Source organism: Calliphora vicina, chromosome 5 (genome assembly GCF_958450345.1).
Source record: "Calliphora vicina chromosome 5, idCalVici1.1, whole genome shotgun sequence".
Lineage (NCBI taxonomy): Eukaryota > Metazoa > Arthropoda > Insecta > Diptera > Calliphoridae > Calliphora > Calliphora vicina.
The window spans coordinates 16,583,502-16,859,079 of record NC_088784.1 but is presented as its reverse complement, the minus strand read 5'-3'; the positions used below and the strand labels follow the sequence as shown (position 1 = coordinate 16,859,079).

Sequence of the window (275,578 nt, the reverse complement as noted above, 5' to 3'; positions counted from 1 at the left end):
GTTCTGATTCTAAGATAGCTTTAATTCTAAAATAACTCCCATATAGTTTGCGCAGTCGGATAGGGGTTAAGTGTCAAGTAGCCAATGAAATTGAAATCTTATTTATATGACATGCGACATATTCAACTTACTAATCTTTTCACATAAGTTAAAGAGCGTAAATGAGCTCTCATTTAAAACAAAGCAATTGCTCAATTGACCCTCATGTCGAAGTTAAAGGTCATGAACATGTAAAAATGCTGCTGGATTTTAAAATTTCCCAAAAAAAATTAACAACTTGAAACTGCAAACATATTAACATTCAACTTAAACTGTCAAATTATAAAACAGCTAATAAATTTATAACATTTGTGCTGTTTATAATTTAAATATAGTAATAATAATAACAAAAAATAAAAGCTTTGAGTATAAAAGCTCCATAAATTTACTAAATTGTTGCGAAGCACGCACGGCATTTTACAAACAAAATTCCTTTATTTTTATGGAGGTATTTGTGGTCACATTTTTATGACGACAATAAATATTCATGACATGTTTTAAAATGCTACATATTTAGTAAATAACGCATTAAAAATTAACAAAACGTTACAATGTATTCAAAGGAGGCTTTATTTGGAGTTTTATTAAAAGGCAAGGGTGGATGTCAGAAGTTATTCGATTAAAAATGAGGAATTTACAATAGATGGCGTATCATTTGCACAAAGCGCCAGAATATAACAGAACTAGAAGAGAACTAGAACAGAACTAGAACAGAACTAGAACAGAACTAGAACAGAACTAGAACAGAACTAGAACAGAACTAGAACAGAACTAGAACAGAACTAGAACAGAACTAGAACAGAACTAGAACAGAACTAGAACAGAACTAGAACAGAACTAGAACAGAACTAGAACAGAACTAGAACAGAACTAGAACAGAACTAGAACAGAACTAGAACAGAACTAGAACAGAACTAGAACAGAACTAGAACAGAACTAGAACAGAACTAGAACAGAACTAGAACAGAACTAGAACAGAACTAGAACAGAACTAGAACAGAACTAGAACAGAACTAGAACAGAACTAGAACAGAACTAGAACAGAACTAGAACAGAACTAGAACAGAACTAGAACAGAACTAGAACAGAACTAGAACAGAACTAGAACAGAACTAGAACAGAACTAGAACAGAACTAGAACAGAACTAGAACAGAACTAGAACAGAACTAGAACAGAACTAGAACAGAACTAGAACAGAACTAGAACAGAACTAGAACAGAACTAGAACAGAACTAGAACAGAACTAGAACAGAACTAGAACAGAACTAGAACAGAACTAGAACAGAACTAGAACAGAACTAGAACAGAACTAGAACAGAACTAGAACAGAACTAGAACAGAACTAGAAAAGAACTGGACATAAGTCATAAACTTAATGGGTAAAGAACCTGTCACGTTCTTGACATTTTTTCTCTTTCTAGTTTATGTTAAAAAATACTCACCTTTAAGCTTTTCTCTTTTTTAGGAAATAATAACAATTTTCTTGTTTTTTTTTATTTTTTATTTTTAATAATGTTTTTTTATTTTTTTGTTGTTGTATTGTTTGTTTTAAATAGTTCTTAAAATGTGTATTTATCGTTTGTTTGGTTTGTTAATAATAATATTTAAAATTAAACTTTATGTATTAAATTTTTTAGTTTGTTTTATTTTTTATTACAATTATTTTCATGTTTTCGTTAATTACTGTAGGCAAATTTCCTTACTTTCGTTTTGTAGAGAATTTTTTTGTTTTTCATGTTAAACAATTGTTATAATTATTTGTTCATGTTGCCGCTAATACTGTTTGTTAATGTTTTGTTTTGTAGATTTTTTTAATTATAATTTAAAGTGTTTTTTTTTTTGAAGTGTAGTGTTTTGTTCAATTAAAATAACAATTTATTTATTTTGTTTCTTTGTTTTTGGTAGCAATTAATTAACAAGATTTTTTTATGTATTTTGTTTTTTAAATTTTCCCTTTGATATATAACAAATCATTTTTATTTTTATTTTAGTTTTTTTTTACTTGTTTTAAATATTATTATGTTTTATTTATATAAAGTGTTTTAAAAAAAAATCTAGTTATGTTTAATTTAGCTTTTAAATAAAGTTTAAGTTTTTGTTTATTTTTTTTTAAATTATTTAATTAAAATTTTTTTAATTTAAATAAAAGTTTTTTTTTATTTAATTGATTTTTTAAAGAAATTTATGAAAAAAAATATTTTTTATAAATGTTTCTTTTAAAACAAATTTTAAAGATTAAAAATAATATTTTAAAACTAAAAAAAATAATTTCAAAATTTAAAAAAAATAAAATTAAAAATAAAAATAATTATTAAAAAAATTTAAAATATATGTATGTATTTAAATTGTTTTTTTTTAATATAAAAAAAGGTTTTATGAAATTATATAAATAATTTTTCAATTTTAAATTTAAAAATAATTAATAAAAAATTAGTAAACTAATTAAAAAAAATATAATTATTATTAAAAATGTTTTATATTTAAAAAAATATTTTTTAATTTAATTTAAAAAATATATTTTTTTAAAAATTTTTTAGTTGAACGAGCTGGTCAACTTTATACCCTGTCTCTCAGCTTGTATTTTAACAGGGTGGTCACAAATTAAAGTTTCTTGAAGCCTATGCCCTCCTCTACGATTCGTTCATACATCATTTTGCAATCGGACAATTAGTTTAGAAGATTCAGATTTATTAAACTTTTTCTTGTTAATATCATATATTTCATTCAACTTTGTGAAGAAAGATAATTCGGGATTGTTTTCACAGCCTCGAAATGTAATTCCTGTTTTCTTATTAGAAAATAAGATAGAAATATGTAATTTTAACTTTAAACTTACTAAAAGACTTGACATAATCAATAATCTATCAATTATTCAATTTAAAGCCTCAAATTTAATACATTTTTCAAGTAAAATACTAGAAATTGACGAAATCGTTCATTTTACACAAACATTTACAACAACAACCGTTATTTTGTTTTGTTTTATCCTACACTTACTAACCCTTGGTGTTGTTGTTGTACAATTTCCCCTATACAGCTAAAATGTTATCTCTCTCTCTCACTGTTTTTTTTTGGCCTCAGTATTTAAAATGGCGTCTGACTACTAAATATAAAAGGTAAACAAACAATTTTGTTTCTGTAAAGTTGTGGATTTGTAGATAAACTGCTAAATATATTGATTTTGTTAATAAAAATCAATAAATATTGTAATTTTTTTAAGGGAAATTAATAAAAACATTATTATTTATGGATTAAAAGTATTTAAGGTTATTTTTTTGTTTTTAAATTCAATAAATTATCGTATTTACTTGACTTTTGGAAAGATCAGGGAAAACGAAGAAAAAATTTTGGTTTTCTGGAAAAGCTGAAGATGAATTGATTTAAACTTTGAAACAAAATCAATGTTTATGACAAGATTTTAAAGAATTTTCACAAGGGTTGTTTCATAAAGGCTTGTAAAGAGACAGGTTAGCTAATTCACAAAATTTTTTTTTTTTATTTTTTTGTTTAATAAAATAAAAAAAAATTAATTAATTTAAGAAAAATATTAGTTTGTTTTATATTTAAGAAAAATTATTTAACTAAAAACTATTAAGTGTATTAGTGTTTGTTTAAAAAGTATAAAAATTTTTAATAAATTTCTTAATTATTTTTTTTGTAATAATAATTTTTATTTATTTTCTCTGTTATGTTTTGTAATATTTAAAAATTTTTAATTACTAATATTTAAACATTATTGTTAATAATTTTTTTTCAATAATATTTTATTTTCAGTTATTTTTATAAATATCACTAATTTGACACATAAAGCAGTTTGGATAGGGATGGTATATTAGAAGTTTTATTACAAATATAAAAGAAAAAACATCTAAAAGTTGTAGTTTTTTCAAAAAAAAAATATTAAACAAATAAAAAAAGTATAAAAAGGGATTTTTGTTTAAAAAAAATTAAAGAAAATTAAACAATTAACATTACAAGCTCAAAATAAAGTAAATTTTTAATTTAAATCCTAAAAGTAGGCTTTACATTATAACAAACTGTAAAGAGCAGCAAATGGAGACAGAATTATTATGAGCTCCCAAAAGTAGGCTGTATTTATTTGGTTTCATTAAGAAATTGTTAAATTGTTTAAATATTAGCTTTTATTTTGAGTTTAAAACTGGTTTTTGTTTAATTTTATTTAATTTATAACCCTTTTGTGTATTTTGTTGTTGTTTTTTTTTTGGTTTGTTTATTTATTAAAATAGATTTCGGTTTTTATATGAAATTTAAAGATTTCTTTTTATATTTTTTTGTTGGTTTTTTAAATATTTGTATTTAAAAAGTTTTTGGTTTGTTTATTTTATAATAATATATTTTAAATGTTTACTAAATTTACTTTTTCATGGTGGTATATTGCAGTCAGCGTTAGATTAGAAGGATTATTTTTTATTTATTTATATATTTTTTATAAAATATTTCGGTTTTTTAATAATAATTCCATATAAGAGTATTTTTGTGTGGGTATTGTTATGTTTGTTAAGTATTTAGGTTGTTGTGAAAGAGTTTAAGCTGTAGGAGTGTTAATATGTAATATTTTATAAAGAAAATTATTTTTTATGTTTGTGTTATTTGTGTTTTTCTTTTTTTGTTGTTGTTATTATATAGTTTACAAATATAGTTAGTAAAGGCGGTGGCTTTATTTGGACTCATTTTACAATTACAATATTTATTATACCATTTTACTTTTGTAGTTATTTTTTTTTTCAAAATTTTTATTTAAAAAAATTTTATTTAAATAATTTATGGATGGTGTTAATAAAATTAATAAATTTCTTAAAAAAACAAATATTTTATTACACAAAATTTAAACATTTTAAGGCAAATTTTCTTTTTTTGTTCTAGATAATTCGAGTTACTCAAAATTAAAGTTGAATTTATTTAGAAATAATTTTCAATTGATCTCTTAAATCAATTTAACATAACTTTTTCGTATTTGTTTTAATTTTTAACACATTAAATTTAGATTTCAAACTCAAAATTTTTTGCTTCAAAATTTAAACAAAAAATTTTAAATCCTTATTAAAATAAAAATATTTTATTTCAAATATTAACTACAAAAAAGTCTTGATTTGAAAATAATTTAATGGTTTTTTAAACAATTATTCTATTTAAATCTTTAAATTCAATAAATATTTAAATAAAAATACTAAAAATTAACCAAATCTTTACAATTTACACCATAAACTAGAAATAATACACAAACATTCACTCAAATAACAGTTATTATGGTTTGTTTTGCTTTATCACACTGTTATACAATTGCCTCTCTTTCATAACATGTTAATCTTTCTCACTGTTTACTTATATGAGAATAATGGTAAAATGGCGTCTCATATGCAGTTTGCTTTGTTTTGGTTTAACACACACTCACTAACCCGTGTTGTTGTTGAGTTGTACAATTGCCTCTCATTACTTATGTTGTCTCTTTCTTACTGTTTACTGTTTTATGAGCACAACAGTTAAAATGGATTTTAGCAAGAATGTTGTTTATTTGCTAAAAATCTTGATTTTCTTAATAAAAAGATGAAGAATAATAAGCTGGTAAAATTATAGTTTTTACTTGAGTTGTAGAAAATGGTGGGACAATGAAGAAAATTATTAAGTTTCTAAAGAAGCTAAAACAAATTGAAGAATAGTTGCTACAAAAGTTGCGATTTCTGTTGAATATCATGTGATTTTTTAATATTTTTGTTCCACAAATCTAGAAAATTTGCTTTAAAATGTGTTTTGCTTTAAAAAAATCTAATTAAATGTTAAAAATAAACAATTATTCTCTAATATTTTTAAGGATTTTAAGCTTAAATCTCCAGGGAATATACGTTTTTTTATGATAATTTAACAAATTAATAAAATTTAAAAAAAAGAACGAAATAATTATAACAAATCTTTTAAAAATTTTGATTTTTTTTCATAAATCTTTTGCTACGAAACTAATTTTAATTGTATTTAATAGGTTTTCTTGTTTGTCTATAATAAATTTAACAAAATTATTTACTATATATTCATACTAATTGTTATTTTATTTAATGTATATAATTATTTATAATTTTTTTTAAGTTTTTTTATTTTAACAACTACATTTGTTGTAAGTTTAACTTGAAATTGACTTTAGGATCGTTTTGTTTATATATATATATAAGTATATATAATTATTATTTTAAATTATATATTTTTATTAATAAGAAAATTGTATATTTAAAAAAAAATTTGCTAAAAAATAATTAAGCAAAATAATTTTTTTTTTAATGAAACTAAGTGCAGTTTTGGCAAAGTATATATTTTTATTTTAAATAATTTTTATAGATATTTTATGTTTTGTTTTTAAATATTTTTTTTTTATATTGCAATGGTGTATAAATTACTTAATTTTATTTATATTTATTTTAATAATTTATGTATGATTTTTTTTAAAAAAAATTTCCCTAAATATTGCTTTGTTAAATATATATTTTTCTTTTTTTTATAATATTTTAAATTGGTTTTTTGTTTGAGCTTGTAAGCTGGTTTTTTTATTTTTTTATCCATAATATTCCCTTAGTTTTGCTGTGGCTATATATAATTATTTAGGTTTTTTTTTCTCTAAAACTACTAGATGAACAAGTAAATGCATGCAAGTTTAACAGAAATTGTTTTGTTTTTTTTTTGTATTAATGTTATTTAATTGTTTAGTTAAATTGAATGAATGAATGATTTGTTGTTTCTAAATATTTTCAAATATTTTAAAATCCTTATAAATGTTGTCAAATTACTTACCATTTGTTTGTATATTAAAGGTGGGTTTTTCTTACAAGCTTTAGCTAAAATTTATTTGAAAAAAAAAAATTTATTGAATAATTTTTGTTGAAATTAAAAAAAAAATTAGCCAAAACATATATTGGTCCCTTAACAAAGTATAAAATTGAATCTGTAATCAAAATTAATTCTAATTTTAATAAAAAAAACTTTATTTATTTAATTTAAAAGCTTAAATTCAATAAATCTTCAAATAAAATATTAAAAATTAATGAAATCCTTCATTTCCTACAAAAAACTACAAACATTTACACAAACAACCGTTATTTGGTTGTGTTTTGGTTTATTCTCTTACACAAACTCACTCACTAACATGGTGTTGTTGTTGTACCCACTCTCCTTACTATCTTGTTGTCGCTCTTCTTTTTACTGTTTATTTTATTTGAGGCAAAATGGCGTCTGGCTACACAATAACAAAAAGTAAACAAACATTTTTGTTGTAAAATGGTTGATTTATAGACAAATTACAAACATTTTAAATTTTCTTAACACAAATGATTAAAAATTGTTATATTTTTAAGAAGAATTAATAAAAGCAATTGCTAAATTATAAATTTTACTTTACTATTTGAAACAGTTAAGAAAATTAAAAATATTTTAAGATTTCTGGAGAAACTAAAGATGCTGTGATTATGTTTTTGTTACAAAATGCAACATAAAGTCAAGGCTAATAGGTTTTAGAGAGTTTTTTTTCAGATTCTTTACTGTTAATGAGATCGAAAGATTGGCTAAACTAAACTGAGGGGATATTAAAAGAGCTCTAAAAGATCTTAAGCTAATCGGTTTAAGTATCTTGAATATTTTAGTGGAAAATCGTTGGCATTTTCATTATATGTACTATGTTTTATGTTCTGTGTTATTTATATTTTGTTTAATTTAAATTTATTTGCTTCTGTAACTGACATGTTTGGGATTTTTGTTTAAGCCGCTTAAATTTACAATTATGTCTGTGCAATTGTTATAAAAAAAACTGCATTAAATACACACCACAAAAACCAATCGCTGGTTATAGCGATTGTTATTATTTATTGTTTTCTTTTTTTTCCAGATTTCCTCCTGTTACAAAAATAATGAAAACAATCAGAATATTTGCAATAAATTCATGTACAATTAAAAAAAATATATATGTATGTTAAAAAAAACAAGTTTAATTTAGAGGGATATATTAAAAGCTAACATGATAGCAGATAAATTGAATGACAGTGGGTCAAGGAAATGGAAAATTTAGTTTTTCTTAGGAAAATTGTGGGTATAACTTGATTTTCTATGGAGATTTTTGTAAAGAACATTGTTTTCTAAATAAAACAATTGTGTGTAACACAATTTTCTAAAGAAAATTTTGTGTATAACAGTTATTTCTATGAAAAGCAATAAATGTTTTTTCTATAAAAAAAACATTAACATTTTGTGTAAAATGTATGTATACTGTTTTTTTTCTATAGACATTTTTATGTATAACAGTTTTTTTTTATAGAAAATTTTGTGTATAACAGATTTTTCTGCAAAAATTTTTATTTATAACAGTTTTTTTCTGTAGAAAATTCTGTGTATAAAATATTTTTCTATTGAAAATTTTATATAAAACAGTTTTTTTAATGGGAAATTTGATATATGATAGTATTTTTCTATAGAAAAATTTGTGTATAACAGTTTTTTCTACACAAAAATTTGTTTATAACTTTTTTTTCTATAAAAAAAAGTTGTGTATAACAGTTTTTTCTATAGAAAAATTTGCGTATAACAGATTTTTCTATAAAAAAAAAGATGTGTATAACAATTTTTTCTGTAGAACAATTTGCTTATAACAGCTTTTTCTGCGGAAAATTTTGTCTATAACAGTTTTTTCTGCAGAACATTTTATGTATAACAGTTTCTCATATAGAAAAATTTTTGTATAACAGTTTTTTCTACACAAAAATGTTTATATAACAGTTTTTTCTATAAATAAGTTGTCTATAACAGTTTTTTCTATAGAAAAATTTGAGTATAACAGTTTTTTCTGTAGAAAAATTAGCTTAAAACAGCTTTCTCTGAGGAAAATTTTGTCTATAACAGTTTTTTCTGCAGAAAATTTTATGTATAACAGTTTCTCCTATAGAAAAATTTTTTTATAACAGTTTTTTCTGTAGAAAATTTAATGTATAACAGTTTATCCTATAAAAAAATGTGTTTATAACTATTTTTTCTATAGAAAAATGTGTGTATAACAGTTTTTTCTATAGAAACATGTGTGTATAACAGTTTTTTCTATAGAAAAATGTGTGTATAACAGTTTTTCTATAGAAAAATGTGTGTATAACAGCTTTTCTATAGAAAAATGTGTGTATAACAGTTTCTTCTATAGAAAAATGTGTGTATAACAGTTTTTTCTATAGAAAAATGAGTGTATAACAGTTTCTTCTATAGAAAAATGTGTGTATAACAGTTTTTTCTATAGAAAAATGTGTGTATAACAGTTTTTTCTATAGAAAAATGTGTGTATAACAGTTTTTTCTATAGAAAAATGTGTCTATAACAGTTTTTTCTATAGATAAATGTGTGTATAACAGTTTTTTTCTATAGAAAAATGTGTGTATAACAGTTTTTTCTATAGAAAAATGTGTGTATAACAGTTTTTTCTATAGAAAAATGTGTGTATAACAGTTTTTTTCTATAGAAAAATGTGTGTATAACAGTTTTTTCTATAGAAAAATGTGTGTATAACAGTTTTTTCTATAGAAAAATGTGTGTATAACAGTTTTTTCTATAGAAAAATTTGTGTATAACAGTTTTTTCTATAGAAAAATGTGTGTATAACAGTTTTTTCTATAGAAAAATGTGTGTATAACAGTTTTTTCTATAGAAAAATGTGTGTATAACAGTTTTTTCTATAGAAAAATGTGTGTATAACAGTTTTTTCTATAGAAAAATGTGTGTATAACAGTTTTTTCTATAGAAAAATGTGTGTATAACAGTTTTTTCTATAGAAAAATGTGTGTATAACAGTTTTTCTATAGAAAAATGTGTGTATAACAATTTTTTCTATAGAAAAATGTGTGTATAACAGTTTTTTCTATAGAAAAATGTGTGTATAACAGATTTTTCTATAGAAAAATGTGTGTATAACAGATTTTTCCATAGAAAAATGTGTGTATAACAGTTTTTTCTATAGAAAAATGTGTGTATAACAGTTTTTTCTATAGAAAAATGTGTGTATAACAGTTTTTTCTATAGAAAAATGTGTGTGTAACAGTTCTTTCTATAGCAAAATGATTGTATAACAGTTTTTTCTATAGAAAAATGTGTGTATAACAGTTTTTTCTATAGAAAAATGTGTGTATAACAGTTTTTTCTATAGAAAAATGTGTGTATAACAGTTTTTTCTATAGAAAAATGTGTGTGTAACAGTTCTTTCTATAGCAAAATGATTGTATAACAGTTTTTTCTATAGAAAAATGTGTGTATAACAGTTTTTTCTATAGAAAAATGTGTGTATAACAGTTTTTTCTATAGATAAATGTGTGTATAACAGTTTTTTCTATAGAAAAATGTGTGTATAACAGTTTTTTCTATAGAAAAATGTGTGTATAACAGTTTTTTCTATAGAAAAATGTGTGTATAACAGTTTTTTCTATAGAAAAATGTGTGTATAACAGTTTTTTCTATAGAAAAATGTGTGTATAACAGTTTTTTCTATCGAAAAATGTGTGTATAACAGTTTTTTCTATAGAAAAATGTGTGTATAACAGTTTTTTCTATAGAAAAATGTGTGTATAACAGTTTTTTCTATACAAAAATGTGTGTATAACAGTTTTTTCTATAGAAAAATGTGTGTGTAACAGTTCTTTCTATAGCAAAATGATTGTATAACAGTTTTTTCTATAGAAAAATGTGTGTATAACAGTTTTTTCTATAGAAAAATGTGTGTATAACAGTTTTTTCTATAGATAAATGTGTGTATAACAGTTTTTTCTATAGAAAAATGTGTGTATAACAGTTTTTTCTATAGAAAAATGTGTGTATAACAGTTCTTTCTATAGAAAAATGTGTGTATAACAGTTCTTTCTATAGAAAAATGTGTGTATAACAGTTTTTTCTATAAAAAAATGTGTGTATAACAGTTTTTTCTATAGAAAAATGTATGTATAACAGTTTTTTCTATAGAAAAATGTATGTATAACAGTTTTTTCTATAGAAAAATGTATGTATAACAGTTTTTTCTATAGAAAAATGTGTGTATAACAGTTTTTTCTATAGGAAAATGTGTGTATAACAGTTTTTTCTATAGAAAAATGTGTGTATAACAGTTTTTTCTATAGAAAAATGTGTGTATAACAGTTTTTTCTATAGAAAAATGTGTGTATAACAGTTTTTTCTATAGAAAAATGTGTGTATAACAGTTTTTTCTATAGAAAAATGTGTGTATAACAGTTTTTCTATAGAAAAATGTGTGTATAACAGTTTTTTCTATAGAAAAATGTGTGTATAACAGTTTTTTCTATAGAAAAATGTGTGTATAACAGTTTTTTCTATAGAAATATGTGTGTATAATAGTTTTTTCTATAGAAAAATGTGTGTATAACAGTTTTTTCTATAGAAAAATGTGTGTATAACAGTTTTTTCTATAGAAAAATGTGTGTATAACAGTTTTTTCTATAGAAAAATGTGTGTATAACAGTTTTTTCTATAGAAAAATGTGTGTATAACAGTTTTTTCTATAGAAAAATGTGTGTATAACAGTTTTTTCTATAGAAAAATGTGTGTATAACAGTTTTTTCTATAAAAAAATGTGTGTATAACAGTTTTTTCTATAGAAAAATGTATGTATAACAGTTTTTTCTATAGAAAAATGTATGTATAACAGTTTTTTCTATAGAAAAATGTATGTATAACAGTTTTTTCTATAGAAAAATGTGTGTATAACAGTTTTTTCTATAGAAAAATGTGTGTATAACAGTTTTTTCCATAGAAAAATGTGTGTATAACAGTTTTATCTATAGAAAAATGTGTGTATAACAGTGTTATCTATAGAAAAATGTGTGTATAACAGTTTTTTCTATAGAAAAATGTGTATATAACAGTTTTTTCTATAGAAAAATGTGTATATAACAGTTTTTTCTATAGAAAAATGTGTATATAACAGTTTTTTCTATAGAAAAATGTGTGTATAACAGTTTTTTCTATAGAAAAATGTGTGTATAACAGTTTTTTCTATAGAAAAATGTGTGTATAACAGTTTTTTCTATAGAAAAATGTGTGTATAACAGTTTTTTCTATAGAAAAATGTGTGTATAACAGTTTTTTCTATAGTAAAATGTGTGTATAATAGTTTTTTCTATAGTAAAATGTGTGTATAATAGTTTTTTCTATAGTAAAATGTGTGTATAATAGTTTTTTCTATAGGAAAATGTGTGTATAACCGTTTTTGTATAACAGTTTTTTCTATAGAACCATTTTTCATGAAAAATGTTCAGTATGACAGTTTTTTCTACGAAAACTTATCAGCATAACTATTTTTTTATATACAAATGTTAGAACACTATTTTTTTTCTATAGAAAATGTTCTGTATAACAGTTTTTTCTATGATAAATTTTCCATATACAAGTTTTTCTATAAAAAAATGTTCTGTATAACAGTTTTTTTCTATCGAAAGTGTTCAGTATAACAGTTTTTTCCTTCGACTATTTATCAGTATAATAGTTTTTCTGTAGAAAATGGTCTGTATAACAGTTTTTTCTGTGGAAAATATTCAGTATAACAGTTTTTTCTACGTAAACGTATTAGTATAACTGTATTATCTGTAGAAAATGCTAGTATAAGAGTTTTATCTATTGAAAATGTTCTGTATAACAGTTTTTTCTATGGCAAATGTTCAATATAACTGTTTTTCCATAGAAAATGGTGTGTATAACAGTTTTTTCTATGGAACATATATTTTTTTCTACGAATAATTATCCGTACAACTGTATTTTATATAGAAAAATGTTATTATATGAGTTTATCCTATTAAAAACGTTCCGTATAACAGTTTTTTCTATGGAAAATATTCAGTATAATAGTTTTATCAGTATAACTGTATTTTCTTTAGATACTTTTTAGTATAAGAGTTTTTTTATATAGAAAATGTTCTGTATAACAGTTTTTTCTATGTTAAATTTTTAATAAAACTGTTTTTCTGTATAAAATGTTCTGTAAAACAGTTTTTTCTATGGAAAATGTTTAGTATAACAGTTTTTTTAAGGAAACTAATCAGTATAACTTGATTTTCTATAGAAAAATTTTAGTATACGAGTTTTTTCTATAGAAAATCTTCTCTATGACAGTTTTTTCAATGGTAAATTTTCAATATAACCGTTTTTCTATAGAATATGTTCCATATAACAGTTTTCTCTGTCGATATAACAGGTTTTTCTATGGAAAATCTTCAGTATAACAGTTTATCTATAGAAAAGTTTCTATATAAATCTTCAGTGTAACAGTTTGTCTACAGAAAATTTTCTGTATAACAGTTTTTTCTGTCGAATGTGTTTAGTATAACAGTTGTATCCATGGAAAATATATAGTATAACAGTTTTTATACGGAAACTTATCATTATAACAGTTTTTTCTATAGAAATGTAAATTTTAAATATAACTGTTTATCTATAGAAAATGTTCTGTTTTGTCAATGGAAAATGTTCAGTATAACAGCTTATTTGTACAAAATTTTCTGTATAACTGTTTTTTTTTTATCGAAAATATCCTGTATATCAGTTTTTTCTACCAAAAGTGTTCAGTATAACAGTTTTTCTACGGAAACTTATCAGTATATCTGTATTTTCTACAGAAAAATGTCAGTTTAAGAATATTTTTTATAGAAAATTTTCAGTATAACAGTTTTTCTATATAAAAGTTTCTGTGTAACAGTTTTTTTCTATCGTAACTTTTCAATATAACCGTTTTTCAATAGAAAATTTTCGGTATAACAGTTTTTTTTGACCCACTGTAGCCAGTTAGTAAAACAAATATACGAGCATAGAAATCAATAGTGCAACAATGCAAATAAATAAATTGAAAAGAAAACAAAAATAAAAAAAAATTAATTGAAAAAATATTTGTATCTCTAAACGCCAGCAATCAAGGTGTTTCATTAAAATATGCATGCACCAGCAAGCACTAGTTTCGTTGGCGGGCTGCTAAATCCATAGATAGATAGAGAGAACAGGGATTACCATAAATCCAGGAAACTTTCAATAATGATAAAGGATTTAACAGGCTTTATAATTAATAAATATTAAAAAATATATAAATACAAAGTTTTATGTAAATTTGCGCAAAAAAAAAATATAGTATAGTTTTAGGGGGAAAATTAAATTTTTGGAAAATTCAGAAGTTGGGTTTTTAAGAGCATTTTCTTTAGAAATTTAAACATTTCATTTAGTAGTGTTGGTTGAAAAAGCTTGACTGCCTTTAATTATGTAATTTTTAAATTTATTTTCATTTATTTTACTATCAAGCATTTATAATGGCATTAATAAAATTTAATTAAAACAAAAATGCCATGAAAATTTATAGTAATTTCAGTTTTTTCTAGATTTAATTTAAAATAAACTGCTACAAATTGAATGTATGCAGGTATTTTGTGGTATTTTTATTGTTATTTTTTTTATAATTCATTTATTATAAAATTAAATAATAAAAAAATATGGTGTGCAGTTAAGCAGGAAATGTAAACAAATTAATGCAATCAAATGCAAATGAAAATTTTTTATTTAAATGAAAAAAGAGATATATTTTTAATATTTATTTAAACCAGATGTTAGATAGTTTGTAATAAAGAGATTTTCTTTAAGCATTTAATGTTTACCTATTTTTTTTTAGATTTTTATGTCAACAAACTTTTTTTTTCTCAAGTTTATTATTTTCATATTTAACCTTGAATGTTATTAACTAAAACCATACTTACCTTTATGACCTAAAAAAAAAATACAGTAAATATCTAACAGAAATTTCTCTAACAAACTACTCAAAACAAAAACTGACCAAAGTTTTATTAAAAAATTACCAAAAAAAATATAAAAATTTAAAACCAAAATTGCATAAACAACAAACTCAACTAAATAACGTTTCTTTGCTGTAGGCAACACAATAAAACCAACAAGAAAGAGAGAGAGAGAGAATATAAACTTGTTTACAAGTACTAACAACAAAACTATAACAGTAAAATTTACAATAACAAAACGAAAATAGAAAACAAAACTAAAAATAAATTCCCTTTTTTATATAACGGTATTATGGAAATGCTCATGATGAAGTTAGCTGTAGTTGTTGTTGTAAAATGTAAATGTAAATATTTTTTAGAGCTAAAGAGGGAGAGTGAGAACTCAGAGGGGTTTCTATAAGGAGTATAAAACTGTAGTTTAAAGGTAAGACTGTTTTGTTAACTGGGTCTGTATTTGTTGTTGTTGTTGTATTTGTTGGGCTTCTGTAGTTTACTTTTGTTGATGGGGGGGAGGGGTGGTAGACCATAAAATACTTAGTTTGTGTTTGATTGTTGTTGCTGTAGTAGTAGTAGTTGTTACTGTTTTGTAAATGTTAAAGAGTAAGAAAACAACATGAGAAACAAACACAAAATGGAAACTTATAGACATTAAAGACACCATTTTAAAGTATTTTAAACATAAAGACAGGTATGTTCAAAGGAAATTATAGAAATTGTTTGATATTTTTGAATATTTCTAACAATTCTTAATAATTTTTGGCTACTGATCAAAATACTTGAAAATTTTTAAATAATTTTGATTAAAAACTCAAAAATTTCAGGCATCAATCAGGAATTATTAAAATTTTTTATTCATTTTTGGCTACTGAACCAAACACATGAAAATTTTTAAACAATTTTGAACAAAAACTCAAAAATTTCAGGCATTATTAAAATTTTATTAAAAAAATTAATTTGTTTAAAGCAAAATAGAAGTATTTTTCAATAATTTTAAGAAAAAAAATTTGAATATTTTGAAATTATTTTGAATTTTTATTCAAAATTTTTTTAAGACTCTCAAAAATTTCGAATAAATTTCTAATTAAAATTATTAGAATTACGAAACATTATAAAAATTATATTTTCTTTTAACAATTGTAAAATGAAAACTTCTTAAAATTCTGATATTTTTATACAGACATTAAAAAACTTAACAATTTTGAAATAATTTTAAATGTTTTTTAAGTTTATTTTAAAAAATTTTAAAATTTTCGAATAAATTTAAAATAATTTGAATTTTTTTTTCTCAAAATTCCAAATTTTCGAATAGAAATTATTTGTCTTTAAAAATATGTCTGAAAAGTTTCTAATTTTTGTATTTTACAGATTTTTTTTTTTCAAAATTTTTAAAAAATTTCAATTTTATTGAAAAAAAACTTGAACAATTTGTTATTTGCTGAAAAAAAACTTTGATTATTTTGTAAAAAATTTTAACATTTTTATATAAATATTGAAAAAACTTCAAAATATTGAAATAATTTTAAAATTTGTTTTAAAAAATTTTAAATTTTTGAAAAATTATTTGAATATTGAAATATTTTTATATTTGTTATAAAAAATTTTAAATTTTTAAATAAATTTAAAATTTGTTCTACATTTTTTTAAAAAAAAAATACAAATTTTCAAATAAAAATGATTTGTTATTCAAAATATGAAAAAAATTCCAAATTTTCACATAAAAATTATTTGACATTAAAAATATGTCTGAAATGTTTCTAATTTTTTTATTTTTCAGAAATTGTTTTTCAAAATTCATAAACAATTTTAATTTTGTTTAAAAAAACTTGAACAATTTGTTATTTGCTGCACAAAACTGTGATTATTTTGTAACAAATTGTAATATTTTTATATAAATATTGAAAAAACTTCAAAATATTGAAATAATTTTAAAATTTGTTTTAAAAAAATTACAAATTTTCAAATAAAAAGTATTTGAATATTGAAATAATTTTATATTTGTTATAAAATATTTCAAATTTTTGAGTAAATTTGAAATTTTTTCTACATTTTTTTAAAAAAAAATTACAAGTTTTCAAATAAAAATTATTTGAATAAAATAAAATGGTTTGACATTGAAAATATGCTTGAATAGGTTCTAATTTTTTTATTTTTCAAAATTTGTAAACAATTTTAATTTTGTTTCAAAAAACTTTTGTTATTTGCTGAACAAAACTTTGATTATTTAGGAACAAATTGTAATATTTTTATATAAATATTGAAAAAACTTCAAAATATTGAAATTATTTTAAAATTTGTTTTAAAAAATTTTAAATTTTTTAATAAATTTTAAATTTTTTTTAAAAAAAATTATTTGAATATTGAAATAATTTTATATTTGTTTGTTATAAATTTTAAATTTTTTTTGTCAAAATTTCAAATTCTTGTATTTTTCAGAAATTTGTTATTCAAAATTTTTAAAAAATATCAATTTTATTTAAAAAAAATTACAAATTTTCACATAAAAATGATTTGACATTCAAAATATGTCTGAAAAGTTTCTAATTTTTTTATTTGTCAGAAATTATTTTTCAAAATTCATAAACAATTTTAATTTTGTTTAAAAAACTTTAACAATTTGTTATTTGCTGAACAAAACTTTGATTATTTTGTAACAAATTGTAATATTTTTATATAAATATTGAAAAAACTTCAAAATATTGAAATAATTTTAAATTAGTTTTAAAAAATTTAAATTTTTGAATAAATTTTAAATTTTTTTTAAAAAAATTACAAATTTTCAAATAAAAATTATTTGAATATTGAAATAATTTTATGCTTGTTATAAAATATTTTAAATTTTTGAGTAAATTTTAAATTTTTTCTACTTTTTTATTAAAAAAAAATACAAATTTTCAAATAAAAATTATTTGAATAAAATAAAATGTTTTGACATTGAAAATACGTCTGAAAAGGTTTTAATTTTAGTATTTTTCAGAATTTTTTTTCAAAATTTTAAATTGTTGTATTTTTCAGAAATTTGTTATTTAAAATTTTTAAAAAATTTCAATTTTATTTAAAAAACTTTTTTAAAAAAATTCCAAAAAAACTTCAAAATATTGAAATAATTTTAAAATTTGTTTTAAAAAATTTTAAACTTTTTAATAAATTTTAAATTTTTTTTAAAAAAAATTACAAATTTTCAAATAAAAACTATTTGAATATTGAAATATTTTTATATTTCTTTTAAAAAATTTTAAATTTTTCAATAAATTTTTTCTACATTTTTTTTTTAAAAAAATTACAAATTTTCAAATAAAAATTATTTGAATAAAATGGTTTGACATTGAAAATATGTCTGAAAAGGTTCTAATTTTTTTATTTTTCAATTTTATTTAAAAAAACTTGAACAATTATTTATTTGCTGAACAAAACTTTGATTATTTTGTAACAAATTGTAAAATTTTTAAATAAATATTGAAAAACTTCAAAATATTGAAAAAAATTTTAAATTTTTGAATAAATTAAAAATTTTTTTAATTTAATTACAAATTTTCAAATAAAAATTATTTGAATATTGAAATAATTTTTTTTTTTTTTTTTTAAAAATTTAAAATTTTTTCTAAATTTTTTTTTTAAAAAATTACAAATAAAAATTATTTGAATAAAATTAAATGTTTTGACATTGAAAATATGTCTGAAAAGGTTATAATTTTTTTATTTTTCAATTTTATTTAAAAAAACTTTTGAAAAAACTTCAAAATATTGAAATAATTTTAAAATTAGCTTTAAAAAATTTTAAATTTTTTAATAAATTTTAAATTTTTAAAAAAAAAATTACAAGTTTTCAAATAAAAATTTGAATATTGAAATAATTTTATATTTCTTTTAAAAAATTTTAAATTTTTCAATAAATTTTAAATTTTTTCTACATTTTTTTTTTTAAAAAAATTACAAATTTTCAAATAAAAATGATTTGATATTCAAAATATGTCTGGAAAGGTTTTAATTTTTGTATTTTTCAGAATTTTCAAACAATTTTAGTTTTATTTAAAAAACTTGAAAATTTTGTAAACAATTTGTTGTTTACTGAACAAAACTTTAATTATTTTGTAACAATTTGCTATAAATCTTAATTTATTGCTATAAATATCTTTAAAAACAAAAAAAAATTTAATGAAAATTGTTTGAATATTAAAAAAATTCACATGTTTAGTTTTATGTATTGACAAATCTGTCTTTAATGTTTATTCGTTTCCATTTGGGGTTTGTGTCTTGGTTTTTGTTTGATTGCTTGGTTGGTTGGGTTGGTGCGGAAATAAAACAAGTTGTTTTTTAGTTTTTCTTTTTTTTATGGTGTATAATTTGAATTTTGCAGTTTTATTGAATAAATTTTTTTTTGGTAATATTTTCATTTGTTTGTTTGTTTCATTTGTTTTTGTTGTTAAACAAAAATTTTGTTGCTCATTTTTGGAGTTTTCAATATGTATTTAAATTTTTTTTTTTGCTGTTGTGATTTTGTTTTTGTTGTTCAATATTTTTTTTTTTTAGTTTAGTAGGTATATATATGTAGTATGTATTAATTTGCATTTTTTCCATAGTTTTTTTTTAGTATTTTAGTATATATTTAAGTAGTAGTATTTTTTTTCAGTATTTTAGGTAGTATTAATGTTTAAATTTATTTAAAATTTCTTTTCTTATTTTTTCTGTTTGCGGTTGGTTATTTATGTATATTTTTGTGGTATTTGCTGTTTTAAATTGAAAAATTTGAGTGATTGGTTTTGTTTGTTTGTTTTGCAAAAATGATAATAATGATAACCAAAAAAAAAGATGGCGGTTGTTTTGCTTTTTATTATTTGTTTTTATTTTGAGATGGTTTTATTGTGGTAAATGTAAATTAACATGTTTTAACGGTATTTTACTCAATTGTTGGTTTAAAAGAGTGTAACTACTTTATGGATGTTGTTGTTGTTGCTTTCATTTCTTAATGTTTTGTTTTGTGTGTAAGTGTTTGGGTTTGTTTACATTTTGCTTTGTTATGTTGTGTAAATGCATGTGTGAGTGTAAGTGTTGGTTTGTTGATTTTATAGAGAGCGTAAGAGCGTGTAAGGAAAATGGAGTATTAAACAGTTATTTTGTTTATATTTTGTGTGGATGTTTGTTGTGTTACTACTTAAATTGAAGGGGGGGTCATGTAAATAATTGTATTTTTATGTATTTTCTAAATATACCAAGTATGTAAATATGTTTTATAGGTAATTTATGTATTATTTAAAAAATTTATATGTGTGTATAAAGTGAGTAACTTAAGCCTTAAAATATGTAACGCAGATTTACTCAAAAATTATAGAATTATAGAAAAAAATTTACTTTTACCGATCACTAATAGGTAAATGGTTAGAAAAGTGTATTAATGTAAGTGTAATTAGTGTATTTTAAATGTAATGTAATATAATGTATGTAAGTGTTTAAATGATTTAGCTTAAGCATAACTTAAATAACACATCCTATCCTGACTCAAAAAATGTTTCATGAGATCATATTTTTACTCTTTTAATGAGTAAAAAATTGTGTTAAAAGTGTATTATATGTAATTAATGTGTTTAAATGTAAGTGTTTATATGTTTTTTATGTTTATATGTAAGTGTTATTAATGAGACATTTTTAAATAACTGCCCTGTGTTCAATTCAAATTATTTTCAATTTAAAATCTCGTTTTAATTTCTCTTAATTATGCCTACTAAACAATTAGTTTTCAAAAAAATATTAGGTGTTTTTATATGTTTTGTGTTGTTTTTAAATCAATTTGTTTTCAAATCCTTAAGTTTTTGTGTGTGTTTATGTGTGTGCTAAAAAAATATAATATAAACCTTTATCTAATATTTAACAAAATGTTTGCTTTTTTTGTATTTTTCTTTATAACATAATAAAACGAATTGGAAGATGTTAAAGGAATTAATGGATTTTTTTCTTTTATATTAAACTATTTAGGTGAAATTTTCATTTAACTAAGTAAATAACAGGTGTATGATACAAAATGGAGAAAGGGTTAGGGGCAGTGGGTAGAATTATAATGTTAAAACCTTAAAAAAGTAGAGATTTAATACACAATTGAAATTTTGTGATCAAATTTTATGTTTGTACTAAAATTGAAATTTAGTACTAAAATTTAAATTTAGTACCAAATCATAATTTAGTACATATTAAAATTTGGTACTAAAATTTAATTACTAAAATTATAATTTACTACTAAAATTTAAATTTAATTACTAAAATTATAATTTAGTACTAAAATTATAATTTAGTACTAAAATTATAATTTAGTACTAAGATTATAATTTAGTACTAAAATTATAATTTAGTACAAAAATCATAATTTAGTACAAAAATTATAATTTAGTACTAAAATTATAATTTAGTACTAAAATTATAATTTAGTACTAAAATTATAATTTAGTACTAAAATTATAATTTAGTACTAAAATTGAAATTTGATACTAAATATAAAATTTAGTACCAAATTCACAATTTAGTATTAAAATTTGGTACTAAAATTATAATTTAGTACTAAAATTTAAATTTTCTACTAAAATTATAATTTAGTACTAAAATTATAATTTAGTACTAAAATTATAATTTAGTACTAAAATTATAATTTAGTACTAAAATTATAATTTAGTACTAAACTTATAATTTAGTACAAAAATTATAATTTAGTACTAAAATTGAAATTTGATACTAAATATAAAATTTAGTACCAAATTCACAATTTAGTATTAAAATTTGGTACTAAAATTATAATTTAGTACTAAAATTTAAATTTTCTACTAAAATTATAATTTAGTACTAAAATTATAATTTAGTACTAAAATTATAATTTAGTACTAAAATTATAATTTAGTACTAAAATTATAATTTAGTACTAAAATTATAATTTAGTACTAAAATTATAATTTAGTACTAAAATTATAATTTAGTACTAAAATTGAAATTTGATACTAAATATAAAATTTAGTACCAAATTCACAATTTAGTATTAAAATTTGGTACTAAAATTATAATTTAGTACTAAAATTTAAATTTTCTACTAAAATTATAATTTAGTACTAAAATTATAATTTAGTACTAAAATTATAATTTAGTACTAAAATTATAATTTTAGTACTAAATTATAATTTAGTACTAAAATTATAATTTAGTACTAAAATTGAAATTTGATACTAAATATAAAATTTAGTACCAAATTCACAATTTAGTATTAAAATTTGGTACTAAAATTATAATTTAGTACTAAAATTTAAATTTTCTACTAAAATTATAATTTAGTACTAAAATTATAATTTTAGTACTAAAATTTGATACTAAACTTAAAACTTAGTACCAAATTCACAATTTTATATTAAAATTTGGTATTAAAATTTAATTACTAAAATTATAATTTAGTTCTAAAATTAAAATATATTTCTAAAATTAAAATATATTTCTATATTCACAATTATAATGTAAAATTAAGCAGGAAAATTGTAATTTTCTACTAAAATTATAAAATTTTGAATTTAGTACTAAATTTAAATTTTAGTACCAAATTGAAATTTTAGTACTAAATTCAAAATTTTATTGTAAAATTAGAATTTGATACTAAAAGTATACTTCAGTTTCTTTCTCTCTGTGAAATTTCTACTCAAAACCCCCAATTTAACATAATCCTAATAATATTAAACAATAAAACTAAAAAATAAAATAATTGCACACTTTTTAATAAAATTTAAATTATGTATTTATTAAACAACTACCAATTGTACCTCAAACTTTCCTTAGAGACATTTAGCCTCCAATTATAAGTAGATTTATATTAAGGGGGGATTTTCTGTTTCTTACTTCATCTTATTTATGAGACTCCTAATAATACTTTTATTTAAACTTTTGTGTTTTTTTTTATATAATTAAAATTTTCTTTTTTTTTTAATACATTGATATGACCTAAAATTTCTTTTAATTAAATGTTATTTATTTGTTTGTTTTTTTTTGCCTTAGAAATATGTATGAATGATGCTACAAATTCGCTACAGACATTTAGTAAGAAAACTTAAAATCATAAATAATATCAAAAATTTAACCCAGTTTTATTTTTTCAATATTTTTTTGTTAAATTTAATTCGTTTCTCTAGCTTTCGTTAAAATGTTTTATTTTTTATTTTTTTTTTTGAAGAAAAATTTTTCTTCTAAATATGTTTTCTTTGAAGTATTTGTATAATAATGTTGTTGTTTGTTTTTTAAGGAATATCTACTAAATTTTTATTTATATATATATATATTTTTATTTTCTATATAGACATTAAAATATCAAGTTTGTTTTTTTATTAATAATCAAATAAACTTTACTTCCTTTTGCTAATCGTACGTTTCAAAACGAAAGCCCTCCTAAATCTTATAAAGTACTTTGTTTTTTTTTTTTGTTATATATTTTTATCACCAGTTATTACGATTACACAATGTTCTTTATGTTGTTGGTTGTATGTAATGTGTTTTTGTTGTTATGTTCAAGTTAAGGCCAAAATGAAAAAATGGAAAAAGGGTTGAACTATTTTAAAGACAAATTTGAAATTACAAGAAAATTTTAGTAATAAAATTATGATTTTGCAAAAAAAAATTATGAATTTGTTGTAAACTTTTAGTACTAAAAGTTTAATTTAGTACTAAAATTGCAGTTTAGTATCAAGTTTCTACTAAATTCATACTTAATTGATACTTTAGTACTAAATTTTAGTACTAAATTTAAACTTTATTACAAATTTTACACTTCTGTACTAAATTTATACTTTAATTCTAAATTTATACTTTGGCACTAAATTTATACTTTAGTACTAAATTTAAACTTCAGTACTAAATTTATACTTTAATTCTAAATTTATACATTTGTACTAAATTTAAACTTTAGTTTTTAGTTCTAAAGTTAAAATTTAGTACTAAAATTTAAATTTAGTACTAAAGTTTAAATTTAGTGCTAAAATTTAAATTTAGTACTAAAATTTAAATTTAGTACTAAAGTTTAAATTTAGTACTAAAGTTTAAATTTAGTGCTAAAGTTTAAATTTAGTACTAAAATTTAAATTTAGTACTAAAATTTAAATTTAGTACTAAAATTTAAATTTAGTACTAAAATTTTAATTTAGTACTAAAATTTTAAGTAGTAAAATTTAGTACTAAATTTAAACTTTAGTACTAAATTTAAACTTTAGTACTAAATTTAAACTTTAGTACTAAATTTAAACTTTATTACTAAATTCAAACTTCAGTTTATACTTTAGTACTAAATTTAAACTTTAGTACTAAATTTAAACTTTAGTACTAAATTTAAACTTTAGTACTAAATTTAAACTTTAGTACTAAATTTAAACTTTAGTACTAAATTTAAACTTTAGTACTAAATTTAAACTTTAGTACTAAATTTAAACTTTAGTACTAAATTTGAACTTTAGTACTAAATTTAAACTTTAGCACAAAATTTAAACTTTAGTACTAATTTATACTTTAATTCTAAATTTATACTTTTGTACTAAATTTAAACTTTTGTACTAAATTTAATCTTTAGTACTCAATTTAATCTTTAGTACTAAATTTAATCTTTAGTACTAAATTTAATCTTTAGTACTAATTTTAATCTTTAGTACTAATTTTAAACTTTAGTACTAAATTTAGACTTTAGTACTAAATTTACACTTTAGTACTAAATTTAAACTTTAGTACTAAATTTAAACTTTAGTACTAAATTTACAATTTAGTACTAAATTTAAACTTTAGTACTAAATTTAAACTTTAGTACTAAATTTAAACTTTAGTACCAAATTTAAACTTTAGTACTAAATTTAAACTTTAGTACTAAATTTGAACTTTAGTACTAAATTTAAACTTTAGTACTAAATAACAAAATTAGTACTAAATTTATACTTCAGTACTAAATTTATACTTTAGTACTAATTTATACTTTAGTGCTAAATTTATACTTTAGTACTAAATTTAAACTTTAGTACTAAATTTAAACTTTAGTACTAAATTTAAACTTTAGTACTAAATTTAAACTTTAGTACTAAATCTAAACTTTAGTACTAAATCTAAACTTTAGTACTAAATTTAAACTTTAGTACTAAATTTAAACTTTAGTACTAAATTTAAACTTTAGTACTAAATTTAAACTTTAGTACTAAATTTAAACTTTAGTACTAAATTTAAACTTTAGTACTAAATTTAAACTTTAGTACTAAATTTAAACTTTAGTACTAAATTTAAACATTAGTACTAAATTTAAACTTTAGTACTAAATTTAAACTTTAGTACTAAATTTAAACTTTAGTACTAAATTTAAACTTTAGTACTAAATTTAAACTTTAGTACTAAATTTAAACTTTAGTACTAAATTTAAACTTTAGTACTAAATTTAAACTTTAGTACTTAATTTAAACTTTAGTACTAAATTTAAACTTTAGTACTAAATTTAAACTTTAGTACTAAATTTAAACTTTAGTACTAAATTTAAACTTTAGTACTAAGTTTAAACTTTAGTATTAAATTTAAACTTTAGTACTAAATTTAAACTTTAGTACTAATTTTAAATTTTAGTACTAAATTTAAACTTTAGTACTAATTTTAAACTTTAGTACTAAATTTAAACTTTAGTACTAAATTTAAACTTTAGTACTAAATTTAAACTTTAGTATTAAATTTAAACTTTAGTATTAAATTTAAACTTTAGTACTAAATTTATACTTTAGTACTAATTTTAAATTTTAGTACTAAATTTAAACTTTAGTACTAATTTTTAACTTTAGTACTAATTTTAAACTTTAGTACTAAATTTAAACTTTAGTACTAAATTTAAACTTTAGCACTAAATTTATACTTTAGTACTAAATTTATACTTTAGTACTAAATATAAACTTTAGTACTAAATATAAACTTTAGTACTAAATATAAACTTTAGTACTAAATTTAAACTTTAGTACTAAATTTAAACTTTAGTACTAAATTTAAACTTTAGTACTAATTTTAAATTTTAGTACTAAATTTAAACTTTAGTACTAATTTTAAACTTTAGTACTAAATTTAAACTTTAGTACTAAATTTAAACTTTATAACTAAATTTAAACTTTAGTACTAAATTTATACTTTAGTACTAATTTAAACTTTAGTACTAAATTTAAACTTTAGTACTAAATTTAAACTTTAGTACTAAATTTAAACTTTAGTACTAAATTTAAACTTTAGTACTAAATTTAAACTTAAGTACTAATTTTAAACTTTAGTACTAATTTTAAACTTTAGTACTAAATTTAAACTTTAGTACTAAATTTAAACTTTAGTACTAAATTTAAACTTTAGTACTAAATTTAAACTTTAGTACTAATTTTAAATTTTAGTACTAAATTTAAACTTTAGTACTAATTTTAAACTTTAGTACTAAATTTAAACTTTAGTACTAAATTTAAACTTTAGTACTAAATTTAAACTTTAGTACTAAATTTAAACTTTAGTACTAAATTTAAACTTTAGTACTAATTTTAAATTTTAGTACTAAATTTAAACTTAAGTACTAATTTTAAACTTTAGTACTAAATTTAAACTTTAGTACTAATTTTAAACTTTAGTACTAAATTTAAACTTTAGTACTAAATTTATACTTTGGTACTAAATTTATACTTTAGTACTAAATTTATACTTTAGTTTTAAAATTATACTTTTGAACTAAATTTATACTTTAGTACTAAATTTATATTTTAGTACAAAATTTATTTTTTAGTACATACTGATTTTATATTTTAGTACTAAAAGTAAATGTATTTTTTTTTTCAAAATTGTAATTTAGTTTTCAAATTATAATTTTATTCCAAAAATCTACTTTCAAAACAAACATTTTCGAAAAGTTTTCAAATATTTCGCCCTTCACTCATTTATTATCTTGGCCATTTTTGTTTCGTGTAATGTTTGGTGTTTTTTTTGTAGATGTTTTTGATGGTGTTGTTGTTGTTTGTAGTTTAGCTTAATAACTGTTTCTTTTTTTGTATGTAGTATGTATTTCTCTTGATCGTGAGAGGGGGGAGAGAGTAAAAAGGATGTTACTAAAACAACGGTTATTTTTGGCCTACAAATATATTTAATGTGTACGAGAGTGAGTATTAGTGTCATTTTGTTGTTGTTGCTGTTGTTTTAAGCAGTGTTGTTGTTGTTGTGGTAGTGTATTCTTTTAAAGTTTTGTTTTGTTTTTTGTTTGTTTTATTTTTTATTTAAAATAAAAAAAATTGACACTTCCTTTACAGATATTATTTAGCTTAGAGTTTGTTCAACAAATCTACTTTATTGTTATTAATTAATATTAAAAAAAATGTATGTTGTTTTGTTTTTTGGAATTTTTTATTAATTAAATATTAATTTAATTTGTTGTATTTGTTTTGTAGTTTTTCTTTTTTTAAGTATAATAATATAGTTTAGTATTTTTATGTGGTATTGTAAGTATTTATATGTAGTACATGTATTAATTTCTTATGTATTTCTTATGTAATTTTGTATTTTTTTTTTTTTTGGTTTTTTAAATATATAGAGATTTTTTATATATGTAGAATTATATTTTATATGTTTATTTTTGTTTTTCTGCATAATGCGCATTACCTATTCAAATCGGTGTACAAAGTTTTGTATTTTACTTGGTATTGTTTAGAGAATTTTTTATTTTTTTATTATTTTTTTAGGAAATAAAAATAAAAATTTGTAAAGTAACAAGAAACACAAACTATTTTATAAAGAAAACAAATGAAGTAAATTAAATTTTTTTTTAAAAAAAAACCAACTTTCTATTTAGTACAAAAAGCATGCTAAAAACAATACTCAAAATTATTTATTTCAAACAATCAAAAATTAAATAACAAAATGTTCTCATACATATAAAATTTAAGAAAAATAATTATATAATTTTTGTTTTTTTTTATTATATTAATATTGTTTTAATTGTTAAATTTAAATAAATAGGAATTATTGCAAGTCAACTCTGACAACCTTAAACAAATTTTTCGTTTTTTTTTAAGAAAAATTGTTATTGTTTTTTTTATTTTTAATATTGTAGTAAGTAAACAAATTTAATCAATCCAAATTCAATTTAACTAAATAATTATTAATTCATGTCCAATAATTGTTTCTAAATAATTTTGCTAAACAACTTAAAAAAAATTTTGTTTTTTCAATTTTAAAAATATTATGTATTTGTTTTTGAAGTTTTGTATCATTCTCTTATTTATTTGTTTTTTTATTTTAAATAAAATTTTATTTTTTATTAAATTTCGATATGTTAAAAATTCAGAATATTATCATCATTTATAATTTGTTTGGCATTTTATGTTGTTGTTTATGTTTTATTTTTTTTTAAGGAAATATTTGAGAACTTTTTATGGTTTAATTTAAGGGTAGAGGACTGTGGTTTTGTGGATTTAAAGTATTATGGAAATTTAGCGTTTTCATTTTTTGAATTATAAAAAAAAAATTTAAACAAATTATAATAAAAAAATAAGTTTGAACTCGGCCATTGTTTTTAGATAAAGCAATTACTTCAAACAGATTGTATTTTACTGAATAAACGAATTTTTTTTGCAACAATTTTTTATCAATTTCTAAGATTGTTAGGTAAATTTGAGCAAATTGCTTTGATTTGCAGCTCAAAATCAAATAACGCAAATATTGCGCCATATCAGTGGCATCACTGTACACCATTCATTAGTTTTCTTCTTCTTTGGCCGCCATTTTCTTTAAAAGAGAATTGAGCGAAATTAGTGATGCCTACTTCACTTTTATTACACTGAATGAAAGAAATAAAGCAGTAATGCCAACTAAACAGTTATTAAGCCTAAAATCATATATAAAAACAAAAGAAGTTATAATTTTTTTTTAATTTTTTTATTTTTTTGAAGAAAATTTTCAGATTTTTGTTAAAAAAAAAAAAATCATAATTACAAAATAATTAAAGTAATCATTGAGAAAAAATGTGGAAAATTATTATTTAAAAACTAATATTGAATAATTGATAACATACAAATAATAATTATTAACATATTTTGTATTATAAATAAAATAAGTACCTTTATATAAAAATTCAACTTAAATACAAATTTTTTCTATAAAATAATAATAAAAAAAACAACAAATAATTCGTATATTTATAAAAAAAAAATTATATTTAATATGTTAGCTACCATTAGATTAATATTGTTAATAAAATTATCATAATTTTTTACATAAGAAAGAAGAGATTTAAAGATTTGAAATAAATTTAAAAAGATGCCTAAATTAAATACAACTGAGGAACACTAACCTAAGTTCAACTGAATTTTTGAACAGTTACATTATCAGTATGCAGTAAACAAACACTTGATAGCTTTACATCAATTTAACCAACTTTCCATCCCTGCTAGCTATCATTTTATAGGGATTGCCAATACATTTAGAAGAAGAAAAGTAAACAAAATAAATTTCTTACAGTATTTTTAACATTATGTCAATACCTGCTAAATTTCTGTCATGATGAATGTCAAAATGGTTATCAAGATAAAAAATTAAAGTAATTTTGCCTTGTTATGGCAAACTTGTTAGTGCTTTTGATCAGACAACTTTGTCTGGACAACAAACGTCATTAATTGTCAAGTATAGACGGGGGAGTATTAACAATTAAGGAAAGAGTTCAAATTCAGGGCTTCAAATTCAGAAAAGTACCAAAAATTCTCATTGTTGAAAAATTCTTGATCCCAGATTGAGATTTTTTCCCGACATTTTAGGAATTTAAATAGAAATAAATTGGTTTGGCTTAAATGTGTCAAATTCCTTATTTAAAGATCCCGAATTTAAATTAAGTTTTTTTTCCTTGATTTAATGTTGCCCATTTTGGGAATTTCAGTTAGCCAATTTAGGAATTCTTTAAAAAATTAAAATTTCTAGAAAATATTTCCTTTTTGATAAAAAATTAAAGTTCCCCTTTCTGGGATTTTCAAGAAAAATTTTAGGAATTCTTAAAACAACAACAGCAACTTAAACAAAGAAATGTAAAACAAAGAAATGCAAAAATTTTAATTTTCCTAAGTTTAAAGTGAAATTTTTTTCCTCCCCACATTGGGGATTTTCAATAGACTTTTTAGGAATTTGAGAAAAATTATTTTCTTTGGGCTTAACAATTCCAAATTCCTTATGAAAAAACTTTTGAATTTAAATTACACATTTTTGCATTGATTTAAAGTTCCCCATTTTGGGGATTTCTGTTAGCAAATTTAGGAATTTTTTTAAAAAATTAAAATTTCTTGAAAGTATTTCCTTATTTGAACAACAAAAAAAATCTTTATTTTTTGATAAAAAATTAAAGTTCCCCTTTATGGGATTTTCAAGAAAAATTTTAGGAATTCTTAAAACAACGAAAATCTAAACAAAGAAATGTAAAACAATATAAATAAAAAACAAAGAAATGCAAAAATTTTAATTTTCCCAAGTTTAAGTGAAATTCTTTTCCTCCCCACATTGGGGATTTTCAATAGACTTTTTAGGAATTTGAGAAAAATAAATTTTTTTGGGCTTAACAATTCCAAATTCCTTATGAAAAACTTTTGAATTTAAATTACACATTTTTGCCTTGATTTAAAGTTCCCCATTTTGGGAATTTCTGTTAGTCAATTTAGGATTTTTTTAAAAAAATAAAATTTCTTGAAAATATTTCCTTATTTGAACAACAAAAAAAAAATCTTTATTTTTTGATAAAAAATTAAAGTTCCCCTTTATGGGATTTTCAAGAAAAATTTTAGGAATTCTTAAAACAACGAAAATCTAAACAAAGAAATGTAAAACAATATAAATAAAAAACAAAGAAATGCAAAAATTTTAATTTTCCCAAGTTTAAGTGAAATTCTTTTCATCCCCACATTGGGGATTTTCAATAGACTTTTTAGGAATTAAGAAAAATTTATTTTTTTTCGCTTAAATATTCTAAATTTCTTATTAAAGACTTTTACAATTTAAATTATACTTTTTTGTCTTGATTTAAAGTTCCCCATTTTAGGGATTTCTGTTAGACAATTTAGGAATTCTATAAAAAATTAAAATTTCTTGAAAATATTTCCTTTTTTTGCCCAGGAAAAATTAATCTTTATTTTTTGGATTAAAATTGGAAGTTCCCCTTTCTGGGATTTTTGTAAAACATTTTGGGAATTCTTAAAACATGAAAAATGTTCATAATTTTATTTAAGAAAAGCAAAAATTCTATGTTTCCCAAGTTTAAGTGATATTCTTTTTTTCCCCATATTGGGGATTTTCATAAGACATTTAGGAATTAAGAAAAAAATATTTTTTTGGCTTAAATATTCTACACTTCTTATTAAAGACTTTTACAATTTAAATTATAATTTTTTGTCTTGATTTAAAGTTCCCCATTTTGGGGATTTCTGTTAGCCAATTTAGGAATTTTTTAAAATATTAAAATTTCTTGAAAATATTTCCTTTTTTTGCCCAGGAAAAATTAATCTTTATTTTTTGGATTAAAATTTAAAGTTCCCCTTTCTGGGATTTTTGTAAAACATTTTGGGAATTCTTAAAACATGAAAAATGTTGGCAATTTTTTCATCATTTTATTTAAGAAATGCTGAAATTCTAAGTTTCCCAAGTTTAAGTGAAAATATTTTTTCCCCAGTTTGGGGATTTTCGTTAAATATTTTAGGAATTAAGAAAAATTAATTTTTTTTGGGTTAAATATTCTATATTTCTTATTTAAAAACTTTTGGAATTTAAATTACACCTTTTTTGTCTTGATTTAAAGTTCCCCATTTTGGGGATTTCTGTTAGCCAATTTAGGAATTCTTTAAAATATTAAAGTTTTTGTGAAAATATTTCTTTATTTCGCCTAGGAAATATTAAACTTTAATTTTGAATAATTTTTAGGGAAAAATTTAAAGTTCCCCTTTCTGGGATTTTTGCAAAACTTTTTGGGAATTCTTAAAACACGAAAAAATTTGGTAATTTTTATTAAAAAATTCAAAAATTCGAAGTTTCCTAAGTTTAAGTGAAAATATTTTTCCCCCTCTTTGGGGATTTTCGGTCAACATTTTAGGAATCAGGAAAAATAACTTTTTTGGCTTAAATATTCTATATTTCTTATTTAAAAACTTTTGGAATTTAAATTACACTTTTTTGCCCAGATTTAATGTTTCCCATTTTGGGGATTTCTGTCATTCAGTTTAGGAATTCTTGCAAAACCTGTCATTTCACTAGAAATTTGTAAAGTATGCCTTTAAAATGTTTGTTTAGGTTTGTTCTAACATGTCCAGAGAGCGAAAGAGTTTAAGAGAAGAGAGAGAAAGAGAGAAGAAACTAAAAATAAATGTTTTTAAAATGTTTGTGTTAAATAATTTTTATTGAATTATGTTTGTGTTTTATTTGTTATTATGTCAAGTCTAAATTTGAATAATGTGTGTTTAGCTTATAACTTATACTTATAGAATTAAAATTATAATTAATTAATTAGGAGCTGTAAAGATCGTTGCTTTTCTGCTTGTTCTAAATTAAATAGAGAGCAACATATAAACAGTTTTAATTAAGTTTTACACCTAATTTTTATTTTTTACAATAATTTAATTTAAAAAGAAGAGATTTTTGGAAAATTATTTTAAACCGAAATACAATAAAAATAAATTATAATTAAAATGAATTGAACGCTGTATGAAAATGGTTGTGTAAGTGTTGGTTTTTCTTTATAGATTTTTCTTCTTAGCAATTTTAAATTTAAATTAGTTCGTTGATGATGGTGTGTTTATTTCTACTAAAATATTGTTTAGTTTTTGTTTCTTTATATATTTTAGAGTTATTTTTTAAGTCACTCTCCCTTTATTTAAATGAAAAAAAAAAATTATTAGAAAAATTCATGATTTGTTGGTTTTTTCTTTTCAATTTCCTTAGATTTAGTTTAGTTTTTTTTTGTAATATTTTTTAAAAACATTTTTACTTTTGCTAAATTTATAAACTAAGATATCTTTTTTTTTTCTTGTTATGATTTTGTTTTGTTTTTTAATACGCCATTGATATGGTTGTTTAAAGTGTTGCCTTTTATTGCTGATATAGAATTTTTATTTTTATTTATTTTATTATTTATATTTTTTATTTTGGTTTTATCCATAAAGTATTTTTCTCAAAAAATTTATTTCTTGGTTTTTTTGTTTGTTTAGATTTTGTTTGTTTAAAAAAGAAAATTCAAAAATATTTGTAGCTCTGTAGTTCACATTTTTTTTTTCTTATAAATTGTTTTTTTTTTTTTGGTTTTGTAGTTTATTATGGAAATTATAAAATAGCATATTTATTAGAAATTTCAAGTTTTTTTTTTGAAAACAAAGAAAATTATTTAAGTTAAAACTCTGGAGTTTGTGGGGGGACATCTTTTTTTTGCTGGTTTTTAAGTAAAAATTTAAAAAATTTTCAAAAAAAGTACTATTTTAGAGAAGTACTTTTCTAAAAAAGTACTTTTTTTAGAAAAGTACTTTTTAAGAAAAGTACTTTTTACGAAAAGTACATTTTAAGAAAAGTACTTTTTAAGAAAAGTACTTTTTACGAAAAGTACTTTTTATAAAAAAAATCTTTAGAAGATTAAAAAATAAATGGACTTTGGTATTTTTAATGAAAAGTACATGAAGAGTACTTTTTTACAAAAAAGTACTCTATTGATTAATACTTAAAAAATTAAAAACCAAATTATTTTAGTGCTTTTTAGAGGAAAGTACTAAATATATGTACCTTGGTACTTTTACAAAATAGTACGACATATTTTTAAAACAAAGTACTTTAGTACATACATTTAATCAAAATATTTGGTTTGATTTTACACAAAAATTCCAAAGAACAATACTTTGGTACTTTTCCAAAAATAAAGTAGTTTATTCCATTTTTAGTACGTTTTCAGAAAAATTACCTCAGTAAATATTTAAAAAATCTATTATGGAACTTTTTGCAGAAAAGTACTTAAGAAAGGTACTTTGGTACTTTTACAATAAAAGTACTTTAGTAATTTTTGGTACCTTTTCTAAAATAGAACTTTAGTACAATTATAAAAAACACATTTTGGTACTTTTTTCAAAAAAGTACTAAAGTAAAGTATTTGGTACTTTTTCAAAAAAAGTACTTTCTTCCTTTTTTGGTACGTTTTAGAATAAAATACTTCAGTATATATTTAAAAATCTATTATGGTACTTTTTACCGAAAAGTACTTAAGAAAGGTACTTTGGTACTTTTATAATAAAAGTACTTTAGTAATTTTTGGTACCTTTTTTAAAAAAGAACTTTAGTACAATTAAACAAAATGTAATTTGGCACTTTTTTCAAAAAAGTACTAAAGAACAATACTTTGGTACTTTTACAAAAAAGTACTTTATTCCATTTTTGTTACGTTTTAAGAATAAAATACTTCAGTATATATTTAAAAATCTATTATGGTACTTTTTACAGAAAAGTACTTAAGAAAGGTACTTTGGTACTTTTACAATAAAAGTACTTTAGTAATTTTTGGTACCTTTTGGAAAAAAGAACTTTAGTACAATTAAACAAAATGTAATTTGGTACTTTTTTTAGAATGGTACTAAAGATACTTTGGTACTTTTTCATAAAAAGTACTTTGTTTCATTTTTGTTACGTTTTAAGAAAAAAATACTTCAGTGTATATTTAAAAATCTATTATGGTACTTTTTACCGAAAAGTACTTAAGAAAGGTACTTTGGTACTTTTATAAAAAAAAGTACTTTAGTAATTTTTGGTACCTTTTCGAAAAAAGAACTTTAGTACAATTAAACAAAATGTATTTTGGTACGTTTTTCAAAAAAGTACTAAAGAAAAGTACTTTTGTACTTTTTTAAAAAAAGTACTTTGTTTCATTTTTGTTACGTTTTTAGAATAAAATACTTCAGTATATATTTAAAAATCTATTATGGTACTTTTTACCGAAAAGTACTTAAGAAAGGTACTTTGGTACTTTTACAATAAAAGTAGTTTAGTAATTTTTGGTACATTTTTTGAAAAAAGAACTTTACAATTTAAAAAAAAACACATTTTGGTGCGTTTTTCAAAAAAGTACTAAAGTAAAGTACTTTGGTACTTTTTTAAAAAAGTACTTTATTCCTTTTTTGGTACGTTTTAAGTATAAAATACTTCAGTGTATATTTAAAAATCTATTATGGTACTTTTTACCGAAAAGTACTTAAGAAAGGTACTTTGGTACTTTTACAATAAAAGTACTTTAGTAATTTTTGGTACCTTTTTTAAAAAAGAACTTTAGTACAATTAAACAAAATGTAATTTGGTACATTTTTTAGAATGGTACTAAAGAAACTTTGGTACTTTTTCATAAAAAGTACTTTGTTTCATTTTTGTTACGTTTTAAGAAAAAAATACTTAAGTACATATTTAAAAAATCGACTGTGGTACTTTTTACCGAAAAGTACTAAAGAAAAGTACTTTTATACTTTTTTTAAAAAAAGTACTTTGTTGAATTTTTCATACTTTTTGATAAAAAATTTTTATTACATATAAAAAAATTCAATTTTGGTACTTTTTGCTGAAAAGTACATTGGTACTTTTTTAAAAAAAAAGTACTTTTTAAATTTTTGGTACTTTTTTTTATTTTTTTTAAAGTGCTAAAGTACTTTTGACATTTTCTTTACTTTTTAGGAATTTTGGTACTTTTTTGATACATTTTCTAGATTGACATTTCAGCCCAATTATGAATAAAAATTCCTCGGGAGTTTTTTCCCCTTTCTCATTTTACCAATTCAAATTCAATGGGAAAAAAACTCCCGGGGAACAAACTCCAGCGGAATTTTTTATTCATAATTGGGCTGATTGCTTTTAAAGTACTTTTTTGGTAGCTTTTAAAGAAGTTTTTTTTTTTTGGTACTTTTTAACATAAACAAAATGATGCCCATTTTACCCCATAGTTTCTAAGTTCAGCTATCGATTGGGAAGTTTTCTTTGAACAAAAGTTGGTTTTAATAGAAAATCTGGAACAAAAAATATATTTGAGTCAGAATTGTCAAATCCCCCCCTTTATGAAAGATTGTCAGCAGCAATAAAATGTTATTTTCCAGTTGACTTTTGACTAAATGAAGGAGGCAGTCAAAAGGACCTACTTGAGAGATTGAACAATAATTTCCCTGGGATATAGGATAAAATGTGATTCTATGAATCAGAACTTTTAAGGGGTTATGCTGACTATATTGTCCAGTAGTAGGGAAATGATATGGGCTTTCCAAAAAATGTTACTGAAGGAGATAGCCAAGAATCTATGTGATTCTATGAATCAGAACATTTAGTGGGTCATGGAAATTTTGATAAAATGTCTGTTAGTTCTCCAGTATCAGTGAAGTTTTGTGAAATAGAAAGTCCCGTAATGTGGTTATTTAGACTATTAGAATTAAAAATTGATGTTTATGACATATTTTTGACATTCTTTTCTTATTGTTTTAAAATTGTAAATTTTTTTACTTTCTGATGTTATTTTGGGAGAAAGAACTATCGATAACTATTTTTTTTTTTGGAAATATTTTTAAAATTTTCTTTTTCGTTTAACTTTTTGTAGCATTATTTTTTTCTTTTGTTATATCATGATTAATTTACATACTTAAAAAAACATTAGTATTATAAAAGATAAAAACAGTTTTATTTTTTTTTATTTTTAAAATAATGTTTTGCATACAAAAGAAAACAAGTAAGAGTAAACACAACTAAAAAAAAAAACAATAGAAATTAATTTAAAGGAATTAAAAAAACATTTAATAAAATTATTAAGTATTTATAAATTAGTTTAATTAATTTTAAAAATAAGCACAAAAAAAATGTCTTTTTTATTTAAATGGTTGGTAAAATTGTAAATTTGTAAAAATTGTGCAATTTTTTTTTTGTTGTTTTTCAAATATTAACGCCTTGTTTTTCCTTTTTTTTGCTTGAAAGGAGGCGTGTTGTTTTATTTTTACATGCAGTTTTGTTTTAAATTTAAGCACATCTTACTTAATTATATAAAATTAACATTTATGTTTGTTTTTTTTTTAATTTTTTAAATTTTATTTTTATAATACTACTTGTTTGTTGTGGTTGTTTTTTTTTTAATTTAATTTAAGCAAAACCCAATCATCATTACATTTTTAAGTGTTATTAATAAATTTTCTTTTGTGTGTTAGGAATTTTCCTTTACAATGTTTTGTGTTTTATGTTATTTTTTATTTTTTTTTTGCTAAAGTTCAAGATTTTTCAATTTTTTTGTTATTGAAATTTTTAATTTTTTTGTTTTTTTTGTATTATATTGTCAAAATCATCCTTAACTCTTTTCAAAGCATTCTGTTTTTCATGCTTTATCTTATAATTTTTTTTATATAAATTACATTATTTTTTTTTTGTTTAAAATAAAAAAAACCCAAACAAAAAAGTATAAAATTATTAATTAAAATTTAGCAAAGCTTTAAACTTCCTTTCCTTTCATTTTATTGCAAAAATAAAACATATTAATTTAATAAAAATTTTAAAACTAAATTACAGTTAGAATAATATAATAATAATAATTAAAATACAACTAAAAGAAACGAAAAACATAACGATTTATTTTTTATATAATATATATATATATATTAGCATATAAAAATAATATTAAAAAAAGAAAAACAAAATTAAAATAAACTAAATTTAAATAACGTATTTATAAGTTCAAAATTCTTATTTCTTTCTTTTTTCATAAATTTTTGTTGTTAATAAAACCTCATGCTGTTTTGTTTTATTTTGAAATATTTGTTTTTTTCACAATTTATTGTTTATTTTTGTGAAATGCTGCTGCAGCGCTGCTGCCTATAACTTCTCTAGTTTAATTACAATTTCATGTTGTTGCTGCTGCTGTTGGTTGTTATTATTGTTATTATTATAATATAATGAAAATTGCATGCTTATATTATCATTTCTTCAATAATTTACATCTTGCTTGAGTTCGGCCTCATTTTCTTTTTCGATCATACCCTCGTTGGCTGCATTATTCCAGGCGCCATTCATGCTCTTCGAGGAGGAGAAGCAAAGTTTCATGATGAATGGAAATTTGGTACCTGTAAGTTAAAGAAATAAAAGAAATTTATTAGCAAGTTTTTTTTTTAAATTAATAAAACTACATACATATGTATTTTAATATACTAATAAAATGATTTATTTTAAATTTTGTACCTAAAGTACCTAAAAAGTACTATTTTTAATTTTTTTAAAAACATTTGTATAATTTTTTTAGAATTTTGGTACTTTTTTCAAAAAGTACCTAAAAAGTACTTTTTCAAAAAGTACTATTTTTAATTTGTTTAAAAACTTGGGTTTTATTTTGATCATGATTTCTTTAAATTTGTAGATTTTTTTAGAATTTTGGTACTTTTTTCAAAAAGTACCTAAAAAGTACTTTTTCAAAAAGTAATATTTTCAATTTGTTTAAAAATTTGGGCTTTATTTTCAGCATGATTTCTTTACATTTGTATAATTTTTTAGAATTTTGGTACTTTTTTCAAAAAGTACTCAAAAAAAGTACTATTTTTAATTTGTTTAAAAACTTGGGCTTTATTTTCAGCATGATTTCTTTACATTTGTCTATTTTTTAGAATTTTGGTACTTTTTTTAAAAAGTACCTAAAAAGTACTTTTTCAAAAAGTACTATTTTTAATTTGTTTAAAAACATTGGCTTTATTTTCATAGTAAAGCAGCTGAGGTTTTTACATTTTAGTAATTTTTTTAAAAAGTACCAGAAAAGTAGTTTATTTTAAATGTATCAAAAATAACTTGATGGTTTCAAAAAACTCGCGCTTTATTTTCTTAGTAAATCAGCTGTTTTCTTTTTACATTTAAGTACTTTTTTGAAAAAGTACCAGAAAAGTAGGTACTTTATTTTAAATGTATCAAAAAAAAGTTTTTAGAAGTTTGGTACTTTTTTCAAAAAGTACCCAAAAAGTACTTTTTCCATTTTAAAAATTCGCGCTTTATTTTGCCGCTTTATTTTCGTAAATTAGCAGTTTTTTTTACAGTTTAGTACTTTTTTGAAAAAGTACCAGAAAAGTACTTTATTTAAAATGTATCAAAAAGCTTGATTTCCTTATATTTGGGTAATTTTGGTGACTTTTTCAAAAAGTACTACATATTTCAATTATTTGAAAAACTCACACCTTATTTTCTTAGCATATCAGGCGGTTTTTTTACATTTTGTTACATTTTTGAAAAAGTACCAGAAAAGTAGTTTATTTTAAATCTCTCTAAAAAGCATGTTTTCTTTACATTTTAATAATTTTTAAAATTTTGGTACTTTTTTTCAAAAAGTATCTAAAAAGCATGTTTTCTTTACATTTTGATCATTTTTAAAATTTTGGTACTTTTTTTTCAAAAAGTATCCGAAAAGTACTTTTTAAAAAAGTACTATTTCAATTGTTTTAAAAACTCGCGCTTTACCTTATTAGTAAAGCAGTTAAGTTTTTATATTTTGGTATTTTTTTGAAAAAGTACCTGAAAAGTACTTTATTTTAAAAGTATCAAAAAAGCATGTTTTCTTTACATTTGGCTAATTTTTAAAATTTTAGTACTTTTTAAAAAAGTACTATTTCAATTGTTTTAAAAACTCGCGCTTCATTTTCTTAGTAAATCAGCATGTTTTTATTACATTTTGGTACTTTTTTGAAAAAGTAGCAGAAACGTACTTTATTTTAAATGTATCAAAACTAAATAAGATTTTAAAATGTGGTACTTTCTTTAGGGAATTAATTATCTGGTTTATTAAACTTGAGCTGAAAGTAAAGCGCCTTTGGGGAAAAGATTTCCTGATGATCTGGCCTAAGCAACCAGTAAAATGAGCATAGGAACTAGCTTATCCCCCCAACAATAAATTTCAGTGAATTTATCAATAATTAAATTGCGAATTTAGCATATGAATACTTGATTTTACTAAAATATTAATTTTGTATTCCCAATCAACTTTTTAACGAAAATTAATTTTGGTACCTTTTCAAAAAAGTTCCTCAATATACAAAAAAGTACTTTCATTTTTGTACTTTTTTAGAAAAGTACCATAAAAGGAGTTTTTCAAAAATTGTAATTTTAATACGATTTTTTCAACCATTCGATATAAAAATAATTTGGTTTTTAAATTTTGGTACTTTTTTTTTCAAAAAAGTACCTTTTTTAAAAAGAGTACTTTTTAGCAAATTACAATTTTTTTAATTTTTCTTAAACTCTCGACAAAAAAATATACAAATTTAAAAAAAGCTGGTACTTTTTTAAAAACTATGAATTTCAATTGATTCTAATGATTTCCTTCAACTCTCACTGAAAAGCCTTAGGTTTTTTTCATTTTGGTACTTTTGCCAAAAATTTACTTTTTTAAAAGCTGCTATTTTGAAAAAATACCAAAATGAAAAAAACGAGATTTAATAAGCCAACAGAATCATTTGAAAAGTGTAAAAAATCAGTTAAAAATTGTAATTGCGAAAAAGTACTTTTCCAAAGTACTTTTGTGGTACTTTTCTGAAAAAGTATTAAAATGGATAAAATCATAATTTTTATTTGGAAAATATTGCAGGAGTTTAAAATTTTCATAAATTCTTAAAAATAGTACTTTTAGAAAAAGTACTTTTTGGGGTACTTTTTTGAAAAAAAAAATACCAAAATGAGAAAACGAGATTTTTTAAGCGAGAGATACTTTCATTTGAAAAGTGTAAAAAATCAGTTAAAAATTGTAATTTGCGAAAAAGTACTTTTTCAAAAAAGTACCAAAACGAAAAAAGAATATTTTTTTTATTTTGAAAATGAAGCTAGATTACATTTGCAGTTTTTATAATCATTTTCAAAATAAAAAATATTCTTTTTTTCGTTTTGGTACGTTTTCGTTTTTTGGAAAAGTACTTTTTCGCAAATTACAATTTTTAACTGATTTTTTACACTTTTCAAATGATTCTGTCTTGGCTTATTAAATCTCTCGCTTAAAAATCACGTTTTTCTGATTTTGGTATTTTTTTCAAAAAAGTACCCCAAAAAGTACTTTTTCTAAAAGTACTATTTTTAAGTAATATATGCAAATTTTAAACTTCTGCAATATTTTCCAAATAAAAAAATTATGATTTTTACCATTTTGATACTTTTTCCGAAAAGTACCACAAAAAGTACTTTTTCTAAAAGTACTATTTTAAGTAATATATAGAAATTTTACACTGCTGCAATAAAAAATTATAATTTTTTTCAAAATTTATACTTTTTCAGAAAAGTACCACAAAAAGTACTTTTTTGAAAATGCTTGAAACATTAATTCTGTAATAGTTGAAGTTAATTTAATATAATAATAATAATTTAAGAATATATATGGGTACTTTTAACTACTTTAAAAAGTAACAATTAGATTTAAGTTACGTTTTATATAAAGAATCAAACATGCAATAATAATTAATTCAAATTGATTAAATGAATAAAATAATTTAAATAAATATGACTGATAATTGATATGAATCTTAAAGGAAATATCAAATCCCCGCAGAGTTTTCCAATAGAGTCCTTATAATAACTTTCTAATATATTTTAAACAAATATTTAAGGACTTATGACGGTCCAGATTTTGACAGCTCTTTTGGCATTTGAATTTTAATTTTTATAAGGATCTATATGAAAAACAAGAAACTTAACAAGGTTTTGAAACTTCCTGAAGCTTAGCTAATAAAAATGGAAAATAGCATTTTTATTTGCCAGCCTCTTAAAATCAAAAACTTAAAACTAATTTATTAGTAAAAAAGCTTACCTTTACCCTCAATTGGTAGATGATTGCACTTCATGATGGCTAAAACGGCCTGGGCGATATTGGGGAATTCAATTAGACCCGAAGAGGAACGATCTGTTTTCAATGGGAATAATCGGACAGATGTGGCAGGAACCTCTTTAATATTGAAAATGCCAACCAATTGATCTTCGGTGAGGCCAGGTGGTGTATTGAAGAAATGTAAAATCTAGAAAAACGAAACGAGAGCAAAATATAAAATAAGTTAAAGTGTTAATTGGATTAAAAAATTCCTAAATTTTTTACCTTGCTCGGTGGTTGTATACGATTTTTGCTTGCCTGGGCCGGCGATAGGAAACGATTATTTTTGGAGCCAGTGTATTCTTTGAAACTGGGTGTATGATCGGGCAATAGGAAGGGATTTATAACTTCAGAGAGGAAATTTTGCTTAGAGAAGGCAATTTGAATTCTGCCACTTGTGCCAATCGGAATGTTGTTCAAATGTTGGACGCAACGTTCAACAGCGACGGCATCACCCATCTGGACCATGGCGGTACCTTCTTTGGTTTTTAAGAACTTGATCTGTAAATAGTAAATAACAAAATTGCAAAATTAAATAAAGCTAATTTAAAGATCTTAAATTCCGTAAATTTTTGTTTAAATAATTCTATTGATTTCCTAAGATTTCTAATATTTATTAATATTGAATATATTTTCCCATACAAATGTTTACTAAAGCAGGTTGCTCAATTTTTTTACAACATGATTTATTTTTTTTTAAACAATTTAACAATTTTAGTGATTTTTGTTTTTCAAATTTAGTCAATGACCATAGTTATACATATTGAACATGTTTCGAGTTGGTTGCTTGCCTTGTACTCTTAACTCAAGCTAAAATATTTATTTAACTGAATTACAAAATTTATGGCAAGTTTGAAAACTTTTGCGCTAAAAAAAAACTAAACAGAGAGAGCTCAGCTGCAATGTAATAATATGGATTTGTTATTTAGTTTTTTTTTTGTAACTTTTTCAACACAATCAAGTTTAATAAACTCAATTTCAATAAACATGTACTACAACAAAAAAAGTAGAAATATTTGGTTAAAATTGTATTAAACTGCATGAATGGAATTCGAATGTAAAGTGGTCGGGTCTATGGAAAGGGAAAAAAATAAACCAAATGGCCAGTGGTAAAATAGAAATCTTGTTAAACAGGGGAATGTGGAAAAGAGCTGTTTTTCATGGGAAGTTTTAGAAAAATTTTAAAAAAAAATCAAGAATAAAATTTTTTGGTTTAAAGTCTTTTGATATTTCTGCAAATATCTGTTTTATCTTTATTTTTAAATTTAGTTTATCTTTATAAATTATGGTACTTTTTTTATAAAGGTACTAAAAATCTTAATATCAGATTTTAAATCATAATTTAATTAGGCTTAGTATAAAAAAAGTACCACAAAAGTACTTTTTTTTTTGGACCCAACATGAAAACTTCATTACAAAAAAACCAAATATCTGTTAAAACTTTATAAATGCAATTTTTTTTTAAATTTGGCTAACTTTTTGTAAAAGTACCACAAAAAAGTATTTTTTCAAAAAAGTACCAAAAGTTAAAATTTATAATTTATTTAGTTAAACCCAAATATCTCTTAAATTTTTAATATAAATGTTTTTTTTTTTAATTTTGATACTTTTTTTTATAAAAGTACCATAAAAGTACTTTTTCAAAAAAGTACCAAAAGCTGAAATTTATAATTTTTAATTCTATGTAATTTATTTCTGCTTTTTAAATTCTACCTGCTTAAAATTATAATTTTGGTACTTTTTTTATAAAAGTAATAAAAAAAGTACTTTTGCAATAAAGTACTACAAATTGATTTTTTTTTTTATAAAATTCAAATAAGACTTTAAATTAGCTTAAATTCAAGTAAAATTTAGTACTTTATTGCAAAAGTACCTTAAAAAGTACTTTTTTGAAAATGTACTTTTGCAATAAAGTACTAAAATAGATTTTTTTTTTATAAAATTCAAATAAGACTTTAAATTCAGCTTAAATTCAAGTAAAATTTGGTACTTTATTGCGAAAGTACCTTAAAAAGTACTTTTTTGAAAAAGTACCAAACAGAAAAATTTTAAGATTAAACACCCAAAGATCTCTTAAACTTTAAGTATGAAAGTTTTGTTTAATTTTGATACTTTTTTTATAAAAGTACTTTTTCAAAAAAGTACCAAAAGGTAAAATATATAATTTATTTAAATTTAAACCCAAATTCTCTTAAATTTTTAATATAAATCTTTTTTTTTTAATTTTTGATACTTTTTTTATATAAGTACCATAAAAGTACTTTTTCAAAAAAGTACCAAAAGCTAAAATTTTTAATTCTATGTAAATTATTTCCGCTTTTTAAATTCTACCTGCTTAATATTATAATTTTGGTACTTTTTTATAAAAGTACTAAAAAAGTACTTTTGCAATAAAGTACTAAAAAAATAATTTTTTTTTATAAAATTCAAATAAGACTTTAAATTCAGCTTAAATTCAAGTAAAATTTGTTACTTTATTGCGAAAGTACCTTAAAAAGTACTTTTTCGAAAAAGTACTTTTGCAATAAAGTACTAAAAATATAATTTTTTCTTTATAAAACTCAAATAAGACTTTAAATTCAGCATAAATTCAAGTAAAATTTGTTACTTTATTGCGAAAGTACTTTTTTGAAAAAGTACCAAACAGAAAAATTTAAATATTTAACACCCAAAGATCTCTTAAACTTTAAGTATGAAGGTTTTGTTTAATTTTGATACTTTTTTTATAAAAGTACTTTTTCAAAAAAGTACCAAAAGCTAAAATTTCTAATTTAATGCTGCCCTTCAAATGCTATTTGCTTAAAATTATAATTTTGGTACTTATTTATAAAAGTATTAAAAAAAAGTACTTTTGGTACTTTATTGCAAAAGTATCTAAAATCTATTTTTAATTTTCAAAGTCTAATAAGATTTCAAATTCAGCTTGTTTGCAGTAAAATTTGTTACTTTATTTTTTTTCGAAAAAAGTACCAAACTGAAATATTTCATGAAACAAGTACTTTCTTCTCTTCTAATTCCTAAAGGCAAATATTTGTTCGCTCTTTTTTAAAATTTTGCTTCTCTTTTTATAAAAGTACTTTTTAAAAAACAGAAAAATAAAAATTACTTTCAAATATCTGATAATTTTTGTTCTTTGTTATTTTAATTTATCATGTTTTTCATGTTTTGGTACCTTTTTTTTACATAAGTACCAAAAAAAATAAAAATTTCTAGATTTAAACTCAATATTACTTGTTTTAAGTTTGGTACTTTTGCATAAAGTTACCAGAAAAGTACTTTTTTCCTTTTTTTTTGGCTCTTTAAAAACGGATTTATTTCTTTAATTTTGCTACCTTTTCATAAAAGTACCATAAATGTACTTTTGCAAAAAAGAACCAAAAATTAAGTTTTTTTAATTTTAAAGAAAATCTTTTAGCCTTTTCAGTTCAGCGAATTTCGTTATGTTTTGGAAATATTTTTTATAAAAGTACTTTTTCAAAAAAGGACCAAAAATTCAAAATTTCAGGATTTAAATTAAAATTAGCTGGTTTAAATTATTTTTTCAGGTTTGATACTTTTATTTTAGAAAAGTACTAACAAGTACTAAGTACTTCAGCGAATTTCGTTAAGTTTTGGAACTTTTTTTATAAAAGTACTTTTCAAAAAAGGACCAAAAATTTAATTTTTTTTCAAAAAAAGTACTAAAATTATAAATTTCAAGATTTATTTTTAGCTCTTTAAAATTAGGTTTAAATTATTATTTTTTTTAATTTTGGTACTTTTATTTTTAAAAAGTTCCATAAAAGTACTTTTTTAAAAAAGTACCAAACTTGAAAATTTCAGGATCTCAATCTCAGGATCCATTATACATTTAAATTCAGTTTATTTTTTTATGGTTTGTTACTTTTTTTATAAAAGTGCCTAAAAAGTACTTTTTCAAAAAAGTAGCTAAAAGCTAAATTTTTTAATTTTAAAGACAAAATAACTATATGAAAATACTGAAAACAATTCTTTTTCAATTCCCCTGTTTGCAAAACACAACTCAATACATATTGCAACTTTTTCTAAAGTTTATTAAGCACGCAATCATATTATATTATCGACAATAATGAAATAAAATAAAATACAGAAAAAAATTAACTAACAGCCTTTTCAAAATGAAACGAAACGTACACAAAAATAAAAAACTATATGTAACCAGGTTTATTAGATGAAAACCAGTTGGTTGCAGCAACTTGCATGCAAGTTATAGCAAGAAGAAAAAAAACCAACATTTAAAACGTAATTGAATTTCTTCCAATCATCTCTATTAAAGTTCAATGAAATACAAAATTGCAGCATACACTCAAAATGTTGATTAACTACTGAACATAGTTTTTTTTTTTGCTTGCTTTCTTGCATTCATTTTTTGACCATTAAGGATTTTTCACTTTCACTCACATCATCGCCAATCATAACATTCGTTATGTTAATGATGATGAGGCATGCAACTTTGTCTAAAGAAATTAACACACACACACAAAACACAGATGTGTGCATGTGCCGGGCCTGGTGGTTTAAACAATTAAGTTTATTCAACTTGTTTTTTTTTGTGTGTGTAATTGTTGCAACCAATAATTGGTTGCCAAATAAAGAAAAACTAGCAACTAAGAAAAAAATTGAAAAATAAAATTCAGCTTAAACAAAAACTTATTGAAGTAGTAAAAGTTAAATTAATGTTTTTAAGATACAATTTTCTGTTAAATTTGTAAATTTTTTTAAACACTTTTTCAACATCATCCTATTTAATCCAAACCGAATGAAAAATACAAAATATTTAGAAAAATATTTTTATCCTCTAAATAATAATATAAAACCTTTATTTTTCACAAACATCGTTTCCCCGGAAATTTCCAAAGAGGGGATTTTTTTACATTAGAAAAAAATTTATAAAATGCATTGGGTATAAAAATAACTTAATTTGATTACTTTTAATTAAATTCCTAATTGGGAATTAAAAATGCCCAAATTGGGAATTTATGAAATTTTAAAGATTTAATTTTTATCCTCTAAATAATTATATAAAGCATTTATTTTGAATTTTATTTTTCACAAAAAATCGTTTCCCCGGAAATTCCCAAAGTGGGAATTTTTTATTGACTTTGGGAATTCTAGAAAATCACAAAAAATATTACCAAACACTTTATATATACGATTGGAAATTAAGAAAAACTTAATTTAGTTTGTTTTTGTTGAATTCCTAATTGCGGATTAAAAATTCCCAAAGTGGGGATTTTTTGGTTGACTTTGGGAATTCTAAAAAATTACAAAAATAATTAGCTAAAAATCTATAAATTGTATGGTGTATGAAAATAACTTAATTTGGCTACTTTTAATTAAATTCTTAATTGGGAATTAAAAATGCCCAAAATGGGAATTTAAGAAATTTTAGAGATTTAATTTTTATCCTCTAAACAACTTACAAAGACTTTATTTTGAATTTTATTTTTCACAAAAATCGGTTTCCCCGGAACTTCCAAAAGCGGGGATTTTTTCTTTTGAGTTTGGGAATTCTAAAAAATTACAAAAATAATTAGCTAAAAATCTATAAATTGTATTGGGTATGAAAATAACTTGATTTGGCTACTTTTAATTAAATTCCTAATTGGGAATTAAAAAAGCCCAAATTGGGAATTTAAGACATTTTTAAGATTTTTATTTATAACCCATGAATAATCACATAAGACCATTACATTGAATTTTTTTTCTTATAAGAATCGTTTCCCCGGAAATTTCCAAAGTGGGGATTTTTTTATTGACTTTGGGAATTCTAAAAAATTACAAAAATGATTAGCAAAAAATTTATAAATTGTATTGGGTATAAAAATAACTTAATTTGATTACTTTTAATTAAATTCCTAATTGGGATTTAAAAATGCCCAAATTGGGAATTTATGAAATTTTAAAGATTTCATTTTTATCCCCTAAATAAGTATATTAGATAACTATTTTGAATTTTATCTACCAAAAAAAAGTTTCCCCGGAAATTCCCAATGTGGGGATTTTTTGGTTGACTTTGGGAATTCAAAAAAATTACAGAAATTATTAGAAAAAAATGTATAAATTGTATTGGTTATGAAAATAACTTAATTTGGCTACTTTTAATTAAATTCCTAATTGGGAATTAAAAATGCCCAAATTGGGAATTTAAGAAATTTTAAAGATTTTATTTTTATCTTTCAAATAATCATATAAGATCATTATTTTGAATTTTATCTACCAAAAAAATCGTGTCCCCGGAAATTCCAAAAGTGCGGATTTTTTCTTTTGAGTTTGGGAATTCTAAAAAATTACAAAAATGATTAGCAAAAAATGTATAAATTGTATTGGCTATGAAAATAAATTAATTTGGCTACTTTTAATTAAATTCCTAATTGGGAATTAAAAATTCCCAATTTGGGAATTTAAGAAATTTTTAAGATTTTTATTTATAACCCATGAATAATCATATAAGATCATTATTTTGAATTTTATCTACCAAAAAAAAGTTTCCCCGGAAATTCCAAAAGTGGGGATTTTTTCTTTTGAGTTTGGGAATTCTAAAAAATTACAAAAATATCAATAAATATTATTATGCATGAAAATCACTTTAATTATAGAATTTCCTTTTCCTTTTATATTAAAAAAAAACTTTTCGCATCCCTGTTCACAGGTGTAATAGACAGAGTTTTGTGTAATTATGAATTGTGTGGGTGTGTGTTAAAGCATGCAGACAAATTAAACAGGATTTAATGGCTGACACATTGCGTTAATTGTAAACAACATTTCCTACTCCCCTGGCTAAGTGCCCTGTAAGCCGTGGTACCAGAGCTATGTCAATAGCTACCACACTACTTGTTACAATGGTTTTGACTGACAAATTTAACATTTTTGAATTACCAATCAGTAGTGTTTGATGGTTTCCAAAAAATATATTTTTTAGTTAAATTTTTTCTTTGCTAAACATTTCTTAATGTATTTATCTTACTAGCCACTTTGTTGGCGAAAGGTAGTTCAATAGGTAACCAATTGATACTGTCTGTATTACTTACAGTTAGAAAAGAATCTAGTGCTAACGTTTATGGACCCAAAAGTAACCAGTATGTGATAAAGTAGCATTGTTACTTTAAAAATAACTGGGTCTTCCTTTTAAGCCTCTTTTGTGTTGGGATTTTGTCGCTGTCTCTGTGACCTCTTTTTTTTTAAACAAATTTGTTGTGCCAAATGTTCATAAGTTTAGAGCAAATCTCCTTTGGCAGAACAGTTTTATATCATTAAATGCGAGTTTTTTTTTAAACATGCCTCTTCCTTGTATTCCCTGTTTTAGCCATTTTTTTAAATCAACCCAGGGGAAATATAACTCTAGAGCATTTTAATTTTATTTTATTTTTTTAGAAAGAAAAGCACAAAAAAAGACATTAAATGACACACTCATACGTGTCAGGACAGGAATAGAGCAATCATATTTTGAGTTTAACTGTCATAATTATTTGTGTAAAAAAAATAATGTAACATTTATGTTTAGGTGTGAAATTTACACTTGGCTAATGTGCGACAGCATTATGCAGGAAGATGCTTTACAAGCAATTAATCCTAATTAACAATTTCTGTGTGTGCTACAATTTAGAGTATTCATTCAAAGCCTTAAGAGCAGGACCTTTTAAACACTTGATAAAACAATATGTAGAAATAATTTTTGTGGCAATTAATTTCCATAATCATAATCGTCATTATTGACATAGTGTCGGTGAAAGAGAGCAATGACCTTTTGTTATCGAGTATTGGAGTGGAGAAATATCAAGAGGTATCCTGGCTTTCAATTCACAATGGTTTACTTTCATTCACAATAGCGACCCAACAATTTTAAGTTTTGGTTTTAACAGCTTTTCTAAGAATTCGTTACAAATTAACAACATAATTTCTGTTAATAATAAGGCAAATTTATGGATTTATGGAAAAACAAACATTCACAATAGTGATGAAATTCACAACAAACAAATAATTAAACAAATATAGTCAAAATCATAAAATTTAAACCATAAATTTATTCCATAGACAATACGTTTTCAAACCACTTTTCTCTGTTAAAAATATAACTGGATTTGGATATTTTTGATTAAATTCCAGATAAAAAAAATCCCCAAATTAGGAATTTAAGAAATTTTAAAAATTTGTATTTATATCCCATAAATAATGAAAAAGCCTTTATTTAGAATTTTATTTTTACAAAAATCGTTTCCCCCCAAATTCCCAAAGTGGGGATTTTTTTATTGACTTTGGGAATTCTAAAAAATTACAGAAATGATTAGCAAAAAATGTATAAATTGTATTGGGCATGAAAATAATTTAATTTGGCTAGTTTTAATTAAATTCCTAATTGGGAATTAAAAATGTCCAAATTGGGAATTTAAGAAATTTTAAAGATATAATTTTTATCCTTTAAATAATTATATAAGACCATTATTGTGAATTTAATTTCACTTTATAATGATTTCCCCTGAAATTCCCAAAGTGGGGATTTTTTTTATTGACTTTGGGAATTCTACAAAACAATTATTCACAATAATAGGTAAAACTGTTTTACTTTAAATAAAATTTCAAAGTAAATTACACAAAATTTCTATTTAAAATTCATTAAAAAAATAAAAATTGGGCAACATTTCTTTAGCTTTACAAAATTTTAAAGATTTTTTCCTTTAATTATACAAATTTCTTTAAGAAATTATTAAAAAAATTACTTAACTTGTAAAATTTAAGTGTTGCTAAATTTTAGCGCCCCAAAATGTCACAATTTGTCAAATTTAAATTTCATAACAATTTTCATTGTTTTGTCAAATTCGGGGCGCTAAAAATGACAAGAATTAATTGTAAATTTTAAGATTTTTTTTTAATTTAAAATGCGTGCAGCATATACTCGACAAAAAAAAAAGCACATAATTAATCGTATAAACCACAAAAACATCATTAAATATTAAAAATGATTTGTTTGCAGTTTTACATTGTATTGTAAGGCATTGTTTTATTTTACTCCCATCTTAACAAAAACAAATGAAAATTAATTCATAAAATAAACATAAAAATTCATGGCATTATAAAACAAAAAAAATAATAATGGAGTGAGTTTTTATATTAAAAAAAAAATAGCAGCATTAAAGTGACAATGTTAACAAAATCATTTACAAAACATTAATTAAAAACAATAACAAACATACACTCCAAAAAATATAAAAATGTCATACATAGCAAAACAATACAGTTAGCTTGCTCTCTCTCTCACTCACTTAATATAAAGTGTGTGTGCATGCAGCAGAGAAAATTCCTTTTGTTTTGGTTTGTTTTGTTTTATGTAAATAATAACACAACAGAGTTGCAAAAAATGGTATTTGGTAGGGAGGTCTGGGAGTTGTATGAAAATGTATGTATTGTTTATTTTAAATAATTGTGGGGTTACAAAATAAATTGTTTGGTTTTGTTATATAAAATTAAGCCTTTGTGTCATGACTGTGAAAAGAAAGTCATTTAATGTGGGAATTTTTTTTTTTTATTAAAAAGGTAATTAAAATTATATGTTTTTGTGTTGTAAGGGTTAAAACGGGAGATAACATATGGATAAGGAAAGAAAAATAGGGAGACTAGGGGGGACATTTGGTGAATTTTGTTCTTTTTTAACATATTAAAATATTGTTTAAAAGTAATTTGGTTCAACATATACCGTTATGTTGCCATTAAGAACCTAAAAATTCAAGCTATGGAAAATATTGTTGAAATTTTTTCTTGATTACGAATATAATTATGTTTTAAACTTGAAAAAAATTTCAAAATTTCAAAAGTTTTTCAAACAAAAATCATTCATTCGACTTGAATTTAAATTTTCTTTTTACCGGAGAATGCTATTGATATAAAGTGTAATACAACTATAATTCAATAGCTTGAACCTGGAATCCAAGCTAGAATTACATTTATTTTTAACTTGAATTCCATCAAAAATGTTTAAGAATTGCTATAAATTAGTTTTGTTTTAATTATTATTTATTATTAATCTACCATGGTATTTCTTTTAATCATTTAAAGTCATTTATTTGTTTAACTCTATCAATCGTCCGCCATTTTCTCTCTCTTACTCACGAGTAATTGAAAAACATAAACAATGTTACTGCTTCTTCTTTGTCCGCCATTTTTACTCGTACTCAGTGAGTAACAGAGAAACATAAACAATGTTACTGTTATGCTTCTTCTTTGTGTTGTTGTTGTTTTGTAAACATCTCTGTTTTATTTAACAGCAGAGTTGGGAATATGTAAATGTCTTAAGGTTTTGCGATTGTTAATGTTGGAAAATAGAATCTAATTTCTAAATGTAGGGAAAAGCCAAGACGTATATTAATTTAATTTAATATTTAAGTAGAATTACATATAAGTACGGGTTTTTTTTAAAGAAGGCAGCCTATTGCGAATTTTTCTGAAATGCTTCTATTCACAATGAAATTTATATGAAATCAAAGGTTTATTTAACAAAGTTTCATTACGAATAAGGGAGTTTATATTTCAATTTTGTTAAAATTTTAAAGTTTTCAATTAATAGTTTTATTTTTTTTATTAAATTTCTTTACATTTCAAATTAAAAATTTTCTTTTAATTAAATTTTGTTTAAATTTATTTGTAAAAAAAATATTATGTTATACAATTTGCTTAACAATATTAAAGAAAACATATTTTGTATGTCCATTTAATGATATCATTAAATATTATTTTTTATCAAAAGTAAAAAAATTTAATGACATGGTAAGTTTGGACACTGGTATTTAATCTAACAGCTGTTTAATGAAACTTTTTCTTTTGTTGCTTAAATCAAAAGGAAAGTTACAGACAGCTGCTGTATTATCACAACCTAAAATAACCTTCAAAAAAAAAAAAAGTTAAATAAAAACAAAGGCCTCAAAGTTAATTAAGTGTAAATGAAAGTAAAAGAAAAATCATATAATTGTCACAGCTGACTAGTTAACAGAACTAACTATTGCAAAAGTTTTCCTTTTCATTGAAATCTCATCCTCCTTACTTTCCTCTATAGCTTAATATTATATCATTTATTTATTCTTAATATTTTGTTTCATTTATAACTTAATTTTATTACCAAATACATAAAGCTCATTGAACACAAAAGAATTTTACTTAAACAGCTTGATAAAAGTTTAATACGAAAACTCTGAATTCAATTAGCAGCATATAAAAGGAAGTCTTTTCATTGTTTGCTATTTTAATGGGTTTTTAATGGATAAAGGAAACAGATTTTTCCATTATTATTTAATAATATTGAACCAAAAATATATAAAAGAAATTAATGGTTTTTGAAAACAGCTGACAGAATTAATAAAAAGAAAATATAGCTAAAAAAGAAAGCTTTAAATAAATTTATAGATTTGTTGATTGCTATTTAAAGTTCAAGCTGTTTGTTATTGGGATTTTGTTTTTCAAAAAGCTGCCTTACTTATCTTAAGTAATCAAGTGCCAATTTTCCTTTTATTATTGGTTGTTTCTAAGATCTTGTCTTTTCCAAGCAGCTGTTTTATTTTCATCATAATCTTAAGTTTTTTCTTGTAAATAAATATTGCCAAACGTTTAAATAATCTGATCAAAAATAATAACATCAAACTCAACAACAAAATAAGAAAATAATCTTAAATGATGTTTAGTTATCAATCATTTGTTGATTGTCAAAAGAAAAGAAAAAACCATTCACTGACATTTAAACATCCCTGTGCTAACACAAGCTATCATTTATTTAGTTGTTTTGTGTCCGGCAGATGATGAGCTGTGATTGCAAAAATAATAATAAAGAAACCCCAAAATGGTTTATAGTGTTATTTCCTATCATAGCGCTTTGTATTATTGTCAGCATCTTGTCACAAACAACATTTATCATCATGTGTTGCACAAGGATAAGCAAAAAGGACAAGAACAATTTATTTTTTTTTTATTTTATATAATATTTAAGGAGCAAAAATTTAGTTTTATTTTTCTACACATTCATTTTCATTTTGTTGAAATAATGGGTGTTCTTTGGCTATATTTATTTGTACACATATCTTTATGAGCCCCAAAAACCTCTAGAGATTTAATAAGAAATCATTTTCTTTTCTTTAAAATCCTCCTTTCTTTTTTTGTTCTAAAGGGAATTAGTTTTTGCTTAAAGCTTGGGCAATGATTTTTTATTTAGAAAAATATTTTGTTAAATATTTGATTTTGTATGTCTTTTTCAAGCCTTTCTAAGATTTTTTATAAATTTAGCTGGCCTTTTCTAACATCCCTAAGGTTTTATAGTTGGTTATGTACTCAAAGGATTTAAAATTTAATCAAAATTAAAAGCAAAAAGATTAATAATAACAAAATAAGCTAGAAACTTAGGTTAGGTCAAACTAATGGTACCTTTTTTTAATAACAAATAAATTTGGAAAGAGATAGAAAAAAGTGATTTTATAGTTAACAAGTAAGAGAGCACAGCCGAATATACAATTTTGTTTAATAAACTTTTGAACAAATAAAAATTTCAATATGAATAAAAGAAATTTTAGAAAAAAAAGTAAAAATAAAAAATTTATTTATTTATTAGCTTCATAAAGCTAATATCCAATTAAATTTTTTTCGATCTGATAAATAATGTAAAAATATGTAAAATAATTAATTTAAATTAATGTCTAATCCAATAAAGAAAAAACTCATTATTAATAATTCTACTTAAATCCTATAGACGTTACCCGAAATTTAAATATTTAATGCTTCTATTAGCTTTTCATAACATTTATTTTAAGTAATAAATGTCCTTAAATATTATTTTCCGCCATTGCCCATCATAAAACCTGAATTACATATTCCCGGCTCTGCTGTTAAAAAAACAGAGATGTTAACAACTCCATAACAACAACAACATACATTGTTTGCATGACAAAGAAGAAGCATAACAGTAACATTATGCTTTATGTTTCTCAGTTACTCACTGAGTAGGAGAAAAAATGGCGGACAAAAAAGAAGCATAACAGTAACTGTAAAATTGTTTATGTTTATAAATTACTCGTGAGTAACAAGGAGAAAATGGTGGACAAAGAAGAAGAAGCATAACAGTAACTGTAACATTGTTTATATTTCTCAATTAGTCGTAAGTAAGATAGAGTAATAGGAGTTAAACAAATAAATGAATTTGAATGATTAAAAGCAACGATTAGGCGCAGACTAATAATAAATAAAATTTAAAGTAATTTGAGTTTAATATTTAACTAAAACAGAGCTATAAACTAAAGACTGTAAGCAGTTATTTTGTGAAAAATTCAAAGCTTTAACAAAAATTTTAAAATAAATATTTAAAAATTGTATAGGAAGATATTTGACATAATCCCAAATTTGGGATTTAACATTTAAATTTAAGAAATAAAACTTTGAAAAAAAGTAGTAGAAATTTAGAATTATTTTAATTTTAACTAAATTACAAAAATGTCTGCAACATTTATTTTAAGTAAGTTATAATATTTTAAAACCCCAAAAATAATTAAAAACATTCAAAATTTAACTTTTAAAAAAGTAGTAGAAATTTAGTACTTTTTAATATTTAACAAAATTACTTTATTTTTACTTAAAAATTTAAATTCTTGATTAGAACAAAATTTCTAACATTTCGTAAATAAATAAAAAAAAGTAGTAAAAATGTATTACTATTTAAAGAAAAAAGTATCTTCAACATTTATTTCAAGTTAAAATACTGCAAAACCCCGAAGAAATAATTAAAAACATTCAAAAATTAACTTTTAAAAAAGTAGTAGAAATTTAGTACTTTTTTAATATTTAACAAAATTACTTTATTTTTCCTTAAAAATTTAATTTCTTGATTAACAACAAAATTTCTAGCAAGTTTTAAAACAAAATTTGCTAATTTTTAACTAAAATAAAAAGGTAGTAAAAAGTAATTACCACTATTATGATACAAAAAATATCGAAACATTTATATTTTGCTGTTACCAATTATTTTAAAGTAAAATTTGTAGAAAAAATTTAAGAAATAAAACTTTGAAAAAAGTAGTAGAAATTTAGTACTTTTTTAATTTTAACTAAATCGCAAAAGTCTTCATTATTAATTATAAGTTAAAATATTCGAAAACCATAAGAAATAATTAAAAACACTCAAAATGGATGTTTATAAAAAAGTAGTAGAAATTTAGTACTTTTTTATTTTTAACAAAATTCATGTTTTTCCTTAAAAATTAAATTTCTTGATTAAGAACAAAATTTTCAACAAGTTTTAAAACAAAATTTACTAATTTTTAACTGAAATAAAAGGGTAGTAAAAAGTAATTACTACTATTATGATAAAAAAAATATCGAAACATTTATATTTTGCTGTTACTAATTATTTTAAACTAATATTTATAGAAAAAATTTAAGAAATAAAACTTTGAAAAAAGTAGTAGAAATTTAGTACTTTTTTAATTTTAACTAAATCACAAAAAAGTCTTCATTATTAATTATAAGTAAGTTAAAATATGCCAAAACCCAAAGAAATAATTAAAAACACTTAAAATTAAACTTTTAAAAAAGTAGTAGAAATTTAGTACTTTTTTATTTTTAACAAAATTTATGTTTTTCCTTAAAAATTAAAATTCTTGATTAACAACAAAATTTCTAACAAGTTTTAAAACAAATTTCACTAATTTTTAACAGAAATAAAAAGGTAGTAAAAAGTAATTACCACTATTATGATAAAAAAATAACGAAAAAACAATATTTAGCTGTTACTAATTATGTTAAACTAAAGTTTAGGAAAAAAAAATACAAGAAATAAAACTTTGAAAAAAGTAGTAGAAATTTAGTACTTTTTTTAATTTTAACTAAATCAGAAAAACGACTTCATTATTAATTATAAGTTAGTTAAATTATTTCAAAATCCAAAGAAATAATTAAAAACATTGAAAAAGTATGTAAAAATGTAGTAGAAATTTAGTACTTTTTTATTTTTAACAAAATTCATGTTTTTCCTTAAAAATTAAAATTCTTGATTAAGAACAACATTTTTTAATTTATTCCCTTTCATAACAATCCTCTTTATTTCCAATTTTTTTAAGTAACCTTGCACAATTCCAAACTATTTATTTAACCCTCTTATTAAAAAAACGCTACTTTTGTCCCAGCTTCATCCTGCTTTTGTAAGGTCTTTATTCTTTTTCACTTAACACAATTCCATTTCAAATTGTTGCATTTACCACAAAAACAACAAAAACTCTAAACATTTTATGATTGTTTTTCATGTTAAATTGTTTTTACTTTTTTTTATTGTATTGTTTTCCTTTGGCTTTTGTTTAGTTTTGTGTTTTGTTTATTGTTATTTTTTATTGTCAATTGTACCTTTGAGATTTGGTTTATTGTTTTGATATGACTTTAGTTTTTTTTTCTTCTGTTCAGGCTTGTTATTATTATGAATTTGCAACAAAGCATCATCATAATAATTATATTTGTTGTTTTTGTTATTAGAGAAATGCATACTTTGGGCACTTGTCTCTTTTGACAAACCAACAACAACAATATAGTGAGTGAAGAAAAACAATAACAATATAAAAACATGTTTAAGGTAAATAACTGTTTTCAAGTAGTTGTAGCAGAGATTAAGGAAAATAAAGTGAGTGTAAGGAGAGAGGGAGATGGAAAACAAGAAGAGTATGTTAGCATTTTTGAGGGGTACACACACATGTATTTGTAATTATTATTTTTATTTGTTTGTAATCTCACCTTGACACGTGCAAAAAAAAACCAAGTAGTGTTAAGATTTTATTTAAACAACAACAATAAGAGCGAGCTTAAAAATAAAGAGTGGGTGGCTGAGTGTGTAAAATTTCAGGGTCACATTAATAAACCAGAAGTTTACAAGAAATTTTGTTAAATTTTAAGACAAATTTAATTAATTTTAAGGAGTTTTATAGGAAAACTAGTATTAGGAGAATAACAACAATTTATTTGGCTAAAGAAAATAATAAATAAAAAAACATCTAAGAAATCCTATGGAAATCTTTTTTCAGTTTGAGCTATATTAGTTTTTCAGTTATTAATAAACCCTTTTTCTTATTGCCTTGGGCAGTTGGAATTTTAACTATGGCTGCTTCAATAGAAAAAACAAATAAGAAAAAGATTTCTATAGAAATTATGCAGAAATGTAATTATGTTTTTGAGCTAAAAAAAAGTGTCTTGCTGAAATAGGAGATTCAAAGAAATTGTGTTTTAACTGTATTAAAAATGTATTAATGACATTAATAATGATAAATTTGTCCTGGTTTTTAAATGACTAAAATGTTTACAAAAAGCTTTTTATATAACTGTCTTAACTAAATGTTCTAATACTTAATATTATTAAGAAATCATTGTGAAAATCAATCATAACTTACCCTTGCAACATTTCCGTATAAGCAAACCAAATTGAAAAGTTTATCAGTATTCGATGTATCATGATCCAAGCCATAAACCATCATGACAGCACCCTGTAATAAGAAAAGTAACGAAAAATTAATTTAAAATATAAAAAATAAAACTAAAATGTTTGGGAGTCAAAATTTTGGGTGAAAAATTTTGGAATTTTAGGAAAAAATATTTGGGACTAATTTTTGTGGTCCCAAAAATGCTTTAATATTGAATTAAAATATTTTAAAAAATTTCTTTTATATTACAAAAAGATTTGTTCAACTTTGGGTCCTTATAATATTTGGGACAAATTATTTTAGATACAAAAATGCACAAATTTTGTCATAAAGTTTTTTAAGGGAATTTAAGGCAACTTTTTTTAAGTAAATGTCTTTAATTGGAAAATTTTTTGAAAAAAAAAAATTTAATTTCGAAGTTTTTAAAATTTTGGGACAAAATTTTTTAAAAATTTATAAGAAAATCTTATATGAAATTTAAATGTTTTGAAATATTATGAAGTTTAAGCAAAAAATTTAAAGAAAATCATTTATTTTTAGTGTCACAAAAATATTGGGCAAATTAGCTTTGTCCCAATTTGGAAAAAATTTTAAGAAAATGTGTTTTTGTAAGAAAATGGGAAAAAGGGAATTTAATACAACTTTTTGTAAGAAATTGGCCAATTTTTTTTTAAAAAATTTAAAATTTCGAAGTTTTTAAAATTTTGTGACAAAATTTTTTAAAAATTTATAAGAAAATCTTTTAAGAAATTTATATGTTTGAAATATTATGAAGTTTAAGCAAGAAATTTAAAGAAAATCATTTGTTTTTAGTGCCACAAAAATAATCATTTATTTTTTTTAGTGTCACAAAAATATTGTGACAAATTAGCTTTGTCCCAATTTGGAAAAATTGTAAGAAAATGTCTTTTTGTAAGAAAATGTCTTTAATTGGGCAATTTTTTGAAAAAAAAATTTTAAATTTCGAAGTTTTTAAAATTTTGTGACAAAATTTTTTAAAAATTTATAAGAAAATCTTATATGAAATTTAAATGTTTGAAATATTATGAAGTTAAAGCAAGAAATTTAAAGAAAATCATTTATTTTTAGTGTCACAAAAATATTGTGACAAATTTAATGTGTCCCAAATTGCACAAAACTTTGTCAAAAAGTGTTTAAAGGAAATTCCGGACCAGCTCTGATAAGAACATTTCTTTTTTTTTATTTTTAGTGTCACAAACAATTTGGACAAATTTGGTTTGTCCCAATTTGGAAAAAAAATTATCAAAAAGAGTTTAACGGCAATACCGGGCCAGCTCTGATAAGAAAATTTCTTTATTAATTTTTTAATTTTTGAAAAAAAAAATATTTTTTTAAATTTGGGACAAAATTTTTTTTAAATTTTGGGACAAAATTTTTCTTACATTTTGTAAGGAAAATAATGTATGATTTTTAAATATTATAAAGTTTAAACACAAAATTTAAAGAAAATCATTTGTTTTTAGTGTCACAACAATATTGTGACAAATTAGCTTTGTCCCAATTTGGAAAAAAATTGGTCAAAAGGTCTTTAAAGACAATTTCGTGCCAATTCTGTTAAGAAAACTTCTTTTTTTAAGCTTTTTTATTTTTGTTTATAATTGTTTAAATTTTGAGACAAAATGTTTCATACATTTGTAAGGAAAATCATGTATTATATTTAAATGTTGGAAATATTATGAAGTTTAAGCTAGAAATTTGCAGAAAATCATTTGTTTTTTAGTGTCACAAAAATATTGGGACAAATTTATGTTGTCCCAATTTAAAAAAAAAATTGCCAAAAAGTGTTTAAAGGCAGTTCTGATACTTTTTGTTAGCCTTTTTTATTTTTGAAAATAAAAACTAAAAAAATAAAAATTTTGAATTTCTTAAATTTTGGGACAAAATTTTTCATACTTTTTTTAAGGAAAATCATTTATGATATTTAAATTTTTGAAATATCATGCAGTTTAAGCTCGAAATTTGTGTTTAAACACTATTCCGTGCTAGTTCTGTTAAGAAATATATTTTTTCCGGCTTCTTTATTTTTTTAAAAAAAATCTAGTTTTGAATTTTTTAAATTTCGCTAATAAATTTTTTAAGAAAAATATAAATGTTATTTAAATGTTGGAAATATTATGAAGTTTAATAATGAAATTTGCAGAAAATCTTTTGTTTTTAGTGTCACAAAAAAATTGTGACAAATTTTTTTTGTCCAAAATTCCCAAAAAATTTTGCAAAAATAAGATTCAAAAAAACTTTGTCATTTTTGTTAAAAAAGTATGTATTTTTATTTGTCCCAAAAATTTTGGGACAAATTATATTTTCCCCTAAAATTGAACAAATCGAGATATTACTTAACACAATTGTTTAAAACAATATGTCAAAGCATTTAATACCTATGTAGAATGTTCCAATTTTAATTTGGGACAGTTTTTGTCTGTCCCAAAATATGGAAATATTTATTTTTTTTAAATTTTTTTTTATATTAACAAACAAAAATTGCTTACAATTTCTCCTACCTGTGACTGTCCTTGTGCAGTGAATGCTGCTACGGCTACATTGCGGCCCTGTGCAACAGTTGGCTCTTTCATGAGAGCTGTTGGATTTATGTTGGCGCCTTTCCAACTCTCCGGTGTGGTGGCATGATATTCTTGAGCGGCAAATGGTGGAAATGCAGCGCTCGGTCCCAAAAGTGGTTGTTCTTTAAAAAAATTTGTTGGATTTGATATTAAGCCGACTGGATTTTGAGTTGGTTTTAAAAATATTTTTTTTTATTTTTTTGTTTTTGGAAATATCAAAACATGCACAAGAGAGAGATATAGAGGAAACGGTAGTAGTAGTAGTAAAACGTTGATGTTGAGTTTGATTTGTTTAACATTTTGTTTGTCAAAGATTAGCAGGTTTAGTTGCGATACATAAAAAATGGGCATGCAAAAAATGGAACAACATAAAAATAAAGAAGAAAAAAAAAAAACAAAAATGATAAGAAAATTAGCACAAAAATTAATATTATTTATAAAAAAAAAAAAAATAATTGCGACTTAAAATAACTAAATTTAGATAAATAAATAAAAACACTTGAGAGATATAAAGAGAACAGCTACTTAGTTTTAAAGATACGTATACTTAATATTTAGTGGCGAAAGAGAGAAAGAAAGAGGAGACGTATACTTATTATTTATTAGCTAATGCTTTTGTTTCAACACTCATACGCCACGGCTGTAACAAATTAATTCTGTAAACTAATTTAATTACTGCAATCTTGTTTATGGCTGTTTACAGCACCTGGGTTTTTTACATTTTATTATAAATTCAAACTCCTGATACTAAAAAAAAAACTTAATATAAATCATTCGTTGCCTTTAAAAAAAAACCCATAAAATTACAAACATGTTTAAATGTAGTTCTAACTAGATGGCGTGGGATATAGGAGGATTTCCTCCTATCAGCATTATCAATTACTAAACAAAATTATATGGTCTTCATTTTGTTTAACAAATAATGGAGGAAAAGCACACAACAGCAAGTCCACCTTTACCTTTACTTTACCAAAAAAGGTAAAAAAATCTCTTTTTCATTTTGAGCTCATTTATTTGTTTGTTCTACTTCCTTTTTAATGACAAGGTTAAACAAGCGATTAGTAAAATGTTACGAGTATTCTAGATATATTGTTTCATGCTATTGTTTTCCATTAATTTTCTGTTTATATTTACTTTATTTCAAAGGTAAAGTGTAAAATAAATTTATTTTCCTCTATTTAAGGATAATTTTTTACCATTTATTTGCTGGCTGTCCAAAAATAACACACAAACACAAAAGTAAAAGGCATTATATCGCACAAATTACTAGAACATTAATATTAATTAAAAAAGTAAAAAAAAAAAAATAAATAAATAAATGGGGAAAATATTAAAGGAAACATATTTAAGTTAGATAAAAAAATAAAAACAAATGGAAATTGTAAAAAGTTTTAAACAAGATTTTAATAGAAAATAAGATTTTTTGATTAAAATTGCATTTAAAATGGAAATATTAAAATTTTTGAGAATTTTTTTGCTGAAAAAAATAGTAGTAGATTTTTACTACTTTTTGAAAAACCAATTTTATGTGGAAAATTTTCATTAAAAATAGCAGTATAATTCTTGCTACTATTTAAAATATTGAAAAAATTAAGTTTAAACTAGAAAATCTCTAAAATTAGTACCAAAATTGTTACTACCTTTTTAACTTTCAATTAAATTTTTTATCTTTGTTAGAAAAATTGTATTTATGAAGCGAAAATAAAGTTTTAGCTAATATTTTTTGCTAAAAAAAATAGTAGTAGATTTTTACTACTTTTTTAAAATTGATTTTAAGAAGAAAATTTTCATTAAAATAAAAGTATCATTATTGCTACTATTTAAAATATTGAATAAATTAAGTTAAAATTTGAAAATTTGTAAAAATAGTATTAAAATTGTTACTCCCTTTTATAATTTCAATTAAATTTTTTATCTTTGTTAGAAAAATTTTATTTATGAAGCGAAAATAAAGTTTTAGCTAATATTTTTTGCTGAAAAAAATAGTAGTAGATTTTTACTACTTTTTTCAAAACTGATTTTAAGTAGAAAATTTGCATTAAAATAACAGTATCATTTTGGCTACTATTTAAAATATTGAAAAAATTAAGTTAAAAATAGAAAATTTCAAAAAAAAGTATTAAAATTGTTACTCCCTTTTATAATTTCAATTAAATTTTATATTTTTTGATGGCAATATTCATTTAAAATGGAAATACTACGTTTTTTATGAATTTTTTGCAGAAAAAAAATAGTAGTAGATTTTTACTACTTTTTCCAAAAACAGATTTTAGGTACAAAATTTTCAATAAAATAGCAGTATCATTCTTGCTACTATTTAAAATATTGAATAAATTAAGTTAAAACTTGAAAATTTGTAAAAATAGTATTAAAATTGTTACTCCGTTTTATAATTTCAATTAAATTTTATATTTTTTGATGGCAATATTCATTTAAAATGGAAATATTACGTTTTTTTATGAATTTTTTGCAGAAAAAAAATAGTAGTAGATTTTTACTACTTTTTTTAAAAACCGATTTTAGGTACAAAATTTTCAATAAAATAGGAGTATCATTCTTGCTACTATTTAAAATATTGAATAAATTAAGTTAAAACTTGAAAATTTGTAAAAATAGTATTAAAATTTTTACTCCCTTTTATAATTTCAATTAAATTTTATATTTTTTGATGGCAATATTCATTTAAAATGGAAATATTACGTTTTTTATGGATTTTTTGCAGAAAAAAAATCGTAGTAGATTTTTACTACTTTTTTTAAAAATTGGTTTAAAACTGAAAATTGTAATTTAAAATGGGAGTAGCATTCTTGCTAATATTTAAAGTATTATACAAATTAAGTTAAAACTTGAAAATCTGTAAAAATAGTAATAAAATTGCTACTACCTTTTAACAATTTTGTTAAATTTAATAGTTTTTGTTGATAATATTATATTTAAGTTGGAAATATTATGTTTTTTGGGATTTCTTTTGCAGAAAAAAATAGTACTTAGTGAATTTTTACTACTTTTTTAAATGCTAATTTTAAGTAGAAAATTTTCATTTCATCATGCTACTATTTAAAATATACAAAAAAAATTAAGTTAAATCTTGAAAATCTCTAAAAAATAGTATTAAAATTGTTACTCCCTTTTATAATTTCAATTAAATTTAATATTTTTTGTTGGCAATATTACATTTAAATGGGAAATGTTAAGATTTTTAAGCATTTTTTTGAAGAAAAAAAATAGTAGTAGATTTTTACTCCTTTTTTCAAAATTGATTTAAAGCTGAATATTTTAATTAAAACTAGCAGTTCTATTCTTGCTACTATTTTAAAAATTACGTATCTTTAAAAATAGTACTAAAATGTCTACTACCTTTTAACATTTTAGTTAAATTTAATAGTTTTAGTTGACAAAATTACATTTTTTGTGTTTCAAAGAATTTTAAAGATTTTGTCATCAAACAGATACCAAAACTATTATTCTATACGAAACTACAAATGTATTCTTCTCTTCAAAGTGTTTAAAGGCAAATTTGGATTGTTTTTTTTCTTTAAGGGGACACAATAAATAAATTTTCATTTTGGTACTTCTCATTTTTAAGTACTTTTGTGTAAACACAAACATATAGTATGGTACGATATATGAAACAGTAGTTACAGGTACTTGATAAAAGTGTAAAAAATAGAAAAAAAAATTGTGTAAAAGAAACAAATTTATATAGATTTTTTTGGCCAATGAAAGTATAAAATGTTTTTTTTTTTAAATTGTTTGAAATATTACTGGTTTTTTATTAAATAAAAACTAAAAATGTGTAATAAACAGCTGAGCGTATTAGTGTTGAATTCAAGAATTAATTAAATATTAAGTATACGTATTCATTGGTTTATTTGTTTAAGTACTTTTATAGAAACTAATTTAAAAGTACTAAAAACTAAAAGTACATAGCAAAGTATTAAAATAAGTACTTTTTTTAGCGTTGTTAAAATTGGAATATTTTTTTTTACTGAAAAATAATTATTTGTCATTTATTAGTAACTTCTTTAAAAAAAGTGCCAAATTTCAAAAAAAGTACTTTTATGGAAATGTATTAAATGTACCTTATTGTTAAAATTGGCAAATTTTTTAGATAAAAATATGATTTTTTTTCAGATATGGGGATTATTTTAGAAAAGTACCAAAAAGTACTTTTATGGAAAAGTACCAAAAGTGATTTTTTTAAAAGCGGGATATTTCTAAACTGTAATATGATTATTTATCATTTATTAGGAGCATTTTTCAAAAAAAAAAAGTACCAAACTATGCAAAAAGTACTTTTATGAGAAAGTACCAAAAGTTTTTTATTGTTAAAAATTCATTGTTTTTAAACAAAAAATGCTTATTTTTCATATATTGGGTAGATTTTTCGAAAAGTACCAAAGACTTAAAAAAGTACTTTTGTAGAAAAGTACCCAAAGTACTTTTTTGTTAAAATTGGGATTATTTTTCACCTATTTGGTACTTTTTTTTAGAAAAGTACCAAATTATCCAAAAAGTACTTTTGTAAAAAAGTACCAAAAGTGCTTTATTGTTAAATGTGACATTTTTTGAACTGAAATACGATTCATTTACATATATTAAGCTCTTTTTTAGAAAAGTACCATAGTACTAAAAAAGTACTTTTATAGAAAAGTACCAAAAGTACAGTACTTTTGTAAAAAAGTATCAAAGAACTTTTTTTGCTGAAATTTTGATATTTTTAAACAGAAATACGATATTTTTTATATATTGAGTTTTTTTTTACAAAAGTACCAAAAAAGTACTAAAAAGTAATTTTGTAGAAAAGTACCGAAAGTACTTTTTTGTTAAAATATTGATATTTTTAAACAGAAATACGATCATGTTTCACCTATTGGATATTTTTTTTAGAAAAGTACCAAATTATCCAAAAAGTACTTTTGTAAAAAAGTACGAAAAGTACATTTTTTGAAATGAAATACGATTCATTTACATATATTAGGCTCTTTTTTTAGAAAAGTACCATAGTACTAAAAAAGTACTTTTATAGAAAAGTACCAAAAGTACAGTTTTGTTGAAATACGATATTTTTTTTAACATTTTGGGTACTACTTTTTGGAAAAGTATCTAAAAAGTACTTTTTAACCTAAGATTTTTTTTCTTTTCATATAATTTCCTTTCTGCTATCCCTTTCATTTGTGTCTAGTCATTATAAATAACCCTTTTACATTTAAAACTATTTTCTTCATTTGTTACTTATTTAAATTAATTTGTATTCTTATCCATAACTCACTAAACTAAAGTAATCAATACAAAGACAGAACGTTCAAACAAAAACTAAGTGTTTTTGAGTCATTAATTAAAACATTTTTAAATCATTTGTCAATGTCAAATGCTACACAAGTAAAAAAGCCAAGACAACAATTAAGACAGTAGGAATGAAGGCTAAGGAAAAGCCAAAAATAATATTTTAAATAACATAAAAAGGGACGAAATATTTAAAAGACCCTGTTAAATTTTTTATTTAAAATAAAATCAATTTATTCTGCTTATTTTCATTTCAACATCATTAACAAATATTTGCTTAAAATAAGCTGTTATTTTAAATCAAACAAAAACTAGCTTGTCTTTTTTTTATATATCAAACAGGATATTTTGGTACTTAAAAAGCTAGAAAAAAAATGTGACATTAACAGTTAAACAAATTCATTTTTTTTTGAAAAGTTATTTAAGTGTTTTAACACAAGTTTTTCTAGGGGATAAAAACTTTGTTAATGTCAATAAATGTTGCTGCACAAACCCACTTTAAAACGCTCTTGTATTATTTTAACGTTATTTTTTTCAATTTTCTTATTCACTTTAAGTGTCTTTGGATTTGGTAACATTAAAGTGAAACATCAACATTATTTTAACAATGTGTTGAAATAAATTTTTATTTTTATTTTATTTTTTTTTGAACAAGTGTGTGTCAAATGTTGAGAACATACATAGAATTTAATACCAATGATGAAAATTTTTGATAAATTTCGTTTAAAAAATGAATTTTTTGGTGAAAATGTTGTAGAAAAAAATAGTAGTAGATTTTTACTACTTTTTTTAAAAATGAAAATTTTATAATAAAATTGTGGTATTATTATGACAACTCTTTTAAATATTTAAAAAAATTAAGTTAAAAATTGCATATCTATAAAAAATGGTACTAAATTCTTTACTACCTTTTAAAATTTGAAATAAATTTTAAAGTTTTTGTTAGAAAAATTGTATTTATGAAGCGAAAATAAAGTTTTAGCTAAAATTTTTGAAAAAAAAAATAGTAGTAGATTTTTACTACTTTTTTTAAAATGAAAATTTTATAATAAAATTGTGGTATTATTATGATAACTCTTTTAAATATTTAAAAAAATAAGTTAAAAATTGCATATCTATAAAAAATGGTACTAAATTCTTTACTACCTTTTAAAATTTGGAATAAATTTTAAAGTTTTTGTTAGAAAAATTGTATTTATGAAGCGAAAATAAAGTTTTAGCTAAAATTTTTGAGAAAAAAAATAGTAGTAGATTTTTACTTTTTTTAAAATGAAAATTTTATTGTAAAATTATATTATTATTATGACAACTCTTTTAAATATTTAAAAAATTAAGTTAAAAATTGCATATCTATAAAAAATGGTACTAAATTCTTTACTACCTTTTAAAATTTGTTATAAATTTAAATGTTTTTGTTAGAAAAATTGTATTTATGAAGAGAAACTAAAGTTTTAGCTAAAAATTTTGACAAAAAAAATAGTAGTAGATTTTTACTACTTTTTTTAAAATGAAAATTTTATTTTAAAATTGTGGTATTATTATGACAACTCTTTTAAATATTAAAAAAATTAAGTTAAAAATTGCATATCTATAAAAAATGGTACTAAATTCTTTGCTACCTTTTAAAATTTGGTATAAATTTAAAAGTTTTTGTTAGAAAAATTGTATTTATGAAGCGAAAATAAAGTTTTAGCTAAAATTTTTGAGAAAAAAAAATAGTAGTAGATTTTTACTACCTTTTTTAAAATGAAAATTTTATAATAAAATTGTGGTATTATTATGACAACTCTTTTAAATATTTAAAAAATTAAGTTAAAAATTGCATATCTATAAAAAATGGTACTAAATTCTTTACTACCTTTTAAAATTTGGTATAAATTTAAAAGTTTTTGTTAAAAAAATTGTATTTATGAAGCGAAAATAAAGTTTTAGCTAAAATTTTTGAAAAAAAAAATAGTAGTAGATTTTTACTACTTTTTTTTAAAATGAAAATTTTATAATAAAATTGTGGTATTATTATGACAACTCTTTTAAATATTTAAAAAATTAAGTTAAAAATTGCATATCTATAAAAAATGGTACTAAATTCTTTACTACCTTTTAAAATTTGGTATAAATTTAAAAGTTTTTGTTAGAAAAATTGTATTTATGAAGCGAAAATAAAGTTTTAGCTAAAATTTTTGAAAAAAAATAGTAGTAGATTTTTACTACTTTTTTTAAAACTAATTTTAAGTAAAAAATTTGCATTAAAATAGCAGTATCCTTCTTGCGACTATTTAAAATTTTGAAAAAATTAAGTTACATCTTAAAAATCTGTAAAAATAGTATTAAAATTCTTACTACCTTTTAAAATTTCAAATAAATTTAATATTTTTTGTTGGCAATCTTACATTTAAGTGGCAAATATTGAGAATTTTTGCAGAAAATAGTAGCAGATTTTTACTACTTTTTTTAAACTGATTTGAAGTTGAAAATTTTCATTAAAAATAGCAGCAGCATTCTTGCTACTATTTAAAATATTGTACAAATTAAGTTAGATCTGTAAAATCTGTAAAAATAGTATTAAAATTCTTACTACCTTTTAAAATTTCAATTAAATTTAATAGTTTTCTTTGGCAATATTACATTTTGTGTGTTAAGATTACATTTTTTGAAAAAAATTCAACAAAAAAAATAGTAGTAGATTTTTACTACTTTTTTAAATTTCCAAAAATTTTGTATTTTTTGAAAGAAAATATAGTTTTTGTATGCAAAATTACATTTAAGTATTAAAATAACGTTTTTTTGGTGATTTGTTTCTTGAAAAAAATAGTTGTATTTGTTACTACTTTTTTTAAATTCCAAAAATTTTGTATTTTTTTTGAGAAAATATTGCATTTAATACATTTAGCATATGAATTAGCATATTTCCCTTAAGTATAACTTGTTCTATGGCATTATATGGTTAATTTATTATAATTAATTATGATTGACACTAAAACCTTTACTCCCTGGTTTATCAGGAATTGATGGTTGGTAAATTATAGCATGTTTTGTAAAATATTTCACATATTATTTTGTTAAAATTAAAACACAAGATAAATTTATGCAAAATCATGGTTATTTTTTTGTGAGTTTTATTCAACATTTTGACAACTACATAATGACTTTTTGAGGTTATGGTTGTTTGTACAAAAACTACATTTATTTTATTATTGAAAAATGTAAGCAGTAGTTTTTTTTGGTGGCAAAATTTACAGCATTTTGCAATTAATCATGTTTGTGGTGCAATTTACCTTCTTTTTTTATTTCAATTTGATATGAAAATGGAAAATGTTTTAATGAAAAACAATTATTTATAGAAAATATTGTTTTGCGGTTCTATGACAGCAACATTTTAGTTGTTATTTTTGTACAGTTCTCTAGAGGAAATTATTGTTTTCCTGCAGTCAACACATTTCGTGTTTCTAGGGAAACAGAAAATGTCAAAAGTAACCGTGTAAGCTGTCTGTAATAAACTTCCTTTAAGATATGGGTGAAGAAGAAAATTAATTGTTTAATTATCTGTAGAACAAGATTATGTTGAAATAATCTTGTTTAAATTGAAAATGTGTGTTTTGTGAAGGCAAACAATTTAGAATTTTAATTTAATCTGCCACGCAACCTACAAACATTTAATCTATTCTATTAATTTAAGCTCCCAAGTAAACGGGTTCTATTCAAAATTTTACAACTCAACACACCAGCTACGACATGTTAACAGAAAGAAGAAACACCCCAATCAAATTTAAACAGAAGTAAAAACTTTTGCACTTTTCAAACTATTTTTCAGCAAAAATAAAAAAAATAAAATTAAAAGGAAAACTATTATTTAATAATGGTAGACATGAAGATTGTTCGTGTGTGTTTGTTATTGAGGATGATAAAAATACCATAAAACTACCCAGAGTAAGTCCTCCTTCCTTCCTTTCTTCTGCTCTTCCCCTTTTTTTTTGTAGAAAAACTTAATTTTCCACTCGTATGCAAACTTAATTTAATGTAATGTAAGTTTTATATTTTCCTTATTTTTCCAAACCAAAAATGACAGTTACTGGCAGTCCTACCACTAGTTTAAACTACTCTTTAAACATTAATTTTGGAAAACAGAAAACATATGAAGAAAAACTTTTCAGCAACAAAAAAAAAAAAATAATAAAAAACGTAAACTTAAAACGGCAGCAACATATTTTAAGTTTTAAAAAGTAGACATTTTAAATGTGTTAAAGGACATAACTTAAATTTAAAGCAAAAATAACAGAAAAATTTCACCCAAATAAAATAGTACACGAATTTTACTACTATTTTAAGAAAGGAATTTTAATAAAAAAGCCTTAATGAAACTTAAAATGTTTGCTTTATTCAAAAAAATAATAAAAATCAAGAAAATTAAAATTTTGAAAAAAGTAGTAGAATTTTACTACTATTTTTCTTTTAAGAAATTTATTGTTTTTTCCAACAAAACTTAACTTTTTAATAAAAAAAGAGAATATCAGCTTGATTTCAAGCAAAATTTATTAAAATTGTCCAAAAAGTAGTAAAAATTTACTACTATTTTAACAAATAAATTTTTTCATTCAATATTTTGTTATTTTCAAGGTAATTGAATTATTTAAAACATTAAAAAATAAATAAAATAAAATTTTAAAAAAGTAGTAGAAATTTACTACTATTTTTCAGTTAAGAAATTTGTTGTTTTTTCCAACAAAACTTAAATTTATAATTAAAAAAGAGAAGATCAGCATATTTTGAAACAAAATTTTTGAAAATAGTTCAAAAAGTAGTTAAAATTTACTACTATTTTAACAAAAGAAATTTTTCCTTTAATATTTTGTTATTTTTAAGCTAATTAAATTATTTAAAACAATAAAAATTCAACATAATAAAATTTTTAAAAAAAGTAGTAGAATTTTACTACTATTTTTCCTTTAAGAAATTTATTGTTTTTTCCAACAAAACATAACTTTTTAATTAAAAAAGCGATTATTAGCTTATTTTCAACCAAAATTTATTAAAATTGTTCAAAAAGTAGTAAAAATTGACTACTATTTTAACAGAATAAATTTTTTCTTTCAATATTTTGTTATTTTTAATTTAATTAAATTACTAGAAACAATAAAAATTCAACAAAATTAAATTTTTAAAAAAGTAGTAGAATTTTACTACTATTTTTCCTTTAAGAAATTTATTGTTTTTTCCAACAAAACATAACTTTTTAATTAAAAAAGAGATTCAGCTTATTTTCAAGCAAAATTTATTAAAATTGTCCAAAAAGTAGTAAAAATTTACTACTATTTTAACAGAATAAATTTTTTCTTTCAATATTTTGTTATTTTTAATTTAATTAAATTACTAGAAACAATAAAAATTCAACAAAATTAAATTTTTTAAAAAGTCGTAGAATTTTACTACTGTTTTTCATATAAGAAATTTGTTGCTTTTTTTCCAGCAAAACATAACTTTTTAATTAAAAAAGAGATCATCAGCATATTTTCAAACAAAATTGATTAAAACAAATCAAAAAGTAATAAAAATTTACTACTATTTTAATAGAAGACATTTTTTCTTTCAATATTTTGTTATTTTTAAGTTAATTAAATTATTTAAAACATTAAAAATTAAATAAAATAAATTTTTAAAAAAGTAGTAGAATTTTACTACTATTTTTCTTTTAAGAATTTTATTATTTTTTCCAGCAATACTTAACTTTATAATTAAAAAAGAGAATATCAGCTTGTTTTCAAGCAAAATTTTTTAAAATTGTTCAAAAAGTAGTAAAAATTTACTACTATTTTAACAGAATAAATTTTTTTCTTTCAATATTTTGTTATTTTCAACATTATTTAAAACATTAAAAATTAAATAAAATAAATTTTGAAAAAAGTAGTAGAATTTTACTACTATTTTTCATATAAGAAATTTGTTGTTTTTTTCCTACAAAACTTAAGTTTTTAATTAAAAAAGAGATTATCAGCCTATTTTCAAACAAAATTTTTGAAAATGGTTTAAAAAGTAGTTAAAATTTACTACTATTTTAACAGAAGAAATTTTTTTTTTCAATATTTTGTTATTTTTAAGCTAATTAAATTATTTAAAACATTAAAAAATAAACAAAATTAAATTTTAAAAAAGTAGTAGAATTTTACTTCTATTTTTCCTTTAAGAAATTTATTGTTTTTTCCAACAAAACATAACTTTTTAAATAAAAAAGAGATTATCAGCATATTGTCAAACAAAATTTGTTAACATTGTTCAAAAAGTAGTAAAAATTTACTACTAATTTAACAGGGAATTTATTTCCTTCAAAATTTTGGTATTTTAAAGCTAAAATTTTTAAACAAACAAAACTGTTATAGTTTCTAAAGCATCTTAACTAATCAAGCTGATAAATTATTTCAAAATTTCTTTGTTTCTTTTAATATTATATCATTTCCACACATCATTTGAAATATTTTCCATTTGCTGAAAATTTACAAAAGCAAACAAACAAACATGCTGCAGTAAATATTTTACAAGTGAGAAAAAAGAAAAACTATATTATTTATGGTTTTTAATGTTTATTTGTAATTAAAGAAACATTTTCAATGGCTAATAACAATTAAATAAATTAATTATAATTACTAAGCGGAATAAACACCACAAAAACAAAAAAAAAATACTCAGACGCAAACATTTACCAACGCACTGGGGGCAGACCGAAAATATGAGGAAGAAAAATCATGAGAATTGAAGAAAAAAAAAAACTCAATTATCACCACAAATTTATACAAACATACTTACAGACAAATATAAATAAACACCTACTCAAACATTGAGAAGAACGTACGCAAATTAATACACCCTACACATAAACCGTATAAAACTGGTTTCTATTAGTTGTAGATCATGTTGGTAACCTTAGAATTTTATATCGAAAGATCATTGACAGAGATCTTTAGATATGTAACACAATTGGACAGACAATTTTCACATTTCCCAACATTGTTGATCATATTTTGTGTGTTTAATTTGTTTGTATATTGTTTTTTTTAAAAGTAATTTAAACACAAAAAGAAAATGATTTTCAAACACTTGTGTGTGTGGTGCTTTTTTCTGTTGGAATATTTATGATTTGTATTGTATTATCTCGATGAGTTTTACATGGCAAATAAAAATACTACCTAGAGAATTTTAATTTTTATTACCTCCACCAGGCATCTGTGTATTTAAAAGCTAAAGCAAACTTTTAAAATTACATAAAAACTTCCAAAAAAAAAAACATAAATTTTTGGATAATATTTATCTAGCAATAGAAATTTGCAAAAGTAAATCATTATTTGGCATGATACGAGTACTTAAAAACATCTGTGCTAGACACAAATAAATCATTAAAGGTCATTTAGAGAAATCTTTTTGCTAAAGGAAAGTTAATGAAATTAATCATTAAGTACTAAATTATAAAAAGTAGTAAATTTGTAAAATTATATAATTTTACAATTTATGATGTTCATTTTACAAAATATTTGATTTTAAATAGATTTTTATTGAATTCTCCAAAAAGTAGTAGAATTTTGAAAAAAAGTAGTAGAAAAAAAATAACAGTTTTTAATGTTTTTAGTTAGAATTTAGCAATAATATTAATTTTCTGTTGAAAAATAATATTTTTTTAAGAAAATTTTAAAAAGTAGTAAAATTTTCTAAAAAGTACTAAATTACTAAAAATTAGTATTTAAAAAAACCTTGTAAATTTATAATTTATGATATTCTTAATGCTAAATTTTACAATTTATGAAAATAATTTTTCAAAATATTTGAATTCTCCAAAAAGTAGTAGAATTTTGAAAAGAGTAGTAGAAAAAAATTAATAGTTTTTAATGTTTTTATTTGGAATTTAGCAATAGTATTAATTTTCTGTTGAAAAATAATATTTTTTTAAAAAATTTAAAAAAGTAGTAAAATTTTGTAAAAAGTACTAATTTGAAAAAAAAAAATTTATTTAAAAAAACCTTGTAAATTTACAATTTATGATATTCTTAATGCTAAATTTTACAATTTATGGAAATAATTTTTCAAAATATTTGAATTCTCCAAAAAGTAGTAGAATTTTGAAAAAAGTAGTAGAAAAAAATGAACAGTTTTTAATGTTTTTATGTGGAATTAAGCAAAAATTTTAATTTTCTGTTGAAAAATAATATTTTTTTAAGAAATTTAAAAAAGTAGTAAAATTTTGTAAAAAGTACTAAATTGCTAAAAATTAGTATTTAAAAAAACCTTGTAAATTTATAATTTATGATATTCTTAATGCTAAATTTTACAATTTATGAAGATAATTTTTCAAAATATTTGAATTCTCCAAAAGGTAGTAGAGTTTTGAAAAAAGTAGTAGAAAAAAAATTAACAGTTTTTAATGTCTTTATTTAGAATTTAGCAAAAATTGAAAAATAATATTTTTTTTAAGAAAATTTAAAAAAGTAGTAAAATTTTCTAAAAAGTACTAATTTGAAAAAAAAAAATTATTTAAAAAAACCTTGTAAATTTATAATTTATGAAGTTTTTAATGCAAAATTTTACAATTTATGATGTTACTTTTTCAAAATATTTGAATTCTCCAAAAAGTAGTAGAATTTTGAAAAGAGTAGTAGAAAAAAAAATTAAAAACTTTTTAATGTTTTTATTTGGAATTTAGCAAAAATTATCATTTTCTATTGAAAACTAATATTTTTTTTAAAAAAAATTTAAAAAAGTAGTAAAATTTTATAAAAAGTTCTTAATTGAAAAAATAAAAAAAATTGTAAAATGTCATAAATCTATAATCTATCATAATCCTTTAATAAATTTTGTACAAATTTCAAAAAAGTAGTAGAATTTTTAAAAAAGTAGTAGCATAAAATTGAGTAAATTTGCATGTGTTTTTTGGAATTTACTATAAATTTTCATATTCTGTTAAAATAATAAAAATTTTGTAAAAACTTTACAATTTTTAAAAAGTATTAAATTGAAAAGATAGAAAATTTGTAAAATGTGGTAAATTCATAATTTGAAAAAAAAAAAATTATTTAAAAAAACCTTGTAAATTTATAATTTATGAAGTTTTTAATGCTAAATTTTACAATTTATGAAGATAATTTTTCAAAATATTTGAATTCTCCAAAAAGTAGTAGAATTTTGAAAAGAGTAGTGAAAAAAAAATTAACAGTTTTTTAATGTATTTATTTGGAATTTAGCAAAAATAATCATTTTCTATTGAAAATTAATATTTTTTTAAAAAATATTTAAAAAAGTAGTAAAATTTTGTAAAAAGTACTTAATTGAAAAAATACAAAAAATTGTAAAATGTCATATATCTATAATCTATCATAATCCTTTAATACATTTTGTACAAATTTCAAAAAAGTGGTAGAATTTTTAAAAAAGTAGTAGCATAAAATTGAGTAAATTTGCATGTGTTTTTTGGAATTTAGTATAAATTTTCATATTCTGTTAAAAAAATAAAAATTTTGTAAAAACTTTACAAAAAGTAGTAAAGTTTTATAAAAAGTACTAAATTGAAAAAATAGAAAATTTATAAAATGTGGTAAATTTATAATTTATGATGTCTTAATGATAAAATTTTGATTTTAATTGATTTACTTTTCAAAAAAGTAGTAGAATTTTGAAAAAAAATTTATAAAAATTTAGTAATAAATTTTGTAGAAAATTTTAAAAATTTTGTAGCATAAATTTTAGTAAATTTTCATGTTTTTGTTTGGAATTTCATATTCTGTTAAAAATAAAATAATTTTGCAAAAACTTTACAAAAAGTAGTAAAATTTTATGAAAGTATTAAATTGAAAAAAGTAGCAAATTTGCAAAATGTGGTAAATTTATAATTTATGATGTTCTTAAGCTAAATTTTTTACTTTAAATTGATTTAATTTAACTTTTCTAAAAAGTAGTAGATTTTTGAAAAAGGTAGTAGAATAAAATTTAATACATTTTCATGTTTTTTTTTGGAATTTAGCATAAATTTTCATATTCTGTTAAAAAAAAAATAATTTTGTAAAAACTTTATAAAAAGTAGTAAAATTTTATAAAAAGTACTAAATTGAAAAAAGTAACAAGTTTATAAAATGTGGTAAATTTATAATATATGATGTCTTAATGATAAAATTTTGATTTTAAATTGATTTACTGTAACTTTTTAAAAAAGTAGTAGAATTTTGAAAAAAAATTTATAAAAATTTCGATTTTTAATAAATTTTAAAAATTTTGTAGCATAAATTTGAGTAAATTTTCATGTTTTTGTTTGGAATTTTATATTCTGTTAAAAATAAAATAAGTTTGTAAAAACTTTACAAAAAGTAGTAAAAATTTATAAAAAGTACTAAATTGAAAAAAGTAGCAAATTTGTAAAATTTGGTAAATTTCATAATTTATGATGTTCTAGTGCTAAATTTTTTACACTAAATTGATTTAATTTAACTTTTCTAAAAAGTAGTAGATTTTTGAAAAAGGTAGTAGAATAAAATTTAGCAAATTTTTATGTTTTTTTGGCGGAATTTAGCAGGCATTTTCAATGCAAAACTGTCGATTTAAATTTTTTTAGGAAAATGTAAGAATTTTTAAAAAGGTAGTAAAATTTAAATTCAAAAAAGTACTGGTTACAAAATTTATTTAAATTGGCTTCATTTAAATTTTCAAAAAAAGTAGTAGAATTTTTAAAAAAGTAGTAGAATAAAAATTAACTGCGTTTTAAGATTTTGTTTGGAATTTAGCATAAATTTTTATCCTCTGTGAAAAAATATTAATTTTGTAAGAATTTTTCAAAAAGTAGTAAAATTAAAAAAAAACTAAAATGAAAAAATGTTTTTGTTTTATAATTTATGATGATCTGTTTCCAAATTTTTTTATTTAAAATGATTTCCTTATAATTTTCAAAAAAGTAGTAGAATTTTTAAAAAAGTACTAAATTTTTGTTTAGAATTTACTGAATCTCAGTTGCAAAACTACGTTAAGGTAATGCAGCTTGTAGAGTTTTAAGATTTTGTTTCCACAAAGTTTATTCAAATAAGAAATTTAAATGAAATGGTCCTTCGCACCACTAAATATAACCTGAAATCATAGGTTGGAAGGACCAAATTAAAACACTTTCTAAATTCTCGTTTTACCTAATTTAAAAATAACTTGAAATTAATGGCAAATAGAAATTTACATTTAAATAATAAAACATCTGGAAAATGTAAAATGCAGCCAATAGTCAATAATATAGAAAAATAATGGATGCATTTCCTCTTTCCCTCGCTACTGAAACATTTGCACTGACAACATCCCACAAAAAAAAAAAAATTAAACTAAATGGAAATGAGAGGAGGAAAAACAAGAATATTAACGATAATAAATTGAAATTCAAAAAGATGTTTTAAATGAATGAATGACTGACTGACTCTCTTGTATTTGCTGAACAATAAAATTATAAATTGAATAATAATGCATTGAGAATGGCAAATAAAAATAACAATTTCAAATAGAAATATTTATTTTAACAAAATTTTAATGGTCGGTTGGAACAAAAGAATATTTGTGCAATCATTAAAATCATCAAATAAAATATATTGAAACATGATTTTAATTGAGTGCAGAAATGTTTATGCATGTAAAAACTATTCAAATTTTGGAAATTATTTTAAATAATGCAATTAATTTCAATTAAGCTGAATATAGTAGGAAGGAGGTTTAGAAATGTTTGCATTAAAATGGTCCTTCGCTCCTTGAAAAAGTTTATCTCCCTATTTGTAGTGTTTTATTTTATCAACAAATTTTCTTAATACTTCTCTGCCACAAAGAAAGTTCAATAGGTCACCATCATTCACAATTTAAATAATTTAACAAGCTCTGTGTCACTCTCATGCTGTAAAATTCTCCTTGAAACTTTACAAAATCTTGCTAAAATGTTACTCAAGATATACTAAAAAGAATTCTGTAGGAATTTCCATTTCATATTTTAAGGAAACAGGCTGCTGCTCTGGTCATTGCAAGGGGTAGGGGGTTTGTTGAAAAACTCAAGTGTTTAATAATATTGAACAACTCATAACTACATTATACAATATATATATATACAAAACAACAATAAATACAAACGTCATGGCAATAAAATTAATCAATAAAATACAACGACTTCATATCTGAAGACGCTACAGATGAAAGCAGATGAAACTTACCTAAAAAGAGAAAAATAGAAAAAAATAATATTGAATTAGAATAATTTGAGATAAAGAAAAAACCATTAAATATAATGGCATGATTGTGTAAAATGAATTTCAATTTAAATAAATTTGTATAAAGCTCATCTATACATGTTTACTATGGTCCTACGAACCTAAATATTAAAATTGTTATTGTTATAATCATGGTCCTTCGGACCCTAGAATTGTTTTAATAATGGAGTTATAGATTTTCAACACTTATTTGTCTTAAACATGTTTAAATAAATCCCAGGCATTTTTTAAACGTTGAAATTTTTTTTAAAAAAAAGTAGTGAAATTTTAAAAGGTACTAAATTTGAAAAAGCTGTTAATTTTTAAAAATTTGGAATTTTATAAGTTGTGATGTTCTGGAGGCAAAATTTTTAATTTCAAATTATTTTTTTAGAAAATTTCAAAATAGTAGTAGAATTTTGAAAAAGTAGTAGAAACCTAATTTTTATATTTTTATTAAGAGTTCAGCATAAAAATATAAGTTTCTGTTTTAACAAAAATAATTTTTTTTAAGAAATTTTAAAAAAGTAGTAACATTTTACGAAAAGTACTAATTTTAAAAATTGGAAATTTATAATTTCTGATGTTCTTAAGCTTAAAATGAAATGTTTCTGCTTTAAAAAAATTGTTTTCTAAGAAATTTTAGAAAAGTAGTAAAATTTTACAAAAAGTACTAAATTTAAAAAAGTAATAAATTCGTGGAAAATTTCAAATTTATAATTTCTGACATTCTTAAGCATAAACTTAAATAGTTTTTTAAGAAATTTTAAAAAAGTAGTAAAATTTTACAAAAAGTACTAAATTTAAAAATGTAGTAAATTCTTAGAAAATTGGAAATTTATAACTTCTGGTGTTCTTAAGCTTAAAATTAAATGTTTCTGCTTTAAAAAAATTATTTTCTAAGAAATTTCAGAAAAGTAGTAAAATTTAAAAAAAGTACTAAATTTAAAAATGTAGTAAATTCGTGGAAAATTTCAAATATATAATTTCTGATGTTCTTAAGCATAAACATAAATAGTTTTTTAAGAAATTGTAAAAAAGTAGTAAAATTTTACAAAAAGTACTAAATTTAAAAATGTAGTAAATTCGTATAAAATTGGAAATTTATAATTTCTGATGTTCTTAAGCTTAAAATTAAATGGTTCTGCGTTAAAAAAATAGTTTTCTAAGAAATTTTAAAAAAGTAGTAAAATTTTACAAAGAGTACTAAATTTAAAATAGTAGTAAATTCGTGGAAAATTTCCAATTTATAATTTCTGACATTCTTAAGCATAAACTTAAATAGTTTTTTTAAGAAATTGTAAAAAAGTAGTAAAATTTTAAAAAAAGTACTAAATTTAAAAAGGTAGTAAATTCGTGGAAAATTTGAAATTTATAATTTCTGATGTTCTTAAGCTTAAAATGAAATGTTTCTGCTTTAAAAAAATTGTTTTCTAAGAAATTTTAGAAAAGTAGTAAAATTTTACAAAAAGTACTAAATTTAAAAAAGTAGTAAATTCGTGGAAAATTTAAATTTTATAATTTCTGACATTCTTAAGCATAAACTTATATAGTTTTTTAAGAAATTGTAAAAAAGTAGTAAAATTTTAGAAAAAGTACTAAATTTACAAATGTAGTAAATTCGTATAAAATTGGAAATTTATATTGTCCGATATTCTTAAGCTTAAAAGTAAATGTTTCTGCTTTAAAAAAATTGTTTTCTAAGAAATTGTAAAAAAGTAGTAAAATTTTACAAAAAGTACTAAATTTAAAAAAGTAGTAAATTCGTGGAAAATTTCAAATTTATAATTTCCGATGTTCTAAGCATAAAATTAAATGGTTCTGCGTTAAAAAAAAGTTTTCTAAGACATTTTAGAAAAGTAGTAAAAATTTAGAAAAAGTACTAAATTTAAAAAAGTAGTAAATTCGTGTAAAATTTCAATTTTATAATTTCTGACATTCTTAAGCATAAACTTATATAGTTTTTTAAGAAATTGTAAAAAAGTAGCAAAATTTTACAAAAAGTACTAAATTTAAAAATGTAGTAAATTCGTATAAAATTGGAAATTTATAAAGTTCGATGTTCTTAAGCTTAAAATTAAATGTTTCTGCTTTAAAAAAATAGTTTTCTACGAAATTTTAGAAAAGTAGTAAAATTTTACAAAAAGTACTAAATTTAAACAAGTAAGAAAGTATGGTCGGTCAAGCCCGACCATATAATACCCTACACCAAGTAAATGAGTAAAAATATTTTTCTTTTAAAATTTTAATAATTTTTATTTTTCAGTGATTTTCGGAAGTGGGCCTTATATGGGAGCTATGACCAATTATGGACCGATCACCATAAAATTAGGTCGTGTGATTTATGTCTATATTAAAGTTAACTATGTTGAATTTTGTGTGTATACCAACATTTTTAAGCGATTTATGCACGTTAAAGTGATTTTCGGAAGCGGGTCTATATGGGAGCTATGACTAATTATGGACCGATCGTAACAAAATTTGGTGACATGAATTTTGTATATATAAAACTTATTTGGAGCGAAATTGGTGTATATACATAGATAAATTAAACATTTATGACCGATAAAGTCCAATTTCGAGGGGACATTTGTATGGGGGCTAGGTGAAATAATGGACCGATTTCAGCCAGTTTCAATAGGCTTGGTACTTGGGCCGAAAAAGTAATATGTACCAAATTTTATCGAAATATCTTCAAAATTGCGACCTGTACTCTGCGCACAAGGTTTACATGGACAGCCAGCCAGCCAGCCAGCCAGCCAACCAGACGGACGGACGGACGGACGGACGGACGGACATCGTTTAATCGACTCAGAAAGTGATTCTAAGTCGATCGGTATACTTTAAGGTGGGTGTTAGACTAATATTTTTGGGCGTTACAAACATCTGCACAAACGCATAATACCCTCCCCACTATGGTGGTGTAGGGTATAAAAAGTAGTAAATTCGTGCAAAATTTCAAATTTATAATTTCTGACATTCTTAAGCATAAACTTAAATAGTTTTTTAAGAAATTGTATAAAAAGTAGTAAAATTTTACAAAAAGTACTAAATTTACAAATGTAGTAAATTGGAAATTTATAATTTCTGATGTTTTAAGCATAAAATTAAATGTTTCTGCTTTAAAAAAATAGTTTTCTAAGAAATTTTAGAAAAGTAGTAAAATTTTACAAAAAGTACTAAATTTAAAAAAGTAGTAAATTCGTGGAAAATTTCATATTTATAATTTCTGACGTTCATAAGCATCAACTTAAATAGTTTTTTAAGAAATTGTAAAAAAGTAGTAAAATTTTACAAAAAGTACTAAATTTAAAAATGTAGTAAATTTTTAAAAACTTTTAAATTTATAATTTCTGTTGTTCTTAAGCATAAAATTAAATGTTTCTGCTTTAAAAAAATTGTTTTCTATGAAATTTTAGAAAAGTAGTAAAATTTTACAAAAAGTACTAAATTTAAAAAAGTAGTAAATTTGTGGAAAATTTCATATTTATAATTTCTGACGTTCATAAGCATCAACTTAAATTGTTTTCTAAGAAATTGTAAAAAAGTAGTAAAATTTTACAAAAAGTACTAAATTTACAAATGTAGTAAATTCGTGGATAATTTCAAATTTATAATTTCTAATGTTCTTAAGCTTAAAATTAAATGTTTCTGCTTTAAAAAAATAGTTTTTTAAGAAATTTTAGAAAAGTAGTAAAATTTTACAAAAAGTACTAAATTTAAAAAAGTAGTAAATTCGTGGAAAATTTCTAATTTATAATTTCTGATGTTCTTAAGCATAAACTTAAATAGTTTTTTAAGAAATTGTAAAAAAGTAGTAAAATTTTACAAGTACTAAATTTTAAAATGTAGTAAATTCGTAGAAAATTGGAAATTTATTCTTCTGGTATTCTTAAGCTTAAAATTAAATATTTCTGCTTTAAAAAAATAGTTTTCTAAGAAATTTTAGAAAAATAGTAAAATTTTACAAAAAGTACTAAATTTAAAAAAGTATTAAATTCGTGGAAAATTTCAAATTTATAATTTCTGACATTCTTAAGCATAAACTTAAATAGTTTTTTAAGAAATTGTAAAAAAGTAGTAAAATTTTATAAAAAGTACTAAATTTTAAAATGTAGTAAATTCGTAGAAAATGAGAAATTTATAATTTCTGATGTTCTTAAGCTTAAAATTAAATGTTTCTGCTTTAAAAAAATAGTTTTCTAAGAAATTTTAGAAAAGTAGTAAAATTTTACAAAAAGTACTAAATTTAAAAATGTAGTAAATTCGTGGAAAATTTCAAATTTATAATTTCTGAAATTCTTAAGCATAAACTTAAATAGTTTTTTAAGAAATTGTAAAAAAGTAGTAAAATTTTACAAAAAGTAGTAAATTTAAAAAAGTAGTAAATTCGTGGAAAATTTCAAATTTATAATTTGTGATGTTCTTAAGCATAAAATTAAATATTTCTGCTTTATAACAATTGTTTTCTAAGAAATTTTAGAAAAGTAGTAAAATCTTAGAAAAAGTACTAAATTTAAAAAAGTAGTAAATTCGTGTAAAATTTCAAATTTATAATTTTTGACGTTCTTAAGCATAAACTTAAATAGTTTTTTAAGAAATTGTAAAAAAGTAGTAAAATTTTACAAAAAGTACTAATTTTAAAAATGTAGTAAATTCGTAGAAAATGATAAATTTATAATTTCTGACGTTCTTAAGCTTAAAATTAAATGTTTCTGATTTAAAAAAATAGTTTTCTAAGGAATTTTAGAAAAGTAGTAAAATTTTACAAAAAGTACTAAATTTAAAAAAGTAGTAAATTCGTGGAAAATTTCAAATTTATAATTTCTGACATTCTTAAGGATAAACTTAAATAGATTTTTAAGAAAATTTAAAAACGTAGTAAAATTTAACAAAAAAGTACTAAATTTAAAAATGTAGTAAATTCGTAGAAAATTGGAAGTTTATATCTTCTGGTGTTCTTAAGCTTAAACGTAAATGTTTCTGCTTAAAAAAAATTGTTTCTAAGAAATTTTAGAAAAGTAGTAAAATTTTACAAAAAGTACTAAATTTAAAAAAGTAGTAAATTCGTGAAAAATTTCAAATTTATAATTTCTGACGTTCTGAAGCATAAACTTAAATAGTTTTTTAAGAAATTGTAAAAAGTAGTAAAATTTTACAAAAAGTACTAAATTTAAAAATGTAGTAAATTTGTAGAAAATTGGAAATTTATAAATTCTGGTGTTCTTATGCATACAATTTAAGTTTCTGCTGTAAAAAAAATTGTTTTTAAGAAATTTTCAAAAAGTAGTAAAAAATCAAAAAATATAGTTTTTTTTAAGAAATTAAAAAAAAGTAGTAAAATTTTACAAAAAATACTAAATTTAAAACTTAAATAGTTTTTTAAGAAATTTTAAAAAAGTAGTAAAATTTTCCAAAAAATTACTAAATTCAAAAAAGTAGTAAATTTGTGAAAACTTTTAAATTTATAATTTGTAATCCTCTAAATGCAAAATTTTTGATTTTTAATTAATTTTATTGCAAATTTCCAAAAAGTAGTAGAATTTTGAAAAAAGTAGTAAAATAAAAAATATTTTTTTTTATATTTCTGTACAGAATCTATAATTAAATGTTAAATTTCTTCTTAAAAACTAATTTTTTTTTAAATTTTAAAAAAGTATTAAAATTTAAAAAAAAAGTACAAAATTGAAAAAAGTAGTAAATTTTTAAAATAATATAAATTTATAATTTAGGATGTTTTTGTTGAGAAATTTTTGATTTTTCAATAATTTCAAAAAAGTAGTAGAATTTTGAAAAAGGTAGTGAAAAAAAATTTAATTTTTTTTTTAATTTTTGTTTAAAATTTGCAATTTAATGTTCATTTTCTGCCTCAAAAACTTGAAGTTTGTTAGAATTTAAAATTTCTTCTTAAAACTCATTTTTTAAATTTTAAAAAAGTATAAAAATTTAAAAAAAAAGTACAAAATTGAAAAAAGTAGTAAATTTTAAAAATAATATAAATTTATAATTTAAGATGTTTTTGTTGAGAAATTTTTGATTTTTCAATAATTTCAAAAAAGTAGTAGAATTTTGAAAAAGGTAGTGAAAAAAAAATTGTATTTTTGTTTAGAATTAGTAATTAAATGTTCATTTTCTGCCTAAAAAACTTGAAATTTATTAGTATTTAAAAAAGTAGTAAAATTGTTAAAATCCACAATACTACGATGGTGCTTACAAACCTTCACTTATAATTCAGTGAAGCCCTGACAAAATTCACTGCATGTGCAAGCTAAAAGTATTTCAATTTTATTTTTTAACTCTCTATTTAAATGAGCCTCATTCAATTCAATATGCTTTTTGATTTACATATTCAAATACTCTTCTTTTTTTTCCAAGAATGATTTTCAGTTTTATTTCATTTCAAAACACTTGACCTAAATGAGGTTTGAAAGGTGTTAAGTAAGTATACTATACTATGGTAATATTTCATCATCATTTTTTATTTTTTTTATTTGTTTCTTATTCAATTTGCTGCAAAAGAAAATATAACACATAAAATGCTATAAGAAAGAAAAAAAAACAAGAAATTCATACATGTTCAAGTGTTTACAAGAAAATATTTGTTGTCACTATAAAAGTTACTTAGAAGGTTTTTTTAAAAAAAACATACTCCTTCCCCTATTCTATCCTTTTTGGGTATGTCATGTTTACATGAATTTTTTTAGTTTTATTTCTGTAACTTTTGTAATATTTACAAGACAAAATTCTAGGGAAAATGTATGAAAACAAAATAGATTCAATATTGTGGTGTTGCCGTGCCAGTCTTAATGTGTTTTACTAACAAATGATGTGTGTAGTAATTCGTCATATGTAAAATAAGGCTTCCTTTTCTAAGATTTAAAGCTACATCCTTTTCATCCTTTAACACCTGGCAGGTTTTGCAGCACAGGATTTATTTGAAAACTAGAGGTGTACTATATACATATTTCACTTAGCAAGTTTGTTAAGAAATTTGCATAAGGATTTTTTACCACGAGGGGTAAGGGGTTTACAACTCTATGAATTACATAGAGAAGTTGCTATAACGATTTCCGTCTGTCCGTTGAAATCAACTGTACTCATACGTTAGATAATTTTGGTATTAAAAATCATTTAAATCGGTTCATAAATGGTTGAAATCGGAGCTAAAAACCATGAACTAGATTTAAAATTTATTTAAATTTGAGTTTTTTTTTTTAATTTTATTTTTCAATACTGTTCTCTTTAAATTTCTCACCCCTTTAACCATTAAATTGTTAACATTGTTAACGCAATGTGTCACCACTTTAATGGCTTTTTGGCGTATTGTTTTATTTATGCATTTTTAGAGCAAAACAACAACAACAAAAAAATCACATAAAAATGTAAAAACTTTTGATCTTATCAAATGTGCAGAGTGGTAGCAAATAAATACAAATAAAGTCAATAAAAAAAATTTTAAAAAAACTGAATTTGTGTATAACAGTTTTTGGGTTCTTTTCTAAAAAAAATAACAAAATATTATAAAAATAAAGTTTGTCATAAAACCCCCTAGTAGCTATTTACCTATATAGAAAATTTCAGCTCGAAAGCTTTACTAATTTCAAAGTTATAAGCAATTTTCTAAATTTGCCCACCTTAACGTATGATTAATATTAATTCAAGTGTAATTTTAGTTAAACTGTTGTAAGAGGATAAGTTGTTGTAGGAATTTTCTGAAATTTTTATCAAATATGCTTTACAATATTTGGTTTTTGTATTCATTGAAAATTTAGAGAAAAATTTTAAATTTATATTTTTAAATTATTTTTGAAAAAAAAAATTTCCAATTCAAAAATATTTTTTTTTCTTAATCATGTTTTTTAAATATAAAATTGGTTGATTCGTTTTATATTAAACTATTTATACATAAAATTATAGCTCGAAATCTTTAATAATTTAAAAGTTATAAGCATTTTTCTAAATTTGCCTATCTTAACGTATGATTAATATTAATTGAAGTGATATTTTAGTTAAACAGTTGTAAGAGGAAAAGTTGTTGCAGGAATTTTGTGAAATTTTTATCAAATATACTTTACAATATTAGGTTTCTATATTAGTAGAAAATGTAGAGATAATTCTTCAATTTCTATTTTTAAAGAATTTTTGAAAATAAAAAAAAAATCTTTTTAAATTTTTCTAACTAAAATTTTTGTTAAGAACTGTACAATATGTTCAATTCTTTGAATATATAACTATTATTAAATAAAATTTCAATTAACTCACTAATTTAAAAGTTATAAACATTTTTTGAAATTTGCCTACCTAAACGTATGATTAATATTAGTTCAAGTGAAATTTCACTTAAATTGAAAGACAAGTTGTTGTACGAATTTTTTGAAATTTGTATCAAATATGCTACACAATTTTTGCTTTCTATATTAATGGAAAGTTTATAGAAAATTCCAAAATTTATATTTTTTTATTAATTTTTAAAAAAAAAAATTATTTTTTTCAAACTCAAAATTATTTTGTTTTTTTTTAATTAAGTTTTTGTTAAGAATTATATAACATTTTATTCAGTTAATATTAAACTGGGCATACATAGATTTTCATGTCAATAGCTTTACTAATTTAAAAGTTATAAGCATTTTTCTAAATTTGCCTACCAAAACGTATGATTAATATTAATTCGGGTGAAATTTCAGTTAAACTGTTGTACGAGGAAAAGTTTTTGTATGATTTTTCTGAAATTTTTTTTTAAAAATTCTAAACAATATTTGCTATCTATATTAATTGAAAATTTAGAGGAAATTTTAAAATTTCTATTTTTAATTAATTTTTGAAATCAAAAAATATTTTTCGAAACTGTTGAAAATTTTGTGCCTCAACATAATTTTCCATAGAAAATATTGCAGTATTGTAAGAAAAGTCAAATGTATCCAAAGAAAATTTTTGTATAACAGTTTTATCAATAAAAATTATTTTGTATAACAGTTTTTTTCCTAAAGAAAATTTTGTATAACAGTTTTTTCCTATAGAAAATTTGTGTAAAACTGATTTTTCATAGAAAATTTTTAATATAACAATTTTTTCTATAGAACATTTATGAGTATAACAGTTTCTTCTATAGCTAATGTTGAGTATAACAGTATGTCCTTTCCCTAAAGCATTTGGCACACTAATACTTCGTAAAAACTTTTCTACTTTTTTTTTTGGAACATTTCCCTGCCACTATATTTTTTGTTCCTGTTGTTTTTGAAAAACTTTATATTAAATTAATGTTTTTCAGTTTTGCAACAATTGACCTAAAGCTAAAACACATTATGTGGTTGGCATGTACACTTGCTAGCAAGTTTCCAATATAAAAAGCATAACGAAACGAAATTGTTGCGAGAACAAATACATCAACAACACCTGTTTCACTGTCTTTTACTACAGCAACAAAAAAAAATAACCTCTCAACCTCCCGAAAAAAACTTTTATTGTGCTGTGCTATTTCAAGCTATCAAACTGGTAAAATATAAATGGCAGCAGGAGTAAGTAACGAGAGGGTTTGCTATCATCCATTTCTCCATGCAACTTTTTAAGTGCATTAGTACATTTGTAAACGAATACAAAAAAAGAAGAGCAAAAGAAAATGTAGCAGCAAAACGCATATAGAAAATGTTAAACACAACTGTTGTGCTAGCAGAGTAGAGAAGTAGTTTGTAATGAAATTATACATTTATATGAGCAGCATGGAAAAATAGCAATGAAATTTACTAAAAATTATTTACAATTTATCTAAGAATTATTTGTTAGCTACAGCTATTTATTTCACCCTAACTATATAATGTATTTGGTTGTTAGCACATCATGTTCATTTCCACTAACTACGTTTTATTTTCAACTACTTTTTGTTTTTTTGGCAAATAAAACATATAGAATAATAAAATATTTAACAAAAAAAAGTTTGTGGTTCGAGAAATACTATCAACAACAACATAAAGGCAACACAGGCCATTTATCATTCTTAAAGAATTTATAAAAATAAATTGTGTAAAAGAAAACCAACCCTCTCTAGTTTATCACAAAACCCCGGATGACTAATCGATCATGAGATAAATTTATTAGTATCAAAATATTTGAAAACAAAAACATGTTTCTTAAAAATAACCTGACAAAATGTTTTTATATAAATATTTCACAATATTTTTTTTTCTTATTTTTATAAAATTTGTTTCTAAATTTGCTGTGATATTTTTATTGTGTGTTAATGAAAACAAAAGAACAATATTTTTATGTCGTTGCTGCCATCACTTGCAGGTGTCAAATGATACAAAAAAAGCAATACGTACCCAAACAAAAACCCAGCAAATGACTGAATGAATGTGCATTTGACAGGGTTATTTTCAATTAAAATGTATAGAAACAACAAGAAAATCGGCACAAAAAAAACATTAAACAACTACATAAATTTAATTAATTTATATGAACAAAAATTTAAAATATTTGTGAATGAAATAGAAAATTCTTTAAATACTAAATTTTAAACTAAAGAATTTTAAAGCAGAGAATTATAATTAAAAAACAAAATAAATTTTTAAAATTTCCTTGGAAAATAAAGTTTTATGCAAAAATTTCTGTAAAAATTGAGAGGAAAAATTTTAATAAAAAAAATTAAAAAATAAAAATAATTTTCAAAATTTAATTAAAAATAGAAATAAAATATATTTCTCTAAATTTTTATTAAATCTAGAAAGCCAATATTGTAGAGAATATTTAACAAAAATTTCAGAAAATTCGTGCCGTAACTTTTCCTCCTACAGAAGTTTAAACAAAATATCACATGAATTAATATTAATCATACGTTAAGGAGGCCAATTTACAAAAATGCTTATAACTTTGGAATTAATACAGCTCTTTAACTGAAATTGTATGTATAAGTAAATGAAGATTAAGAGATCTTATTGAATGTAAAAGACGGTTATTTTTTTTTGGAAAAATTCAAATTTATTAAAAATTATTTTTTTTTATTTTAAAAAATTTATTAAAAATAGAAATTAAATAAATTTCTCTAAATTTATAACTAATCTAGAAAGCCAATATTGTAGAGAACGTTTGATAAAAATTTCTTATTTTATTTAAAAATAACTTTATTTCCTACAGAAGTTTAAACAAACGTTTAGGAGGCCAATTTACAAAAATGTTTATAACTTTGGAATTAATAGAGTTCTTTAACTGAAATTTTATGTATAAGCAGATGTTGATGAAGAGATTTTTTTTAATTTTAAACTTTGTTATTTATTAGGAAAAGGAAATTTTTTTTTATATATAATTTTTTTTTTATTTTAAAAAATTTATTAAAAATAGAAATGAATTAAATTTCTCTAAATTCGTAACTAATCTAGAAAGCCAATATTATAGAGAATATTTGACAAAAATTTCAGAAAATTCGTGCCATAACTTTTTCTCCTACAGAAGTTTAAACAAAATATCACATGAATTAATATTAATCATACGTTTAGGAGGCCAATTTACGAAAATGCTTATAACTTTGAAATTAATAAAGCTATTTCATTGAAATTTTATGTATAAGTAGATGTAGATTAAGAGATCTTTTTTTTAAATTTTAAACTTTGTTATTTCCTAATAAATAACAAAGTTTAAAAGGAAATTTTTTTATTAAATATTTTTTTTTATTTTATAAAATTAATTAAAAATAGAAATTAAATAAATTTTTCTAAATTTTTAATTAATCTATAAAGCCAATATTGTAGAGAATATTTGACAAAATTTTCAGAAAATTCATGCCATAACTTTTTCTTATACAGAATTTTAAACAAAATATCACTTGAATTAATATTAATCATACGCTTAGTAAAACAATTTACAAAAATTAATTAAAATTTTATAATAATAAAGCTTTTTCATTGAAATGAAGATTTAATAAAACATAATGTAATTTATTTGGAAAAAGAAAAATTTTCTAAAAATATTTTTTTTTTTTAAATAAGAAATGAAATAAATTTCTCTAAATTTTTAATTAACCAAGAAAGCATATATTGTCAAGAATATTTCTTAAACATTTCAGATAATTCCACTTGAATTAATATCAAGAATTTCAAATTTACCTAAACGTATGATTAATATTAATTCCCATGATATTTTATTAAAATTCTTGTAGAATCAAATGTTGCTGTTCAAATTTTCTGAAATTTTAAGCAAAAATTATACACAATATTTGCTTTCTAGATTAGTGCCTAAGTTAGAGATAATTTCTTAATTTATATTTTATATGAATTTTTTAAGTTAAAAAAATAAAATAAAAAAAAATATTTTTTTTTACTTTTCTTGAATAAATAATAGAACGTTACAATAAATAACTGCTTTGTTTTTCGTTTTTCATTCAGCTATTTATATATAAAGTTTAAGCTTTGTAGCTTTAGGAATTTCAAAGTTATAAGCATTTTCCTAAATTGGCCTACTAAACGTATGATTAATATTAATTCAGGTGAAATTTTATATAAATTGTTGTATAAGCAAAAGTTGTTGTTGAAATTTTCTGAAATTTTTATTAAAAATTCTACACAATATTTGCTTTCTAATGTAAGAGAAAATGGTATGAAATTTTTGTAATTTCTATTTTTAATGAATTTTTGAAAATTGATTTTTTTTTTTCAAATTTAAATTATTTGATTATTATTACTAACTCGTTTATTATATTGAGAAATTTTTATTTTTAGCTTAATAAATGTGAAGTTGATGGTGAAAATTGTTGAATAATTTGTTTTATATTATAAAGAAAACTTCGCTTGTTTGGAAGTTATTTATTACTGTTGTAGAAATAGTTTTCCTTTCACTATTTTTTTTTTTAATTTATAATTTTTGTAATTTGTACAAAAATTTCAGTTTTCTTTTGCAATTTTTTCTGCGAAATTTTTTATTATATAATTTTGCTGTAGGTTTAGTTTTTCAAACAAACAAATTTCTAACCTGATTTATATTAAAAAAAAACATCTTTGTGCGTGAGATTTTGATTTCCTGTATTGACAACATTGTTTTCCCCCAAACAAATACATGACAAGACATACATGAGACTTTTCACAGCCATTTAAAATGCTCCTGTGACTGACTGAATGAAAATGTGGAAAAGCACTTACAATTGTAGCATAATAACTCCTCTAACAAACTTGTTTGTTTCGATTGGAGGGGGTAAAATAAAACCAAACAAAACTGCGATATACACAAGACACACACACTTTTAATGGAAATTGAAATTATAACATTTTGTGGCTATGATGAGGTTTAGTTTAGTGTTTTTTTTTTGTGTGTGTAATATTTGCTGCAAGTTATTGCTTGTTTGTTGTTTTGAAAATTTTGATGTTGTAATAGAAAATGTTGCCACCATTTAAGTCAATGAACTAAAACAGAGTATAGCAAATGTTATGTACGTTGTTTAAATTACATAAGTTTTGCAATTTCCTTTGTTAAAAAGCTACGCGCTGCCAGGGAGAAATAGAGCCTCAAGTGTTAGACAGGGGAAAACAGGTGGCGAAAGTTTGTTAACAAAATGTTCATGTTTTATTAAAGGGGTTTTTAATGGCATCTTGTAAATAGATAAAGTTTTTTTTTACACTAAATCAAATTTATTTTACAATATAGAGATAGTTAATAGTTTTTTTTTATTTTTTCGAAATTTTATTCTTTTTTTTCTAAAACCTCTAAATCGACCACTCTGTTTATACATAGACATGTAATTTATTAAGCAATCTGTAAAATATTTTATTTTTAATTAAAAATTTCATTTTTCTTTGCAACTAACACAAAATTTTAATTTGTTTATAGACAATTTTTTGTTGCATTTGTTTATACAAATTTCCTCTATAACGAAACAAGTCACTCACTCACTCATTCATTCATTCCGCCCAGCAGTCAAGTCACAACATCAAAAGTGGATTATTTTTGTGTAATTTAAAAGTTTTTTTTTAGCTTTTGCCTCTTAAAAATAAATTTTCTTGAAACTATTTATATTTTTGTGTTCGAATTTATTGATTCAATTCATAATTTCAAAATTGAATAATAAAGGAATGAGTAAACCAGCAAATGCACATTTATGCTTTAAGAATTTCTATAGAGAATTCTACATAGAAATCTATATTAAATGAATATTTGTTTATTCTCTCATTATTTTGAAAATTTTGATTGCCAACAAAGGTCAATGTCATAAGCAGTGAGTGTTTTTCAATTGCCTTTTGTAATATTGCCTGTATGTATTTATGTATTTTCATAGCAGCGTGATTAAAAGCATGTGTTTAATATTTTAACTAATAAAAACACACACCACTACTTGCCTTAAACAAGACAAGATAAAACTCAAGGTGTATTTCCATTGGTTTTACTGTCAGTTTCTATTAGAAATGTTTTGTTAACAACAAAATTGTTTTTGATATTTTAAGGTGAACTACAACAAAATAAACACAAAATAAACTTACACCAATAATCGTGTTTATGAAATTACCAAAATAAATAATTTTTAAAAAATATTTCCTACTTTCAAAAATTCATTAAAAATAGTAAACTGAAAATTTTCAACAAAATTAAAGTCTTATTATAAAGCCTATATTGTTTAGAGTTTATAATAAAAATTTCAAATAATTCCAACAATAACTTTGGCTTGCATAATAATTTTAACAAAATTTCTCTTTAATTAATATTAATCATACGTTTAGTAGGTCAATTTGGAAAAATTTATATAACTTGGAATATAGTAAAGCTATTTAAAAGTAATTTTATATATAAATAGCTAAGTGTTAAAGTAATTTATTGCAGTTGTTTCTAAATTACATAAATAAATAAAATTTTAAAAAATATTTCCTATTTTCAAAAATTTATTTAAAATAGAAATTTTTAAAATTTCAATAAAATTCAAATCACTTTATAAAGCAAATATTGTGTAGAATTTTTAATAAAAATTTCAAATAATTCCAATTAAAACTTTTGCTTGTATAATAATTTTAACAAAATTTCTCTTTAATTAATATTAATCATACATTTAGTAGGCCAATTTAGAAAAATGCTTATAACTTTAAAATTATACAAGTTATTCAGCTGTAATTTTATATGTAAATAGCTAAATATCAAATGATTTTATACATTGTACAATACAAAAAAAAATCCATGTAAAATAAATTTTTAAAAATATTTTCCATTTTCAAAAATTTCTTAAAAATATAAATTAAAAAAAATTCATAAAATTTTCCCTCGCACAAGATAGCAAATATTGTGTAGAATTTTTAATAAAAATTTCACAAAATTCGAAGCACTATTGCTTATTTATACAACAATTTAAATAAAATTTCGTTGGTATTAATATTAATCATACGCTTAGGTAAACAAATATTCAAAACTGCTTGTAACTTTAAAAGTATTAACAAAGCAAAGCTGAAATTTTATGTATAAGTAAATAAATCTAAAGCAATACATACTAATAATATTATTTTGAAAATTTTCCATGTAAAATTTTGTTTAAAAATATTTATCTTTTTCAAAAATTTATTAAAAATATAAATTATCCAAATTTTAAAAAATTGTTCAAAGCTTCACAAAGCAAATACTGTGTAGAATTTTTAATAAAAATTTCACAAAATTCGAAACACTTTTGCTTATTTATACAACAATTTAAATAAAATTTCGTTGGAATTAATATTAATCATACTTAGGTAGACAAATTTACAAAAATGTTTGTAACTTTGAAAGTATTAACAGTGTAAAGCTAAAATTGTATGTATAAGTGAATAAATCTAAAGCAATGCTTAATAACAACCTTTTGAATTTTAATGTTTAGCAACAAAAAGAAAATTATGAAATTTTCCATTTAAAAAAATTTTTAAAAATTTTTTCATTTTCAAAAATTCATTAAAAATATAAAGTTTTAAAATTTCTAAAAAAAAATCATAGCATCACAAAGCAAATATTGTGTAGAATTTTTAAAAAAAATCGAACAACAGCCATTGCTCATACAACAAATATAATAAAATTTCACCTTAATTAATATTAATCATCCGCTTAGGTAGACAAATTTACAATAATGCTTGTAACCTTAAAAGTATTAACAGAGCAAAGCTGAAATTTGATGTATAAGTAAATAAATCTAAAACAATAATTAATAACAACCCTTTTATGTTTAATGTTTAGAAACAAAAAGAAAATTTTTAAAATTTTCCATTTAAAATAAATTTTTAAAAATATTTTCCATTTTCAAAAATTCATTAAAAATATAAATTTTAAAAATTTCTAAAAAAATTTCATAGCATCACAAAGAAAATATTGTGTAGAATTTTTAATAAAATTTTCAAAAAAAATCGAACAACAACCATTGCTCATACAACAAATTTAATAAAATTTCACCTTAATTAATATTAATCATACGCTTAGGTTAACAAATTTACAAAACTGCTTGTAACTTTGAAAGTATTAACAGTGCAAAGCTCAAATTTGATGTATAAGTGAATAAATTTAAAGCAATACTTAATAACAACCTTTTGAATTTTAATGTTTAGCAACAAAAAGTAAATTATAAAATTTTTCATGTAAAATAAATTTTTAAAAATATTTTTCATTTTCAAAAATTCATTAAAATTAGAAATTAAAAAAAATCCATAAAATTTTCCCTCGCACAAGATAGCAAATATTGTGTACAATTTTTAATAAAAATTTCAAAAAATTCCAACAACAACCTTTGCTCATACAACAATTTAAATAAAATTTCGTTGAAATTAATATTAATCATACGCTTAGATAGACTATTTTTTTTATAAATACTTCTAACTTTAAAATTATTAACGGTACAAAGCTGAAATTTGATGTATAAGTAAATAAATCTAAAGCAATACCTTAATAACAGCATTATGAAAATTTTCAAAATTTTTCAAGTAAAAAATTTTTTTAAATTTTCAAAAATTCATTAAAAATATTAATTTTAAAAATTTTAACAAATATTTCATAGCCTCACAAAGGAAATATTGTGTAGATTTTTTTTAAAAAATTTCAAAAAATTCCAACAACAACTTTAGCTTATACAACAATTTAAAGAAAATTTCGTTGGAATTAATATTAATCATACGCTTAGGTAGACAAATTTAAAAAAATGCTTGTAACTTCAAAATTATTAACGGTACAAAACTGCAATTTGATTTATAAGTAAATAACTCTAAAACAATACATAATAACAGTCCTTGGAAAAAAATCTATCTGTGTACTTCGATTTTTTTTGAAAATTCTTTTTTTCTGTTTATAAATTTTGCTTAAAATTTTTTATTTGTTTTTTTTTTTATCTTGGTATTAATTGCCTCTAATTAACATTTATGCAAAATTAATAAAAATTAAACGTCTTGTTTAATTTGATCATTAAAGCAATCTATTTGAAATCAAAGATTTTCCACCAGTTTTTTTTTGCTCATCTTCAGTTTTTCAATATTTTTTTTTTTTTGCATGTTTGTATATATAATGAGGGGTCCATTTAAATTTGTTGTTTAGCTTTCTGTTATGATTAATTAATGTTTCATTCACTGTCGCAAAATTGCCAGAATGAAATGAAAGGTGTGCATTTGAAAAAGTGTGTATACGGGCAATTTCCAATACCTTGGCAATATGCTTAAAGAAATGTAAATATTTTTTATTTTATTATTTTATCAGACAACTGAAAATATGTATCAGTGTTTTATATTGAATTTAGCACCGATTTTTGTTCCAAAATTAAATAATTTTTCATTTATCTGGAATTGAATGTCTCAAAATCAGTTTCGTTTTGGTACATTTCTATTTTTATATGTATAAACTTTACTCAGCTAATGGCCTTAGTCTTTTGCTATATTTTGCTGTTATTGTTCTAGCTATTTTTGTCCGATTATCAACAACAAATGCATTAATTAATTAATTGACTGCGTCAAGTGTAAATGATGTTTCATCGCTTAGAAATTTAGTCGTCGTTGCAACTAAATATTTTCTTTTATTTGACTTGTGACAATGTGTGACTGTCTGTCAGTGGGCAAGTGTGTGTCTAAATTAAAAATTTTAATTGTAGTTTGCAATTTTGCAATACACAACAACAGCAACAACAAAAATAAATGTTTGCATTTAAATGACATGCTTAATTAACTAGACTGCAATTAGCATGATTAAAATAATCAACAACATTTTCGCCTTTTTTGTTGGGATTTTTCTGTTTCTGTTTCTTTAACAAAATTATCGAATTTAATTTCAAATGAAGAAATATTTATACAAATGCTTTTTGGTGTAATTAAATTATTTAATAGTTTTGTTGCTTGTAGATGTTTTCAAGTTGCAGCAGTAAAAGCAAAAAAGGTATTCGAGTGTAAAATCATTCAAGTATTTTAAGATGGAAAAGCACTAGTGTGGAAATATATGCACAATATGTATGAATATTTATTAATTGAGGCAATATTTTAAAAACGAAAAATGGTAGAAAAAACATTTTAATTGTTATTGCTAAAAGTTAATTAAAGCTAGAAAAGGAAAATAAAATTTTGCAAAAATATTTACTTTGAATTATTTTGGATTTTCTTTAGAGAAATAAATTCATTTAAAAGTTAGTAATGGTTTAAAGAATTGCTTAAATAGTTATCTTTATTCAAAACAAATTTCAGCTAAATACTTTGAATAGTTTAAAATTTACAAGTATTTTTCCATTTAAACTTTTGTAAAACCCCCTAAACGTATGATTAATATTAATTAAGCTGAAATTTTGTTAAAATTGTTGTATAAGGAAAAATTGTAAAAGGAATTTTCTGAAAAATTTAACAAATAATCTATACAATATTAGCTATCTACTAAAAAAAAAGTAAAATTTTTAAATTTCTATTTTTAATGAATTTTTGAACTTACAAAAATTAAAAAAAATTTTGTTTACTATTTATTTTCTAAGAAAGTAGTGAAATGAATTAGTTTTATGTTCAGTTATTTATATATGAAATTTCAGCTTTAAAACCTTAATAGTTTCAAAGTTATAAACATTTTACTAAATAGACCTACTAAACGTATGACTAATATTAATTCCCTTGGAATTTCATTAATCTTAATACAAGAAGAAAAGTTGTTGTAGGAATTTTTTGAAAATTTTTATTATAAAACTAAACAATATTGGCTATCTTTTATAAAACAAAATTTGTTAAAATTTTTTAGATTTATATTTTTAATAAATTTTTAAACTTCAAAAAAAAAATTATTTACTTTTTAACATTTTGCTAAGAAATTGATAATTTTAACAAATAATCGAAACAAAATAGGATTTCTATTGTAATCAAAATAAAATATGTAAAAACATTTTTTAAGAAGTTATAAAAGTTGTTCGTAAATTTTTCTCAACAAATTCCAGCTATACATTCTTTTTAAATTTAACTATTTAAATATGAAATTTCAGCTTTGTACCGTTAATAATTTAAAAGTTAGAAGCAATTTTGTAAAATTCCCTACCTAAGCGTATGATTAATATTAATTCCAACGAAATTTTATTTAAACTGTTTTCTGAGCAAAACTATTTTGAATTTCATTAAATTTTTTGTTAAAAATTCTACACTATATTTTCTTTGTAGCTCTATGAAAATCTTGTTAAAATTTTTAAAGAATCTATTTTTAAAGAATTTTTGAAAATGGAAAATATTTTTAAAAATTAATTTTTTGTGGAAATTTTTTTTTTGCTAAAAATTAAAAGGGTTGTTATGAAGTATTGTTTTGGATTTATTTACTTATACATAACATTTCAGCTTTGTAGCTTTAATAATTTCAAAGCTATTATCATTTTTGTAAATAGACCTACTAAACGTATGATTAATATTAATTTTCATGAATTTTTATTTAACTTGTTATATAGAATAAAGTTGTTAATCAATTGTGATGATTTTTTTATTAAATATTCTATACAATATTTGCTTTCTAGTGTAGTAAAAATATTGTTGAATTTTTGTTAATTTCTATTTTTAAGGAATTTTATTAAAAATTAAATATTTTCAAAAACTGATCAATTTGGAAAATATTTGCCTTGAACATAATGAAATTTAAATAAATTAGTTTAATATGCAGCTACTTTATTTACCATATTTATGCTCACACTCTGTCCCCTTATTTACCTTTAATAATTTATAGCATTTTGAAAACTGCCTGGCCTGTCTGCCCAATTGTCTATCTAGAGATTTGTGTGCACAATTGCTATGAAAAGTGTTTTAGCTTTTCTGGATGATTCATCAAAATTATTTATTATTTGCAAACGCCAACAGCTACCGGTAAGTAGGCGTTGTTGTAATTTGTCTCTGAGATGTTTTCTTACATATGTTGTATCTACATATTTATTTAGTTTGTCATTAAAATTTCAAAACAATTTATTTTGAAAAATTAAATTTTATTTATACGCTAAGTAATTTCTTTGTGACCAATAAGAACTTAAGCTCTTAACCAATGGCCAATAAATAATATAGTATGTATCCAGCCAAAGTTTATTTAAAATTTTTAGAATGATTTAGAAGAATTTTTGCTGAAATTTGTTTCCACAAAAACTTATTATGGTTTTTTATTTGAATCTAAAGTTAAGTAATATAAAAGCAGGTATAAAATTGAAGAATGTGTATAATAAAAATGAAATTTACGAGCCAAAAAGAGGTGGAGAAAGGAGGTTTCAGTTATGCTAGTGTTAATGATGCCATAAATTTCAGCAAATGGTTCATAAACCTAGAGAAAAATATCAACAACATAAAATATTAAAACAGCAAAAAAATGTGTTTAATAGTTTCATTTCCATTCAAAGATTAAGTGAATAAAAACCTAGAATTTGTAAGCAAAATAAGGAGATAGAAAGAAGGCTTAAAATTATAAATTTTTCTCACAAAATTTTACAAAAAATAATATATATTAATTACGGACGTAAATTTATATTATCTATCTAAAGTTTCAACTATATGGCTTTAATAATAACAAAGTTATAAGTATTTTAAAAATTATCCAACTCAGCGTATGATTAATATTAATTCTAATGAACATTTATTTAACTTCATATATAAAGAAAAGTTGAGCATCCAATGAACTGAGATTTTGTTAAGTAAAACTAAACAATATTTGCTTTCTATTGTATTTAACAATTTGGTGAATTATTTTAAACTTATATTTTTAATAAATTTTTAAACTTTTTTTTATATTTTTAAAAAATCAAACGAAAAGTTTATTAAATTTTTCTTAAAACAAATAGCTTAATATTATAAACTATTGATTGAAATACATTATTTATACATTCAGTTACTTAGGCATAAAATTTCAGCTTTGAAACTTTCATAATTTCAAAGTTATAAGCATTTTCTTAAATTGATTTTCTAAACGTATGATTAATATTAATTCAAGTAAAATTTTATCAAAACTCTTGTATGAGCTAAAGTTGTTGTAGGAATTTTCTGAAAATTTTAACAAATAATCTACACAGTATTAGCTGTTAATTCTATTCAACATTTTGGTAACATACTTTAAATTTCTATTTTTAATTAATTTTTGAAATCAAAATTTTTTTAAAAATTTGTATATCCAATAACAAAACAAATAATTGCTATACATTTTATATTCACCTATTTATATATAAAATTTTAGCTCATAGCTTTAATAATTTCATATTTATAAGCATTTTACTAAATTGGCCTACTAAACATATGATTAATATTAATTCTGGCGAAATTTTATTAAAACTCTTGTAGGAGCAAAAGTTGTATTACGAATTTTCTGGAATTTTTAACAAATTATCTACACAATATTAGCTTTCTATGGTATTACTAAATTTTTTAATTTAGTGTTAAATTATATTTTTAAAATTTTTTAAAAAAATAAAAAAGTTTAGTTTTAATTTTTTTATAAGCAAATTGCAAAATATTACCCACAAACTCATGATATAAAATGATTTTATGTTCATTTATTAGTATATAAATTTTCAGCTAAATAGCTTTGCTAATATCAAAGTTATAAGCATTTTATTAAATTAACCTACTAAACGTATGATTAATATTAATTCAAGTGAAATTTTATTTAAATTGTTGTATAACAAAAAGTTGTTGTTGGAATTGAGTGAAATTTTTATTAAAAATTCTATACAATATTAGCTTTCTAATGCCATGAAAATATTGTTGAATTTTTTTTAATTTTATTTTTAATGAATTTTTGTAAAAAGGAAATATTTTGGAAATTTTAAATTTTTTTTTTTTTATAAAGCTTTAATTTCTGCCTCTGTAACTTACATTATAAAGTTGACAGCCGGCTTTATTTAAAATGAAAATAACTACATGTCTTGTGTTTCTCTCTCCATACATTTCTTGCATGTTCTTACAGCTGTTGCCCCAAAAAAAAACTCTTGTCTCTTAAGGATTTTACAACAAAATTGTAACAAATTGTAAATCTTTAAATAAAGATGCATCATATTGTTCATTTTTCATTCTAGGAATATATTAAATGCGAAAACCAAAGAAGCTAGGACACCAGCATAGACAAACAAACAGCAGAAATGGAAGAGAGGAGAGCTATTATATGGATAAAACTTCAATAAGAATATTTATTAATAATTATGTAAGACACACACACAAAAAAAATCAAGCAGCTATCGTACTCATATGAAAAAACCCAGATGGAAGCTGTGGTGAGCAAGGATATAGTAAGTAAGTATGTGTAAGAGATTCTCATTGTTTAAATAATAAAAATTTCTTCATATATAGAGCTACACAATAAGCAATTTAAGAAAAAATATTTTTACACTTCACTGAATGTTTTTTATTAAAAAAAAAAGGAGCTGATGTTTGTTACCCAACATAAATCAAGAAATTCTTGCCAAGACTTCAAGCAAACAAAGGCAAAATATATGGAACAGATTAAATGAATTTCTTAAGAAAATAAAGCAAAATTATTATGACTAAAGCATAAAAGCAAATGAGAAATATTAGCAAACATTAAGGGGGAAATGAAGGAGAAGAAATTATAGCAATATATTTAACTGAAAATAAAAATTTTTAAACTTAAAAAAAAAATATTAATTTTGTTTCACCAAATGGCAAATTATTACCAACAAACTCTTGAAATAAATTTGTTTTATTTTCAGTTATTAGTACATCAATTTTCAGCTAAATAGCTTTAATAATTTCAAAGTTATAAGCATTTTAAAAAATAGACCTACTAAACGTATGATTAATATTAATTCAAGTGAAATTTTATTAAAACTCCTGTATGATAAAAAGTTGTTATTGGAATTGCGGGAAATTTTTACTAAAAATCCTGAACAATATTTGCACTACAATGTAACATAAATACTGTTGAAATTTGTTGATTTGTAATTTTAGTGAAGTTTTTTAAAGTGAAAATATTTTTGAAATTTTTTTTATTTTTGTATTTTCCTTAAAATTCTTATAAATTAAGAAAATATTGCAAAAATTACCACAATTTACAGAACTTAATATCAATGATAACTGAAATTTTTTATTCCAAAAAAATATTTAAAATAATCCTTTGAATTAGCTTCATTAGTTTCCTCAAAAAAAATGTCATTTCATTAACAAAAACCACCCCAGAGTTTTATTCTATTTATAATATTTCTCATTTTCTTGTTCCTTTTTTTTTAGTTTTTGTTTTGGTCTCAATGTTGCCATTTACTCATTAAAACTTTGCAACAATTGCGTTGAAAGTGGCGAACTGCCACTAAAACCATATTGTAACAGTTTGTGGCAAAAGAAGATGGATTTTGCAACAAAGAAAGAACGAAAATATAATGGCGAAAATAAAAATTTCAACCACAAAATAATACATTTAACAAAATTACCAAAATAAAAGAGCATTTTTAAAAAAGGCGAACACACACGAGAATGTCAAAACAAAATAATTTCAATTAAAAGTTTTTTGGGAAAAAAAAACAAGGAATTTAAAGTAGAAAAGATATTAGGAGAGAAAAAGGAAAAAACAAATAAAAGAATTAATAAACAAAACAGATATAATGGGAAAGAAACTTTTATTTAAAAAAGAAAAATCTATTAAAAATAAAAGCAAATTAACAGGAAGTTCAAAATAGTAAGGTTTTGAATCAAAAGCATTAGGTCACGGCTAAGGTTTAAACAAAATAGAGAGACATCAAAAAAATTATTTTCAAATTGTGAGAAAAACAAACTCAAAATCCTATATAAAACAATGGAACTAAATTTGCCACAACTTATATTAAATAATGAATCAAAATGTTTGTATTATTTTTCATTTTAAAAATTTATTCAAAATAAATTATTTTTTAAAATTTAAAATAAATTTTCCACAAAATTGAGTAAAAAGTTAATAAACACGGATTTCAACTATTCATTAATGCTGCAGAAATTAAGCAAAACAAACAACAAAAAAAACAAATAAAAAGGAAACAAATCTGTAACGATTTATTTGAAAATCCTTTGTTTGTTTGTTTTAGAGGAAGAGCACGAGAGAGAGAGAGGGGAGATTTGTTTTATTGCTGCTGATGTTGTTGCAGCTGTTTAGTTCCGTTCGTTGACAATAACTTAATGCCTCTAACTTCCGTTATTGTCCTTGTCTGCTAATTCCGGTGCTACAGCTATTAACTGAACACACTTCTATGCACATTTACATACATACATACTAAATATCAATATATAAAGTATTTTACCCGGCCTTACTCCTCTTTTTGTGGAGAAACAAAGCGGAACAGTTTTATGAATTAAAGAGCAGCAGCAAATAAAACAAAATAGTTTTGCTAGAAATATTAAAGCGTTTACTCTGCACAGATTTAAAAATATCAACTGAAATTTTGTTTATAATTTATAAGAAATGCTAAATTTATAGCAAAATCTTTTCAAAAGGCATAAAAAGTAGTTTTAAAATGTGTAAACCTTAAAACATATGCGAATGAACAGAATTTATTTTACAAATTTAACGATTATTCGTTAAAAATTATAATTAAATTCATTTGGATTTTCTTCCTAGTCTTAAGAAAGACATAACTTTATAAATTAAATTTAAAAAAAATAATTTTTTTATTGAAGTTAATCGATTATTCGTTAAAAATATTCGATTAATCACAAAGAATATTCGATTAAATCAGGAGAAAATTAAATTAAATTTAAAAAATTAATTTTTTTATTGAAGTTAACCGATTATTCGATAAAAATATTCGATTAATCGCCAAGAATATTCGATTAAATCAGGGGAAACTTAACTGTTTAACTGTTTCTTTTTGCAAAATAACAATTACATATATCTTTAAAAATTATTCGATTATTCGTTGAAAATATTCGATTAATCGTCAAAAATATTCATTAAATTATTGAAAAATTTAAAAAAAAACTGGTCTTTATTTTAAGTACATAATTAAATCATGTGAATGAACTGAATATATTTTATAAATTTAACGATTATTCGAAAATTTCAACGATTATTCGCTAAAAATTTTAAATAAATTCATTTGGATTTTTTTCCTAGTCTTTAGAAAGACATAACTTATATATTAAATTTAAAAAAAATTAATTTTTATATTGAAGTTAATCGATTATTCGTTAAAAATATTCGATTAATCACCAAGTATATTCGATTAAATCAGGGGAAACTTAAATGTTTAACTGTTTCTTTTTTAAAAATAAAAATTATATATATTTTTTTTTAAATTATTCGATTATTCGTTGAAAATATTCGATTAATCGTCAAAAATATTCATTAAATTATTAAAAAATTAAAAAAAAACTGGGTTTATTTTAATTATAATAAAAACATATGCGAATGAACCGAATATATTTTATTAATTCAACGATTATTCGAAAATTTTAACGATTATTCGTTAAAAATTTTAAATAAATTCATTTGGATTTTTTTCTTAGTCTTAAGAAAAACTAACTTTATAAATTAAATTTAAAAAAAAAAAATTTTATTGAAGTTAATCGATTATTCGTTAAAAATAATCGATTAATCGCCAAGTATATTCGATTAAATCAGGAGAAACTTAACTGTTTAACTGTTCCTTTTTTAAAAATAAAAAATATATAATTTTTTTAAATTATTCGATTATTCCTTGAAAATATTCGATTAATCGTCAAAAATATTCGATTAAATTATTGAAAAATGAATAAAACTCGCTTTTTATTTAAAGTACCATAGTTAAAACTTATGCGAATGATGTAAATATTTTATAAATTTAACGATTATTTGAAAATTTCAACGATTATTCGCTAAAAATTTTAAATAAATTCATTTGGATTTTTTTCTTAGTCTTAAGAAAGACATAACTTTATAAATTAAATTTAAAAAATAAATTTTTTTATTAAAGTTAATCGATTATTCGTTAAAAATATTCGATTAATCGCAAAGAATATTCGATTAAATCAGGGGAAACTTAAATGTTTAACTGTTCCTTTTTTAAAAATAAAAATTATATATGTATATTTTTTTAAAAATTATTCGATTTATCGTTGAAAATATTCGATTAATCGTCAAAAATATTCAATTAAATTATTGAAAAATTAAAAAATCTCTCTTTATTTTAAGTACCATAATTAAAACTTATGCGAATAATGTAAATATTTTACAAATTTAACGATTATTCGAAAATGTTAGCGATTATTCGTTAAAAATTTTATATAAATTCACTTGGATTTTTTCCTAGTCTTAAGAACGACATAACTTTATAATTGAAATATAAAATATTTAGCTTTTTTTTGAAGTTACTCGATTATTCGTTAAAAATATTCGATTAATCGCCAAGGATATTTAATTAAATCAGGGGAAACTTAACTGTTTCTTTTTGCAAAATAAAAATTAAATATATCTTTAAAAATTATTCGATTATTCGTTGAAAATATTCGATTAATCGTCAAAAATATTTGATTAAATTATTGAAAAATTTAAAAAAATTCTGGTCTTTATTTGAAGTACATAATTAAATCATGTGAATGAACTGAATATATTTTATAAATTTAACGATTATTCAAAAATTTTAACGATTATTCGTTAAAAATTTTAAATAAATTCATTTGGATTTTTTCGTAGTCTTAAGAAAGTAATAAATTTATATTTAAAATTTAAAAAAATAATTTTTTTATTGAAATTACTCGATTATTCGTTAAAAATATTCGATTAATCGCCAAGAATATTCGATTAAATTAAAGCAAATTTTTAAAAATCTAAAATTTTTAAAAATTTAAACACAAAAGAATGCTAAGTCCTTTATTTAGCGTTAGAAATTTTACGATTAATCGTTAATTTAAACGATTATACTTTGAAGAGCAAAAAATTTGAAAAAAATCTTGCATTTTAAAATCATACTCCCAATAATTAAATATTATTATGAAATTCAAAGTTTCTTTGGGGCTATATTTTTTAAATCCTAAAGCTTTTTGAAAGCTTTTATAGCTTATTTGATTATAATGTCCTTTTAAAAAGCTTAGATCTTTTTCATAAAGGTTTTTTAAAGCTCTTTTAAAACTTCGTTTTATTTATAACAAAAATAGTTATTTTTCACAAATTCCACAGAGCTTTATTTTAAGAAAGCTTTAACATAGTTTGAAAAATTTTATTATAATGTCATTTTAAAAAGCTTAGACCTTTTTTTATAGTGTTTTTTTAAAGCTTTTTAAAACTTCGTTTTATTTATTACAAAAATAGTTATTTTTCACAAATTCCACAGAGCTTTTGTCATTATTTTAACAAAGCTTTAAAATTGTTTGAAAAATTTTAATATAATGTCATTTTAAAAAGCTTAGACGATTTTTTTATAAAGCTGTTTTAAAACTTCGTTTTATTTATAACAAAAATAGTTATTTTTCACAAATTCCCTAGAGCTTTTGTCCTTTTCTATGAAAGCTTTAAATTTGTTTCATATTTTTTAGTTTTTTGTGTTGTTTTTAAGTATTTGTGAGTGAACAAAAGCTGTCGCTTTCCATTAACTTTACAAAATGTTGTTTATAGTTTATTAAATATTTAAAACTACTTTATGCTTTTCAATTATAATTTCTTCCTCTTTGGCTGGCCTAATCTCCTGTCTCATTTCAGAAAAAAACCAAGCCAAAACAAACACAAACACAAACAACAGCCACCAATAATGACAATAAAAGAAGACACAGAAAAACCAACAGGCAAATTAAACGCGAAAAATTCAATTCTGCTTTATGAATTTTTGAAAAGAGCAAAGCAAAAAAAAAAAAAAAACTGAACAGAACAAAAACTAATTTCCCCAAGGACTTTAGACGTTTCATTTATTTTATATGTATATGGAATGAAATGAAAGAGACAGGGTTTATAATAAAGGCAGCCTCATCTAGCTAAAATTCCATTTACCACACAAAATGTTGGCTGGTAGCAAGACATCATCACTAGTTATTATTATTATATGAGAGAGAACATTCTAAAGGGAGTTTTAGCCTGAAACAATATCAAGGATATTTGGAAAAAACATGAGCTTTTAATCAGGGCAACAAATGATTATTAAAACTTCAATGAGATTTTTGAAAGCTTTTAACAAAAGCTTTTCTGTAAAAGTTTAGTAAAATTAAGCAATAAAAATAATAATCTAAATTACAGTATAATTCCAACTGCCTGCTAAGATTTTAATGAGTTTAGGCTTTAAAAATGTTTGTGGGTAAAGGATTTTCTTTAGTTTGTTTTCTTAACTTCCAGGCAATTGAAGAAATGTGAGGAAAAACAGAAATATCTAGCAGCCAAACTAAAAAAGTTTTTCAATTTCCCACAATTTGTCAACCATTTTTACAACCCACAAATAATAATAATAAACATTGGCAGCTGCTGAAAGAAATTCTAAGGCAAGTCCAAGTCTTACATTTACTTTAGCATTACAGTTTGTCTATTTGACTTTTAAAGTTTTAACTACTGGTTGGTTGAAGGAAAAAGTTTCTCTTGAATTTCCTTTAAAAAAAAACTGTAAAGAAACCTTTAGTGGCTGTTAAATTCCTTTTTGTGCTAACTATCCTTGACGTCGATAAAAAGGACAAAACTCTAAGCATGTATATGTTTGGCAACCAAGCAACTGTCTTCGACAAAAATGACTTTTTAAGTGTTTACTTAGCAAACTTGCTATATACACAATAATAGGAGCTTGCATTTCCCTAGCACCCTGATATCCTTAAAACTTCCACTTGGCAACTTGTAATTATTAACAACTTGTTTTTCTTTATCTCTGTTCTATTGCACCAAAAAAAATGAACGAAAAAAAAAACGAAAATAATTCCACAAGTTTCTCGAGCATAATAATGAAATGTAATAAAAGTTTTTCCTGTGAAATTTGTCTATTACTTTAACCATCTCACAGGCATCTAAATAAATGACTCAATGGTTGGCTGGCTGGCTGCTTGGTTCACTAACAGTCTAAGCAACTCACCAGCTCTTAAACAGCCCTGGTTTAAAGCTAGAGTAGTTGGGTTTTAGTTTTTAACAGATAATGATGTTGTTAATGTTAACTATTTTTTCTTCTCAACTCATGGCTGCTGCCAAAAAGAAATCGTGTGAGGCAGCATCACTCTTATATTTACTAATTAAGTCTATTAAATTAATAATAAATTTCTTTATATACTCCTACTAACTTGTCTATAAAATGCAGCTTTCTTGCTGCTGGAAACAGAAACTGTTGTAGTACAACACTAAGAAATAAATGTTGTCATCTCTATGCACAGAGCAGTAAAAGCAATTATGAAAATTTATTTCCGTAAAACACTTGACCCACTTCGATATAGGCAATAACAACAACAAAAACTATATACGGCTGTAACGAATCTTATATACCCTTCACCAATAATAAAAAAATAAATAGTTTCATCTAAATTTTCATTTTTTAAATTTTTATTTAATTTATTAATGATTTTTTTTAAATTTTTTAAAATTTTTTAAAATTTATTAATGAATTTTTATTTTTAAAAAAAATTTATTGTAATTTTTTCAAAATTTTTTTCAAAATTTTATTTTAAATTTTTTTCAAAATTTTGTTTTAAATTTTTTTCAAAATTTTATTTTAATTTTTTTTAAATTTATTAATGATTTTTTTAAAATTAAATTTAAATTTATTAATGTTTTATTTTTTCAAAATATTATTTTAATTTTTTTCAAATTATTTAAATTATAAAATTTTATTTTAAATTTTTTTCAAAATTTATTAATGATTTTTTTGTTTTTGAATTTTATTTTAAATTTTTTAAAATTTATTGTAATTTTTTCAAAATTTTATTTTGATTATTTTCAAAATTTTATTTTAAATTTTTTAAAATTTATTAATGATTTTTTTTAAAATTAAATTTTTATAAATGTTTTAATTTAAAAAAAATTTATTTTAATTTTTTCAAAATTTTATTTTAAATTTTTCAAATTTTATTTTAAATTTTTAAAAAATTTTCAAAATTTATTAGTGAATTTTTTAAAAAATTAAATTTTTTTAAAATTTATTAATGATTTTTTTTAAAATTAAATTAAAATTTTTATAAATGTTTTATTTTAAAAAAAGAATTATTTTAATTTTTTCAAAATTTTATTTTAAATTTTTCAAAATTTTATTTTAAATTTTTCAAAATTTTATTTTAAATTTTTCAAAATTTTATTTTAATTTTTTCCAAATTTTATTTTAATATTTTTCAAAATTTTATTTAAAATTTATTAAGGAATTTTTTAAAAATTTAATTTTTTTAAAATTTATTAATGATATTTTTTAAAATTAAATTAAAATTTTTATAAATGTTTTATTTTAAAAAAAGAATTATTTTAAATTTTTCAAAATTTTATTTTAAATTTTTCAAAATTTTATTTTAATTTTTTAAAAATTTTATTTTAATATTTTTAAAAATTTTATTTAAAATGTTTTAAAATTTATTAAGGAATCTTTTAAAAATTAAATTTTTTTAAAATTTATTAATGATTTTTTTTTAAATTAAATTTAAATTTTTATAAATGTTTTATTTAAAAAAAAAAATTATTTTAATTTTTTCAAAATTTTATTTTAATTTTTTAAAAATTTTATTTTAAATTTTTCAATTTTATTTTAAGTTTTTCAAAATTTATTAATGATTTTTTTAAAAAAGGTTTTTTTTAAAAAAAATTATTTTAATTTTTTCAAAATTTTATTTTTAATTTACTAGTGAACAATTTTTTTAATGAAATAAAAACTAGGGTTTTAAAATATTTTTCTCGATCTTGACAAATGGTAGGTGCGGTCCGACTTACTATGGCGTTATTTAAGAAGTTGCAAAGGTCTTTGAAATATCTATCATTCCATATTGTCTATATTAGTGAGTTAGAAATCCAGATATAGATAAAACAAGAGCTATATTCCGGCTGTGTCGAATAGGGTCGGAAATGAAAAATGTAGAAATTACGGAATGACAAACTTATATACCCTTCTCACGAAGGTTTTCTCTAGGATTTCTTTAGGTTTTCATCTTCTATATATATAAAAATGAAATGGTCCATGTATGTAATGTCATCACGTGAGAACGGCTGGAGAGATTTGGCTGATTTTTTTTTATTCAATTCGAAATTTTCAGGAGATGGTTTGTAAAGAAAAAAAAAATAAAAAATTACGGATAAAACCGGCTTTTTTGAGTCCAGTCAACTGTAATAAAAAAAGCCCCTAAAGTATGCAGTACAAATTTATATATTTTATTTGCAAATAAATAAGAACAGGCAGGGTTGGAGAAACTTGACGAACTAACATTAGTAAATGCTAACGGGTGAAGCCAGGGCGGTCAACTAGGTATAAATAAAAAAAGCTTTCCTGAAAATTAAAGCTTTAAAATCTGTAATTTAACAATTATTTATTAAAATATACTAAGATACGCTTCACTTTAGAACAGAGTGTCCGAAATGGGATTGATTCGTTTTTGGCCTCAAAAGATAAGTAGTTCTTTCGGCTCGGAATCCATCTGCTGCCAGCAAGATGGGAAATGGTCATAGCTAACAATGGCCAATACTTTGAATGAATTTATATTGTACAAATGTTTCAAAATAAATGCCAAACATTTGAAAAAATCTAGCATTTTTATGTCATAGTGGATTTTTTTTTGTATTAATTTTAAGAAACTAATAAACAACTGAACGTTATATCTGTAACTTTTCGAGAAGTGCTTAAAAATGTCATTAATATTTCCCTCAACTGAAAGGGAAAGTAAAATTGTGTTAACCCCTCCCCCCAACATTTGAGCAGCAACCTGCAACAGAAACGTTTCAGCGTTTCCTTAAAAAACTAATGAATTACTTGCATAAATATTGAGTTGTAAACCAAAGTATGTCAAAGGTTTCAACACTCAGTCTTTAGAACAAATAATTCAAGTAGACAACGAGCAACAGTACAGCAGCAGCGGCTGCAATTTTTTTTCTTTCAAACTAAAAGCAACTTTTTGAAAAGAGGGGGAGTGGGGGGGTGTAGAAAGGCAGCTGCATTTTGTAATTTATGCAAGTAAAGACTCAGGTGATGCTGTTCAGTGCAGAGCTTTTCACACACACACTCACCTTTTTCAGCTCAAGTGTATACAGCTCAAGTGCTTAAATACTTTTTAAAAGAAGAACACACATACAAAAAAAAAATGCTTTAATTAAAGTCAAGATGTAACAGTTAAGGACTCCTAAGTAGAGGGAGAGAGAGACAGAGATAGAGTAGTAGTAAGTAGTTGACTAATGGCAAATGAAGTAGAAAGTTTTTAAAAAGAAGTGGTGTTGTTATTGTTGTTGTTGCTGTTGTGTGTCATAAATTCTTGAAGAAGTTGTTGCTAGTTGTTTATGAATGTAAGCTTTTAAGCTGGTTTTCCCCCTTAAATCATGTTATAAATTAAATAATCTTATTACAAAACTATTTCTAAGTATGTGTTTGCTATTTGTTTGTTTGTTTGTTTTTAAAAAAATTGGAATACTACTTACTGTATTGCTGCTGACGGTTTCCATATAGTGGCTCCTGTAGCAAAGGTGTACGTCCGTTACTAATTTCTTTAACTAAAATTAGAAAAACAAAAAAAAATAAACAAACATACCAGGATATTAGTTAAAACTCATTTAAACAAATAAATGGTTTTGAAGAATGTTTTAAAAACTAAAATTTTTTATGAAATTTATGGAAAAAAAAGATAATAATTTGGAAAAAAACATATGGATATACCCCTAAAAACTAACCAAAATCTCAATACTACACATACAAACAACAGATATTATTATAAAAAAAATAACGAGGCTAAAAATAACAATTGTTAGTTTGTTGAAAACAAAAAAACGTTTAACATGCCCCCAAAACATCAATAAAAAAAAAACATTTGTACTTTAGCTATTGTTGGCTTTTTATTTTATTTCGTTTTATTGTTTGGTTTTGTTGTCTATTTTAAGCTAAAAACATACGAAAAAAAAACATAAATTTCGTTTAACCCTTTTTTAAGCTTAAAAATATTTTGCCTAAATTTTTATACAAATTTGATTCTAAGTTTTATAAAATTTCCTAATAAAGTTTATTTAATATTATATTTCATAGGAACTAAATAAAATTGAAGCTTTAAAACACCTGCAACTCAAATTTCCAGCCATTTAATAACAATCTTCATCATACAACTTAAAAACAATTTGACTATTCCCATCTCTGCTCATACAAACAACAACAACAACATAATGATTACATGGCAAAGCAGAACAAGCATGTTTTTAAATTACTCGTGAGTACAAAAGAGAAAATGGCGGCCAAGTAATAGAATGTTAATCTGGCTTATTATTCCCATCTCTGTCCTTAAACAAAACAGAGATGCTTACACAACAACAACATAATGATAACATGGCAAAGAACAAGAAGAAGCATAACAGTTATGTTATGCTTTGTTTATGTTTATAAATTACTCGTGAGTAAAAAATAGAAAATGGCGTCCGTGTAAAAGGAGTTAAACAAAGAAATCATTAAAAATTATTACAAACAAGCGAAAATAACTAAAATTTAAAAGAAAATAAAATTAATGACAAAATTACAAACAAACTGAAACAAGTTTATATTTTTTTTATAAGAAATTAATTATTAAAAAAAGTTTTGTGTTCATTTTTGCATTGTTCTGGAAGTTTATTTTATAACAACTGTTGCCATGTTAAGATTTAAGGATATATAAGATTTATAAGTCTTTAAAAACAGACAGAAAAGTTCCTAGTTACTTATTTTCCTAGTTATAGATTTGAAATTAATGTCAAGTTACCTTTTAGGTAAATTTATCTGCTGGGTATTTTACACCGTAGCTATCTATTTGTTAAAGTTACTGGCATTAAGCAACTAAGTGATATTAAAAATTTCAGCACACAATGAATGTATTAAAGCACATTTTAATTAAAAAATAAAATAAACTGAAATTTTATAACTTTAAAACAGACATATCATAAAACTTTTCAGCCTAAAGTTGCCACCTAACTTGAAAATTTTATAAAAATTATCAAAAAAACAGGCTACTTGTAGTTACCATAAACTTTCTTTACTAAATTTATATAATTTGTAAAATTAATACTTAATTAAGTAATTTCTACAACTAGCGTTGCCACCTGTTTAATTTTTTTTTCACAAAATTTAAAATTTTCCAGCATATAACATTGAATTTAAATATTTTAAAACTTTCTGACTAGAAAAATTTTAATTTTCTTGAACTAGCGTTGCCACCTGTTTTAAAATTGAAACAAAAAATGGCAATTTTTCAGCATACAACAATAAAAATAAATATATTTGAAATTTATAACATCTTCTGTATAGATAAATTTAAATATTTGGCAACTTACACTCTTTTCATATGTTTAGGGTTGCCAGATCTAACAAAAACATTTTAAAATCTTTAAAAAATTGCTTTGTTTTTAATAAATATTAAGAATTTAAACAAATTATTGCATATTTAGAGATTTTCTTAAAAAAAGTTGCCACCTGTTTTATTAATTTCATAAAAATGTTTTTTTCTATTACAGAACATCAAAAATGGATGTTGTAAAATCAAAAAATTTTTCCGTTTAGATAAATTTAAGCCTTTGACAATTTTTAAACTGTATTCATACATTTAGGGTTGCCAGATAGTTCATAAAATTTTAATTGTTTTCAAAAATTAGCTGTATTTTTTAATAAATATTAAGAATTTAAACAAATTATTGCATATTTAGAGATTTTCTTGCAAAAAAAGTTGCCACCTGTTTTATTAATTTCATAAAAATGTTGCTTTTCTACTACAGAACATTAAAAATGTATGGTGTAAAATCAAAACATGTTTCAGTTTAAATAAATTTAAGCCTTTGAACACTTTTAAACTGTATTCATACTTTCAGGGTTGCCAGATAGTTCATAAAATTTTAATTATTTTCAAAAATTAGCTGTATTTTTAATAAATATTAAGAATTTATATAAATTATTGCATATTTAGAGATTTTTTTGAAAAAAAAGTTGCCACCTGTTATAAAAATTTTAGAAAAAAATTTTATTTGTATTACAAAACATCTAAAATCGTTAGTTTGAAAGGAATAACACCTGATGATTTAAGCATTTGCCATTTTTTAAACTCAATTCATATTGCTAGGGTTGCCAGAATGTTAAAAAAAATTTAGTTTCTTTAATGAAAATTGTGATTAAAATTAAATCCTACAGCTCTTCTAGGGTTAAACCAATAATATTTAAATTCACGTTTATTTATTATTTTTTTTTAAATTTATAGCACCAGTTTTTTTTATTATTTGCTTATTTTGTTGCTTTTAATGTGCTAATTTGTTTAAACAACATAACAGCATTATTATTGTTATAATTTAAACATTTTAATGACATAATTTTATGGAATTTATTACCAGCAGCAGCACAACAACAACAACAATCTAAAATATTTATACAATAAATAAACGAATTTGTAGTATTATTAAATGCTACACAATCAAATTTATAACAAATGTCTATAAATAAAGACATAAATCAAATGCTTGTGTGTGTTAAGTCAGGTCAGTTCACATGGGTTTGGTTGGATGATGGTTCAAATAAATAATAAATAACTGGAAAGTACAAGTATTTATTAAAAAGTTTGCCACTGTTTTTTTTTACATTAATTAAATTCAAGAAATTTATTTTTTTATAATATTTATAATAAAAGGTGATGACACATACTATGTGCATAGAAATACATAAATTAAATTGTAAAATACAGGTGTTGGCTTTGAAAAGAAGCATTTTAATTGAAATAGATAAATTATTTAGAGAAAAAATGTATTTAGAAATTATTTTAAAGCGAAAATTATAATAGTTAACAACTATGAATAATCAATCATAATTAATATTGGTTATTGATTAAGTAAAAATCTTTAAGGACGGGAAAATAATTAATAATTATGCATTTTTAGACCTTTCTTTTTATATAGTTATAGTAAAAAATGTCTTTAGCTAGTTTCTGTCATTAAAATATTTTTATTTTGCTTCTGTTAATCGTTTAACATAAAGACAATTGCTTATTCCCATCTCTGCCTGTAAATAAAACAGGAATGTTTACACAACAACAACAACATAATGATTACATGGCAAAGACAAAGAAGAAGCATAACAGTAATGACGCTCTTTGTTTATGTTGCTAAATTACTTGTGAGTACAAGAGAAAATATGGCGGCCAAGTATTAAATAAAAACAGAGATGCTTGCTTACACAACAACAACATTGTTATTACATGGTAAAGAAGAAGAAGAAGAATAACAGATTGTTTATGTTTCTAAATTACTCATGAGTACAAAAGAAAATGGCGGCCTAGTAATAAAGTTAATCTTGTATTTAAAACAAGATTAACTCGATATCTATGTTTTAAAGCAATTTTCTTTATGTTTTCATATATTTAGTTAAAAAAAGCCTGTTAGTTAAACAAAAATAATGTGTTGTTCAAACTTATTTGCTTGTCCTTGTTGTGAGCTAACATAAATCTACCAAAAACGTCAAACAAGCCAGACAAGCTGTCACATTTGAACACAAATCTATTAAAAGTCAGTCAACATTCTAACAAAATTTGGTAATATGTTTTTTTTTTTTTTTGTCCAATCTCTAATGAGTGATTTACTTTATGACAACATATGCCTTTTAAAGACATTTAATTATAGAATTACAAAACTTTGTTAAAATTATTTTAAAAAATAATTGCATTACAAATTATTATATATTATTTTTTTAAACTAAAAAAAGACAATAAATACTAATAATAAAAAAACATCTCGTAAATATTTATGACAGTTAATAATAAATAACATTAATAGTTTGCAATTGATTTGTCAAGAAAAAAAATTTTACAATTTAATTAGAAAACTAACTTTTGTATCACTAACACACAATTTAATGTTTATTTTATAAAAACACTGAAACATCAACAGCAAAAAAAACCAAGTCAAGGTCTTGTATAGGCCATTTTAGGTTAAAATTGTTATTTTTTTCATTAGCAAATAGAAACAAAACAAAAAACTAGTTTTCTAAACAAATCTGATCTCTCTATTATAGATTATTAGCAAAATAAAGAAAAACCAGTTGCATAACACAAATAAAAAAATCTAAAACATTTATTTTTTTTGCTAAATTAATTCTAAAATTGTTAATGATATTTGAAAATTTTTTAAATTTTATTTTAATATAAAAAAAAAGAAAATACAAACAAAAAAAACTCACCATTTAAACAGTACTAAGCCCCAACGATCTATCCACACTTTAAACCATTCTATATTTTTACCACACACACTCTCCTGGTTATACTCTTTTTTTATTTTTTTTTTTTTTTTAAGCAGCCACCACTTAACTCCAATTTTTGTTTACCACTATAGCTTTTATACCTTGACTACTCTGAAAAGATTTTTTTTTCAAATTATTACTACCAAACAAACTAAACCATATTTTTTTGTTTTAGAACTATTGAACAGTTTGTTTTTTTTATATTTATAATTATTATTAAAATTTATTAAAAAGTAATTTTCATTTACTTTTTTACTCGTTCAACAATCAAACACGATCAACAACCACATACAATAATGGCTATATAAAAAAAAAACAATAATAGACAAAATTTGTATTAAAAAAAATTATTATTCTAGGGAATTTGTATGATTTTTCTATTAAAAATTATAGTTTTCTATATTTTTATTACATTACAAACTTAATATTTGTCATAAGTTTATTAAATAACATAATTATTTCAATTTAAAGAAATTTAATTTAATTTTAATTAAAAATACCCAGCCTTGCTATCATAGAAATACAACCCGGCTTAATATTAACACCCACCCAAACACTCAGACACACTTCTGTAATAAACAAAACAAAGAAGAAGAACAATCATAAAGAATAATGGTTTCATTGTTTATGTTGCATTTTTCCTCTTGTTAAAGAGAGAGAGAGTGAAAATGGCGGATGCTTAACAGAAAAAGAAGCATAGAGAATACAGCTTTCTTTGTTTATGTTGAATTTTTCCTCTTGTTAAAGAGAGAGAGAGAGAAAATGGCGGATGCTTAACCGAAGAAGAAGCATAGAGAAAACAGTTTTCTTTGTTTATGTTGCTTTTTTGGTATTGTTTGAAAGAGAAAATGGAGGGCGCTTATTAGATTTAGTGAAATAATTGTTTTAAATAAGGATTTTTAAGAATTAAAGCCTTAATTTAATAAATCTCAATTGAAATTCTTCTTTATCAACTGACTTTCAGTTGATTTAACTGAAAAATTATATGAAAAGTCAAAAAAGTTTTAAAACCAAGAATTTCAGGCATTAATTACTCCATGAAGATTGTTGTTAAATTCAACAAGAGCTTGCAAAATCATTAGCAGCAATTTCAAAACGTTTGCAAGCAGCAGTATTCACCCAAAAGCAGGGAAATTGGATACCATACGAATAGAAAAGAATTTCCCTTAATGGGAAATTTAAAAAATTTTAAGAAATTTATAATTAGCTTCCAGGAATTATTAAAAAATATAAAAAATTTAGAATAATCTTTTAAAAATAAAATTTCACCTAAAGGGAAATTTTTTCAATAAAGGGAAATTTTGAAAATTTTATGACATTTATAATTAGCTTTAAATATTTATTAAGAAAATGTAAAAATATTAGAAAAATCTCTTGAAATTAGAATTCCCCTTAAAGGGAAATTTTTTTGAAAAAGGGAAATTTAAAAAATTGTAGGAAATTTCTAATTAGCTTTAAGGAATTATTAAAAAAATATAAAAAATTTAGAAAAATCTTTTAAAAATAAAATTTCCCTAAAAGGAAATTTTTTCAATAAAGGGAAATTTTGTAAATTTTAAGAAATTTATAATTAGCTTTAAATATTTATTGAGAAAATTTAAAAATATTAGAAAAATCTCTTGAAATTAGAAATTCCCTTAAAGGGAAATTTTTTTGAAAAAGGGAAATTTAAAAAATTTTAGGAAATTTATAATTAGCTTTAAGGAATTATTAAAAAAATATAAAAAATTTAGAAAAATCTTTTAAAAATAAAATTTCCCCTAAAGGGAAATTTTTTCAATAAAGCGAAATTTTGAAAATTTTAAAAAATTTATAATTAGCTTTAAATATTTATTAAGAAAATGTAAAAATATTAGAAACAACTCTTGAAATTAGAATTTCCCTTAAAGGGAAATTTTTTTTGAAAACGGGAAATTTTCAAAATTTTAAGAAATTTATAATTAGCTTTAAGGAATTATTAAAAACTAAAAAAAATTAAGAAAAATCTTTTAAAAATAAAATTTCCCCTAAAGGGAAGTTTTTTCAATAAAGGGAAATTTTGAAAATTTTAAGAAATTTATAATTAGCTTTAAATATTTATTAAGAAAATGTAAAAATATTAGAAAAATCTTTTGAAATTAGAAATTCCCTTAAAGGGAAATTTATTTGAAAATGGGAAATTTCCGAAATTTTAAGAAATTTATAATTAGCTTTAAGGAATAATTAAAAAAATATAAAAAATTTGGAAAAATCTTTTAAAAATAAAATTTCCTCTAAAGGGAAATTTTTTCAATAAAGGGAAATTTTGAAAATTTTATGAAATTTATAATTAGCTTTAAATATTTATTAAGAAAATGTAAAAATATTAGAAAAATCTCTTGAAATTAGAAATTCCCTTAAAGGGAAATTTTTTTTGAAAAAGGGAAATTTTGAAAATTTTAAGAAATTTATAATTAGCTTTAAATAGTTGTTAAGAAAATGTAAAAATATTAGAAAAATCTTTTGAAATTAGAAAATCCCTTAAAGGGAAATTTTTTTGAAAAAGGGAAATTTCCAAAATTTTAAGAAATTTATTATTAGCTTTAAGGAATTAAAAAAATATAAAAAAATTAGAAAAATTTAAAAAAAATAAAATTTCCCCTAAAGGGAAATTTTTTCAAAAAAGAGAAATTTTGAAAATTTTAAGAAATTTATAATTAGCTTTAAATATTTATTAAGAAAATGTAAAAATATTAGAAAAATCTTTTGAAATTAGAAATTCCCTTAAAGGGAAATTTTCAAAATTTTAATTTTTATTTTGATTTTGATTTTCAGTTCTATTTTGATCATTAAGAAGTTTTTTATTTAAAATCGCTTTTTCCTCAATATTTATAATAAATTTGTTGTATTTATCATGAAATTTACGCCATTTTCTTTATATTTCCTGTATTTATTGTGGAAATTGTTTAACAATCCCGTTTCTTTTTAACATTTTAATAAATATGTTTTTATTTAGCTTCAAATTAAAGATATTCTATTAAATCTTTTAAATTATTGACGCCATTTTCTTTAGTTCTCTCTATTTATTAAGAATATTGTTGAACAACCCTGTTTTGTTTACAGTTTGTTCAGCATTTACAGAGCTGCTTTATGACTCATCACACAGTTGCAAATTTAAGTACTAATTTTAGCATATAAATCAAGGAATTATTTAAAAAAAAAATCTTAGAATTTATTTTTGTTTTCTAATTAATATAACAATCCTGTTTTGCATCCAGAGATGTTAATTTAAACTTATGACAATTATTAAGATGTTTTTTAACGCGTTTAAAGTGATTTTTTATTTTTTTAACACACAAAAAATTCAAAAACTTTGTTTTTTTTAAGGATGATTTAAAAACAAACTGTTCAATATAGTAAAAGAGAGAAGTAAAACTAACAATCTTCCAGGAATGAATTTTGAACGATTATAATTGACGTTCCGCTATATAGAAAATATGGGTTAGAGAGTGGTAGCAATTTGGTAAGCAGTTGGAGTAGAGTAGTAGTAAAAAGCAGTTACAAAAAAAGCCATTTTTGTGGGGTTAAATAAATCCCTTTGATAAACAGTGGGCCTTCAAGAAAAATTAAGCCCAGTTCAAAAAAAAAAATATTTTTTTTTTTGGTTTTTTAAAAGGGCCTTAATACACCACTCTGAGCTAAAGGTGATAGTAGTAGTAGTTGCTTAAGATGCAGCTGTAGTAGTTGTAACATCGTTGTTAGCAGCCTGGTCCCTAGTCGCTGTGGTTTTTGCTGTTGCCGTTGTCGTCGCCGTTGCGGTTGTAAACCCTGCATACAGACAATTAAGCGAGAGAGAGAAAAAGAGAATTTGACATTTTTTTAATTGTATTTTTTTTTTAATATTTGTTTTTTTTTTTAATGGCTTGTGTTTTCTTGTTGGTTTTAAGAGTTTGGGTCATATATATATATTGATTGATATTTTTGAGAGAGGTTTTTGAATTTTTTGAATATTGTAACAAATCTTTGTTTATTTTTTTTAAAAAATTTAATTTAACGATTTTCTTTTGATATTTGCCGTTTATTTTTGAGGTGCAAAAAACGTTTAAATTTTTAGTGGTTGGTACGTATTTCAATTCTTTCTCAATTTTATTATTTTTTTTTTGGTTTGTTTGAAATATATTTTGAATATATAATTTAGATATTTTATATATATATATATAGAGTATAGATACAAAAAAAAAACATATATATCTTAATAGAGAATTAGTTGCATATATTGTTGTTGTAGTTGTTGATGTGGTTGTTGTTGTAGTTGTTGGTTTTCATATATATAGATTATATAATAAAACAATTTTAATTTCTCATAAACTTTTTGATAAATCTAGTAGTTTCTTTTTTTTAGCTAAAATCGTTTAAAAATAGTAGTAGTAGTAGTAATTGTGGCATTTTGGTAGTAGTAGTATTATTAGTAGCAGTATTTCATAGTTGTATTATGCAGTAGTAGTAGTTGGCAAATCAAAATTGCTGGTTTTAAATTGTTATATTTAATTTCATAATGTTTTGGATTTGTGTGGAAACATTTTTTGTTTTTGTTTTTAGTTAAACTCAGGCTGAAATTTAAAAAAAAAAATGTTCAACCAGGTTGTTGCTTGTTATTGCTGATAATGTTGTTGTTGTTTTTGTTGTTGTTATTGTTGTAGTAAAAGTAGTTTTTTCTTGTAAAGCTGTAGTTTTGTACAAGTGGCTATAATTATGCTTGTAATTATTAAGACAAGTTATTTATTTCTTTTTTATTTTTATTATTGGTTTTTTGCTTTTGTTATTGTAAATTGGAGTTAAGTGCTATTTTTCAAATGAAGTTAATGATGTGATGTTTATTTTTAAATTCAAACGAAGAGAGTGTAATTGTGTAATGGCTGGGTGTATCCAGAATGTTGTTTCTTTCTTTTTATAGATCATCAGGATTTTTTTTTTTGTTAAATAGATTTACATATTAATAGTTAAAAGATAAATACTTACAAAATGCTTGGAAATTTATTTAAAACATTAAAATTTAGTTTAGGGAAGAACACTACTAAAAAACACTACAAACATGCAATAACAAACTAAGCTAAGAAAATATAGGAAAAAATTCCATTTAGATAAATTTCACTTAAAGAATTTTTTATTATGAAAATCTAAAAATATTACAAAAATCTCTTTAAATTAAAATTTCCCTTAAAGGGAAATTTTTTTCCAAAAAAGAAATTTAAAAAATTTTAACAAATTTATAATTAGCTTTAAGAAATTATTAAGAAAACATAAAAATATTAGAAAAATCTCTGGAAATTAATAATTCCCTTAAAGGGAAATTTTTTCAATAAAGGGAAATTTTGCAAATTTTAAGAAATTTTTAATTAGCTTCAAGCTCTTATTAAAAAAAATATAAAAAAATTTAGAAAAATATTTAAAAAATAAAATTTCCCTTAAAGGGAAATTTTTTTCCGAAAAAGAAATTTAAAAAAATTTAAGAAATTTATAATTAGTTTTAAGAATTATTAAAAAAATATAAAAATTAAAAAAAATCTTTGAAAAATAAAATTTCCCTTGAAGGGAAATTTTTTTGAAAAGGGGAAATTTAAAATTTTTTTACAAATTTATAATTAGCTTCAAGTAATTATTAATAATTCATAAAAATATTAAAAAAATCTTCTAAAAATAAAATTTCCCTTAAAGGGAAATTTTTTTGATAAAGGGAAATTTATAAATTTTTATTAGATTTAAAATCAGTTTTAAGGAATTATAAAAAACAATTAAAATTTTAAAAATAACGTCTAAAATTTAAATTTCCCTTAATGGGAAATTTTTTCAATAAAGGGAAATTTAAAAAATTTTAAGAAATGTATAATTAGCTTCAAGCACTTATTAAAAAAATATAAAAAATTTAGAAAAATGTTTAAAAAATAAAATTTCCCTTGAAGGGAAATTTTTTTGAAAAGGGGAAATTTTAATTTTTTTTACAAATTTATAATTAGCTTCAAGTAATTATTAATAAATCATAAAAATATTAGAAAAATCTCTTAAAAATAAAATTTCCCTTAAAGAAATTTTTTTTTGAAAAAGGGAAATTTTCTTAATTTTCACAAATTTGTATTTAGCTTCGAGAAATTATTAAAAAATTATAAAAATTTTAAAAAAATGTTTTGAAATTAAAATTTCCCTTAAAGGGAAATTTTTGGAAAAAGGGAAATTTAAAAAAACTTCCACAAATTTGTGTTAATCATTAAGATGTTATTAAAAAAATATTACAAATTGAGAAAAATCTTTGAAAAATAAAATTTCCCTCTAAGGGAAATTTTATTTTTCAAAGATTTTTTTAAAAATTTTTATGATTTTTTAATAATTCCTCAAAGCTAAATACAAATTTGTGAAAATTAGGAAAATTTCCCTTTTTCAAAAAAACTTCCCTTTAGAGGAAATTTTATTTTAAAGAGAAATTTTAAAAATTTTATGAAATTTATTATTAGCTGAAAGATTTAGTTCAAAAAATCCTTAACAAATAATATTTTCCTTGGAGGGAAATTTTTATAAATATTTATTTGTCTTAAATACAGAATAGCTTTAAAATTTCCTAAATTATCTTCTTAATTTATTTTAAAATTTGTATCTATCTTTCCCTTAACCCTTCGAGGTTTATTTGTTCAAATTCTATGAGCCTTATTTCCTTAAAAAAAACATTCAGAATTGTATTGAAAAAAAGAATTGATTGTTGTTTGCCAAACCAATATTATCAAATATAAATGCAAAACAAATGACAATTAGATATTTAAATAACACACATAGGCTTTTATATTATTTGAAAAAAAATCTAAAAATTGTTAAGGAAACCTCAAAAAAATATGATAAAGGGATTGTTTTATTAGAGCAATTTTTAGGCTAAATGTATAATAAAAACCAGTTAGAGGAGCAATACTCTTTTAAGCAGGCTAGGAAATTTACAAAATCCTTTTAAAATCTTTCAAATTTATTAAATCTTTATTAAAATTGTTTCATTGAATTTACTACTGGGGTTTTACTATGATTTCATTTTAGTTATTTTCATACCACCCCACCCACTCTCTCCTTTAGCAAGGAAACAAGCCATTTGCCGTTATAAAACTCTCACCTAAACCAGCCACTCTCAGGCTCCCTATTAAAGGATAGACTCTTTTGTTGATATTTACATACATACATTTACATATATTCAATTTTATCAAACTACTCTCATAACAACAAACACAATTAACATACAAATTTACAAATACAAACATGTTATGAAATACAAAACAATTGAAACAAAAAACAAGATGTCGGCATGAATTTTCTCTTTGGGAGTAATGTTTTTGTTGCTGTATGTATGTATGAGTGTGTAAGTCATTGCCATATGTGAGTAACTGTGGGTAGTGCCTAATTCTGAATAATAAGGATTTTTTATACAAACAATTATTGATATTGTGCGTCCCACTTTACAACTATCTGTATCTAACAAAACATCAAATTTTAGTTGAAGTTGTTTTTTCCACAGATTATTTTCTACATACAAAATTTTATTTTTCATAATGTTTGTTGTTATTATAACAAAATTTTATAACTCCAAATGATTATATTTGAACAAGCAAATATAATTCGCCTGAATATGAGATACAGAGTCCTCAAAAGAAATGAAACAGACAAAACTGTTTCCTAGACAACAAGTTACTTGGACACAACAGCCAACAACAAGCAGCAGCAGTCTCTGCTGATAAACAAAAATTACTATTATTGCCCTGTTTCTGCAGCATGTTGTTTTCCTTAAGTGCTTTTTGTTTTGCCATACATACATATGAAATAATGCTTAAGTGTCCTTTTAAAATCCATCGACATGTATATGTTCACATACATTTATGTATATCCTGGGATTACACAAAAAAAAATATCTTATAAAAGATAGAATTAATTTAAATATATGTATATGTGTATAGATTTGCTTGAACACAACAAATGAATATAAATTACAACATCTACCAAGGGGTAAATGTATTTTAAATTGACTACATCGTACTTGTAAGCAATAATAAAAAAAATACTCGTATGATGATGTCTATAACAAAAACAATAATTATAAATAAAAAAGGATTTAATGAAAACTACCTAAAAAAAAAACACTTACAATAGAATATGTAAAAGGCAACTTACATAAATTATACTTAAAGACTCAACAAAATCAAGATAAATGTTAAACAAAAAATAATGGATCTTAAATAAAATTCATTTAAATTAAAACCCCAGAGAAAACAAGATTTTGTATAGGGAAAATATTGTGGTATTTGCAAAATAAACATATAAAGAAATTAGTAAAAAAAAAATTAAAATTTTTTTAAGGGAGATTTTACTTATTTATTGAAATGTTTTAAAACACAAATTAAGACAAAATTTCCTAAATTTTACTTAAAAAAAAAATTATTTTATGGCAATTTTTTTTAATTTAAGATTTATGTAGTTATAATTTCAATTAAAAATAAATTTTCTAAAATTTTGAAAATAGTACTAAATTTTATTTTAGTACTTTTTTTGTAAAATAGTACTTAGTACTAAATAAGTACCAAAAATTCAAGAAATAATTTTCAATTTGTTAAAAAATATGCCTACTTTCTAATTTTGTGTACAATTTTAAGATTTTCCACAAATAAAAAAAGTACCAAAAAGGTACCACTAAAAGTACTTTTCAGAAATATTAATTTTTGTCTCATAAAAACTAAAATGTAAAAAAAAATCAAAAAGTACTAAATTTTATTTTAGTACTTTTTTGTAAAATAGTACTTAGTACTAAAAAAGTACCAAAAATTCAAGAAATAATTTTCAATTTGTTAAAAAATATGCATACATTCTAATTTTGTGATCAATTTTAAGATTTTCCAACAAATAAAAAAAGTACTAAAAAAGGTACCACTAAAAGTACTTTTCAGAAATATTAATTTTTGTCTCATAGAAAAGAAATTTTTAGAAAAATATCAAAAAGTACTAAATTTTATTTTAGTACTTTTTAGTAAAATAGTACTTACTACAAAAAAGTACCAACAATTTAAGATTTAGTTTCCAATTTGCTATGAAATGTGCAGACTCACTAATTTTTTGTACAATTTTAAGATTTTCCTACAAATAAAAAAAGTACCACAAAAAGTACTTTTCAGAAATACTAATTTTTGTCTCATAAAAACTAAAATGTAAAAAAAATATCAAAAAGTACTAAATGTTATTTTAGTACTTTTTTGTAAAATAGTACTTTGTACCAAAAATTCAAGAAATTATTTTCAATTTGCTAAGAAATGTGCAAACTCACTAATTTTTTATAAAATTTTAAGATTTTCTCACAAATAAAAAAAGTACTAAAAAAGGTACCACTAAAAGTACTTTTCAGAAATATTAATTTTAGTCTCATAGAAATGAAAATTTTAGAAAAAAATCAAAAAGTACTAAATTTTATTTTAGTACTTTTTTGTGAAATAGTACTTTGTACTAAAAAAGTACCAAAAATTCAAGAAATAACTTTCAATTTCTTAAAAATATGCCTACTTTCTAATTTTGTGTACAATTTTAAGATTTTCCCACAAATAAAAAAAGTACTAAAAAAGGTACCACTAAAAGTACTTTTCAGAAATATTAATTTTTGTCTCATAAAAACTAAAATGTAAAAAAAAAATCAAAAAGTACTAAATTTTATTTAAGTACTTTTTATTAAAATAGTACTTTGTACCAAATATTCAAGAAACTATTTTCAATTTGCTAAGAAATGTGCAAAATTTTTTATACAATTTAAGATTTTAGTACAAATAAAAAAGTACTAAAGAGATACCACAAAAAGTACTTTTCAGAAATATTAATTTTTGTCTCATATAAAACGAAAATGTAAAAAAAATCAAAAAGTACTAAATTTTATTTTAGTACTTTTTTGTAAAATAGTACCTAGTACTAAAGAAGTACCAAAAAATTCAAGAAATAATTTTCAATTTGTTAAAAAATATGCCTAAATTCTAATTTTGTGTACAATTTTAAGATTTTCCCACAAATAAAAAAAAGTACTAAAAAAGGTACCACAAAAAGTACTTTTCAGAAATATAAATTTTTGTCACATAAAAACTAAAATGTAAAAAAAATCAAAAAGTACTAAATTTTATTTTAGTACTTTTTTGTAAAATAGTACTTTGTACCAAAAGTTCAATAAATTATTTTCAATTTGCTAAGAAATGTGCAGACTCACTAAATTTTTGTACAAATTTAAGATTTTATTACAAACAAAAAAAGTACTAAAAAATGTACCCAAAAAGTACTTTTCAGAAATATTATTTTTTGTCTCATAGAAACGAAAATGTTAGAAAAAAATCAAAAAGTACTAAATTGTATTTTAGTACTTTTTTGTAAAATAGTACTTAACAAAAAAAGTACCAAAAATATAAGATTTAGTTTCCAATTTGCTAAGAAATATGCAAACTCAATAAATTTTTGTACAAATTTAAGATTTTATTACAAACAAAAAAAGTACTAAAAAAGGTACCCAAAAAGTACTTTTTAGAAATATTAATTTTTGTCTCATAGAAACGAAAATATAAAAAAAATCAAAAAGTACTAAATTTTATTCTAGTACATTTTTTAATAGTAGCTACTTAGTACTAAAAAAAAGTACCAAAAATTATTGAAATAATTTTCTTTCTACTTCTGATTTTGTGCAAAATTTTAAGATTGTACTTTTCAGAAATAAAAATTTTTTTGTTAAAATAAATATTCCACTTTCTAATATTTTAGAAAATCTTAAATATCAAAATAAGTACTGAATGTTTTTGGTACTGTATTTTTAAAAAAATGGTACTAAATGGAAAAAGTACTTTTCTGGAAATTTGTATATTTATTGAAGTCATTCAGTTATACAACCTTTAAATGCAAAAATAACATTCAAAATAATTTTTAGTACTTTTTTAAAAAAAGGTACTAAATTAAAAAAAGTACTTTTCCAGAAATTTTTACAAATTCTTAAGTATTTTTGTTACAGGACTCTTTAACTATCAAAATAAGTACTATGAACGTTTTTTTGTACTATATTTAAAAAAAGGTATTAAATGGAAAAAAGTACTTTTCTTGAAAATGTTTATATTTGCTAAATTCTTTTTGTTACATGACTCTTAAATACAAAACTAACAACCAAAATAATTTTTAGTACTTTTTTTAAAAAAGGTACTAAATGGAAAAGTTTTGTTTTCTCGTAATTTTGATAATTTCTTAAGAGTTTGTCTTCTATATGACTCCTAAATGCTGAAAAAAGTACCAAAAATTATTTTTATTACTTTTTTATTAGAAAAGGGTACTAAACGATAAAAAGTACTTTTTTTAGAAATTATAATATTTTCTTAAGCATTTTTCTTATAATACTCTTAAATACTACATTAAGTACGAAAATAAAGATCAATACTTTTTTTAGAAAAAAAGTACTAAACGATAAAAAGTACTTTTTTAGAAATTTGAATATTTCCTTAAATATTTATATTTTCTTAGGAAAAAGGTACTAAATGGAAAAATTTTGTTTTCTCACAATTTTTATATTTTCTTAACTATTTGTCTATTATGACTCTTAAATGCTGAAAAAAGTACCAAAAATAATATCTACTACTTTTTTTAGAAAAAGGTACTAAACATAAAAAGTACTTTTTTTAGAAATTTGAATATTTCCTTAAAATTTTAAAAGATAAAGATTAACATTAAAGATCAATACTTTTTTTTTTAAAAAAAAAGTACTAAATGGAAAAAGTACTTTTCTAGAAGTTTTATGTTTTCTTAGGAAAAAGGTACTAAATGGAAAAATTTTGTTTTCTCACAATTTTTATATTTTCTTAACTATTTGTCTATTATGCCTCTTTAAATGCTGAAAAAATACCAAAAATAATATCTACTACTTTTTTTTAGAAAAAGTTACTAACGATAAAAAGTACTTTTTTTGAAATTTTAATATTTCCTTAAAATTTTAAAAGATAAAGATTAACATTAAAGATCAATACTTTTTTTTAAAAAAAAAGTACTAAATGGAAAATGGTACTTTTCTAGAAATTTTGATATTTTCTTAAAAAAAAAGGTACTAAATGAAAAAATTTAGTTTTCTCACAATTTTTATATTTTCTTAACTATTTGTCCATTATGACTCCTTAAATGCTGAAAAAATACCAAAAATAATATCTACTACTTTTTTTTAGAAAAAAAGTACTAAACGATAAAAAGTACTTTTTTAGAAATTTGAATATTTCCTTAAAATTTTAAAAGATAAAGATTAACATTAAAGATCAATACTTTTTTTTAAAAAAAAGTACTAAATGGAAAATTTTGATGTTTTCTTAAGAAAAAGGTACTAAAATGGAAAAATTTTGTTTTCTCGAAATTTTTATATTTTCTTAACTATTTGTCTATTATGACCTTTAAATGCTGAAAAAATACCAAAAATAGAAAAAGGTACTAAACGTAAAAAGTACTTTTTTTAGAAATTTGAATATTTCCTTAAAATTTTAAAGGATAAAGATTAACATTAAAGATCCATACTTTTTTTTAACAAAAAGTACTAAATGGAAAAAGGTATTTTTCTTAGGAAAAAGGTACTAAATGGAAAAATTTTGTTTTCTCACTATTTTTAAATTTTCTTAAGCATTTGTCTTCTATGACTCTTAAATGCTGAAAAAAGTACCAAAAATAATATCTACTACTTTTTTTTAGAAAAAGGTACTAAACGATAAAAAGTACTTTTTTAAAAAAATTTTAATACTTTTTAAAAATTGTTCGTAAGATAGTTTAAATACGAAAATTAAGTTTAATACTTTTTTTAAAAAAGTACTAAATGGGAAAAGGTACTTTTCTAGAAATTTTTTTCGGGTACTTTTAGTGTAAAGGTAAGTAATGAATTAAGTCTTTCGAATTCCATTGAAATTCGGGTATTTTTTTTATCTATCTGGTACCTTTTTGTCAATAATTTATTAAATTGTTAGAAAACGTACGTTTTATGATACTTTTGCTGGAAGGAAAAGAAATTGTTTAGTTTTCTGTGGACTGTTTTGAAAAATAGTTTGTTTTCATTCCCTTTAAAAGTCCCTTAATATTTCCCCATAAAATCAAAAGCCATAACAGAAAATATTGCTGTATTAAGAGTGAGTCCCTCAAAAAAAAGAAAACAAAGGAGGAAAATCCATTAACATTTTGCTATGTTAAAGCAACATGACTATAAAAATACTTTACTTAGGCCTTCTCCTCCTCCCCTGATGCTTTTCTCTGTCCTTTCCATTAAAGTTTCATCAACACAAAATTGAACTGCTATCATAAACGTTAGTTGCCCAAGCCTTTTGTTTTCCCATTTTGCACAACATGTTTGTTGTGTCATCTTGGAGAGCATCCAATCCTCTTTTATGTTTTAGATTCTTTTTCGTTTCATATTAATGTTGTCTGTTTTTGGTGAATACCTTGAGGGCGTTATTGCTTACAAAAAGAGGTCTTTAGCTCAGACAACACACAATTTTTTGTGGAAAAACTTTAAACGCCCTGGTATTGTAGTCATGGCTAGTATAAAAGCAGTCTGAGCTATTAGTGTTTATGTCACTGCTGCTGCAGCTGACTGTTTGGGGTTCAATAGGTTGAGGTGTGTTTTGTGTTTCGCCGCCCAAACAGCCAGAATCACCAGCAGCAGCAGCAGTCATCATCATTGTGACATAAAAGCTGGAAAAAAACTAAATGGAAAACTTTATTGAGAAAAAACCAAATTTTTCCTCTTGACAATAGTGTCATACACAATTTGCATTTAATTCTGCATTTTTTTCCTCTTTATCTCTCTCTCTCTCTTGCTTTTATGTTGGCTGCAAAGCCACAAAGAGCTGGCTGAATTTTTTCTGAAGCACTATATTGAAATATTTTTCTTAATTGATAGTTTTTCCTTGTTTGTTTATTTGTTCGTTATATATTTTATGTGTATTAAAGTGGTTTGATTTAACGACATTTCTGTTTGAGAGTGAAATTTTAATTGAGTTTGAGCTGTATTGATAGCAAATGCAGCCAGGCGTTAATAATAATGCTGACATAGTTTGTTTTTATGGAAATTGAAATAGATTTTCAATAAAAGGAAAAACTAAATCATTGAGTTTGGAGGAGAATGGTGTCACAAGGAAGTGATAAGCAGCATAAAGCTTTCAGTTACTTTAATCTTGTTTTGTTTTAAAGCTGAAGAAACGCCCAAGCATGTTTGAAATTACCAAAGTTTGCTGAGAAGTCTAAGGATTTGAAAAAGACTTGGGCAAATGCTAGGTACCGTTACCTAATCTCACAAAGACAAGCTAGAGATTTAGACACTAAAGGAGAGAGAAACCATTTTAATATGAAACAGTTTTTGTTTTGCTCTCCCTCTCTTTCCCCTTCCTGACTTTCTAGCCTTTCCTCTTTCTCTCCTCTTCAAAGTCAGGGCCGGGCAATCACATACAACCCTGATTTTTAGACACTAAATAAGAGAGTCTTTCCATATTCACAAGATTTTTTAATATATCTTTTACATTTCTTCCTTTATAATTCTAAACAGCAACAATTAAAATCAATACATTTTAAATCCGCTTTAAATATTGCTCTTTATAACAATCTCTTTAGCAGACAGCTTGTCTACTCTTTTGGCAGACCAAAAATATTTTTTTCTTTTTGTTTTCTTTTGTTGCTAAAAACTAGTTGATATTTTCTTTTATTAATCAGTTAATTCATTTTCCAGCGTCTGTCTTCTTTGTCTTATTTATATGGAAATATAAATTTAATTTCAAGCTAAAACATTTGAAAACATTTTAATTTAATTTATCATCCAATTCATTAAAATTTCTTCCTCTATTATTCTTAATTTGTTTTGCAACTGTATATTTTTAATGAATTTTATGATAATTGTATTAAAAGTAAGCTAGCTACTCTATAAAATAAAAAATTTTAAATACTAAAGTCTAGAAAAGTACTTACATTTTCCAAAAAAAAGTACTAAATTTTTTTTTTTTTTTTATTTTAATACTAGAAGATTCCTACAAGAAAAATAATTAAGAAAATATAAAAATTTCTTAAAAAGTACTTTTTTCTATTAGTACCTTTTTTCAAAAAAAGTACTAAAAATTATTTTTTTTTTTTATTTTAATACTAGAAAAGTCATACAAGAAAAATAATTAAGAAAATATAAAAATTGCTTAAAAAGTACTTTTTTCTATTAGTACATTTTTTAAAAAAAAAGTACTAACATTTTTTTTTAAACTTATTCTAATACCAGAAGAGACCTACAAGAAAAATAATTAAGAAAATGTAAAAATTTCTTAAAAAGTACTTTTTTCTATTTAGTACCTTTTTTCAAAAAAAGTACTAAAAATTATTTTAATACTTATTCTAATGCTAGAAAAATCATACAAGAAAAATAATTAAGAAAATATAAAAATTTCTTAAAAAGTACATTTTTTCTATTTAGTACCTTTTTTTAAAAAAAGTACTAAAAGTTATTTTTTTTTATTTTAATACTAGAAATGTCATACAAGAAAAATAATTAAGAAAATATAAAATTTCTTAAAAAGTACTTTTTTCTATTTAGTACCTTTTTTCAAAAAAAGTACTAAATATTATTTTTTTTTTATTTTAATACTAGAAGATTCCTACAAGAAAAATAATTAAGAAAATATAAAAATTTCTTAAAAAGTACTTTTTTTCTATTTAGTACCATTTTTCAAAAAAAAAGTACTAAAAATTATTTAAATACTATAAGATTCCTACAAGAAAAATAATTAAGAAAATATAAAAATTTCTTAAAAAGTACTTTTTTCTATTTAGTACCTTTTTTCAAAAAAAGTACTAAAAATTATTTTTTTTTTATTTTAATACTAGAAGATTCTTACAAGAAAAATAATTAAGAAAATATACAAATTTCTTAAAAAGTACTTTTTTTCATTTAGTACATTTTTTTTTTAAAAAAAGTACTAAAAATTTGTTTAATATTTATTCTGGTACATATTTATAATTTTTATAAGAAAATTAAAAAAATCCAGAAAACTACTTTTTTTAGTACTTTACTTTTTTTGATACTTATTCTGGCATTTAGGAATCCTATAAGAAAAAATCTTAGACAAATATACAAATTTCTACAAAAGTACTTTTTCCATTAAGTACTTTTTTTTTAAAAAAAAAGAACAAACCTAATTTTTATATTTTTCCTTAGAGTTTATGGAAGTTATTTAAGGAAATATAAAATTTTCTGAAAAAGTACTTTTTTCCATTTTGTACCTTTTTTAAAAACAATGCCAAAAATAATGATTTGTTCTTCTATGGTATATAAGAAAAAATTGTTAATAAAATATAAAAATTTCTTAAAAAGTACTTTTTCTATTTAATACCTTTTTTTTTAAAAAAAAGTTCTAAAAATAATTTTGTTTCTATTTTTCAGCATTTAGGAAACTTATAAGATAAGAAAATAATTTTTTTATAAAAGTACTTTTTCATTTTGTACTAGAATGCCAAAAATAATGTTTGGTATTTAAAATCCACAAAAAGCACAATTTTTCGTAGATTAGCAATAAAATATTTAAGTTTTGGCACTTTTTGGGTACTAAGTGCTTTTGCGGGGGAAAAAAATTCATCAAATTAAAATTTGGTACTTTTTAATTTTTATGTTTTTTCTGAAAAGTACTTTTTGACTACTTTTTTATTTGAATCTTGAATTGTACAGAAATAAAGTAATAAAGTATATTTTTTAATAGTTTAAAAGCAAAATCTTGAATTTTGGTACTTTTTTTTTGCAAAATAGTATCTTTGAAGATTTCTTAATATTTTACAGTTTTTTTTGAAGTAAAAACATTTCTAGATGTAAAATATTAGTATTTTTGAAAGGTACCAAAAAAAAATAGTACTAAAATCATGAATTTGTATAGAAATGAAGTAATAAAGTATAATTTTTAATAGTTTAAAAACAAAATGTTGAATTTTGGTACTTTTTTTGCAAAATAGTAACAAAATTTAATAGTACCTTTATATTTTACAGTTTTTTTTTTTGAAATAGAATCATTTTTAGATGTAAAAAATGGTAGTTTTGATAGGTACTTTTTTTGGTACCAAAAAAAAATTAGTACTTTTTTAATTTTTTTTTCCATATTTTTAAGTTTTTTCTACTTTTTGGGTACTAAGTGTTTTTTCCGAAAAATAGTATACAAAATAAAATTTGCTACGTTTTTATTTTTAGGTTTTTTAAAGTGAAATCATTACTAAAAAGTACTTTTTAACTACTTTTTTTTGTACGTTTTTATTTGTACAGAAATTAAGAAACAAAGTATATTTTTTAATAGTTAAAAACCAAAATGTTGAATTTTGGTACTTTTTTTGCAAAATAGTACCAAAATTTATAATAGTACCTTTGAAGATTTCTTAATATTTTACAGTTATTTTCGAAATAAAATAATTTCTGGGTGTAAAAAAATCAGTATTTTTGTTAGGTACTTTTTTGGTACCAAAAAATTAGTACTTTTTTCTAGTTTTTTTCAAGTAAAATAATTTTGAACTATGAAAATATAATAAAAAACTAGGTTTTACCCAAAAATATGCCTTTGAAAAAAGTACTTTTTTGATTTTTCTTAAAATTTTTAAGGTTTTTTTTTAAGTAAAATCATTGCTAGGGGTTGCAAATTAATATATTTACTAGATTTTCTTGATGTACTATATTTTTTTTAAGCTAAATTTAGCTTAAGTAGCTCCATTTAAAGTCTTTAACAACTAGTTGTAAAAATGTCCCCCTATTTATTTAGCATTTATGTATTTGTATTGCTGTGTGGTATGTTTTTGAAATGTTTAGCTAATTTGTCGCGTGTCACTTAAGTTTGTTGTTGTTCATTCTTTAGTTTGTTGTCGCTTTGCAAGAAAACAAAATAAACAACAACAGGCAGGCAGGCCGTCAGTCTGTCAGCCAGCCACCAGCAAGCTGCAGCAGCCTAGAAAATGTTCATTTTATTTTTCTTATTTCTTATACATACTTTTTTTTATAGCCATTTTATGTGCAGTTTTGCCATTTCAGTTTTCTTCAAGATGTGTGCAGTAGTTTTCACATTCAGTTTTTTTTTATTGTTTTGAGTGGGAGGATTTCTAGGCGAACATCAGCGCCAGTTGATGGTGGTTAAAGTGGTTAAAATGCAATGCTTTTCATGATTAGCAGCAGAGGAGGCTGTTGTGTTGTGAACAACAATGTCAAGATTGCAAGTCGTAAAAGTTGTTAGGGGGTCACAAAAAGTTGTGGTAGTTTTTGCACCTTGTTTAGCAAACAAAAATAGCAGCATTTTATTTGTTTAATGTTTAATTTAATATTAGTAAAATAGTTTGATTTGAAATTAAAGTTCAATAGCAAACTTGCAAGATAAAGGAGCATAAGCCCCCTGGGGGTTTTTGGTATCATTTATCTTAATTCAAAAGAAATTTGTTTGAAACTTATAAGAAAATCATTTCTTGCACTAAAGACCCCCGGGGTCTACTATTAAATACAATATCGGGTTGTCCCTATAACCCCCTGGGGTTCTTTTTACCTTAATTCAAAAGAAATTTGTTTGAAACTTATAAGAAAATCATCTTTTTCACTAAATACCCCCGGGGGGCTTCTATTAAACACAATGGTCATAGACCCCCTGGGGTTATTTTTACCTTAATTTAAAAGAAATTTGTATGAAAGTTATACGATATTTAACTCTTTCACTAAAGACCCCAGGGGGATACTATGAAACACAATATAGATTTTTAATTGGTCTAAAAACCCCCTGGGGTTTTTTTTTATTTTAATTCAAAAGAAATTTGTATGAAAAATAAAAACAATATCGAGTTTTTATTGGCCTAAAACCTCTGGGGTTATTTGTATCTGAATTCAAATGAAATTTGTAGGAAAGTTATACGAAAATCATACTGTTAAACACAATGGCCTTAGAACACCCTAGTGTCCTAGAACCCTCTGGGGTTTTTTTAATCACTTATCGTAATTCAAAAGAAATTTATATGAATTTTATAAGAAAATCATATCTTTCATTAAAGAAAATTATCTCTTCGACTAAAGACCCCCGGGGGATACTGTTAAACACAATGGCCTTAGAACCCCCTGATGTCATTTATACCTTAATTGAAAAGAAATTTGTTTGAAAGTTATAAGAAAATCATCTCCTTCACAAAAGACCCCCGGGGTGGTACTAATAAACGCAATGGCCCTAGAACCCTCTGGGGTTTTTTAATCAGTTATCGTAATTCAAAAGAAATTTATAGGAATTTTATAAGAAAATCATATCTTTCATTAAAGACCCCCGGGGGGTACAATTTACTACAATGGGAATAGAGCCCCCTGGGGTTATTTTGATCTTAATTCAAAAGAAATTAGTATGAAAGTTATTCAAAAATCATCTCTGTCACTAAAGACCCCCGGGGACTACTATTTAACACTATGGCCATAGAGCCCCCTGGGGTTATTTTTATCTCAATGCAAAAGAAATTTATACGAAAAACATCTTTTTCACTAAAGACCCCCGGGGGCTACTATTTAACACAATGGCCATAGAGCCCCTGGGGTTATTTTTATCTCAATTCAAAATAAATTAGTATGAAACTTATAAGAAAATAATCTCTTTCACTAAAGACCCCCGGGGGGCTACTATTAAACACCATGGCCCTAGAACCCCCTGGGGTTTTTATATTAATTCAAATGAATTTAGTATTAAAATAATAAGAAAATAATCTATTTCACTAAAGACCCCCGGAAGGGCCGGCAAGTATTAAATTGGCCCTAGAACCCCATGATTATAACTGTGTTAAAGTCATGGAAATTTCTATAAATTCTAAACATTTCCTCTAGATGTATTTAGCATATTTTCATTTGTTTATTTGCTGGTTTTTTTTTTGTTGCATCATTTATTTATTTAATATGACATTGTGTGGTGTCATTTAAAATTTACTTTTTTAATTCAGTTCTAAAGTTATATGTGTGTTGGATTAAATGAGTTTTCCGCCAGCGGAAAATGTATATGAAACCAATGCATTCATTTCCTTGTGCATGTTTAGTATTTTGTACAATAGCTATGTAAATAAGATTAAATAAAGATATACAACAAATAAAGAAATGTTTGTATAACCAGGTGTTAAACTAGCAAAAGAGGTTGATTAATAAATAAAAATAAAGAGGGCCATATACAAACAATAAACCACAAAAACATAAATTAAATATTAAAAAAAGAAAAGGGTTTTCTCATACTTTAAATAAAAAAAATCCTGATGATTATGTTATGTTATACTAAAACGCCTTAAAGTATGCCTTAAATTTTAAACCCTTAAAGTAGGCTTTACATAATATCACTAATTTACTCTATCTTTAAAACAGGTTTAAATGTAAGAGAGTAATTTTATTTGTTTTCAAAGCTTTGTTAGTAGTTCATTGTCTTTTATTTAATTAAATTAAAAATTTATTAACAAATTTGTGTGTTGTGTTTGCAAGTGTTTAAATGTGTTTTCTTTTTTATATAATTTTTTTTTTGATCAAAAAACATTTTTAAATTCTTAAAATTTCTATTATTTCTGGAGTGTGTGGATAGTATCGCTGGACTTGGTTCTGCTGTTTTATATTTTTTATTAAAAAAAATATATTTCTGGTGTATAAAATTTTTGTGTTGCATTTTGTTTGTTGTTTTGGCACTGTTTTAGGGGGGTTATTTGGCATTTTTGTTGTTGAAATTTTTTTTTTAATTTTTTTAATATTAAATGTAAAATTTGTTTAAGAGTTTTATTAAAAAAAATAATAATAATAGAGATGAGAGCATGCTTTAGTTTAAGTGTGTCAATAGAATTAAAAGAGAAAATGTAAAAAGCAAATGTTTCCATAGTAAATTCATAGCTTTAAAAGGCGATAAGTTTGATAAGAAATTGCTCCAAAATTCTGTAACAATTTATCGCTTCAGAAGGCAACAATTTTTTTATAAAATGTTTCGCTTTAGATTGTGACAATTTTTTTGTATAAATTTTATCGCTATAGATGGCGAAAATATGTTTATAAAATTTTTCGCTTTAGAAGGCGACAAGTTTTTATTGAAAATTTTTCGCTTTTGAAGGCGACTAATTTCTATAGAATTTTTTTTGCTTTTAAAGGCAATTTATTTCTAAAGGAAATTTTTCTCTCGCTATAGGAAATTTGTCGCATTTAATGGCGACATGTTCTGTTTTGAAAATGTGTAACTATAAAATGTTTCGCTTTAGATTGTGACAATTTTTTTTTATAAATTTTATCGCTTTAGATGGCGAACATTTTTTTTATATAATAAATTTTATCGCTTTAGATGGCGAAAATTTTTTATAAAATGTTTCGCTTTAGATGGCGTCAAGTTTTTATTGAAAATTTGTCGCTTTAAAAGGCGACATGTTGTTATTGAAAATTTTTCGCTTTTGAAGGCGACTAATTTTTATAGAAAATTTGTCGCTTTTAAAGGCGACAAGTTTTTTTTTTTAAATTTGTCGCTTTTGAAAACGACTAATTTCTATAAGAAATTTTTTTCTCGCTTTTAAAGGCGACAAGTTTTTTTTATGAAAATTTGGCGACTAATTTCTAAAGGAAATTTTTCTCTCGCTTTTAAAGGCGACAAGTTTTTTTTTATTGAAAATTTGTCGCTTTTGAAGGCGATTAATTTCTATATGAAATTTTTTGCTTTTAAAGGCGATTTATTTCTAAAGGAAATTTTTCTCTCGCTATAGAAAATTTTTCGCTTTTAATGGCGACATGTTGTGTTTTGAAAATGTGTCGCTTTTGAAGGCGACTAGTTTCTATAGGAAATTTGTCGCTTTTAAAGGCGACAAGTTTTTTTTTAAGAAAATTTGTCGCTTTTAAAGGCGAAATTTTTAAAAAAAATGTTCTCGCTATAGAAAATTTGTCGCTTTTAATGGCGACATGTTCTGTTTTGAAAGTTTGTAGCTTTTAAAAGCGACAAGTTTTTATTTAAAATTTGTCGCTTTAGAGGGCGACAAGTTTTTAAATTTTTTGCTTTTGACGACGTCTGGTTTCTTTACGAAATTTGTCGCATTTAAAGGCTACTCTTTCTATATGAAATTTTTCGCTTTAGAGGGCGACAAATTTGTATAGGCAACATTCTATAGGATTTCTATCGGAAAATTGTCGCCATTTCTATAGAATATTCGTCACTTTTAAAGGCGACTACTTTCTATAGGTTATCTGTCGCTTTTAAAGGTCAATTCTTTCTATAGGAAATTTGTCGCTTTTAAAGGTGACTCATTTCAATAGGAAATTTGTTAAAGCCGACTAAATTCTATAGGAGATTTGTTCCTCGCTGTTAAAAGTCACTAACTTCTATAGAAAAATTATCGCTTTGGATGGCGACAATTAAAAAATTTCGCTTTATACGGAGACTAGTTTTTATAGAAAAATTGTCGCCTTAGATGGCTACAAATTTTTATTGTCGCTTCAGATGGCGAAAAATTGTCGGTTCAGATGGCGAAAACTTTTTATATAAAATTTTTTGCTTTTAATGGCGACTAATTTCTATAGGAAATTTGTCGCTTTTAATGGCGACTAATTTCTACAGGAAATGTTTCGCTTTTAAAGGCGACTAATTTCTGTAGGAAATTTGTCGCTTTTAAAGGCGCTTGTCGCTTTAGAGGGCGACAAAATTTTTAGTTTTTGTAGCGAAAAATTTTTATAGAACATTTTCGCTTTTGATGGCGAAAAAATTTTATAAAGTGTTGATTTTAGGCGAAAAATTTTCTATAGAAATTAGTCGCTTTTATAGGCAACTAATTTCTATAGGAAATTTGTCGCTTTTAAAGGCGCTTGTCGCTTTAGAGGGCGACAAAATTTTTAGTTTTTGTGGCGAAAAATTTTTATAGAACATTTTCGCTTTTGATGGCGAAAAATTTTTATAAAAAGTGTTGATTTTAGGCGAAAAATTTCTTATGAGAAGTTAACGCCTTTTAAAGCGACAAATTTCTTATAGAAAGCCATTGAAATTTGTTGCTCTAAAATCCTTTCAATTTATTTTCTCTTTTATTCCAAAAATAAAGTGTTTTATGTAAATTATGAATGATAAAGAGGCTGTTTTTTTTAAGATTTATTGAGATTTTCTATTGTTTGTCAAATGTTTATCTTTGGAAAAGTGCATCAAATTATAGATAGAAATAAAAGAAAAACTAACAAAACAATTGAGATATGAAAAATAGACTCACCTGCGGTCAAAGTATAATCCCAGCTGGTTTCTGGTTCATTCTTATAAACATTCAATTTTTCAGGCTAAAAATAAAAACAACAACAACAAGAAAAAAATCATAAGAAACAACAAATTGTTTGAAATTCGTGAGTAAAACCTACCTTGGCAAAATCAATTTTCAAAGTACAGCAACCCGAATAAATATCAGCACCACTCAAATTCTCTCTGGCTCTGGTGGCCGCATCCAAAGAATCAAATTCGACCATGGCCTGAACGCCATTCTTTTTGAAAATGACAACACGCAAGACCTGGCCATGCGGATTGCAGATTTTTTGTAAAACATCCTAGAAAAAAAGACAATTTAAATTTAACCATAAATTTTTAGTTTTTATTTTACGGCATTTAAATAAATTGTTGTGGTAAATAATAATTCATTTATAGTTTTTTTTTATATCATTTGGTTTTGGTGGTTTTGTTGGTTTTATGAGCGACCAATTAGAAAAAACGTTTAAAAATATTTGGAGTGGAAAATTCAAAAAAATTAAAAATAATGGACAATTATTGAATTAAAAAAAAACAAAATAAATCTGCATAAGATTCAGAATCAGTTTTCTATAGAAAATCTGTAAAAGAGACAGATTTTAAAACGACAAATTTCCTAGTCGCCTTTAAAAGTGAGCGACAAATTTCCTATAAAAATTAATCGTTTTTAAGAGCGAGCGACAAATTTCCTATAAAAATTAATCGTTTTTAAGAGCGAGCGACAAATTTCCTATAGAAATTTGCCGCCTTTAAAAGCAAGCGACAAATTTGCTATAAAAATTAATCGCTTTTAAGAGAGAGCGACAAATTTTCTATAGAAATTTGTCGCCTTTATGAGCGAGCGACAAATTTCCTATAGAAATTTGTCGCCTTTAAAAGAGAGCGACAAATTTCCTATAGAAATTAATCGCTTTTAAGAGCGAGCGACAAATTTCCTATAAAAATTAGTCGCCTTTAAAAGTGAGCCACAAATTTAATATAGAAATTCGTCGCCTTTAAAAGGGAGCGACAAATTTCCTATAGAAATTAGTCGCCTTTAAAAGTGAGCGACAAAATTCCAATAGAAATTAGTCGACTTTAAAAGAGAGCGACATACTTTCAATAGAAATTAGTCGACTTTAAAAGAGAGCGACATACTTTCAATAGAAATTTGTCACCTTTAAAAGTGAGCGACAAATTTCCTATAATAATTTGTCGCCTTTACATGCGAGCGACAAATTTCTTATAGAAATTAGTCGCCTTTAAAAGTGAGCGACAAATTTTCTATAAAAATTAGTCGCCTTAAAAAGTGAGCGACAAATTTCCTATAGAAATTAGTTGCCTTTAAAAGTGTGCGACAAATTTCCTATTAAAATTAGTCGCCTTAAAAAGTGAGCGACAAATTTCCTGTAAAAATTAGTCGCCTTAAACAGTGAGCGACACCTTCTCTGTAGAAATAAGTCGCCTTAAAAAGTGAGCGACAAATTTCCTATAAAAATTAGTCGCCTTAAAAAGTGAGCGACGAATTCTCTGTAGAAATTAGTCGCCTTTACAAGCGAGCTACAAATTTCTTATAGAAACTGGTCGCCCTTAAAAGGGAGCTACAAAATTCCTATAAAAATTAGTCCATTTTAAAAGCGGGCGACAAAATTCCAATAGTAATTTGTCGCCTTAAAAAGCGAGCGACAAATTTCCTATACAAATTAGTCGCCTTTAAAAGCGAGCGACAAATTTCCTATGGAAACTAATCGCCTAAAGCGAGCAGTTTTCCTTAGAAACTCAGTCACTTTAAAAGCCTTCACAGCTCCTAAAATATCCTTTAATTCCTTTCAACTACTTGATATCATTCAAAAACCCCTTTCAAACCCTATTAGGCAAATAAAGCATAAACTTCATTTACAAACACTTTAAACTGAGATTACAAACTGAAACATGATAGAAAATCTAACTGACTGGGTATTAATGTAACCATATATTCCAACATATTCTCTGCTCTGTTCAGCAACATAAACAACAATTAAAGTCCAGTAAAATTGCAAATATTGACAACCAGTTAGACAGCCAGCCAGCCAACTAACCCGGTCATACATAGATTCAACATTCTAATGTCATTGAGGAGGGCAAATACAGCATATTGCCAACAACTCTCGTTATCCTCATTTAATGTCTGTGCAAAATTCTAAATTAGAGACTCTCGAGCCTAATATACACAGCCATGGAAAATGTACATATGTGTGAAAAATCTAAAAAAAATTTAAGGTCTTTTCCTTGTATGTTTGGCTGCTCCTGTGCGTATGCTAATGAGACGAGCAATATGCTGATAATACGGTATTTTACTGCATAGTTACAGGCATCAAAATGGCGTAAAAGAGAGAGAGGCAGAGTGATAGGGTAAGAGCAACTTACAACAGTTAATTGATGTAATGACAGGATAGGAACGGACTTTAGGATTATAGTGTTTAGAGAACAATTGTGTTGTAGTTAGAGATTAGCAATATGAGGCTAAACATGAATATGAATGGCTATGAAATATATTAAAATTAATATGTTTAAAATATCAACATTAGTTAAGCAACATTGTTTAGCAACAAATGATGCAACACAAACAAATTATTAGTTAAAGAAATGGTAAATGAAGAAATAATATTTGTTTAGCAACAATGTTGCTGCATTAAATTGTTGCTATGTTTAGCAACATTGTTTTTAATCTGCTAAAATTTATAACAAATGGTTGCTGTTTAGTTGGAATGTAGTTCAAATACATTTTTCTCACTATATGGCTTGGCAACATTGTTTAGCAACATTGTTGCCAAACAATAAAAATAGAAAAAAACTATTTTTGAAGCTAAATTTTTACAAAAATGCTTATGAAATTAAGTTTTTTAAATTTTTTGTAAAAAACTTTGTTTAGCAACATTGTTGTCCAACAGTAAAAACTAGAATTTTCATAATAATATTAAAAAAATGTTTAACAACTTTGTTCAGAAACATGTTGCGACAACTTTGTTCAGCAGCAATGTTGCCAAATCATAAAAAGCAACAGAAATTATATGTTAAACATAAATTATTTGTTGCATGTTGTGGCAACTTTGTTTCGCAACATTGATGCTGAACTGAAAATATCTAGCAATTTTATAAGAATTTAGACAAATGAGTTAAAATTATTAGAGAAATGTTGCAAATTTACATGTTAACATATGTTGGGCAACTTTTTTTAGCAACATTGTTGCCAAGGAGTTGAAATATATAAATTTAATAAAAATTTGTTCCAGAAAGTTAAAAGTTATTAAGGTAATGCTGCAACATATTTAACAATTTTATTTGTCAAAATATTCTGGTAACATTGTTTAGCAACATTGTTGCCGAACAGTAAAACTCGAACAATGCCATACAAATTCAGCTAAATGAGTTCAAAGTGAAATGTTGGAAAATATTTAGCAACAAAATGTTAACAACTTTGTTTAGCAACATTGTTGCCAAACAGTAATATATACGAAAAAAAACTTTAGAACATGTTTAGGAACTGTCTGTGTTAATGTATTCCAGTTACATTAAAGTATTTTGTTTTGCAACATTGTTACCAAGATCTAGAACTAGATTAATTTAGTAAAAATTTTGTCAAATTAAAAATTGATTAGAGTAAGGCTGGCAAAGATTAAGAAATTTTATTTGTCAACATATTCTAGCAACTTTGTTTAGCAACATTGTTGCTGAACAATAAAAATCACAAAAATACTAAAAATTTGTATAGAAAATGTTTAAATTTGTCTAGCAACATTGTTGGAACTTTTTTTTTTTGGCAACTTTGTTTAGCAACATTGTTGCCGAACAGCAAAAATCTAGCAATTATATAAAAACGTTAAAAAATGATTGGATATATGTTGGTACAAGTTTCTTTAGAAACATGTTCGGCAACTTTGTTTAGCAACATTGTTGCCAAACATTAAAAATCACAAAAATAATGAATCTTTGTATACAAAATGTTTAAATTTGTCCAGCAAGTTTGTTGGAATTTGTTTTCTTGGCAACTTTGTTTAGCAACATTGTTGCCGAACACCAAAAATCTAGCAATTTTATAAGAATACAGCCAAATTTGTTAAAAATGATTGAATAAATGTTGAAACATGTTTCTTTGTAAACATGTTGTGGCAACTTTGTTTAGCAACATTGTTGCCAAACATTAAAAATCACAAAAATAATAAAACTTTTTATAGAAAATGTATAAATTTATACAGCAATGTTTTTTGTAAACATGTTCTGGCAACTTTGTTTAGCAACATTGTTGCTTAACATTAAAAATCACAAAAATAATAAATCTTTGTATAGAAAATATTTTAATTTGTCCAGCAACTTTGTGGGTATACTTTTTTGGCAACTTTGTTTAGCAACATTGTTGCCGAACACCAAAAATCTAGCAATTTTATAAGAATACAGCAAAAATTTGTTAAAAATTATTGAATAAATGTTGAAACATGTTTCTTTGTTGGCAACCTTGTTTAGCAACATTGTTGCCAAACATTAAAAATCACGAAAATGTTTAAATTTGTCCAGCAACTTTGTTGGACCAGTTTTTTCTTGGCAACATTGTTGCTTAGCATTAAAAATTACAAAAAATATAGAAATTTTGTACAGTAATCTAGTAAAATGTTAAGCAATTGTGTTTATAAACATTTTTTTTAAAGAAATATTGTTGCTGAACACAAAAAAAATCCAAAAAATTTTTTAAATTTACAAAAATATATATTTAAGTAGCTCTTAAGATTAAATTATAAATTGTTTATGTGTTTCTAAAAACTTTTTATTATTTGAGTAGTTTTTATAGCATTTTGGCAATTTTTTGTTATAAGCAACAGTTAAAATATTTGCTTTTACAGTTTTAAGCAAGGACATAAACCATAAAACAACAACAGACTTAAATGGACTATAAAACCAAGAAACAGTAGAACCTATATAAAATGATTTCAGTTAAAAAGTATTAAAAAAGCTGAATTATTTATTAACAGGAAATAAAATGGTTTCTTGGATTCTTTCAAAGATAATTTTTAATATCTTTGGCTTGAGTTTGTTTTAAAGACGATCCACTGTAAGGCTGAGCAACATGTTTTTGGTGGCTAAAGTAACCGATAAACACTCAAGAAACACACTATATACAAATATAAAATACTAATAATAAAACAACCATTTTGATTTTTGGCATTTTGTCAAATTCGAAGGAACTGAACAGCCTATAATGACAATGAATGTGTCACAGAGTCTGGTCTGCTAGAGGTTTGGGGTAGGTTGATGGTATAAGCCAAAGTTTACACTGATAATGGCCTTAGCAAATATTTGCTATAACAAACAATCAAACAGTTTTTTATATGAAGAAAGAGAAACAAAATAAAGATGATTTTTGGTAATATAAATAGCGTAATCATGAAATAGCCAGCAAGTTTAAAGACTACTAATGAGTTTTTCTTCACCAAAATAGAAATATTTATTGAATTTAATGTTTAAGGATAAGATTTTTATGGTTAGGATATTAAAACTGAATCCTTATATATAATAAAATGAATAACAGTAAAGATAAGAAAATAAAGTGAAATACACACAAACAATATTAACAAATTTTTAATGGGTGGTTACACCTTCTGGTGTTTTCTTTTTGGGAATATATTACAAAATTTATGAGTGATTCAAACCCTAAGATGTTTAGATTTTATGTTTCAAGTATATAAAATTGTTAAATTAATGTTTTGGGTGGTATTAACCGCTCTAGGATGGCTGAGTTTTTGTGCCTAGATCATCATTATTAGGAAATTTAATGGTCTTTTTTAAAAGCCTGCCAGTTAAGCTATAAAAATGAAATTAGCTGAAACAGAAAACAACACATTATGCAGCTATAAAGTGAGATAAAGCAGGATGACAAAAAAAAATAAAAAAAAAATTAAATTTTTCAAAATATTTTAAAAGAAACCGAGAAGGTTTTTATGTTATCTACATCTTTACACAATAAAATATTGAAAAAATAACAAATTATTAAAATATTTCACCTCAAATTTGCCTAATTTTTTTTTTAAAAAAAATTATTTTATTAAAAAACTGAAATTTTTGTTCTTTTTATGAAAGCTAACAACAAAAGCTTTAAAAAAATATATAAATTTTTAAAAATCCTTTCATATATATTTTTTTAAAATTCTTTGAAACTTTTAGTTAATAAAATTTCAAAAAAACTGTTGGTTTACAAAGTTGCCAAACAAAAGTTTTAAGTAAAATACGCCTGAAATTTTAATGTCTTTTAATAATAAACAATATAAGCTTTTCATTAAACCTAAATTTGATTCAAAATTTTTATAAATTTATTTTTAATTTCAACTCAAACTTGCTAAAAATAAATTTTTTTAATTTTTGTTAAGTGAAATTTTCTTTATAAAAAATATTTGGTTTTTATTAAAAATATCGAAAATTTTTTTCTTTAAATAAAAGCCTTAAACATAAGCTTTTCAAAAAATAGAAATTTTTAAAAATCCTTTAATATATATTTTTTTAAAACTCTTTGAGACTTTCAGTAAATAAATTTTCAAAAAAACTGTTGGTTTACAAAGTTGCCAAACAAAAGTTTTAAGCAAAAAACACCTGAAATTTTTATGTCTTTTAATAATAAACACCATAAGCTTTTCATTAAACATAAATTTAATTAAAAATTTTTATAAATTTATTTTTAATTTCAACTCAAACTTGCTTAATAAAAGTTTTTCGATTTTTGTACAGGACAAATTTTCATTTGAAAAAAATATTTGTTTTTAATTGAAATTCGCAATACTTTTTTTCTTTAAATAAAAGCTTTTAGCATAAGCTTTTAAAAGAAATATAAATTTAATCACAACCTTTAATATATATTTTTTTAAAACTCTTTGAAACTTTTACTAAATATATCTCCAAAAACATGTTGGTTTATAAAGTTGCCAAACAAAAGTTTTAAGTAAAAAAGGCAAGAAATTTTTAAAGCTTTTAATTATATACTGCATAAGCTTTACATAAAACACAAATTTGATTCAAAAATTTTCATATATTAATTTTTAATTTCAACTCAAAAAAAAATTCGATTTTTATAAAGTGAAATTTTCATTATAAAAAAATTTTTGTTTTTATTAACAAAAACCGTAAATTTTATTTCATTAAATAAAAGCTCTTAACATAAACTTTTAAAAAAATAGAAATCTAAAATAAAAAATTAATATGTATTTTTTTTAAAATCGCTTTTAAAAATTTTATAATTTTTTTTCCAGTTCAAAAAAAAGTTAAAATTTATATTAATTAAATATTCTGTTTTTTTTTTTGTAAATTCCTAAATGAATTTTATCTTTATCCTTTTATGTTTCTATATTTAACACCACAACAGCAGATTGTCATTTACAGCTGACGTAAATTCATTAAACGAAAATTGTACAATTGTACACAGCAATTGTTAAAAATTGAAATAACGATGTTGCAAATGGAAAAAAAAATGAAGCAACAATCCATGTAAAGTAAATACCGAGTAGATTTTATTTTCTAGTTGTCGCATTGTTTACTGCAAAGTGCGGCCGAGGGACAGACAGACAGCTAGAGCCATGATATGTGTTGTGATGGCCAGCACAAATTCAACAACAAAAATATTATTACATCAAGCAACAGAGGCAGGCAGCAAACAGCCTGGTTTATAGAAATACATGTGTGTGTTGCAATAAATAAAATTGTCTTTAAATAATGTGGACCACATATCCATGTTTGCAACTTACAATTTAATTGCGATATATGTATGTGTATAAAACACATGCTAGTTTTTATCTTTCCAACAAATATTAAAGACATGTTGCACTAAAACTCTCAAAAAATGTGGCTAGAAATAAAAAATGAAAAAAAAACTGCATAAAAAAGCATTAACAACTGTTTAAGTCAAGAATATAAATCAGGCTAAAAGTGGCAAATGAACGAACAAAAAAATTAAAAATAAATAAATACTAACAAGTCTGTTGTTGCAACACAAACTATGAAGCAACAAAAATTTTAACAAAAAAAAAAAAAACCAACTAACAAATGATGGGAAACTTTATGGGAAAAACAAATAACTGCTGCTGAAGAAAAACTAAAACAATTTATACAATACAAAAACAATTGTGGCAAGAGTTTTTATTTTTCGTTTTTTGTTTTAATGGTGGTGGCAAGAAAACAAAATGTGTTGCACAAGTTTGTTTAAGTTTTTCTATTTTTTTTTTGTTTTCCCTACTTATTGTTACAGTTTGTCAAAAATACCTTATTTTTTTATTTATTTATATTGGTGAATAATGTTTAAAAGCTTCTTACAAACTACCGAGACGTTTTAAGGGTTTTTTAAAACAAAGATTTCCTTGCCTTTGTAAGTAGTTTTCAATACTTACAGTTTGCTAATATGAAGGCTAAACGAAATTGAGCGAAAAAATCTTGTAAACAAAACAAAATTAGAGAAAAATTAAAAGAATTTAAGTTTGCTTTAGTTTTAGTGTTTGGCAACAATGTTGCTAAACAAAGTTGCGAAAAAAAAACTTGTTAAATATGTTTACTGAGCATTAGTAACAAAAACACAATTTTTCCAATGTTGCTAAACAATGTTGCCCACAAATGTTTAGCAACAAAGTTGCTAAACTAATTTCAAAATTTTTTTTTTTTAAATATTACATACATGGCATTATGTCATCTAAAAAATATTTACCAACAAAATTTAGCAAAAAACAATGTGGCAACAATGTTGCTAAACAAAGTTGCCAAAAAAAAATCTTTACAAACCAAGTTATTAAATATGTTTCCTGAGCATTATTGTAAAAAATATTATTTTTTTATAGCAACAATGTTGCCCACAAATGTTTAGCAATAATGTTGCTAAACTTATTTCAACAAATTATAATAAAAAAGTTTCTATATTTATGCATAAATTAAAAAACATTCTGCTTGTTTAATTTTTAGTGTTTGGCAACAATGTTGCTAAACAAAGTTGCCTAAAAATTTTGCAATATTTATATAAAAATTAAAAAAAATCCCTCTTGTTTAATTTTTAGTGTTTGGCAACAATGTTGCTAAACAAATGTTTACCAAAAAAGTTGTTTAATATGTTTCCTGAGCATTAATGCAAAAAGTATTAGTTTTTTTAAATTTTGAGCTTTTCGCAACAATGTTGCCCACAAATGTTTAGCAACAAAGTTGCTAAAGTTTTCTGAAAATTGTTCAACAAATAATAATTGAAAACTTACAATATTTATGTAAAAATTAAAAAAAAAATCCTATTTGTTTAATTTTTAGTGTTTGGCAACAATGTTGCTAAACAAAGTTGCCTAAAAATTGTAACCAAAAAAGTCTTTAAATATGTTAGCTGAACATTAATGCTAAAAATACAATATTTTTTTTGTTAATTACGGGTTTATAGCAACAATGTTGCCCACAAATGTTTAGCAACAATGTTGCTAAACTCATTTCAACAAATAATAAGAAAAAAGTTGCAATATTTATATAAAAATTAAAAAAAATCCCTCTTGTTTAATTTTTAGTGTTTGGCAACAATGTTGCTAAAGAATGTTGCTAAAATATGTTTACCAAAAATGTTGTTTAATATGTTTCCTAAGCATTAATGCAAAAAATATATATATATTTTTTAAATTTTGAGTTTTTAGCAACAATGTTGCCCACAAATGTTTAGCAACAAAGTTGCTAAAGTTTTTTGAAAATTGTTCAACAAATAATAATTAAAAATTTACAACATTTATATAAAAAAATCCTATTTGTTTAATTTTTAGTGTTTGTCAACAATGTTGCTAAACAAAGTTGCCTAAAAATTTTAGAAAAAAAAATTTTTGAATATGTTAGCTGAATATTAATGCCATAAATATAAAATTTTTTCAATTTTGAGTTTAAGCAACAATGTTGCCACAAATGTTTAGCAACAAAGTTCCTAAACTTTTACCAACATTTTACAAAAAATTAGAAATTTTTATTTAATTTTACTTATAAGGCAACAAAGTTGCTAAAAATGCAACCGAAAAAATGTTTACAAACAATGTTGCTAAACAATGTTGCCAAAAAAAGTGATTACCAAGTTTCTTAATATGATTTCTGAACATTAATTTTTGAGTATTTAGCAACAATGTTGCCACAAAAGTTTAGCAACAAAGTTTGTGTGGCAATATTGTTGCTAAATGTTAAAAACTTCAATATATGTGCCGTTTAATGTTAAAGCAACTTTGTGGCTGAACTTTTTTCCCAGCGACTTTCTATAGCAACAATGTTGCTAAAGCTTTAAACTTATAAAATTGTAGAGGGAAAAGATAGTATTTTAAATATTTTATATTTAAATTGTTACAAACATTAAACATTTTTGCAATTTGTATTGCTTAGCAACAATGTTGCTAAACAAAATTCCTAAAAAAAACATGCTTTAACCATTTTGTTCCTTTTTAATAAACAATTTTAAATTAAACTTCTTTCTCTCTACATCTTCAAAATCTTTCAGTCTCTTAAACTAATTACTGACTAATTAAATGTTGCTAACACAGAAAGAAAAACTCATAATAAAGGCAAAGGCTCCCCACCTTTTCCAAGGACTTTACGTGCAGCTTAAAGATTACAGGTTAAAAGTGTAAAAAAAATGGAAAAACAGAAACTAATAGTCTGTTGAAAGAAAATTCTGGCAAACACTTGTAAAACTTACATTCCAATGAATACGTACATATGTACGGGTAGTACCCAGCCAGCCAGCTAGCTAGAGCTGTGTGCCATCAATAGTCATTTTCTAATTACACAATACGTGACTTTATGTAAAGATTGAAAATTACGCCAAAGCTAGAAACTGCTAAAATTGTTAAGAGTATTTAAGGTAGAAAATTGCAATAAAATGAAGAGAATTTCTGCAGTAAAAAAAAAAACAAGGAATAAATTAAAGTTTAAAACTCAGTTTAAAAGAATGTAATTTTGTAATAATGATCGTAAAATGCAGAAAAAAAAAAACAAGGAATAAATAGAAGTTTTAATACTTAGTTTAGAAGAATATAGCTCTGTAGCTACAAATGTAGTTTTGTCGCTTACTTAATAATGTATCATTTTAAGGCCTAAAAATGATCATAAAATGAAAAGATCAAAAACAAAGAAAAATTTAACGTAAAAACTCAGTTTGAGAGAACATGACTGACTTTGTAGCTAGAAATGTAGTTTTGCAGCTGAACATTTATTTTCTTATTTTAAGGCCTAAAATGGTCACAAAATTAACAGAATTTCTGCCGTAGAAAAACAAGGACAAATTTGGGTTTACAACTTAGTTTGAGGGAATGTGGTTTTATAGCTACAAATGTAGTTTTGCAGCTGAACATTTATTTTCTTATTTTAAAGCCTAAAATGGTTATAAAATGAACAGAATTTCTACCGTAAAAAAACAAGGACAAATTTGGGTTTAAAACTCATTTTGAGAAAATGTAGTTTTGTAGCTACAAATGTAGTTTTACAGTTGAACATTTATTTTCTTATTTTAAGGCCTAAAATGTTCATAAAATGAACAGAATTTCTGCCGTAAAAAATAAGGACAAATTTGGGTTTAATGTGGCTTTGTAGCTATAAATGTAGTTTTGTAGCTTAGTTATTAATGCATCCTTTTAAGGCCTTTAAAATGGTCCTCAAATGAAGAGAATGTTTGAAATCAAAAAACAAGGAACAATTAGAGTTTAAAAGACAGTGTAGAAGAATGTGGCTTTGTTGCTAGAAATGTAGTTTTGTAGCATAAATTTTATTATTTCTTTTAAGGCCTAAAATGAAGAGAATTTTTGCAATATAAAAAACAAGGAATTAATTGAAGTTTAAAACTCAGTTTGGGGTATCTGGCTTTGCAGCTACAAATGTAGTTTTGTAGCTGAACTATTAATTTGTTTTTTTAAGGCCTAAAATTGTCATTAAATGCTGAGAAATTCTGCAGTAAAAACAAAAGAATAAATTGAAGTTTAAAACTCAGTTTGGGGAATGTGGTTTTGCAGCTACAAATGTAGTTTTGTAGTTTAACATTTATTTTCTTCTTTAAAGGCACAAAATGGTCATAATAAAATGAACAGAATTTCTGCAGTAAAAAACAAAGACAAATTTGGGTTTAAAATTCAGTTTGAGAGAATGTGGCTTTGCAGCTACAAATATAGTTTTGTAGCTTAATTATAAATATAGCCATTTAAGGCCTTAACAATTTTTATAAAATGAAGAAAATTTTTTAGTCAAAAAACAAGAAATAAATTAAAGTTTGAGACACAGTTTGAGGCATGTGGCTTTGTAGCTTCAAATGTAGTTTTGTAGCTTAGTTATGAATGTATCCATTTAAGGCCTTTAAAATGGTCATCAAATGAAGAGAATTTTTGCAATATAAAAAACAAGGAATAAATTGAAGTTTAAAACTCAGTTTGGAGTATGTGGCTATGCAGCTACAAATGTAGTTTTGTAGCTGAACTATTAATTTGTTATTTTAAGGCCTAGAATTGTCATTAAATGCAGAGAAATTCTGCAGTAAAAAACAATGACAAATTTAGGTTTAAAATTCAGTTTGAGAGAATGTGGCTTTGTAGTTACAAATATAGTTTTGTAGCTTAATTATAAATATAGCCATTTAAGGCCTTAACAATTTTTATAAAATGAAGAAAATGTTTTAATCAATAAACAAGAAATTAATTAAAGTTTGAGACACAGTTTGGGTAATGTGGCTTTGTAGCTTCAAATGTAGTTTTGAAGCCTAACTTTTTATTTCTTCATTTAAGGTCTCAAAATGGTTGTAAAAGAATAAAAACAAGAAGAAATTACAGTTTAAAACACAGTTTGGAGAATGTGGCTTTGTAGCTTTAAATGTAGTTTTGAAGCCTAACTTTATTTCTTCATTTAAGGTATCAAAATAACTGCAAAACAATAAAAACAAGGAGAAATTACAGTTTAAAATACAGTTTAGAGAATGTGGCTTTGTAGCTTTAAATGTAGTTTTGTAGCTGAACTTTAAATTTCTGCTTTTAAGGCCTAATTATAATGTTACATATTGTATTGTTTAAGTATATTGTTTAACAAAAAAACAAATTAAATAAAATCTTTAATTCTGAGTTTTTATGGCCATAATTTTGAACATGTAGTTTTGTGGTTTTAATTTTTTTTCTTTTTTTTTATTAATTTCTAAACTAAACATTTATTTTTCAGGATTTGTGGTTTATTTTGCTCTTTTTTTATATAATTTGAGGTTTAAATTAAAAAGTATTTAATAGTTTAAATAAAATCATTCATTTTTTTTTGTCTACAACCTGAGAAAAACCACAATTGTAAAACGTTTTAGTTACAATATTTTTTTTTCTTTCTAACCAATTACCACACAATTTTACATTAGTTCGACATTTAAATATATTATAATAAAAACATTTCTATTGGAAATTTTTTACACTAAACCAAACATTAACTAGGGATTCTTTGCAAGACTCCTTAACTCCCAAACAACAAAAAAAAATAGTCATATAATAATGTCCGCCCCTTAAGCTTAAATAGTGAAATGTAAATCTTGAACAAATAGTTCTAGGAAAAACAGCAAGAAAATTAAAGGAAATAAAACTCAAATAAGAAAAACTACTACGTATTACAATTGGTTTAGTTTGGTTTTCTTTTTTTTTTTTGGAATACATGAATATAAATCAGCAAAACACTGTAGGAATTACTAAATAATGGATGAGGTTTGTTAAAGGTTCTAGCCAGAAAAAAGAAAAGAAAGAAAGAAATATGAAAACTCACCATCAATTTGAAAACACTATAAGGAAATGTATAGCAAATTCAGCAAATAACCAGAGACTAAAAGAAACATTTACAACAAAATGTAAATTTCTTTTCAAACTGGCATTTAAAAGAAAAAAAAACTATAATATTGGTTACCAAAACTACCCTTACAGACAAATTACTCCTGAACAAATAAGGTAGAAACTTGTAAGAGTAAAAACTCTTTACCAAAATTGTAAATTTGGCCATGACTAGTTGTTTTATTTTGTTTTTTTTTTGTTTCTTTCTATCCGTTTCCGTTTCTGTGTCATTTTCCTAAAAATGACTTTACAATATCAGCTCATTCATAGGGCGCTAATTCGGTTTTTATTGTTTTCAAACAAAGATTTTGAGACCTTGTTTAATTTATAACATTGTGCATAAATTAAAGGGGGGAATAAAAACTGTTAAAGAATAAATAAACAATATAATTTAAGGTTCTTAGGTAACAGAGCAAATAGTCCCTTCATGGACATTCGAAGGACCATCAGGTCCAATGATAAAATTGTTTATAAAACGTCTAAAATTCAAAATAATCTAAATTTAAAATTAATATAATTTAGTTAGCAGAGCAATTTGTGCAATAAAAGTACCTTCATCGACTTTCGAAGAGTCATTGGTTCGAAGGACCATCAAGGTCTAATGATCAAATTGTTTATAAAACTATTTTTTAATGATCTTAGTTAACAGAGCAAATTATGCAATAAAAGTACTTTTAAAAAAAATTACCTTCATCGACTTTAGAAGTAATATTGGTTCGAAGGACCATCAAGGTCCAATGATTAAATTCTTTATAAAAAGCCTAAAATTCAAAATAGTCTAAATCTGAAATAAATATAATTCAATAATCTTAGTTAACAGAGCCAATTGTGCAATAAAAGTACCTTCATCGACTTTCGAAAAGTCATTGGTTCGAAGGACCATCAAGGTCCAATGATCAAATTGTTTATAAAACTATATTTTAAAGATCTTAGTTAACAGAACAAATTGTTTATAAAAGTACTTTTAAAAAAAATTACCTTCATCGACTTTAGAAGTAATATTGGTTCGAAGGACCATCAAGGTCCAAAGATTAAATTCTTTATAAAAAGCCTAAAATTTAAAATAATCTAAATCTGAAATAAATATAAATTAATGTTCTTACATGGCAGAGCAAATTATGCAATAAAAGTACCTTCGAAGAAACATTGGTTCGAAGGACCAACAAGTTCCAATGATCAAATTGTGTATAAAACATCCGAAAATTCATGTTAATCTAAATCTGTTCATTTTATTAACATTCACTAACTTTAAATAGAAAGATTGAGCAGTTTATTGAGTTGTGAAAGAGCATTTACACACCCAATCTACCATTTAGTGTATAAACTGGTTCGTAGGACCACCAGCTAAACAATTTGTTTTATTTTAAAAATAAAATTTAAATTCTCTAAATTTTGTGTGATTCACTGCCTTAAAGACTAAAGATTTCCCTTATCATTGCCATGCGAAGGAACATTTGCATATTTGAAAGCATTATAAAACAAATGGTCCTTCGAAACTCATAAACTGCTAATTTAATCGATTCAATAACAGAGAATGTTTTAAAAAACCAAAATTCTGGTAATTTTGCATGATTCACTGGAATGATGCCAAAAACAGCAACTTCATCGAGATTCGAAGTGTCATTGGTTCGAAGGACCAACAAGATCCAATTATTCAATTGTTTATAATTCGCCAAAAAAGCATGCTAATATAAATCTGTTAATTTTATTAACATTCACAAACTTTAAATACAATGATTTGGCAGTTTATTGAGTTGCGAATGACCATATATACTTCCAATCTACCATTTTGTATGTAGACTGGTTCGTAGGACCACCAGCTATATTTATCAATAATTGGTTTTTTAAAACTTTTAAAAGCTATTTTCTCTCTAGAAAATAAATCCCAACTAGAATAAAAATTTAAATTCTCTAAATTTTGTAAGATTCACTAATTTTAAGACTGAAGATTTCAAATATCATTGATATGCGAAGAACCATTTGCATATTTTAAAGCCCTATAAAAATGGTGCTTTGAAACTAAATGACTTGCTAATCAAATCGACTTAATAATAGAGAATGCTTAAAAAATACTAAAATTCTCTTAATTGTGTATGATTCACTAATTTAAAGACTAAAAATTTGCCATATTATTGACATACGAAGCAAAATTTTGCAATAAAAGGTCTTCAACTTTAAATAATTTTGTAATAAAACATTTAAAACCTCTTGTGGTCCAGAGAAATCAATAAGGAAATTAAATTACAATTGAAAATCAGTTAATATTTGTATTATTCACTGCAAAGATTTAACAGATCTTTGTGATTCGAAGGACCATTTGACCAGACTTCAAATATTAATAAATTGTTAAAAAAAACTTTCAAAAATTATTTTCTTTAAAGGAATAGCAATGAAAATTGCATTAACAATTTAAATCTATTACTTTTTTATATAAAAATGTAAAATATAACAGATCTTTGCGGTTCGAAGGACCATTTGATACAAATTGTTAAAAAAACAAACTTTCAAAAACTCTTTTCTTTAGCGGAATGTATAAGAAAATTGCATTAAAAATGTAAATCTATTAAGATTTTACAAAAAAAAATCAAATTTTTTTTACATGTTTGACCTTCTAAGGACCATTTTTAAATCAAGGTCTTGAACTATCAATAATTTTTTTATTAAACATTCAAAAATTCTTTTCTCCAGAGATAGATATAAGAAAATTGTAAATCTTTTAATTTTTCCTAACTTTCTACTTTTAAATCGAAAACAGCTAGAAGTTTATTTAGGTTCGAAGGACCATTTAGTTCATGCCTTCAACTATCAATAATTTGTTTATTAAATATTCAAAAACTCTTTTCTCCACAGAAAAAAATAAAACCGTTAGTTTTTCATACTTTTCTAATTTTGAATCTAAAACAGTTAGCAGTATCTTTTGGTTCGAAGGACCATTTAGTTCAAAGCCTTTAACTATCAATAATTTGTTTTTTAAACCTTCAAAAACTCTTTTCTCCACAGAAATGTATAAGAAAATTATAAAACCCGTTAGTTTTTCATAATTTTCTACTTTTGAATCTAAAACAGTCAGGTTCGAAGGACCATTTTTAAATCAAAGTCTTTAACTATCAATAATTTGTTTATTAAATATTCAAAAAACTCTTTTCTCCACAGGAATGTATAAGAAAATTGTATTAAAATTGTAAATCTTTTAATTTTTCATAATTTTCTACTTTTAAATCTAAAACAGTTAGCAGTTAGTTTATTTAGGTTCGAAGGACCATTTAGTTCAAAGCCTTTAACTATCAATAATTTGTTTATTATACCTTCAAAAAACTCTTCTCCACAGAAATGTATAAGAAAATTATAAAACCGTTAGTTTTTCATAATTTTCTACTTTTGAATCTAAAACAATCAGGTTCGAAGGACCATTTTTAAATCAAAGACTTTAACTATCAATAATTTGTTTATTAAATATTCAAAAAACTGTTTTCTCCACAGGAATGTATAAGAAAATTGTATTAAAATTGTACAACTTTTAATTGTTCATAATATTCTACGTTTAAATCTAAAACAATTTAGCAGTTTATTTAGGTTCGAAGGACCATTTAGTTCAAAGCCTTCAACTATCAATAATTTGTTTATTAAACCTTCAAAAACTCTTCTCCACAGAAATGTATAAGAAAATTATAAAACCCTTTAGTTTTTCATACTTTTCTACTTTTGAATCTAAAACAGTCAGGTTCGAAGGACCATTTTTAAATCAAAGCCTTCAACTATCAATAATTTGTTTATTAAATATTCAAAAAACTCTTCTCCACAGGAATGTATAAGAAAATTGCATTAAAATTTTAAATCTTTTACTTTTTCATAATTTTCTACGTTTCAATCTAAAACACTTAGCAGTTTATTGATTTTCGAAGGACCATTTATAATACAAAACCTCAAATATAAGTAAATTGTTAATAAACCTTTCAAAAACTATTCTGTCCAGAGAATAAATGTGAAAATATATTGAATTTGTAAATTTTGTCATCATTTTCTACTTTAAAGACAAAAAACCTAAAACATCTTCGATATTCGAAGGACCATTTAAAATTCCTCATCATCAAGCTTACGTAACAGCATTTTCTACTCCTATTTAACTTCAAATCTTCTATTTTTTTAATGGAAAACTTGTATTAACATTTAACTTTAACCTCATTTACACCTAAGTTTACCTGTTAAACTTTTATTTGAGTTTATATATCCATTGTTTCTAAGCAAGTTCAAGCCAGTATTTTATTTTTTTTGCCCCAAACTTAACGTTTAACATAATATTGCCTAGTTTAAGCTTAGAGGCTTGCACAAAAAAAAACACAGAAATATATATATTTGCCTGAAACTATATTGGCTGTGGAAAGAGTGAGTTGGTATAGAGTTTGAAAAAATCCACTTAAAGTTGGTCTAAACATTGGGTATTTTTTTCTCCTCCCCTCTCTCTTTCTTGTTTCTATTGCCAATTTAGTTTTAGGGCTTTTTTGTAGCAGCCAAAAGGATTATGACCAGCATCAGTATTTATTATTTTTTATGTAATATTGAGAGCATTTGAAACTTTTCTCATAAAAATTTAAACATGAATTTCATGTAGAAAAAAACAGATATAGAATTCAACTAAATCCTATTGGAGTTATAAAATAAAGTTTAAAAACATATTTACACTTAGAAAAAAAAAATAAAAAAACAACTTCAAACAGAAACCAATATAAAAAACTCATTTTGAGGCTTTTAAAGTTTTGCCATAAATTTCAAATATTTCAGTTTTATGACTTTGGCAAATTTATTTAGTTTCATGCAATTATATAAAAAAAGTATTTGCTTTGATTTATTTGATTGCAAAAGGATAAAAAACAATTTATTTAATATTTTCAAACCTAACTCCCTACCTCCCTGCCTCATTCATTAACATGTCATAAGCAAGTCAACGCCATGTTTTCTGACATCAACATGACACTTTTAGCTTTAAAAGAGAGCAGAGATTTCAGTGTTTTTATATATAAATATACTTAAAATAACAAATCTTTCAAATCACATGTGAAATATTCCAAATATATAAAAACATCAAGAGCATAGAATGAAAAAAAAAACTGGCACACATTGAAAATGACACATTGTGAACATGGCTGCTGATGACTGACTGACTGATGGAAAAGCTATTTTGAATTTTAAAATTTTTTTACTGTCTATTGCGACATGCAATTTTTCACTAAATAGTTTTGTTGCTCTTCTTTTCTTTGCCATTATTAAAATGTTTTGTATTATTACAAACACACCCCCCTTAACAACAGTCCTGCCTGCCTTCGTGTGTCATCATCATCATCATTTTGGTACCATATTGTGAATCAATTGTCATCAAGTGTCAAAATATTTTAAAATACACACATTAAACTAACATTTAATAGAAAATTTTCAAATGAATGAGCAAAAATAGCGGGTAATTTTGCTTTGTAAAAAATATTTATCTTAAGAAAATTAAAAAAAAAAAAATCTCTGTATTTCAAATGGTTTTTCAAATATCAATAATTTGCAAAATCTTGTTAAGAAAAAATTAACTCTAAAGCAAAAGAGTTTTTTTCAAAACTGTAAAATCATATTTGAAAGCCTTATAATAACAAATGGTCCTTCGAAACTCAATCTACCGCTAATTTAAACGAATGATTATAAAAAAACTGAAATTTTGTTAACTTTGTACGATTCTCTAATTTAAAGACTGAATATTTCCCATATCATTAACATGCGAAGGACCATTTGCATAATTGAAAGCCTTATAAAACAAATGGTCCTTCGAAACTCAATGTACCGCTAATTTAAACGATTCACTACTAGATAATGTTTAACAAAAACTGAAATTCTGTTAATTATGTATGATTCACTGAACTGATTTCAAAAAAAGCAACTTTATCGACATTCGAAGGGATATTGGTTCGTAGGACCAATAAGGTCCAATGATCCAATTGTTTATAAATCGCCAAAAATCCATGTTAAACTAAATCAGTTAATTTTATTTACATTCAATGCCTTTAAGTAAACAGATTTAGCAGTTTGATAAACTTCCAATACATTTTGTGTGTAAACTGGTTCGTAGGACCACCAACTATAGTTGTAAACAATTTGTTCTTCTAAAATATCCAAAAGATATTTTCTCCCAAGAAAATTAATCCCAGCTAGAATAAATACTAATTATTTTGTATGATTCACTTATTTAAAGACTAAAGATTTCCCATTGACATACGAAGGACCATTTTGCAATAAAATAATTCAAATTTTGTAATAAAACACTCAAATCCTGTTGTGCTGCAGAATAAATTAATATTGAAATTTAATTACATTTAAAAATCAGTTAATAGTTGTATTATGCACTGCAAAGATTTTGCAGAAATTTGAGATTCGAAGGACCATTTGAAAAAACTTCAAAAATTAATAAATTGTTCAAAGAACTTTCTAAAACAATTTTCTTTAGAAAAATAGCAATGAAAATTGCATTAACAATTTAAATCTGTTAATTTTTGTACGTAATAATCTAAAATTTAATAGATCTTTGCGGTTCGAAGGACCATTTGATATAAGACTTCAAATATTAACAAATTGTTAAAAAAAACTTTCAAAAACTCTTTTCTTTAGAAAATTGCATTAAAAATGAAAATCTATTAATTTTTTTACCTTAAAATTGAAAATTTTTTACATCTTTGACCTTCGAAGGACCATTTTTAAATCAAGGTCTTCAATTATCAAGAATTTGTTTATTAAACATAAAAATACCCTTTTCTCAATAGGAATTTATAAGAAAATTTAATGAAAATTATAAATCTGTTAATTTTTTATAATTTTCTACTTTTAAATATAAAACAATTAGCAATTTATTGTGTGTCGAAGCAACATTTATAATACAACATCTCAAATATGAACAAGATGGCTAAAAAAAAGTTTTAATCCACTGGAGAAAGCAGCTTTTCCCAGTTGTATAAACAGTTTAATCATTACTGAAGACTTTGTTTTAAAAATGGTCCTTCGAATTTCAATGATCATCTGCTAATTCCTTAAACTCAAGCCAATTATGAATAAAAATTCACCGGGAGTTTTTTCCCTTTTCCCTTTTCTCATTTTTCCTATTCAAATTCAATGGGAAAAAATTCCCGGGGAACAAACTCCCGCGGAATTTTGTATTCCTAATTGGGCTGACTATGTAAAGAGTTAATAGAATTTCACTTTGTGCTGTCCAACCATCTTCGCTGCTTTCGAAATATTTTTCAAGATCTAAAGCTACTTACTACTTTTATTTAAATATATTTAAATGAACCAAATAAAGAGCCAGAAACTTACCTAAAAAGACAAGATAAATAGAAAAAAATATTAGTTTAAAAATAAAAAACAAGAGAAATATCATAAAATTTTTATATATTTGTTATAATTTTATAGACAACATTAAAGGCAGCTTAATTTTTCATGTCACTGTTTTGTCACAATTATGACAAACTTTGTAATATAACTAAAAGTAAAGAATTTCCTTCAGAATCCGCCAGAAATGTACATGTCACTGTTTTGTCACATTTATGACAAGACTGTATAAAAGCTCCAAAAGTGTAGAATTACTGTATTATTTCATTAAATTTAAATTAAATAGATTTTTAATTCTCAAAAAGCCTGAAATAATCATGTCATTGTTGTGTCACATTTATGACAAACCCATATAAAACTGAATTTAAGAAAAATAAGTTGAAATTGTATGTATAACATTAAAAACACTATAATTTGCCATGTCATTGTTTTGTCACATTTATGACAAAACTGTATAAAAGGCCTAAAGGTGTAGAATTACTGAATTATTTCATTAAATTTAAATTAAATAGATTTTTAATTGTCAAAAAGCTTGAAATAATCATGTCATTGTTGTGTCACATTGATGACAAACACACATAAAACTGAATTTAAGAAAAATAAGTGGAAATTTTATGCATAACATTAAAAGCACTATAATTTGCCATGTCACTGTTTAGTCACATTTATGACAAGACTGTATAAAAGCTCTAAAAGTGTAGAATTACTTGAATTACTTCATTAAATTTAAATTGCAGACATTTTTTATTCTCATAAAGCCTGAAATAATCATGACATTGTTGCGTCACATTGATGACAAACCCACATAAAACTGAATTTATGAACAATGAGTTGAAATTTTATGTATATCATTAAAAACGCTATAATTTGCCATGTCACTGTTTAGTCACATTTATGACAAGACTGTATAAAAGGTCTAAAAGTGTAGAATTACTGAATTATTTCATTAAATTTAAATTACATAAATTTTTTATTCTCAAAAAGCCTGAAATAATCATGTCATTGTTGTGTCACATTGATGACAAATTCACATCAAACTGAATTTAAGAACAATGATTTGAAATTTTATGTATAACATTAAAAACACTATAATTTGCCATGTCATTGTTTTGTCACATTTATGACAAGACTGTATAAAAGGTCTAAAAGTGTAGAATTACTTGAATTATTTCATTAAATTTAAATTGCATACATTTTTTATTCTCAAAATGTCTGAAATAATCATGTCATTGTTGTGTCACTTTGATGACAAACCCACATAAAACTGAATTTAAGAACAATGAGTTGAAATTTTATGTATAACATTAAAAACACTATAATTTGCCATGTCATTGTTTTGTCACATTTATGACAAAGTGTCATAGAATGACTTAAATAAAGAATTTCCCAAAAATTTTGTTAGATTTCATTAAATCCATTTTACATGTCATTGTTTTGTCACATTTATGACAAGACTGTATAAAAGGTCTAAAAGTGTAGAATTACTGAATTATTTAATTAAATTTAAATTGCAGACATTTTTTATTCTTAAAAAGCCTGAAATAATCATGTCATTGTTGTGTCACATTGATGACAAATTCACATTAAACTGAATTTAAGAACAATGAGTTGAAATTTTATGTATAACATTAAAAACACTATAATTTGCCATGTCACTGTTTTGTCACATTTATGACAAAGTGTCATAGAATGACATAAATAAAGAATTTCCCAAAAATTTCTTTAGATTTCAACTCTAGTAATGGCAGCCCTTAAAATTAAACAATTTCACCTGATCAATTTACTGTTTATCAAATAAATGATATTTAAACACACATTTAATTGGGCATGTGTTTTAATAAAAGGGTTACAACTAAACCAAAATGTGTAATTTCTAAATATCAAATTAAAGCTAAACAATTACAGTTTAAACAAAAATTTTCCACTCTAATTGCTGCACACAAACAGAACAAAAAGAGTTTAAAAAACAGAAATAAATTTCCAAACATTTAAAATAGTCTAAATGAAAATTTATTTTGGGGAAGTTGAAAAGATCAACTAAAGAGGAATTGAAATTTGGCAATGTATTAAAAGTTCGTTTAAGCAATTTATGCCAAGGAAAATTTTTCAAACGTTTTTTAAATTTTCTTTCAAAAAGAAATGAGCCAAAGAAATGTAGGAGTTTTTGTTTCATAGTGAGCTGATTTTAAATTCTAAACTAAAACCAACATTATGTTAAATATTTTTACGAGCTCGCAGCATCTAGTTAAAAAAAAAAAACAAACCAAACAAAAAATATTGCAATGTGTGGTCTTGTGTTGTTGTGGCAAGTGCATACCCATATATGCGCCACATTTATCTCATCAACAGGCTTAAAATTTGTTTTTTATGGCTGCTACATGTGGCAAAACGGTTTTATATAAAAGCTAATGTGTAAAGAGGTACATGGGGTTAGGGAAGAAACTATAAACCACACTTTTTTATACTCCATTTTCTTTTTTATTCCCTGTCTTATAACACCCTCTCCTCCTCAACCGGCCACTATTCTAACAAGTGTGGCTAAACAATGTTGCAATTTATTATTAAAGTTTCCACGAAAAAAAACTCTTTAAAGTGTTTTAAATTGTTGCAAACTGTAACAATTTATTTATTGCAGCTAAGGGAACAGACAAGGCCATATAAATGGCCTGTCATTGTTTTGTCACATTGATGACAACTGTTTTAAAATGTATAAAATCATGGGAAAACTATGAAAACTCGCTAAATTTTACTTGGCAAATTCATTTCACTTTAAAAGTGGATATAAAGCTGAAATCACTGTGTCATTGTTTTGTCACTTAGATGACACAATTGTATAAAACTGTGTTTTAAGTACAATGAGTAAAAAATCCTCATAAAAGCTGCTTAATTTCACATGTCACTGTTTTGTCATATTTATGACAACAGTGTTTAAAAGTAAAGAATTTATAAAAAATTTTAATTTTTAGTAAAAATTTAAAAAGTAACCTGAAATGACCGTGTCATTGTTCTGTCACATTTATGACACAATTGTTTAAAACAGATTTTTAATTGAAATGAATAGAAATTTCAGCTAAAACCTCAAAATCAGCTTAATTTCACATGTCACTGTTTTGTCATATTTATGACAAAAGTCTGTAGAAGTAAAAAATTGCTTTAAAAATTCCACTAAAATGTTAATTTTCATTTTAAAATAGAAAATAAGCTTAAAATTCAGCTAAACTCTCAAAAAAAGCTTAATTTCTCATGTCACTCTTTTGTCATATTTATGACAAAAGTCTGTAGATTGAATCTAGAAGTGAAAAATTTGCCATAAATTATGATATTTCATTTTAAAATAGAAAATAAGCTTAAAATGGCCATGTCATGGTTTTGTCACATTGATGACAAAACTGTATTAAATCAACTTTTCAGTTAATTGAATTGAAACATCAAATAAAACTTAGAAAATAAAATTTTCCATGTCATTGTTTTGTCACTTTAATGACAAACATGTATAGAATGTGTCTGAACGTAATTTTTAGTTAAATATTTAAAAATTAACCTAAAATGGTGGTGGCATTGTTTTGTCACATTATGACACAATTGTTTAAAACTGGTTATTAAGTAAAATTTTCAGCTAAAATCTAGAAAATAAGCTTAAAATGGCCATGTCATGGTTTTGTCACATTGATGACAGAACTGTATAAAACCAACTTTTCAGTTAAATGAGTCGAAATTTCGTTTAAAACTTAGAAAATAAAATTTTCCCTGTCATTGTTTTGTCACTTTAATGACAAACATGTATAGAATGTGTCTAGAATGTATTTTTTAGTTAAATATTTAAAAATAAACCTAAAATGGTGGTGTCATAGTTTTGTCACATTATGACACAATTGTTTAAAACTGGTTTTTAAGTAAAATTATTAAAATTTTCAGCTAAAATCTAAAAAACAGTTCAATTTCTCAAGTCAATGTTTTGTCATATTTATGACAAAAGTCTGTAGAAGTAAAAAATTGGTTTAAAAATTCGATTAAAATGTTATTTTTAATTTTAAACTAGAAAATAAGCTTAAAATAGCCATGTCATGGTTTTGTCACATCGATGACAAGACTGTTTAAAACCAACTTTTCAGGTAAATGAGTTGAAATTTCGTTTAAAACTTTGAAAATAAAATTTTCCCTGTCATTGTTTTGTCACTTTAATGACAAACATATTTAGAATTTGTCTAGAAATGTAGAATTTTTTGAAAATCTTAATAAATTGTTAGTAATTTATCCTTAATTTATCATGTCATTATTGTGTCGCAAATAATGTCTTTAAAATATCAATATATTCTAACATTTATTTATTTATCCTTAATTTATCATGTCATTATTGTGTCACATTGATGACAAAATTGCAAATAATATCTATAAAATATCAATATATTCTAACATCAAAATAGAAAATCTAGCAAAAATTATCTTGTCATTAATTAGTCACTTTGATGACACAATTGTTTAAAATATGTAGGGACAAGTTTAAAAGTTAATATATTTCTTTTATATTGTATAAACATATAAATTTGTCATGTCATGATTTTGTCACTTTTAGTGACAATTTTATATAAAATATTTCTAGAGATTTTAACTTCAAAAGAAAGTAATATTACAACTTTTTAATGAAGAATTATCTTTTCAATCAGCTGTCATAGTTTAGTCACCTTAATGACAAAACCATTTAGAAAGAACTGTGACCTATATATCAGGATAGAATTAAAACATTTCCCTATTTTTGATAGTAATTTACCTATACATAACAGTATCATATCATTTTTATCACATTATATTAATCTCTTGCAGTGCTCTCATTATTTTAGACGCATTTCTAACGAAGCGTTACAAAACTACTTTAAAAACAATCGGTTGTTTTCAAAAATATAATTGTTTGTGGTTGTTTATGTTTCTACTAAACATTTTGTAATTGAAACAAATTTTGGTTGTTTTACAAAGCGAGCAACTAAAACATTATCAAACACAAAAACAACAGTATTCACTTCATCAAAAACACTTTTAAATTATAACAATGGCATATAATTTGTTTATATTTTTGCCGCTGTTTGAATACCCCTTAAATGTCACTTAATTGTAGTTGCTGGTATTGTTCTCTGTGTAATAGTCGTGTGCCTATTATTATGTTCACACACTGTAAAATAATGCAGACAGCATTACCACATAATTGACATGTATGAGTTGTTGCTGCTGCTGCTGGCTGTTGTTAATGTTTTAAATAAAAAGAAATTAAAGATGCTAGACTATGGTATTTTAAGATACTGGATAATTATTACTGTTTTATGTTTGACAAGTTTGAAAAGCGAGACATAATTAAAGCTAAATAAAAGAAAATGTATTTAATTGTTAAACAAAATGATAAACAAATGATTAGTAGGAAATCTTAAGACAGATCTAAAGCTTACAGTGAAAAAAGGAACATTATTTTATATGAAAAACTATTTAAAGCTTGTTATGTTCATGTCATCATTATGTCACAATGATGACAAGACCATAAAAATCAAAATATTTACCAGGTTTTTTGTGCAAAACCACTTTATAACCCATGTCATGATTTTGTCACTTTTATGACAATTCCATAAAACAGGATTTTTGTTAATTTTAACTGGTTTTAATTAAAAATTAGAATACAATTTTTAAGATAAAATTTAAAAATATGTTTATTTGTTAATTTAAAAATAGTAGTAGAAATACTACTTTTTTGTAAAAGTAATGAATTCTTAAAATTTTTGTATTGAATAACATTCCTCAAGATGTTTTATTTAAGGAAACCATGTTTCTTATAAACATTTTTTAAAAAAAGTACTAAATTAGCTACTACCTTTTTACAAAAGGTAGTAATTTTTGTAAAACTTTCAATGACATTTATTTATTATGCAAGACTAATTAAAAAAACATGTTTATTTTTTAATTTTAAAATAGTAGCAGAAATACTACTATTTTGCCAAATAAGTGAATTCATGAAATTTTTGTATGGAATATGATACCTCATAATTTATTATTCAGAGAAATTATATTTTTTTTTAAAATATTTTATAAAAGTAGTAAATTAGCTACTACTTTTTTACAAAAGGTAGTAATTTTTGTAAAACTTTTAATGAAATTAATTTATTATGCAATACTAATTAAAAAAACATATTTATTTTTTAATTTTAAAATAGTAGTAGAAATACTACTATTTTTGCAAATAAGTGAATTCATGAAATTTTTGTATGGAATATGATACCTCATAATTTATTATTCACAGAAATTATATTTTTTGTTAAAATATTTTATAAAAGTAGTAAATTAGCTACTACTTTTTTACAAAAGGTAGTAATTTTTGTAAAACTTTTAATGAAATTAATTTATTATGCAAGACTAATTAAAAAAACATATTTATTTTTTAATTTTAAAATAGTAGTAGAAATACTACTATTTTTGCAAATAAGTGAATTCATGAAATTTTTGTATGGAATATGATTCTTCATAATTTAATATTAAAAAAAAATATATTTTTTGTTAAAATATTTGATAAAAGTAGTAAATTAGTTACTACTTTTTTACAAAAGGTAGTAATTTTTGTAAAACTTTTAATGAAATTAATTTATTATGCAAGACTAATTTAAAAAATATATTTATTTTTTAATTTTAAAATAGTAGTAGAAATACTACTATTTTTGCAAATAACTGAATTCATGAAATTTTTGTATGGAATATGATTCCTCAAGATTTTTTATTTAAGAAAAAAATATTTGTTTATAATTTATTTCAAAAATAAAGCAAATAAGCTACTACTTTTTTATACAAATAAGTAAATATTGTAAAATTTGTAAGGAAATTTATTTACATTGAAAAAGTGTTTGCAGATTAATGTTTATTTTTTAATTTTAAAATAGTAGTAGAAATACTACTTTTTAAAAAGTGCTGAATTCATGAAATTTTTGTATGGAATATGATTCCTCATAATTTAATATTAAAAAAAATATATTTTTTTGTTAAAATATTTTATAAAAGTAGTAATTAGCTACTACTTTTTAACAAAAGATAGTAATTTCTAAAAAAATATGTTATGAAATTAATTTAATATTTAAGACTAATTAAAAAAACATTTTTTTTTTATTTTAAAATAGTAGCAGAAATATACTACAATATTTTGCATAAAATTTAAGCTAAAATTTAATTACAATATAAATTTCATTGCTTTATTTAATTGGTTTAATTTGTGTTGCAAATATTAAACTATTTATTGTTCTACAATTTAGTTATTGTGTATATTACCCCCCTTTACCTCTTGCCAAATGAAGTTAATTCAATTATTTAAATATTTATAGCAAAAAAATTTAAAATAGATTTCAAGCCCTATTTATTTTATCTATGTAGAAATGAAACAAATAACAAACGAAAAATGCTGGCTGGAGGATTGCTGGTTGGTTGAATGTCTGTCTGCCTGCCTGCTGCTGCAACAAGAGCTGTTTGAATGCCGGGCGATTGGTGTCAGTAGATTTGCAATAGTATTAAATAAATACTACAACAATTTACAATATAAAACCCCAATTCACATACGCACAATAGGCTGTGAATAAATCCAATGCAACCAACCAACCAACTTAATAAATAATAGGGATTTATATTTATTTATAATAATAGATTAGTTTTTATTTTATTATTATCTGTAATAAACTGTATTTAATAATACAAAAATAGTGTGATAATATGGTATAAAACATTTGAAATGTGTTACAATTTCTAGTTAATTGTAATAAAATTTAAATTAAATTTACTAAAGATATAAATATAAAGGCCTATTCCCCCAGCCCTTAATGTCTAGAAATGTCTTTCATTTGTTTTGCAACAACCATAATCCAGCATAGTTTTATAAAGTTTTTTTTTTTTGTTTGGAATGCAGTAAACAAAATAATAATAAAAATAAAACAAACGTGGAATGTTATGCAAAAAATGCCACTGCCACAAGGATTTTTATCAACATTTCTGGCGGTAGGTATGGTTTTTATTATTTTATATGTATATGCAAATAAATCCATAAAAAAGAGGCAAAAAAAATTGTTTATAAAATATTCACTTCATATTTCGTATTTTTTTTATTACTATTATTACTGCTGCTGCTATGACTACACAGAACAATATATGTATATAAATAAATAAAAGAACTGCGAAAAAAACACAACTCTATTAAATCCATAATATCATTTCAGCTACAAAACAAATACAAAGTAAAGATTTATGTTTTAAAACATACAGTGGGTATTGGATTTTCTATCTTTAATTATTTAACCCAAACAAAAATTTGATTATTTTAATATTAAACAAAACTTTAGCTAATTGTCACAAAATGACAAATTTGTCACTTGTCCATAAAATCACTTTTTAGTTATTTTAAATATAGCATTTAATTACTTTAGACTCATATTATAGAAATATGCAAAAATATTGGCTCTTAATGCTTTAAACTCTAAAATATTACAATTTGTCATAAAGTGACAAAGCTGTCACTTTATAGAAAATTCATTATTTTATAATTTTTATTAATAAAAAGCATTCATTTCATAAAATTGTTACTATTCTAAGGCTTTTAACGGTAAAATTACAAAGATCTGACATTTTGTCACAAAATGACAGAAATGTCATTTGAACTTAAATTCATTTTTTTAGTATTTTTATTATGAATAGAATATAATTTCATCAAAATGTTAAATTTTTTAGGCTTTTACCTCCAAAAACGCAATAATATGACAATTTGTCACAAACTGACAAAGTTGTCACTTGATAGAAAATTCATGATTTTATCATATTTATCAATAAAAATCATAAATCTCATAGAAATTGTGCGATTCTTAGGTGTTTAGCGCTAGAAACACAAGATATGACAACCTGTCACAAAATGACAAAGTTGTCACTTTGTAGAAAATTCATTATTTTATAATTTTTATCAATAAAAAGCTATAATTTCATAACATTTTCACTATTCTAAGGCTTTTAACGCTAAAATTACAAAATATGACATTTTGTCACAATATGACAGAAATGTCACCTGGGCTTAAATTTATTTTTTTAAGCAGTTTTATTATGAAAAGAACAAAATCTCATTAAAATTTTAAAGTTTGTATGCCTTTACCACTAAAATCACAATAATATGACAATTTGTCACAAAATGACAAAGTTGTCACTTCAGCCAAAATACATTTTTTTATAATCTTTCTATAAAAATCAAAAATTTCATAGGAATTTAAGGATTCTTAGGTTTGCAATGCCTGAAACACAAGATATGACAATTTGTCACAAAGTGACAAAATTGTCACTTGATGGAAAATACATGATTTTATAATTTTTATCAACAAAAAAGCCATAATTTCATAAAATTGTTAATATTCTATGGCTTTTAAAGCCAAAATTACAAAAATATGACATTTTGTCACAAAGTGACAGATATGTCACTTCAACTTAAATTATTTTTTTTTAATTTTTATTATGAAAATCAGATAAATTCATTACAATTTAACAATTTTTAGGCTTTTACCTCCAAAAACGCAATTTGTCACAAAATGACAAAGTTGTCACTTCAGCCAAAATTAATTTTTTTTATAATTTCTTTCTATAAAAATCAAAAATTTCATAGGAATTTAAGGATTCTAATATTTTGAACGCCTGAAACACCAAAATATGACAATTTGCCACAAAATGACAAAGTTGTCACTTTGTAGAAAATTCTTTATTTATCAACAAAGATCTATATTTTCATAAAATTGTTACTATTCTAAGGTCACAAAATAACAGAAATTTATCACTTGAAAATTAAGGTATTTTTTAGAAATTACCACGGTTTTGTCTCTTTTTAACCCATCACTTGCTATTTTTTCCCTACTTTATTTTTAGAACTGTCTGTAAATGTTGTAAAAAAAATAGTTTCTTTGCTTTTTCTGCATAAATATGTCTTTTTTCAGGCTTTGTCACTAAGTGACAATTTTGTGACATGCCTTAAAATTAACTTTTTTTGGCAACTTTATTACAATATAAAGCTTAATTATTAAAATGTGTAACATTTCCTGAATTATTTCTATTACTGTCATTGATACATATGCCATGGTTTGTCACTAAGTGACACATTTTGTGACAAGTCTTAAAGCCAATTTTTCAGCATGATATTACTAAACAAAGCTTAATTCAAATTGTGGTCATTTTTAAACTTAAGCCTGCAATTGATACATTTGTCATGGTTTGTCACTAAGTGACACTTTTGTGACAAGTCTAAAATTCAATATTTTCAGCATGTTATTACTAAGCAAAACTTTATTATTAAAATTTAAGTCACTTTTAAACTTAAGTCTCAATTTATGCTTTCAAATATTACATTTCTCAAGTTTTGTCACAGAATGACAATTTTGTCACTTTAGCTGAAAATCACATTTTGATTATTTCCACTAAGAAAATGCTAAATAAATAACATTAGACAAATTTTATAGCAAAAATTTATAGTTTTACTTTACATAAGGAATTTTGTCATTGAGTGACAATTTTATGACATCTCCCAAAACTGAATTTTATACAAGCCTATTACTAAATAAAGCCTAATAATTCAAATTAACCCCCGATTTTTAAGCATTACTATGAAATTGACTGTATTTTTGGTGTTGTCACAAAAATTACAATTTTGTCACTTAAACTGAAAATTTTATTTTAATTATTTCTATTAAGAATATTGCTAAATAAATAACATTAGACACATTTTATAGCAAAAATGTATTGTGTTACTTTACATAAGGAAATTTGTCATTAAGTGACAATTTTATGACATCTCCTAAAATTGAATTTTATACAATTCTATTACTAAATAAACCCTAATAATTCAAATTAACTACGATTTTTAAGCATTACTATGAAATTTACTGTATTATTGGTGTTGTCACAAAAATGACAATTTTGTCACTTTAGCTGAAAATCACATTTTGATTATTTCCTCAAAGAAAATTGCTAAATAAATAACATTAGACAAATTTTATATTAAAAATTTATAGTTTTACTTTACATTAGGATATTTGTCATTAAGTGACAATTTTATGACATCTCCTAAAACTGAATTTTATACAAGTCTATTACTAAATAAACCCTAATAATTCAAATTAACCCCGATTTTTAAGCATTACTATGAAATTGACTGTATTATTGATGTCGTCACAAAAATGACAATTTTGTCACTTAAGCTGAAAATTTTATTTTAGCCATTTCCAGTAAAGAAATTGTTAAGTAATGATTTTTTAATTAAAATATTCCTAATTCTCTAATTACATAATCACCAATTAGTTCAAATTTGTTATAATTTGTATTTATTTTTATAGATTTCCATTTTTTTTTTTTTGGGTTGTCACTAAATGACAAGTTTGTCACTTGAGCTTAAACAAAATTTTCTCTACTTTTAATGATAAAAAAAAGTTAATGATTAAAATTTAACTAATTATAACTTTAAAATCATAAAAATATAGTAAAAACCAGCATGTCACTATTTTGTCCCATTTGTGACAAAGCCCAGAAACAAGAATATTTTAAAATTTTTCAAGATTTTAACTAGTTCTAATGATCCGTTTTAAGTTTTCATATTATTCATTTGCGATCCCATTAAGAATATAGTATATTCTGCATAGATTTGGAAATTTCCGTCTTTCTGTCTGTATGTTGAAATCACCATTCCATAGCCCCCAAATAACTTGCATACACGATTCATATAGCAATATATCCGCTATAGTCCCGGTTGGTGTACTATTAAAAATCGAGAAAATCGCTCCACAAATGGCTGAGATATAAAGGAAAAACCAAGGCTACCTCGATTTTTGACCTATTTTTTGTTATCTATATCTGGATTATTAATTTTTTAATGTAGACAGACAATATGGATATCAAATGATAGATATTTGAAAGACCTTTCCAATGACGTATATAACGCCTTAGTAATTTGGACCTACAATGGGTCAAAATTGGGAAAAATATTTTTGAACCAGATTTTTTTTTTAAAAAAAAAAATTTTTTCCATAAAATTTTATTTTCAACTTTAACAGCTACTATTAACATTTTTTCCAAGAAAAATTAGTTTTAAAATTTTTTTTTTTCTCAAAAAAAATTTTCAATTTTTATCTTAAAAAATACTTTACCAAAGGCTCTCTTTCTTGGTTTTCATAACTTTTCTATAATTTTTTTTTTTTGGGAAATTTGTCTTAATTATCCTTTGAAATTCCTTTAACTGCAACCACTGTCCTGTCATTTTAACTCCTATAATTTGTTTTTGTTGAACACGAATAAAGCGCATATATAAAAAACTATAAATCATCGTTTTTTTTCTGTTCTCGCTTTTGAAATATGGCATAATTGAGTAGTAAAGACAAAAACAGTTACGTTACACAGGAGGGCGAAAAAACTTTGCTCATGTATACAATTAAACACTTAAGTAATTTCTTGTTTTTTCAAAACTGATACTTTTCATATGATGGATAGAGAGAAGACAAAATAAATAGTATGCAGCAGCAAACAAACAAACAAACAAAACTAACTGAAAAAGAAAAATACTAGGGTAAATATTTATTCAAGTCCTTTTGAAATTAATACACATACAAACACTTGAAAGCATACAATGACCACAGTTTTCCATGAAAGCAGAAAGAGTGAGAGAGAGAGGGGAGAGTTGGGGGAGATACATGTAAATAATCAAGAGTCTAGCAGGGGTGATGTGGTGCTGGTGTTGATGATGATTATGCAGATGATAATGGAAAGGCTGGTTGGCTGGCTGGCTGTTTGGTTGCTTTTGCTTGTTTGGTTTTGTGCTGCCAAGCAACAAAATCAACAAAATGTCAAAAATGTCATACACATGACATATGAAGACATATTACATATTGTGACACTCTCCTAATAATACACATGACAACATTAGAAAACAACCACAATAAACTATATATGAACTATAATACATCGATAGATAGACTGGCTGACGGAATGACTAAAACCTCATCATCCAACAGCCAGGCTAAGCAATGATTGCTTTACAAATAACACCCCAGCTATGGCCGAACCCCAGCACTTGCATTTATAGTATTGTTTTTATGTGTTGATTATGCACTTAGTCTACTAAGATATTTCAATGGCCAGACCCAGGCAGACAGACAGTCAGTCAATTAGTTAGTCTTATGTGTATGACTCGTTGTTCTTTTGTTTGTTTTTTTTTCGTATTTTATTATTTTTACTTTGACATAAAACACTCGATAATCAAATGTGATTATCAGTCAGTTGCACAGTGTAACCCCCCGCCCCCGTTAACACATGACATCTAATGACATTTATTGTAGATAGTATAAACAAATGTTAAGCTATCTCGACCTCAGCCCCTTGAATTGTTTGACATTTTCACATAAAACATATTGCTAAGTGACCTGTTAATGTTTGTTTATTGAAAATAATTAAACAAAAAGAAAATTTACTTCAAAAATATTTAAAAAAAAACAAATTTTGAATAGAAAACCTTATTAGCGATTAGAAAAATAATAATTCGAAATGGATTACAATTAATTCTAACTTGCCTGGCTTTGAAACGCTATAACTTATTTAAAACTTTAATTTTTTTTTATAAAAATTTAGCTACGTTTTCCTTTAAGTGTTAGGATTTCAAAAAGTATAAATCTGTAAAATAATTTCATACAAAATTTTACAGCAAATAAGATTTTGCACAATAAGACGTTGAAGAAAATATGAAAAAATATGAAAATATGCCTGAAAATCCAACCAAATCAGAATGATTGACTATAACTAGCTTAAAAATTTAAATATTTTTATAAAAATTTAGCCACATTTTCCTTAAAGTGTTAGGATTCCAAAAAATATAAATCTGTAAAATAAATTAATACAAAATTTTACACCAAATAAGATTTTGCACAAAAAGAGGTTGCAGAAAATATGCCTGAAAATCCCACCAAAGCAGACTGACTTTGAAACGCTATAGCTTGCTTAAAAATTTAAATTTTTTTATAAAAATTTTGCTATATTTTCCTTAAAGTGTTAGGATTTCAAAAAGTATAAATTTGTTAAATAACTTCATACAAAATTTTACACCAAATAAAATTTTGCACAAAAAGAGGTTGAAGAAAATATGCCTGAAAATCCAACCAAATCGGACTGACTTTGATTGGCTATAGCATGCTTAAAAATTAAAATTTTTTTATAAAAATGTTATTACATTTTCCTTAAAGTGTTGGGATTTCAAAAAATATAAATCTGTAAAATAACTTCATACAAAATTTTACACGAAATAAAATTTTGCACTAAAAGGGGTTGAAGAAAATATGCCTGAAAATTCAACCAAATCGGACTGTCTTTGATTGGCTATAACTTGCTTAAAAATTTTAATATTTTATAAAAATTTTGCTATATATTCCTTGAGGTATTGGGATTTCAAAAACTATAAATTTATTAAATAACTTCATACAAAATTTTACAGCAAATAAGATATTGCACGAAAAGACGATGAAGAAAATTTGCATGAAAATACAACCAAATCGGAATGAATTTAATTGGCCATAACTTGCCTAAAAATTTAAATTTTTCTATAAAAATTTCGCTACATTTTCCTTAAAGTGTTAGGATTTCAAAAAGTATAAATTTGTTTAATAGCTTCTTACAAAATTTTACACGAAATAAAATTTTGCACCAAAAGAGGTTGAAGAAAATATGCCTGAAAATCCCACCAAATCAGACTGTCTTTGATTGGCTATACTTGCTTAAAAATTTTAATATTTTTATAAAAATTTTTATACATTTTCCTTAAAGTGTTGGGATTTCAAAAAGTATAAATTTGTTAAATAATTTCATACAAAAATTTTACACCAAATAAGATTTTGAATTTGATTAAATATCCAACCAAATCGGACTGTCTTTGATTGGCTATAACTTGCTTAAAACTTTAAATGTTTTTTATAAAAATTTTGCTAAATTTTCCTTAAAGTGTTGGGATTTCAAAAAGTATAAATTTGTTAAATAACTTCATACAAAATTTTACAGCAAATAAGATTTTGCACTAAAAGAAAATTTGCCTGAAAATCCAACTAAATCGCACTGACTTTGATTGGCTATAACTTATTTAAAACTTGAAATTTTTTTATAAAAATATTACTACATTTTCCTTAAACTGTTAGGATTTCAAAAAGTATAAATCTGTAAAATAACTTCATACAAAATTTTATACCAAATAAGATTTTGCAAAAAAGACTGAAAAAATTAGCATGAAAATCATACCAAATCAGACTGTCTTTGATTGGCTATAACTTGCTTAAAAATTTAAATTTTTTTATAAAAATGTTGATACATTTTCCTTAAAGTGTTGGGATTTCAAAAAGTATAAATTTGTTAAATAACTTCAAACAAAATTTTACAGCAAATAAGATTTTGCACAAAAACACATAGAACAAAATTAGCATGAAAATCCAACTAAATCGCATAGACTTTGATTGGCTATTGCATGATTAAATAATTAAATTAGTTTTCTAAAATTTAAACTATAGATTCTTTAAAGTCTTAAGATTTTAAAAACCCTAAAATTTCTTACAAAAGTTCTTTAAAAATTTTAAGCATAATGAGATTTTATAAAAAAATTCGTTCAAAAAAAAATGTCATTAAAATCCAACTTTTATACATTTTGATTGGGTATAGAGTGATTATAAATTGGATTATTTGAATAAAATTTAAACTACATATTCTTTAAACTCCTAAGATTGCAAAAATCATTAATCTAATATAAAAGTTCTTTCAAAATTTCTCACAAACTCAGATTTGTGCATAAAGTCATTTCAGAGAATTTACATGAAAATTGCACTAAACCTGATTGACTTTGGTTGACTATGGATTGTTGTATTTTAATAAAATTTTAGCTACAGATTCCTTAATGTCTTAAGATTTCAAAAAGCCTAAATTTATTACAAAAGTTCTTTCAAAATTTTAAGCAAAATGAGATTTTGTATAAAAATTAGTTTCAGCAACATGTAATATGAAAATCTTAAGTAAACATATAGACTTTGATAGCATGACTAGGCATATAATTATTTTACTAAAATGTTAACTAAACATTCTTTGTAGCCTTATGATTTGAAAAAGCTTAAATTTGTTATAAAAGTTCTTTCAAAATTTTAAGCAAAATTAAATTTTATAAAAGAAATCGTTCAAAAAAATGTTTAAGAAAATCTAACCAAACCTGATTGACTTTGATTGGATATATCATGTACTATAAATTGAAATATTTTAGTAATATTTTAGCTACAGATTTGTTAAAGTCTCAAAATTCCAAAAAGCATTAATTTGTTATAAAAGTTCTTTCAAAATTTTTGGCAAAACGAGATTTTAGGAAAAATTCTATAAAAAAAAAATTTGCAAGGAAATTGTTGAAACTGACTAGACTTTGGATGGCTGTAGCTTTATTATTAGTTCGAAATTTGTCATAAAATTTTAGTTTCAGATTGTTTGAAGTCTCAAGATTCTAAAAAGCATTAATTTGTTAAAAAAGTTTTTTCAAAATTTTTGGCAAAACGAGATTTTAGGAAAAATTTTATAAAAGAAAATTTGCACGAAATTTGCTCAAACTGACTAGACTTTGGATGGCTGTAGCTTTATTATTAGTTTGAAATTTGTCATAAAATTTTAGTTTCAGATTGTTTGAATTGTCAGGATTCCAAAAATCATAAATTTGTTATAAAAGTTCTTTAAACATTTTTGGCAAAACGAGATTTTAGGAAAAATTTGATAAACAAAATTTGCATGAAAATTGGTCAAACTGACTAGACTTTGGATGGCTATAGAATTATTAGGGCTTAGAAATTCTTCATACAATTTTAGTTTCAGTTTCTTTTAAGTGTTAAGATTCTAAAAAGTATAAATTTGTTAAAAAAGTTCTTTCAAAATTGTTGGCAAAATCAGATTTTCTCGTTGAATGAAAATCTTTAAAATTATGTGAGTTTAAATGTGTGCAGCATCATTATGGATTGAAATTAGTTCTACAAAAATTTATGTAAATATTCCCTGAAGTGTTAGGCTTCCAAAAAGTATAAATTTATGTTAAGTGTTCTTGCAAAATTTTCGGCTATATACAATTGTTTGTCAAATGAATATCCTTATAATCTTAAAACTGTGTGTCTTTGCTTAGCATAGTTATAAACCAATTTGTTTTCCCCCTTTGTCAATCACAAAATCCTGTCATTTATTTAATATATTATGTATAAATCTTCCATGTAGTCGTGTACACATTGTAGAACAAACATTAATATTCTGATTAGATAAGTTTAAATGAAATTTAAACTCCCTGCAGCAAGTTTTGTGCCACAAATTTAATATGCATAATTTTATATAATAAATATTGGCAGGGGATTTTTGTGGGGTTTACATACGTTAGTTTGATTTTTCACAAAATCAACTTAATAAACCATTATTATTCGATAATATAAAATAACAAGACCTTAAGCCATTGGAGAAATGAAGGAATTGTAGGGGAAAATCCTGTATTTTTTTGGGCAACATTTTGAGGTTTGACAAAAAAGTTTTTTTTTTTGGGGGGAAAAAAAATTGCAAATCCATTCATAATACCAGTTGCAACATTAATGGCTGCAGTAGTAGTTGTATGTCTGTACTATATGTTCGTCTAGTATCCTGGAGTGTTTTTTTTTTCTTTCTCTCGTTTTTGGCATTGTTTCCTGTTGGCTGACTATCTAAAATTCATAAGACTTTTTTTCTGGCTTTAGCTGGCTTGAATTTCTATATTTTAGCAAATGTCGCAAAGTCAGCATATTTAGTTGAGGATTTTTTTCTCTTTCCTTGCAACTGATAATAGATAATAAATGGCTGTGGCTGATGCTATTGCTTTAGTAATTATGATGGAAAATGCAGGAAAAAAAATTTAGTTTTAAAGGAAATTTAAACATTTTCATATTTTTTTAAATCATTTTATCATGACATTGAAAGAACTGCAACAACTGTGAGAAATCAAGTTTACAATGGCAAATTGTAAATTCCACTTATTTTATACTTCTTGGGAAGTTCTTTTTCCTTGAAAATCTCAAAAGAATACAATTTCGCTCTAATTTCTTTTTTAAGCTTTAATTCTTTAATTCAAAAACCTTAAAAGTGAATGACATTTTTCATTACTTGCAAATTGTAAATTCGACTTCTTTTACACTTCTTGGGAAGTTGTTTTTCCTCTGAAATCCAAAAAAATTCCTAATTCTTCTTTTAAGCTTTAATTCTCCATCTAAAAGTATTAATTATGTCAATCATTTGCATCACTTTTGCAAATTGCTAATTCTACTTTTTTTATACTTCTGGGGAAGTTCTTTTTCCTCGAATATCTCAAAAGTGCACAATTCCGATCTTATTACTATTCTAAGCTTTAATACATTAATTCAAAAACCTTAAAAGTTAATGAAATTTTTCACTACTTGCAAATTTGTAAATTCTACTTCTTTTACACTTCTTGGGAAGTTCTTTTTACTCGAAAATCTAAAAACTACCAATTGCGCTCTAATTCTAGTTTTAAGCTTTAATTCTCCATTAAAAAAGTATAAATTATTTCAATCATGCATGCATCACTTTTGCAAATTGTAAATTCTACTTCTTTTACACTTCTGGGGAAGTTCTTATTCCTTTGAAATCTAAGAAAAGCCAATATCGTTCTAATTGCTCTTAAATGCTTTAATTCTCCATCTAAAAGTATTAATTATTTCAATCATGCATGCATCACTTTTGCAAATTACAAATTCTACTTCTTTTACACTTCTTGGGAAGTTGTTTTTCCTCTGAAATCCAAAAAAATTCCTAATTCCTCTTTTAAGCTTTAATTCTCCATCAAAAAATTATAAATTATTTCAATCATGCATGCATCACTTTTGCAAATTGTAAATTCTACTTCTTTTACACTTCTGGGGAAGTTCTTTTTCCTCTAAAATCCCAAAAAAAAACAATATCGCTCTAATTCCTCCTTTAAGCTTTAATTCTCCCTCAAAAAATATAAATTATTTCAATCATGCATGCATAAATTTATCTCCATACGAATGCCAGTTGCATAAGCCATCTTACCCTCCTTAGAATGTGCTGTCCTTGTCCACTAAATATATGTGGAGTAGTGCACACACTTCCTCACCCACATTATTCAGCAGGACAAATAAAATGTCATTTATCTTTTGTAAATTTTTTCTAGTTTATTCTACATTTTATTCAGATTTTCTTACGTATTTGGATTTACTTGTTAGAAAACTTTTTATTTCGATTTTTTTTTTCTGTTGACTATAATCCAAGCCCTCATATAGTTAGGAAAATATTTTTATTTTTTTTTAGAAAAAAAAAAACAAAAAAAAAAAAGTTTAGTAAATACGACATATTCAAATTGAGATAAATAGGGCAAGAGATGCACTTAGTAAACAAAAGCAAAAAAACAAAAAACTTAAGTCAATAACAAGAGTTACCAGCCCTGCAATAAAATTATGCAAAATTACAAAATCCCATTTTGCCGAAAATTTTTAAAGAACTTTTGCAAAAAATTTAATTTTATAAGAATCCCAACACCATGAAGAATGTAAATCTATAAAGTTACAAAAAAAATTTAAAGTATAAAAAAAGTTGTAACCATTTAAAGTTCAGCTAAATTTTTTTTTACATTTTTATGCAAAATACTATTTTTCCAAAAAAAAATTTAGAATTTTTTTAATAAATTTTTATTTTCTGCAATCCCAATACTTGCAAGAATCTGTAGCTATAATTTTATTAATATATATTCTATTAATAATGAAACTGTAGCCCTCCAAAGCTAAGCGAGTTTAAATGAATTTCATTAAAATTTTCTTAAATGACTTTTCACAAAAAATCTCATTTTGTCGAAATTTTTTAAAGAACTTTTTCAACAAATTTATATTTGTTAGAATCCTAACACCTCATTGAAACTGTAACCAAATTTTTGTAAAAAATTACAAATCCATAATGATAATACAGCATTTTGAAAAAAAAAAAAAAAATTATGCAAATTTCTTTCAAAGATTATTTTCCCCAAAATCCCATTTTCCTTAAAATTTTGAAAGAACTTTGCTTATAACATATATTTTCTGGAATTCTAATAATTCCAAAAATCTGTAACTAAATCTTTATTAAAAAGTTTCAATAAATAATGAATCTGTAGTTATCCAAACTTAAGCGAGAGTTTGAATGGATTTCAAGGAACTTTTTCACAAAATTGTTTTTTGTGAAAAATTTTTTAAGAACTTTTCCAAGAAATTTATACTTTTTGAAATCGTAACATTTTAAAGAATCTGTGCTTGAATTTTCATTAAAAAAATTTCGAATTATAATCTGGAAAAATCCATCCAAAGTCGACCAAAATTACAAAAAAATAAATCGAAAATGACTTATTACTTTAAATCCCATTTTGTAGAAAATTTTGAAAGAACTTTTCCAATAAATTTATACTTTTTGAAATCGTAACACTTTAAAGAATCTGTGCTTGAATTTTTATAGAAAAAATTTGAATCAAAATCTTGAAAAATTTATCCAAAGTCAACCAACATTTTTTAAAAATTTTCTAAAACAACTTTTTACACAAAATCCCATTTTATGAAACATTTTGAAAGAACTTTTCCAAGAAATTTATACTTTTTGAAATTGTAGAACTTCATGAAATCTATGTTTGAATTTAAAAAAAAAAATCGAATCGTAACCTTAAAAAATTCATTCAAAGTCGATCAAAATTCTAAAACGACTTATTACTTTAAATCCCATTTTGTAGAAAATTTTGAAAGAACTTTTCCAAGAAATTTATACTTTTTGGAATCCTAACACTTTAAAGAATCTGTGCTTGAATTTTTATAGAAAAAATTTGAATCAAAATCTTGATAAATTTATCCAAAGTCAAGCAACATTTTTTAAAAATTTTCTAAAACAACTTTGTACACAAAATCCCATTTTATGAAAAATTTTGAATGAACTTTTCCAATAAATTTATACTTTTTGGAATCGTAACACTTTAAAGAATCCGTGCTTGAATTTTTATAAAAAAAAATTTTAATTAAAATCTTGAAAAATGCATCCAAACTCAATCAAGTGTGCTTGGTTTTCATTAAAATTTTCTAAAACAACTTTTCACACAAAATCTCATTTTGTCGAAAATTTTGAAAGAACTTTTCGAATAAATTTATACTATTCAAAATGCTAATACTTCAAAGAATCTGTAAATAAATTTTTATAAAAATCTAGCACTCCCTTAGAAAGCTGCAGCCAAACAAAGTCAAGCGAATTTACAATTTTTTTTACATTTTCCCATTATTTTCTACCAACAAAAAAGATCAATGGCAACTTGTTTACTTAATTCCAAATATGAAACTAAAGCATAGAGAGAGAAAATATAGTGTCATGTATTTAGTCAAATGTGTCACATTACATTATTGTTAATGTCAGCATATGAGAAACATGTGTTGCATCATACAATATCCAAATCTAGAAACTATTTTTTTTTTTTTTAAAACATTTTATATTGGAAATATGTGTAAGTTTTTCATAGATAATAAAACCGAAACACACAATCAAATAAAGTATTAGAGTAGAGTATTAAGAAGACTTCAAAGTCATTTGGTTTTGCGAAATTTTAAACATGAACATGATCTTGAAATAATCTTTAATTACATTATAAATTAACCCGACATTTAAATAAAGTCTTAGGAAATGTATTTAAAACAGAGGGAGAAGATCAATGTCAAAGGTGTTAAATTTCAAACAAAATAAATTAATTTTATATTTTTATTGAAGTACTTAGATTAATAGCGAGTTTAAATAGCAAAACCACATAATTATACAAGCAAAGAAAAAATGTTAAAAAAATTTTTAAAATTTTTAAATTTTTTTTTAACAATATCATGGTCACTGTAATGAGTTATATGATTGTGGTAAATATATTATGTTTAAGTTACGATACACATGATTATAGCAATTGTAAATAGTAAATAAGTATATGTTTGTGACAACCATTTTTATGGTTACCGCAATCATTTAAATAATTACAGTGACCATAATATTGTTAGAAAAACATTTTGAAATGATTACAGTAAACCTGTTCAACTATATTTTTTCTCTGGCTGTAAATGTATAATGTTTGGTTTAAGGTGTTTTATTTCTTCAGTTTTTTTCACATTGATACCGCATGTGTTGACAATTACAACTAGATATGATGACTACACAACTAAAAACACCTTTGATTAAGGCAATGTCTTCAATTACTAATAATTTACCTACAACCGTATCATGACATTGTCATAACAGAAATTACACAAAAATAAAAAAGTTGTTTTAAATAAATTTTTTTTTTTTTCAAAATCTCAATTTGCCTAAAATTTTGAAAGAATTTTTTAACAAATTTATACTTTTTGGAATCTTAAAACTTCAAAGAATTTGTAACAATATTTTTATAAAAAATTTTCCATCCCTGCAATATGCTACAGCCATCCAAATTCATGCCATTTGCTTGAAAATTATTCAAATTTTTTTTTTATCGTTTTTTTTACAAAATCTCATTTTGTCAAATATTTTGAAAGAATTTTTTCAACAAATTTATAATTTTTGGAATCCTAAAACTTCAAAAAATTTGTAAACAAATTTTTATAAAACATTTTCCATCCCTGCAATATGCTACAGCCATCCAAATTCATGCCATTTGCTTGAAAATTATTAAAAAAATTTTATCGATTTTTTTACAAAATCTCATTTTGTCAAATATTTTGAAAGAAAAATTTTCACCTATTTATACTTTTCCGAAAGCTAATACATTAAAGAATCTGCGAGAAAATTTTTATGAAAAAATTTCAATCCCCTTAATAATGCTGCAGCCATTCAAAGTCATGTGAATTCATGCCATTTGGTTGAAAATTATTAAATTTTTTTATAGCGATTTTTTTACAAAATCTCATTTTGTCAAATATTTTGAAAGAAAAATATCCCCCTATTTATACTTTTCCGAAAGCTAATACATTAAAGAATATGCGAGAATATTTTTATGAAAAAATTTCAATCCCCTTAATGATGCTGCAGTCATTCAAAGTCATGTGAATTCTTGCCCATTTGGTTAAAAAATATTAAAAATTTTGTTTAATGATTTTTTCACAAAATCTCATTTTGTCAAATATTTTGAATGGAAAATTTCCCCCTATTTATACTTTTCCGAAAGCTAATACATTAAAGAATCGGCGAGAAAATTTTTATGAAAAAATCTCAATCGATAATGGTGCTGCAGACATCCGAAGGAAGTCTTGAGCAATTTTTTTTTGAAATAAATTTTTTCCAAAATCTAATTTTTTCCAAAATTTTGAAAGAAATTTTTCCACAAATTTATACTTTTTGGAATCCTAACACTTTAAAGAATCTGTAACAAAATTTGTATCAAAAATGTGTAACTCATAACAATGCTACAGCCATCCAAAGTCTAATCAGTTTGATAAATTTTCATGCAAATTTCTTTGAGATTTTTCCCAAAATCTCATTTTACCAAAAATTTTGAAAGAAATTTTTCCACAAATTTATACTTTTTGGAATCCTAACACATTAAAGAATCTGTAACAAAATTTGTATCAAAAATGTGTAACTCATAACAATGCTACAGCAATCCAAAGTCTAGTCAGTTTGATAAATTTTCTTGCAAATTTCTTTGAGATTTTGCCCAAAATCTCATATTACCGAAAATTTTTAAAGACATTTTTCCACAAATTTATACTTTTTGGAATCTGAACACTTTAAAGAATCTGTAACAAAATTTGTATCAAAAATGTGAAACTCATAACAATGCTACAGCCAGCCAAAGTCTAGTTAGTTTGATAAATTTTCTAGGAAATTTCTATGAGATTATTCCCAAAATCTCATTTTACCGAAAATTTTGAAAGAAATTTTTCCACAAATTTATACTTTTTAGAATCTTGACACTTCAAAGAATTTGAAACAAAAGTTGTACGAAAAATGTCTTACTTATAATAAAGCTACAGCCATCCAAAGTCGAGTCAGTTTGACCAATTTCCTTAAATTTTTTTTTTTTATCAAATTTTTCCTAAAATCTCGTTTTGCCAAAAATTTTTAAAGAACTTTTTTAACAAATTTATGCTTTTTGGAATCTTGAGACTTCAAAGAATCTGGAATTAAAATTGTATTCTTACTAATAATAAAGCTACAACCTTCCAAAGTCTAGTCAGTTTCAACAATTTCCATGTAAATTTTTTTTTATAGAAATTTTTCCTAAAATCTCATTTTACCGAAAATTTTGAAAGAACTTTTTTAACAAATTTATACTTTTTCAAATCTTGGCACTTTAAAGTATCTGCACTGAAATTTTTATAAAAAATTTATAATTCATAATAATGCTACAGCCATTCAAATTCTTGTCAGTTGGCTAAATTTCATAATTTTTTTTTTCTACTTTTTTATAAAAATCTCATTTTACCAAAAATTTTGAAAGAACTTTTTCAAAAGATTTATACTTTTTGGAATCATGATGTTCCAAAGAATTTGTAACAAAATTTTTATAAAAAAAATTTCAATCCATAATGATTTTACAGCCTTTCAAAGTCATGCTAGTTTAACTAGGTTTCGTGGAAATTTCTTCAGGATTTTTTCGTAAAATTATTTTTGTCAAAAATTTTGAAAGAACTTTTTTAACAAATGTATACTTTTTGATATTCCAATACTTCAAGCAATCTGTAGCAAAATTTTCATAAAAAAAGTTCAATCCCTAATAAAGCAGCAGGCTCCCAAAGTAATTTAATTGGGTTTGTATTTCAAAATAACGGTTCGAAGGACCATATTTTTCTACTTGCCGTTAAAGGAAGAAAAAAAGCTTTTACAAAAAAAATACCTTACTATCTATAAGGAAGTTTGATATTTAGTTTTTCTTTGCAGTTCAGTTGCTTAAAGTTTCTTCTGAAACCTTAAGAAATTTAAAATTTTACATGATTCCCTAAAACCATTTAGCTCTATTGTATTATCTTTCCTTAGGCTTAGTAGATTACACATCCTGGTCTTTGGTTTTCTTTACAATACCTTCTCTTATATTTTAGTTAACTGTGTGAAAAGTTAAAATCACAAAAAATATAAATAAAAACTACTAGGAAGACAACAAAAAAAAAACATTAAACATTTTTTATTTCCGGTAAGATTTAAAAATAAGAAATAAAACATTTTGTAGTTGCTGTTAAGCATTGTTTCTTTACCCGTAAGTAATACAAACACTTGAATGTTTGTTTTAGCTAAAATCTGCTGGCTCTAAAAACCTGCTACTACCCCACCCCCATTGCCCCTGTTAAGGAATACAAGTACACTTTTAAAAGACAATAAACTTTGTGAAATTGCAGTAGGAAAAACACAAATTGTTTGCTGGAAAACAACAAAACAATACAAAAACTAAAACTAAAAAAAAGTGTAGTAATGACTGTTTTTTATTGTTGGTTACTTGCAGAGTGTTAGAAAGAGAGAGAGAGAGCTTAGAATTTCTAAGCGTTTTTAATAACAGGATTTCTTTTGAGCCAAACTGTAAGAGGAACATGATGACGATGATGTCCTTAAAACACTTAAGTACTTAAAGTCTAGTGTTAAAGATGTATGAATGACTGTGTAATGGTAGCCAACACATGTGTTTTGTTTTCAGCAAAAAAACAACGACGACCATTTTTGTCATTTAACTGGTTGACTGACTTGTTTGAATGACTGCGCCTTCCAGCCTGCCTTTAAATATTTAATGGATTTTTTTATTTTTTTTTAGAATTTAGCCTGATTTTTAACACTTTAGGGAAATTGTCAAACTCTTATGCAAAAACATGTAAATCGTTTAAAGTTTTACTGGATTTAGCAATTAAAGCTAAAATATAATATTTTATGTTAATAATCCAATGTTTTATTCGAAAAATTTTATTCGAATATTCGGATATTTTATTCGAAAAATCTAATATTTTATTCGAATAATTAATAATTTTTTTTAAAAAATTAATATTTGATACAACTCACAAATTTTTTGTCCGAATAATCGGATATTTTATTCGAATAATCGAATATTTTATTTGAATAATCGAATATTTTATTTCAGTAATCGATTATGTATTCTTTTAGAAAAATCAAAAATTTCATACGAATAATCGAATTTTTTTTTTCTTGTAATCGAATATTTTATTGGAATAATCAAATATTTTATTTAAATAATCGAATATTTTAATCGAAAAATCAAAAATTTCATACGAATAATCGGATATTTTTTTCCGAATAATTGAATATTTTATTCGAATAATTAATATTTTTTAAAAAAAAACTAATATTTGATACGAATAATCGAATATTTTACCCGAATAATCATAATAGAATGTTTTATTCGAATAAATGATTATTTTTTAAAATAATCGAAAAATCAAAAATTTCATACGAATAATCGGATTTTTTTTTGTAATCGAATATTTTATTAGAATAATCAAATATTTTATTTTAATAATCGAATATTTTAATCGAAAAATCAAAAATTTTATACGAATAATCGGATATTTTTTTCCGAATAATTGAATATTTTATTCGAATAATCGAATATTTTATTCGAATAATTAATATTTTTTAAAAAAAACTAATATTTGATACGAATAATCGAATATTTTACCCGAATAATCGAATATTTTATTTTAATAATAGGATGTTTTTTTCGAATAAATAATTATTTTTAAAATAATCGAAAATTCAATAATTTGTACTAATAATCGGAGATTTTATTCGAATAATCAAATATTTTATTTTAGTAGAATAATCAAATATTTTACTTTAATCGAAAAATCCAAAATTTTATACGAATAATCGGATATTTTTTTCCGAATAATTGAATATTTTATTCGAATAATCGAATATTTTATTCGAATAATTAATATTTTTTCAAAAAAAAACTAATATTTGATACGAATAATTGCATATTTTACCCGAATAATCAAATATTTTATTTTAATAATAGAATATTTTATTCGAATAAATGATTATTTTTTTAAAATAATCGAAAATTCAATAATTTATACTAATAATCGGAGATTTTATTCGAATAATCAAATATTTTATTTTAGTAGAATAATCAAATATTTTAACCGAAAAATCAAAAATTTTATACGAATAATCGGATATTTTTTTCCGAATAATTGAATATTTTATTCGAATATTCGAATATTTGAAGTGAATAATTAACACTTTATTCGAATAATTAATATTTTTTTAAAAAAAACTAATATTTGATACGAATAATCGAATATTTTACCCGAATAATCAAATATTTTATTTTAATAATAGAATGTTTTATTCGAATAAATGATTATTTTATTCGAATAATCGAATATTTTATTTTATTAGAATAATCAAATATTTTATTTTAATAATCGAATATTTTAATCGAATAATTGAATATTTTATTCGAATAATTAATATTTTTTTAAAATAAAAAAACTATTATTTGATACGAATAATCGAATATTTTACCCGAATAATCGAATATTTTATTTCAATAATAGAATGTTTTATTCGAATAAATGATTATTTTTTAAAATAATCGAAAATTCAATAATTTATACTAATAATAGGAGATTTTATTCGAATAATCGAATATTTTATTCGATTGAAGCTGGAATAGGACTCCATAAATATGCGCGATTGAAGCTGGAATTGGACTCCATAAATACCTACAATTGAAGCTAGAATATAACTCCATAAAGACCTACGATTAAAGCTAGGATATGACTCCTAGAATAAGACTCCATAAAGACCTACGATTGAAGCTAGAATATGACTCCTAGAATAAGACTCCATAAAGACCTACGATTGAAGCTAGAATAGGACTCCATAAGGACCTACATTTGAAGCTAGAATAGGGCTCCTTAAAGACTTACGATTGAAGCTAGAATAGGACTCCATAAGGACCTACATTTGAAGCTAGAATAGGGCTCCTTAAAGACTTACGATTGAAGCTAGAATAGGACTCCTTAAAGCCCTACGATTGAAGCTGGAATAGGACTCCATAAGAACCTACGATTGAAACTAGAATATGACTCCATAAGGACCTACATTTGAAGCTAGAATAGGACTCCATAAAGATCTATGATTGAAGCGAGAATAAGCCTCCATAAGAACTTACGATTGAAGCTAGAATATGACTCCATAAGGACCTACATTTGAAGCTAGAATAGGACTCCATAAAGATTTATGATTGAAGCTAGAATAAGCCTCCATAAGAACCTACGATTGAAGCTAGAATAGGGCTCCTTAAAGACTTACGATTGAAGCTAGAATAGGACTCCTTAAAGAGCTACGATTGAAGCTAGAATAGGACTCCATAAAGATCTATGATTGAAGCTAGAATAAGCCTCCATAAGAACCTACGATTGAAGCTAGAATAGGACTCCATAGGACCTACATTTGAAGCTAGAATAGGGCTCCTTAAAGACTTACGATTGAAGCCAGAATAGGACTCCTTAAAGACCTACGATTGAAGCTAGAATAGGACTCCATAAAGATCTATGATTGAAGCTAGAATAAGCCTCCATAAGAACCTACGATTGAAGCTAGAATAGGACTCCATAAGGACCTACATTTGAAGCTAGAATAGGACTCCCTAAAGACCTATGATTGAAGCTAGAATAAGCCTCCATAAGAACCTACGATTGAAGCTAGAATAGGACTCCATAAGGACCTACATTTGAAGCTAGAATAGGACTCCCTAAAGACCTATGATTGAAGCTAGAATAGGACTCCCTAAAGACCTATGATTGAAGCAAGAATAGGACTCCCTAAAGACTTACGATTGAAGCTATAATAGGACTCCATAAAGACATACGATTGAAGCTATAATAGGACTCCATAAAGACCTGTGAGTGAAGCTAGAATAGGACTGCATAAGGATCCACGATTAAGCTAGCTTAGACGTTGGACTGAAGCTAGAATAGGACTCCATAAAGACCTACGATTAAAGCTAGAATAGGACTCCTTAAAGACCTACTATTGAAACTATAGTAGGATTCCATAAAAATCATTGTTTGTTTTAAGCAAATTTCTTTTAAGTTATTTAAAATATTAAAGCTCTTGTACTTACAACTGTGATGGGATAGAAGGGATTTATTATGGTGAATAATAAAATATGATTTGGCCGTGCTGCCTCTGGGCGTTTTCTTCTTAGATCATCATTCGATTTATTCATCAATGGCTGCTGTTGATTCAGCTGTTGGGCGTTCTAAAAAGAAGAGGAAAATCACAAATTAGATAAAACATAGAAACAATAATTCACAAATATTTTATAAACAACTTTCAAACTTAGATTTCAAACCATTAGATTCGAAGGACCATAAAACTTGGTTAACAATATTTAGCAACCAACCCTTTTTTCTGTATAAGTTTTAATTGCAATGCCATAAGTTTCCTTAAAAATGTTAATAAAATCTATTGACAACTAATTAGTAGTGATTAATTGCTGTTAAAAAACAAAACTTTTTTGCACCTGACTTCAACAAAACATTTGGTTGTTTGTAATCGAAATATTTGCTCAATTATTGTATTTTGCTCTTAATTAACTTGAGACATATTGTAAAATTGATTATGAGGCCATAATTCAACTGTCAAAAATTCCTAGCCAACCACAAAATCAAAGATTAATTTAAAACAAAAGTTTTGCAAATCGTACAAAATCGTAAAAACTTTTGCAATTTATTATTTGCAACTTACAGAGCCTGTAAAATCAACTTAATAAGCATTAAAAGAACTTTTATTGTAACAGAAAAGAGAAAATGAAAAGCAGCTAATTAACCACAGACTAAAGAATTATTTATTGGTGAGCAAAAATCATAATAATAATGTTGAAAAAAAGGGGTTAAAACTATGGTACATAGTAGAAAAACTGTAACTAATTAATGTGTTTCAAAACTCAAATGCACACACTCTACCATCATAAATCAAAATTTATTAAGTTCTGCAGAAAAAAATAAAATAAATTCCAAGAAAGAAAAATAGGAAAAAATAGTTTTAAAAAAAAAACGTTGCAAAAGCAGACAGTAAAAAGGTGGCTGACTGCTGCTTGTTAATTTAACTCCCTTTTCGCTTCTTTTAAAAAAGGGCAAACAATCATTTGAACTTTTTTCAAGAGTCTTCAGATTTTTATATTGCTCTTTTTTTATTTTCTCTCTTATAACAATTTCTAGCATTTTCTCTGCACTTTTGGCTGGTACTTTATGTGGCAAATTACAGCATTAATTAGTCGTCGTTTTAGCGTTTGAACTTATGACTTTGGCACTTGATTTGGCTTTTCAAGAGATAGAGAGAGGTGGAGGCAGTTAGTAAAGTAGAATAAGATTAAAATTTAAAGATAATTGGCATTTGAAGCTAAATTTTAATAGTTTAAACTCAAAAATGGTTCGAAGGACCATTAAATCTAAAGAAACTATTAAAAAATCATACAAGTTCGAAAATTCGAAATTAAATTCGAATGAAATTTTTTCATTATTTTAAAATTTTGTGTTAATTTATGAAAAATTATTGATTTTTATTGCAAAATATTTAAGTTCGAAAAATCGAACATTAAATATTGATTTATAGTGAACATTTTGAAAGTGAAAATATAGTGAAAATATTCGAACTTAATTCAAAATTAAAGTTCTCGATCTAAACTCCTAATTTGTGACAATTTAAGCAAAATTCTCGATTTTAGCTGAAAATTTTAAAGTTCGAAAAATTCGATTTTAATTTCGAATTAAAATTTTGTAAATTATTTTAAAATTTTATGGCAATTTATCGAAAATTACTTTAAATATTGATTTTTAGTTCAAATTTTGAAAGTTCGAAATATTCGAACTTAATTTCGAATACGATTTTGGAATAATTTAGCCGATATTGCGGATTTTATGTGAAAATTTCAAAATTCGAAATTTTTTTTTTTAATTTCGAATCAAATTTTTTTCTTTATATTAAAATTTTGTGATAATTTTAGTACAAAATTTTTATGTTAGACAAATTTCGAAATTTAAATTTTTTAGTGGAGATTCAAAAACTTTGATTTTTATCGAAATAAATTCTTTGGTTAATCTCCCAATTTGTGTTTATATAAGCCAAATTAACGATTTTTTCAAGCACAATTTTTATGTTCGAAAAAATTACAATATCGAAGTACATTTCGAGTTTCGCAGCACTATTTTGAAGTTCGTAAGGCCAAAGTAAGGTTCGAAGGACCATATTGAGCTATGTAAGTTCATCTTGAAGTTCGTAAGAGAGTTCTATAATTCGAAGGACCATATTGAGTTTCGTGTGATCGAATAACCAGTATTTGTATGCTTGTCTACCATTTATAAGGTTCGTAGGACCATATTTATAGCCGTGGAACAATATTGAGATTCGTACGATAATCTAAACGTTTGTAGAGGTATCTTGAGGTTCGTATGATCATATTATGGTTCGTAAGACAATCTTGAGATTAGAAGGATCATAAACGCTTTATTTTATAATGGCTCGTAGGACATGACCTGTATACGTCCCATTTCAATGCTAGTTTATCTTTTATAAGACTCGTAGAACCATATTTATAGATCATCTTGAAACTTCGTAGGACTAGCGTACAGTCGCATGATAATATTGATGTTGGTAGGACTATCTTGAAGTTCGTAGGACTATTTTGCAGTTCGTAGGACCATCACTACAGTTTTGAAGTTGGTAAGACCATCCTGGGGTACGTAGAACCCCAATGACTAAAAATCCTGAGGTTCGTATCACTATCTTCAAGTTCTCAGGACTATCATGGAGCTCGTAGGACTATCTTGAGGTTCATAGGACTATCATGAGGTTCTTAGGACCTACTTGAAGTTCACAGAACTATCTTGAGGTTCTTAGGACCTCCTTGAAGTTCGTAAAAATATCTTGAAGATGTTAAGATTTTCTTGAAGTTCCTAGAACCATCGTGAGGTTCTTCGGACCTCCTTGAAGTTCGTAGAAATATCTTGAGGTTCGTAGGACTTTCTTGAGGTTCTTGGTGCATTATTGAGATGCGTAAGACCATTCTGAGGTTCGTAGGACCAATGACTAAACATTTTGAGTTTCGTAGGACTATTATGAAGTTCGTGGGACTATCTTGAGGTTCTTGGGATCTTCTTGAAGTTCGTAGGACTATTTTGAGGTTAATATGCGTTCTTGAAGTTAATAGAACTATATTCAGGTTCTTAGGACCTCCTTGAAGTTCGTAGGACTATCTTGAAGTTGCTAAGATCTTCTTGAAGATCCTAGAACTATCTTGAGGTTCTTAGGACCTTCTTGAAGTTCGAAGAAATATATTGAGGTTCGTAGGACTTTCTTGAGGTTCTTAGTGCATTATTGAGGTTCGTAAGACCATTCTGAGGTTCGTAGGACCAATGACTAAAAATTTTGAGTTTCGTAGGACTATCATGAAGTTCGCAGAACTATCTTGAGGTTCTTAGGACCTACTTGAAGTTCACAGAACTATCTTGTGGGTCGTAGGACTATCATGAAGTTCATAGGACTATCTTGAAGTTGTTAAGATCTTCTTGAAGTTCCTAGAACTATCTGGAGGTTCTTAGGACCTCCTTGAAGTTCGTAGAAATATCTTGAGGTTCGTAGGACTTTCTTAGTGCATTATTGAGGTTCGTAAGACCATTCTGAGGTTCGTAGGACCAATGACTAAAAATTTTAAAGTTCGTAGGTCTATCATGAAGTTCGTAGGACCTTCTTGAAGTTCGTAAGACTATTTTGAGGTTAATATGGCTTTCTTGAAGTTAATAGAACTATCTTGAGGTTCGTAGGACCTTCTAGAAGTTCTTAGAATTATTATGAGTTAAGTAGGACTTTCTGGAGTTTCTTAGTACATTTTTGAGGTTCGTAAGACCATCCCGAGGTTCGTAGGACCAATGAGACTAAAAATGCTCCCCAATTTTACGTCTTTTTTCTGTTCCCTTCTGATATCTATAATTTAAACTTTTCTTATCGCCCTAATCACCCCCATTTTTTGTTTGTTTTACTTCTTCCATTTAAAAGTTTCCCTAACAAATTATCCAAAACCATCAATTATTTTGTTTAAAACTCTGTTCCGGTGTTTAAATATCTTCTTCAGTTACACTGGCTTTGTCATATCCGCTTTAAATAACAACAATTATGCGAGACAATGATGACATTAATATAATTATGATTAAAGATGATTAACGGAAGTTAATTAAATGTTTTTAAGTTGTTAAGAAGACCAGCTAAAAGACAAAACAGCATTTAGTTTTTAAAAGGTAAAAACGAAAAGAAAAACAAAACTATTGTTGTTTTGATACAAACATCAATTTTTGTCATAATTATCAAGAGTCTTTATGAAGCTACTGAAATATTTGCTGGCAGAAGTCTCTAAGTGCAAAGTGTTTTTTATTTTGTAAAATTTAATGACCATTTGTGTCTAAATAATTGTAATGATTTACGTTGTTTGTATGTCTTACAAGGAGAGGAGGGGGCAGGAGGGGTTTTAGATTTTAAAAGTACTTTAAACTTTAAGTATTATGAGAATTGTTATAATTATAAAACATAAAAATTAAACAAACAACACAAAACAAATGTCTTGTTGCTCTCACTTTTAACACATAAATCTACCCCATACACAGAGGATTTTAATTTTTGTTGGGCATTTTTGGTTTGTTTATGAGAGAATAACAGATGAGTATTTGTTGTGCCTTCATTTCATCAGGTTTTTTTTGTAGGCAAATGGAATCACTAATGAGACAATTTACAGGTGTTGTCATAATTTTACAAAGTTGATAATTAACGCAATTTAGACATAAAATTGTGTTGCTTTTAAGCAGATGTGAGTGCTATTGTCTTGGCCTAGATTTTGCTAAATAGAGAGGAACAAGAGGAAAAGAGACAAATATTTGTGTAACATAGAAAATGTTAAAACAAAATTCTGTCTTAACAGATTTATGTTTGCCTTTGAGCAACTTTCTCGTGTCACCAAAAAGGTTTAATGAAATTTAAACAAAATTAGCCACTTTTAAGATACAAAGTTGCTCAACATCTTGCTTGCTTTCTAATTAAAATGTCTGTCTAGTTTTTGGACATAATAAGAGCATGTTCATTTTCTTCTTGTTTATTCTTAGATATTTTTGAATTTTGCGTTAATTAGTTGCAAGATTTGCTTAGAGAAGCTGTCAAAAATGCTTTAAACATAATGACAACCTTAAATGAAAACTAAACAACAAAAATAAAACAAGTGAAATTTTTGCATTAATGTCAGCAGGCATCAAAGAAATTAGGGAAAGAGAAATTGGCTCAAGGTTTTCTAAACTTGACGGACTGACACTAATGTTAAAAACAATTAATAAAATGCAATGCAATTTTAAACATCACAAATCTATTCTTTTTGCTATCTTTAGTTTTATAATTAATTTAAATGTTTTCTTAAAGAAATAAACAATTGCTGACAATGTCTGGTTTGTAATTACTCCAGCCACGCCCACCCCACTCTAGGAAATCTTCAGCAGCAACTCCTGCTTAATGTTTTCTTTCTATTTTTTTTAACAATTCAAACAATTAAAATCTAATTGAGTTGTTTCTTCTTTCTCATTTTATTTTATTTCTTTCTTGCAGCATCAAAACAAAACATTCAAGCAACCAACCATCCCAACATCTTAATTAAATTGTCTTTTGAGACAATTTGTGTAAATAAAAATCATGTTAAAGAAGACATCAGCAAAAGCCAACACACACTTGAACAGATATTAAATAAAATAGCCCCAGTCTAGTCTGGTCTAAAGATTCCTCAGCAGCAGCAACAGCAACTGTATAAAATTATTTACTACTTAGTCAAGCACAAGAGATTTTGTTGAAAATGAAAAGAAATTTCTTTCAATGCCAGTAGCTAAAAATCAAAGACTGCTAAGAACAGTAGCAGCAGCAGCAGCAAATCAATTGCTACTACTGCAGCAGCATTAGTAGCTGCAGTCTGTTGCAATGTGTTAATATATTTTATTTCTACAATGTATTTAAGTTTATGTGGCAGCATAAACAAAATAAAACTTATTAAATTATATGCTTGAGAGTAGACACACTTTACAGTAGGCAACAAAAAACAGCACAGTCAGGAATTAAACAAAATGAACAGTTAAGATATATTTCTGTATTTTATCCCAGCTTCTGTTTATCTGTAGAACTATTTTGGGATTCGTAGGACCATTTTGAGGTTCATAGGACCTTTTTGATATTCGTAAGATCATCTAGAAGTTTGTAGGACCATCTTGAAGCTCGTAGGACCATCTTGAAGTTCGTAGGACCATCTTGAGTCTTGTAGGACCATCTTGAGTCTTGTAGGACCATCTTGAAGTTTGTAGGACCATCTTGAGGTTCGTAGCACCATCATGAGTTTCGTAGGACCATCTTGAGTCTTGTAGGACCATCTTAAGGTTCGTAGGACCATATTGAGTTTCGTAGGACCATCTTGAAGTTCGTAGGACCATCTTGAGCTTCGTAGGACGATCTTGAGTTTCGTAGGACCATCTTGAGGTTCGTAGGACCATCTTGAAATTCGTATGATCATCTTGATGTTCGTAGGACTATCTTGATGCTCGTAGGACCATCTTGAAGTTCGTAGGACCATCTTGAGCTTCGTAGGACCATCTTGAGGTTCGTAGGACCTCTCGAAGTTAGTAGGACCATCTTGAGGTTCGTAGGACCATCCTGTTTCGTAGGACTATCTTGAGGTTCGTAGGACCATCTTGAGGTTCGTAGGACCATCTTGAAATTCGTATGATCATCTCGAATTTTGTTAGGTCATTTCGAAGTTCGTAGGACTATCTAGAAGTTGGTAAAACTGTCTTGAGGTTCGTAGGACCTAGGCAAAAAACTACATTAAGGTGAAAATTTCTTTAAAATTTATAAATAAAATAAAAACACTTGATACATAGACTAGGCAGGGATAATAAGAAACATTTTATGAAAAAAAAATTATCAAAAATTCAAAAATTTCCCAAACATGTAATGGTAAAGTGTTTATTTTTGAATTTTAAAATAGTAGTAGAAATACTACTTTTTTGGAAAAGTATGGAATTCATAAAATGTTTCTCTGGAATTTCATTATTCATATTGTTTATTTAAGGAAACTATATTTTTTTATAAACATTTTGTAAAAATGTATTAAATTAGCTACTACTTTTTTTCAAAAAGTAGTAATTTTAATAAAATGTTTAATGAAATTAATTTATTATGCAAGACTAAGTAAAAAAACATATTTATTTTTTAATTTTAAAATAGTAGTAGAAATACTACTTTTTTTGAAAAGTGCTGAATTCATGAAATTTTTTTATGAAATATGATTCCTCAAAATTTAATATTTAAAGAAATGGTATTTTTGTTAGCATATTTTAAAAAAAGTAGTAAATTAGCTACTACTTTTTAACAAAAAGTAGTATTTTTTTATAATATGTAATAATATTAGTTTAATATGAATGACTAATTAAAAAACTTGTTTATTTTTAAATTTTAAAATAGTAGTAGAAATACTACTTTTTTGGAAAAGTGCTGAATTCATGAAATTTTTGTTTGGAATATGATTCCCCAAAATTTAATATTTAAAGAAATGATATTTTTTGTTAGCATATTTTAAAAAAGTAGTAAATTAGCTACTACTTTTTAATAAAAAGTAGTAATTTTTATAAAATGTTTAATGAATTTAATTTATTATGCAAGACTAAGTGCAAAAATATATTTATTTTTTAATTTTAAAATAGTAGTAGAAATACTACTTTTTTTGAAAAGTGCTGAATTCATGAAATTTTTTTATGAAATATGATTCATCAAAATTTAATATTTAAAGAAATGATATTTTTTGTTAGCATATTTTAAAAAAGTAGTAAATTAGCAACTACTTTTTTACAAAAAGTAGTAATTTTTATAAAATATTTAATGAAATAAATTTAATATGCAAGACTAAGCGAAAAAACATATTTATTTTTAAATTTTAAAATAGTAGTAGAAATAGTACATTTGGTTTAGGGCTCTTTAACTGCCCACAACTGTTTATAAAATATAAATTTAAACACTTGTAAATCAACACATATTTTAAAGCATAAAATACCACAAAATAACAAACAAATAACCCAGAGTAAACATGTCTGTCTACATTGAGTATTTCTATTTAAATACTTGCAACATTGTGTTGCACTAGCACAGAAGAAAGATGGCACTTACAAAAGACTTTTGATATACTTGATACGTCTCAATACCGAGAACAAAACACACAGAATTGCAACCATTCAATTTCATATTTAGATAGACAGATCTGGCCAGTGTACTTGTTGGTCAATTGTTTGAAAGGTGTCTGTCTGTCTATTCATTTGAGGGCCCCTAGAGATTGAAATTATTAAAAGCAAGTGTTTGGAACAATAGAATTTAGGTAGAATGTATGTAAATTGCTAAAGAAGTACATTTTACCTCAGCCCAATGGGGTTCAATTAATATAAGAGATAAACAACAGATCATCAGTGTTGATTTTTCTATAGTTTATGAGTATTTTCCTTTCCTATATCATTCCTATATCATTTGATTGAATGTCTGTCCATTTTACCCAATTTGTTTACTACTAACTTGATCAGCATAGTCCTTATATTTTCTAATTATAAATTCAATTTATGCCTATGCGAGACCGTCCGTCCTTCAATCTGTCTGGCAGTTTAGGTCTAAAATTTATATTTAGTCTTAAGTATCTGTTTGTCTGACCGTCTTTCTGTACGTTGCACGTTTAGTTTACACTCTCAAGAATTTCAAATGAATTATTTGTGGTCGACTGAATTCTTTGTCTCTTTTTTTTTTGTTCACTTTATTTTTTTTATTTTAAAATGTGCAGCAGCATTTACAAGACAGCTCTTTTCTTTCATATTTCTAATTTGTTTTACTACTATTTATAAAAAAAAAAAAACAAGAAAAGAAAAAGACTAAAAAGCCCTCTTGGCTAAAATGAATGTTTACATGAAAATCTAATGAATAGAAGAGAGATATTAGAGCAGTGTCTATTGAATACTTTAGGTTTGTGTGTGCAAAGTCTATAGAATAATCTTTTCAGCTAAAGAGAAGTATAGAATGCACATGTATTTTTCATCTTCTTACGATTCAATTTTGCAATTTAATATTAGACAAAAGGCGATAAAGAAAAACACAAACAAAATGAAATGAAATTAAAATGTTTTGATACAAACAGAATTAATTGCTTAGAATTTGATTTATTATATAAAATATTTGAGATTTTTGTAAACAACTTTAAAGAAAAACTATTTGAAGGCAAACTATTTACTGTCTTAATTAAGGTGAAAGGGACTTAGAACATAGACTAGACAGGGTTAATAAGAAACATTTTATGACAAAAAATTATCAAAAATTCATGTTATGTTACTAATTTCCAAAAAAAAAATGTTTATTTTAAATTTTAAAATAGTAGTAGAAATACTACTTTTTTGCAAACTACTGAATTCATGAAATTTGTGTATGGAATAAAATTCCACAAAATTTTATATTTAAAGACATTAAATTTTTTTATAATTTTTTTTATAAAAGTACTAAATTAGCTACTACTTTTTAACAAAAAGAGGAAATTTTTGTTAAATATATAATGAAATTAATTTATTATGCAAGACTAATTAAAAAAACATGTTTATTTTTAAAATTTTAAAATAGTAGTAGAAATACTACTTTTTTTGAAAAGTACGGAATTCATGAAATTTTTGTATGGAATGCTAATCCTCAAAATTTTTAATTAAAGGAAACTATATTTTTTATAAATTTTTTTTAAAAAAGTACTAAATTAGCTAGTACTTTTTTACAAAAGATAGTAATTTTTGTAAAATGTTTAATGAAATTAATTTATTATGCAAGACTAATTAAAAAAACATGTTTATTTTTAAATTTTAAAATAGTAGTAGAAATACTACTTTTTTTGAAAAGTACTAAATTCCTGAAATTTTTGTATGGAATGCTAATCCTCAAAATTTTTAATTAAAGGAAACTATATTTTTTATAAATTTTTTTTAAAAAAGTACTAAATTAGCTAGTACTTTTTTACAAAAGATAGTAATTTTTGTAAAATGTTTAATGAAATTAATTTATTATGCAAGACTAATTAAAAAAACATGTTTATTTTTAAATTTTAAAATAGTAGTAGAAATACTACTTTTTTGAAAAGTACGGAATTCATGAAATTTTTGTATGGAATAAAATTCCACAAAATTTTAAATTTAAAGAAATTATATTTTTTACATAAATTTTTTATAAAAGTAGTAAATTTGCTACTACTTTTTAACAAAAAGAGGAAATTTTTGTTAAATATATAATGAAATTAATTTATTATGCAAGACTAATTAAAAAAACATGTTTATTTTTAAATTTTAAAATAGTAGTAGAAATACTACTTTTTTTGAGAAGTACGGAATTCATGAAATTGTTGTATGGAATAAAATTCCACAAAATTTTAAATTTAAAGAAATTATATTTTTTACATAAATTTTTTATAAAAGTAGTGAATTAGCTACTACTTTTTAACAAAAGGTAGTAATTTTTATAAAATGTTTAATGAAATTAATTTATTATGCATGACTAACTGAAAAAACATATTTATTTTTTAATTTTAAAATAGTAGTAGAAATACTACTTTTTTTTAAAAGTACTAAATTCCTCAAGTTTTTGTATGGAATGCCATTCCTCAAAAATTGTTATTTAAAAAACATATTTTTTATAAAATTTATTTTAAAAAAGTACTAAATTAGCTACTACTTTTTAACAAAAGTTAGTAATTATTGTAAAATGTTTAAGGAAATCAATTTATTATGCAAGACTAAGTGAAAAATATATTTATTTTTAAATTTTAAAATAGTAGTAGAAATACTACTTTTTTAGAAAAGTACGTAAATCATAAAATTTTTGTATGGAATGCCAATCATCAAAATTTTTTATTAAAGAAAACTATATTTTCTATGATTTCTTTTCAAAAAGTACTAAATTAGCTACTCCTTTTTCACAAAAGGTAGTAATTTTTAAAAAATATTTAAGGAAATTAATTTGTTATGCAAAACTAAGTGAAAAATCATGTTTATTTTTTTAATTTTAAAATAGTAGTAAAAATACTACTTTCATGGAAAAATTACTCAACATTTTTTTATTTCAAAAAACTAGTTTTTAAAAACTTTTCATGATTTAAAAAAAAAAATCTGGGCAATTTTCTTACTATTCCATTTAAATTTCTTTTAATTAAATTATTTTACCCACTAAACTAAATTCCTTTTACTACCACCAAACTAAAACATTTTCATCTTCAATTAATTAATTCAAATATGTTTTTTTTTTTATTTCAACAATTTAAACGTTTGTTTAAATTAATGAAATTTTTCAATTCAAAATCCACTTGATACCGCATTAATTTTACACATCAGCCAGACATTAGGAAAGATTAAGAAAAAAAATACCCCCATAAAGCTAAATTAAATAACACAAAAAAAATAATATTCAAATTTTGCATAGGCAAAAAAGAAAATATAAACACACACACACAGTTTTTAATTTACGCCAATCAAAATTTTTCAAATAGTTTTAGGTTTGTTTTAGCCAACACAGTCACAGTTTATCTCTTGGCCTGCCCCGGTTGTCGGTGCCTGTTGTATTTTCATATGTACATATGTATAATAGATTTTAGGAGGGAAAATTGTTGTTGTTGAAACAAACAAAAAAACAAGAAGAAAAACGTTTTTGCCATAAATTATTAGTGAACAGCTAAAACGCTTACCGCTGTCATAAGTGATCAGTGTAGGAAAAGCCACACACACGCAATTTTTAATAAAATATTAATAATAAAAAATATTCATAACAAAAAAAAAGAGTATATTTACATACATAAGAGAAAAAACTAAGAAATGGAGAATAAAATTAAGAGTGTTTTAAAGAAAACAGTGGGAAAAATTTAATAAAATTGGGAGGATTAAAATGTGAATTGCTGCAATAGCAAAATCATCATTATTTTGGAATTTGAAAATATTATTAAAAATACTTCTTTAGAAAAATATAGAAGTCATTACATTATTGTACATAATGTTTACTCAAAAATCAACGTTTAAGAAATTAAAATATTTTATAAAAATTCTCCGTAAATGTAGTAAATTAGCTACTACTTTTTTCAAAAAGTAAAAATTTTTGTAAAATTTATAATGGAATTTATTTATTTTGAATGAATAATTGCAAAACCATAATTATTTTTTTATTTTAAAATAGTAGTAGAAATACTACTTTTTTAGAAAAGTATTTAATTCACTACTTTTTTGCATAAAAAATGATTTTTAAAATTTTTTTATGATGGAAATTATATTTTTTTGTAAAAATCTACCAAAATACTACTAAATTAGCTACTACTTTTTTACAAAAAGTTAAAATTTTTGTAAAATTTTTATTGGTTTTAGTTTAAAATGTAAGACTAATTAAAAAAACATGTTGATTTTTAAATATTAAAATAGTAGTAGAAATACTACTTTTTTGAAAAAGTTGGAATTCATAAAATGTTTGAATGGAATTTCATTCCTTAAATTGTTTATTTAAGGCAACTATATTTATTATAAACATTTTGTAAAAAAGTATTAAATTAGCTACTACTTTTTTTTAAAAGGTAGTGATTTTTATAAAATGTTTAATGAAATAAATTTATTATGCAAGAATAAGTGAAAAAACATATTTAATTTCAAAATAGTAGTAGAAATACTACTTTTTTTGAAAAGTGCTGAATTCATAAAATTTTTTATGGAATATGATTCCTCAAAATTTAATATTTAAAGAAACTATATTTTTTGCATAAATTATTTATAAAAGTACTAATTAGGTACTACTTTTTAACAAAAAGAGGTAATTTTTGTAAAATATGTAATGATATTAGTTAAATATGTAAACTAATTCTAAAAACATGTTTATTTTTTAATTTTAAAATAGTAGTAGAAATACTACTTTTTTGTAAAAGTTTGGAATTCATAAAATTTATGTATGGAATACCATTCCTCAAAATTTTTTATTAAAGGAAAATATATTTTTTATAAAATTTTTTTAAAAAAGTACTTAATAAGCTACTACTTTTTTACAAAATGTATTAATTTTTGTCAAACTTTTAATGAAATTAATTCATTATGTAATACTAAGTGAAAAAACATATTTATTTTTTAATTTTAAAATAGTAGTAGAAATACTACTTTTTTGGAAAAGTATGGAATTCATAAAATGTATGTATGGAATACCATTCCTCAAAATTTTTTATTAAAGGAAAATATATTTTTTATAAAATTTTTTTAAAAAAAGTACTAAATAAACTACTATTTTTCTACAAAAGGTAGTAATTTTTGTAAAACGTTTAAGGAAATGAATTCATTATCCAAGCCTAAGTGAAAAAACGTATTTATTTTTTAATTTTAAAATAGTAGTAGAAATACTACTTTTTTGGAAAAGTACGGAATTCATAAAATTTGTATTTAGAATAAGATTCAACAAAATTTTATATTTAAGAAAATTTAATTTTTTACAAATTTTTTTATAAAAGTAGTAAATTGGCTACTATTTTTTGACAAAAAGTAGTTAATTTTGTAAAATTTACAAGGGAATTATGTTATTTCGAAAGAATAATTGCAAAACCATAATTATTTTTTTAATTTAAAATAGTAGTAGAAATACTACTTTTTTGCGAAAGTATGGAATTCATAAAATTTTAGTATGGAATACGTTCCCTCAAAATTTTTTATTTAAGGAAATTATATTTTTTATAGACATTTTTAAAAAAGTACTAAATAAGCTACTACTTTTTTACAAAAGGTAGTAATATTTGTAAAACTTTTAATGAAATTAATTCGTTATGCAATACTAAGTGAAAAAACATATTTATTTTTTAATTTTTAAATAGTAGTAGAAATACTACTTTTTAAAAAAGTATTTAAATTCATTAGTTTTTTTGTATAGAATATGTTTTCTCAAAATGTTGTATTTAAGGAATTGTTATTTTAGACTTTCCGGGGAGAGTGGTAGGCCACAGTGCAAACAAATATTTTTTGTATTATAATAATCCCAACAGCAAACTAAAAAATGATAACTTAAATCAGCATGGCAGAAAACATAATGACAGACAGCGCTAAAAAAAGTTAGACGCAGCAACAAACTGACTGACAAGCGGAACAAAAACGACTTCAAATTCAGATGGAACTAAACGCACTTAGTCAACGAAAAAACCACTTTTCCTACAGCACATGAAAACACACACACCCACCCACTCGAAATTATCAACGTTTTTGCCCTAAAACTACACAGCGAGTAAAACATGTGTATGATAATGACGTTTGCCATAGAATAGGAAGGAGGGGGAAATGGTACATTCACACTCACACCTTTTTGAAGTAGAAAATTTTCTTTAATATGTGAGGACAGACGGATGGCTGGTTGGACAGAAATGTATGAGCAAAGTGGGGGGAACATAAGTTTCATAATTTTTGAGGGATTTGTTGTGGTTGTTTTATGGATTTATGAATATAATAATGTTTTTGTTGCTGTTGTTTTAGCCTTAAATCATGTGTAGAATGTTTAAGGCAAATGAAAATGTTGGGTCATAAATTTTCTTTTTATTTTTCATTTCATTCAAATTTTCAAAATTTATGTTTTTTTTATTAATAAAAATTACCAATTTGTTTATTTACATGAACAAAAATATTGTTTTTTTTATTATAATTAAAATGGATTTGAATTTAAATACGCCACAACTCAGAGAGCAAAAGATCTTTAAGAAAGTGAGAGTCTTAATACAGTGTAATCCTTAAGTAAGTAAACAATTCAACTACATCAATGTAATAATGGTTTTTTAATGAGTTTTATTTTTAGCCTTACATTTTAATTGATTTCTTTAAGGCGTTGCAAATTCTTCTATTTTTTTTCAATTTATAATTTTGTATGTATTTCTTTTTTAAGAACTTTTTTCTTGTTCATTCTTTTGGTTTGTGGTTATTTTTTCTACTTTTAGTTTTTCTTTTCATCGTTGTTGTTTATTTTATTTTGGCCACAAGACGACGACAACACTTTCAAACAATACAATTGTTCAACGAAAATAAGAGAATCAAAAAAAAAAAATCAAAAAAAAGTTGAAGGATGTTTGTGTTCACAATTTGATGGTTTTGCGCTTGTTGTTTATTTTTATCTGTCACCGATTTTCATGTTAAAATGTCATTTAAATTCGAAAACTATTACAAAAGAAATAAAAAAAAAGTAGCCAAGAAAAGAGTGTTGAAAAAAATTCAATTAAATGTTGCAAGAACTTTAAAAATAATATAAAACAAAAAAGATATTGAGAAATAAATTTAAAAACAGCTTAATTTTAACATTTTGAAATAGTAGTAGAAATACTACTTTTTTAATAAAGTACAGTTTTCACTACTGTTTTATTTAGAATATGATTTCTCAAAATCTAGTATTTAGGCCAAATACATTTTTAATATAAATTTTCTAAAAAGTAGTAAATTAGCTACTACTTTATAACAAAAAGTACAAATTTTTATAAAATTTGTATTACAATTTATTTAAAATGTTAAAGTATTTGCAAAAACATGTTAAATTTTTAATTTAAAAATAGTAGTAGAAATACTACTTTTTCACAAAACTACTGAATTCCGTACTTTTTTCTATAGATTGTGATTACTCAAAATTAAATGTTTATAGAAAATATATTTTTTATATAATTTTTTTCAAAACTACTAAATTAGCTACTACTTTTTAACAAAAATTAGTATTTTTAAAAATTCTGTAATGGAATTTATTTAATATGTAAGAATAATGGAAAAAACATGTTTATTTTTTAATTTAAAAATAGTAGTAGAAATACTACCTTTTCACAAAACTGTTGAATTCCTTACTTTTTTCTATAGATTGTGATTACTCAAAATTAAATGTTTATAGAAAATATATTTTTTATATAATTTTTTTCAAAACTACTAAATTAGCTACTACTTTTTAACAAAAAGTAGTATTTTTAAAAAACTATGTAATGGAATTTATTTAATATGTAAGAATAATGGCAAAAACATGTTTATTTTCTAATTTAAAAATAGTAGTAGAAATACTACTTTTTCACAAAAGTATTGAATTCCTTACTTTTTTCTATAGATTCTGATTACTCAAAATTTAATGTTAATAGAAATTATATTTTTTATATAATTTTTTTCAAAACTACTAAATTAGCTACTACTTTTTAACAAAAAGTAGTATTTTTTAAAAATTGTATAAAGGAATTTATTTAGTATGTAAGAATAATTGAAAAAACATGTTTATTTTCTAATTTAAAAATAGTAGTAGAAATACTACTTTTTCACAAAAGTATTGAATTCCTTACTTTTTTCTATAGATTCTGATTATTCAAAATTTAATGTTAATAGAAATTATATTTCTTATAACTTTTTTTCCAAAAATACTAAATTAGCTACTACTTTTTAACAAAAAGTAGTATTTTTTAAAAACTGTATAAAGGAATTTATTTAGTATGTTAGAATAATTGAAAAACATGTTTATTTTTTAATTTAAAAATAGTAGTAGAAATACTACTTTTTCACAAAACTGTTCATTTCCCTAATTTTTTCTATAGATTCTGATTACTCAAAATTGTATGTTAATAGAAAATATATTTTTTATATAATTTTTTTCAAAACTACTAAATTAGCTACTACTTTTTAACAAAAAGTAGTATTTTATAAAAACTGTATAATGGAATTTATTTCGTTTGTAAGAATAATTGAAAAAACATGTTTATTTTTTAATTTAAAAATAGTAGTAGAAATACTACTTTTTCACAAAACTCTTGAATTCCTTAATTTTTTCTAGAGATTCTGATTACTCAAAATTAAATGTTAATAGAAATTATATTTTTTATAACTTTTTTTCCAAAAATACTAAATTAGCTACTACTTTTTAACAAAAAGTAGTATTTTATAAAAACTGTATAATGGAATTTATGTCGTATGTAAGAATAATGGAAAAAACAGGTTTATTTTTTAATTTAAAAATAGTAGTAGAAATACTACCTTTTCACAAAAGTATTGAATTCCTTACTTATTTGCATAGAATATGTTTACTTAAAATTTTTTGTTTAAGGAAAATAAATTTTTTGTATAAATTTTTCAAAAAGTAGTAAATTAGCTACTATTTTTTAATATAAAATAGTAATTTTTATAAAATTTATAATAGAAATTATATAATATATAAGAATAATTGCATAAACCTAATTATTTTGTCATTTGAAAATAGTAGTAGAAATACTACTTTTTTAGAAAAGTTCTGAATTCATAACTTTTTTATATAGAATATGTTTACTTATAAATTTATGTTTAAAGAAAAATACATTTTTTATAAAAAAAAATCAATAAAATAGTAGTAAATCAGCTACTACGTTTTAATAAAAAGTTGTCATTTTCAAAAAATTATAATAGAAATATTTTAATATATGTACATATATGATTAACTGAAAAAAACATATTTATTTTTCAATTTTAAAATAGTAGTAAAAATGCTACTTTTTCTCGTAAGAATTAAATTTGTAACTTTTTTATATAAAATATGTTCATTCAAAATTTAATATTTAAAAAAATAAATTATTTTTTAAAAATCCTCAAAAAGTAGTAAATTAACTACTACTTTTTAACAAAATGTTCAAATTTTTATAAAATTTCTAATGAAATTTATTTATTAGTTTAGACTTATGGAAAAAACATGTTTATTTTTCAATTTTAAAATAGTAGTAAAAATACTACTTTTTTAGAAAAGTATTGAATTTATCACTTTTTTGTGTGGAAATGTAATATCAAAATTACTGTCATTAAGAAAATTATATTTTTTGTCTAAATTTTCCAAAAAGTAGTAAATTAGCTACTATTTTTTAAAAAAAAAGTAGTAATTTTTATGAAATTTTTAATGGATCTCATTTAATATGTAAGACTTATTGAAAAAACATGTTTATTTTTTAAATTTAAAATAGTAGTAGAAATACTACTTTTTCACAAAAGTGTATATTTCACTACTTTTTTTAGTGGAATATAGTTACTCAAAATTTTATGTTTAAAGAAAATATATTTTTGTTAGAAATTTTGTTAAAGAGTAGTAAATTATTTGCATTTTTTTTTAAAAGGTAGTATATTATTAAAAAATTTTCATGGAAAGTATTAACTGTGATGTAATGATTTTAAAAATATTATTTTTATGACGTTTTGAAAAAGTAGTATTTCTACTACTTTTTTAAAAAATTGGGAAATTTACATATATTGTGTTCGAATTTGTTGTATTTCTTTGAAAATATTGAAAATATTTTTAATAGAACCTTTTAAATGTCATTACCCTGCAAAAAACTCATACCTCTGTTAACTTTTCAAAGAAATTTTCTTTGCTTTTTTTGTAACTTGTGTAGCTACTCGTATGACAAGACATTCTTACAAAGTTTGTAAAAAAAAGTGCAGGGAAGAAAAGGTATTGAGAGAACTGTTGCAAGTGTAAAATAACAGAAATTAACATAAAAAACATGACCACTAATTGGATCACAAAACAGCAAAATCAGCAGAAAATAACAACAACAAAACTGCACAAAAAAAATGCATTACAAGTAAAATTATTGTAGAGGATTTGACAAATCACAAAATACATTTGTTGGAAGAAATTTACAAGTCTTGAGACTTATATTCAAATAGTTTTGTTCATTGTTGGCTGTTGTTGCAACAAAAAAAAAAAAAGAAATATAAAGGGCAGCAACAAATGTTGTGTAAGGCACAATTTTTAAATTGAAATTTTCTAAAAATCTCAGCAAATACAGGAAAGAGCTGATAGAACCAACTTCTTTATAAAGAAAAAAAAAATTATTAAATGCGTGTCTGAATTGAATTGACTGCCACAAGCCCCTGGCTGGCTGCAGCCGGTTGGGGGGACTGCGTAAATAATTTTTGCATAGATTTTTCTTGGCAACGTTTTGTGGAAAGTTGAACAACCAACATTCAGTCAGTGTGGCTGGCATTAATAGAAATTTGTTGAAATTAAAATGACTACAAGACGATTTGTTGTTTGACTTTTTTAATTTGACTTGAAAACATCAAGTAAATAATGTTGGCTCTTGTTTTGTTGCTGTTGTTGCTATTCCAATATTTATTTTAAGTAAATTTCTAAATGAACAAAAAATCCACATTTAAATTTAAAAAAAAAAATCGAGATTATAGCAAGATAAAGTTTGGTGTAGGGAAAACAAATTTAATCAAAGTTGCAGCCTATAATGTTAATCTCTTAAAGTTGTTTTTAACTTTACGATGACTTTCTAATATTATTCAATGTAAATTTTTGTTTCCCCTAACCAATAATTTACCTAATAGGGACCCTTCGTTAAATGTCTAGGAAATTCATTGTACACATTTATTTTTTTTTTAAGATTTTCGTTTTAAAACATGAAAATTAAATCGAAAACTAAGGAAAACACAGCCAGACAAGAAATTCGTTACAAGAAAAATACTTGGTTTTTTTAAAAAGAAGAAAATAAAAAATAAGAAAAACTAAAAACAAACAACAAATACAAATAGTTTCGCTCGATGGCAAAAAAGCAATTCATCTTCTTTTCAGTAGCGTTCAACATGAGTGATATGAAGGCATTTGGTAAATAGTTTTAGATGTCTTTTCGTCTGTCTGCCAGGCTGCATATCAACGAATAAAAAGTATTTAGAGCTGTTTGTATACTCCCTTTGGTATTATTAAATGAAATTTTTATATAAAATACATTCTATTCTAACAAAAAGTATTTTTTTTTATAAAATTCATAATGGCATTTATTTATTAAGCAAAGTAATTGAAAAAAACATGTTAATTTTTTAATTTTAAAATAGTAGTAGAAATACTACTTTTTCAGAAAAGTATTGAATTTAAGACTTTTTTGCATGGCAAATGATTAATAAAAATTTTGTGTTTAAGGACATTAGATTTTTTCTACAACTTTTGCAAATAGTAGTAAATTAGCTACTACTATTTAATAAAAAAGTAGTAATTTCCATAAAATCTTTAATGGTATTATTCAGCATGTAAGACTAATTGCAAAAACAGGTAAATTTTTTTATTTTAAAATAGTAGTAGAAATACTACTTTTTTGGAAAAGTACGGAATTCATAAAATTTATATATGGAATATCATTCCTCAAAATTTTTTATTTAAGGAAACTATATTTTTTATAATTTTTTTTTAAAAAAGTACTAAATTAGCTACTACTTTTCTACAAAAGGTAGTCATTTTTGTAAAAATTTTAAGGAAATGAATCATTATCCAAGCCTAAGTGAAAAAACGTATTTATTTTTTTATTTTAAAATAGTAGTAGAAATACTACTTTTTTGGAAAAATACGGAATTCATAAAATTTATGTATGGAATACCATTCCTCAAAATTTTTTATTAAAGGAAAATAAATTTTTTATAATTTTTTTTTTAAAAAGTACCAATTAGCTACTATTTTTTTAAAAAAAATTTAAATTTTTTAAAAATTTTTAATGGAATTTATTTTTTAAGTAAAAGTAATTGGATATATGTGTTTATTTGCCAATTTTAAAATAGTAGTAGAAATACTACTTTTTTAGAAAAGTACTGAAATCATAAGCTTTTTGTATAGAATATGTTTATTTAAAATTTATTGATTATGAAAATGATATTTGTTTATAAAAATTTTTGAAAAGTTGTAATTTAACTACTAATTTTTTACAAAAAGTAGTAAATTTTCTGAAAATTTGTAATGGAATTTATTTTGTATGTAAAAGTAATTGAATAAACATGTTTATTTTTAAATTTTGAAATAGTAGTAGAAATACTACTTTTTTAGGAAAATACTGAATTCCTTACATTTTTGTACAGAATATGATAAATACAAATTTTATGATTAAGGACATTTTAGATTTTTGTATGCATATTGCAAACAGCAGTAAATAAGCTACTACTTTTTTCAAAAAAGTAGTAATTTTTGTAAAATTTGTCATGGAATTTATTCAATATGTAAGACTTATTGCAAAAACATGTTAATTTTTTTATTTTAAAATAGTAGTAGAAATACTACTTTTTTTCCAAACAATGGATATCATTAACTTTTTATATAAAATATCATTCCTCATTATTTATACTTAAAGAAAATGATTTGTTGGACAAACATTTTTCAAAAAGTAGTAAATTAGCTACTACTTTTTTACAAAAATTAGCAATATTTATGGAATTGATAAATATAATGTATTTAATATTTAAAACTTATTGCAAAAACATGTTTATTTTTTAATTTTAAAATATTAGTAAAAATACTACTTTTTTACAAGAGTATCAAATTTGCTACTTTTTGTATGGAATATGTTTAAACAAAATTAAATTTTTTAGGAATTGATTTTTTTTAATAATATTGTTTAAAATGTAGTAAATTTGCTACTACTTTTTTTAGAAAAAGTAGTAATTTTAAAAAAAATGTATAATAAAATTTATTTTTTATGTAAAAGTGTTAGAAAAACATGTTTATTTTTACATTTTAAAATAGTAGTAGAAATACTACTTTTTTAAAAAAATATGGAATTCATAAATTTTTTGTATGGAATATGTTTCTTCAAAATTAAATATTAAAGGAAATTATTTTTTTTATAAAAATTTTCCAACAACTAAATAAAATGTACTTGTTTTTGTATTTTTCATTTAAAATTTTGATTTACATACTAAAAACATCATGTCAGTTTTGGTTGTCTGTCATTCTTTTGTGAATTAGAGAATTTTGTGTAAATTAAATCTAATAAAATATTTAATGAAATTTAATCAAAACACTAGTTTCCGCATTCTTTTGAAAGAAATTTCAAAATTCCTACCCAGGTCTGTCTAATTTTAAGTGTAAAATGAACACTCTGCTGATGACAGGCTACAAAAGTATACAATATTTAAATAATTAAAATACTTTAGGTTTTTCCTTACAAAAAAAAAAACAAAAATCTACTCCACTCTATGCTAGACTGACATTAATGATGAGGTACGAATATGTTGTTTTGTTCCTTGAAATTTTTAAATTTTCTAAAACAATTGAAAGAAATGAAGATTTCTTTCATTTCAAACACAAAAATAGAATATTTTTTTTTAAAAAAATTTCTGTTGAAATTTTTTTTTGACGAAAAACAAATGTTTATTTTTCACCACCCAAAAAAAAAACGAGAATCTTTTAAATTGTGGGAAACTAGTACAAAAACCAAACAGTTTAGTACATATCTTTCATTATGTTTATCATTGTATTGTGTTACACAAAAAAAACCCCTAAAATTTAACATTCAGCCCAGAGCGAGGTGAGGTGGTGATATAGATTTTGAGGGTATCTGTGTACATTAAATCATTTAAATTACTCGAGTTTATTATTTTTTAATATTCAATATTTCATTGATTTATTATTGATAGAGAGACCATGATCTGGGTTTCATTTTGGCGGCCTTTTTTTCATTTCTAGTTGAACAAAAAAACACATGACTTCTTCAGATGTGTGTTTTAGCTGTACGTTTTTTTCTTTTTGTTTTTTGGATGTTCTTTCATAATTTTATAATTTATTCATAAAAATTCAGTTTTGTTTTGGGTAAAATTTTTTGAAGAAAACAACAATTTTCAGGGAACTACGTCAGCTGATGATTAATAACGAAATATGCCAACAACATACAAACGTATTATATTTGAAAGCACACACACCATAGCTACATACATTCATAGATTGTTTAAATTCATATTCGATTTAATACAGATCTAAGAACATGAGAAAAAGTGTTGTGAATTTAAATACTAATGTATATCAGCTCAACGGTGGCCGAAAAGAAAAAAGTGAAATGAATTTTAGTATAAATTTAAGGTGGCCAGATCCACCAGATCCATCATACTTTTTCCCACAGAAAAAGTATGATAAATTATTAAGCTTCTTGTTTTCTATTTGAACCAGGTGTGGTGAATTACTTTTTTACATGTTTACTACAGAAATCAAGTGTGGTGAATTTCTGACACTAATATTTGCTCCAGAAAATATATGGTGAATTATTAAGCTTCTTGTTTTTTATTTAAACCAGGTGTGGTGAATTATTTTTCTTAATCATTTCTAAAGAAATCAAGTGTGGTGAGTTTCTGAGCCCCATCTTAGCTATAGAAAAAGTGTGGTGAATTACTCATCTTCATGTTTTCTAATTGAAGCAAGTGTGGTGAATTACATTTTTACATGTTTTCTACAGAAATCAAGCGTGGTGAGTTTCTGACACTCAAATTTCCAACTGAAAAAGTATGGTGAATTAATAAGGTTTTTGTTCTTTATTTAAACCAGGTGTGGTGAATTACTTTTCTTAATAATTTCTAAAGAAATCAAGTGTGGTGAGTTTGTGAGCCTCATCTTATCTATAGAAAAAGTATGGTGAATTACTCAGATTCATGTTTTCTATTTAAAGCCAGTGCGGTGAATTACATTTCTTAATGTTTTCTACAGAAATCAAGTGTGGTGAGTTTCTGACACTAATATTTGCTCCAGAAAATGTATGGTGAATTATTAAGCTTCTTGTTTTTTATTTAAACCAGGTGTGGTGAATTATTTTTCTTGATAATTTCTAAAGAAATCAAGTGTGGTGAGTTTCTGAGCCTCATCTTACCTACAGAAAAGGTACTGAAAAAATAGGTTGGATCATTAAACTTAGTTCTTTGCTTAAACCTGGTGTGGTGAATTACTTTTCTTATTAATTTCTAAAGAAATCAAGTATGGTGAGTTTCTCATCTTCATCATAGCTAAAGAAAAAGTATGGTGAATTATTCAGCTTCATGTTTTCTATTTAAAGCCAGTGTGGTGAATTACATTTTTTAATGTTTTCTGCAGAAATCAAGTGTGGTGACTTTCTGACACTAATATTTGCTCCAGAAAATGTATGGTGAATTATTAAGCTTCTTGTTTTTTATTCAAACCAGGTGTGGTGAATTATTTTTCTTGATAATTTCTAAAGAAATCAAGTGTGGTGAGTTTCTGAGCCTCATCTTACCAACAGAAAAGGTACTGCAAACGTAGGGCGGATCATTAAACTTAGTTTTTTTATTTAAACCTGGTGTGGTGAATTATTTTTCTTATTAATTTCTAAAGAAATCAAGTATGGTGAGTTTCTCATCTTCATCATAGCTATAGAAAAAGTATGGTGAATTACTCCGCTTCATGTTTTCTATTTAAAGCCAGTGTGGTGAATTAAATTTTTCAATGTTTTCTACAGAAATCAAGTGTGGTGAGTTTCTGACACTCATATTTGCTCCACAAAATGTATGGTGAATTATTAAGCTTCTTGTTTTTTATTTAAAACAGGTGTGGTGAATTATTTTTCTTGATAATTTCTAAAGAAATCAAGTGTGGTGAGTTTCTGAGCCTCATCTTACCTACAGAAAAGGTACTGAAAAAGTAGGGTGAATCATTAAACTTAGTTTTTTATTTAAACCAAGTGTGGTGAATTACTTTTCTTATTAATTTCTAAAGAAATCAAGTGTGGTGAGTTTCTCATCTTCATCATAGCTACAGAAAAAGTATGGTGAATTAAACAGCTTCATGTTTTCTATTTGAAGCCAGTGTGGTGAATTACATTTTTTAATGTTTTCTACAGAAATCAAGTGTGGTGAGTTTCTGACACTCAAATTTCCTACTGATAATGTATGGTGAATTATTAAGGTTCTTATTCTTTATTTAAACCAGGAGTGGTGAATTATTTTTCTTGATAATTTCTAAAGAAATAAAGTGTGGTGAGTTTCTGAGCCTCATGTTTCCTTTAAAAAAGGTATGGTGAATTACTCAGTTTCATGTTTTCTATTTAATGCAAGTGTGGTGAGTAACTTAGCCTCATATTTTCAGTAGAAAACAAATGTGGTGAGTTTCTGAGACTCATATTTTCTAAGTAAAAAGTATACTGAGTTATCAGCCTAATGTTTTCTATAGAATTCAATAATGTTGGGTTACTTATCCATTTGTTTTCTATACAAAAAGGTGTAGTGCAGAACTCAAACTCTTAATAATGAATACAAATATTCCATTCAAATTACATCATTACAATTTCTCTTTATTTAAAACTAAATTGTGGATGGTAAAGGGTAATCAGTCAATTGCTTGTAATACCAACATTTTTCACATTTCACAAGTTTTGAAACGTGTCCAAAACCCGTGTTATTGAAATTTACGTGCTTAATGCCGCAAAAAAAAATGTTAAACAAAACAAAGCTGCTGCAATTTAAAAACATTTACATAATTGAAACAAAATATTTCAATTAAAATTTATGCAGAAAACAAAACACAGTTACATTTTGTTCAATAGTGAGTGTCATGTCACAGAAAAACTGATAAAAATTTTAAACAAACTGTTGACACTTGCACAAAAATAACAAAAAATATATAAATTGTGTAAAAATTAAATGGAAATTTTATCAACATTTAATCATTTGAAAACAAACAAAAAAGTTAATTTTAAATATAAATATTTCCGTAATAAAGAGATTTTAAACAAAAACTTTAGTAAAAACCAAGGGGAAATATGACGCCCTTTATATAGATTTAGCAAGAAAAGCAAAATAAACAAAAAATCATATAAATGTATCAAATTAAATGATAACAAATAATGAATATTTAGCACAGTGTCATGAAAATGTTTAAAATTGTCTAAGTGTTTAATAAAACTCAATTTTATTTAAATTTCATTATCCCTCCCTCTCTCTTTTACTCACCCCTAAATGAAACGATCACATTTTATTATTATCCATTTCATTTCTTTATTTGGAGAATGCTTTTAGTTTTATCTTTTCACTTTTTTTTTTGTTTAAATAAATAAACAAAATTGTAAATAAACAAAAAAAAAACAAAAATGCAATCAATAAAGTACGAGTGCTGCTCTAGGGGGGGTTTAGGGAAAGCGCGTTCAATATGTGTGTAATAAAATAGTTTTTAATAAAAATGCACAACCAAATAATACAGCAAAAAAAAACACATATTGGAAAATGAAAACAAATAATGTGCTGCTTCGTTACTTAGGTAAACAAACTTGAAAATGAAAACAGGGGGAAAACTATAAAAGTATTATTTTCTGTGTCAACAAATTTTCTGATGTAAACAGATTTTTTTTGGGGGGACTATAGAAAAAATATTCATTATTTTGAAAGAAATTAATCAGGAATAGCAGAGATTTAATGATTATGAATAAAAAATTAAATCCTCTTCTTATAGGAAAACTTGAATTTGAATGAGACCAATAGAGGTGAGTTAAGTAAACTTACGTTTTCTAAATAAATCAAATGTGGTGAGTTTTTAGACCTTATGTTTTCTATAGAAAAAGTATGTTCAGTTACTGAGCCTTAAGTTTTCTATTAAAATCAAGTGAGGTGGGTTACTTAGCATCATGTTTTCTATATAAATCAAGTGTGGTGAGTTTCTGAACCACATGATTCTTAAATAATTAGTATGGTGAATTACTTAGCTTCATATTTTATAAATAAACCAAGAGTGGTGAGTTACTTAACATCATGGTTTCTACAGTAATCAAGTGTGGGGAGTTTCTGAGCCTCATGTTTTCTACAGAAAAAGTATGGTGAATTACTAAGCTTCATATTTTATAAATAAACCAACAATGGTGAGTTACTTAGCCTAATGTCTTCCAAGAAAATCAAGTGTGGTGAGTTTCTAAGCCTCATGTTTCCTACAGAAAAAGTATGGTGAACTACTTAGCTTCATATTTTATAAATAAACCTATAGTGGTGAGTTACTTAATCTTATGTTTTCTATGAAACTCACGTGTGGTGAGTTTCTGAACCTCATAATTTCGATGAAAAAAAGTGATAATTTACTGAGACTGATGTTTACTATTTAAACCAAGTATGGTGAATTATTTATCCTCATGTTTTCTATAAAAATTTGGTGTGGTGAGTTTCAAATCCGCATGTTTTCTATAGAAAAACTATGTTCAGTTTCTGAGCCTTATGTTTTCTATTAAAATCAAGTGAAGTGAGTTACTTAGAATCATGTTTTCTATAGCAAACAAGTGTGGTGAGTTTCCGAGCCTCATATTTCCTACAGAAAAAGTATGATGAATTACTTAGCTTAATATTTTGTAATTAAACCAAGAGTGGTGAGTTACTTAGCCTTATGTTTTCCATAGAAATCAAGTGTGGTGAGTTTCTGAACATCATTTTTCCTACAGAAAAAGTATGGTGAATTACTTAACATCATATTTTCTAGTTGAACAAAGAATCTGAGCCTCATGAGTTTCGTATTCTTAAGTTTTCTATGAAAATCAAGTGTGGTGAGTTTCTGAAACTCATAATTTCGATGAAAAAATTGTGGTAATTTACTGAGACTAATGTTCTCTATTTAAACCAAGTGTGGTGAATTGTTTATCCTCATGTTTTCTTTAAACATTTAATGTGGTGAGTTTCGGATTCTCATGTTTTCTGTAGAATAAGTAAGTCTAGTTTCTCAGTTCCCTGTTTTCAATTTAAACCAAGTGTGGTGAATTACTTATCTTCTAGCTTTCTATAGAAAGCAAGTCTGGTGAGTTTCTCAGTCTCATGTTTTCTATATAAAAAGTATGGTTAGCTACTCAGCTCCATATTATTTGTTTCAATCAAGTGTGGTGAGTTACTCAGTATCATGTTTCCTATAGAAATCAAATGTGGTGAGTTTCTGAACCTCATGATTTCTATAGAAAAACTATGTTGAGTTACTTGGCTTAAAGTTTTCTATGTAAACCAATTAAAGTGAGTTTCTCAGCTTCCTGTTTTCTATGGAAAGCAAGTGTGGTGAGTTTCTGAACCTCATGATTTCTGTAGAAAAACTATATCGAGTTACTCAGATTCATGTTTTCTTTATAAAATTAGTGTGGTGAGTATGTTAGACTCATGCTTGCTATAGAATTTAAGTGTGGTGAGTTTCCGAACATCGTATTTTCTATAGAAAAAGGATGCTAGATCGCTGAGATTGATATTTTCTATTTAAAACTAATGAGGTAAACTGCGTATCCCCATGTTTTCTATAGAAAATAAGTGTGGTGAGTTTCTGAAACACATGTTTTCTGTAGAAAACCTATGGCGAGTTACTCATCTTCATATATTCTATGTAAAACATGTGAGCTGATTAACTTAAACTCATGATTTCTTTAGAAAACACGTCAGTTTTATTTTCCTTTCCAATTGCATCTTTAAAACACAACTATAATAAATTATTCAAACATTCTTATTTGCAAAACTATGCCTACTATAGACCAAATACATTTGTAATACCTTTAACCTGCCTTGTTGCCTTTCATAACAATTCTAGATTTATTTATACTCAAACAATATTGAATAATTTAAACAAAAAACTATTGCTGTATACTTAACAATTTGTTGTTATTTGTATATGATATGAGTGTGTATTTTTATATTATTCATTTCTATTTATTTTATCTATTTACAAATTTTATGCGTAATTAAGTTTCTAGCCGTGTATTTTGTTTGTTTATATTCGTTATTGCCATTTGAATTATACGCTTCAGCTAACACACCACCAGCAGTCCAGTCAGCGACAGGCAACCTCCATATACACATTTATCTAGCTCTCCCTCTGCCCCGTTTACCCCCTTTGTGGTGACTAAATCAAAAACTATTAACGTTTATTATGATTTCAAAGTTTTGTATTTAATTACTTGAATGAATTGCTGTTTGTTGCTGTAGCTGTCTATTATTTGCTTTAGTTTTGTAAAAATGAAACTTAAATTAATTTAATTTTATTTCAGACAACTACATACAATAGCAACAACAAACAAAAAATTGTATCAATTACATTCATTTTTTTTACAACTTGTTTTTAGTACTTTAGTACTCATATCATTAGAGAGAGAGCAAGAGAGGGAGAGAGTGTGAGCTGTAAGGGGAGAAGATCTTGTTTAACTGTCTAAAGTTGCATGTTTCTGTAGTTTATAGTTGTGTAAAGAACAAAAGATTTCAGTTATTTTAATCCACTGACTGACTGATGTATAGACTATATAATTGACTTTTAACTGGTTTATTAAAATTAGTTTTGCAAAAGCGTAATGGACTTTGTTGGGGGGTTAATAGAAGTGTACTCTATGAATTACGTTTAATTAATTAAAAAGAGATTACACCGATCATTCGACCTCAAATGGGAATTTAGCCAAATTATGGTCAATTATCTCATGTTTTCTATAGAAATCAGTAGTGGTGAGTTTCTGGACCTCATGTTTTCTACAGAAAAAGTATGTAGAGTTACTCAGCTTCAATTTTTCTTTTAAAACCTAGAGTGGTGAGTTATTTAACACCATATTTTCTATAGAAATCAAGTATGGTGAGTTTCTGAACATCATTTTATCTATAGAAAAAGTATATTGAATTCCACATTTTCAAGTTTGCTATGGAAACCAAGTGTGGTGAATTACTTAGCAATATGATTTCAATAGAAATAAGGTGTGGTGAGTTTCTGAGCTTCATATTTTCCAAGGATAAAGTAAAGTGAGATATTTAGTCTTAAATTTCCTATAAAAAACAAGTGTGGTGAGTTACTTTAATTCCCGTTTTCAAAAGAAATCAAGTGTGGTGAGTTTCCGAACCTCATATTTTCTATGACAAAAGGATGGCGAGTTATTTCGTTTCAATTTTTTTATTTACAGCAAGCAAGCAGAATAATTTAGCCTCATGTTTTCTAAAGAAATCAAGTGTGGTGAGTTTCTGAACATCACTTTATATATAGAAAAAGTAGGGTAAGTTAGTCAGCTTTATGTTCTCTATTAAAAACAAGTGTGGTAAGTATGTTAGACCCCTTTTTTCTAAAGAAATCAAGTGTGGTGAGTTTCTAAACATCACGTTATATATAGGAAAACTAGGGTGAGTTACTAAGCTTCAAGTTCTCTATTAAAAACTAGTGTGGTGAGTATGTTAGACTCCCTTTTTCTGTGTGGTGAGTTTCTAAAACTCATGTTATCTATATAAAACTATGGTGAATTACTCAGCATCAATTTTACTATGGAAAATAATTGTGCAGAATAACTTAGCCTAGTGTTTTCTACATAAATCTAGTGTGGTGAATTTCTGAGCCTTAGGTTTTCTATAGAAATTGTATGCTGAGTTAATCAGGCTTAAGTTTTCTTTGAAAACCATATGTGGTGAGTTGCTTAAAGTCTCTTTTTGCATAAAAATCTAGTGTGGTGAGTTTCTGATTTTCATGATTTCTATGGGAAAAGTATAGTGAGTTACTGACCATTATGTTTTCTATTTAAACCAAGTGTGGTGGATAACTTAGGCTCATGTTTTCTACAGAAATCTAGTGTGGTGAGTTTCTGTACATTGTTATCTATACAAAAAGTATGGCGAGTTCCACAGCTTCAAGTTTTCTATGAAAACCATGTGTGGTGAATAACTTGGATTCATATTTTCTATACATAACAAGAATATTGAGTTTCTAAAAGTCATATTATCTATACACAAAGTGTAGAAAGTAACTCAGCTTCAGGTTTTCTCTTAATGCCAAGTGTGGTGAGTTTCAAAACCTCTTGTTGCCCATAGAAAAGCTATGGTGTAATATAAAGCTTTAAATTTTATATGGAAACCATGTGTGGTGAGTTACTTAGATTGAGGTATTTGATAGAAATCAAGTGTGGTGAGTTTCTGAAACTAATGTTATCTACATAAAAAGTATGGCTAGTTATTCAGTATCAAGTTTTCTATGGAAACCAAGTGTGGTGAAAAAGAAATCATATGTGGTGAGTTTCTGAAACTCATGTTAGCTACAGAAAAAGTATGCTGATTTATTTTGCTTAATGTTTTCTCTTTAAAACAAGTGTGGTGAGTTAGAAATTAAATGTGGTGAGTTTCTTAGATTAAGTTTTTTAACAGAAAACTGTGTTTTCTATGCTAGCCAAGTATTTTAAGTTACTTTAACTCATTTATTCTATAGAAAAACAAGTTTTTAAATCCATAGCTAAATGATTTCTGTTAAAAAAAATATAACTAATGAAAATAAGAGTTAAAATGCAGTTATCTGCTGTTTTAAAATTATCATAATTTAATTCCTTTAATTATAAGCTTATTTTTCAAAATAAAATTTGCTTACTTGTAGAAAAAAAAAATACCAACAACATTTGATATAATAAAACACAATTAAACACAAAAAAAAAACATTTAAATAACCAACTCTGCACGTTTTTTCCTGAACATATTTCATTTTTTTTTTTTGCAATTTTCAGTATTTGTTATTGTGCAAAAGTTGAACGACATTTGGAAATTTCTGTTGACATCTGCATTTATTGTACAAATTTATATTTTTATATGCATACATACAACAATGAACAAGAAGGAAAAAAATTACACACACAAAATTTGTCTTCAGAAAAATAAATTTTAAATTCTTGCTTTCTATAAAAAAATAAAAATAAAATAAAAACTGTATAAAAATGCCTAACCTGGCTTTTGGTATAAATCAAATATCCTAAAGGGAGTAAAAAAAACGTAAAAATAAAACAAGTTTTTTTTCATATAACACAAATTACACTGCTAGAAAGTAGTTAGTTATAACCCAAATTCTGTTCAAACTCCTTTAGTTTTTTCAGTTATTTATACAGTGTAGCTCAGCTCCAATTTTAATATCATTTCTTTTTGCAAAAAAAAAAACAACAAAAAATCCCGTTTACTCCCTAAATTTATTGCAAAAAAATAAACTCAAATTCAATTTAAGTTTGTACGTGCAAAATTTCCCCCCAAAAAATACACAATTCTTCCTTGTTTCTTTTGTTTGCTGTTTTATTGTTGTGGGGAGATTTCAAAATTAGGTCAAATCACCATCATCATCGTCGCCGACAACTCAAGCAAACATTTAAAGCAACAACAACAACAATAAGAAGAAGAACAACACAACACATTCGGCCAAACACAACGACGACTCATCCATCCATGCATATAAACAAGAACAACACACAAATAAAAGAAAACAACATTAGCATGATGATGTTTGTCATCGTCATCATCATCATCACCAGCAACAACAATCTTCATTATTATTGTAATTATTATTGTAATGTGCATTTTATACGAAACACGCGATATGACGATCTTCAAACTCGGCTTAATGAACGAGACACACTCAGGCACACACACTCATCTTTACAACGCCATTAAAAGAAGAAGAAAAACACAAACAAACACACATGGTTGCAAATACATATATTTTTTTGTTTACATTTAGTGAGAAAGACTCTCAAACAAGGAGGGGTGGGGGAACATCCAATAATCTCTTCTTTAAAACATTTTACAGTAATTTAATGTGGTTGTTTTTGTTTTGTTTGAAGGAGTAGGAAGGTTTTTTTTATACCCATAAAATACTTTAACTTTAAGCATTTGCGTTAAGAGGACTATTATTGTTAAGACCAATAATTTGTCATAGATAAAGAACATTTTGTTCTACATATTTTATATCAAAATTTAGGAAATTAAGTCTAAATTTTGGTAAATAAAAAAATAATAGAAAATTTAGCAAGTGAAAAAATATTTTTGATAAAAAAGAAAAAAAAAAATCAGAAAACTATTATGAATTAAATACAGGAAACAATTTTGATATTCAGTTTGCAGCAATTAGCTAAAAAATTATTACATAGATTTCTTATTAAGACAAAAAATCTGAAAAAATTTTAAAAATTGTAATAAAATCCCACTTTTTTTTGTAACTTTTTTTATAAACCCTGTTTTATCTAAGAAAATTTATTTCATTTTAAATTATCTCTATTGTTTGAGTCCAAGTTACTTAAGACTTTTCTTAATTTAATTAAATACAAATTTCTGTTTCAATTAGGCTTTATAAAACATATCATAATTAAGAAAAAGCTCTTTCTTTCATTTATTTCTATTAAGTTGAGACAAAATTTAACTTGTTTTTTTAATTACTTACAACTTTATTTAAGTAACATTTTTATTACATAAACATTTACTGCAAAAACTTACCTAAAAAGAAAAAAGAAAGTAAAAAAAAATTATTAGTGAAAAAATTCAAAAATTATTTAATTTAAAATTTTATAAATGTATTATATTAATCATTATAATTGCATTATATTAATAATTATAATTTAGATATAAAAAGCTATAACACATTATAATTGTGTTATAATGTATTATAACACATTATAATCGTATTCTAATGTATTATAAATCATTATAATTGCCTTATGATGTACCATAACACTTTATAATTCTGATATAATGAATTATAACACATTAGAATTGTGTTATAATGTAAAATAACATATTATAATCGTATTATAAATCATTATAATGTACCATAACCCATTATAATTCAGATATAATGAATTATAACGCATTATAATTGTGATATAATGTATTATAAATCATTATAATTGAATTATAATGTACCATAAATCATTATAATTCAGATATAATGAATTATAACGCATTATAATTGTGATATAATGTATTATAAATCATTATAATTGAATTATAATATACCATAACCCATTACAATTCAGATATAATGAATTATAACACATTATAATTGTGATATAATGTATTATAAATCATTATAATTGAATTATAATGTACCATAACCCATTATAATTCAGATATAATGAATTATAACACATTATAATTGTAATATAATGTATTATAAATCATTATAATTGAATTATAATGTACCATAACCTATTATAATACTGATATAATGAATTATAACACATTATAATTGTGATATAATGTATTATAAATCATTATAATTGAATTATAATGTACCATAACCCATTATAATTCAGATATAATGAATTATAACACATTATAATTGTTATATAATGTATTATAAATCATTATAATTGAATTATAATGTACCATAACCCATTATAATTCAGATATAATGAATTATAACACATTATAATTGTGATATAATGTATTATAAATCATTATAATTGAATTATAATGTACCATAACCCATTATAATTCAGATATAATGAATTATAACACATTATAATTGTGTTATAATGTATTATAACCCATTATTACTCTGATATAATGAATTATAACAGATTATGATTGTGTTATAATGTATTATAAATAATTATAATTGCATTATAATGTACCATAACCCATTATAATTCTGATATAATGAATTATAACGCATTATTATTTTGTTATAAATCATTATAATGTACCATAACTCATTTTAGTTCTGATGTAATGAATTATAACACATTATAATTGTGTTATAATATATTGTATACATTATAATTCTGCTATAATGAATTATAAAAATTTATAATTGTGTTATAATGTATTATAAAACAGTATAATGGTATTATAATGTATTATAACATATTCAATTCAGCTCCATGTTATAACACTTTATAATTATTTTTAAATTTTACACATTAAAATTTGTTATTTAACTTATTATTTTAGTACATTCCCTTATTTCATGTTCATTTATTGCCTTTTTGCTCTATTTAACCTTAAATCGATTACTGTTAGCTTATTTACAATTCTTTTATCTCTTAACACATTATTTCCTTAAACAATTTTATCTTAAAAAAGTCAAGTTTATTTCGTATATTTATGTTTATTTCACACTCTTTTTTTTTTTCATCACTACAAAGTCAACGTCATTTGTAAATATTTTTAAACTGTTATCAGTTAAACAAATAACCAGCCAATCATTGAAAAAAAAAAACGAAACAGTTTCGTATTGTTAATAATAGTGAAAAGGGGTAAGGGCGGCTTGTTATCATTGTCAGTGGGGAAATTTTGTTTGTATTTTCGCCAAACACGTCACATTGATATTTGTTTGCCTCAAACAAACTTTTCATTCTCTTTCTTCTCTTCTGTCTCCCCTTATATCTAGCAATTTTGTGATAATTTAAAGCGCGAATTGTAAATATTAAATTGAGTTGAGAATAAAAAATGAAATGAATTACGAAAAATAGACAAAATGTTTTATCTTTCGTTGTTATTTTTATATGTTTATTAAATAAAAGAAGATATTTTTGTTTTAATTATTTAACAGGTTGTTAAACTTTGTCTCAAATATAACAGCTGTATTGTAAGACAATTTTTCAAATAGAATTGAAATTAAATGAACAATTTAAAAGCGATACAAAGAAATGTCTACGAATGAAACACAGAGGATATTTAACTTATTTATGGATTTTATAATAATTTTTCTAAACCAACCATTTAAAATATTATAACCCATTATAATAGTGTTATAATGGTTTGTAATACATTATAATAGTGTTATAATGTTTTATAACACTTTATGATTGAGTTATAGTAAATAATAACAAATTATAATTTTGTTATAATGAGTAAAAAAGCATTATACTAGCGTTATAATGTTTTATAACACATTATAACTGTGTTATAATGTTTTATAATTCATTATAATTGTGTTATAATGAATTATAACACATAACATTTTATAACACATTACAATAGTGTCATAATGTATTATAAAACATTATAATTGTGTTATAATGTTTTATAATACATTATAACGTGTTATAATGCATTATAACATATTATAATTGTGTTATAATGTTTTATACCAAATTATAATAGCGTTATAATTTTTTATAACACATTATATTTGTGTTATAATGTTTTATAATACATTATAACGTGTTATAATGTATTATAACATATTATAATTGTGTTATAATGTTTTATACCAAATTATAATAGCGTTATAATGTTTTATAACACATTAAAATTGTGTTATAATGTTTTATAACATATTATAATTGTGTTATAAAGTTTTATAACACATTATAATTGTGTTATAATGAGTTATAACACATTATAATAGAGTTATAATGTTTTATAACACATTATAATAGAGTTATAATGTTTTATAATACATTATAATTGTTTTATAATACATTATAATTGTGTTATAATGAGTTGTAACAGATTAGAATTATGTTATAATGCCTTATAACACATTATAATTGTATTATAATGCATTATAACATATTATAATTTTGATATAATATTTTATAACACATTATAATTCTGTTATAATGTATTATAACACATTATAATTCTGTTATAATGTATTATAACACATAATAATTGTGTTATAATCTTTTATAACACATTATAATTATGTTATAATAATTTATAACACATTATAATAGAGTTATAATGTTTTACAACACATAATAATTGTGTTATGTTTTATAACATACTATAATTGTGCTATAATATTTTATAACACTTTATAATAGTGTTATAATAATTTATAATACATTACAATTGTGTTATAATGTTTTATAACACATTATAATTGTGTTATAATTTATTATAAATCATTATATTCGAGTTATAATGTATTTTAGCTCTTTATAATTTTGTTATAATTAATTATATCTTATTATAATGGTGCTGAAATATATTATAACACATTATAATTGTGTTTTATATTTAACTTTTTGTTCTCCATTGCTCTATAAATTGTTTTACGGGAATTTTAGGTTTTGCATACCGGCAGACCATTAATCTTCTACTCCCTTACTACTACTTGCCTGTTAAAAACCATTTATTAATTTTATGATTCTAATTAAAAATTTAAATTACTTTTTTTTAAGACTGCTTAAAAATTTAGGCTAAAACAGATGAATTTTCAAAATTTATCACAAAGTCCTTTTACAGAATTTTATATTTCTGACTATGTGCTTATGCTAAATGACAGAGAAAGAGAGAATTACTCATTTAATAGCTATTTTATTAAACCTGCCTGCCGCTTTTTAAGCCTTTTAAACATAAAAAAGTATATAAAAAGCTAAATAACTAAACCTGGTTGGGGTTTTTCTTGTAAAAAATAAAAAAAAAAATAGCAACAATAACAAGACATTTATGTTCTGGTTCACCTTCAACCAAAAGTAGTCACAATCACCAGCCAGCCACATTATACAGGCTGTCAGCCATTACAACCAAGCGAAGTTGTAGACACAAGTCTTCTTTCTCTGTCTATTCTACTTTTAACAAACTGCGATTATTTCACAAAAAAAAATAAAAATGTTTAGTCCCAGGCCATATGTTGCTTATAGCAAAAACAACAATAAAAGCACGTTTTACAACAACTGAAGCTGAAGCAACAACAATAATAATAAAATGCATTAAATTTAACGATTTTATTTATAATTTTTTTTTTCACTTTGTTGAGCATTCATAATGTTTGAGAAAAAATGTATGCATTTTTTTTTTTTGTTAGTAAAAAAATAAACTTTATGTTTCAGGGATTTTGCAAATAACACAAAAAAAAGATATAGGTATTACTTTGTGTTGCTGTTTTTACTTGTTTAGTTATTGCTGGGTTTAATGCAGATCCCCTCCCCCCCTTAAGACAAAATGTGTATAAGAAAAATGGCGAAAAAAATGCAACAAAAAATAAGCCATGGGAGATATAACTGCATTTAGCAAGAACAACAATGAGATACAGTTTCACGCACTTGCACACAAACACACACACTTAAAGAGAATTTTAAGCAATTGCAAAGAAACAAACAACAATAAAAAACACCAAAGTTATAAAAAGAAATCCATATAAAGTGAATTTCGCTGACCTACTAACAAAGCTTAAACATACAAACGCAGACTTGCCTGCACTCAAAAATTTCAACTGCAGTTATACAAACACACACTTTAACACCCTAGCTCTCGCTCCCCTCCCTTCCCCTTAACCAAACAAACAAAAACATTCTCAGAGTGGGGACATAAAATGTCTCCCAATAAAAAAAAAACACTGTTATACAACAAAAACATACATACAAACTCATGATACAAAAAGTAACGTTTAGTTTAGTGTTGTTGTTATTAAAACAACACAAAATTGTATAGAATTGTTTTGTTTTCTTTTGAATTCTTTGTTTTGTATTGATCTTTGATGGGACAGGGATGGGAAAATGTTAGTTTTATTTAAAATAATGATTCGTTAATAGTATTAATTAGCAATTAAAAGGATTAAAAAAAGGCTAAACCAAGTTATGTAGAAAGAAAATCAGTTCTAGTAAAATCAAGTTGAAAAATAAAAATTCTTTAAGTTTTTTAAATAATCAAAAAGTAAGTTTTACAAGTAGATTTAAATAGTTCATTAGTACAGTTAAAATAATATAGCAAACAATTCTGTAAAATACTGCTGTGGTCGAAAATAAAGTTTCGTTAAGTTTTTAAAATTCTTCAAATATTGAAAATCTCTTTATTATTAAACAGTTTAATACTTAAGCTAAACAAATATGGAAAGAAATTCCGATTTTTAAAATTCGTTGTAAAAAATCAAGTTTCGTTAAGTTTTCAAAATGGCCAAAATTAAGATTTTTTTAGTTTTTATAACAATTAAATCAATTTTAAATGAGTATACCAACATTTTTAGGTAAATGCTTTTGTTGTAAAAAATAAAGTTTCGTTAAGTTTTTCAAATTCCTCAAATATTGAAAATCTCTTTATTATTAAACAGTTTAATACTTAAGCTAAACGAATATGGAATGAAATTCCGATTTTTTAAATTCGTTGTAAAAAATCCAGTTTCGTTAAGTTTTCAAATATAATTTTTTTTTAGTTTTTATAACAATCAAATCTATTTTAAACGAGTATAGCAAAAGTTTCTGTTAAATGCCTTTGTTTTAAAAAAATAAAGTGTCGTTAAGTTTTCCAAATTAATCAAATATTAAAAATCTCTTTAGCATTAAACAGTTTACCACTTATGCTAAAAAATATGAAAAGAAATTGCGATTTTTTAAATTCGCTGTAAAAAAATCGAGTTTCGTTAAGTTTTCAAAATGGTCAAAATGAAGAATTTTTTTAGTTTTAAATTTTCCAAAATGTTTGAAATTTCAAAATTTTTTCAGGAATGCAAATATGCTAATCAAACTTAAACGAATGTATAAGAAAATCATCTCCAATTGCTTTGAATTTCAAATAAAAAATGTTTCGATAAGTTTTTATTCTCTGGATTCAATACTAAATCTTTTAGTTTAAAAAATAAAGATTCGTTAAGTTTTTCAAAATATCCAAAAATTTGACATTTCTCAGGATTTCAAAAAATTAATCGAAATTTTATAAATTTGAAAGAAAATCATGTTCAGTTTATGTCTGGTCTAGAGTTCTCTTCTAGAGTTTTAATCTAGAGTTTTATTCTAGAGTTTTATTCTGGAGTTTTATTCTAGAGTTTTAATCTAGAGTTTTAATCTAGAGTTTTATTCTAGAGTTTTATTCTGAGTTTTAATCTAGAGTTTTATTCTAGAGTTTTAATCCAGAGATTTATTCTAGTTTTAATCTAGAGTTTTATTCTAGAGTTTTTTCTAGTTCTGTACTCCTGAGGACCTTTCTTTAAGAAATTGTTCTAGAGTTTTATTCTAGAGTTTTAATCTCGAGTTTTATTCTAGAGTTTTAATCTAGAGTTTTATTCTAGAGTTTTATTCTATAGTTTTGTTCTAGTTCTGTTTTCCTGAGGACCTTTTCAATTTTCAAAATTCTTTAAGAAATTGTTCTAGAGTTTTATTCTAGAGTTTTATTCTAGACTTAATCTAGAGTTTTATTCTAGAGTTTTATTCCGGAGTTTTATTCTAGAGTTTTATTCTAGAGTTTTATTCTAGAGTTTTATTCTAGAGTTTTATTCTAGGTTTTATTCTAGAGTTTTATTCCGGAGTTTTATTCTAGAGTTTTATATTAAAGTTTTAATCTAGAGTTTTATTCCAGAGTTTTATTCTAAAATTGTATTCTAGAGTTTTATTGTAGAGTTTTATTCTAGAGTTTTATTCTAGTTTTAATCTAGTTTTATTCTAGATTTTTATTCTAGAGTTTTGTTCTGGAGTTTTATTCTAGATTTTTATTCTAGAGTTTTATTCTAGTTTTATTCTATATTTTTATTCTAGAGTTTTATTCTAGAGTTTTATTCTAGAGTTTTAATCTAGTTTTATTCTAGATTTTTATTCTAGAGTTTTATTCTAGAGTTTTATTCTGGAGTTTTGTTCTGGAATTTTATTCTAGAGTTTTAATCTAGAGTTTTATTCTAGAGTTTTATTCTAGAGTTTTATTCTAGAGTTTTATTCCGGAGTTTATTCTGGAGTTTTATTCTAGAGTTTTAATCTAGAGTTTTATTCTAGAGTTTTATTCTAGATTTTTAATCTAGAGTTTTATTCTAGAGTTTTATTCTAGAGTTTTATTCTAGAGTTTTATTCTAGAGTTTTATTCTAGGTTTTATTCTAGAGTTTTATTCTGGAGTTTTATTCTAGAGTTTTATATTAAAGTTTTAATCTAGAGTTTTATTCCAGAGTTTTATTCTAAAATTTTATTCTAGAGTTTTATTGTAGAGTTTTATTCTAGATTTTTATTCTAGAGTTTTATTCTAGTTTTATTCTATATTTTTATTCTAGAGTTTTATTCTAGAGTTTTAATCTAGTTTTATTCTAGATTTTTATTCTAGAGTTTTATTCTAGAGTTTTATTCTGGAGTTTTGTTCTGGAATTTTATTCTAGAGTTTTAATCTAGAGTTTTATTCTAGAGTTTTATTCTAGTTTTAATCTAGTTTTATTCTAGATTTTTATTCTAGAGTTTTGTTCTGGAGTTTTATTCTAGATTTTTATTCTAGAGTTTTATTCTAGTTTTATTCTATATTTTTATTCTAGAGTTTCATTCTAGAGTTTTAATCTAGTTTTATTCTAGATTTTTATTCTAGAGTTTTATTCTAGAGTTTTATTCTGGAGTTTTGTTCTGGAATTTTATTCTAGAGTTTTAATCTAGAGTTTTATTCTAGAGTTTTATTCTAGAGTTTTATTCTAGAGTTTTATTCTAGAGTTTTGTTCTAGAATTTTATTCTAGAGTTTTATTCTAGAGTTTAAATCTAGAGTTTTATTCTAGAGTTTTGTTCTAGCTCTGTTCTAGTTCTGTAAAAATTCTTTAAGAAATTGTTTAACCAACATTCCTTTTGCCTTTATATAACCTGCCTAACCTTCCACTTCCCTTCTAAATATATGAGCTTTCATTCGTTCAGTTCGTTTTGTAAATTCCAGTTGTTGAAGCGTAACAAATTTTTGTATATTTACACGTAGATCTAAGCCAAAGTAATGAATGAATGAACGTAGTAATAAACACAATTATTTCCCTTCTTTTTTTTAAGTTTCTTTCTGTTTTATTTCACTTGTTTTTTTATTATTCTTTTGTTGCTGGCGTTAATTCATTCAAGTAGCAGCAAAGAAGAAAGAAACTATTATTGTTTGTATTATTGTAATTTATATATTCCAATCACGCCCCTTTTTAATAGTTAACTAACTTACGAGGGGTTTTTTATTGCTTTTTTTTTTGTTTTGGATTTTATAGATACGATACGATACAAAACCAAGTCGCAGCTAAGAAATACCTTTCATGGTATCCAGCAGTTGGTAGTGTATTTATTAGATACATTTTTACTATGTTTCTACGTACTTGTTTTTATAACAATTTTTTTCTCTTATTTCTTTTTACTTTCTTTATCTTGTGCTTTCTGTCTGCTGTTGTCTGTTTCTGTTTCTATTTCAGTTTTTTTTTTTTTGTATTTCTAATTGTCTAAGTATATTTTTATTGAGGTTTGTATTACAATTACGAATTGTTTCTAAATTGTGTTTTGACATTTTTACTTTTTTTTATATCTGTTTTGAGTACATATTTGTATGTGTCATAAGAACTTTCTATCATTGAATTATTCCTCCTCATGCTAACGAACACATGTTAGTGCAATCAAAAGAAAATAAAAATTTTAATTATAATGCTTCATGAACCTAAATACAATTAATCTGATCGTTTATAAAGTAGCTGAAGAAATTTAAAAAAAAAAAAAAAAAATGTAGAAAAAGGTTTAAAGTTCAGTTAATTAGGTTATGGGGTTAAAATCATACAGAAATATAAAAAAGTACTTCTTTTCAAATCTTCATAAAATAAGTTTTGTATAAAAAAATGCAAATATATTTAAAAATTCCGAAAGACATTGACATAAGCTTTTAAAATCTATCAAAAGAAATTAAATTTTGTTGTATATATTTTTTTAATTGACCCTCAAACTTTGCACAAATTAGATTTTTAAGAAAAAAAATTTTTTTTTGAAAGTACTTTTTTCCAATTCTATTTCAGTTTCTGCCAGACTACACCTTAGGCTGTTAAAACGATTAAACGTTTATTAAATCGCTTAATATTTTTTTTTTTTCAAAAAAGTTCTTTTTTAATTTGCTTTAAAATTAGTTTTTTATTGAAAAAACTCTAAAATATTTAACAATTTCTGAAAGAATATCTTGTACATTATACTAAACTGCTAAAATACTAAATTTATTTAATCGCAAAATAAATATTTTTTAATTTTCTTTTAAATTTATGAATATTTTTTTTCAATGTACTTTTTTCAATTATAAATAAAATAAATTTTTTTTACAAAATTTTAATTTTTTGAACAGTTTCTGAAAGACCATAACATTACCTTTTAAAAACTGCCAAAAGAAATTAAATTTTTTTGTAAATATTTTTTTAATTTACTCTTAAACTTTGTTAATTTACATTTCAGCTTTCAAATATAATTGTTACTTCTGTTTTAACAGAAAATTTTTCTGTGTAACTTCAGTTGCCTTGCTGAATTGCTATAATGTTTTACAATTTTATAATAATTTAAAAGCTTTAGCTTAAAGTTAGGAAAATAATAGGAAAGGTCAGGCTGCCCCCAGGGGGTTTAATTGGCTAATTTCATTTTGAAGCAACTTGTTTGGAATGTATTAAGAAGTTCGTATCGAGAGAAAGCTTTTCCAATTAACAATTTATAATTCTTGCAAATTCAATTAGAAATCTTTTGATTTACATAAGCTTGCAACCCCCTGGGGGTTACCGGACCTCAGGGTACACTTGAGTAAATTTATGCGGAATAAATTCTTTTCTTAATAAACAGTTTTATTCATACAAACTTGCAGCATTTTATTTATAAATCATTGCAGTTTGTAAGCCCCCTGGGGGCAACCTTGTATTACCCTTGAGGATAATTGGGTAATTGCATTTTGAAGAAACCTTTTTGGAATCTATTAAGGAAAGCATTTTGTAATTCAATGTGTAATTCCAGCAAATTCCATCAGAACAATTTTGATTTTATGAAAGAAGTAGCCAGTAGCCCCCTGGGGGTTACCTGAACTCAGGGTACACTTGGGTAAATTTATGTGGAATAAATTCTGTCCGTACTACAATGTTTGATTCATAAAAATTTGCAGCATTTTAATGACAAATCATTAAACTTTGATAGCCCCCTGGGGGCAACCTGCTATAACCTTTAGGGATAGCTGGGTAATTTTATGTTGAAGAAACTTTTTTAGAATCTTTTAAGGAATTCGTTTTGAGAGAAATCGCAAATTCAATGAGAAATATTTACATTTTCTTAACGAAGTAGCCAATAGAACCCCTGGGGTGTTACCTGAACTCAGGGTAAACTTGTCTAGTTTTATGTTGAATAAATTATTTCCCTAATATAATGAGTTATTCATACAAATTTGCAGGATTTTATTTATAAATCATTGCACTTTGAAAGCCCCTTGGGCCAGCAGCCCCCTGGGGTTACCTGACCTCAGAAAGCATAATTTTCTAATAACAAGGAATAAATATTACAAATTCAATGAGAAATATTTTGATTTTCTTATAGAAATAGCCAGCAGCCCCCTAGGGGTTACAAGGGGATAATTCTAGTTCTGTTCTTGTTCTAGTTCTAGTTCTGCTCTAGTTCTGCTCTAGTTCTGTTCTAGTTCTGCTCTAGTTCTGTTCTAGTTCTGTTCTAGTTCTGTTCTAGTTCTGTTCTAGTTCTGTTCTAGTTCTGTTCTAGTTCTGTTCTAGTTCTGTTCTAGTTCTGTTCTAGTTCTGTTCTAGTTCTGTTCTAGTTCTGTTCTAGTTCTGTTCTAGTTCTGTTCTAGTTCTGTTCTAGTTCTGTTCTAGTTCTGTTCTAGTTCTGTTCTAGTTCTGTTCTAGTTCTGTTCTAGTTCTGTTCTAGTTCTGTTCTAGTTCTGTTCTAGTTCTGTTCTAGTTCTGTTCTAGTTCTGTTCTAGTTCTGTTCTAGTTCTGTTCTAGTTCTGTTCTAGTTCTGTTCTAGTTCTGTTCTAGTTCTTGTTCTGTTCTAGTTCTGTTCTAGTTCTGTTCTAGTTCTGTTCTAGTTCTGTTCTAGTTCTGTTCTAGTTCTGTTCTAGTTCTGTTCTAGTTCTGTTCTAGTTCTGTTCTAGTTCTGTTCTAGTTCTGTTCTAGTTCTGTTCTAGTTCTGTTCTAGTTCTGTTCTAGTTCTGTTCTAGTTCTGTTCTAGTTCTGTTCTAGTTCTGTTCTAGTTCTGTTCTAGTTCTGTTCTAGTTCTGTTCTGTTCTAGTTCTGTTCTAGTTCTGTTCTAGTTCTGTTCTAGTTCTGTTCTAGTTCTGTTCTAGTTCTGTTCTAGTTCTGTTCTAGTTCTGTTCTAGTTCTGTTCTAGTTCTGTTCTAGTTCTGTTCTAGTTCTGTTCTAGTTCTGTTCTAGTTCTGTTCTAGTTCTGTTCTAGTTCTGTTCTAGTTCTGTTCTAGTTCTGTTCTAGTTCTGTTCTAGTTCTGTTCTAGTTCTGTTCTAGTTCTGTTCTAGTTCTGTTCTAGTTCTGTTCTAGTTCTGTTCTAGTTCTGTTCTAGTTCTAGTTCTGTTCTAGTTCTGTTCTAGTTCTGTTCTAGTTCTGTTCTAGTTCTGTTCTAGTTCTGTTCTAGTTCTGTTCTAGTTCTGTTCTAGTTCTGTTCTAGTTCTGTTCTAGTTCTGTTCTAGTTCTGTTCTAGTTCTGTTCTAGTTCTGTTCTAGTTCTGTTCTAGTTCTGTTCTAGTTCTGTTCTAGTTCTGTTCTAGTTCTGTTCTAGTTCTGTTCTAGTTCTGTTCTAGTTCTGTTCTAGTTCTGTTCTAGTTCTAGTTCTGTTCTAGTTCTGTTCTAGTTCTGTTCTAGTTCTGTTCTAGTTCTGTTCTAGTTCTGTTCTAGTTCTGTTCTAGTTCTGTTCTAGTTCTGTTCTAGTTCTGTTCTAGTTCTGTTCTAGTTCTGTTCTAGTTCTGTTCTAGTTCTGTTCTAGTTCTGTTCTAGTTCTGTTCTAGTTCTGTTCTAGTTCTGTTCTAGTTCTGTTCTAGTTCTGTTCTAGTTCTGTTCTAGTTCTGTTCTAGTTCTGTTCTAGTTCTGTTCTAGTTCTGTTCTAGTTCTGTTCTAGTTCTGTTCTAGTTCTGTTCTAGTTCTGTTCTAGTTCTGTTCTAGTTCTGTTCTAGTTCTGATCTAATTCTATTCCAGTTCTGTTCTAGTTCTGTTCCATAAAATTAACACCTGATTTCATTCGGATTCCTGGAATTCAATGAGAAATATTTTGATTTTCTTATAGAAATATCCAGCAGCCCCCTAGGGGTTACATGACTTTGTAAGTCCCCTGGGGGCAAACTGGGTATAAATCTTTAATGCATTTTAATGAAACTATTTTCGAACTTCATATAATGATTCCTTATTTTTATCATGTTTACAAATCCTACAACTCCAATAAAACCCCTGGGGACCATATCTCATTTCAACTCCAAATTTTTATATATAGAGTTGAGAAAATGCTAAGTATTGTTTTTCCTTTTTTTTGATAAATTTCCATTTAAATTATTTGGTGATTATCACTTGCTGTTACAATTTTTCTAGCAACTGAAAACTTTTTTATACCCACACCACCATAGTGGGGAGGGTATTATGCGTTTGTGCAGATGTTTGTAACGCCCAAAAATATTAGTCTAACACCCACCTTAAAGTATACCGATCGACTTAGAATCACTTTCTGAGTCGATTAAACGATGTCCGTCCGTCCGTCCGTCCGTCCGTCCGTCTGGTTGGCTGGCCGGCTGGCTGGCTGGCTGGCTGGCTGTCCATGTAAACCTTGTGCGCAGAGTACAGGTCGCAATTTTGAAGATATTTCGATCAAATTTGGTACATATTACTTTTTCGGCCCAAGGACCAAGCCTATTGAAACTGGCTGAAATCGGTCCATTATTTCACCTAGCCCCCATACAAATGTCCCCTCGAAATTGGACTTTATTGGTCATAAATGTTTAATTTATCTATGTATCTACACAAATTTCGCTCCAAATAAGTTTTATATATGCAAAATTCATGTCACCAAATTTTGTTACGATCGGTCCATAATTAGTCATAGCTCCCATATAGACCCGCTTCCGAAAATCACTTTAACGTGCATAAATCGCTTAATAATGTTGGTAAACACACAAAATTCAACATAGTTAACTTTAATATAGACATAAATCACACGACCTAATTTTATGGTGATCGGTCCATAATTGGTCATAGCTCCCATATAAGGCCCACTTCCGAAAATCACTCACGAATATAAATTATTGGTATTTTAAAAGAAAAATATTTTTACTCATTTACTTGGTGTAGGGTATTATATGGTCGGGCTTGACCGACCATACTTTCTTACTTGTTTTATATTTGAGAAATGAGCTGAGGTGGTTTGGTTTTTGACACTTCCGTTTTACCAACATTATTTACTTTAGTTTAATTTTTAATATTAAATGTTAAGAAACCTCAACATTTCTGGTTTTATTTTTTTTTCTGTCATTGTCAATCTTTCCCTATTTGTTTGGTGGTGTTGTGTGTTGTGTGTCTCGTGTTAATAAACAATCTGTCTTGGCTCATTTGCCGGGGTTTGTTGTTCATGGTTTCTCTTGTTGGATTTTCTTTCATTTTATATTTTTTTCTCCATGTCATTGCGATATTATGTAATAAAAACATGCATTTCCCTTCAAATGTAATCCAAAAAAAAAAAACGAATGACAATACTACTCTCAGCAGAGCTGCACTATTTTTCTTGTTTTTCCTGCATTCTATTTATATTTCAACTGTCAAGTGAATTGACACTGACACCCAAGTGTCAAAACCACACACTCTGACATTTTGAAGTAATAAAGGAAAATATTAACAAAAATTGCATGACAAAACTAATGTTATTTTGGTAGAACGAAATAATAATTTTTAGAAAAAAACTTAAATTATAATTCCAGTATCCCTTGTTTAACCTCCAAAAGAAACAAAAACAGAAGCAATCACAATATGTAATAATAACAATCACATAAAGAGTGACAATAATTTGATGAATATTGAAAGGGGACATAATAAAAAGAGAATGGAAAATAAACGAAATGTTAGAAAAAAAGATAAAAATAATTTCATTAGCAATTCAATGGGGGATTAAGGGAAGGGACGGACACACACTTTAATACAAATAGAAAAAGTAGCCACTAGGAATTTTAAGCTGACCAGTTCCCACCTAAGACTATATAAAAGAGCTGGAGATTACTAAGTAATGTGATCTTTGGACCCCCCTATAAACCTCTTATTTCCTCATACATTTGGTCAAATAACAGATTGAAAAATCTGGCTTAATACGTCAGAAAATGTGCTATTGGAAACCTGTGTGATTATTGTGCTGATATTTGACCAATTATATTAAAAAATTGGTGGGGGCTTAGACCAAGAGCCCTTGTAAAAATTGAATAATTCCATTAGAGTGTTTAAAAACTGTTTGAATTTTCCTAAAATTGTTGAAATTTGTAAGAATTATTGTAATTTGAAAATGGTCTTTGGACCCCCCTGGAATCAGCTGCCATTTACTCAAATAACAGATGGAAAAATCTGGCTTAATACGACTTAGAATGTACTATTGGAAGCCAGTGTGATTATTCTGTTGATATTTGGCCAATTGTATAAAAAAAGCCGGGGTGGGGGCTTAAAATCATGTTAAATTTCCAACTGGGGTTTTCACCAGCAGCCCTTGTATTATATTTTCTTTTAAATTGAATAAATTGTTTTAAAAACTGTTTGATTTTCCCGGAAATTTTAAAGAAATATTTTAATTGGAATCTGGTCTTTGGACCCCCCTGAAATCAACTCTCATTTTCTCACACATTTGGTCAAATAACAGATGGAAAAATCTGGTTTAATACGTCTTGAAATGTGCTATTGGAAACCTGTGTGATTATTGTGCTGATATTTGACCAATTCTATTAAAAAATTGGTGGGGACTTAGACCAAGAGCGCTTGTAAAAATTTAATAATCCCATTAGGGTGCTTAAAAACTGTTTGAATTTTCCTAAAATTGTTGAAATTTGTAAAAATTATTGTAATTGGAATATGGTCTTTGGACCCCCTGAAATCAGCTGCTATTTACTCAAATAACAGATGGAAAAATCTGGCTTAATACGACTTAGAATGTACTATTGGAAACCATTGTTATTATTCTGCTGATATTTGGCCAATTGTATGACAAAAGTGGGGGGTGGGGCCGTAAAAACATGTTAAATTTCCAACTGGGGTTTTCACCAGCAGCTCTTGTATTATATTTTATTTTAAATTGAATAAATTGTTTTAAAAACTGTTTGATTTTAACGAAAACTGTTGAAATTTTAAAGAAATATTGTAATTGAAAAATGGTCTTTGGACCCCCCTGAAATCAACTCTCATTTTCTCATACATTTGGTCAAATAACGGATGGAAAAATCCGGCTCAATACGCCTTGAAATGTACTATTGGAAACCTGTGTGATTATTGTGCTGATATTTGACCAATTCTATTAAAAAATGGTGGGGGCTTAGACCAAGAGCGCTTGTAAAAATTTAATAATCCCATTAGGGTGCTTAAAAACTGTTTGAATTTTCCTAAAATTGTTGAAATTTGTAAAAATTATTGTAATTGGAATATGGTCTTTGGACCCCCCTGAAATCAACTCTCATTTTCTCACACATTTGGTTAAATAACAGATGGAAAAATCTGGCTTAATACGTCTTGAAATGTGCTATTGGAAACCTGTGTGATTATTCTAGTGATATTTGACCAATTGTATGAAAAAAGTCGGGGTAGGGGTTGAAAAAAAAGTATAATTTCTAACTGGGGCTTAGACCAAAAGTCCTTGTATTATATTTTCTTTCAAATTGAGTAACCCCTTAATAGGTTTTAAAAACTGTTTGGATTTCCCTGAAACTGTTGAAATTTGTAAGATTTAAAAATGGCCTTTGAACCCTCCTATAATCAGCTCTCGCTTTCACCAACATTTGGACAAATTCCAAACGGAAAAATCCGTTTCAATTCCAATATACCAATAAAAATCCCTGAGATTAATCTGCTGCCAAACGCACAAATATCAAGGTTCTGTTAACTGATTATAAATTTCCAACTGGGTGTTACCCCAAAAGACACGACACCAAACCAGCCATTACAAAACTACAAGAGGGAGTGTATGTATAGATTTGTTTTTCTATTAACAATTCAGTTTGTTTTCGTTTCTTTTTTATTTTTCATATTACAAATCATGTTTTAACAAATGTCTTTGTTATGGCTGGTTGGTGTATAAAGAAACACAAGAGACATAATGGCATTTTTTTGTTGTTGAGGATTGAACAAAACGAATGAAATCAAACTATAAAGCCAACGTGTGTTAACGAAAGTAATTGCCGTAAAGAGGGCATTTTTTTTTGTGAATATCGATTTGTTTACTCAATAATCCATTAAAATAGCTATGTTATTTACTCAACAGAGAAAGACATTTAAGGATTTCAAGAATTTCTGGGGGGCAATACAACAAAATTTATTATTTTTTGTATATGGAAAAGGAAAACTCTTGATGATTTTTGGTATATTTAAGGTATCACTGAGTAATTCGAATGGGAATATACCAATTATGATTTAAAACAAAATATGAACCCCAGGGGGACTTAAAAGTTATTACAAAATGTTTCCAGTTTGTTTAAATTATGAAGAAACCAGGATGATTCTTTGAATATTTAAGGGGTTACAAGATAATTCTATTCTAAATATAAGCAATATGATTTGATGTGACATTTGAACCCCTGGGGTCTTGCACAATAAAACGTCTTGTTAAAAAAAATGTTTCAAGTGTAAAATAACATGCATTTATTGTATTACGGAAATAGTTTCTTTATGCAATTAGCCAGGTGTCCAGTAAGGTCTTTTCAGCTAGTCCCCAGGGGGCTTTTGATCACTTTGTTAAGAAAATCAAAATATTAATATTTAAATTTGTAAAAATGTTACATTGTTTTATGAAATTGTATTCTTACAACTACAATTGCTGAAAAATTAAAAAAATATAATAAAAATATTTAATTAATTTTGGCAGTTTTAAAAAGCTTATGTTGTTGACTTTCAGATACTGTTAAATATATTTGAGTTTTTTAAGAAAAAACTTATTTTAGAGCAAATTGAAAAAAGTACTTTTTCAAAAAAAAAAAAAAAAAACAGTTTCCCATTATTTTGCTGAAAAATTAAAAAAATATAATAAAAATATTCAAATCATTTTGGCAGTTTTAAAAGCTTATGTTGTTGACTTTCAGAAACTTTTAAATTTATGTGACATTTTTAAGAAAAAACTTATTTTAGAGCAAATTGAAAAAAGTACTTTTTCCAAAAAAAAAAAAAAAAAAAACAGTTTTCCATTATTTAGATGAAAAATTAAAAAAAATATAATAAAAATATTTAATTAATTTTGGCAGTTTTACAAAGCATATATTGTTGACTTTCAGATACTGTTAAATTTATTTTAGTCTTTTAAGAAAAAACTTATTTTAGAGCAAATTGAAAAAAAGTACTTTTTCAAAGAAAAAAAAAACAGTTTCCCATTATTTTGATGAAAAATTAAAAAAATATAATAAAAATATTTAATTAATTTTGGCAGTTTTACAAAGCATATATTGTTGACTTTCAGATACTGTTAAATTTATTTGAGTCTTTTAAGAAAAAATTTATTTTAGAGCAAATTGAAAAAAGTACATTTTCAAAGACAAAAAAAACAGTTTCCCATTATTTTGATGAAAAATTAAAAAAATATAATAATAATATTTAATTCATTTTGGCAATCTTAAAAAGCTTATGTTGTTGACTTTCAGAAACTGTTAAATATATCTGAGTTTTTTAAGAAAAAACTTATTTTAAGCAAATTGAAAAAAAGTACTTTTTCAAAGAAAAAAAAAACGTTTCCCATTATTTTGATGAAAAATTAAAAAAAATATAAAAATATTTAATTAATTTTGGCAGTCTTAAAAAGCTTATGTTGTTGACTTTCAGAAACTGTTAAATATATTTGAGTTTTGTTAAGAAACACCTTAATTTAGAGCAATTCAAAAAAAGTACTTTTTTGAAGAAAAAAAAAAATGAAATTGCACATTATTTCCAAATGTTTTTCCTTTTCTATGCTTTTAACGTTTTTCTTAAAATTCTCAAGGAAATCTTTTGTCCTCCCCCCCATCATTACTTACTTAACAAATATCCATTCAACCATCCATCCATCATTCATTCGGTTCCCTTAATGTCTGTTTTTATTAAGGGGGGAAATGGAAAAAGTGTGAAATATGTTTTCTTTAAATTTATACTTTGGGACAATTTTTTTTTATCACAATAATGATGATAATGATGACAATTTTTATGTTCAGTTTGTATCTATCTGTAACATAAATATGACAGCTTTTTTTATCAAATTTTCAAACTAAAAATTCCTCTATAGAAGAAAAAAAAGTGAATGCCATGCTACAATAAGTAGTTGTGTTCATTTCTTCCGGTTTGTAAAAACTCACAAAAAAACACTATGGTTTTTTTTTGAAAGAAATTTCTGTGGAAAAAAGCTTTTAAAGAAAGGTGTTTGGAGTATGTACATAGTTTTTTTTCTTTTACCATTGATTTATAAACAACCAAAAGAGTAAATGAAGTTGAAGAAGTAAAGTAAAGAAATATACACAAAAACCCAGATGTATTGTATGGATAATAAGTATGTAACTGACAACAACATATTCCATGCATAAATACATGTTGTTATTACTCCAAAAATATACAACAATCCAGCATAAAAGTTTTCATACAAAACTAAATTTGAAATAAGGCAGGAAAAAAATACATACAATAATTTTAACGTATGAAAGTACACATAGTACATTTTATACAGAAAGCAAAACAAAAAAAAAAACATACCAACATTACGAGCAGAAACGAATGGAGTACAATTCGATATTTACCGTTTTTCCCTGTTATTATTACTCGCAGACATACATAAACACTCATACAAACATGTGGTAAAAGCTGGGAGTATGTATGTAGAAATGTTTGTTGTACATTTGTTTATGTTTGATTGAGGCAAGAGCAAGAGAGGCTTAAAGGTATGTAAACTTACTGGGCCATGCGAAAAAAAAGTACTTTTTTTAATTTTCCTTCAAAATTACTTCATTATTAAAAAAAAAGAACAATATTTTCTTATTCCGGCAAGATTAAAAACATTAGCTTTTGAAAACTGCAAAAATTAAATAAATTTTTCATCAAAATCTTGAAAAAAAAAAAAATATTTTTTCGAAAAAGTACTTTTTTCAATTAGCTCTAAAATAAGTTTTTTTCTTAAAAAACTGAAAAACTACAACATAGCTTTAAAAAACTTTTTTATTTTTTTTTTTTTTTTGAAAAAGTACTTTTTTCAATTTGCTCTAAAATTAGTTTTTTCTTAAAAAACTCAAATATATTTAACAGTATCTGAAAGTCAACAACATACGATTTTTAAAACTATCAAAATTAATTAAATATTCTTATATTATTTTTTAATTTTTCAGCAAAATAATGGGAAACAGTTTTTTTTTTTTTTTTTTTTTTTTTTTTTTTTGAAAAAGTACTTTTTTCAATTTGCTCTAAAATAAGTTTTTTCTTAAAAAACTCAAATATATTCAACAGTATCTGAAAGTCAACAACATATGCTTTTTAAAACTGCCAAAATTAATGAAATATTCTTATATTCTTTTTTAATTTTTCAGCAAAATAATGGGAAACTGTTTTTTTTTTTTTTTTTTTTTTTTTTTTGAAAAAGTACTTTTTTTCAATTTGCTCTAAAATAAGTTTTTTCTTAAAAAATTCAAATATATTTAACAGTATCTGAAAGTCAACAACATAAGATTTTTAAAACTATCAAAATGAATTAAATATTTTTATTATATTTTTTAATTTTTCAGCAAAATTATGGGAAACTGTTTTTTTTTTTTTTAATAAAAAAAGTACTATTTTTCAATTTGCTCTAAAATAAGTTTTTTCTTAAAAAAACTCAAATATATTTAACAGTTTCTGAAAGTCAACAACATAAGCTTTTTAAAACTGCCAAAATTAATTAAATATTTTTATTATATTTTTTTAACTTTCCATCAAAATAATGGGAAAAAAATTTTTTTCTTTGAAAAAGTACTTTTTTTCAATTTGCTCTAAAATAAGTTTTTTCTTAAAAAACTCAAATATGTTTAACAGAATCTGAAAGTCAACAACATAAGATTTTTAAAACTATCAAAATGAATTAAATATTTTTATTACATTTTTTAAATTTTTAAGCAAAATAATGGGAAACTGTTTTTTTTTTTTTTTAAAAATACTTTTTTCCAATTTGCTCCAAAATAAGTTTTTTCTTCAAAAACTCAAATATATTTAACAGTATCTGAAAGTCAACAACATATGCTTTTTAAAACTGGCAAAATTAATTAAATATTTTTAATTTTTCATCAAACTGTTTTTTTTTTTTTTTCTTTGAAAAAGTACTTTTTTCAATTTGCTCTATAATAAGTTTTTTCTTAAAAAAATCAAATTTATTTAACAGTTTCTGAAAGTCAACAACATATGCTTTTTAAAACTGCCAAAATTAATTAAATATTTTTATATTTTTTTTTTTAATTTTTTCTCAAAATAATGGGAAACTGTTTTTTTTTTTCTTTGAAAAAGTACTTTTTTCAATTTGCTCTAAAATAAGTTTTTTCTTAAAAAACTCAAATATGTTTAACAGAATCTGAAAGTCAACAACATAAGATTTTTAAAACTATCAAAATGAATTAAATATTTTTATTACATTTTTTAAATTTTTAAGCAAAATAATGGGAAACTGTTTTTTTTTTTTTAAAAAAATACTTTTTTCCAATTTGCTCCAAAATAAGTTTTTTCTTAAAAAACTCAAATATATTTAACAGTATCTGAAAGTCAACAACATATGCTTTTTAAAACTGGCAAAATTAATTAAATATTTTTAATTTTTCATCAAACTGTTTTTTTTTTTTTTTTTTCTTTGAAAAAGTACTTTTTTCAATTTGCTCTATAATAAGTTTTTTCTTAAAAAACTCAAATATATTTAACAGTTTCTGAAAGTCAACAGCATAAGCTTTTTAAAACTATCAAAATGAATTAAATATTTTTATATTTTTTTTTTTTTTAAATTTCCAGCAAAATAATTGAAAAAAAAAATTTTTTTCGAAAAAGTACTTTTTTCAATTTGGTCTAATATAAAGTTGTTATTTAAAATGTCAACATAATAAAGACCTACAATTGAAGCTAAAATCAGGCAACATAAAGACCTACGATTGAAGCTAAAATTGGGCAACATAAAGACCTTCGATTGAAGCTAAAATTGAACCTTATAAAGACCTACGATTAAAGCTAAAATTGGGAAACATAAAGACCTTCGATTGAAGCTAAAATTGGGCAACATAAAGAACTACGATTGAAGCTAAAATTGGGAAACATAAAGACCTTCGATTGAAGCTAAAATTGGGCAACATAAAGACCTACGATTAAAGCTAAAATTGGGAAACATAAAGACCTTCGATTGAAGCTAAAATTGGGCAACATAAAGACCTACGATTAAAGCTAAAATTGGGAAACATAAAGACCTTCGATTGAAGCTAAAATTGGGCAACATAAAGAACTACGATTGAAGCTAAAATTGGGAAACATAAAGACCTTCGATTGAAGCTAAAATTGAACAACATATAGACCTACGATTGAAGCTAAAATTGAACTTCAAAATGAACCAAGATTAAAGCTAAAATTGGGAAACATAAAGACCTTCGATTGAAGCTAAAATTGAACGACATGAAGGCCTACAATTGAAGATAAAATTGGACTTCAAAAAGAACTAAGATTGAAGCTGAAATTGGACTTCAAAAAGACCTAAGATTGAAGTCAAATTTGAACAAAATAAAGACCTGCAATTGAAGCTAAAATTGAACTTCAAAAAAAACTAAGATTGAAGCTGAAATTGGGGACTGCACAAATGTTTCAAAATAAAGTTTTATCTCAAACTCTGTACATTTTTGGTTTTAATGAAAAGTGGAAAACAATTTAGCTGAAATTTCTAAAAGACCACCACTGCATTAGTTATTGAAAACCGCCAACAATTATTGATTAAATCTCTAAATTGTCAACTATCAAATTAGATTTTATTTTTGGTTGGCAACACTTAACTGCAAAAATGGCGGCAAATTCAAGTCTTCCGTAAATTTTGGGTCAAACTTTAGTTCGAGGTAGAATTCATTCTTTCATAGGTCATTTGTAAACACAATTCCACCATAAAACTCAACTCATCTACATGCGTTTTTTCGATGTAGTCGTCGTCGTCCACAACCATATTGTTTGTACTTTTTTTTTTCCAAAGGTTCGATAACAATTTACACAGAAATGAAACAACAACAACAATAAATACACAAACATATTGTTGTTAGAGGCAGCAAGCAGCAGCAGCAGCATATTCCAGTATAAAATTATTTCTGCTCTGGCTGATTCTTCTTCAAAATTATGTACGAAAAAATACGAATTGTTTGTATGATGATGATGATGAATTTTTGTTTTTTTTTTTTACTCATTGTTGTTGCAAACAATATTTTTGTGCTGTTATGTAAGACAAACAACAACAGCAGCAACAACATTCATCATCATCAACAGCAGCAGCAACAACAACCTTTTAGCGACGAGCCGAAACCAAAAAGCCAGCCAGGCAGAGTTAAGGCATGCCCCTGCTTGCCATGTCAACCAATAATAATAATAATAATAACAACAACAGCAACAACATCCATCCATATCAAACCAAACAACAAACACACACACATCCACAATCCAGCAAAAGTAATTTTTGCCGGTGTTTTTTTTCTCTTCTTTTCATTTCTCTTTATGTATTTTTTCGTTTGTTTGTTTATTTGTTTATTTTATGTTTCTTGTTTTTGTTGCTGTATTTTTGCCTTCAATTGGGATTTAGTTGTTGTTGTTGCTTGTATGTTACAGTACGTGGAAAAAAAACGTTGTCAGATTAAAAATGTACGTATGTTTGGATGTTTTGTACATATTTATGGTGGTAAGTTTTTCTTGTTATTGTTGTTTGAAGTATTATTATTGTAGTTGTTGTTATTGGTCACAGGTTATTGAACCTTTCTTTCAATGTTTTTTTTTTATTTTCTTCCTCCTTTTGTTGTTGGTTTTTTATGTAGTGTGTGTTTGTTGTTTTATTTCTTTTTTTCTTATAAGAGAACTTTTTTACCGTTATAATTTTCAGTTTTAAAAAGCCAGTTGCAACAATAACTCATTCACTCAACTCACACACATTTTGTTGCCGTTTGTTTTGATCCTTTTAAATTCTAAGAACAAAAATATAAAACAGCAACAACAACAACACGCAATTCCAAGCAGAAATTTATTTCATTGAAGAAATTTGAAACAGGGAGAAAAGCTGAATTTTAGCAACTTGTTTAAGGTTTAAAACAAGTTGCTAAAGGAGGGGGCAGCATATTTTGAATCAATTCCTTTAAATTCAATATAATTATGTCTTTATGAAGTCCAATTTTCTTCTTTATGAAGTCCAATTTTAGCTTTAATCCTAGGTCTTTATGTAGTCCAATATTAGCTTCAATCGAAGGGGATTATTTAGTCCAATTTTAGTCTTAATCATAGATGTTTTATAGACCAATCTTAGCTTCAATCGTAGATCTTTATGTTGCTCAATTTTAGTTCGATCTTGGGTCTTTATGTTGTTAAATTTTAGCTTCAATCGTAGGTCTTTATATAGCCCAACTTTAGCTTCAATCGTAGTCCTTTATAAAATTCAATTTTAGCTTCAATCTTTGGTCTTTAAGTTGCTCAACTTTAGCTTTAATCTTAGGTCTTTAAGTTATTAAATTTTAGCTTCAATCGTAGATCCTTATGTTGCTCAATTTTAGCTTCAATCTTTGGTCTTTATGTTGCTCAATTTTAGCTTCAATCGTAGGTCTGTCTAATGCTCAATTTGAGCTTCAATCGAAGGTATTTATGTAGCCCAATTTTAGCTTCAATCTTGGGTCTTTATGTTGTTAAATTTTAGCTTCAATCTTAGGTCTTTAAGTTGTTCAATTTTAGTTTCAATCGTAGATCTTTATGTTGCTCAATTTTAGCTTCAATCTTAGGTCTTTATGTTGTTCAATTTTAGCTCCAATCCTAGGTCTTTATGTAGCCCAATTTTAGCTTCAATCTTGGGTCTTTATGTTGTTCAATTTTAGCTTCAATCTTAGGGGTTTAAGTTGTTCAATTTTAGCTTCAATCTTAGGTCTTTAAGTTGTTCAATTTTAGCTTCAATCATAGGTCTTTATGTTGCTCAATTTTAGGTTCAATCTTGGGTCTTTATGTTGTTCAATTTTAGCTCCAATCTTGGGTCTTTAAGTTGTTCAATTTTAGTTTCAATCGTAGATCTTTATGTTGCTCAATTTTAGCTTCAATCTTGGGTCTTTATATTGTTCAATTTTAGCTCCAATCCTAGGTCTTTATGTAGCCCAATTTTAGCTTCAATCGAAGGTCTTTTGTTGCACAATTTTAGTCTAGACTATAAAATGGGTGAAACTTCCCATCCATTTCATTTCATTTAACCGGTATTCCAACATTTGTCCGAGAGTTGTCCTGATGGAATATTACTGCTAGCCGCATATTCTGGGTATTTTTCGTCCAATACTCGCTTCAAACGAACCAGTTGCGTTCGGTGGTACAGGTTCCATGAGATGGACTTCCATGGATAGCACCCTTTCTGGTGCCACCAAATACATGTATATTTGGCTTTGGTGTCGTTTCGGGCTTCACCTACGATCTCCTAAACTTCGGGTTATCGTAATGGATATATTTTTCATCGCAAGTAATGATTCAATGCAAAAATGAGTTTCTTTTATAGCGTTCAAGCATTACTTCGGAGATCTTTCAAGGTCTCTCAGCTTCAATTCGTATAGAACCCAATTTTCCAGTTTTGGATGAATCCTGCTGCTCGTAAACGTTTTGAAACTGCTGATTGAGCAGCTCCCAATGATTTTGCATGATCTTTTTGAGTTTGACAACACTCTCCATGGAGTAATACCTCCAATTCCGTCTTGGTCTTCAAAATTTTTTGGCTGTCCTGGTAGATTTTTGTGTTCCGTGTCAAAATTACCACTTCTGAAACGCACAAACCATCTCTCGCATGTTGAAACCGATAAGCTTTGGTGAGCAATCGGTGTCTAAAGCAAAACTTCCTGCATATGAAGCTGGTACATTTTAAATGCTTGCAGCCAGCAAATATCAAACATGAATGATATTAAATGAACTGATGCAAATTCGAAAGCAACTATTTCTTTAAACCAAATATTTTCTAACATTTGAAAACATTTTATTTTTGCTCCACAATCATTTTTGCTAAATCTATAATTTGTTGAAAGTTAAATTATTAAAACAGATTTTTTTTCAAATATGATTGCTAGTGATTTACTATGCGCAATATTTCATATTTTAACAATATAGTCAGTCCTTAAGGGGTGAAAATGATGAATTTTTACAGCAGCAGTTTTTTTTCTTTTTTTTGAACTGAAATTACAAAGCATTTACTATTGCTGGAGCAAACAATAAATAAACGCAGAGAAAGCCAAGCAAACAAGGCAGCCAGTCAGCCTAGCATATCAAAGATTTATTTATAAAAATATTAAAATGGTCAGTGATTTCAAAAATTTCTTGTTTCCTTTTTTTTTTTTTTGCTGTTTGCAACACAACTGTATGTTGCAGCAGTCAGTGGCATGGCATATTGGCTGGCAAACAAACATTTTAGGCTTTTAATTAAAAAAAATCTAAAGGAGAAAGGAGCAAACGAGAGGCAAAAGGCAGCCAGCCAGTTTTTATGCATCATACTGTAGCAATAACACAATGTTGAGCCTTTACTCTATGAATCTTTTATGTGGCTGGGTTATACATAGTATTTCTCTACAACTCTTACAAAAACTGCCATCATGTCCAATGTTGCTGAATGTGTAATTGTATTTGACATAAATAATATTATTAAACCATTGACTCCAAAGAGCACTTTAAAAGTTGTTCCCTCCTTTGTTGCCTTTCCCCCTCCTCCCTCTACCTCTATCTGCTGTCTCTGCTGCAACATTTGCATATGTTCTGTGTTGTGTTCATTCACTGCCATTAACAATTCCATACCATCCACCAGTCTAGAGACCTACCCTCAACCCATTACCAGCCTTTCCGGCTGTCTGTCCTCTCTCAATTGCTATTTGAAATGACCCATGTGCATATTTGTTATGCGTTTTAATATTTTTTCTTGTTGGTTTGTTTTAACTGCTCGAAACAGAGCATTCGCTGGCATAATTTTTAAATCATCCACCATGATTCCAAATGCCGGCAGCAGTTGTTACAAACTCCCTTGCACAAAACCTACCTCCCCTTCTCACGCTTCCCAAAAACAAGTGTTTGAAATCATTTTATTGTTATACATCCTATAAACGCCATATTTCTTTATGCTAGTAGAAAAGTTTTTATTAGTTTTTTTTTTCATAAAACCCTGAATATTGCCATAAAAGTTAATTTTACAAGGATATTGGGATTTAGTATTCAGAAAAATGTGTTATTTTGTTTAATTTTATTGCTGTAAATATTAAAAATTAAAATATCTTTCATTTGCCAGCCATTTTAAGGGTGGGAAGAGTTTTCGAAAAAGTGGAAACAGATTTTGAAAATCTCAGAAAATGTTTATAGACTGAAATTAGGGATTTTTGTAATCACAGTATTAAGAGCTTTCATTTGAGACCAATTTTGAGGGTGGGAAGAGTTTTCGAAAAAGTGGGAACAGTTTTAAAAAATCACAGAAAATGTTTAAATTACAAAATTTCGGATTTTTGTTATCACAGAATTGAAAGATTTTATTTAAGACCAATTTTAGGGGTGGGAAGAGTTTTCGAAAAAGTGGAAACAGACTTTAAAAATCTCAGAAAATGTTTATAGACTGAAATTAGGGATTTTTGTAATCACAGTATTAAGAGCTTTCATTTGAGACCAATTTTGGGGGTGGGAAGAGTTTTCGAAAAAGTGGGAACAGTTTTTAAAAATCACAGAAAATGTTTACAGAATGAAATTTATGTTTTTTGTAAACACAGAATTGAAAGCATTCATTTGAGATCTATTTTTGGGGTGGGAAGAGTTTTCGAAAAAGTGGGAACAGTTTTAAAAAACACAGAAAAAGGTTTACAGAATGAAATTAGGGATTTTTGTAATCATAGAATTGAAAGATTTTATTTAAGACCAATTTTAGGGGTGGGAGGAGTTTGCGAATAAGTGGGAACAGTTTTAAAAATCACAGAAAATGTTTACATAACAAAATTTTGGATTTTTTGTAATCATAGAATTGAAAGCTTTCATTTGAGATCCTTTTTGAGGATGGGAAGAGTTTTCGAATAACAGGGGACAGTTTCTAAAATCACAGAAAATGTTTACAAAATGAAATTTGGGATTTTTGTAATCACAGAATTGAAAGCTTTAATTTGACATAAATTTTGAGAGTGGGAAGAGTTTTCAAAAAAAGTGGGAACAGTTTTAAAAATTCACAATAGCTGGGTTTTAAAGCAAATTTAGGAATTTTAGTAATCATGGCATAAAAAGGTTTAATTTGAGACCCATTTTGGGAATGAGAAGAGTTTTCGAAAAAGTGGGAACAGTTTTCAAAAATGACAGAAAATCATTTCTCAAGCTAATTTTGATTTTTATCAATCACAGAATAATTTTTTTTCATTTCTACACATTTTAAAACAGAGAAGAGTTTTTGAAAATCTGGGAACAGTTGTTAAAAATATGAAAAACTGTTTGTTGAAGAAAACCTTAAAGAAAATAAATAGTTTTTGTTACCCATTACCAATTTTTTTTTCAGAAAAAACATTCTAATATTTTGTAAACCTTAGTTTTACCTTGAAACTCTCATTTTCTTTTAATAATCTATTTGACTTTATTAACCTTAAGTTATTTATTAAAATTTATCTCATTATGATCTTCCTTCAATATTGTTTACTTTTGCTTTCGTTAATGTTTCAAAAAAAATTCTTACAAATTTCACACTTAATTTCTGTTTAGCTGCCAATTCATTTTAATTATTCTTGACTTTCTTTCTACGCTTATCACTAAAACAAATATTGTTGCAACCATGAATGTTAGAAAAAAAAATCAATAAAAATACACCCTCAAAAATACACTTCCAACCCCCAAAAAAAAAAGAAAACAGAAACAACTTATTACATTAAAAATGCTGGCTTCAAACGTAATCATCATCGTCATCATGTAAATTAAATTATCAATACACTTCCAATGTTAAATCACACCCTCCTCCCTCTTCCACCCTTCCTTTATCTTCAATAAAATAAAGCTGCAGAGTAAGAGCACAAAGCAAATTTTAAACAAATTAATGCCTTCTTGTGTTCTTGCCATGAATTACTATTACTTTTACTCACATTAAGAATTTCTTGTACATAGAAAAATAACCGAAAAAAACAACCCTTAAGATGTGCTATACTTTTTTTTTAAACGCCTAAAGGTATGCTTCACTATCACCACACATGGCTGCATTAACCGTTTGTTTGGTAGCGATATGTATGGGGGTGTGTTTTGAGAGTATTTGAAGAATTAGAGAATTAGTTAAGAAATACTACAACAACAATAAAAAAGTAAATAAAAGGATCTCTTGAAAATAAGTAAAATTCGTTGATTCCACTAATTTTTTTTTTTTTTTGCAAAAAAAGTACTTTTCTTAAAATAGTTTCCGCATATTTTAGGTGTACAACAAAATAACTTTATGTTAAAATGTACTTTTTACAAAAAAAGTACTTTTCCTAATTAAAGTACTTTTTGAAAAAATAGTAGTAAATTCCACTATTTCAACTTATTTTTAGTTGTATGTTTAATTATACAGCATGTAAAATAAAAATACTAATTTTGCAAAAAGTACTTTTGTTAATAAAAAAAAGTACTTTTTGTTAAAAAGTATTAAAATCTTCTATTTATACACATTTTAGTGGCACGTTTAACATATATAAAATAACTTTATGTTAAAATGTACTTTTTGCAAAAAAGTACTTTTTATAGTACTTATTGTAAAAAAAAGTAGCAAAAAACTATATTTTATAAAATACATATTTATCATTTTATTGATATGTTTAATAAATGTGAAAAAAATACTTTTTGCAAAAAGTACTTTTTTAATAAAAAGTACTTTTTGTTAAAAAGTAGTAAAATCTACTATTTTCACACATTTTATTTGTATGTTTTATATGTATATAAAGTAACTTTATGGCAAAATGTACTTTTCTCAAAAAAGTACTTTTCTTAAAATAGTACATATTGTAAAAAAAAGTAGCAAAAAACACTATTTTTACACATTTTAGGCGTATGTAAATACATATGTATATGATTAGTCATTTTACTGACATGTGAAAATATACTTTTTTCAAAAAGTACTTTTGTTTAATAAAAAGTACTTTTTGCTAGTACTTTTTATGTTAAAAAAAACTTTTGGAAAAAAGTACTTTTCTGAAAATAGTGTGTACTTATTGTAAAAAAGTAGAAAAAAATACTATTTCTACACATTTTAGATCTAAATAAATGCATACATCATTTATCATTTTACTGATATGTTTAATAAATGTGAAAATAAACTTTTTGCTAAAAGTACTTTTGTCAATAAAAAGTACTTTTTTTTAAAAAAGTAGTGAAATCTTTTATTTTGACACATTATAGTGGCATGTTTAATATATTTAAAATAACTTTATGTTAAAATGTACTTTTTGCAAAAAAGTACTTTTCTTAAAATAGTACTTTTTGTAAAAAAAAGTAGCAAAAAGATCATTTCCACACATTTGAAATGTAAGTTAAATAAATATAAAAAAATTTGATATTAAATTGTACTTTTTACAAAAGTACTTTTCTAAATAAAAGTACTTTTTGAACAAATAGTAGTAAAAATCCACTATTTCAATTCATTTTAGTTGTATAAAAGTACTTCATGTAAAAATTTACTTTTTTGTTAAAAAGTACTTATTTCTAAAAAGTACTTTTTGCAAAAAAAGTATCTTTAACAAAGTATTTTTTGGAAAAATATGTTTTCAGTAAAATGCTGAATTTTCACTAAATGTTTAAAGATATCTGCCGCAAAAAAGTACCTATTTCAAAAAAGTACTTTTTTCCAAAATATGCAGTGAAATTTACTTATGTATATTTGCTATTAAATGTTTGTTTGCATATAATTGTTATTCTAACATTTATTCTGCATTCTTATCTATATGTCTTCTCTACCCCCTATCCCCTACTACACCCTCCTCCTAAGTTACTTTATTAAAAAGCTTATTAAGCACGTTTTCCTTTTGCAGCCAGCCTAGCCTGTCTTCTTTTATTTGAAATGAAATGCAAAAAAAGAAAACAGCAACAACAACAAAAACAAAAACGCCTGCAAATATGCAACAGTCAGAAAGAAGACACAACAAGACAACAAAACTCTGCCAGCCAGCCAGCCACTCATTCATGCACTACAATGTAGTGACTACATTCATGAGTGGGGCTCATGACTTAAACGTTACAAAAAAAAAAAAAAAACAGCAACAAAAACCACCATCACACATGCAGTTTATTACACTTTGTTTATATTTTTAAAGGCGACAGTTTAAAAGCAAGAGTGTGTTGTGTTATGTTTGCTTGCATTAAATGACATTTTAGTCAAAGAGCACGTAAAACAACAGAGAGCTTTTTCACTTCTTGTGGCATTAAAACACAATTTAACGAGCTAATTTGTTGCTACAGGATAAATAGTTAAGACAAATATTAAAAAGAAAATGATTTTAAGCAGCTAAGGATTAGCTTGAGAGTGAAGAAATTTGTTATGAAATTAAAAGTGGTTTCTTTTTGGCAAACTTCTAGATGGTGGGAAGAGTTTTTGAACAGCAAGGAAAATGATTTCTCAAGTATGTTAATGAAGGTTTTAGGTAATGCCTGAATTCAAAGCTTTCTTTTGATACCCATTTTTGGAGTGGGAACAGTTTTTAAAAACCACAGAAAATGGGTTTTCAATATAATTTTAATTAAAATATCAAAAATAATGTCTTTACACCAATTTTGGGGGTGGGAAGAGTTTTCAAAAAAGTGGGAACACTTTTTAAAAATCACGAAAAATTATTTTTCAAATAGATTTTGAGGGTTTACAACATAAATCAAGGTAATTTTAGTAAACATTTGGTAATAAAAGTAAATTTTTGACAGAATTTGAAGATTTAAAATTTTAAAAACGACATTTTGTTAAGCCGATTGCTATGGATTTTAAAAACAATGTCTATTTAGATTACAAAATTAAATTAGCTTTCATTTGACATACATTTTGGGGGTGGGAAGAGTTTTCGAAAAAGTGGGAACAGTTTTTAAAACCAATAAAAAATAATTTGTCAGTCCAATTAAGCGATTTTTGTAATCTCAGAATGAGGAGCTTTCATTTGCTAACCTTTTGGTGGTGGGAAGAGTTTTCAAAAAAGTGAGAACAGTTTTTAAAAACAACCAAAAATCATTTTTCAATACAATTAAGGTGATTTTTGTAATCCCAGAAATAAGATCTTTTATTTGCTACTCATTTTGTGGGTGGGAAGAGTTTTCGAAGAAGTGGCAACAGTTTTTAAAAACAAAAAATAATTTGTTCACGCCAAATTTTGGTTTTCTGCAATCTATGAATCAAGATCTTCCATTTGAGACCCATTTTGGGGGTGGGAAGAGTTTTCGAAAAAGTGGGAACAGTTTTTAAAAACTACAAAAAATCATTTTGCACGCCAATTTTGGTTTTCTGTAATCTATGAATTAAGATTTTGCATTTGAGGCTCATTTTGGGGATGGGAAGAGTTTTCGAAAAAGTGGAAACAGTTTTTAAAAACGAAAAATAATTTTTTTCACTGCAATTTTAATTTTGGTTAATCTTTGAATTGTGAGCATTCATTTGCTACCCATTTTGGGGGGTGGGAAGAGTTTTCGAAAAAGTGGGAACAGTTTCTAAAAACAACGGAAAATAATTTTTTATTCCAATTAAGGTGTTTTTGTAATCACAGAATTAATATCTTTAATTTTCTAATCATTCTGGGGTGGGAACAGTTTTCGAAAAAGTCTGAACAGTTTTTAAAAACAACAAAAAATAATTTTTTCACTCCAAGTGTAATTTTCGTTAATCTATGAATTATGAGCATTCATTTGCTACCCATTTTGGGGGTGGGAACAGTTTTCGAAAAAGTGGGAACAGTTTTTAAAAACTACAAAAAATCATTTTTCACGCCAATTTTGGTTTTCTGTAATCTATGAATTAAGATTTTGCATTTGAGGCTCATTTTGGGGATGGGAAGAGTTTCGAAAAAGTTTTTAAAAACAAAAAATAATTTTTTTCACTGCAATTTTAATTTTGGTTAATCTTTGAATTGTGAGCATTCATTTGCTACCTATTTTGGGGATGGGAAGAGTTTTCGAAAAAGTGGGAACAGTTTCTAAAAACAACGGAAAATTATTTGTCATTCCTATTAAGGTGTTTTTGTAATCACAGAATTAATATCTTTAATTTTCTAATCATTCTGGGGTGGGAACAGTTTTCGAAAAAGTCTGAACAGTTTTTAAAAACTACAAAAAATCATTTTTTCACGCCAATTTTGGTTTTCTGTAATCTATGAATTATGAGCTTCCTTTTGCTGACCATTTTGGGGGTGGGAAGAGTTTGTGAAAAAGTGGGAACAGTTTTTAAAAACCACAGAAAATTATTTTTCAGTCCTATTAAGGGGTTTTTGTAATCAGAATTAAGATATTTCACTTGCTACCCATTTTGGGGGGGTGGGAAGAGTATTTGGAAAAGTGGGAACAGTTGCTAAAAATCGCGGGAAAAGAATTTCAAGCAAATTTAGGCATTTAGGCATTAAGAACTGAAAACAAATTTGGATTTATCACTATCACAGTACATATCAAGAGCTTTCATTTATTGTGCATTTTGAGTGGTGGGAAGAGTTTTCTAAAAATGAAGAACAGTTTCTAAAATTCACAGGAAATTAATTTTTAAGTTGTTTTCATGCTAAAAAAAACCTTTGCTACATTTCAAAGGTGATTTTTAACCCCGTTTATCCCTTATTTTTAATTTAAAATCATTAACAAGTTAACAAATCAAACCCCCTGCCAGTTTGAATGGCTTTTCCAGAAAATCCTCTACAATTTGTGTATTTGTAAACCTTGTTATTCTTTGCTCATTATGCCAGTTACTTTATACTCAATTTTCCAAATGATAGAGAGTATTATTTTTGTTGATAAAAATCGATTTTTCCCGACAACAACCCTCTGTCACAAAAGAAGAAGTACAGAGAAATTCTAACGAATATAGACAGACAACAAAAACAATTTAAAAAATACAACACACACATACCTACATACATACATACAAACTTCATATGTATGAGTAAGTATATTCAAATCAACTCAATATTTAAAAGCAAAAAGGCAATGAATGTCAAGAGAAGTAAATAATAAATAAATAAATAAAAAAGCTTACCCTTACATGCATAAGAACATCCCCATCGGCTGACTGTTGGACACCGGTGCGTATTTTTTTATTTTGCGGCCCATCGCTGACAATTAAGGCGCCGCCGCCACCGCTACTGCCGTTAGTTGACCCGTTGAATGGCATTGTGGTTGACGTTGCGAAACTTGCGTCGACTTGTTGGTGAATTATTTTGATGCTGTTACAAAAAACGTCGGGCGAAAGAAAATTTGCTATTTCGATTTAAAATCGAAATAAAGCGCTGAATGAGCGGTTTTTTGTTTCTTTATGTTCTAGAGTTTTGTTGTAAAACGTTTAAACACTTGATATTAGTGTAGAAACGTATGTTGTATTTTTTTAATGAGATTCAATTTCCTGTGAATATTTTATTTTGAATTTTTTTTGGAAATTTTTTTTATTTTACTTTTCAACTTTTGTTAGTGTTTTTTTTTTACGAAGCTATTAATTCACTTCCGTTTTAACTACTTCTTTTTTAATGTTCTTTTAAATTGTTGTTAGAATTTTTTGTTTTTTATTTTTTTGCTTTCTGCTCCAAGTTTAATAACTTTTTATTAACAGTTTAGCTAGAAATGAAAAAAAATGGTTTAAAAATTAGTATTTTGATACAAAAAATAGTTAAATGTGTTTGAAAATTTAAAAAATATTTAATTTTTTTTAAATTTGTATATATAGCAAGATGCATTTAAAAAAAATTTAATTTTCAAAACTAAAAAAATATTTCAAAATTTTATAATAAAATTTTAAAATTACTAAAAAAATTATAATTATCCTTAAAATTATTAAGTTAAAAAACTGTTTTTTAATTTTCGAAATTCTAAATATTGAAAAAAAAAATTTTCCAATTTTCAAAAAAAAATTCAAAATTTTATAAAAATTTCGAAATTTTTTAAAAGACATTAAAATTTGAAAAATGTAAAAAATGCAATTGAGATTTTTTAATTTTCAACAAATTTCAAAATTTTATAAAAAAAAGTTCAGAATTTTTTTAAAAAGAAATTAAAATTTGGAAAAAATTCAAAATTTTAGAAAATTTTAAATTTCAAAAAAAAATATTTGAAAAAATTTTATTGATTAAAAAATTACAATATTCTATAATAAAAAATTGAGATAAATTTTCAAAATTTTAAAAAATTAAATTTTTAAAATTGTTTAAATTTGTTCCAAAAATTTAAAAATTCCAAAAAAAAATATGTATGTAAAACTTTTTCCCATGATTTTAAAATGTTTTCTTCATTTATTTTTTAATTATTGTAATTTTCAAAAATCCCAAAATTCTAAAAATGTAGTTCAAAATTTCGTAATTTTCAAAATATATCAACATTTTCAAATTTCTTTGAAAAATATTTTAATTTGTTGTAAAAATCTAAAAAATTGAAAATAAATATAAAAAAAAAATTAAAATTTTTAAAAATTTTTGGATTTTTTTTTTCTTCATTAATATGTTTTTTTCAATTATTGAAAAATTTCAAATTAAAAAAAAAAAATTAATATAAAATAAAAATTGAAAATAAATTTTCAAAACAATTTCAAAATTTTTTTTAAAAATGTTTAAATTTTTTGCAAAAATCTAAAAATGTTTTAAAATTTATAATAAAAAATTTTAAAATCCCAAAATTCTAAATATGTAGTTCAAAATTTCGTAATTTTCAAAATATATCAACATTTTCTTAATTTCTTTGAAAAATATTTTAATTTGTTGCAAAAATCTAAAGATTTTAAATAAATTTTCAAAAATTTTTGGAAATATTTTTTTTTCCATGATTTGTTAATATTTTCTTCATTCATATTTATGTATTTTTCAGTTATTGAAAAATTCCAACAATTCCAAATTAAAAAAAATAAAAAAAATTGAAAATTTTCAACAAAAAAATTTCAGAAATTTTTAAATGTCTTCTTTATTTCCCCAATTCACATTTATGATTTTTTAATTATTGAAAAATCCCAAATTTCTAATAATTAAAAATTAATATAAAAAAAAATTAAAATAAATTTTCAAAACAATTTCAAAATTTTTTTTTAAAAATGTTTCAATTTGTTGCAAAAATCTAAAAATGTCTTAAAAATTATAATAAAAAAATTTTACAACTTTTTCTTTCAAAATTAAAAAAAAATAAAATAAATTTTCAAAAACATTTCAAAATTTTTTTAAAAAAATTTTTTATAATTTAAAAATCTAAAAATATCTTAAAAAATGTTTACAACTTTTTCGCATAATTTTTAAATAATGTTTGCTTCATTTCCAAAACAGTTTAAAACTTATAAAAATTGAATATAAATTTTCAAAAAAGATTCAGGAAAATTACAAACAAATTTTCATTATTTTCGAAAATTGTTGAAAAATTTTTTTAATTTAATTAAAAATATATTTAAAATTTTAATGATTAAAAAGGACAAAATTCTAATAATTCAAAATTAAAAAAAAAAAAAAAAATGAAAAATTTAAAAAAAAGCTTCAATTTCTTTTTCCCTTGATGTTCATTTTCACAATTTATGATTTTTTAATGATTAAAAAATCCCAAAATTCTAATTTAAAATTAATAAAAAAAAATTTAAAAATGTTCAACAAAAATGTTACTGTTTTCATTAGTTGGAAAAAAATTTCAAATTTTCAAAAATTATTTTAAAAATATTTTAATCTAAAAATTTTGTTCTAATAATTCAAAATTAACTTTCAAAATTTCTTAATTTTCAAAAAAAAATTTTATGATTTAAAAAAAAAATTCAAAATTTTCAAAAAAATTTGGAAACATTTTTTAATTTGTTGCAAAAATCGAAAAATTAATTTTAAAAATTCTACAAAATAAATTCAAATAAAAAAAAAATTTATTTTCAGAAAAATCAAAATTTTCAATCTATTTTTTTTAATGATTGAAAATCCCCAAAATTCTAATAATTCAAAATTTCGTAATATTCCAAAAAAAAAAAAATTAAAATTTTTGGAAATTTGTTGCAAAAATCTGAAAATTTCTTTTAAAAATTCTACAAAATAAATTTTCCATTTCTTTTTCACATGATTTTGAAATGTTTTCTTCATTCATATTTATTTCATTAGTTGGAGAAATCTAAAAAAAATCAAAATTAGTAAAAGAAAAAAAAATATTAAATAAATTTTCAAAAAAAAAAATTTATTTTAATCTAAACATTTTTGGTTTTTTTAATGTTTGAAAAATCCTCAAAATTCTAATATGTAATTCAAAATTAACTTTCAAAATTTTCAAAAAAATTTCATGATTTAAAAAAAAATTCAAAATTTTATTTTAAAAATTCTACAAAAAGAATTAAAAAAAAAATAATTTAAATATATTTTCAGAAAAATCAAAATTTTCAATCTAAATTTTTTTTAATGATTCAAAATTTCGTAATTTTCCAAAACAAAAAAAATTTAAATTTTAAATTTTTGGAAAATTGTTTTAATTTGTTGCAAAAATCTAAAAATTTCTTTTAAAAATTCTACAAAATGAATTCAAAACTATTTTCCATTTCTTTTTCCCTTGATTTTGAAATGTTTTCTTCATTTCCGTAATTCATATTTATGTTTTTTTTACCACAAAATTTAATTTGTTTACACAAACAACATAAAAATACACAATTATTTTTTACTATTTCTTCCAGTTTCATTCTTTCCTATCACCTGTTTCCAATATTAATTGCTATTTATACCCTACATGTAGCCAGCTAGCTCTTCACTTAATAAAGTACCTCTACATACATAGGTATGTATGTAGACGAGGTACGTAATAATTTTTCTTTCACCTCTTTGTATTTTTAGGTTAAAGTAAACAGCAATCACAATAATAAGGAGTGAGATCGAAAAATTCTTAACATACATATATGTTTATAAAAAAGAAACCACTAAACTTACAGCTTTAATTTTTTTTTTATTTGATTGAAATTATTATTACAATTTACAAAAAAAATTATTTTTATAGTTTTAATCACTAGTGATGAAATTTTGAACCTTTTTCGGAAACCCTTCCATTAACGTTTTTATAGTGCTTTCTGTCACTTTTCTCGAACATGTAGTCCATCTCCGTTTAAAATCTACCACACTTTTGGACACCTTTTTTGTACTCTTCAATTCTCTTTTAACAAGAGCCCAATATCTCTCCACTGGCCTTAGCTCCGGGCAGTTTGGAGGATTTGCCTCTCTTGGTACAAATACCATATTATTGTTCTTGTACCACTCAAGGGCTTGTTTGCCATAGTGACAGGATGCCAAGTCAGGCCAAAAATAAGTGGACACATTATGAAGTCTTATGAATGGAAGCAGCCTTTTTTGTAAACATTCCTTGATGTAAATTTCGGTATTTATAGAGCCCGTTGTAACAAATGAGTGGCTTCTTTTGCCGCAACTGCATATTGCTTGCCATACCAAGAACTTTCTGGGAAATTTTGTCTGCTTTTGGGTCCTAAACTTTTCTTCAACATTCCCTCGAGCATCAGCAACATAAAATTTTTGACCTGGAAGTTGCGAAAAATCTGCCAGAACATACGTTTCGTCATCCATTATGCAGCAAGAATATTTTTTTATAAAACTTGACTTCAATTTCCGTGCTCTGTTTTTGGCCTCTAAATTTTTAGTAGCGTTCCTGTCAGGAACTTTTTGAGCCTTGTATGTTTTTAAACCTGCATTAGCTTTAACTTTTCGTACCAAATAGTCCGAGCACTGAGCTAACCGGGCTGCTTTCCTACCGGATGTGTTGGGAGCTCTTTTGAAAATGCGTTCTATTTTTTTGGCTTTAGAAACATCATGTGGACCATTCCTTCTACCTGAACCAGGTTTTCTATCAACTGACAAGTTCTCCCGGTACTGTTTAATAACATTGGAAACAGTTTGACGGCAGAAATTTGTATGCTTGGCCAACTTTTTGTAAGACCAAGTTGGGTTTTGTTGAAAATATTTAATAATTTCAGTACGCACTTTTTTCTGGTCACTCATTTTAATCAGATTAACAAAAAAATTAATATAATTGACATTACACATAATAACTGACATGTTTTTCAAAGGTAACTTGATCAAAAAAAAATTCAAATAATACTTGGGTTAAAAAATGTAATGAAAAACGTGTGTTAAGAATTTTTCGATCTCACTCCTTACAAGCACAATAACAAAACTTTTGATTACACTCTCATTAGAATTAGTTTAGAAATATCTATCTCTGTACAATAACAAATAATTCATATTGGAAAAACACTATTGAAACACTTTTTTTTTTATTTTTGAGGTTGCGTACTTATTTCAAAATAAACTAAAAAAAAAACATTGAAAATCTATAACAATAACAATAAAAATAGAAACAAATTTAATTTTCCTTTAACCACACACTGTGTCAAAACAGCCAAGCATTTTCTAACCAGCAGGTATTTTTTGTTGTTGTCAGTTTATGGTGGAAGAAGAATCACGCGACGAGTGCTTTATGATTCTTTGTTTTGGATTTTCTTTCATTGTTCGCGTTCGTTAGTTTACGGTAAATTTGGAGTGAGTAGTTTTAAGGGCGAGAGAGAGAGATATTGAAATGAGAGTTGGAGTAAAAACAAAGAATTATAAAATAGTGTTGCCAGAGCAGAAGTATTCGTACAGTCTGCAGTTCAGCTCAAATACTTGAATGCTTCCTTGTCAAGTCTCTTAAAATGTAAGCCAATTTCTCAATTTCTGGGAATTTTTCCAACTTAAGCTATTAATTGAAAATATATTTGGCTCAAAAATTTCCGAATCAAGTCTCTTAAAATCTAAGCAAAAGTCTCAATTTATAGAAACTGAACTATTTATTGAAAATATATTTTAGCCTGTTCGCTAACTGATCCACTCCATCTCTCCTCTCCTCTCTCTACTCATGAATGTCAGCTGCACATAGAGATGCCAAACGGGGAATCCCGTTCCCGAAAATCCCGGGGTTTTCAGGATTTCTTAAACCCCGAAGCCCGGGATTTTTTAATTTTAAATCCCGGGATTTTCCAAATACCGTTTTTCATAAATAAATAAATACGGGACATTGTTATTTTTATGTGCCTTTTTAATGCATTTTGACATTCTACATGCCCGAATATCGCAAAGTGATGTTCAGCAAAGTTGTTAAGCTCAACTGCTGCTACATAGTTAATAAAGGAAAGCGGTATTTTTGGAAAATCAATTCTTCACATTTTTTTGTAAGTTGTCTAACAAAACTCAATTTAAATCCTCATCAAACGAAATTGATTTTATCTCCGATGAGGATGAGGAGCTGGAACAAAATGAAAATATTTCGATTTGGGTTTTCGACTTCCCCATTCAACAGCTCAGGCGTTGTAAAAGGAACTTCCGAACTTTGACAGTGGATTACGGCCATATTGTTGAATCTGGTATCGAATTTGGCTGTCATTTAATCAGTTTGTTTTGCCAAATCATCCAGGATGGATATAATTGTGATAAAATAATAAAATTGTTTTATCAAAATGGGTGTTCGGATTAGCAGGGCTTCGCCAACTTCACGTTGAGACCCATTTCTGGTTGAATGGGTACGTCAACAAACAAAAATTTCGAATTTGAGACGATACCATTCCTCATGAGATTCAAGAGCGTCCAATGCATCCCGAAAATGTGACTGTTTGGTCTGGATTTTGAGAATTTTTCTTTGAGAACGCTGACAAAGGCGATAGCTATAGGTCGATGAATTGGATGATCCAAGAGCTGTATGGTGTGGATTTTGAGCTGGCGGCGTCATCGTTCCATATTTCTTTGAGAACGACGTTGGCCACGCCATCACCGTCAACGGCAAGCGCTCTAGGTAGATGATTGCCAACTACTTTTGGCCAGAATTGTATGATATGGACACCAATCAACAGGACTTCGGTACGTGCCACCCAGCTCATGACACATTGCACATTCTGCACGAGCGATTTTGATCTCCTGCCTGTGAGTTCTATCATTAATCTGCAGAATTTTCTTCATTTGGCATTGTCAATTTTCAAAAGGAGATCATCGCCTTCTAAGAGTTCTTCTTATACAAGTCCCAAATTTTCCGCGATCTCTCAGTTTTGGATCCGATTTAATTTCTTCTCTTTTCTCTTTTTGAGATTTTTTCGTTTCGTTTCACTATTTTGTATGAATTTGTTTTACAATTTATACTGGATTTCCTCCATTGATTGCATGTTCTTTTCACTTTTGCATGCCTTTGTAAGCCACTTTGCTGTTAGCATTTTTGTTGATACTTTCCAGATTCTTGGCTTTTCTTTAAGCTTCTTTATCAGAAATAGCTATTGGCTAATCAGGCCAGTCACGGGAATCTCTAAGGAGAGCCCAAATATGCGTCAATTGACTGGTGTTTAATAATATTCTCCTCTCTTTTTCGGACCTCCTCCCTCATCACTTCATCTACTTCTTCATTGCATCTAACTGTCTCCTTCTCTTCTCTTGCCAGGGACCCAAGTGAGCTGCTCTCTTCTTTCCTGTCTCCACCATGCGGCTGCCTGAGAACCTAACATAGCTTTTCCTTGAATCATTTTTAGGTGGTTATGTTTTTGAAGCTGATTCATCATCTCAAGCGTGTTTGTTTATTGAATGATGTACATTAGATTTGCCCTTCACAAACTCTATTAATCCTGTTGTCAGCTTCCATAGTCGTAATGAAAAGTGAATTCCCAGAAAGGGTTTGTTCCTGAACGGGAGAATTGCGCATTTGGTGTGCTCAAAACTGCACTGCTCCAATGAAACGTTTGTCATTGCAATTGCAGAGTTGCTTCGTCTAGAATTCTTCATATTCCAGTGATCATTATTAATGTGGCTGACTCTAGCTATAACTTCTATTTCTGCAGAATTAAAAGTATTACATTTCAAAGACTGAGCTCTCCAATGCCACCTGTACTGAGTTTATTACTTTCTGTTCAGTAACATTTAATAGAGAATGTTAATTTGAAGGGATTTTAAACTATCTACCATGTTTTGTTTGCTAATCCTAACCTGGAATCAAACACTAGACCATGAAGCCAGCCAGCCAATGGGGATAGATACCCTGCTTTTCTGTCTAGGTATCCAAAAAGTCGTGATTCCTCTTTAGTGGATGGATAACCGATTTAGATTAGTATCCTCTCATCCTGTAGCAGAACTTTATTTAGTACGATCTCTATCTATGAGAAAACAAGGATCGCTACTCTCATATCATAACTTCAGTCAATCTCTTCGGAAGTTCTCCCCCTAAAATGTCGCGGACTCCATTTGAAAATCGTTAATCTACATAAAAGGATGCCTCGACATTGTATTACACCGCCAACATTTGGCATAATTCTGCTTAGGAGCGAAATATTTTTAAAATTAAATAAAACAAAGTGTTTGTGAGCTATCATCGAATTTTGTATTCGTTTGAAAGGCCATCCTCTTGAATCATCGACCTATAGAGGTAGCCATTGAAAGGTGTTGGCCTGGCCCATGTCTTTCTCAAAGAAGCCCAAACCAAAGAGTATTTTTTTCGGGATGCATTGGCCGCTCTTGGATCTCATGCGGATTGGTATCGTACCAAGTCGGAAAGATAATTGTAATATATTGGATATATGACTTATGGCGTATCTTTTGAACTCGGTTTTTGTCTTTAATAACTTCGAAAATGTCGAATTGTATGCCAACAAAGCGTCGTATGTGGAAAGTTTTGCTTTACTTCCTTAAAAGTGCCGCTGAAGCACAAAGATTTCTCACCAAAGCTTATGGTGAATGTGTTCCATCGTTTTCAACGTTTGAGAGTAGGTTTGTGAGGTTCCGAAGTGGAGATTTTGACGCGGAAGACAAAGATCTCCCTGGCCAGCCAAAAAACAGTTTAAAGACAAATAATTGGAAGCATTCCATGAAGATTGTTATAAAACTCTACTACTGAAGCTGCAATTTCAAAACGTATGCACAGGATACATCCAAAAGCAGGGAAATTGGGTGTCATACGAACTGAAACCGACAGTCATTGAAAGGCGATTTTGTATGTCTGAAATGCTGTTTCAACGCTATAAAGTAATCATTACTTGCGATAAAAACTGAATCCATTACGATAAGCCAAAGCTTAAGAGATCGTAGGTGAAGCCCGGCCAACCAGTCGAATCGTTACCAAAGCCAAATATCCATGGCGCTAGGAAATTCTATGTATTTGGTGGGAGTTAAAAGGGTCCTTCACTATTATGAGCTGTTGAAATCTGACCAGACCATCATCACAGGGAACCTGTACCGAACACAACTGATTCCTTTGCAGTGATAATTGTTGGAAAAACGACTGTAATATTCCATCATGACAATACTCGGCCACATGTTGCAAAACCTGTTAAAATCTATTTAAAACTAGTAGATCGCCCCGTCTTCGCCCGGTAGCATTTACTAATGTTAGTTCTTCAAGTTTCTCCAACCCACGATTGAAGCAGAACGCTTTATCTCTCTCTCTGTCTCTGGGATACGCTTCACTTTGGAACAGAGTATTCGAAATTGACTGGATTCGTTCTTGGCCTCAAAAGAATCCAACCGTTTGAGAGATGGTTTGTGAGGTTCCGAAGTGGAGATTTTGACCCGGAAGACAAAGATCTCCCTGGCCCTGGCCAAAAAACAGTTTAAAGACAAAGAATTGGAGGCATTATTGCATGAAGATTGTTATAAAACTCATCCAGAGCTTGTAAAATCATTGGGAGCTACAAAAGCAGGGAAATTGGGTATCAAACGAACTGAAACCGACAGACCTTGAAAGGCGATTTTGTATGTCTGAAATGCTGCTTCAACGCTATAAAGTAATCATTACTTGCGATCAAAACTGGATCCATTACGATAAGCCAAAGCGTAAGAGATCGTAGGTGAAGCCCGGCCAACCAGCCGAATCGTTGCAAAAGCCAAATATCCATGGCGCTAGGAAATTCTCTGTATTTGGTGGGAAATCTGACCAGACCATCATCACAGGGAACCTTTACCGAACACAACTGATTCCTTTTCAGTGAATGAAGTGGTTGGGAAGTTTCGCCTCATCCGCCTTACAGTCCAGACCTTGCCCCCTCCGTCTACAATTAGTTTCGATCGAAGCAGAACGCTCTCTCTCTCTCTCTCTCTGGGATACGCTTCACTTTGGAACAGAGTATTCGAAATTGACTGGATTCGTTCTTGGCCTCAAAAGAACCCCCAAAAAATATTTTTTCTTTCGAGCAATGCTTAATACTGCTCCTGGAGTACCGCATTTGTGCTCCATTGAGTCTTTCATCAATCATAACTTCCAGATATTACAATGTCGATGCCTCTCTTTGATACTAATTGTTTTTTTTCTTCGACTGTTGGGGTTTTGTGATCAAAAATTCAAATCCATCCCAGCCTAGCACCCTTTAAATAATTTGTGAAAATTGATATTCCCTGGCGTTGTTATATCGTTATTATTCCAATAAGAATGGCAACTCGTTTGGTGGTGGTAAACAAAATGTACAGGAAAGGAAAACTCGAAATAAATATTTTTTAACATTGGCTAGAAATTGGTTTTTAACTATTGACTAAGATTTCGCCAACACAGAAAGTTACTTGTACCCTAGAATAGAAAATTAATTCCATTTCCTTGTCATTAACGTACACGTGTGAGTGTGAGTGAGGGTGAGTGTCTGTGAGGGTTTTTGAAAGATAAGAAGAGGCATGGAAAACACAGTGAAACAGTTGTGATTTACAACAGTTAAATTGACATTGCTCAAGCACACACAGTTAGTTTTCACGGCAAATGGCTGGCTCTCTGCTCTGTTAGAAAGAGAGAGTTGTGAGAATTTCCATGTCAGAAAGGACAACAAATAAGCTGTGTATATGCTGGCTAACGAAGGGAAATATAAAGGATTTAGAGAAATTTTAGGGAAAAGAAAGGAAAGCTGAGAGAGAACCCCAAAATACAAAAATGTTTTTTGGAAAAAACTAAATAGAAAATGGTGAATATTTCCAATTTCTTAAGAATTATTTAGATTTTTTTGAACACCGACGGGTAAATTGTTTAATTTAAAAATAAATTTTAATAAATTTAGTTTAGTTTGTTTTGTTTTTGTTTAAAACACACTTTTAATGACAAGTTGGTAAAAAGAAATTTTCTAATTTTTTTTTATTTTTGTATTTTTTTTTGTGTTACACATACATACATTCATATTCATAAACACTTATACACACACAAAAGTGGCAAAAACGAAAAAAACGAAAAATGATAAATTTTTCAATGTTGAGTAATTGTTGTTTGACAAAAAATGTATTTTAATATATTTTTTTTTTAGGTTTTTTGTTTTTCTAACAAGTGTTTATTAGTTTATTTTAATAATGAATTTTTTAGTTTGTTGCTAATTAAGAATTCTAAACATGTTCATTTCTTTTTTTATTTCAGGTTTGTATAATTTTTTCTTGGTTTATTTTTGTTCTTTTATGTAAAAATGTAAATGTTTTTTTTTTTGCTTAATTTTTTTTGTTGGTTGTATTAAAATTTACCGTTGTTGTGTTGTTGGAGAGTAGTGTTGTTGATGGAGTAGTGTTTACTAGTGAAGAGTTGATTGAATAGTGTTTGTGTAACGAACTTGTAAAGTGGAATAAAGCTAAGTTTCGCTTAACGTCACTTAATCGTATGTCAGCTACAGTCAGGTCCAAAAACACAAAGCGTCGCTGTCTGTGTTTCTCTGTCTATGTTGTTGTTGTCTTGATAGCTTTCCAACTTTAGTGGTGTAAATGACAATGAAAAGAGTGGGTGATTTTCATACACAAAATTGGGTGGTTTTTTAGAAAACAGGGCTGAGAGTGTTAAAACTTCAACAACAAAACCGCTATTGCGCTGTGCAATGAAACGTATTTACAAAATAACTTTAAGGGATGAAAATCACCGTACTAAATTCCTAAAAAAACAATTTCGTTTAGTTTTCAAAATGCTAAAAGGTAAAAAATTTGTTGAAATTTAAAAACAAGCTTTTCGAAATAAAACAATCATTTAAATAAAAATTTATTTGAAAATGTGGGTTTTAAAATAAAGTTTCGTTAAGTTTTTTATGTAAGCAAAAGCTTTAAATTTCTCTAGATTTAATTAGAAAATTATTAAAGCTACATGAAAACAACAAAAGCCTATGTGATTAAGCTTTCGTTGTCAAAAATAAACATTCGTTAAGTTTTTTAAATAAACAGAAATGTAATAAAATATTTGTTTTAAATAGAAAATAATGTCGTTAAATTAAAAATTAAAGAATTTTTTGTAAAAAAATGTTGGTTCAAAAAATAAACATTCGTTAAGTTTTTTAAATTAATAAAAATCCAAAATTTTTACTAAATTAAATATAATTTTATCTAATTAAAAGAAATTCAAAAGAAATTTTTGTGATAAAGTTCTGGTTCAAAAAATAAAGTTTCGTTAAGTTTTTCAATTAAACAAAAATTCGAAATTTTTACTGCATTAAATATAATATTACCTGATTAAAACAAATATAAAAGAAAATTTTGGAAAAAACTTTTGGTTTCAAAAATAAAGTTTCGTTAAGTTTTTGAAATAAACAAAAATTTAAAATTTCTTTTGGATTCAAAAAGAAAATTACTCCGTTAAAGCAAATTTAAAATAAATTTTTGGAGAAAACTTTTAGTTTCAAAAATAAAGTTTCGTTAAGTTTTTTAATTGAACAAAAATTCGAAATTTTTAATGGATTAAATATAATCTTACCTAATTAAAAGAAATTCATAAGAAATTTTTATAAAAAATTTTGGTTCAAAAAATAAAGTTTCGTTAAGTTTTTTATATAAACAAAAATTGAAAATTTCTTTTGGTTTAAAAAGAAAATAACCTCTTTAAATGAAAAATAAAAGAAATTTTTGTGAAAAAGTTTTGGTTCAAAAAATAAAGTTTCGTTAAGTTTTTTAAATTAACAAAAATTCGAAATATATTTTGGGTTAAATTAAAAATAATCTTCTTAAATGAAAAATAAAATAAATTTTGAGAAAAAGTTTTGGTTTAAAAAAAAAAAGTTTCGTTAAGTTTTTTAAATTAACAAAAATTCGAAATTTTTACTGGATTATATACAATCCTACCCAACTGAAACAAATATAAAAGAAATTTTTGTGAAAAACATTTGGTTTCAAAAATAAAGTTTCGTTAAGTTTTTTAAATTATAAAAATTAATAAATTTTTCTTGTTTTAATTAAAAGCTTATTAATGCTAAACTAATAAGACAAAAGTTGTTGTCAAATGCTTTTGCTGTAAAAAATAAAGTTTCGTTAAGTTTTTTAAATTTCCAAAAATTAAAATTTTTTCTGGATTCAAATAGTACTGATAAAAACTAAAAGAATATAACAAATAAACTTGTTAAATGCTTTTGTTTTTAAAAAATAAAGTTTCGTTGTTTTTTAAATGCAGAAAAATTAAAAATTGTTCATGCCTTAAAAATATTATAACCTAATTAAAACAAATATGAAATAAAATCTTTTTCCTAAGTAAAGGTTTTAAAAATAAAGTTTCGTTAAGTTTTTTAAATGCTTGAAATTTAAAAATTTTCAAAAAAATAAAAACAACTGAACAACTGAAAAATAAACTGAAAACCAGCAGTTTAAGAAATAAACATTCGTTAAGTTTTTTAAATTTACAAACATTTTTAAATAAACAAAAACTACTTAAATAAAGCTTAATGAATATGTATAATAAAAGTTTCAATTAAATTAATTTAATTTAGTTTAAAAAAGAAACATTCGTTAAGTTTTCTATGGAATCTTTTATTCTCAAAATTGTGGGGAAACTCTTTTCTACATTAAAATGTTAATCCGGTAGACCTAGGGTTTTCAATATAGTGCTTAATCTACCCCCTTCAGGACACTCATAAACCTTAACATCTCTTGAAATTGTATTTATTTTATAAAATCCAAACATTTGAATAACTCTTTTTGATTTCACCACTGTTAGAAAATGCACTCTCTCTACCTCAATCACATACACACACAAAAAACAAGCTTTCCTTAAAACAACAACAAATATTATGAATTTTCCTTTCCTTTTTTTCTATCCTCTTTACTGTTTACTCAATAAAAATGATGATAACTTTTCTCTACTCTATAACTGTAGCTGCTAAGAGCAAAAACAAACTAAACTCTCTTTCATAGCTGTTTTTCCTAGTCTCTTTTTAACCCTATTATTACGCTTTTTGTTGTATCACACATTTTCTTTTACTCATATTTGCTTGATTCTTTCTTATAAGAAAAAAATTAAAACAAAGTTATTAGAAAATAAGAATTAATAAGTTAATAACAATTAACCAGAATATGTGAAAAGTTATTAAACAAATACAATAATTTATTGTTAAATGAAATTTGTTTTACTTTGATTGTGTTTTATCTTCATTTTATTTGTTCCTACTTCTTTTTTATTCAGGAATAGTTTCAACCAAGACCTGTTAGGCAACAATCAATTTGTTGCCATTTTCTAGTTAGAAAAAAAAGAACTACACCAACAAGACAAAACAGCCAACCATTTGTTTTATTTATTAAGGATGCCACCAGATCTTGGTTAGGTGGATAAATAACCCAAAAGGGGCAATGAAAAATAATCTGGATTTTGTTTAGGAACAAAGAATTTCCTATATTTTGGTTTTTGTTCAATCATTTCTATTTATAATGATTTGTCGGGATTTAAATTTGTCTGCATTTAATTAAAAGCTTATTAAAGCTACATGAAAACAACAAAAGCTTTTGGTATTAAGCTTTCGTTGCCAAAAATAAACATTCGTTAAGTTTTTTAAATAAATAAGAATCTGAAATATATTTTGGGTTTAATTAAAAATAATCTCCTTAAATGAAAAATAGTAGACATTTTTGGAGAAAACTATTGGTTTCAAAAATAAAGTTTCGTTAAGTTTTTTAATTAATCAAAAATTCGAAATTTTTACTGCATTAAATATAATCTTACCTAATTAAAACAAATATCAAAGAAAATTTTGGGAAAAAATTTTGTTTCAAAAAATAATGTTTCGTTAAGTTTTTGAAATAAACCAAAATTTAAAATTTCTTTTGGATTCAAAAAGAAAATAACCTCGTTAAATGAAAAATAGTAGAAATTTTTGGAGAAAACTTTTGGTTTAAAAAATAAAGTTTCGTTAAGTTTTTGAAATAAACAAAAATTTTAAATTTTTACTGCATTAAATATAATCTTACCTAATTAAAACAAATATAAAAGAAAATTTTAGGAAAAACTTTTGGTTCAAAAAATAAAGTTTCGTTAAGTTTTTGAAACATACAAAAATTTAAAAATTCTTTTGGATTTAAAAAGAAAATAACCTCGTTAAATAAAAAATAGAAGAAATTTTTCAAGAAAACTTTTGGTTCAAAAAATAAAGTTTCGTTAAGTTTTTTAATTAAACCAAAATTCGAAATTTTTATTGCATTAAATATAATCTTACCTAATTAAAACAAATATAAAAGAAAAATTTGGGAAAAAGTTTTGGTTCAAAAAATAAAGTTTCGTTAAGTTTTTTAATTAAACAAAAATTTGAAATTTTTACTGCATTAAATATAATCTTACCTAATTAAAACAAATATAAAAGAAAATTTGGGGAAAAAGTTTTGGTTCAAAAAATAAAGTTTCGTTAAGTTTTTTTAATAAACAAAAATTCGAAATTTTTACTGCATTAATTATATTCTTACCTAATTAAAACAAATATAAAAGAAAATTTTGTGAAAAAGTTTCGGTTCAAAAAATAAAGTTTCGTTTAGTTCTTGAAATAAACAAAAATTCGAAATTTTTACTGCATTAAATACAATCTTACCTAATTAAAACAAATATGAAAGTAAGTTTTGTGAAACAGTTTTGGGTAAAAAATATAGTTTCGTTAAGTTTTTGAAATAAATAAAAATTTAAAATTTCTTTTGGTTTTAATAGAAAATAACCTCATTAAGTGGAAAAATAAAATGAATTTTTGGAAAAGTTTTGGTTTCAAAAATTAAGTTTCGTTAAGTTTTTTAATTGAACAAAAATTCGAAACAAAAAGAAATGTTGCCCTTTTTGACACTTTTAGCTAGAATTCACAAAATTTGTTTTTATTTTAAAATAAATCCTATAAATTTGTGTAATACTAAACAAGAAACACAAAATTGTTGTTAAAATTTCTTAAATAACTATATTTTGTATGTGTTTTACACTTTCTTATGACGGTTTTGTTTTCTGCAAACAAAAATGTTGCATTTTTTATACCCTTCACCTTCGTGAGAAGTGCATATATACATAAGTTTGTGATTCCGTTTGTAATTTCTACATTTTTCTTTTCCGACCCAATAAAATATAAATAATCTGGATCCTTATAGATAGCGGAATCGATTAAGCCATGTCCGTCTGTCTGTCTGTCTGTTGAAATCAATTTTCTGAAGACCCCAGATATCTTCGGGATCCAAATCTTCAATTATTCTGTCATACATGCTTTCGAGAATGATAGATATTTCAAAGACTTTTGACCGATTTTGACCCTACAATGGGTCAAAATCGAAAAAATATTTTTTAAGCCGAATTTTTTTTACCAAAAATTTTTTTAAAATTTAAAAAAAAATTTAAATTTAAAAAAGACCTTTGCAATGACGTATATTGGACCTACAATGGGTTAAAATCGAAAAAAATATTTTTTAAACCGAATTTTTTTCACCAAAATTTTTTTTTAAATTTCAAAAAAAAAATTTTTAAATTTAAATTTAAAAAAACATTTTTAACAAAAAATTAAAAAAAAACAAAAAACAAAATATTTTTTAAAATTTAAATTTAAAAAAGACCTTTGCAATGACCTATATTGGACCTACAATGGATCAAAACCAAAAAAAATATTTTTTAACCCGAATTTGTTTTCACCAAAATTTTTTTTTTTAAATTTAAAAAAAAAAATTTAAAATTTTAAAAAAAAATTTTGAAATTTTAAAAAAAAAATTTTGAAATTTAAATTTGAAAAAACATTTTTAACAAAAAATGAAAAAACAACTTTGGAAAAAAATGTTTTTTTACCTAAAAATATTTAAAATTTGTATTTTGAGGTATAATTTGGTGAAGGGTATATAAGATTCGACACAGCCGAATATTACTTACTTTAAAAATATTTGAAAAATTTGAAACAAAAAAATTTTTCTTTATATTTTTTGATTTTTTCCTTGAGTACTGCCACTTTCTCTATATAAAGTTTTTTCTAGGTAAAATCTTCAGTCTCTAAGTCGAGCGCATTTTAAACTCGTTTTTTCTGAATTTGAAATAATTGAAAACTCAATACATTTTCTAAGCAAAAACTCTTTGTAATGGTTGAATATTACTTTTGCCTAGGAGTTATTTAAAGAATAATGCGGAACTTTAGCATTTTTTCTCATAATTTTAAACAGTCATCAAAAAGTCAGTTGCTTTACGGCTAAAGGAATATTGAGTTTTTTTCATGATACCAACAAGAATTTTGGGCTTCCTTAATTATAAAACGGATCATATTTTTTATAAAAGAAAGTTTCTAGAGTTTTTTTTTTAATTAAATCCATTTGTTGAGTTTTAAAAGAATTAAACTTACAGTTATTGCCAAAAGTTTAAAGAATCCTTTTTGATTTTTTTAATTCACCAGACATTTTTCATTCATTTTATTAATAAATGTTCATTATTGCTTCTTTCAGGTTTTCCACATAAAATTGTCTTCGAATCTGTTACGTTTTAAATGCTTTTACAAAATGTAATTAAAAAAACTCAAAACTTTTTCACCTTTAAATGCTTTTTGTTAAGAAAAAATTAAATCGTTTTTATTTTTTGCAGTTTTTTTAAATTATTTTCTATTTTTCAAAAAATTCCTTATTTACTCCGAAGAAAATAATATTACAATTGACATGCAAAATCAAGGCCTGCTTAAAACAAATTTATGTTTCATTTTTCAAATATTTAAAAAAAAACTAATTTGCCAGACCAGACTGTTTAAAAAAATTAATCATTCACAATAGTATTGAAAATTGTTCAGTATTGAAAGTTAAAATTTTAGCTAATTTCCATTTACATACTATTGGGGGATTTAAACGGTCTTCTATTAGGTCGTATTGTCATATTGTCGTAAAATATTTTTTTAGTTTAAACAAATTCTTGTTGTTCTGCAAACAAAAAAAGTATTATTCTATGTCAAACTAATAAACGTAGCTCAAAAAGTCTTATTAGTTTATAATTTTTTTGTTTAAAACCCAACAAAAATTTGTTTAAACTAAAAAAATATTTTATGACATTATGACAATACGACCTAATAGGACACCGTTTGAATCCCCCATATCTAATGTTGTATTTTCCAGTCTTTATTTATATTTGAAGATTAGGCATTTTTTTCTCAATTTTAATCGGAATTTTTAGAAATAATTTAATAAAAGATTGTTTCATATTTATAGGAACAACTATCCTTTTTCTAAATTACTTATTAATCTTTGATCTTTTTCAGTCCAATTATGAATAAAAATTCCCCGCGAGTTTTTTCCCTTTTCTCATTTTTCCTATTCAAATTCAATGGGAAAAAACTCCCGGGGAAAAAACTCCCGCGGAATTTTTTATTCATAATTGGGCTGTTTATCTTTCCTCTTTGATATGCTGATATTGTTGTAGAATGAGGAATATGTCTTCAAAAGATTCCTTCAAGTTTGCATCACAGATTAATGAGCAGGACAACCAAAAATATGCAATGTATCATGTTTAATTATTTATCCGTTTCAGACAATTTTATGATTTTTATCATCGATTTGTTTAGAGCTTATTTTACATTTTTTTGCATATTTTTCTCTGTACAGCATAGTTTAGCATATTTTGCTTTTAATAGCATATTTTGCATATTTAAATTATAATTAGTTGTTCTCAATATTATTCTATGATGAAATAAATCTAGTTTCTGGAAGTCAAGGAAAAAAGAAACCTTGAAACAGGGGGGTAGAAAGGTGGATTTTGTAAAAAAAAATGTTTGTCTGAAGTTGAAACTGACAATATGGATATCTAATGATAGATATTTCAAAGACCTTTGCAACTACGTATATAAGACCATAGTAAGTTGGACCTACAACGGGTCAAAATTGAAAAAAAATATTTTTTCACCCGAACTTTTTTTCACCAAAAAAAATTTTAAACAAAAATTTTTTTTTAAATTTAAAAAAAAATTAAATTTAAAAAATTTTAAATAACAATTTGAAAAATTTGTCTTTAATTAGAGCCGAAACTTGGAAAAAAAAAACTTGAAAAAAAGTAAAAAATTAGGTCTTTAACAACTGAGTTAGGTCCTCGAAATGAGAGTATGCCATCTATGTGTGTTTTAAATTATTTTATTTTATGAATTTTTATATAATTTAGATAACTAGCTGCTGATTTTTCATTTTCTATTAAAATTTTCACAAATTAATAGAAAATTTTTTAATTAAATTCTAAATAAAATCCATTATAAATCAATTTCTTTTAATTACACCCTTCACCTTCGTGAGAATGGTTTGTATTCCGTTTGTAATTTCTACATTTTTCATTTCCGGCCCTATAAAGTATATATATTCTGGATCCTTATAGATAGCGGAGTCGATTAAGCCATGTCCGTC

General features: G+C 24.3%; 1 protein-coding gene across 7 annotated transcripts; it reads right to left on the bottom strand.

Moving 5' to 3' along the window:
- Positions 1 to 36,492: 36,492 nt before the first annotated feature.
- Positions 36,493 to 256,640, bottom strand: sm (smooth). Of its 7 annotated transcripts, none has more exons than XM_065510522.1 (10): positions 256,069 to 256,640; positions 189,440 to 189,577; positions 139,249 to 139,431; positions 139,107 to 139,170; positions 111,101 to 111,172; positions 60,642 to 60,871; positions 58,105 to 58,197; positions 41,921 to 42,196; positions 41,639 to 41,843; positions 36,493 to 37,937 (listed from the first exon to the last, which is right to left on the bottom strand). In XM_065510522.1, the coding sequence occupies exons 1-10, from the start codon at positions 256,201 to 256,203 to the stop codon at positions 37,801 to 37,803; spliced, it is 1,533 nt and encodes a 510-aa protein (XP_065366594.1). In that variant the 5' UTR covers positions 256,204 to 256,640; the 3' UTR covers positions 36,493 to 37,800. The 7 variants fall into 7 exon arrangements, with proteins under 7 accessions (XP_065366594.1, XP_065366595.1, XP_065366597.1 ...); XM_065510523.1 differs by having other exon boundaries at positions 41,645 to 41,843; XM_065510525.1 differs by having other exon boundaries at positions 60,642 to 60,835.
- Positions 256,641 to 275,578: the final 18,938 nt, after the last annotated feature.

What these genes read in the sequence shown, in the direction of transcription:
- sm (XM_065510522.1), bottom strand. Translation starts at nt 256,203, where the DNA reads ATGCCATTCAACGGGTCAACTAACGGCAGTAGCGGTGGCGGCGGCGCC. An exon ending in ATGTTCTTATGCATGTAAGG is followed by an intron (nt 189,578 to 256,068) that starts GTAAGCTTTTTT and finishes TCTTCTTTTTAG; the next exon opens with AACGCCCAACAGCTGAATCA. An exon ending in CCTTCTATCCCATCACAGTT is followed by an intron (nt 139,432 to 189,439) that starts GTAAGTACAAGA and finishes CTTTTTTTCTAG; the next exon opens with GATGTTTTACAAAAAATCTG.